Here is a 288,358-nt window from a genome sequence, read left to right on the forward strand (position 1 = left end):
CTTGGGAGATAGGGGGGAATGGTGTGTTATGCTTCCCACCGCCCGGTGAGTGCAGGGCAGGCTGGACCCCTTCTGCAGTCCTCAGGGGAGGGGGTGGAGTGCGGGTGTGGCTGGGGTGGGAGCAGGGGTGGGAATAGGCAGGGCTGGGGCAGAGCAGGGGTGGGGGTTATGGGGAAGAAGTGGAGCAGGGGCTAGAACAGCACGCAACTGCATAGAGCACCAGGAAATTTGGTGCCCCATATTTCCTTGTGCCCTAGGCAGCTGCGTTCTTTGTGTATGGGTAAGGATGGCCCTGCCTGCAGGTGCTGCCCCCACAGTTCCCATTGGCTGTGGTTCCAGGCCAATGGGAGCTGCAGAGCTGGCACTCTGGTTGGGGGCAGCGTGTGGAGCCCCCCTGGCCACGCCTCCGCCTAGGAGCCGAGGGACATATCGCTGCTTCCAGGGAGCTGCGCAGAGCAGGTAGGGAGTCTGCCAAACCCCTCCCCCCAGGCAGCAGTGGGGGTCCTGGGCTGTGCGCTGCCCTCCCTAGCACCAGCGGGGCTCTTCTCCCCCCGCACCACCGAGCACCCAAGTTTTAGTTAGGGGTATATAGTACAAGTCAGGGACAGGTCAAGGGCTGTGAATTTTTGTTTACTGCCCGTGACCTGTCCATGACTTTTACAAAAAATACCCGTGATTAAAACATAGCCTTAGCAATGGAGCCTATCTTAGATACTTTGATCATACCTTTCCCTTTATTTTATCTTGTAATGTCTCATCTCTGAGAGCTGTGACAGTGATTTCCCATAATTTGCTTGATGTGTCAGAAGACTCTGCTGCATAAACCTCCCAGGACAGAAAAATGATATTGGTGAAAGCAACATTAGTGTTTTGGGATTCTCAAATTTCATGATTATTGGTAGGAAACTTATACTCCTCATTGACCACAGCTTCTTTGTCAGAATCTGCAGGCTCAGGACAGGGCTACCTCCACTGGCTGCCGTGCTCCTCTAGATTTGGGCATCATTAGCGTCAGCCTGCTTGTATGAAATGCAGTACATTTGAAGTTCTGCACTTGCAAATACAGCTATACTCTCCAAATTGCCTCCTCCAGAGGTGAAAGAGGTTCCTCCCTCAAAGTATCAGAGAATGTGAAGTATGGATCCAGATCCTAATTTTCCCCCAGAGTTTGGGCTCTTTCAGAACTAGGTTTTGCTCCATTTCTAGTTTTGAATTATCATTATGCTGAAGTGGTCTCACTTTTGAACATTACTTGCTGACAAACAAGAAGAAACAGGCTACCCACAGCTCTACTGTTGCTGTACATCGACAGGCTTGCTGCAACAAAACATTTGAAAAAACAGCCATCTGCTCCAAAATTCTCTTGTTTTTGCTCATATCCAATTAAGAGCAAGAAAGCATTATACTTATAATTTAACTATTTTAATTAATCTTAAACAGTGCATGGTTATATCATTTTATCCTTAGTTCAATTACATTCATGTACATTATAGTTTTATCTGCAGACAGTACAAATATATCAGATGCATAGCTCATTCATATGGATACTAAACCTATGATGTGATTTAGCATTTTAATAGATGCTGTCAGCTTTGGCAACAATTCTTTACAGAACTGTTGAATAGACTGCTAATATAAATCCAAATAGTTGTAATTGTGGGTGATTTTGTTTCCTTTATACATAAAGACAAAAATGGTGTGTTATGCTTCTTAGCTCACCTTTTGGTTTATTTTTGTTTTTTTAGAATTCATTTAACCCGCCATCCTTATACCGCTGTTACCATTTTCCAGTATTAATGCTTGCTTTCCCTCTACCCCAGTCAAAAACTGATGGTTTTCCAGAAGAATGATCTCCTTCATTCCTCCCCGAGCCAAACCAGTGCCCTTTTCAAATTCCAGCTACCTTGGTACGTAACTGCTGATATGGGAAAGAATATTATCCTCTCAATCTAGTGCCTTCTCTGCACTGATGATTTTCTCTAACTGTTGCTCTGTCATCATTTTAGCCCCACTGGTGCTAATGATGGCCTTGTCTAAGGCTTTATTTAAAAAAAAAAATCATCCATTTAGAAACATTTTACAAAAAACAAATAATGCATCGGTATTCTTTAATATAGAAACCAACTCCCGCACCTACTCTTCCATTTACAGGTACATACAGTTCAGTATAAAGAATCATTCTGTATTTGATTAAATATACAAGCATGGGCCCCCTTCCTGCAAAGGCTTATGCGCGTGTATTCCCACTGAAGTCAATGTGTGTAAACTCAGTGTAAAGTAAACACTAGTGTAAGTCTTTGCAAGATCAGGGCGAGAATTTCCATTAACATTAACCAAAGTTAACGTGGATAAAGGAGAGAACAGATTGACGTTACTCCAGTTTTATTACTACCATCTCAGACAATGAGCAGTACCTGTAAATTTATTTGTCCTTCCCACTCTGTAAGGCTGGTGAAAAAGTCAAGAAAAGGTGTATGTGTTCTGTTGACTGGAAATGTGCCAATTTCACTGTGCATGCTAAAATCCAGGAAATATATTTTATACTTGTTCTGATTTTTAAAATGTGTTACGAAATTATCACTTCACAATTACTTGATTATGTTACTTTGGGCAGGGACCTTGTCTTCGTCATTTATATATATATATATATATAATCTCAAAGCCTGTCAGTGCAATCTAGATATTTAACAGCATTAGGAAAAACAGGAAGTAAAGTACTAATAAATGTATTTGCTAAATTAAGTAATTTTTCAGACTTTTTTTTCCAAAGATTTTTTTAATTGTGTATGAAATTGCCATCCCAACTTCCATTTAATTTCCTAGATGTTCACTACTTGTGTCAGATTGTTATATTATTAAAGAAGGGCGCAGGGCTGCATGCATAGGGAATGGTTGTGTGTGTGTTTGTGTGTTTCAGATTGGGAGTAAGTTTTATGGGTTTATCTTCTGATTGTTGAAGTCTTGGGTTTGACAATACTGTGGTTTGCCAGTTGGGATCAATGCCAAGTCAAACTGCTGCATAGTCGCATTAGGCCCCATCCACTGGTAGCCATTGTGTGGGTGAATGTAGTTGGACACTGCTTTCCAACTGGCAAATTCAAATAATTTCAGGGTATTACTCACTGCTCTTTAGTGTTTAATTAAAACACTCCCTGCCCCTCAAAGAAAGCAGTAGCATTGTATATATGTTTAAACAGGGTGATCCAACCCTAAAATCTGTTACACACTATTGTAATTTCATTTTCAGGTACAGACAGGCCCAGCCCTTGTTTTAAAATCTTTAAGGCTTGAGAGGAGTGCAGGGGTAGAAGAGAGGGAGGAAACTTAACTGCTGCTGGGCCTTCATGAACAGGGAAACGCAGGATACTGTTGCTTAGTGTTTCTGCCACAGACAAGAAGGAAACAAGGGGGAAAAAAGCTCTAGTCTTTATGGTACAGAAACTCTAAGCATTCAAGCAGTCCTTTGTTGGGAGAATTATTTCTAGCCTTCTTTTTAGAGCTTTATCAAATCAATGGAGAGCCATATAGCAGTATATTATGAGGTTCTAGGTGTGTGTGTGTGTTTTTTGTTTTTGTTTTTTTTAACTTGAATCCAGCCTTGCCTCCTACATTTAGAATCCCATGAATTCAGATCCTGCTCATGCTCTGGACTGCATACACATAAAATTTCTGTATAAAATATATAGATATAAAAATAATATTTCATGCAATACTAAAACTTCTCTCCCAGCATGATAGCATATTGGTGAATGAGTATCCTCCTTATCAACAGTGTTCCAGGAATTGTCAGTTTCCTGGCAATTATACTGGTAGGTGATGGTCTCTGTAGTCTCTTTCATTTTGATCGGGGATCGGTGCTTGTTATTCCCTTTTTCTGTACTACTATGACTAATAGTTGAAAAAAGCAGAAAGAACTTTAAAGAGCAGAATCACTCCTCTCTTGACGACGTCTCATAATTTCTTGAAGCTCTGAATCCCCTCCGCATTTCTGGAATGGCAACAAAACATAAAGAGTTTGAACCTCAAAAAACGGCTTACAGCTTAACCTAAATAAGCGATATAGAATGCTGTCAAAGTGGAGCTGCTTTCAAGGAAATAGGATATAAGTTAATAGGCCAGATCTTTCCATTAAACTAGGTTGATTTGCACCAGCTGAGGATCTGGGCCAGTGTTTCTAAGTTGTAGTTTTCACAAGATTTCTATTGTTTTTATGCTAAAGCGAGTGTTCAGCAGGCCTCTTACCTGGGTTAATATAACTGTATTTCTTAAAATGCCTGTTTAATACAGCTTGCTAGTATTTTGTGCTACTGGGTTCCATACTAACAGGATTTTGTGGGAAAACTTCTTACCTCCAGGAGAGATTTTTGCACTGTAATTTTACTGTATACCCTGGCTCCTTCGTGACACACTTTCTTCAATTCCTCCTTATTCAGAGAGAAAAGCTGGGCCCCCGTAAGTATGCCAAGATGCTCCACGGTCCTAGAAAAACACAAGTAATGAAAGGCATGTGATACAAATGGGTCAGAAGAAGGAGAAAAATGGAGTGAGAAGTCTATGAAGGTTTACCCTATTACGGCAGTGTCCACTCAATGAGTAGTCAACACGAGATTAGGCTCTGTCTCCATATATATTTAATATTATTATGAAAAGTTAGCAGCCCATATTTAGTTATTATATACTTAATTATAATCTCTAGGTAAGAGGTGTTTAGGAATTACAGCCCAGACATGTGATCCAGTTCTAACCCTAGTTCTTATATTGACTCTCTGCAGTCTTGAGCAAGTCACTTGGGGCCAGATTTTTAAAGGTACTTAAGTGCCTAAAGATATAGATATGATCTAGTGAGATTTTCAAGAACTGCCTAAGCTATTAACTCCTATTGATATTAAATAGAGTTAGGCTCCTGAACTTTTTCAATATCCCACCAGGTGCCTCTCTGTCTCTATGCATCTAAATAACCTTTAAAAATCTGGCCCATAGCTTTTCGGTGCCCCAGTGTTCCCATCTGTAAAATAACTACTTTTGCAAAGTCCTTTGGGATTCTCAGCAGTAAGGTGTTTTCCTGTGAACTAACCCTGTCATCCAGGGTTGATCCTACTGGGAGATGCTAACTGGGTTCTGCTGACCACAGGTGGCTTGCTTGCTCCACCTTGGATATAATGGAGGTGGGAGTGCTCCCCTGAAGAGGTGGTGTAGAGACTGAACAGTCCTCAGGGAGGAACTTTAGGAGTAGCCACATCTAGAGAGAAGACACCGGCTGGTATTTGTGTTACATTGTCAGTAAAACAAACCCCCTGGGAGTAGTTCGGACTCTGTACTGGCTGTGCGTACTGTGTTAAGAGCAGGGTAGAAGTGTCACTTGCTCACAGGCTTTATAAATTAAACAAACATAAGCATCCTGTAATCCAATAAAAATGTCAAAAGCCTCCTTCTCCCCCCTTTCAATGAAAGTTCAGCATCTCACATAGCAGCTATGCAGATTTACCCTTTGCTGAAGGAATTTGCTTCCAGCCACGCTTTGACCTCTTCAGCGCTTGACTCAAACGTCAGGGGCACGGCAACTTGCTGAGGCTTCTCCACCTTAAAGTTTCTGTGGGGGGGCTGAACTTTACTAGTTGTGATCTTCTTCAGCAGCTCATCATTCACCTCATCCATATGATGGATAAGTTCTGGAAAACGGAGCACACTTTCAGGTTACAAATTAGAGACCGGGGTGAAATTCTGTCTTAAGTCACAACCAGTGAAAATCAGTGGGGTTGCATAAGGTGTAAGTAAAGGCAGAATTTGACTCTGCAGCTCTATTAACTCTCTGAAAAAACATGCTCGAGATAGGAAATCAGGAAAGCTTAATAATGTGGTTAACTTTAAAGAAGTGCTTTGCGGGACGGGTGAGACATGACATGACATTTTGACCAGGAAACCTGCTTCAGGAACAAAGTGTAAAGGAAACATTTTTAATGTGCCATCACTTTAGTAGTAACACGCTGAACCAACTGTAAGGTTTTCTCATGTCCCACAGGCCCCAAAGCTAGTGCCTGTCTTTTCAAATTCCTTTTTCAGCTTTTGAGGTCTGAAAACCTCCTTTCATGCCTTTAAATGCTATATTTCCACAATACCTCTTCGGAGGGAGGGAATGCAAAATAACAGCCAGACACAAGTCCTTGTAGCAGAGTTTTAGGCTGATTTTAGTTTTCAAAAAGCTAGTTGAGAACCAGTCATAGGGTGACTTGCTCTTAAGATAAGTGAGTGGTTGGGTGCAGGTATTGTGTCCATGAATCCTGCAATGCAAAATCTTAGCCTAAGTTCTAAAGCAACTCCTGGAGGGCTAATTGGAGAATCTTGGAATAGTTGTTGGTGATCCTGAGAGCAAGGAGACAGACAGCAGAGATGGCATTGTGTTATGTAGTTACTAGCTACCATATCAGGACTGGACAGTAATGACATATGGACATAGGGTAAATCCCTCCTCCTGTGTCTTCCCTGTCTCAAACTAATACCTGAGGGATCTGTCTCTTTTTTTACATGGTGGTAGTAACTGAATGGTTGTGTATTCAGTTCTCATTGAAATGAATTGTTGTGATGGGATTTCTAGTTCACAAGATGATTGTCATTATTAAAGCTGTATAATTTCCAGCTGATGAAGAAACTCTTCTCTTTCATGGGGCACAATGGCAAACTTTATGGGGAACAATTAAGTTTTATTTCATAAGTGTGTATTCTAAGGGGCAGTATAAACCAAACCATCATTTGTAAGGTGTGAAAAAAATGAACACATACCCGTAGACCACCTTACTTTTAGCTGGCTGGAGCTTTACTTTACTAAAGTCAGAGCTGGTTGGGAAACTATTACTGAAAAGTGCTTGGTGGAAAATTCCAAAGAGCTGGGTGATTCCTTTTGGAGCCAGAAGTCCAGCACACTTTTAAAGTGATAAGAACAGGAGTACTTTTGGCACCTTAGAGACTAACAAATTTATTTGAGCATAAGCTTTCGTGGGCTACAGCCCACTTCATCGGATGCATAGAATGGAACACACAGAAAGAAGATATTTATACATACAGAGAACAGAATCTCAACAGTGTTGCGACCCTGCCTCATTGTGCCTCTTATGGCCAGGGCCGGTGCAAGGAAGTTTCATGCCCTAGGCGAAACTTCCACCCTGCGCCACCCCCGCATCCAGCTAATCCCCCTCCCCCCACCAGAGGAGCCTCCCCTCCTCCCCCCGTGGCAGCTAACCCCGCCCGCCGCAGCAGCTAACCCAGCCCGCCACCCCCCCCCCACCTGGGGAGCCCCCGCCCCCCTCCACCTGGGGAGCTCCCCCCAGCAGCTACCTCCCCTCTGCAGCTAACCCTGCCCGGGGAGCCCGCCCCAGCTCACCTCCACTCCACCTCCTCGCCCGAGTGGGCTTTTCAGTGCCCTCAACCACTAGGCGCCCTAGGTGGCCGCCTAGTTCGCCTAGTGGTTGCACCGGCCCTGCTTATGGCCACAGCCCTGGCAGGCCCTCTAGACCAGGATTTGTACAGGGAGTCTCGGAAAGCAGCTTCCTGGCTGTCTTCCATAGTGACTGCACTGGGGGAATCCTCCCCTGGCCAGAACCAGAGTTCTTACAGCCCCTGTGTGCTGCACTGGCCCTTTTATATGGCATAAAGAGGCCTGAGTAGGGGTGAAGATCTTTCCCCTTTTCTGCTGCCTATGTCATTTTAGGTACTTAAATATGGATTTAGGTGCATAGATTTAGGCCCATATACACAGTGACTAGGGAAACTAAGACAGATGAACAGTTTTAGAAAAGGAAATAAAGAAGGAGGGTGGTGAAGCACTGGAATGGGTTACCTAGGGAGGTAATCTCCTTATGGTGGAATCTCCTTCCTTAGAGGTTTTTAAGGTCTGGCTTGACAAAGCCCTGGTTGGGATGATTTAGTTGGGGATTTGGGGGTTGGACTAGATGACCTCCTGAGGTCCCTTCCAACCCTGGATATTCTATGATTCTAAGAAGAAATCCACTAGCACTCAGCACAAACAAAGGAAAGAACACACTGGTGGAAGCTTCTCAGTTTAAATCTAAGTTCCAGAACCGCAGTGCCAAGTTCTGTGGACTGTGTATTGTGAAACAATATCACATGTCTGAGTTGTGGTGAACGGTAAGATCCCTGATATTATGCACCTACGTTCTTTGGCATTGTGAGGAGAGTTGCCGGCTAACATTTCACTTCCCCATTTATCACCAGCATAGCTACCAGGAATCCTGTGAGTAGGGCTGGCAGGACCAATTCCTCTCGGACTCAAGTCTCCTCTGTACTTCTGGTTAGAATAAAAAATGGTTTTTATTAAGTAAAATATTTTTTCAGCATTATTAAATATTTGTCCCCCCACAACCATAGTAGATTAGAGCACAGTGGCCCAGGTCCTCAGCTGTTCTGTAAACTGGTCTAGCTCTATTGAAGTTAACATGTAATTATGAGAAACTGTACTTGACCAGCTTCCATTTAATTCTGTTTTACACCATCCAGTGAAATTGAATCAAGGATCTCCATGAGCCGAGGCATGAATATTCACATGCTATTGTCACCTGCTATCTCAGGTTGCTTGAAGGCCTCACCATTGTGTTGCGAAATCATGCCAAGCTAAATGTGATCATGCACTGTTGGCCCTGCAAAGCCCAAAGTTCATTGCTTATTAACTTGCCACAGAGCTTTTTAAAAGATACTAATTTACAGTGCTGCTAACTCTCAGTATTTTATCATGCACCTTGCAATAATGAATGATTTTCTGAAAGTCTCCACTCTAGCTGTCAAGTGATTTTGTGAGAATCTCACTTTTTTTTAAATGAAAGGTTAGTCTCCTGCACTTATGACTGTGTTGAAAAGCCAAAAAATGTGACATGAGTGGCCCCTAAGGCTCAGAATCCATACGGCAAAGAAATTGTATGATATCTTTAATAGCTCATGATTTTTAAATCAATCTCACTCCACTCCAGTCTATCTCATCTTGCACTCCAGGGTTTTTGAATACCTGGGACTGACAATACTGAATTTATTGTCTCCCTGCCTGCCTGTAGGTGACCTTCCACTCCCATTTTAGATAAATAAGTCATCATTTACACTAGCTTGGCAAGAGCCTTTCATCAGTACATGAAGTTCTCAATGGCTTAGCCATGTAATCACAGACAAAAAATCGTTATGCTTAAAACTCAAAAGCATGTGAAATTCTTCTGCCACCCACTTGTAAGAGATGGGATTAGATGAGGTAGGCAGGTGGCAATTTGTGACTACTGACTGGCTAAGAATTGCATGCCTCCTATTATCTTTATTATCCTATTTCCACCAACCCTGACTCGCTTGTGTCACCCACCTGTTCAATCTCGTAAACTCTTTGGGACAGGGACTGTCATTTTACTATATATTTATACCGTGCCTAGCACAACGGAGCCCTGACATGGTTGCTCTTGTCAGGGGTGGCTCCAGGCACCAGCACAGCAAGCGCGTGCCTGGAGCGACAAGCCGCAAGGGGCGGTCTGCCGGTCGCTGTGAGGGCGGCAGTCAGGCGGCCTTTGTTGGCGTGCCTGCGGGAGGTCCACCGGTCCCGCGGTTTTGGCGGCAATTCGGCGGCGGGTACGCGGAAGCCACAGGACCAGCAGATCACCCGCAGAAACGCCGCCGAATCCGCGTGACCGCGGACCGCCCTCAGGCATGCCGCCAAAGGCCGCCTGACTGCTGTGGTTGGGGCGGCAAAAAACATAGAGCTGCCCCTGGCTCTCATGTTTACCATAATATAAAAGTTAATTAATAATTAGTAATAACAGAAAAGAGAACAGATGACCATGAGGGTATCTTGACAGGGGGTGACGTAATCTAGTGGTTAAGCCACAGGACTAGGAAGTTGGAGAGTTAGATGCTATTAGCAGCTTTGTCACTGACTTGGTGAGTGACCTCTTCCTTTCAGTGGGACTACTCACAGTAGTAAAGTTAAGCACCTGCATAAGTGTTTGCAGGATCGGGGCCTTAAGACCTGATTCTTAGAAGTTCTGAGTACCCACCACTCCAGGTCAAATCAATGGGAGCTGCAGGGGCTTAGTCCCCATTAAATCAGATCCTTAAACACCTTGGCCCAGATCCTTAATGGTATTTAGGCACCTAATTCCCACTGATTTCAATGAGAGTTGTGTGCCTAAATTCCTTTGAGAATCTGGGGCTTTGTGCCTGTTTCCTCATGTCATTATGCCTGTGATGGTCATGATAATGACCCACCCTCCCAGCAACATTACAAGGGCTAGTTCATTAACATCTCTAAATTATTTTGAGATCCTGGAATGGAGCCTAGAGATGTGCAAAATGTCTGCAAGCTGGTGGAGGGGGCTAGCTGACTCAGGAACAAAACCAAAGGCCTGATTCACTATTGCCCTGCAGCTTGCACAGGGATTTCAACCAGTGCACGGTGGTTGTGAAATGCCATTGAGTCACAGCTGGTAGCGTTTTACTCCCACATTGCAATGGAGTCAGTGACAACATAGTGCAGAGCAATGATGACTCAGGCCTTTTGCTAAGCGAGTATGGCTTCTCTGAGGTTTTTCTTGGTGGTGTGGGGCAGTGGTTCTCAACTAGGGGTCCGGGGCCCCTGAGCAGGTTTCAGGAGGGCCTCCAAGCAGGGCTAACATTAGACTCGCTGGGGCCCAGGGCAGAAAGTTGAAGCCCCACCGCGTGGGTCTGAAGCCCAGGTCCCTGAGCCCCGCCATCCAGGGCTGAAGCTGAAGCCTGAGCAATGTAGCTTCGCGGGGGCACCTGTGGCATGGGGCCCCAGGACATTGCCCTGATTGGTACCCCTGAACATTGGCCCTGGCTTTTATATGCAGAAAACCAGTTATTGTGGCACAGGTGGGCCGTGGAGTTTTTATAGTATATGGGGGGAGGGGAACTTAGAAAGAAAAAGGTTGAGAACCTCTGGTGTAGGGCACATCTATGAAAACGAAGAAACTACAGGATTGTACATAAAGAGAAAAATCCTGTCTCAAGCTATAACCTAATCCTCTAGCAACTGAGTGTGGGGCTGTATCTCCTCCCAGGGCCCAGAAGCTGTTTTCACAGAGGTTTCTGGCTTTCTGCTGAAAGCTTAATTGGGTCTTCATTGTGGAGCTTTACTTTATCACTCCACCCTCTACACCAGCTGTGAGGTGTCTAAATAGAGAATTAACTTCCTAATAATATTTAGTTGTGAGGACAGCACAACTCATAAAAACCTATACAGTCAGGGAGAGGGTGTATTAAGAGGTCTACAGGTATCTTCCCCCCACCCCCTTTTTTTTTAATGCCTACTGAAGCTAGCCATAAGCAGAGGCTGATTATGCACTGCAGCTGATCACCAATGAAACATCACCTGTTCATAATCTTCCAGTTTCACCACATCCAGGATGTTATAGGGGACATAACCAGCCTGCCCGCTCCGGTTTAGCAGTTTCCACCACTGCTTATTATCTTCCAACACCTGTGAGGGGAAAAAGTAATTCAGCCATTGAGACCATCAGGTATTCATGACACGTGCAAGGTAACAAAAATGTCACATCTTCACATGGGCTTGCAGTGGAAAAAGCACACATAATTATATGGGAGTTTTGTAATACAGGCAAGGAAATAGCAACAGATTCATGTAACATTAAATTCCAATGTCGTATTAATAAACACTCCCTGGAAAGGATTGATAAAACAATTGTAATAGTGGTCTATTGGGCAACAACGCTGAGGAAAAATGTATCTAGTGTCCTTAGGAACCCCTGGCTCCTGCTTAATTTGCATGTTGTTTTTTAAAGCTTTAGTTGATGAGAGAGATCATGGTGTCCAGAAATGCTTGCCTTGCTTTTGCATTAAAAAAAAAATGCTCTTCAACATGAATCCTGCCAGAGGTGGAAAAATGCCGGCAGGATTTTCATGTAACCTGATTACAGCCCATCCATTATATAAACAGGACAGGGAAAAGATCGTGTATTTTTATTAGAATATCTTCCTCTTCACGTCATCACCTGTCTCTTCTTACAGGCTTGTTCTATTTTGAACTCTGATTAAAAAATCGTGTGTGAAAACTGTCCTTAACCCAAAGATTTCTGAACCATATGCCTGTGTTTCAGTGTTTATTTGCATTAAAATTTTAATATAATTATATTTGAGAAACCAGGTTTTAAAATGTCAGTTTTTCTACACTACAAATTTGCTAACCCAACGTGATGCAACCGTACAATGATTCCAAATACATATTTAACGGACGTCTGTCTCTTAATCCAATGTAGCCTTAACATGTAGACTAAAGTCATATCATGTATTTTGTGACAGCGAAGTGTGTCACAATGAGGAAGACTGGTGGTGGTTAAAAATTCTGTGTTACGTTTTAGTGGAAAATAGTCATAGTTCACCATCATACTGAAATTTAAGGCAGAAAGACCCTTCTTGCAGCAAACAATGAATTTTAGTGGGGCTACTCACATGCTTAAAGGTGAGCATATTAAGCAAAGGTTTAAGTGCTTTGCTGCATTCAGGCCAGAGTGCTCAGTGCTGCAAGGCTGAGCCCTGTGCTTGGAAATTGGGCTCAGTATGTTGTCAGACATTGTATTATAATGATATGGGTTTCTTTTCTTTGCTGCTGTTTTTTAAACCAGAGTTTGATCTCAAATCTCAGCTAAACCCATGTGCTAAGGCACTAGAAAAGTACCAGCCATCCTTTTCTTACTCCGATTTAAAGCTTACTATCTGAATGAAATGTCATGTTGCCAATCAGAACTTCCAGAGGAAAACTATTTGGGATTTTTCAGTCTCTTGGTGCATCTTCTTTCCCTCTCTAGAAAGCAGGGACTATAAAGATTTGCTCCTGAGTTTATTAATTTACCTCCAGGACTTCATCCTTCAGCACTGAGAGTTCATTGGCATTTCGAGCAGTGAAATCATAGCGGATTTTGGCATATTTCTTCGGCTGGGCCATCCCTTGTGCCTCGAAATTCCTTCAAGAGACAAAATGAGGTTATAATCAGGGCTCCTCTGACAGCCATGTCAATAATGCCAGTGCTGGAGGAACTGGTATTTGTAGTAACTATGTTAGCATGCAGCTAAAGAGACTGTAGATTGTTAATGGGGCAATGGCCCTGGACAAGTCGCATTTACTTGTGACCAGGAAGTGAACAGATTTTCATCACATTACAGTAAAAAGTCCTGCACAAGTGCAAAGTGCAGGCTCTTCAACCAATGACCAGTTCATAGCTGTGAGGTTGACTCGGGCCCTGGGGTGCCGGCCCCGGGCCAGTCCCCGGCTGAGCACCCCCGGCCCATCCAGCACCCCCGGCCCGGCCCAGCACCGCCGACCCGGCCCCCGGCTCAGCACCCCTGGCCCGGCCCCGGCCCCTGGCTCAGCACCCCCGGCCCCCGGCCCAGCACCGCCGGCCCAGCCCCCGGCCCAGCACCGCCGGCCCAGCCCCCGGCCCAGCACCGCCGGCCCAGCCCCCGGCCCAGCACCGCCGGCCCCGCATGTCCTGATTTTCCTGGACATGTCTGGCTTTTTGAGATTTCCCCCCGGACGGGGATTTGAGGCCCAAAAAGCTGGACATGTCCGGGAAAATCCGGACGTATGGTAACCCTAGGCTATGCAATGCAGATGGCTGGGAGCTTTCAGTCTTTATAGTGAGTGTAAAATAAGCAGGCCAAATTCTCTTCCAGTGGAGCTATGCTGATATAAACGGAAGCAGGTGTAGCTCCGTTGATGAATGCCAGCTGAGAATCTGGCCCAAACACTCACACACTCTCTCTCTCTCTCTCTGTTTGTCTAGATATTGACACCCAGCCCATTGTGTGGTTTTGGAGCGTCTAGTAATAGTTCTTCCCCAAAAGGTTTGTTTCCCCCACAATCCTAACTTTTGATTGGGTTATAACTAGCATGTTGTTATGGAAACACATCCTCAGTGTCATGATTTTTTTATTATTATTATTATTATTTATTATTATAGTATGTCCCAAACCACCCCCTCCCCACTCAAAAACTGGTAACTGGAAGATCTATGCCAAGTACAAAAGATGATGGCTCTTAAAATGGAACATATATTCATATATGCTTATGTGAGCAGTGGCCTACAGAGAGACAGCTGAGAGGTCTGTCATAAGATGTTGCCTCTAGTCTTCCTTGCTTGGGAGAACTTGTGTTCCAGGCAATAAATTGTCATAATAATTATAGCCTTGTACAGTATGTCAATAGCAAGTCTGTGGTGTTGGCTGGGGTTTGGAATCAATTCATTGGCAGCCTGAATCTACTAGAGAGGAAAGGGAGTGGTAACCTTTCCCAGCAGTTGCCCTGAAGGCAGGGAGAGGGAGGAATGTTTGAGTTGTATTTTTGTATCATGCCAGCAGCAAAGTGAGTCACCAGGGGAAGGGCTGGCACTTGAGGAGTTTAACTGCAGAGGAACCCGCAGCAGGTTTTTTGCCCACCATTACTAAGACCAGGTTTACAGTAGAACTTTTGCTGGTATAGCAGTGCCAGCTAAGCGGGCGGAGGGGTGGGGTTTGTGTGTGTGGAGCATGCACACACACACACGCACACTAGTGCTTTTGCTTGTATAGCTTATTTTGCTCAGGGTATTTGTATAAAACTTTTTTTGCCAGAACAAGCTGTGTTTACACTAGGAAGGTTCTACCAGCAAACCTTTTTTAGCGTAGACCTGGCCCTGATTCAGGAAAGTACTTAAGCATGTGCTTAGCTGGAATCAAGGCCTATATGACTACAGCTGTGTCATAGATGCTGCTAAATATAATCCTATCTGAGAGGTGGATAAGCTGGTAAAATGAGAGAAACATAAAGCCTGCTTGTGGAAATTTACTGATAAAAGAACTAAATGTCTGTAAGAATAAATTCTTCATGCACCAAAACTTTTTAAGAGAGATTTCTTTTATAACTGTGGCTGCTGCAAATTGATGTTCTATCAATAAAACACTGCAAAATAAAAATAATTATTAATGTACTTAACTGATTTGTAATTCCTACCAAAGAACTCCCCATTCTGGCTATAAAAGGTGGAATGCGTGGGCCACATGCTTTTCTTGAATATGGGCCTGTCGTCACATACAGTGCTACAGCAGTGCAGCTCCTTGGGAGACGGTTAATCCACCTCCTTGAGAGATGGTAGCAATGTCAATGGGAGAAGCTCTTCCATCAACATAGGGCTGTGTACATGGGGGGTAGTTCGGTATAAATGCATCATTCAGGAATGTGGATTTTTCAAATCCCTAAGCGAGGTGGTTATATCGATATAGGTCTGCAGTGTAGTCCTGACCTCAGTCTACACCAGAGTTTATAATGTGTTAATTGATTTCCAGTTAACTGGAACTACCTAACATAGTTGATGGCATTTGAATTTTCCCAAACTCCTGCGTGTGAGTTGGGAGGCGGCACGGGAGGAGGGAGAGGAGGATATCACATCTGGCTTTCTGGTTTGGCTCATTAGAAAAAATTCTGAATCCTGAAGTTTAGATCTGATTCAGATCTGAGCTTTTCCAGAGTTTGGATCTGGGGATTTCAGCTCTGGAGTTCTGGGGTTGGTCATCCTCATCTCCATGACAAACAGTTTTTTAAATCACAACAGATACTAGAATAAGATGATGTGGTAATAATAATAAATGCCTAGCCGTTATATAGAGCCGGTTGAATTTTTTTTTTTTTTTTAAACAAAACTACTTCATTTAGAATATTTTGGGGAAAGTTTCAATTTATTGATGGGGGGAGAGGAATCTAAAACAATTTTGGTTTGTCAAAAAGCAAAATGAAAATTCCCATTTCAAACAAAACATTTTTTATTTGGAATTTTTCATTAAAAATCAAAAATATTGTTGAAATCACACTACTTTTTTTTTTTTTGCAAAATACTGCATTGTTCAACAACAAAAATCTCAGCAGAAAAATCTTGACCAGCTGTAGGTTTTTGCATGTATTCTATCCTTAAAGTGTTTTTCCCTAAACACATAATACCAGGGGGAATGAATGTAAAGGCGCAAACTAACTTCTGTAGCCATACAACTATTCCACTTGAACAAACATTGCAACTGAGTATCCCAAACACAGGATAATATGCAGGGAAACAGAACCTCCACCAACTTCTTAATGTCAGCATGATGGTCTGAAATAAAAGCATATTGACTGACTGACAAATCAGCTGGTAATTCTTCCTCTACAAAGATGAAATACACTTGGGTGTAACCCATTTCCTTGCATATGTGCTGATTAAAATGCTTTTCAGGCAGGCAGTATATGCATGAATAATTATTTGACAACTCTGGATGTAGACAACTAGCATGAATTAATGATAGCAAAGAGGTACCGGGGGGAGGGGGCGGGAATATTTTAGTACACCTCTACCTCGATATAATGCTGTCCTCAGGAGCCAAAAAATCTTACCGCGTTATAGGTGAAAACACGTTATATTGAACTTGCTTTGATCCACCAGAGTGCGCAGCCCCGCCCCCCCGGAGCACTGCTTTACCGCGTTATATCTGAATTCATGTTATATTGGGTCGCGTTATATCAAGGTAGCGGTGTATTTATTTTTGTATTGTGATAATGCTTGGGGCCACCAATCAAGGATCAAGGCTCCATTGTGCTATACACCGGGACTAGTACATTACCTATTTACATGTTGAGTAACTGCTTGTGTTTGATCAGGTGTCTGTCCACGTTTTATCGATGAGTTACGATAGGGATATCCATTGGCTGATGACAGCTGGAAAGGTAAAATGGAGTCATAGTGTTACTAAAAGAGAGTAAATCTGCATCAGATACAGGAAGGTGGTAGTTGTAAACTTATCATCGCCTGGAGTCTTTAAATCGAGATTGGCTGTCTTTCAAAAAGAGATGCTCTAGAGCAGGGGTTGGCAACCTTTGGCACGTGGCTCGCCAGGGTAAACACCCTGGCAGGCCGGGCTGGTTTGTTTACCTGCCGCATCTGCAGGTTCGCCCAATTGTGGCTCCCACTGGCCGCGGTTCGCCATCCCAGGCCAATGGGGGCGGCGGGAAGTGGTGGCCAGCACATCCCTCGGCCTGCGCCGCTTCCTGCCGCCCCCATTGGCCTGGAGCGGCAAACCGCGGCCAGTGGGAGCCGCAATCTGCTGACCCTGCGGACGTGGCAGGTAAACAAACCGGCCCGGCCCGCAAGGGTGCTTACCCTGGAGAGCCGCGTGCCAAAGGTTGTCGACCCCTGCTCTAGAGGAAGCACAAGTTATTTTGCTTCTTTGTGTCTTGCTTACATTGTAGGGAAGAATAATTCCCTCCGCTGGATGAAATGCTAAGATCTGTGTCATACAGGTCAGGCTGGCTGATCACAGTGTTCCCTTCTGGCCTTAAAATCCATGAATGTACTTCCGAGTTTTTATAGTTTATTCAGATGAGTAAGAACGAATTCAGCTCTGGATCGACCCATTTACTGTATTTCAGACTCCATCACAAACTCCATTGTAGCACAGTTAGGTCAACCAATATTTTGTATATTTGGGAAGCACCTGATGGCGGCACAACCACCCATGAAGTATGGTGTGATTCGTGGGCTACTGCTGAAGAGGCCAGGATACTGTAGATGGTAACTGGATTTCTGGATTAAAATATTGCTGCTGATCATGACAGCTCCAGGGTCCGGTAAAGAATAAGTCCAACATTCTCTAGCCAGAGCCTGTTATTTTCAGGAAGAATCAAGAATAACTTGCTAAGAGGGTTACAGCAATAGGGCAAGCCAGCAAGCTTCGCAGTGACAGGCCTCTGCTCTGTACAGTGTATAGCCTATGGGTAAGTCTACACTGAAAAAACACCCACTGCAATGAGTCTCAGAGCCCAGGTCTACAGACTCGGGCTTGCACTACAGCTATAAAAATAGCACTAGATGTTCCTGCTTGAGTTCTGAAACCCAGCAATGGGGATGGTTCTCAGAGCCTGAGTCGGAACATCTACACTGCTATTTTTAGCACCAGAGTGTGAGCCTGAATCTATAGAGCTGGGTTCTGAGATTCACTGTGCAGGTTTTTGGGGGTTGAGTTGTTTTTGCAGTGCAGACCTGCCCTATGCGATTTAGTACTGGCAACAGAGAGCTAGGAACCTGGGTTCTAATCCAACCAACCCACTGACTCTTTGCACCTGATTCCCTGCTCACACCAGCATAAAACTGAATTCAATGGCATTTCACTGCAGTAATGGAGTGGAGAATAAAGCCCATTGCCTCATCTCAAGAAAGTCAGTAGATCTCACGTCTGCATCAACCCAGCTGAAAAACAGCAAGGCTCTTGCTGTGAACCTGGCATTTGTCCCTGAGGTCAGCTTCGAAATACAGGACCAGATCTGTAGCTGGTGTAAACTGGGATAGCAGAGGATCTGGCCTGCTGGCCGAGTAAGTTGGTAGAAAAGGAAGATGACTTGAGGCATGAGACCTACCTCTTCTTGTAAATGTCCAATGTCTATTTCCCATGGGGCTCCGCGGAAGATTTCCAGGGGCGGCTCCCATCCATTGCGGAACTTTGGGATGTAGGTTGGGACAGCAGACTCTCTAGGCCATTCCGCTCTTAGAAGATGGGAGGGAAAAATTATATGCAGAGTGAGATCCTCAACTGATCCATTTCTAGGACCCAAGTCCCCATTGCCTGGTACCCGCTGACATTACTTACATCAGTGCAGAGGGTGTAAATAGCCACACAGGTGCAGGACAACAGTGAATCAGGACCCTAGTTTTTCAGCCTATTGGACAAAATCCTGCCCTCACGCTCAGCCCTCCTGAACGGGCTACAGAACTGAAATGCTGCTCTGAATTGTTCTTAGAACTTGGAAATCTGCTGATTGTCCCTTTGCCCCGCCCAACTCTCACCTGGATCTGGTCCATGTCTCTCCAATGGACTCCCAGAGCGTCATCTCTTTCGGTGTCAGGTGTCCTCTCAGGAAATCTGTGGTGTCTTTAGAGAGAAGCGGGCTGACGACAGACCTTGCGAGTTCAGGGCCTCCACAGCTATGGATGATCTAGGTCACACACACACATACACACAATGCCAGTTACAAACTTTCACTTCATGAACAAATCCCACAATCTCAAACTGAAAATCAATTGTTCTGGGGTTCTTGTTGAAACTGGGAATCTCTCATAGTATTTCAGGGCAAGTATTGAGTGATATTTGCTTGAAATTGGGGCCCAGGACCACTCCATATTGGAACCATATTTTGTTCTCACGACCGTAGGCCCTAAGTCTGAAAAGGCTCGCAACCCTAGTGAATAGTTTGAGCCACATTCAAGTTTGTAATTAAACCTGAACCCAGATGAATGTTGCGCTGTTTCAAGGTTTGGCTGTGAATTTGTTGTGCAGTTTTGCACGATAGTCTGAATCCCCATATGCTCCCTGCAAGTGCCCTGGGTAAAAATAGGTGATTGGTGTCTTTGAGGAAATGGGGTTTCAGTGCTGTCCTAATCTAGCAAGTGAGGTGCTTGGCTATGTACTGCTCCTCTGACTTTCTGCAATGGCTGCCATCTTGGTCATGATCAGGGACTGCCAATGCTAAGAACACAAGACTAGAGTTTGAACTAAAGGACTAAATCTTGTGAGCAGGAGCTGTACTAGACTCTGGGGAACACACAACATGCCCCAAACAGTGGTTACATTTGCACCTGCTAGTATTCTGGGATAATTTGGGGAGCTAAATGCCCATGATTGGCATTGCTACAATGGTAATCACTAATGCAGGATCAGGTTCTATGCTCCCTGTGCTGCTCGTAACTTCTTACCTTGCACGTGTACACCTAATACTGGCGCACCTTCCCTTAGCCAGATCATGTCCAGTATCTCTCTGTCTGCCTCTTATTCTCTACTGGTGCTACTTTTTACACAGGCACATTAGTAAGAATAAGAATTGTATTTAAAGGGTTACCAGTTCCAGTGGCCCAAACAGGAAATGCACTAGTTCTGAAGCACTTGGGTTCTGGATATGCTTTCTCAATTTGGCCTGAAAAGAGAGAAGAATCCCAGATTAATCCAAACCTGGCTTTTGGTTCCTAACTTCTGTGATACAGAGAGATTACTGTTTTCTGGTACTTTCCCTTACTGTAAGAGACTGAGAACTAAAAAAATAAATGGTTAGCTTCCAATCATGAGACCTAGCCCAAGTGACATAATGATTTTGGGTGACTCAATCTTTTTTCTTCTTTGGTGTCCATTTTGAGACCCCATAAAGAGGCCTGATTTTTCAGAAAGTGCCAAACATCTGCCCTCTGAAAATCACAACCTTTCAAGGTGTTTTGAGTTGGGAACCCAAAAGCATTGATCATTTTTGAAAACCTGAACCATAAATTCCTGGGTAGAGAGAAGGGTCTAGAACTTCAGAGGTATTTAGGCATCTGACCCCATTGTGAGCTAGGTGCCCTGCAAATGTATTCAGCAAATTACCAACAGGGAAAATTCTTCACTGAGGCCTGGGTTACACCTAAAACGTAGGTTGACTTAGCTGCATTGTTCAAGGCTGTGTGTGACATCATTAAGTCAACCTAAATCCCACTGTAGATATGCAACTAGGCTGATGGAAAAAAATTCTTCTATTAACCTAGCTACCACTTCTTGGAGAGGTGGATTTACTACAGCAATGGAAAAACCCCTTCCGTCGATGTGGGAAGCATCTATGGCACAGCTGCACTGCTGTAGTGTAAAGAATCAGAGGGGTAGCCGTGTTAGTCTGGGTCTGTAAAAAGCAACAGAGTCCTGTGGCACCTTTAAGACTAACAGATGTATTGGAGCATAAGCTTTCGTGGGTGACATGCATCCGGCGAAGTGGGCATTCACCCACGAAAGCTTATGCTCCAATACATCTGTTAGTCTTAAAGGTGCCACAGGATTCTCTGTTTTTTGCTGTAGTGTAGACATGGCCGAAGGCCTTGTGTATATTTGGGGGTTTGCACCAATGTATCTAGAAAAGTTTTTGGCCACTGATTGCAGAATCCCAAGCATAGACAAGGCCTAAATGCTCTGCCTTTTGAAATGGGCTGTGTTGCAAAGGAAGAAGAAATGCCTGGGATTAAAGTATGATAATCAAGTGTATTTTTGCAGCAATCAATGGGAGATGTAGTGACATCACTTCAGTTTATGCCTCCTTTATTTTCTCTCTCTGTCACAAATTGTTGGCATTGCTACAATGGAAAATTAGATCTCTCACTGGAACTGCAAGGTACTGCGGCGCTGTGTGTGCTAAAATCCTTATTTTTGAGCCTTAATTATTTCTGCTGCATGCATCCTGTTGTGAGAGAGAGGTGAGGTCATCTGAGCACAGCCCTAGGAGCCAGGAACAGCTGCATTTAGTCCCAGCTCTAGCATCGAATCCCACTCTGCGGTCTTGGGTAAATCACTTAACCTCTCTGCTTCAGTGTTTCCATATGCAAAATGGAGCTGCCCAATTCACAAGCGTGATGTGAGGACGGATTCATGTTGGGGAAGTGCTACGTAGGTTCTAAGTAACATTAGGCTGGCGGTGTGTGTTTTTAAATATTAATGTGGAGAAGAAAATGTAAAAAAGAATTGATATATATATATAAGCCTACTAAGTGAAGTGACATCTCCTAAGGCGTGTGCAGTTACACAACCTGGGATTCTGCAATTGCTGTGTTTCTACTGGGGCTAGTTTAATTTATTAATATTTTCATTGCTACTTCCCCTTTACGTTCCCTCAGGGCAGCAGTTTGTATCTATGACTAAGGGCTCATCTAAACCCCCAAGTTGTATGGAGCTAACCATGCCAGTATAGTTAAAGTGGTACAAACCCCCTAACATGGATGAAGTTATACTGGTATAAAGGTGCTTTTTTATCAGTATAACTATTCCCATATGGGAAGAGGAATAAACTCTACCGGTTTAAGGCACCTGTGACAGATATGGCAATTTCCTTCAATATCTTTGGGAGATCTTACTGAATTAAGTTTCAGTAGATTTGGACTCCATTGTATTGTAAATGCAAAATTTATATGTGGATGTGGAATTGTATACAACTTCTCTAGGAGGCAGACATGACCAGTGTAAACTCTGGGAAGTGTTATGAGCTTCAAAGGACTATTTTAAACAATGAAGACAAGAAGGAATTTTTGGGACAAACAAAGTTAAGTGGGTTTCCTAGAAAACACCTGGACGGAGGTGAATGAAAATTCCCACTTCCAGACTCAACCTTTTGAAGCTACTCGCTCAGGAGAGCACCATTGTCTGACTGATTAGCTATTAATCGCCTCTGAAGATCAAAGACCCACAGTGTATACAGGAAAGGCAAACCTATGCGTATGTGTGCTTGTTCTGCACGAAAAGCTGTTATGAACTTGTAGCCATAGAAAAACTCCTGTGCGCGGTTTGAAGGACTGATCACTTACCAGAGCCCTTGCTGGAATTGGGGGTGATCTCTGGTAAGCTTATTAACATGTGTGTAGGGTATTTTTATTGTCTATAATATGTTTTCTCTGCAATGCTTTCACCTTAAGAATAAATGGGCTTGCTTAGAAAGAGCTGTGTCATAACGTATAATTGTGGGCAATTTCTGTGTATTGCCTCTGAGGAAAACGCAATGCATGGATGCAAGCTGTCTTAAGCAGTCTGACTTGCTGGGGAATTCACAGTCTAGGCAGGGAACTGTGTAGACTGGAAAAACCCCTGTCAGGAGAAGAGAGATGCAGGTGTCCTCCCAAGTGAGGTGACGACTGAAGAGCTAGGATCCTGGAGTGGGTGCCCTGGCTGGAACACAAGTGGGCAATACAGGCAGAGCTGCCGTCATCTGTGACAGCACCTTTATGCTGGTATAACTGCATCCATCCTATGAGTTGTACCAGCATTACTATTCTGTTTTTTTTTTTTTTAAATCACACTCCTAACATATTTATCCCATACAAAATCTGTGTATAGACCAAGCCTTTATCGATTTATGCTGAGGCAAGCGCTATTTAAAGGGAAATTTAGATCAACATTGTGCCGCCTTTACATACACGTTTCAAACTTTCATGTGGCCTGGTGTGAATGTATTAATAATGTGCCCCACTCCTAATTGTAACATGCAACAGCTGAGTTTTATCTAGGACAAAGTTCTAAACAAGTCACCATATTAACTTTCCAAAGAGGCTGCTTGTAAATCTTCCACTGAAATAGTTTTTTTCCAACAAAAAAAGGCTTTTCCATTAAATAGAAATTTTTGCCCCAAAATCCCATATTTATCAAACACTTTTTTTAAATTAAAATCTGAAATGTTGCTAACATGAACCTTTTGTTTAGATGAAAACAAACGTTTTTAGGGAAAAATCCTCTCGCAGCCAGCTCTAGTCTTAAAGCTGTTGGTTTTATATTATTAATTATTTGTACTGCAGTAACATCTATACACTCTAGCCCTATTGTGCTAGGCCAGAGGTGGGCAAACTACGGCCCGCAGGCCACATCCGGCCTGCGGGACCTTCCTGCCCGGCCCCTGAGCTACTGCCCTGAGAGGCTAGCCCCCGGCCCCTCCCCTGCAGTTCCCCCTCCCTCGCACCCTCAACTCGCTCCACTGCCAGCGCAATGCTCTGGGCTGCGGGCTGTGAGCTCCTGGGGCAGCGCAGCTGCAAAGTCCAGCATGAACCGGTGCTCTGTACTGCGCAGTGGCGTGGCTGGCTCCAGTTGGGCGGCACAGCTGCCTGTCCTGGTGCTCTGGGCAGCGCGGCTGTAGCGCCGCCAGCCTCTGATGTTCCAGGCAGTGCGGTAAGGGGACAGGGAGTTTGGATAGAGGGCAGGGGAGTTTGGGGTGGTGGTCAGGGGGCGGGGCGGTCAGAGGGTGGGGAACAGAGGGTTGAATGGGGGCAGGGGTCTCGGGGGGCAGTCAGGAATGAGAGGGAGGGGGCAGTCAAGGGTGGGGGTTCCGGGGGCTGTCAGGGGACGGGGGGGGTTGGATGGGGCAGGAATCCCAGGGGGGTCAGATAGGGGGCGGGGCCAGGCCATGCCTGGCTGTTTGGGGAGGCACAGCCTCTGCTAACCGGCCCTCCATACAATTTTGGAAACCCGATGCGGCCCTCAGGCCAAAAAGTTTGCCCGCCCCTATGCTAGGCACTGTAGAAATGCCTAATAGAGCTGACCCTGGTCCCAAACTGTTTACATTCTAACTGGAACATCTCGATGCTTCTGGTGTCACTTTTCCTCCAATGAGGCAAAGTTGAAGAGCCAGAGTGATTCTATCAGAGTCAGAAAAAATTAGCAATGGAAAAGACTTGCTAGGTCACTCCTAGAGAACTGGTGCAGGACTGTTCCCTACAATATCCTCCAGTCCAGACTTTTTAAAATGACTCAAGAGATGGTAGTTCCACCACTTCCCTTAGGTCATCATTCCCCAGTCTCACAGAACTTGTAGCTCAGTGTTTTCCCCTGGTATTCAGCCTACATTTTGCTTCACTTAATTACATCCCATTTTTCCTAACCTGAGCCCTCATTCTCTGGAGCAAACTAAATAATTCCTCCTCCTCTTTATAGCTTAATCCTAGAGGCGGGGTGGAGCAAAGGTGGATCTAAACCTCCCTTGATTGTGGGCAGGCCTCCAGCACAAGTTAACAGCAGCTTCAGGACTGATTTAACAGCTAGAACAGAATTCTGCCCCGACCCTGCCTCTTCTGTCATACTTCCTCCCCAGCCTCTGCTGGCTGAGGGAATCAGGAAAGATTGGGGTAAATTCAGCCATGCCAGCTAAGGATTCCTGTATTCCAGGTGAATCCTCGGCCACCTCTTTAGCGCAGTTTTTATGGACACTTCTTGCTGCCCTGGATGCACAAAGTGAGCTTTGTGGTGGGGTTCATAATCTGGCCTTTGGTGTTAGTTATCCTATCAGAGTTTGCCCCAGGTATCTTCCCCGCAAGTGATGGTCACTAGGGGGAGGAGTGGTGGGGTTTGCTGGCACTGCCAGCTCATTCCCTGGTGGGGGAATGTGTATTAATATTCAGTTGCAGTAGAAAAGTCTGAAGTTGGTCTGCCAGTTGCCCGAGACTTGTTTACAGTCTGTGGTTTCTCTGCAAATAACTTCCTTAAAACTAATCTTGCTAGATCTGGTTCATTGGGCAAGCTTGGTTAGAGTGCTATGAAATGACAGAATTCATTCAAACAGAGTCATTACCATGCTTTTCTAATATGTATAGTTAAGCAGAATCAGCAGCTTTTGGTACATCTTCACGCTTGGTAGTACCTGGCTCTACTGTTTGTAACAGGGCAACTCATCCAGAGGAGAAATGGAAAATAAGAGCTCTATAAAGCATTTGGGGAAAAAATTAGAAGCATGGGTATGCTCAGTTACCTATGGACTTCACAAGGCCAGTATTTTAGGAGCTCATACAAAGTAACGCTATATATAAAGTGTCCAATGTGAATCATATTAAAGCACAATGGTTCTTTCTTTCCTATTTACAACCTCTTTTCTTTCCTGCACCCCCATCGAAACAGAGAAGTAGAAAGATTGCATAACTAATCAGATGTTTTTAAAGGCAGCAAGTGGAAGTGTATGTGCAAAAACACTAACTTGTGCACAAATGAGTATCTAGATATCTAACGGCCTATTTGTGTGCACAGCTGTGATTATTGTGCTCACACAAATGTTGGCCTGCAATTATGTACGTATAGTTGAGGGCTGGGATAAACCTCATTTAAACTGTTGTAATCTCCACCCCTCATTTACTCTTTGAGAGACAGCTGAGCTGTCCTGCCTAAGACTAAAGGGGGTACATGAGCCTACCCAGTAACTCTGACCATCTGGGCGGTGTGCTCCACAGGTCATTTCCCTTGGGTAAGGGTGTGTGGATGGAATAGCAAGACAGACTGCGGCCTAGCAAGCAGCGGGTAACACAATCCTGGGAAAAGCCGAGAGAGAGAGAGTATGCCATTGGGGAGGTGCCAGCTGAAAAGTTTGGTGCTGTGAGCAAGGACACTGTCTCCTGTTGTTTGGTTCCTCCTGTTTTCAGGGAACCAGACTTTGTGCGTTCTGTGTAAATAAACACAATTGCCTCAAAGGTACCGGACTCCATCCTTCAATTCTCCTCCCTACCAGAACAAACTTCAGGGTTGAACTTTGACTAGAAGCTCAGGTCAAAAGTGGTAACAATATTTTTGTGCCTGGACCTTCCTCCTTTTTACCATTAGAAACCTGCCTCAAGAAACATTATATAAAAGCTTTAACCAGCATTTTGTCAGCAAGTGACTATGACATAGGAGTCTAGAATATGTTCCACCCATCCCTGTAGTAAAATAACCTGGAGGAAATAAAGCAGGTGCTTCAGTATTATTTTCTGTTGGTTTTGAGAGATCACAGTTGTTTTGCAATGTACATGCATAGTAGTTGTGTTCTATAGGCATACAGCACTCTTAGTGCAGCATAGAAAGGGAATGAAATACATTTGCACCTTACCAGGAGGTTGAGAGCCAGCTTAGTTTTCTGGAAGCAGTCGATGAACTCAGCCTCCGTTGGAGGCCTTGCTCTAAGAGTCAGTACCCCCTCTGAAAAGAAGTTGGGAAGAAAGATTATTTGAGCAAAGCATGCTTTCAAATTTCCGATGAATTAAAGTAATTGGTTTTAATGACAAGGGGTTATTTGGCTCATTGGATTTCAGGAGCCCTAGCAGTGCAGCACATACATAATAAAGACAGGGCGAACATCTTTTCTCCGTGCTGCAATCTTTGCGTACTAAGCTGGAGTTATAGAATGGTGCTGAATGTATTATGTCACTGAACCTGAACTTGAAGGCTTCAGGAAGATGCCAATTTGTGCCTGCTTAGATTTCCTCCCAAGTCATTAACTGAGCCCTCTTGTTCACCCACTTGCTTATTATGCTGGTTGATTGACTATACCTGCTGGCGCTTTCTTCTTGCTCTTCTTCCCTTTCTTCCGTTGGTTCAGCTGTTTGAATGCCTCTGCCGCTTTCTGAAGCCGGGCGACAAACACCTCAATGTCATCCAGGGTGCAGTTCAGGGTTTGCTGTGAATGGAGCAAAGAGACAAAAATGCTGAATCCCGGGCAAAACAGCGGCTACTGCATCAGACTTAGGAGCCTAAGCACTGAAGTATAACTTCCACCAGGACCTCAGTCCCAGGGTCTATTGATCACTTCCTTAGAGCCCCTGGAGGGGCTATTTATCAAGGCATGAAATAAAGTGGAATTGATCTTTTTCTAACAGTGTGATTTCCAGGCACAAAATTCTGTGTTTAGGCACTTCTGTTCTAGTGCATCTAACAATGTGGTATCTGACCACCTGCAAATGGGACTGCATGGCAACTGGAAAAAATAAACTGCATGAATAGCATCTCTGGGCCTAATCAGGACACTCTTTTCCATATCAAGTTAGTACCTCACTCTTTGAAAAATCCCAACCACTCAAGGAGTAAGGTGAGTACACGTGGCACAATCTGACCTATGCATCATCTTCTCTCTTGTCCATCTCCTCGTGGTGGGTATCTAGGTGCCAGTTTTAAATGATTAAATTACATACAATTTGTTCATGACGGACAAACTTCTTCCCTTTCTCCCCACATCTCTTTGCCTGTTATGGATGCCCAACTCCTGCTACCAACCGTTTCTTTTTCAATCTTCTGTGCTAAGATCGCTCGGGACTCTTCATGCTCCTGGGAGCTGGAGCTGCGTCGTTCAAATTCTGCCAAGCAAGCAAACGGCAGGGTGTTAAAAATCAGAAGGATGAAAACGGGGGTGCACTCCCAACAAATAATAAAGGCATTGTACCCAACTGAGTGATAAAACTTGATTGGGTTTTGCATGTTAATTTATGCTGAGTTACAAAAATGTGTCTATGGGAATGCAGAGAACATTCAGCTAGGAGGAGATCAATGGTGCTAATTAAGCCCTTCAGAGGTGTAGCACCTGTCTGCGATATCTGTGTATTGATTTATTGTCAGATTGCAAATGCAAACAGTGCATGAATCATAAGAAACCACAGCCAGTTAGTTAGTTGTAGCCACTGAAAACAATATGCAGGGCCAGATCCTCAGCTGTAGCTCCATTGACTTCAGTATTGCTGGGCTGGTCTGCTGGAGATCTGACCTGCAGTCTCTTGATACCTGTGAGCAACACAATGTGAGCTGCCACATTGCACTCTTAGGTCAAGGTTGACTGAAATACACATTCACATCATCCATCAGCAGAAGCTTCTATTGTCACATGGGCAAAAGATCAAAAATACAAGGGATGGTCAGACTGAAGAAAAGAGAATAATAGACACAAATAAATGCAAAGGCTAGTCTGCTAGTCCCAGTGTGCCAGGATTTCTGCTTGACTGATATTTTATACATGCTTGTACAAAAATCAGAGGAGCTCTGTGCAGACTTGTATGTGCTGCCTCAAGATGTAATTCTTTTTAATTTGCATAAGCTCACCCTGGAGTAAATAAAAACAAAGACACAGGTAGTCCATAGGCTTTCAGATGAGACTGGTCAATGACATATCGGTATTTCAGAATAAGCAGTTTCTGGGTCATCTTTTTTTGTTAAAAGAATAACAACTAAGTTCAGGAAACAAGAGTTCAAAGTCCCAGAAGGCTCCTTTAGCAAGTGCCATAGGAGTTCAGACAGCTGCACAGAATATATAATACGGGAGCACTGGGAGATTGTTTTGGCAGAGAACCACAAAAACTGCCTGCATATCATCCCTAATTGAGGGGATTAAGTGACTAGTTTGGACAGGTGTTCTAGAGAAAGCACTGAATAATGTCTTAATGGTGAACTGACTCAGTGAGGCATCTACATTCAAGATATTGTACTGTCCCACTGATACATGTTGGATTCCATTTTATCTGGACACGGTCCCTGAACTTAAGCAGTGCCAGCCCTGTTGATTTAGTGGACAGATTTAGAGAATTCCATAAAGCATTTGGAATGTACTGTGAAGAGCAGAGGTAAGGCTGTGTTGGTCTTGGCCATTTTATGATAAAGATGTGCAGCAGAAGTGTTGCCTATGAAAAATATAGGAGGATTAACTCTAAAATGTCCAATGCGTCTCCGATACTAAGTGGGCCCCAGGGTGTTACTGTAAAGCAAATAATAAACAAGAGTGTTCAGTGGGAGACCTAGTAGTGCATTGTCTAGTGTCTGTACACCACGGTCCTTGAGTGGATAGAATGGCAGACCTGCTCAAGTGTGACTATCTTGCCCTCTAGTGGCTGCAGCCTGTGTTGTGTAAAACCCTAATAACAGCTGGTAAAGCTTCTGCTTCAGCTGAAGGGGCCAGAGCTTGTATTTTTGGAGAAGGTGCACAGTTCTATCCTCATCTATGAAGGTAGGATAAGATATACACTTGACTACGCTGTGTGATGTAGCTGAACTGTAATCCAGAGAGGCCATGGAACAGTCCCATCTAACCATGAACATGAAGGGGTAGGTTAGCAGGGAGAGTTCAGACACAGCTGTGCTTGTGGCTGGGGACGGGATACCAAGCTTCTTAGTGAAGTTGGTATTAGAAAAATAGTAAAGGAAGCAATTTGTGGAACCAGAAACAAAATGCCACTAAGTGCCCTTCAGATCCTGCTAATGGGACTACATCATAGACATTATTAGTTGGAGGGGTGGGGAAACCAGAGAGACCAGTTTCATGCCAAGTATGCAATGAATGATAGAAAAATCTTCCTTGGCATTTTTGAAGTCCCATTGAGATATCTCATTGAAAGAGACTGTCCCGGAAGAGGTCAGTTGCCAACATATTCCAAAGTCTTGTCTTTGCAATCTGTGGCCAATGCCAACTATTTAGGATTTTGAGCCGTGCCCTCTTTGCACGTGGCAGTCTGCCAGGATGCATGTTTGCCAGTTTGTAATGAGCTAGTGATCTCTACTGTTTAAGGACCCATTGATGTCACTGATCTCTGCATGGGCAGACTACTGCACCCGCTGACTTAATCCACCTGCATACAGCTCTTTGCAGGATTGAGGCCTATGTCTTCACAATGGTCTATCCAGCTAGTCACGTAGCTGAGGATTACATCTGGGAAGCGAAGGGGACATAGCTGGCTGGAGTCACATTACCGCAATGAAGTCAGCTAGATGAGAAATGTAGCATAATAAAAGACTATGTCTTGGGCCTATCATTGTGCTCCTTGGAGTGGAAGATGGATCAGGCGGGTGGTTTGGAGGGTGAATGACAACCTCTGTTTAAGCTATAGCTTGGATGGTATTTTCTGGTCTTGTGCTGCTTGGTTTCTTTTAATGGCAGTGCCCGTGCTATGGAACAGCAGCAATAGGTCATTTGAATTTTCAGCTCCAGTTTGCTCATGTGTATACGGCCTTGGTTTTGAATCCTGAACAGAGTGCTCTCTGTGATGACAGTACTGCTATGAAATGTAACAGCAGCATGATGTACAGTTACTGCTCCTGGGGCTACATTTGTAAGTTCTATATTTCTGTGCCTATCTTGGGGCACTAACACCAGCTACATCATCCAAGTGTGTAATTTACATATTTGATCTGAGAGAGCTGGAAAAAATACACCATGATAGCTTAGGGTCATAGAAATGACAGCTGGAAAAGACCTACTAGATTACCATGTAATGGAGATAGTAATGCTTTCTTTTTCTGTCTTGTCTATTTTGATTGTAAAGCTCTCTGGGGCAGGTACTGTCTCTTAGTGAGTGTTTATACAGCATCTGCCACAATGAGACTCTGATATTGATTAAAGCCATTAGGTACTGCAGTAATACAAGTAATAAATATTATTTTCCTTTTTATCCTGGAGACATTTCTGAATCCAGGAACAAGACATTCTAAATCCAGTATGTACAGTGTGTACATCAGTTGCTTAAAAAAATAATCGAATTTCTATCGTCTAATCCAAGCTGCTTATTATTTTCATTATGCAAAGCTGATTCTAAAATAGTGTTTCTTTACACAGAAGAACAGATCAGCTGTTTGTCCTCTACTATCCATCCTTGGGAAAGAGTATTTCCTCTACTCAGGACATTGATAAATTGGAGAATTGGTCAATGATGAAATTCAATAAAGACAAGTACAAAGTACTACACTTACGGTATGTCTACACTACCCGCCGGATTGGCAGGCAGCGATCGATCCAGCGGGGGTCGATTTATCACAATAAATTGACCCCTGAGCACTCTCCCGTCGACTCCTGTACTCCACCACCGCGAGAGTCGACAGGGGAGCGGCAGCAGTCGACTCACCGTGTAGGTCTAAATACGTCGACTTCAGCTACGTTATTCACGTAACCGAAGTTGCGTAAGTTAGATCGATTTCCCCTCCACCCCCCGTGTAGACTAGGCCTTAGGAAGAAAAAGTCAAATGCTGAGTTACAAAATGGGGAATAACTGTCTAAGTAGTATTGCAGAAAGGATTTGGGAGATATAGTGGATCACAGATTGACTATGAGTCAATAATGTGATGCAGTTGTGAAAATGGCAAATATCATGCTGGGGTGTCCAAAAAGGAGTGTCAGATATAAGACATGGGAGGTAATTGTCCTGCTCTACTTGCTATGTCCAGTTTTGGGCGCCAAACTTTAGAAAGATGTGGACAAATTGGAGAGAGTCCAGAGGAGAGCAACAAAAATGATAAAAGATTTAGAAAACCTGACCTATGAGGAAAGGCTAAAAATACAGGGTATATTTAGTCTTCAGAAAAGAAGTCTGGGAAAAGAACCCTCAGGCTGTTATAAAAAGGACAATGATAGATTGTTCTCTATGTCCTCTGAAGGTAGGATAAGAAGTAATCGTCTTAGTCTGCAGCAAGGGAGATTTAGGTTAGGTATTAGGAAAAACCTAACTATAAGGATAGTTAAGTACTGGAATAGGCTTTCAAGGGAGGTTGTGGAATCCCCGTCATTGGGGTTTTTAAGAACAGGTTAGAAAAACACCTGTGAAGGTTGGACTAGTTTTACTTGGTTCTGTCTCAGCACATAGGGGGATGGACTGTCTGACCTCTAAAGGTCCCTTCCAGCCCTACATTTCTACGATTCTATGTGCAGTAAAAGCTTTGTTATCCGGCATGTTGGGGGTGCCAGTAAATCAAAAATTCCGGTTAACTAAGAGGGAGGGAATTTGGATGCAGGAGGGTGCTCAGGGCCAGGGTTTGGGGCACGGGGCACACGTTCTGGGAGGGAGTTTGGGTACGGCAAGGGGGTTCAGGGCTGGGAGTTAGGGTGCGGGAGGTGGCACGGGCTCTGGGAGGGAGTTTGGATGTGGAAGAGAGCTCGGGGCAGAGGGTTGGGGCACAGGAAGGGTTTTGGGGTGCCAGATCCGGGCGACACTCACCTCAGGCGGCTCCCTGCAAGTGGCAACATGTCCCTGCTGCTGCTAGGCGGAGGTGCAGCCAGGCGGCTCTGTGCGCTGCCTCTGCCTGCAGGAGCCGCCTCCAGCCAATGGGAGCTGCAGAGCCAGTGCATGGGATGGGGCAGGGGCAGCGCACGGAGCCCCCATGGCCCTTCCTCTGTCTACGAGCAGCAAGGACATGTCACCACTTCCAGGGAGCCACGTGAAGCCAAGTAGGGAGCCTGCTGGCCCCACTCCAATCAGACTTTTAACGGCTCAGTCAGCGATGCTGACTGGAGCCACCAGGGTCCCTTTTCGATCAGGCGTTCAGGTCAAAAACCTGACACCTGGCAACCCCATTGAAGATCAGAAATACTGGTTTATAGAGCTTGCCGGATAGCACAGCTTTTACTGTATTTGGAGCTTCGTGTTGTACCCTGGTTACATTGGCTTTTCTTGAGTCTAGCAAAAGAGCAGCAAACCTCATAGTGTTTAGCAACTCATGTGGCTGCAATAAAGGCATGTAAAATCTGTTGGGCATTTTACCCCACCCGTGCTTTTTCAAAGAAAGAAATTGGGAACTTCTTTCTTGGAGGAAAAATAAACGTCTTTCTGATCAAAGTGAAACAAAATATCAGGACTAACGAAGGAAGGCTGGTCTTGTGTTTAAGGCACTAGCCTGGTACTTAGGAGACCTTAGTTCTATCCCCGGCTCTGCTGCAGACCCCCTGTAGGATCTTGGGCCAGTCACTTAGTCTCTCTGGGTGAAATCCTGGCTCCACTGAGTCTTTAATGGGGCCAGGAATTCAGTTCCTGATCTTCTACTTGTCTGTTGTATCCCTTTTGTCTTGTCTCTTTACATTGTAAAGTCATTAGGGCAAGGACTGTCCCTTACTATGTGTTTGCACACTGCCTAGTGGGGCCCTCATCTCTGTTGGGACCTCTAGGTGCTACCATAATACCAGGGCTGGCTTTAGGCTGATTCAGCCGATTCCGCTGAATCGGGCCCCGCGCCTAAGAGGGCCCCGCAGCTGTCCACCCCGCCCCCAGCTCACTTCCCCCACCTCCCCTCCCCTGAACGCTCCACCCCCTGCTCCTCCCCCTCCCCTGCTTCCCACGAATCAAATGTTCTTGTTTTCAGACTTCCCGCGCAGGGGCAGGTGGCAGCAGGTAAGCTGGGGGGAGGCGCGGCCCAGTCCGGCCCCGGCCGAGCGGCTCCCTCCGGCCCCGGCAGCTCTGGCTCCGGCTCAGCTCGGACCCTGGGGCGCCGGCCCCGGTTCCGGCCGAGCGCACCAGCCCGGCCCCACAGCTCCGGCCCCGGCCAAGCAGCCCCGGCCTGAGTGGCTCCGGGTCGGGTTGGCTTGGCTCAGGCCACGGGGCGCCGACCCCGGTTCTGGCCGAGTGTGTCGCCCCGGCCCTGCGGCTCTGGCCCAGCCCTGGCGCCGGCTGAGCACCCCCGGCCCAAGCAACTCCGGCCCGGGTCGGCTCGGGCCACGGGGAGCCGGCCCCGATTCCGGCCGAGCGCACCGGCCCGGGCCCGCAGCACTGGCCCGGGCCCCGGCAGAGTGCGCCGGCCCGCACCCGGCCCAGTGCCGGCCAAGCACCCCCGGCCCCGGCGGCTCTGGCCTGGACCCAAGCCCCGTGACCCCGGCGGGAGCGGGGCCCGATTCCTGGGGGCGGGGCTTGCCAGCATCAAGCCCCACCCCCAGGAATCGGGCCCCGCTCTTGCTAAAGCCAGCCCTGCATAATACAAATGATAATCAAATGATCTCAAAAACAGCTTCCAAGCCTTTGATTCATTGAGCCCACTTACACTGCTCAGGTTACCAGTTGCTATCCTGGCAGGTAGAAATATGCACAATTGGTTGCATTTTTGAAATGCATAAACAAAGGGTGTTTGTTTTCCAGTTCTACGGAGACCACTTTGCAACTCCGTGAAATGACATTTGCTTTCTCGTGTTATGACGACATCAGACCCAAAATGGGTTCAGGGCAGTTCCAGAGGTCCAGGATGGGAGTCAGCCTGCATGACTGTTTGCATTAGTCACACATTCATATTACAGAGCCATTGAAGGACTCCAGTACCTGGTTCATTATGCTCTGGTGGGGGAGCCACCCGGTTCCTGTGGTTCATTGGTGAGCCTCGCATCTCGTGCTGGATAGGGATAGGAGCTGGCCCTGTAGGCGGTGGGAGTATAGACTGTCGCTGCTTTATTTTCTCCTGGTTTACTCTGCAGGGTAAAGAACACAAAAGCAATTAATCTTTTCCTGTTCTCAAGAGAGTGCCCAGTTGGAGTAGGGAAGGGAAACTCAGTCTGTGCTATTTTGTTTTGGCTGAAATTCACCCTTGTGCAATGTCGCACCAGTAGATAGGCCATCGGCAGTGAGGATCAAACCTGATATGTCTGGATCTTAACACATGAGTCTCTCGCTACTGCTTGAGCTAAAAGACCCACTCTCTTAGGCCTGGTCTACACTGGGGGGAGGGGAGGAGAATCGATCTAAGTTACACAACTTCAGCCATGTGAATAACGTAGCTGAAGTCGATGTACTTAGATTGACTTACTGTGGTGTCTTCACCGCGGTGAGTCGACTGCTGCTGCTCCCCCATCGACTCTGCCTGCGCCTCTCGCGGCGGTGGAGTACAGGAGTCGATGGGAGAGCACTCGGGGGTTGATTTATCGTGTCTAGGCTAGACATGATAAATCAACCCCCACTGGATCGATTGCTGCCTGCCGATCTGGTGGGTAGTGTAGACATACCCTTAGTCAAGGCTGTAGCAGGTCCTTCAACCTCATCTGTGACCCAGCCATCACTAGAGGGAGACAGAGCACCACACTGAGTGGTGTGGGTTAATCTGGCCTGCCCTCTGCACCAGATATATGCAGCTCTTTCAGGATTTGAGAAACACTAACCATCTCAGTACAAAGCATTTTGCTGACACACATCGCTTCCCATTTTAATTAGCATTTGGAGTTTGCAATATAACAACATAAAAAAAGAACACATTGCCATGTGCATTTCTGGTAAGTTTCTATGAGTAAAAAAATATTAGATGTTAACTGATTACACTGAATTCCCTCCTGTTTGGTCTATAGCAGTGGTTCTCATCCGGGGTACATGTACCCCTGGGAGTACGCAGAGGTCTTCCAGGGATACATCAACTCATCTAGATATTTGCCTAGTTTTACAACAAGCTACATAAAAAGCACTAGGGAAGTCAGTACAAACTAGAATTTCATACAGACAACACCTTGTTTATACTGCTCTATATACTACACCAGGGGTCAGCAACCTTCCAGAAGTGGTGTGCCGAGTCTTCATTTATTCACTCTAATTTAAGATTTCGCGTGCCAGTAATACATTTTAATATTTTTAGAAGGTCTCTTTCTATAAGTCTATAATATATAATTAAACTATTGTTGTATGTAAAGTAAATAAGGTTTGTAAAATGTTTAAAAAGCTTCATTTTAATTTAAATTTAAATGCAGAGCCCCCCGGACCGGTGACCAGGACCCGGGCAGTGTGAGTGCCACTGAAAATCAGCTCGTGTGCTGCCTTCGGCACGCATGCCATAGGTTGCCTACCCCCGTACTACACACTGAAATGTAAGTGGAATATAAATATTGTCAATTATTTATTTTATAATTATGGTAAAAATGAGAAAGTAAGCAATTTGTCTGGAATAGTGTGCTGTGACACTTTTTTGTATTTCTATGTCTGATTTGGTAAGCAAGTAGTTTTTAAATGAGGTGAAACTTGGGGGTAGGCAAGACCAATCAAACTCCTGAAAGGGGTACAGTAGTCTAGAAAGGTTAAGAGCCACTGGTCTATAGGGTTCATACTTTCAGAAAAGGCTGACTGATATTGGTGTAGGGCATAGGCAGTTTCAGCTGGTGTCTTGAAGCAGCAGAATATTTTATGATGCTAGTGGGATTCCTTGTGTGGAGCGGAGAATGAACTAGAACCCCTATTGTATCACAGCAGCCAGAATATCACTTGTGATTCACCAAAGAGTATTGCTGTAAAAGTTACCAAATGGCATTTGGACAGAAGGTAACGGAACCCCGGAGAAACAAGAACATTTATCTATTAAAGTGCCTGCAGTTCCCATTTCCAGACAGCGAAAAGAGGAATAAACTTTGAGTGAAGAAATTCAGATCCTTTGTAAATTGCAGTGGAACTGAACCAGCTTACACCAGGTCTGACTTTAGCCTTTAACCTGTGTCCTCCCAAATATTTTAATTGTAGATGGACCTAAAGCAGAGCATCTAATTCAAAGCCCTTTGAGGTGTGTGTGTGTTTTTTTTTTTAATGCAGGTATGTGATAAACCTGAATTGCTGGATTTGAACCTCTCCTTTTAGTCTAATTTCTGGGTTAGATCCAAAACCAGGAGGGGGCCTATTTTCCTGCTCTTATTCAGATGTGACGAAATCTCCCAAGAATAGTGTGCAAGATTTCACTGCCAACAAACTCCAGCTCTCATTTGGCCTGGAACCCTAATCTCTAATCCCAGCCTGACCTTAACCTGTCTCTGGCAGGGCCGCCCAGAGGATTCAGGGGGCCTGGGGCAAAGCAATTTCAGGGGCCCCTTCCATAAAAAAAAGTTGCAATACTATAGTAAAATGTATTTGGAAATGTAAAAAATAACCAGTGAAATACATTCTAAAATTAATTGTTAATTTGAAAATACACAAAATACATTATTTAAAAACATTAAATGCTTTAATGGTATGTATACATTTGCAATTACATAATGGGCTGTCGCTGGGTGATGGTGATGGTTGGTGCCAATGGGCTATCATTGCCTGGGTGTGGCGCTGCTGTTGCCCAGGGCTGGGTGGGGAGCTGGGCTCTAGGTTGGGGGGTGCCCGGCCTAGAGGGACTGGGCTCAGAGCTGGGGGTCAGGGCTGTGGGGGGTGCCCGGCTCAGAGGGGCTTGGCTCAGAGCTGGGGGTCAGGGCTGTGAGGGGATGGGATCGGGGGGTGCCCGGCTCAGAGGGAGTGGGCTCGGAGCTGGGGGTCAGGGCTGGGGGGGGGGGGGGATGGGGTAGGAGGGTGCCTGGCTCAGAGGGGCTGGGCTCGGAGCTGGGGGTCAGGGCTGTGGGGGGGATGGGGTGGAGTCATGCCCGACTCAGAGGGGCTTACCCCCACCTCCCCCCTCTCCCAGAACCTCAGCGCACTGCGTCCAGGAGTGGCCCTGGACAGCGCTGCAGCGGCGTGGCTCTAGCGGGACCTCAGCTCCCCCAGCTCGGCCGGAGCTCACAGCCCCGCTCCCTTACCATGTGGCTCCGAGCGGGGAGGAGCTCAGGCTGCTCCTGGACGCGGCGCGCTGAGGCGCAGGGGGATGGGGGAAGGTGGAGGCGGGGGGGAGCCTCCGACATTGTCGTGGGGGCCCCTGCGGAGCCCCTCTGGGCGCCTCTGGGCGGCCCGGTCTCTGGATTCAAACTGATCCAGGACAGCCTTGTCTGCCTTTGTGTTCTGTTTTCTATGTAGCCGATGAGAGCAGGGGACATTTGTTCCCATCTGTCTGCAGCACTTACTTGAGCGTCTGCGGCCGTATCTTCTTTCCCTGCTTGTGATCGGCGAGTGCACTTTCTATGTCCTCGTGGACCATCTCCGCCTCAAACATAAAACAGTGATCTCATAAAGGCTTTGCTTTGAATAAACTGGAGGATGTAGGTGGCATGATGGGGAAATAGCTGGCTGAGAATGTCATTGGCTACGTGCTCATATTGCATTGCAAGTCAACTCAGCACTTGGCAGTTTCACTGTGTAGTGCTTTCCCTGCCTCTGAGCAGCCAGTGTGAATACTGGTGCAGGTGAAAGGATCCAGTTCTCAAGCAGGAGGACTAGTTTCAAGTGACTAGCTATGAAGCAGCAGGATTTGGGCAGTCTTGGACATCGTATGTCCTAGGATTTCAGAAGGGAAGTGCCGGGCCGGCGGCTCGGGGTCCGGAGGCAAGGGGGGCTGCCCGAAGCCGGTAGCGCTGGCTCAGGCAGCTTGGCTCTTAAACAGAGCCAAAGTCTGAGAGGGGAGGAGCAGAGCAGCCGCGGGAGGGGAAGTGCCCGGAAGGTATTTTTCCCGGACATGTTCGGCTTTTTGGCAATTCCCTCCGGACGGGGGTTTGATTGCCGAAAAGCCGGACATGTCCGGGAAAAACCGGACGTATGGTAACCCTATTTCAGCCACTGGTGTCTGTGCAAACTGCTAGGGTAGTTACGTGCTTACGCTGGTGATTTGCACCTTTGATTTGGAATTGGGATACAAATCGTATTGCCCTAGGGTAAACTGAGCTTACACTAGGGGTTTGTATTAGTAAGGCACTGCTGCTGCTCATTGGCAGCTGCAGTCTCAGTGGGGCTGAAATCTCAGCATAGATAAGGAGAGAGCTTCCTGGCTGTACTCCTGACTGTGTGCCTGATGACAAAGCTACACAACCGCATACTGGCTCTCTGGAAGAGGGAGAGATAGGATTGCAAGAGGCAACTGAGGGTCCAAAATGGACCGGGGTGCAGGGAAAACCTCTCCCAGTAATTCCAGATATATTGACATAATTCTCCTGCGTTCCAGTTGCACTGACTTCAGTGGATCTGCACCAATTTACACTGCTATGACTGAGAAGGGGATCTCCAGCAGCAGTAAATGACAGGCCAGGCATTGCAGTTAAGGCAGGCAGAATGCTCTCCAGTCCTACCAGCTAAAAGGAGTGATGGGAAGCATTGCTGCTGTAATTTGTACTCTGATGAAATGTCTCTGCTCTTAGTCTGTTAGACAGGGTGGAATGAAAGGCAATGATCAGTACAAACTACCCTTGCATGACAACATTCATTGCTCTGCACACTCTGCACCCTTACTTGAGCCAGCTTAGGATAAGCTCATGCAGACTGTGCGTCTGTGCATCCAGTCTGCATTCGCTCCCGTACATGGAGGCTTGCACCGTCATTTGCACACCGTTCTGGTTTGGTTTTTTCTCTTGACGTGCCCAAGCAGGGGGAAGGTTTGAAAATCTAGCCCCAAGCAGCAGTGACTTCTCCCACCCAGAGCTCCTCTCGCTTTCCCTCCCTGCTCACCTCCACCTCGTCGCAGTTGAAGAAGTGGATATCGGGCTTGTGCTGCTCGGAGTCCTGGCACACCAGCAGGAGGATGGAGGTGTAGCGCATCTGATTCAGCACGGTTTGGCAGAGCTGGACCGTCGGCAGGGGAAATTCCTCCAGCTCGTCCTGTAAGCCAACGGGCAGGGCATCATGCAAATGGGAGTGGTGTTAAAATAACGCCTCGCCATCCCCGGCATTGCCTCACGCAGTCACTGATGCAGGGAAGAGGAGACCTCACAGGGCAGGTGCCTCCCGGCAGTCCATGTCCCCGCAGTTCTGTGTCTGATACTGAAGACAGTTCTGTCAGTGTTTGGGGAAGACGAATGAGCCTGGGAACTAGGGACCAACTAGGAGGAGGTGGAGTTTCCCACCTTGCTTTCTGGGGATGGGGTACCAGAGCACAGGCTGCTTCTTGGACTTGCAACACAGAACATTGATATTGGTGCTACAGAGGTCACCCCGTTGCTGTGCTCCACCTTCAGCAGTGAACTAGCAGTGTTGGGCTTGCGTTAACACAGGCAAACGGGGTGGGTTGGGAGCTCCGAGAGGAAGGATGCTGTTGTGGTTAAGGCACCGGACAGGACTCAGGACAGATAGGCTCTATTCTTGGCTTTGCCACACGCTCCCTGGGTAACCTTGGGCAAGTGTGTCCATGCCTCAGTTCCCTGTTATTAAATTGGGGATAATGAGACTTTCCTCCCACGCTTTGGCTTGGCTATTTAGCTTGTACACCCTTTGGGGCAGGAAGTGTGTGTGTGTGTGTGTGTGCATTCACATGCACACTAGGGCATCATTCTCGGTGGGGGCTCCTAGAGCTACAGAAATACAAATCATTAACAATGATGAATTCCACCCAAACCGTTTTGTGGACTCCTAACTGGACACATCAGTCTCCATTAGCCTATCACTTCCACCGAGGTCTGACTTATCATTCACCCATGAGCGTAGCAGCAAGGAGCTGAGAGTTTGATTAATTAGTTCAGTCCCACCTTGCTGTGCACTCAAACTCTAGAGGAACCCTTCTGTCCTATAGGTTAAAATCAGCCAGCCCTTTTGCGGTTTTTTGTATCAATTCTTCCCAGTTTAGTAGCCCCAGAAAAGCATGTTACCCCTCCCCAGCCAGCTGGAAAGTGGCATACTTTTGAATGCAGTCTATTGCCCGTTTTGCATCTTGCCATGGAGGAGAAAGCTCCCGACCTACCTGTGACTCGCAGTCTAGGAGTCGGATGGACTTGTCATTCACTTGCAACAGCATCTCCTGGGCCCAGATCTTCTCTTTAGAGTTGAGCTGCATCAGTTTCCTGATGGCGTCGTCCACTGTCACAATGGCTTCACTCTTATCCATGATGAATGTGGCTAAGTGCTGCGGGGGCAGCGGGGAGAACACACACAGGCTAATAAGAGTGAGGGTGACCTCAAGTCAGCTTAGCTCTGCAGAGCTGTTAATGAGCCATGTCTGTCCTACACCCGCTCACTATAGCACTTTGTCCCCCTTCAGTAGGGGCTGGGCTGCATAGAGAAGTCGATGAGCCTGCTACGGTCTTGGCTAAGAAGCGGATGGTTTTTTAGCTCAGGCAGTAGAGACTTATGTGCTAAGATCCAGAGGTTTCAGGTTCAATCCTGGTTACTGACAACCCAGCGGGGCACTGTGTTACACACACTTCGGAGGGTGCACGCTCACATAGGCTGCAGGAGAGATTTACAGTATATCTTGTAAATTTAAGTTTGGGCTAGATTATGTAGACTCCTCACAGCCTGCAGCAATTCACATGAGAAACAGTCACATGGTGCTGTCAGGTGACTGCCTGTTCTGTATTATGAACCATCATTATGTCAGTGCCAGTACCTACTGGATTCCTGAGGAAAGCGTTGACACATGATAGGATTTCACAGCACAGAAAGGGCATGTCTACATGGGAACGCTCCGGAAAAGTTACGCCACATTAATTGAAGGCTGTAATGTAAAGTTAAAGCATACGTTCAGTTAATTTGACTTAACTTTTTTGAGTGTCCCCATGTAGGCATGCCCTAAATTCCATCACTTGCAGATTTAGCAGGACATGTTTTAACTCTAGCAACTAAGGTGCCAATCCAGCAAAGCACTTAAGCACGTGTTTCGCTTTAAGTACGTGACTAGTCACATTGTTTTCCTGGACTGCTCATGTGCTCAATGTTCAGCTCGTGCTTAAGTGCTCTGCTGGATTAGGTAGGGTTACCATTCGTCCGGATTTACCCGGACATGTCCTCCTTTTGTGTGCTAAAAATAGCGTCCGGGGGGAATTTGTAAAGCACTCACAATGTCCGGGATTTCCCCCTCCCCCGGCACAGCAGAGCGAGCGGCTGGGAGGGCTGCAGGAAAGTCCCGGGCTGGACTCCGGAGCAGCTTCCTCCTCCCACCCCCCCCTCCCTGCATTCTGAGCCGGCCGGCAGCTCCTCCTGCAGCCCGCTCCGGCAACCCTGTGCAGGGCCAGGGACCGGGTTTTGTGTTGTGCAGGGGAGCTCAGCCATGTGTCCGGCTGGCACAGAGCCCAACACCCTGTTCTGAGCAGCAGGGTAAGGGGGGGCAGGAGAAGGGACAGGGAGGTTCTGGAGGGGGCAGTCAAGAAACGGGGGGGGCTTTTGGAGGGCAGTGGAGAAAGTTTTGGGCAGTCAGGGTACAGGTAGGGGGTAGGGTCCTGGGGGGCAGTTGGGGGGGGTCTTAGGAGGGGGCAGTTAGGGGACAAGGAACAGGGAGTCTTAGGTAGGGGGTGGGGTTCTGGAGGGCAGTTAGGAGCAGGGGTCCCAGGAGGGGGCAGTCAGGGGACAAGGAGCAGGGGGGTGGGGGGCTGGGAGTTCTGGGGGGAGCTGTCAGGGGGCAGGAGTGGGGAGAGGGATCGGAGCAGTCAGGGGACAGGGAGCAGAGGGGTTTAGATGGGTTGCGAGTTCTGGGGGGGGCTGTCGGGGCAGGAGTGCGGAGAGGGATCGGAGCAATCAGGGGACAGGGAGCAGAGGGGTTTAGATGGGTTGGGAGTTCTGGGGGGGGCTGTCAGGGGGCAGGAGTGCGGAGAGGGATCGGAGCAGTCAGGGGACAGGGAGCGGAGGGGTTTAGATGGGTTGGGAGTTCTGGGGGGGGGCTGTCAGGGGGTGGGGAGTGGTTGGATGGGGCGTGGGAGTCCCAGGGGTCTGTCTGGGGGTGGGGGTGTGGATAAGGGTTGGGGCAGTCAGGGGACAAGAGGCAAGGAGGCTTAGATAGGGAGTGGAGTCCCGGGGGCAGTTAGGGGCAGGGGTCCCAGGAGGGGGCAGTCAGGGGACAAGGAACGGGGGGAGGGTTGGGGGTTCTGGGGGGGCGGGAAGTGGGAGGGGCAGGGGCGGGGCTAGGGCGGGGCTTCTCCCGTCCTCTTTTTTGCTTGTTGAAATATGGTAACCCTAGATTAGGTCTGAAATCATTTCCCCAGACTAAACACGTTCAGCGTTTCCTCTCTTTGTATAAAGAATGAGGACCACGAAAGCTTCTGCCCAAATAAATTTGTTAGTCTCTAAAGTGCCACAAGGACTCCTCGTTCTTTTTGCTGATACAGACTAACACGGCTACCACTCTGAAACCTCTCTTTGTATAGTAGATCTCACAGGAGGAAATTTGCCCCGGGCAGAGGGTCCACACAGGGGCTATGTAGACACCATTTAAATCCCACAGGGTTTAAATGGGATTAAAGTGATGTGTAAGCTCTGTCTGGGCAGTCTGTCCGGGGTCAGTCCCACTCACACTGCAGCTATACCACAAAGCTCTCTACACTGCAAAACTACCCAGCATATAGGGCAGCCTTTAACCTGACTCCTAACTCTACTCCAGCCTGCTAAATCACCTCCTATACCATGGAACCAAAATGACACCATATGCAGTGGCATGACTCTTCCTTGACTTCTGAGACCTTAATGGAAACTGGCATCTCGGGTTACAATAGGGGTTTTTGTAAAGGGTCGGGGGAGCTTCTGCAGGATTTAGAGTGTTCCTTACTGCTCCATTTTGGGAAGGAGGGAAGCCCCAAGTGCAAGGGTCTTGTTGGACTTATCCTGCAGCACACTCCTGCTTTCCTGTATGCCCCAACTCAGAATTCCATTGCATTCCTCTGCTCTCCCATGTTCCTTAGCAAAAATGCAACCGCATTCTATGGTAGTGGCCCAGACACTGCAGTAACGCTATAGTTATTCTGGTGCTTTAGATCATGAAAGTGGGCCGTGACTTCCAATGCACTCTGTAGTACCTATTTATATAAAAGGTCTCAGAACCTGCCAGATTCTGTGTCCCAGCTTAGCTAAAGAAAAGGAATTCTCCTTGTTTTCATATCCTCCTATCCTCACCGCCCCCCCCCCCCCGAGGGTTAGAGCCAGCATATCCTGGTCCTAAGAAGACAGCTTCTGTTGGAGCCTGTGGTGGAGGATTGATGCGTGTTTGAGGCATAGTCTCTCTCTGCTCCACTGAGCAGACTCAGGCACAACAGAAAGCTTGGCCTGTATTCCTGCACTGAATGTTACAATGTAACCATGGGTTAGCCCTGCCTGTTGTTGTGGCTTTTATTCCTTGATCACTATTTAGCATGGCAAAAGAGGGACAAAACAGGATTTTGATACAGTGAATACTACTGAAGTAATTCTAACACAAAGCACTAGAAACCAAACAAATTCATGTGAGGAAACTCATGTCTACACTGCAAGTGAAGGTGTGATGGTAGCATGCGTAAGCATACCCATGTTAGCTTTAATCTAGCCAGCATGGGTTACAGTAGTAGTGTAGATATGGTTGCATGGACTAGCAACCAGAGTGCAAGTCTTTCAGGTACCATGGGTATGTACTCTGGTTGTTAGCCCATGCAGAAGATTATGCCAGCATATCTATGCTTCTATTGTTATTTGTCCTAGCTAGATCAAAGCTAGCATGGGTATGCCACCCATACTACAATCACGTCTTTGTAGTGTAGACAGAGACTAGGGGCAGGTCTACACTACAGCCGGGATCGACACTCTGAGATCGATCCACTGGCGGTCATTTTAGAGGGTCTAGTGAAGACCTGCCAAATCGACTGCAGATAGCTCTCCAGTCAGCCCTGTACTCTACCCCGATGAGAAGAGTAAGGTAAGTCGACAGGAGATTTTCTCCTGTAGACCCCGCGGTAACTTGACCTAAGGTACGTTGACTCCAGCTACGTTATTCACGTAGCTGGAGTTGCGTAGCGTAGGTCGACTTACTGCGGTAGTGTAGACATAGCCTAAGAGGCGAGGTTAGCTAAGAAAATTGACAACTCCCACACCATGTTGCCAAAAAGGCACAAGGTGTTCTGGGGGCAAAAATAGGATTGGGACGGGGGAGATGACCATTGTGAGGGATGGACTGTTAGGTTTGCAACAATGGCATTGTGGGAGAGTCATTAGAATTCAAAGCGGAGAGAATTCTAAGGCAGAAGATGCTGGATGAGGACTTGACTCTCTCTCCTAACATTCCTTCTCCTTTTTCCTGGGTAAATAGTAGGACAAATAGGAAAACCAGAGTGTTTGGAACTATCCAGCATTTTTTGAAACTATTTGTTTGATGTCAGCCATAAACTCCTCCTTATGATATGAAGATGGATCTATTCTTGTCCAAACCCTACGAGGGACTAAATGCTTCATGAGAGTCAACATTTTGGGGGATTTGGAAACCATCAATGACATTTCAAAACTTTTTAAAAAAACGGAAATATTTTTTCACAAGTTTCGTAAATCAAAAAATGTGGTGTAACTGTTTGTTTTGTTTTTTACCCAACCAACTCTTCTGTGGGTGAACAGTGAGAACTGAGCGTGGTCAGCACCTGGCAGAATCTGTCCCTAACTCAGGGGAAAGCATGAGACACCAAAAATAAACAGAGGGCTGTATGTAACATTCATAAACCTGACTGAAGCAGGATTAGAAATACAGCTCAGCTCACTCTGTGGCTAAATGTCTTCTGCCCCTCCTGCCCACCATGAAGAGTTTGGAAAAATGGGACCTTCTGTATTGGCAGAAAAATCTGTAGCTTTCCCCAGTGCTGAGACATTTAAACCAAATGTCACTGCACCATGGTCATCGTTAGAACATTATTATCATGGGTTGGGGAGGGCTGGGTTGCCAGTCTAAGGTCAAGGTGACAGAATAAGTAGAAGACTGAGGAGAAAAACACATTGTAGAGCGGAACAGATTTATATCCATGCCTCTCATGAAAAAGCAGAAGTTCCCTCACTTGGACTGGAATTATTGGAAAACACTACACAATATTATCTGGTAACTATGGAATTAATTTGTGTGACTGCTCCATTTCCTCCAGCCAAACAACATTTAGCTCAGGAGTTTTCCAATATTCTCTGTGTTGCACTTACACCTTATCTGCTCATGAAACGTCTGTACATGACCCTGGATTCTGTTTTCTAGGCCTGTGCATAGCATCCTCTATTGTTCATCAATCACGTAGCACAGAATAAAGTTTACCAAGAGGGGGATTGTGTGTATCAGGGGCAAGACTGCCCCTCAGTAGCATTGGCATCGTAGGTATATAATTCTTGCTCCCTCCCTCCCATCCCTCTGGGCTCCCATTCCAGCTACCCCTATAGAGGCAGTATCCAGTGTAGCAATTCCAACCGGCTAGTCGTGAAGACTCCATGCTTTGTCACAATACCTCCTAGATATGGCGTTCTGAACCATAAATTTTTAACCCCAAGCTGTGTGTGAACTGGTCCAGGGTGGGGCACAATCCCCCTCCCTTTCTTTTTGGCTCAATGGGAGGGGAATCATGAATGTATTTATTTATTTTTAATAACATGGAGTCACAGTATGGAAAAAGGTGAGACTGACTGCCCTCTAGGCAGCCACTTATACTGCTTATAAAGCTGGCCTTACACAGGGGATTGATGAAGGAATACAGAGCTCTTCACCTCCAGGTCACCCCTTCGTACCAAGGTAACTCTTCTATGTATACAGGTAGTTGGAATGAGAGTGAGAGGAGGGGGTCACAAGTAATTATCTTGGATGCCAGTGCTGCTGAGGGGCCCCTGATCTGCACAGTTCTCCTTGGTAACCTTGTTCTGAGTAACATTAGCTGATGAACAATGGATTATCCAACTCAAAGGCCTAGAAAATAAAATCCAGTGTCACCTACAGATGCTTCACGAGGAGATAAGGTGTAAGTGTAGCATAGGAAGAGCATTGGGAAACTCCTGGGCTAATGTTGTTTGACTGCAGAGAATGTAGCGGTGACACAAATTAATTCCATAGTTATTGGATAATATTGTCTGGCATTCTGCAGTGATTCCAGTGGAAGCCATGGAACCTTCTGACCTTTCACAAGAGGCATGCAAATAAATCAGAGCTGTAGCTGCAACCTGGTATCACATAAAGAGCTGGAAAAACCAGTAACATTTTTAAAGCAATGGTCTATTTAAGCTGTAAGGGAGAAAAATAGGTTGTCACTGCTGCATAGGCTCCCTGCAGAGCGATGAATCTCACCCTAAGAGAAGACAGTGTGCATTGTTCCTTGCTCTCCTTTTCCCCTGTTCCTTGTCTGTCAGGGGTAGAACGTAAGCTCTTTGGAGCAGACATCATTTCATATTATTATTGCTTGTATTACAGTGGTGGTGAGGGGCCTTAATCAGGGATAAGGAGCCAGTTGGTCCAGGCACTGTACAAAAAGTCCTTACCCCAGAGAGTTCGTAGTCTAGAATTATGATGGAACACCACAGGTGAATAAAATAGACATATAGGGGTGCCTGGGGAGGAGGAGTATGAGCATAATACATAGCAGTCACCACCTGCCTGGCTAGCCATTGTCAGTAGTGTTCTGAAGGCAATGCATCGTGATAGAAGTGAGTCTTAAGGAGGGGTTTGACGGAGGAGAAGATAATAGCTTTGTGGATTTCCCCACCTGGAAGGGGTGGCATGGGAGATGTCACAAAGGTGTCTGAGTGAGAAGTGTACTAATCAGTAATAAAGGCTGGCCTCACTGATCGACTGAGGTGGCTCAGCATGAAACTAAGGTAAGAGATCTGTTGTGTACGGTGTTGCTAAAAGACAAAGGGCTTCAAAAGCGAAGATGAGATGCTTGCGTTGGATACAGAGGAGAAGGAGGAGGAGTCAGCGGGAGGGCTCAAAGGAGGAGGTTCATGTAGTTAGAAGCATGTGCTAGGAAAATCATCCAGGCATCAACATTTTAAATGGATGTGAGAAGGACAAGTTTGTTGCAGATTAGGTCAGAGAGGAAGAGATTAGAGGTGCCAAGGCATGAGAGCCTAGACAAGAGCACTGGTAGTCTGGACAGACAGAAAAGCCCAGATCTTAGAAATGTTATATAGGAAGATGCAGGAAGACTGAGACGCTGCCTGGACGTGTGGATCTAGAGAGGGTCAAGTCGAAGATGAAGCCTGCATGAGTGACTGAAAGGACGGTGGTAGTATACATGGTGAAAGAGCGGGGGGAGAGTTTGGGGAGGACAAGATGAAAAGCTCAGTTTTGGTCATGTTGCATTTAAGTTGAGAGCTAGACATCCATGAGGAGATGTGAGAAAGACAGGCCAAGATGTAGGATTGGATGGAGGGAAGAAAGTGTGTAAAATCCCTAGCACTTAATAGGCGCCCTTTTCAACACCCATCGAAGGAAAGGAAAAGACTCCCATTGACTTCATTGGGCACTGAATCAGGCCTTACATAAATGAAACCATGGCAGGTGCGCTCTGAGCAGCTGTTGCTGAAAGCCATGACTGGCCATGCAGTCAGGTGAGAATTAACACCCTCAGGTGTTTTGTGGAAATTATAAAATGTTGTACCAAATGTTATTTCATAAATTCCATAATATTATCTATATTTATGTTACTGAGGTGACAAAACTGAATTCCGAACAGTGAATTGCACTGTTTTGCAGTCACTGCCTGGAATTCTAATCAGCTCTATGGCGTTCATCGACCTGTTTTACAGTCTTCATAAATTCCTCTGCTATTTGCTGTTGATTATATAAATATTTATAGGGGTCATAGTTGCTCACATGACTGTCATAGCATGCATTGGTAGATTAACGCGCCCCCCCCCCCCAATCATTCAGTCTTTTCTAGATACTGGACCAATTATTTTTTTAAGCTTCTGGGGAAGGGGGAAGTTTGCTACTGTCTTGTATGTATCTAATTTTAAGAAATCTTGAAAGCCTAAAAGCAAAATGTAATATCTTTCACCCCTACAGTGAGTCAGATCCAATATATATACTGTAGGAATGGACCATGATTGCAATTTAGTAACAAGAGTTTTTTATCAGCATACAAATCGCTGTTATGCATATAAAAGGCCAACTCACTTTTTTATGAAAACACACGCACCTTGTGACAATAAAACATATTTGCTCTGATCAGCGTTCAAGGTGGGGCCTCACAGATGGGTGGCATGAAACATAACTAATGGGGGCTGACGTGTGTGTCACTGTTTAAAGTCCCTTCTCTGTCACCGTGACTTCATTTTGGTACATAACACTGTGGGGCTTCTAATAATAGCTTAAAATAAAAACCAGATTGAAAATATGGCATCTGAGACCTATGAAAAGGGATGTGAAGAAAAATGAACCTTTAGTCATTCAGCTTATGACGTGTAGCATGTGTCTATACAAGTGTGCATATAAAAATGTCAGGCCAGTGGGAAATGAAGCCATTTAAAGGTTTTATTATACTGTCATTCATGACAATATGGACAATACAAAGTTTATACACCTCTGGTGCAGTTATACACCACACTTTTTCTAGAGTAAGGTCTAATTGAAATTGTGGTTTAATATTCTTGTCACGTGTTAGGGACTTTTTCTTAAGTGTAAATCAAGATGCACATCAGTGACCAACAGTAAAAGTGAGGCTCTTAGCCATCAAGTTACTTATTCTGAACTTTAATTATACAAGACAAAAAGGCTCCAATCCAATAGAGCACTTAAGTCGGAGCTTAACTTTAAGCAGCTGAGTAGTCTCGTTGAAATCAATGGGACTGCTCAGGTACCTGCTTAAAGTTAAGCAGGTGCTTAAGTGCTTTGCTGGATCAGGTCTCTACAGCAGAGAGAAGGATATTCCTTTTAGTATATAGGAACCTCTGATAAGTTCTTTCCTATCTCAAAAATCCATCTCCCTATTTTTCCTGCCTCATGCATTTAAAATATATGACAAGTGGCCAACTGGTTTTAGATACCTTTTTATTTCTTGTGGACTGGAAACGGTCCATGGGGATCAACCTGTTTCCTTCTGCACCTGACAACCTCTGGGCAGAAGATGGTCATTACAAACCCAAGCAGGGCTAGATGCTCAATGCCACTTCTGCATCAAGCAGAAGGTGTTGCCCCAGCACAGCAAGAGATGCTTCCTCCACACTGTCTGCTGATTGTGTTGCTTCTGTAATACCATTCCACCTCAGGGAGCTAAGGAGCAAGCACAGACCTTTCACTTGGATCCACACATTCCATGAGAGGCCATTGGCAGCCTGCCCTTGCTTCAGCCTCCAATACCCAATGCAATGTTAATCTGTGGCAGTGATATCTTCTGAAGCAACAGTCTCCCTAGAGTCCCCCTAGAACAGTATTGCTGTGAGGCCTTAGCTACTGAGCACAGCAGAGGAGGGCTGGTCGCCATTCTGCAGACTTTGCAGTCCATGAATCATCAAATGCTGCTGCCTCCTCTAGCTCTTTAGTTCACGTCTATGGTTTTCCTAATTTTCAACAAATTAGAAAATAATTATTTAAAATGCAGCTTGATAGCAGTGAGATGGCTGAACCAAACACACCTGCGTTAGGCTCTCCATGTCCTCTGTCTCAGTGGTTCTCTACCTTTTCCACTCTGATAAGGCCATTTTGCAACAAACATTTTTCAGGATGCTCCCATCCCCTTTTTTGTATAGCCATATAAGGGAGGGTGGCCAGGATCTCCCACAACCTATTAATAGGCTGCAGATAGGGTCATGACCCCGGGCAGAATGCTTTTCCTCCCCAGTACACCCCTTCAAGCAGCCCTTCATAGTGATGGGCAAAGAACAGCAGCGAGGTTGTTATTCTCGTGTTGCCTGTAGATTCTGACCCTCTGCCTAGCAGATTGAGTCGTGGCTAGGTGAAGCTCAGTGGCTGGTGTTCTGCAGAAGGTCAGACTAAATGATCATAATGGTCCCTTTGGGCTTTAAAATCTGACATGAAGGGAGACCAAATCTTGGTGTTATGGAGAAATTGCCTGATGTTCCCAGACAGGATCACCACCAAAATGCTACATTTCAGGGCTCAGCAGAGCAGGGATCGTCTCTCTGATGAGGCTGGCTCCTCTTTTGGAAGTGGAATGTCTGTAACAATGGAAGGTGGGAGCGCTGCTACCTTGCTGTGAAACAGGTTTGGAAATAACTGAGCAGGACACACCAGGGTCAAGCAACAACAGATGGAGAGGGAGCCCCTGTATCTCTCCTGGTGGGAGGTCACACTCAGTGGGGCCCTCTTGTTCTGGCAGATGATTTCAGCAACCACTATAGGACTCTCCATTAATTTATAAGCTTGTGCCAATTAATCAGAGTTTAAAGTCAGGGATCATATGAGGGAGCACAGCTCCCCCTGCTCAGCTTAAAGCAGAGAGCGTGAGGAGCTTTTGCCTTTTCTCTTCTAGGCTTAGGAGAACTCGGCTCTCCCAGAGCTCCCCCTCCTCCTGCCTCTTCACTGGCTGGTGATGTGAGGGAGAATCTGAAGTGGGAGCAGCAGGAGGGGCTGGTGCCTGGCTGGGTAGTTGATGGGTCTCCAAGTCTTTCCCGCCACTAGGCAGAGCAGCAGCAGCCACACCTGGTGGCAGGAGGATTGTCCAGGCTGGGAGGCCCCAGTCTGCCTCCTCCTCATGCCTTGCTGGTTCCCCCTGTGCCCTTGGGGACAAAGAGAGGGGGAGGCAGATCCTGTTTCACTCCGTTCTCCCTCCCCTCGGGGAGCAAGGAAGGGAGACTCTGCTGCTGACTTCCCCTCCCTTAGGCAGAGTGGTCTTGTCAGTTGCCTCTTCCCTCCTGGCACTACAGAGTGGAAAGAGAGGCTGGGAGCACAAGTGTTTCCCCCCACACACACACATACACACACACACACACCCACTCTTTGGCTGGCTCCAGGCCTACTAGGGGACGTGGATTCCTTTCAGCTATGCTGATTCCTTTGTCGCATTCTCTTTCACATGCCATGTCCCATCACATGAGATGACACAACGTCCTCTCATAATATGATGTCAATACCTATGAGCCAAGGCAGGTGAGTTAATATATTTATTGGACCAGTTCCTATAATGCCTCAGCCACCTTGTGTCTCTGATCTCCTGGGACCAACATGGCTACAACAACACTGCAAACCTCAATACCTATGACAATCTACAACCACCACAATGGTTGCACTCCCTTCACCTGTGTGGACCTATTTGAACCACTGGTGCTGTGGCTGTGACTTTCACAGAGGCTTTACTTGGCTTCGGGCTGGCAAGCCAGAGCTGCTGAACCAGCAAGCTCCAAGAGGCCCAGCCTTGGCCTTGACATCAGCCTGCCAGCCAAATGCTGATAGAGTTGTCTTACAGAACTGAGGGTCTCTAGCTAAGCTCAGGGAGATCGAGGTGCTGTGACAGGCCTGGACCTTGGTAACAGGCTACCATGCTAAAACTGCTGAGTTAGTTGCTACAGAGGCCAGTGCTTTGGCATCATCTGGGCAAGCCAGAGAAACTGATCCAGAGAACTTAGTGGTGCATGCTTGGTATTGACCCAGAATGCTATGGCTGTGATGGGGCGTATCAACCCCACACTGGTGACACAGGGGTTAAAAACTGGCTTTGGGCCCAAGAGGCCATGTGGGCATGTGCCCAGGGGAGGGAGACTATAAAAGGAAGCTGCTCAGCTCCGTGTGGGTAAGCTGAGGGGGAGAATAGATGCGTGCTGCAGACTCCTGCTGAGAAGCCACCGGGACTCCAGACCGCTGAGGCTGCGCTCCCTAGCTATGCTGCAGGAAGCCTTTCGACCGCGGGGACTGAAGGAGATGATGCACCGGAGGAGATCCCAGAGACAGTGCAAAGGGTAGGAAGCGACCCAGGGAATGCATTTGGGGATATGGAGCCCTGAGCCCTGTACCAGGGTAACTGGTTTTGAAAGGCCCTAGGTCGGAAGCAGCTGGAGTAGGGTGAGCTGGAGTTCCTCTACCCTCCCCACACTCACCACTAGGCACCCTAGCCGGTAGGGAAAGCAGCCTACTTGGACTCTTGCCATTGGGCGATACAGCCACTGGCTGCAGTGGCTACTGGATCCTTGCCATGAGGCATTACCGCTGCCAGAGAGAGGGAGGCATCTTGAACCCTGGCCATGAGCCCTACTGCCACCAGAGAGAGGGCGGTGCCTTGGGACCCCCCGCTGACCCTTTGACGATGGCTCTTTAGCAGGTAGCCCACAAGGAGGACTCTGCTGTGATGTTAGCTCAGCAAGCTATAGCTGATGAGCTAGTCACCGTGCCGAGAACTTTGCCTTCATATTAGCCCTGTAAGTTAGAGATGCTGGGCCAGTGAGCTGCCAAAGGCTGTTGTCCTGACATCAGCCAAGCAAGTGAACCCTAATTTCACAAACGCGGGAACTTGACATTCTTCCAGCAAGCTAGAGACCGCACCGGGTGTGTCTACACGGCAGCTGGGAGGGTGCTTCCCGGATCAGTTTGAGCCAGCGCACTAAAACTGGTGACGTGGGCAGTGGCTCAGGCGAGCCACGTAAGTACAAGCTTGCCTGACCTACTGGGGACATATTCAGACAGATATAGCTATTTTTAACAAGGTAAAGTGAGGCCCGCGAGGCTTGCTGCCGCTGGCTGTGTAGATGTATCACTAGAGACCTGAGCCTTGACGTTAGCTCAGCAAGTTAGTTGCTACCTCCTGGAGAGCTGTGATGTGTCAGATCAGCAAGCTACAGTTGCTGAGCCAACAACGTCCCAAAGGCCTGGGTCTTGATCTCAGCCCAACGAGGCAGAGGTGATGAGCCCGTAACCCTCTGAGGGTATGTCTATGCAGCGGGAAGGTGTAATTCCCAGCGTGGGTAGACATACACGAGCTAGTTCCGCTTTAGTTAGCACCTAACTATAACTGTGTGTTCGTGATGGCATGGGTGGCAGCTCGGGTTAGCTGCCCACATACATACCCAGAGGGGTCAGGTGGGATTGTACTCAGACAGCTGGACTGAGCCACTGGCCATGCTGCTGTGGCCACTCTGCTATTCTTAGGCATTAGTTTGAGCAGAACATCTTCCTGGGCTGGGAACTGCACCTCCAAGCTGCTGTGTAGATGTGCCCTCGGAGGCCTATGCCTTCACTGCAGAACAGCTAGCTAGAGGTGCTGAACCTGGGAGCTTCTAAAGACTGTTGTCCTGACATCACAAGGCTTTGTGAATTCCGTCAACACCTTGGTGGCTTTGACAACCTCTCTCTCCACAACAGCAAAATGCAAGGGCTACAAATGAGGGATGTACTGATGAATTTACAATGTATGCGCAGCAGTGCAGGATAGGTCAGTATCAAATTATGGCCTCCATTTTGTACTGTGTTGAACAGAAGCCTAAACATGCCCAAAGACAATCTATTGTACTGTTTCCACACAGCTGCCCTGCCATGCCCGTGAAAGCGGATACCTCAATGAAGCACTGAGAGTCACCTGGTGCTATTGACTTTGAATGACTCTCAACTCCTGGCCAACCCCCATGGAATAATGTCCTTTTCTACACAGCTGTGTCAAGCATGACTGGGGGAGAGGCTGGAGCTTCGCACTGGAACACTTGGCAGAGAGACAGGGTATCTCAATATTGCACGCTCAGACTGGACTCTGATGCAGTGTGAGCCCAAGTCCCCACTCACAAATCAGTCTGACACAGATCAGCATGCATGCAGGACCTGGGTCCTAGGACTCTGTTGGGGGGGGTGGATCTGAGTCATAGAATATTAGGATTGGAAGGGACCTCAGGAGATCATCTAGTCCAGTGGTTCCTGTGACGTTGTGCAGTCTATATGGTTTTATAAAAACATAATAAGAAGTGAATATAATGTAACTGGAATATGCTTCATGCAAAAGGTCTCTTGTAAGGTATCATTACAAAGCTTATAATCTACTGAGTGTGATCATCCTATTTGTATAAATGTACCACTCTTGTATCTAAAACTAGAAATATGAAATATAACTCTAAGGGCCTATTGTAATTATACAAAGTGTGGGCCATTAATAGTGGTTTGGAATCTTGATGACTCCCATTAACCAGGACCATTGTCTGCAGATGGCTGTGTTTACCTGTTAGTCTTCCTGTATATGTGTTTTTTTTCTCTTACTTAATTGGCCTCTCAGAGTTGGTAAGACAACTCCCACCTGTTCATGCTCTCTGTATGTGTGTATATATATCTCCTCAATGTATGTTCCACTCTATATGCATCCGAAGAAGTGGGCTGTAGTCCACGAAAGCTTATGCTCTAATAAATTTGTTAGTCTCTAAGGTGCCACAAGTACTCCTGTTCTTTTTGTGGATACAGACTAACACGGCTGCTACTCTGAAACCTGTCATTATGCAAGGCGCTGCATTTAGCCGTATGGAGTGGAAATCCATCAACTTCATGAAAAAACTCATACAGATACAGATAGACATAATCTTCCTTTCCAAATGCAAGCAGATGGACATCATACCAAAAGGACTAAAGGTAAAAAATCCATTACAATCTACATATCACACAGACTATGCTGAGAGACTGTGTCACACACTCTCAAAGAAACTGCAAAACCACCTGATCAGCATCCTATACAGCAAACAGGGAAAGATTAAGAATGAGCTCTCAAAACTGGATACTCTCATAAAAAACCAACCTTCCACACAAACTTCCTCATGGATAGACTTTACAAAAACTAGACAAGCCATTTACAAGACAAACTTTGCCTCTCTACAAAGGAAAAAGGACACTAAGCTATCTAAACTGCTACATGCCACAAGCAGCCACACCAGTAGTTCCCTTAACCCACCCAGCAATATTGTTAATCTTTCCAGCTATACTCTTAGCCCAGCAGAAGAGTCTGTCCTATCTCGGGGCCTCTCCTTTTGTCCCTCCAGACCCATGAACATGATACAGTTCTGCGTTGACCTAGAATCCTACTTTCGACGTCTCCGACTCAAAGAATATTTCCAACATACCTCTGAACAGCATACTAACCCACAGAATCCCCCCTACCAGCACTACAAAAAAAAGGATTCTGCGTGGACTCCTCCAGACGGTCGAAACAACAGACTGGATTTCTACATAGATTGCTTCCGTCAACGTGCAAAGGCTGAAATTGTGGAAAAGCAACATCACTTGCCCCATAACCTCAGCCATGCTGAACACAATGCCATCTACAGCCTCAGAAACCACCCTGACATCATAATCAAAAAGGCTGACAAAGGAGGTGCTGTCGTCATCATGAATACATTGGAATATGACCAAGAAGCTGCTAGACAGCTCTCTAACACCACATTCTACAGGCCATTATCCTCTGATCCCACTGAGGATTACCTAAAGAAACTACACCATCTGCTAAAAAAACTCCCTGACAAAGCACAGGAACAAATCTGTACAGACACATGCCTAGAACCCCGACCAGGGGTATTCTATTTGCTACCCAAGATCCATAAACCTGGAAATCCTGGACGCCCCATCATCTCAGGCATTGGCACCCTAACATCAGGCTTGTCTGGTTATGTGGACTCTCTCCTCAGACCCTACGCTACCAGCACTCCCAGCTATCTTCAAGACACCACTGACTTCCTGAGGAAACTACAATCCATCGGTGATCTTCCAGAAAACACCATCCTGGCCACTATGGACGTAGAAGCCCTCTACACCAATATTCCACACAAAGATGGACTACAAGCTATGAGGAACAGAATCCCTGATAATGTCACAGCTAACCTGGTGGCTGAACTTTGTGACTTTGTCCTCACCTACAACTATTTCACATTTGGGGACAATATATACCTTCAAGTCAGCGGCACTGCTGTGGGTACCCGCATGGCCCAACAGTATGCCAACATTTTTATGGCTGACTTAGAACAACGCTTCCTTAGCTCTCGTCCCCTAACGCCCCTACTCTACTTGCGCTACATTGATGACATCTTCATCATCTGGACCCATGGAAAAGAAGCAGGTGGGACCCAGTTGCAGGACAGACAACCAGAGCCCCAGGGAGAGCAGGGCCGTGCAGTTGGGGCTGGCAGGCCGAGCCCTGCCCCCGTCAGTGGTGGAGCCGGCAGCCCCGAGCCCCAGGGAGAGTGGGGCCGGGCACTTGGGGCCGGCAGCCCAAGCCCCAGTGGTCAGCAGGACCTGCAGAACAAGCTCCAGTGGAGCTCAGTTGACCGGGGCGGTCAATGGGGTCCAGCAGCAGGAGTCCCAAGGAGTGTGGATCCGGCAGCCCAGGCCCTGGCGTGGGGCCAGTAGCCTGAGCCCTGTGGTGGGCAGGGTGGCAGCTGAAACCCCAGACCTGCAGGTGGCAGCTCAGACTCCTGTCCTTGTCAGACAGGGGAAGTTGGTATGGAGGGCAGAGTGAGCAGGAGCAGTGCTGTACGTGGGGGGTAGTCCAAGCTAATTTGTCCCTCGCAGGACACCCTCCTAGGGAGAAACCTCGTGGCGGAAGAAAAGCTGTTTGGGAGCCAAACCAGCCGGAAGCACATTGTAGCCAGTGTAGCGTGTTAAGGTGCCTCTGTAATTGTCATTCTCTCTGGAGTGCTGTTTTGCTTCAGTGAGACTTGAGTGAATCTTCTCATTTTCTAGTTTGTTGGTTGTTAGCAGTCTCTCTGTGTTGTTTTTATTAGAACTTTTGTACACAAGTTCAATGGATGAGTGGCTGAAAAAGGAAAGTGTAAAGACGCAAGAATCAGCTAGTGTTTCCTCAAATCCACACTGGAAAATCTACATCTAATGATCATGATGGTCCTGGAAAGTCACTTACAAAGAAAAGAAAATATGATGATGATTATATAAAATATGGCTTTACATGCATTGATGATCAAGAATGTACAAAACCACTGTGTGTGATTTGTGGTGATGTTCTAGCAAACAGCAGCCTCAAACCTTCTCTACTTTGGCGCCATTTAGAAACTAGGCATCCTGCACAACTCGACAAGCCTGTTGATTTTTTTCAAGCGAAAATTAGCTGAGAGGAAAAGTGACATTACCAGTTTTATATCCAAAGCAAGTATTGATAATGAAAATGCACTTGAAGCATCATACCACGTGAGCTACCAAGTAGCAAAAGCATCAGAAGCCCATACCATAGCAGAGAGCTTGACTGGTCCACGTATAAAAGACGTGATGCATTGCATGCTCGGAGAAAAGGCTGCAAAAAGGATTGACATGGTACCTTTGTCCAATAATACATTGTCACGAAGAATTAATGACATGTCAAATAATGTAGAGACCATAATTGTACAGAGAGTGAAAAATAGTCCATATTATGCTATACAGTTGGATGAATCAACTGATGTAGCTCATCTAGCTATTTTGCTACTGTTTGTACATTATGTGAATGAAGGTCTGGTTGAAGAAGACTTGTTGTTTTGCCGACCATTGGAAGAACGTACAACTGGAGAAGATATCTTCAATCTGACTAATGCATATTTTCAAGAAAAGGAAATAGTTGGTCTCCCTGCCTAGGCATTTGCACTGATGGGGCCACATCAATGATGGGGAAGTATCCTGGATTTGTAGCTCGAACAAAAAAGGTTCCATCAAAAGTCTCTTGGACTCACTGCAGCTATCCATAGACAAGCCCTCACAACAAAACGCATGCCTGAGGGACTGAAGGAAGTGCTGGACAATGCAGTGAAAATGGTGAATTTCATAAAATCGCGGCCAACAAATTCCAGAATATGTCACGTATTTTGTGAAGAAATGGGTAGTATACACGATTGTCTGTTGACCCATACTGAAGTTAGATGGGGGCAAAATCCTGGTGCGCTTGTTGGAGCTTAGAACGGAAATCCTAGTTTTTTTTCAACAGCCACCCTTTCCACCTTGCCAGCTGTATGGAAAATAATGTCTGGCTCCAGAGCCTAACTTATTTAGCAGATATTTTCTCAAGAATTAATGACCTAAATTTATCTCTTCAAGGTCTCAATATAACAGTTTTCAATGTGCAAGACCGAGTTGAATCCATGATAAAGAAATTGCAGTTCTGGGAAAGTTGTTTGGAAAACAATCAAACTGAGTGTTTCAGTAATCTTCATGACTTCCTGGCAGAACATAAACTTCAGTTGGATCAATGCGCTAAAACCAATATAACTGCACACCTAAAAGGACTTTGCACAACTTTCAGGGATTACTTTCCAGCTATATCAGGCGATAATTACTGGATTCGCAACCCTTTTGATGATACCACTTTCTCAACAGAGATATTGAAAACTGAGGAAAAGGAGAAATTGATTGAGATCTCCTGTGATTACGAACTGAAAAGGAGTTTCAGAAATCTGTCATTGATCAACCTTTGGCTGAGTTTAAGAAACGAGTACCCCTTCTGGCAGAAAAAGCTGCTGCAGTTTTGTTACCATTTTCAACAACATACTTATGCGAGAAAGCGTTTTCCTCGTATGCATATCTGAAAACGAAATACAGAAACAGACTTGATGCCGAACCAGACCTGTGACTTTATCTTTCTCCAAAGGTTCCGGACTTCAAAGAGCTATGCAGAGCAAAGCAAGTGCATCCATCACACTGAGGAAATTTAAATTTAAATCCCTGGAAATATTCATTTTTAGGATGGGGTTCACGAGATTTCACAATTTAGAGAAAGGGGTTTGCGGGCTGTTAAAGTTTGGGAACCACTGATCTAGTCCAGCCCCCTGCTCAAAGCAGAACCAATCCCCAGTTAGATCATCCAACAGATTTTTGCCCCATATCCCTAAATGGCTCCCTCAAGGATTCAACTCTCAACCCTGGGTTTAGCAGGCCAATGCTCAAACCACTGAGCTATCCCTCCCCTGGGATGCTGGTCCAGCCCTGTCATTTTGCAGCTCAAGCTGCAGATGCAAGTCAGAAGGTCTGTGTAATGCATTATGGACTTGTTAGCACAGCTGTGAGACCTGGGTCCAGCAATTGTAAACCCAGGCAGTGTGGATGCCCAAGCACTGGCTCGGAAACACCAAGTCCACAAGCCCGGGTCCCACAGACCTGGGTTTACAATGAAGTGTAGACGTACACCCGGAGGCCTACTTAAGAGGGGGTGCAGCTCTGTGGAGGAACCAACCATCGCCACATGTAAGAAGAACTTTGGAGGGCAGGAGGAACCCTGCCCAGCCTGAAACATAGACAACCCATGGAATCACAGAAGGGGTGAGATCCGTCTTAGTACTCTTGTTATTTTGAAAGATCTCTATCTGTTGGGTGCTTTAAGAGTAAAATCACTGTGGTTAAGAAATTCCTTTGCTGTGTTTCTTGCTTTCCTGCCAGATTGTCCCTGAAGGGTTTAAACTGGAAGCCCAAAGTCTGGGTGGAATGCTAGGGGAGCATGTATCTATGACTGGGGAGCTTGGGAAGTTTTAAATGCTGGATTCAGGGTAACTGGATGGCAGAACCTCTCTGTCCCAAGGAAGAGTATCAGGCAAGAGGTCTGAGCCCAGGAGTGTGTCCTAAGAAACAGTGACTAGACTCTCTACCCAGACCCAGTTGGCTTGGAAGCACAAGTCTACTGTCAACAGACTGGTGACTGCATGGAGTGGGCCAGGTTGTAACAATATGTTTCAATTAGCCCTCAAAAGGCATTGGGCATGGGAAAAGGAAAAAAGAACTAGCAGACTATGTCCCAAATACTGGGGAAAGGAGAATGCAGTTCAAGAGGTTTCATTGTCAGACACTATTAATGACTTCTTGTGGGTAAGGTGATCTTTGCTCATTCGTAGAAAGGCTTCTAATTGGCCTCTGAACTAATTAGGTTCCATGATGTGTCATGCATAGTGAATTAAGCAAGGGTCATGATATAAATGAACCAGGTGTCATTATCAGTTTATTGCTGACGCAGTTTATTGCTCATTCCCGTAAAGGCTCTGTGCAAACTCACCTGTACATGGTACTGCGATGTCTCGTGCATAATTACATTGGAGTTGGAGTATTTCTTCCTTTGTTCTGAAAAAAAGAAAAAAAAAACAAGCCTTGCATTTAATGTTCACTTATCAGTGAAATAGGATCCAAGGACCGTAGTTCACATGACTGGCTCTACTGCGTTTCTCACTCCCTCTGAATGTATTGGATTAATCAAATCCATTGGAAACAGGATATGTGTCGAAAAATATATTAACCTTTATTACAAAGACTCACAAACAACATGTCTGGATTTTCAGATTACCGGTAACTTGATTTCTGGAAGCCAGGGGCAGAGTGCTTGTTTGTCAAGGAAATGAAACTTAAAAAGCCAGATAAACTATGAGGTTATCAGAAGAGAGCTAGTGAGTTATGGCTCCCCTGCCTGAGAAACCTGGCTCAGGGCTACAAAGCAAAATTGATCTGAAAAGGAAATTATGAACACCCACCACCCTGCACAAAAGCTCTACATTACAGCTGGGCAAAATGTCTGACAATATTTTTTTTTAAATGCAGATTCAGGTCAAATTTACCAAATTGTTTCTGTCCAAATAAAAAAAAAATCAAAACTTTTTCTTTTGATATTTTCTAAAACATCAATAATACTTTCAATACAATTTTGGAAAACTGAAAATAGGGTTTTTTTTTAAACTCTGAAAAATGTACTGGGAGGGGATTTGGAAAAAAAAATTGAAATGTCAGTTTTTTGAGCAGCATTAATCATCACGTTTAGGGGTTAACCTTGAGAGCTACAATACTTGCATCAAAAAGTCTTGATGCCTGATGATGCTCACATCCTCTCAATGCAATCTCAGTGTATAAAGGAGTGGGTTTATTCCCCCCACCCATCAGACTGAATTGGTGTGCTTTGCATCCTTTAAGCTACTCTGACAGGCAGTGTGCGTGCATGGGCTTCATCTCCCACACTTCCATTCCTAGCAGCTGTTTTCCCTATTGTATAATCCCAAGCATTGTGGTCTACAGGAAAGAGTATAGCTCTAGGAGTTGAGAGATCTTGACTTCTAATCCTGGCTCTGCCACTGCTTGCTGTATGGCCACGGGTGAGTCACTTTACTGCTCAGTCTGTTTTCCCCATCTGTGAAATGGGGATATCACTATTTATAGGGCTGTCTTGAGGGTTAATTATTTCACATCTGTCCCTTGCATTAAATATGTCAAGAAGTATATGAATGCTAAAATTACTACTTTCTAGAGCTTACCTTCCAGCTGCTGCTATTTATTTAGTGTCACAAGGGTACACAGGGCTTTACAAATCTAAAAAAACCACAAGCTCCCCACCCTGAGGAACTCATTATCCAAGAATCCAATCCAGCTCCTACTAAAGTCAACAGTAAAACGCCTATTGTCTTCAGTGGAACGGAATCAGACTATAAACTAAGGCTATGGCTACACTACAGAGCTTACAGTGGGGCAGCTGCACCAGTGCAGCTGTGCTGCTAGTGCAGACGCTCTCAGCTGATGTGAGAGAGCTCTCCCGTCAATTACTCCAATCCCAGTGAGCGGCAGTAGCTATGTCGGCGGGAGAACGTCTCCCGCCGGCATTGTGCTGTCCACACCGGCGCTTAGTGTAACTTACGTCGCTCAGGGGGCTGGTTTATTCACACCCCTGTGTGACATAATTTATACTGACGTAAGCTGTGGTGTGTACATAGCCTAAAAGATAATAGAAGGGTGAGTATCAAACATGGAGGAGGAAGGAGGGGATGGGATAGGGAGAGGGATGCCCAGACAAGGGGAAGGGGAGAATCATGTGCAGAGCATCTGGCTTGCTTTCACACAACAAACTTTTGTAACAGGAATTGTGTTGCTTCATATGTTTATTTATAGACATGCATGCACCTATCTTATCATGATCAGATGCGGCAGTGACCATAAGGAACACCCAAGCAGAGATTAGCAGTGGAAAGCCGGCAGAGTGTTTGGAGGAAGCACTGAAAAAAGGCGAGGGAGAGCGCTTGGTGCCCGGGAGTAAGGAGGCGGCTCCAAGCATGGACTGGAAATGGCCTAGCGTCAGGAGTGGGAGGAGACAGCAAGGTATAGTGGTGCTAGCAATGCACTGAGTGACAAGACAGAGGAGGAAATGAGACTTGAGAGGCAGGCAGGAGCAGAACTCTGCAGAACCCTGAAGTGAGGAGAAGGAAGTTGAATATGATACAGAAGGAGGTGGGAAGATGGTACAGAGATTTGAGTTGGGGCATGGGTGGTGGGTTACATAGGCTGGGGGAGGCTGTGCCTCCCCAAACAGCCAGGCATAGCCCTGCCCCCTGCTTACCACCACTCCCTGCGTGCGGCTCCAGCCCCTAGTGCTCTGGTTGGGGAGGCTGGGGCCGTGCACCACCCACCCTCCCACACTCTGGGGCTGGGGGAGGCTGCAGCTGCATGCCGCCCATGCTCCTGGCACTCCTTTGGGGCTGAGGCCGCCTGCCGCCTGCCCTCCCAGTACTCCTTTGGGACTTGGGGGCTAGCCTGGGGCGGGACTGGGCCAATGGCCATGGTGGTGGTGGGGGCTCTGAGCTCCGGGGGGCAGAAGGGGTGGGGCCTCGAGGAGAAGGGGTGGGGCTGGGGGCTAGCCTCCCCCAGTTGGCAGTTCACGTGCTGCCCATGAGGAGGGGGTTATACAGAAAGTCCAGCAGGAGAAGATAAATTGGAATGGACACAGGTGAAAAGTAGGGAGGCCCAATAGAACAAAGGTCCAATGGTCAAAGCAATTAATGTCCAAATCTACCAATGAGGAACTGCTTCAATGTGGACATGAGCTAATCTTGCCCTTCCCTTTCTGATGACTGAGAGACATGCCAAGCAATGCTCTCAAACCCCACCAGCCTGGGAAACCCCAATCCCATGGCATCTCCCAATTCATGTGGTTGTATGCTACAGTATCTACCAAATTAGCTGGCCAGTCACTTCTTTAGATTTTTTCAAAATATGTCAATAGTTGAGTGCTAGCAAGAAAGTGAGTCAGCAGGTTCTTCAGGCCATCCTTGTTCTTCATCCATACATTACTCACAAAGAGCAACAAACAGAGTTCCAGCAAACAAGTTGTTTGAAACAACCCACAAGGGGAGAAGTAATGGTCGTTTTAATCTTAAGTGGGGTACAAGTGCTGGTCCAAGAGGTGAATATAGCTGGACCACTTGGTAATAGTGACCATAAAGTAATTAAAATTAACATCCTTGTGGTGGGGAAGATACCAAAGAAGCCCACCACAGTAGCATTTAACTTCAAAATGGGGAACAACACAAAAATGAGGACGCTAGTTAAACAGAAATTAAAAGGAACAGTCATAAGAGTTAAATGCCTGCAAGCTGCATGGAAACTTTTTAAAAACACCACAATGGAGGCTCAAATTAAATGTATATCCCAAATAAAGCAAATTGATAAATTAAACAGTAATAAGTTACCAGAACCAGATGGTTTACACCCAAGAGTTCTAAAGGAACTCAAATATGAAATTGCAGAACTACTGACTGTGATATGTAACTTAACACCTAAATCAGTTTCTGTACCAGATGACTGGAGGACAGCTAATGTGATGCCAATTTTTAAAAAGGGCTCCAGAGGAAATCTTGGAAATTACAGGCTGGTATGCCTAATTTCAGTACCAGGCAAACTGGCTGAAACTATAATAAAGAACTGAATTACCAGATACATAAATTAACGTGATTTGTTGGGGAAGAGTCAACATGGCTTTTGTAAACAGAAATTATGCCTCACCTATTAGAATTCTTTGAGGAGCTCAACAAACATGTGGAGAAGGGTGATCCAGTATACAGAGTGTACTTGGACTTTCAGAAAGCTTTTGACAAGGTCATTCACCTAAGGCTGTTAAGCAATCATAAGATAAGAGGGAAAGTACTCTCATGAATCAATAATTGGCTAAAAGACAGGAAACAAAGGGTAAGAGTAAATGGTCAGTTTTCACTGTGGAGAGAGATAAATAGCAGGGTCCCCCGGGAATCAGTACTTGGACCATGCTGTTCAACATATTCATAAATGATCTGGGAAAAGGGGTAAAGACCGAGGTGAAAAAGTTTGCAGATGATACAAAATTACTCAAGGTTGTTATTCTTTGCAGTCTGCTTCAGACTTAATTAAGGGATCTCACAAAACTGAGTGTCTGGACAATAAAATGGCAGGTGAAATTCAGTGTTGATAAATGCAAAGTTATGCATGTTGGAAAACATAATCCCAACTACCTATTCAAAATGATGGGGTCTAAATCAGCTGTTACCACTCAAAAAAGAGATCTTGGAGTCATTGTGGATAGTTCTCTGAAAATATCAGCTCAATGTGCAAAGGCAGTCAAAAAAATCTAGCAGAATATTAGGAACCATTAGGAAAGGAAAAGATAAGAAGACAGAAAATAGCATAATGCCACTATATAAAATCCATGGTACACCCATACTTTGAATACTGTGTGCAGATGTGGTCGCCCCATCTCAAAAAAGATCTATTAGAATTGGAAAAAGTACAGAAATGGGCAACAAAAATGATTAGGGGGATGGAACAGCCGCGTTCATATGAGGAAAGTTAAAAAGACTGGGACTGTTCAGCTTGGAAAAGAGATGACGAAGGGAGGATATGACCAAGGTCTGTAAAATCATGAATGGAGTGGAGAAAGTGAATAAGAAAGTGTTATTTACTCTTTCACATAATTCAAGAACCAAAGGTCCCCAACGAAAATTAATAGGCAGCAAGTTTAAAAGAAACATAAGGAAGTACTTCTTCACACAATACACTGTTAACCTGTCGGACTCATTGCCAGGGGATGTTGTGAAGGCCAAAAGTATAAATGGGTTAAAAAAAGATTGAGATATGTTCCTGGAGGACCGGTCAATCAGTGGCTATTAGCCAAGATGGTCAGGGATGTAATCCCAAGCTCTGGGTGTCCCTGAACCTCTGGCGGCCAGATGATGGGAGTGGACGACAGGGGATGGATCACTCAATTTCCCTGTTCTGTGTCAACTGCCAATGTAACAAACAGCAAAGGCACAGTCTGGGCCTTTGTCTCAGCCCTACGATACCTGGATGAGGTGTCCTCCTTTGCACCAAAGCCTCCTTCCTCTCTCACACAAGCAGCCACTCTGCAAAGGGAGGGGAAGCTGCTGGTCTGGAGTTTCAATGACCAGGTGGTGCCTTGGTATCTTGTCCAGTGAGTTTATATGTTAAAATCTATTGTTGGGATTTCTACTGTACCTGGGACCCAAGTGCTATGACTTTCAGAAATAGGACTTGTGTCCTTCCACATCTGTGCATGTGCTACCAGCCCGGTGGCCAGAGGCACCTGTGTGCTCAGGGGTATCTTACCTCTGACTGGTTGCTTGTGCCTAACACACAACTGGAGCTGGCCAATGCCACCACCTGCAGCCTCTCTTACTGCCAGTCCAAATCATTCCTATGCTGTGGTAGGCAGCTGCAGACTTAGCTGCCAGGGCTGGTTCAGCAAGCAGAGTATGGGTCTTTCTTACTGCATTGTGTATCTCCCCTTTTCTCCTGGACTACTAAACTGTGCCCTAGGTTATTACAATACACTGTATTCTGTCTCAGCGGTGTCTGAGCAATATTATAGGTCAAGCACCAACAGTGTTTGATAATCTGTGGAAGACACTAAAAGAATTGTCCCTGCCCCAAAGGGCCTGCAGGTAGAGCTAGTCCAAAATATTTTTGATGGAACAATTTTTTCACTGGAAAATGCAGTTTTGTCAAAATCTAAATGTTTTGTGGGAACATGGCAATTCTCAGGAAATTTTCGATGGGGACAAAATCTAAACGAATAATTTACTTTCTCATTTCAATAGTGTCCTAACATTTTGTTTTGATTAACATTTCAGTTCGTTTCAGTTTGACTATTAGAATTACAATTACATTATACTCCAATCAGGGCCGGCTCTAACTTTTTTGCCACCCCAGGCAAAAAAGAAGAGTGCTGCCCCGCCGTAACACACACACCCCCAGCGGCACGCCGCCGACGCCCCCCAGCGCTGTGCTGGGCCGCCCAAATCCTTGGAGCACCGGGTCGCCGAACGCCCCCTTTTCCCCCCCCGAGCGCCACGCCAGACCGCAGAACTCCCCCTGCCCCCCCACCTGAGTGCTGTGCCGTGCCGCCCAAACCCCTGCCCCCCCCCAAGTGCCTCGCTGGGCCGGCCAACCCCCCGAGCACCGTGCCTCGCCGGGCCGGCCAAACCCCCGGAGCGCCTCGCCGGGTCGGCCAAGCACTGCGTCTCCCCCCCAAGCGCTGCGCCTTGCCGGGCCGTCCAAACCCCTGGAGCGCTGGGCCGCTCAAACCTCCCTCCCCAGCACTGCACCAGGCTGGGACGCCCAAACCCCCGGAGTGCTGGGCCACGCTGCCGAATCTCCCCCCTCCCCCCCCCCCCAGGACTGCGCTGCCGAAACACCCCCCCGCGCTGCCCGGCCAAAACCTCGAGCGCCCCCGCCCCCAACATTGGCCGGGGCTTCTAAGGTGCCGCCCCAAGCACGTGCTTGGTTGGCTGGTGCCTGGAGCAGGCCCTGACTCCAATATGTAATATATCATATTGTTTTGACATTATCAAAATGATATTGCAGAAATAAAACAATTTGCTGGTTCCAAATCAAATTTGGGAGGTGGGGGGTGGGAAAATGCTTGTTCCAATGGAATTTTTGACTCTTTCTGCTGATTCAGAATGAAAAGGTATCTTAGAATTTCCTGCAGAATGGAAAATCTGTTTTTTGACCAGCTCTACTTACAGGTCAAATATGAGTTTCCAATCCACAAAAAGTACTGATGAAAAATGACCATGATTTATCAGTGAGAGCCTAATCTAATATACAGTGTTTCTAATGCACCCGTCACTACTCTGTCTAGGCACCATGTATGAAGAATCTTGTGGTTTTAACTATTTGAAAAAATTAATCAACATCTAACCTGTGCCAGTGTGGTATCTGTGCCAAGATACCTCCGGCCCTCATAGGTGGGAGACAAGCAAAAGACAACTCAGGAACTTGGTAATGGGTAGTGGAGAAATCTCTGTTCAAATGTTTGTTGTTTCTAAATTCAGATAAGGAGGCTATTGATGTCTTAGCACTATTCCCCTTTGCGAAGCTGGGATTTGCAAATGAAAAGACGGTGGGAAAGCTGGTAAAAGTACAGACTTCACAACAAACTTCTTGAATGAGAGCAAGGGTAGTCTTGAGGCACTGAAATAGCATGCGAGAGACCTGGGTTCAATCCCCTGCTTTTGCCAGAGGATTGACCCTGGGCAAGTCATAGTGTGTCTATTCCTCCATTCCCATCTAGCAGAGGGTTACCACTTCTATCTCCCACCCTGTCTTGTCTATTAAGACCAGTCTGTATGAGAAAGCTGCACCAGTTTTTAAACCACTTTAGTTAGGGCACGTCTTCACTACCCACCGGATCGGCGGGTAGCAATCGATCTATTGGGGATCGACTTATCGCGTCTAGTGAAGACGCGATAAAATCGATCCCCGATGGCTCTGCCATCGACTCCGGAAATCCACCACGGCAAGAGGCGGAAGCGGAGTCGACGGCGGCGCGGCAGCAGTCGACTCGCTGCCGTCCTCACAGCCAGGTAAGTTGACCTAAGATACGCAACTTCAGCTACGCTATTCATGTCGCTGAAGTTGCGTATCTTAGGTCGACCCCTCCTCCCCCTCTTTCCCCTGTAGTGTAGACCTAGCCTTACGGCCGTGTGAAAGGCTGTGTGGATCCTCTTATTTTAGTTTATTTTGGTTTAGCATAAGGCAGTTAGTGATCAGCTGGGTTAAGTAACCAAGATAAGCCACAGTTAAACCAAAATAAGTGTCCACGTGGGAACTTAAAAACTGTTTCAAGTTAAATCAGTGTTAACTTTCTCATGCAGACAGGCCTTGGATTGTAAGCTTTTCAGGACAGTAGCTTACTATGCGTTAGGGACTGCACTGTACAAACACAAGGAGACCTCAGATCTCAGTTGGAGTTTCTAGGTGCTACTCTCATGCTAATAATAATAATAATAATAACAACAAAATCCAGGGCATAGATGGTGCAGGTCAAACCTGAGCCCTCAACGCTGTTTTTGTTCTTTGTCTCCCCTCTCCTGTGTAAACCTTTTCCCGGAATTCACCTCAAGCATTTTTTTTCCCTCCAGCCTGCCAGGCAGAACTGATCTCACTTCAGAGCTTGGATCATGCTGTTTGAGAATGGCCAGCAGGTGGCTCTCTACAGCAATATTAGCCTCACCCATGCTGCCTTCTCTAGGCACTAACCACATCAATTCTGCTGAGGCGGGGGCTCTCAGCTCACTGTGGGATGAAGGACTGAAGACCCCTTCTTGCCATCATGCTGAAGGGTTTAGCTAGCTTTGCATCACTGCTTAGCCAGGGTGGGTTGGTAGTCTAATCTGGTTCCCTATAATCCATCTCACAAAACTGAGTTGGCAGTTAACCATCCTTCTTCACTAGATCTTGATTGGGCTGGTTGTCAGGGAACCACAGCCTGCGACTAGTGTTCCTGGCTGCTTGGCCAGAGGAAGAACATTTTTAGTTTTTATTAACAACAAAGCTAACCGGTGGTTCTGGGACATCGTAAACGTCCCGAGGAAGGAACATGGAGGTGGAAATAGAACAAGATGCACCAGCTTTCAATTATACCCTTGTGTGGGTTGGTGGTAGCTGATTTTTAATGACTTTTCTTATTTTTGAGTCTGAGAGGAGACCCTTAAGCCTACATTACACATGTTTCCATGTGCTTTGTCTCTGGAGCTACTTAACAGAGCAACAGCAGCTCCTAGTAGTCCTTAACTGGTAGGTGTAAACAAATATAAGAGTTTACTATGGACGCACTGGCAAAAGCATAAATGAGTAAGACTAAAAACTTCAGACTCGGTATGTTTTTATAATGTTAGAACTGTGCCAGAGGTGTATTGGAGGAAGGATGTTTTTGTGATTAAGGTGCTGATTAAGGAGAGCTGGGTTCAATTCCTAGCTCTGACATCCAGTATGACCTTGGATAAAACAGTTAATCTCTCTGTGTCCCTGTTCCCCATTTCAGTGTCCTACATCTATAGAAACTTTCCGTTTCTATTCTCTCTTCATTTTAGTCGCAAGTTGCCCCAGCTTCAATGGAAATGTACAATGAGGCACTCGAGTGTTTGTGCACAAAGTTACCGGGCTGTGGGATTAATGTCTAACCTGAATAAGACTTTTCCATAGCGGCAGTTGTATAATTCAGCATTTCGGACCTAAATAATAAAAATGACAACACCAAGTCTGTGTGGGATGAAGATCAATTTGGATCTTGGGACATTGTGTGCCTTCCTTTTTAAAATGAATTTACTACTGGTGAAACAGGCCAAATTGTCAGGTCTGAAAAATAAAACTTTTTAACATTAGAACAAGTTTATCTCAAATTTCCCCCTGTCTGTAAAGGTCTGGCTGAACTGGATAAGGGCCTAGCAATGGAATAGCAGGGGGTGCTACATAAGAGGACTGAGGTACATTGGCAGCGCTGTGGTAGGGCAGGTTTAGAACAGGATGGGCTGTTGTAGTTCAGGGAGGAGGTGAATGGACGAGCTGTGTGGGAAAGCTTGTGCAGTGCCTGCTTTCACCATGCATGGTTCTACATACAACCAGCTCTCCATGTGCAAATATGCTCATCCTCTCCTCCCTTTTATTTTCTCATAGTTGCTGTTCATTGTATAGCAGGGACCCCAACACCCATTTCCTAGGACAATGGTTGATCTCTGCTGTTTTATGTGCCATGTAATATGAGCTGTTCAATATGAGAGAACTCTATGTTTCAAAAACTAAACTAGCTCTTTATTAGGGGGATTATTTACAGAGTTGCCATAACTGCAGCTAGCTTTCCAGCAATGTGCACACAGACTGGTTTCTTGGTACCTCCTTCAAATTCTTCCCTCCTGCAACCTGTGCTCCTTCCTCCAAGTTCCATGCAGGTTGCAACAGCTGCCATAGAGAGAGGAGAACTTGGAACTTACCATTTAGAACTTAATGAGCTATGGAATCCCAAGTCTCTGAAGCATTTGCTTTATTTGGGAAGTGGGGCAAGGCAAATCAATTATTTCACCCTCCCAAAACAAGATTTTGAAATATTTTGAGAAATCTGTAGAACTTCCTGAAAAGTTCTAGGGCTTTGGTGAAACCTCAAACTTTTATATGTTCTCCCTTTCCTTCACCTATGCCATCTGATTACTATACATATAGGGACCCACCCAAAGCCCACTTCAATCAGTGGCAGAGCTTTCCATTGACTTCAGCTGGCTTTGCATCAGGTCCTATTCCCTGATCAGGTCAGATGTACTGCTCTAGTAGGGTTACCATTCGTCCGGATTTACCCGGACATGTCCTCCTTTTTGTGTTAAAAATAGCGTCCGGGAGGGAATTTGTAAATCACTCAAAATGTCCGGGATTCCCCCCCCAGGCAGAACGAGGTGCAGCTGAGAGGGCTGCAGGAAAGTCAGCCTCTCACCTGGGGCTCTGGCAGCCAGAGCCCTTCCCCCTGCAGCTTGCAGGGCTAGATTCCGGAGCAGCTGTAGAGCTCCTCCTCCCCGCCCCCCCGCATTCTGAGCCGGCCGGCCTGCCTGGCCGTTTGCATCGGCCTCGGCAGCCCCTCCTCCCTGGCAGCCCAGCGTCCCGCTCCGGCAGCACTGTGCAGGGGCAGGGACCGGGTTGTGTGTTGCGCTGGGGAGCGCAGCCACGTGTCCAGCTCCACACAGAGCCCAACATCATGTTCTGAGCAGCGGGGTAAGGGGGCCAGGGGGCAGGAGAAGGGGCAAGGAGGTTCTGGAGGGGGCAGTCAAGAGACGGGGGGGTCGGGAGTTCAGGGGGGGGGCTTTTTGGGGAGGTGGAGAAGGTTTTGGGCAGTCAGGGTACAGGTAGGGGGTAGGGTCCTGGGGGGCAGTTGGGGGGGGTCTTAGGAGGGGGCAGTTAGGGGACAAGGAACAGGGAGGCTTAGGTAGGGGGTGGGGTTCTGGAGGGCAGTTAGGAGCAGGGGTCCCAGGAGGGGACAGTCAGGGGACAAGGAGCGGGGGGGGCGGGGTTTGGGAGTTCTAGGGGGGAGCTGTCAGGGGGCAGGAGTGGGGAGAGGGATCGGAGCAGTCAGGGGACAGGGAGCAGAGGGGTTTAGATGGGTTGGGAGTTCTGGGGGGGGAGCTGTCAGGGGGTGGAGAGTGGTTGGATGGGGCGTGGGAGTCCCAGGGGTCTGAGTGGGGGTGGGGGTGTGGATAAGGGTTGGGGCAGTCAGGGGACAAGAGGCAGGGAGGCTTAGGTAGGGGGTGGAGTCCTGGGGGGTAGTTAGGGGCAGGGGTTCCAGGAGGGGGCAGTCAGGGGACAAGGAACGGGGGGAGGGTTGGAGGTTCTGAGGGGGGCGGGAAGTGGGAGGGGCAGGGGCGGGGCTAGGGCGGGGCTCCTCCCGTCCTCTTTTTTGCTTGCTGAAATATGGTAACCCTAGCTCTAGGACTAGCTCCACCTCTCTGCCTGCATCTCCAGCAGGGATGGATTGCTGACTGGGTTTACCTCTCACTGGAGAGGCCTTTCTTTGTAAGTACAAAGCTGTCACTTTGATAATTTATGCAGGTGCTGAACAACTCCAGGGGGCCTCTTCTGCTGTCTAATCAGTGCTGCATCTCCACTGCTCTGCTCACAATACCAAGTAGCTGCAAAAATAAAATAAAAGGAAAACCAAAACTTTCCAGCTCCTTTTGTTGATTCTCCAGGGCAGTATGTTTGTGTTACCTTTAAGGTCCGTAGAACAAGGACAACCTGGCTTTGTCACCGTGAGATGCTGTCCTTAGATGTCATTCAAGTGAGGATCTTCTAAAACCAACACTTTGGCAGCTGCTTAGGGGGTGGATTGGCGGGTGTGTTGTATGTACATTTGTCTGGCTCTTTACCTTAGGCTTCTGTTTACTTCTCTTCCAAGATCCCCTTCCACCTTCCTGTTGATCCTGCCCAACCCGTCCCAACCTCAAAGCATAAATGCCTGAAAACTGACACACTGAATGAGGAGGATGCCGATATGTTTAGTACTGGAGAATTGCAAAGCTCCCATTTGGGGCACGCTTGAGCGCTTTACTTCTGTTTAAGTACAGACAGAAGATTCTAAGCAGAAAGACAGCAGTAGACTGTAGTAGCCTCACCATCACAGGCCTTGTCTACATAGGAAAGGTGCATCAGTTTAATATGGGAATAGGGGGGTTAAACCAATATAGTTAATCTGATGCAAAGCCCTGTGTGGATACTCTGATTTTGGTTCAGCAGAAACTTGTTCTCAGTCAACTTATGCTCAGCTGACATAAGCATCTCAAACCAAAATAGTGTCCACACAGGGACTTATACTAGTTTAACAATGATAGTTTAAATTCACACTTTTAGGTTCAACCAGTATAACAGACAAGGCTTTGAAGCCAGCAACTTTCTCATTAGTGTTTCCCAAGCTGCTGTTCGGCACAGCTCCGTCCTCAACCTGCTTAATTTTATACAGGGGAAAGCTGGACTATCCGTAACGTTAGCTAATTTATCTGTGTCCTTCTGGGTTATCAGATGCCTCTAATAACAGAATCCTTTGTGTTCCTCCAGCACCTTCCATTGGAGAAGCTCAAAATACTTTACAAACATTATCCAGTCTTTACAACGTCGCTAAGAGGTGAAGTAGTTACATTTTCCCCATCCGATAGGCTGGGGGAAAGTGACTTTCCCAAGGTTACATGGTAACTCACTGTCACAGCCTGGATCAGACTCTAAGATTATGTCTTTGCTGCAGAGATAACTTGGGTTCTTACTCCTGTGTTGCCCCAACCCCCTCCCTTCCACACACAAAATCCTCTCACTGGATTTAATGGTGCTTTCAACCCTAGCTAGCTGGCCTGACTGGGGCTATGAGATAGAGGCCGAGTGCCACTATCACTTGGGCTGGTAACCCGCCTACTTTGCAATGAGAACCCTGGCTGAACCTCTCAGAGTCCTGATAGTCCTCTAATGCCCTTCCCACAATGCTCTCTGTGTGCCCAGAAGGTAGGGTTACCATTCGTCCGGATTTTCCCGGACATGTCCGGCTTTTTGGGCCTCAAATCCCCATCCGGGGGGAAATCCCAAAAAGCCGGACACGTCTGGGAAAATAGGGAAGGAGGGCCCGGCGGTGCTTGGCCGGGGCCGGAGGGGCCGGGGCCGGCGTGGTGCTCAGCCGGGGGTGGGGGGCCGGCATGGTGCTCGGCTGGGAGCCGGGGGCGCGGGCACTTGGCCGGGGGCCGGCGCCCCAGGGCCCGAGCCAAGCCAGGCGGGAGACGCCGGAGCCAGAGCCTCTTGGCCTGGGCCAGCCGCCTAGCCGCCGGAGGGAGCCGCTCGGCCAGGGGGGCCGGACTGGGCCGTGCCGCGCCACACCCCGCCCCAGCCTACCTGCTGCCTCCCTGTTTCAGGCTTCCCACGAACATTTGATTCATGGGAAGCAGGGGAGGGGGAGGAGCAGGGGGCGGAGCGTTGAGGGGAGGGGGCAGAGTTGGGCGGGGAAGGGGCGGAGTTGGGGCGGGGCCAGGGCCCCATGGAGTGTCCTTTTTAAAAATTAAAATATGGTAATCCTACAGAAGGGCAGACAAGTTCTTCCACAATTTAGAGCAGCTCATGTTACTGCAGCGCTAAGAACCATAGGATGTGCCCCCAAATGCCCTAGCAACACATACAGGTGACTGCAGCACTAGTGAGGACACAGTGACTGAGGTAAGGCTTTGCAATGTGGCTGCTCACCCCCCAGGTGCTAGTCACCTGGGTTCTGATCACCAGAGTTAACTGCAGTGAAGGCGTACCCTAAATCTGCTGGCTTCCAGCCTGTTGCTTTTACCCTCGCTCTCGATCTGCTAGGGCAATGGTGGACTCATGGCATTGCAACCAACCCATGTGCAATACCCAAAATTATTCCTTTCAGTGCTGAAGTAAAGTATTGTGCAATATCTAACCAATAGCTTGATGGCCAATAGCTTTGCTTTAAATTGCCATTTGGGATGCTTTGGTTGCACACAGTCTCTGTTTCCTGAAACAGTCCAGCCTACAGGTGCTGCAAAGATAGTACAACCCGGTGGAAGGAATTCTTTGCATTACTGGTACCCTCTTGCTGACTGGACAGAGGTGCATCGATTGGCGCCAAAGAAGTTCTCCTTTATTCTTTGACTTGAAAGATGATAGCTCTGATGTCCTATGGGGGTGTGTGAAGTTTTAGTGTGGGGAATTGGGAAGGAAAGTCTCAGGGCTCTGACATGACTATGGCAAACCCCCCAGGGCCGACGAGGGGTGGGGAAGCTAGTACACATTACCGGGGCCCGGCAGTCCAGAAGGGGGCCCGGGGCCCGGCTTCCCCCCCCCCCCCCATCGGCCCTGTTTAGCCGGTCCTCCCTTGCTGGGGGGCCCTACAAAAATTTTTCACCGGGGCCCGAACCCGCTCTCGGCGGCCCTGCAAACCCCACAGGGGAAAGGAGCATGTTGATAAAAGCTGGCAATTCATAATCTCTGATCCACTCAGCATAAACCTGTAGTAACCACTGCTCTATTTTTCCCCTTTTCTCTTGCTTATGGCAACACACTGGCAGCGTGCCGTGACATTCAGTCAGGCATGCAGTTCAACGCTTGCATGCAAAATGGCATCCTCTGTGCAGCGGGACCTGGCATATATGGGGCGTGCAAGGTCACACTGTGCAGAGGATGCCATTTTGTAGAACAAAATATGCTCCTTGCACGTTGGAGCTAGACTAAATCATCCTTCAGGCACAGCCAGTCCGGGGCATGCAATGTGTGTGTTGCACACTCAGCTGGATGCCAGTAACACACACAAAGCCAGAGAGCGACAGGAAAACAACTGAGCTGGTGTAAATCCAGAGTAAATTCATTGAAGTCAATGGAATTGCTTAGGCTTTACAGCAGTGTGAGAGCAGAATTTGATCCATCCTCTTTTATTGGATGACTCCTGCCATTCATACCCAGTGCAGCATCCAGACAAAATGCAGGAGAGGAAGGATGGTTGTGTGGTTAAGGCACTGGACTGGGTTGTGGTTCAATTCCCAGCTCAGCCATAGAGTTACTGCGTAGCCTGGGGCAAGTCACTGAAGCTTCTTGGGTGTCTGTGGGGATAATTAGACTTCCATTCCCCCACTTTTGTCTTCTTAATCTTTAAGCTCTTTGGGGTAGGGATCTCTCTTCCAATGTGTACGTACAGCACCTAGCACAACAGGGTCCTGATCACACTTGGAGCCTTTAGGTGCTATTGTAATAGGAATAAATTATTAATCAGGCATGGACTGGGTATGTCCCAACAACCCCATTGATTCCAAAAGGCTGTTAATGGATGATGACAGCACAGCAGAGGCTGTAAGAAATCATAATAGCAAAAAAAAATGCTATTTATTTTAACTTGCTTTGCTTTTTCTGAACGGTACCACTTTGGGCTTCTACAGCATTCATGCTGGTATGCCACTGACTATTTCCCCCCTGCCTCCCGATATGGGGCGTATATTTTGTAGCACTCCAAAGACTAAGGAATTTCAGAAGTCAGAGAGCAGCCTGCTAGCGACAGGATCCAAAGAGATGATTTGTTCCCAGATATCATCTCTTTCCATTTCATTTGCATTTGTGCCATTGCTATAAACAGAAACTTAACAGCAAAGTGGCTGTACACAAGGGGCCACACTCAGTCTTGGTGTCTGTTACATTTGTCCCCAGTCACATGTGAGATGAATGCACCCCAAACTCTCCATCCCCCACCTCCTAATCTGGTTAATTTGGCTTCCATCACAAAGGAGACTCCCTGTCTCTTCTCTCGCATTGGATTTTGCTGCTACTAGCAGAAGGCATTGAGGAGGAGAGGGAATAATAAGGGTCAGCCACAGATGCAGAAGTGTAGAAGACTGACTATCGTGCCAACTCAGTGACACTTGCAATGCAGCCTAACCAATAATCATATTTACCTTGCGCCTTTCATCCTGCAGCACTTTGCAAACTAGGTACACAAAGAACCTCTAATAGGCAGCCACCTCTAGGGCAGGGGATAGTCATGGAAATTTTAGCTACGGATACAGAGCAAATCCCTGTAAGGTTTTGAAGCCCGCTTGATGAGCAGCTTCTCATGCTGATTGCAGAGGCCTTCCCAATTACCCGAAAATGGCCCCTGCAGAGCTTCTGAGCTCAGCCGACATGGTAGGAACCACTGAGCTCCATGCCTATCCTTAAGGAGTTTAGAAATATCCTAGGGACTTGAGGCCATGGCAGAGTGGCTGAGCTCTGTGTCTGTCCCTGCACTACTTCTAAACTCTAGAGAGACATGCACAGAGCTGAGAAGTTCTGCAGGGGATAACCAGGAACTCGGTGCCATGGACTCCAGAGAGAGCCCCAGCGTTCTGATCTGGCAGTGTTTCACACTCCCTTTGCACAGATGTAAATGATGATATAAGGCAGTGGAAGGCCAGGTTCAGAGCGCCCATCTTGGGCAACAGACTGTGACTTTAGTATTAGGGGCAGGGAGCAGGGCAGCTTCTCCAGGCCACCTGAGCTACATTCACTCGCTGTGGGGACACAATAGGCAGCAGTCCTGCCAGGGGCGGCTCCAGGCACTAGTGCAGCAAGTGTGTGCCTGGGGCGGCAAGACGCAAGGGGCGGCCTGCTGGTTGCTGTGAGGGCGGCAGTCAGGCGGCCTTCGGCGGCATGGCTGCGGGAGGTCCGCCGGTCCCGTGGTTTTGGCGGCAATTCGGCGGCGGGTACGCCGAAGCCGCGGGACTGGCAGATCACCCGCAGAAACGCCGCCAAATCTGCGTGACCGTGGACCGCCCGCAGGCATACCGCCGAAGCCCACCTGACTGCCATGCTTGGGGTGGCAAAAACCAGAGCTGCCCCTGAGTCCTGCCAACCCCACAAAGTCCTAAGTCAGGAGTCAGGCCCCTGAGACAGGCTTAACAATCACGAGATTTTTAAAAAGTGTGAAGTTCGGGTTTCTTTTATTTGCCTTCTGCTTTTTGAGCATGTACTTTCCCAAGCTCTTCCACCATATTTTTGTTTTAAGTGAAAGCTGAGATTCTCCCATGACTCCAGGAGCTGGGCCTTTAAGGAAAAACACACCAAACCTTGTGAGACTTGTGATTAAAACAGTGGAAAATGGCAGCATGAGGATGGGAACGACCTCTGAGCTCCTCTGTATTCTGGGGCCTGCTAGAAGCCTGCCTAGCCCCCAGCATAAGTCAGGCAACTTTTGGAAGCAGTCTTTTGGAATGTGCAGTTTTGAGACTTTACCAGTGTATACACTTCGTGGTAACATGAGTGTTTAGCATGGCTCTTCGCATTTGTGCCAAAACAACAGGTCGGGGCACACTCCTTCAAAGGAGGCTCATAGAGACGAAGCAAGACAACAAATACCTCTGCATAATGTTAAAACAACTCTGGACGTTTTGCAGAGCTGGATTGTTAAAGATACTGATGAAATTGAATCTACTGCTAATAACTGATTACTGGGTCAGAAAAGCAATCCAGTTACATATCACTAAATAATGCTGCCTCACACACACAACAGGTTAGTGGTTACTCCTAAGCCAGGTTTATACAACAAATTTCTGTCAGCCTAGCTCCAGAAGTGTGAAAGGGTGTGATTTGCAAGTGACATAGCTATGCCGGCAGAAGTCCCTAGTGTAGACACAGTTATATGAGCAAAACTGCACTTTTGCTGGTATAGCTTATTTGCTCAGGAGGGATAGAATAAGCACTACTGGCAAAAGCTGCGTCCACACTAGGAGTACTTTGGTAGACTGGTATAGCTACACCAGCAAAGCCTTCCAAGTGTATATGTAACACACAGGAGCAGGACTGTGTGGCTGGACTGCACATGATGACATCATCACTGCTCCCCTGCAGGACAGATAAAATCTGGGATTGCTCAAACACGTAATGAAAAGTAAATCCATAATTGGTACCATTTTCAGGCAGGTCCACTTACATTTTATCAAGGTACCTTTTAAAGGGGAAAGACAGAAAGAAAAATATTCCCCACAATGCATTGCGCCTTCTTGGAAGCAGCTCTGCAGCACCTTTTAAAAGCGTCAACTCACATCTTTGCTTAGGGCACCAATACATCTTGAGCTGGCCCTAACAATTCTGTGAGAGAAATTGTATGTCTCTGCTGTGGTCATGCTGGGGATCTGTGCCTGGTGAAACTATCACTTTTAGTTGGTGATGAAGGGCCTGTTCCGAAACCCACTGGAAATCAATGGGAAGACTCCCGTTGACTGCAGTGGGTTTTGGATGACGCCCAAAGGTATGAAAGCTGTGTAACAATAATGGTCTGTATTATAGACAGCATGGCAGTAGCTGTTAGTTGGAGTTGCATAACTAAATTCCTGCTCCTCATGCTTCGTGTTTACCACCAGAGCAATTCCAAGGGCTCATATTCCTTTTTTATTAGCTGTAGATATAACCCACTCTATGAGAGCAAATAAAAACACGGCCAACCTCCTGATTGTGCAAAGGCTTTGTGCAATCAATAACACTGAATGTCTGCCTCTAACTTGGCACAGCATGCAAGGATGGAAGGCAATATTTACAGTAGCACCCCATGCAGTGGCCTGGGGACAAGAAGCCAAGTGGGGGAAGATATCTTACTAGAGATAAGCAACCCAGTGAAAAAGACATCCTTGGTCATGTAAGCTTAGATACAGAGACAGCCTCCTGTCTTATAAGTAGAGCTGAATGAAAAAATGCCAGTTACTTTTTTGCAAGAAAATTCAAAATATTATTTTTTCTAAATTTCCCACAAACATTTTTCAGGGATTATATGAGGGATGGGGGGTGGGGAATGAAACAGAAATATTTTTTTTGAAAACAGTTTTCAGTATAATTTTTTTTTTGGGGGGGGGGGGTGTTTGGTAAAAATTTTCAAAAACTGAATGGTTTTACCAAAAACCAAAAATTTGAATTGAAAAAAATGTTTTTTGTTTTTAACAGCAAGATAACAGAAGGAAAGTTTTGACCAAAATGAATATTTTCCCAATACTTTTCATTCCAGTAAAAAAGCCAGTGTTTGTTTTTCAAAAGTTACAATGAGAAAAAATTCTTGCTTGTACGATTGTAAAACCTTGGAAAGAAATCCTGTCCACTCCCCTTTGAACTGTGCAGAAGAGAAGCCTGGGCATGAAGGCTGGGTGTTGCAAGAGTCAGAACAACTTCACAGGTCCACCTCACCAATCATCATCACCTGATTATCTGTGATCTAGTCACAATGGTCCCTTGGAGACCACTGCCAGCTGATGTGGGTTAAAGCAGCCCATGGGCTGCTCTAGCCGGTGTCAGGGCAGTGATCAGGGCAACTCTGGGCAAAGAATTAGGGAGCTCCCCAACCTGTTGTGCTGAGCAGATCTCAGCCGCAGCAGCAAGTCTGACCTAATATCATCCAACTGTGGCTTCAAGATGAAACAATAGGATGGATGGACTGGCTTGAAATAAATCAGAGCTAGAGTAATACTTTCTGGGGTTCACATCAGGTTGGATAGCTGTCCCACCGCAACCACCAGCCTCTAGAGGTCTCAGCAGATCTCAGGAACTCTGGGGCATCTCCAGAGAGACAAGCAGCAATGGGCTGTGGAACACGGCTGAACGCACATAGGTTGAAGAAAGCAGCCAGCCAGAGGCCAGGGGAGAGGGGGTTAGAACACAGAGCCCTCTCTCTCCCTAGGGAATATTAACAGCAGGCCAGCTTCTGCCCTTGGCTACGCCTGCCACTCAGTGGGATTTGGGTGTGTGTAACTGAGGGCAGAATTTGGATCATAGGGAAGTGAACAGCATTGTATTTGGCTAGAGACATTAGGCTCTCTAGGGAGGGCATACAGAGCCAGAAAACTACCCATGTCCAGCCTAAAAAGGGAGCATTGGTGAGGGACATGAGGGAGCAGCAGGGACCTGTTTGCAATTGGGGAAGCTGGAGAAAGGTATTGGGGGGAGGGGGGGAGAAAAAGAAGGGAGAAGGCTGGGAAGCACAGAAAGCTCTTTTATGTCCTAGACTGTGTGGTGCTTTCCCTATTAATGTAAGGAGAACCTGGGTCAAACAAATACACACTTTGCTTCTACCTAGCAGCACAGAAACCAGAGTCTGCTTCTGTCTGCAGCAGGCAGCTCTCTGCTCTGTTCAGCATTCAGGCCTGGTCTACACTGGGGGCGGGGGGGGGGAGGGATGAGATAAGTTGGTCTAAGTTACGCAGCTTCAGCTACGAAAATAGCATAGCTGAAGTCGACGTACTTAGAGCTACTTACCGCGGTGTCTTCACTGCAATAGGTCGACTGCTGCCTCTCCCCCGTCGACTCCGCCTACGCGTCTCGCTCTGGTGGAGTACCGGAGTCGACGGGAGACGGGGCCCCCCGCTGGATTGATTGCTCCGGAGGTAAGTGTGGACGTACCTTTCAGGGCCCTGCATTGCTGTCTGAATTCTCCTGCCATTTCCCACAACCTTACTTCACAACAGCACCTACTCTGCTGCTTCACACAGTGAGCTCTCTGGGACAGAGGCTATTTTCTTGTTCCCTTTCTGTCCCTAGCCTTTGGTTGGGGCCCCTAGAGATGCTACTGTCATACAAATAATGGGGCAGCAGAGTGATGACCATGGATTTGGGTGCATTCAGATACCTATCCAAGCCTACGGGAGCTGAACGGAGTACACACATGGAGGTTCACCCACCACTGGCAAACAGCAAGATTACTGCCCAAAGGATGCTGCCCTCTTCTTTCAAAAAGCTCCGTTTTCAGATGGTGTAGGGAAAAATGAAAGGGTGAGTGAGACTTTAAGAGGAAAGGTCGTCAGTAAGAGGAGAGCTGCACTGCAGCAGGGGAAAGCAAGGGGTAACATGAAGCTGGGACCTGTGGTAGGAAAGGAAACATGAAGAGAGACACTGCAGTGGCACAGCCGGAGACGTTGATCTGAACAATGTAGTCATTCAAAGCCAGTGAGGAAAGACGGAATTAGTGTGCCTCAGGCATTCCAAATTAGTGTGCCTCAGGCATTCCAGTGGCGCAGCTCCATGAAACCAGATCAGCTCCAGCACCAACTTCCACGGGGGCATAAACACACGGCAACCAGGCCCTGGGAAAGTTTAAGTGGCACAGCTTCAAAAGGCTGTCCTCTTGATTACTATTTACACACAGTAGAGCAGTGATGGGCAACCTGCGGCCTCAGCCTAGCATCCCCAAATGAGATTAGAGCCCCATTGTGACAGGCACTGCATAAACATAGTGAGAGATGATCCCTGCCCTGAAGCTGTTTGCAGTCTAAATAGACAAGACAGATAAAGGGTGGGAGGAAAGCACAGAGAGCTGAAGTGACTTGGCCAAGCAATGCAGGGCTCTGAATGCTGATCAGAGTGGAGAGCTGCCTGCTGCAGATAGGAGCAGACTCTTTGCTGCCAAGTGGATGCAAACAGGTTGGTAAAATGCATCCCAGGTCTCCTGGTTCCCAGACCAGTGCACTAACCATTGGACCCCTGATCAGAGCTGGAGGTAGGAATTGCATGGCCAGCAGGTGGGAGAATGCTGCATCAATCCTGATGAGTACAGCATTCTTCCTCCTGAGTATTGTTCTTACTGGGCTAGGCAGAAATTAACATAGTGCAACTAGAATATTCAGACCCATAAAGGTGAACATGAACAGCATCTTATTGGCTAGAGACGTTAGGCACTGGGGTGGGGGCATATATGGAGCCAGAAAACTACCCATGTCAATCATAACAATAGGGTAGGGAACCATTGGAGACACTGTTGTTACTTTCATTGTGCCCAAGGATCTCAAAGCACTTCCCAGATATTAAGAGCCAGATTTAGCCACAGCCCTGCATTGGGGGCAGTGTGGAGTGACTCTGCCCCAGGGGGAGAGTCAGGACCCCAAGTGAGAAGTGTAAGCCCCATGGCCCTGCCCCCTCCCAGCCTCCCGTGGGTTGACTTGCACTCCAGGGGGCACATTCAGGAAGCAGTCCCTGTGCTCAGGCTGGCCACTCTCTGGGACAAATATTTACATCACCCTGTAATGTAATTTAGTGATGGTGTTACATATGAGAAAATCCTGGTTCACAATTTGCTGAAAAAAGTCATGCTAAGTCAGTCAATTCCTATTAAATAATAATACTTTACAATCACGTTACATATACAAAATGAGTGTCTGCTGATAAGCTGCAATGGAATTAGAGGACAGCAATTCTTCCCCACTAAGGAAGTGACTATTATTTTTTTCTGGACCTCTGACATCATTCCTTTAAAATGATCATTTCAACGGAGAACCTCTTCTGGCAGTTTGTGCAGTCACTATAGCCTGAATTGCAGCCCAGTTCTTTTAATGATGATGACAAAAGTACGCAGCAGTGTGTATACTGACTTTTTATTCATAGAAATACCACCCCTTTCCACCAGTCACGTTAATGAATTGTGACAGTCACTTCTATGGATGCGGAAACAAGCACACAGAAAGATTAAGTGACTTGCCCAAGTCCAACGACAGAAAGGGAAACTGAATCCTGGAATTTTGACCTAGGTGCTAGAACTAGGGGTGCTGCCACACCCCTGGCTTTAAGTGGTTTCCATTATATAACAGGTTTACAGTTTGATTCAATGGCTTTCAGCACCCCCACTATACACATTGTACCCTGAGTCTTGATTCCCTTTTCAGTGCTGTACGCACTAGACATGCTGCTGAACAGGAAGTGCACTAATCCTCTCATAAGTGTATGATCACAAAGAGGCCTGTTTTTCTTTCTTCCTCATACCTACTGGAAGCAAACTTAAGCATGTACTTCACTGACACCTCCCCACCCAACACCATTCAGGGCAAAGAACCAGGAAAGAAGGGGCCTGAGGAGATAAATGAGCTGGAGTGAGAAATTAGGTTAAGTCTCCAAGGCTCTTAATAGCCAGTGTACTTTTATGAGTGCTGCGTTCATTTTGTGGGATGGGGAGAGATTTCTTGCTAATGTGAATAGCTGTAACTTACCAAAGTCTGCTCTTTGATGGTCTCTGGGACAGAGTTCTGCTTTCGTCCCCAAAACTGGGAGCCAAAGTAAGGCCCTGATTCAGAAAAGCATCCCTATTCAAGACAGGGCTTAAGCATGTGGTTTACTTTTAAGCATGAGCTTAAGTTCAAGTAGTGCATGTGCCGGTTATGTCCTGAACTGGGATGGCCTTATGCGTAGGTGTTTTCCTGAATCATGGCCTAAATCCACTAAACGACAATGTTGGTTGAGCTCTGTTTATTGAATCAATGCTCTTTGTCTTACATTGCAGACATTAACTACACATATTAAACCCGTGTGAAAGATGTGGAATTTTCTGGGGGTGGGGGAGGAAATATTTCACGTGCGCAGTCGCAGTGTATCCATTTATATTCATGTGAATGTCACATGTAGCTCAGCTGAAATAATTAACAAGCCCATGGTTCTGTACAGGAGATAACCAGTAACTAATGCTGAATAAAGAACAGGAGTACTTGTGGCACCTTAGAGTCACCCTTGTTGTTGTCCAGCCTGCTAACTAATCAATAACTAATGGCTATTTTCTACCCAGCTTTATGAAAAAGATAGTCTCAAGGCAATTTTTAGAGCTTTGTGCTTTTGGAGGCAGATCTTTGGCTGGTGTGAATGCACGTAACACCACTGATGTCAATGGATCTGTGCTAATTTATACCCCAGCTGAGGATCAACTGGGCCCTTTATTTTCATTTATGCTGCTGTTTATCAGCCCGTGTTAGAAGTTAGAAAATGACATTTCTTTTATGGCCTGTTTGTTCAGTTCCACCAGTTGAACACTGATTCTCGTCTCCACCCCATTTTTATAACAGAGCTGGAATTGACATCATTATTTTCGGGTGTCTGATACCATGTTAGGTTCCTCAAGAGAACAAATAAAGAGACAATCCCTGCCCAGAGGAAAGTACAAGATAAATTCACAGAAGACACAAAGAGTATGTCTACACTGCAATCCAAAGTGAGGCTGCAGCAGGGTAGACAAACCAGCGCTCGCATGGCTAAAACCAGCAGCGTAAATGCAGCAGTGTGGGCTGTTCACGCACCCCAGGTACCATGGATATGTACTCATGTTGCTAGACTGTGCTGAAGTGGGCACATCTCCCTGTGCTGCAGTCACACCTCAGATTGCAGTGTAGACACACTCAAAGTGAGGGGCAAAACCAGTCAAAATTGGGCTAGGGGGAGGACAAGGATTATGACTATAGGACTGTGCAGTTATTCAGTAGAACCCTGATCCTGAAAGCTGGTCCAGGCAAATGGACACCTGGGCTCCACATGGGCACAGGGCTCTGCATGTGGGCAGCCAATTGCAGAATCATGACCTTGATGATTCCATTAAACTAGGGTTACCATACGTCCTCTTTTTCCCGGACATGTCCGGCTTTTCGGCAGTCAAACCCCCGTCCGGGGGGAATTGCCAAAAAGCCGAACATGTCCAGGAAAATGGCGGCTCTGCTCCTCCCCGACTCTTCAGCTCTGTTTAAGAGCCGGGCTGCCCGAGTGCTACCGGCTTCGGGCAGCCCCCATGCCTCCAGACCCTGCGCCCCCAGCCGGGCACTTCCCCGCCCGGGCTCCGGCGGCGCAGGGTCCGGAGGCACGGGGGCTGCCCGAAGCCGGTAGTGCTCGGGCAGCCCGGCTCTTAAACAGAGCCGAAGAGGAGCAGAGCCTCCAGCCGCGGCGGCTCTGCTCCTCTTCGGCTCTGTGTAACTGACACAGTGTAAGTTACGCAGAGCCTCGGCGGCTGGAGGCTCTGCTCCTCTTCGGCTCTGTTTAAGAGCCGGGCTGCCCAAGCGCTACCGGCTTCGGGCAGCCCCCGTGCCTCCGGACCCTGCGCCGCCGGAGCCCGGGAGGGGAAGTGCCCGGCTGGGGGCGCAGGGTCCGGAGGCATAGGGGCTGCCCAAAGCCCGAGCGCTACCGGCTTCACGGTTTGCCCGGCAGCCTCTAGACCCTGCGCCCCCGGCTGGGCGCTTCCCCTCCCGGGCTCCAGCTGCACTGGGGAAGCGCCAGCTGGGGGTGCAGGGTCTGGAGGCTGCCCGGCAAACCCTGAAGCCAGTAGCACTGGGGCAGCCTTTTCCCCCTGGCTGGGAGTGGAAGGGAGGAGGGGGCGGAGTTAGGGTGGGGAAGGGGCGGAGTTGGGGCGGGTTAGGGTGGGGAAATGGGCGGGGCCATGGAGGGTCCTCTTTTTTTATTTATGCGATATGGTAACCCTAATTAAACGTTTTGTTCGGCTCTTGAGAACCAGCAACTGCCACTTATCTAGCGCTTTGCTGCACTCTGCTCTGTCTAGGGAGAGGCAAGTCAGCTTGGGAAAAATACGAACTGAGCTGACCCTTAACTCATGCACACCCAACTCAACCAAACCTTTCCAATTCAGATCACTCACTTCCCTCTTCAGAGCTCCCAGCCCATGCAACTATCTGCTAGGCTCAGATATTGAACTCAAGTCTCCCAAAGGCTGTTGGATAACTGAAATCAGCTTCGCTCTGGATACTGTGGCTGTGTAACTGTGGAAACCAGTCTCTGATCCGTCAGGTTGTAATTTAATCTTTAACCTGTAGTACATTCCACTCAGCCAGTCAGGACATGACGTCTCTTATGTGCCAGGGATCCTACAGTGGCACTTCTCCATGGAGACTGTACTGCCAATGGATCACCATAGATTGGGTGCAGTCTGCCCCTGTTCAGAGTCTCCTGGCTACAACACATCAACCTGTGCCTTAAGCCAGTGGTTCTCAACCAAGGGTCCGGGGCCCTCTGGGGGCCACGAGCTGGTTTCAGGGGGGCCGCCAAGCAGGGCCAGCATTAGACTTGCTGGGGCCCAGGGCAGAAAGCCGGAGCCCCACTGCATGGGGCTGAAGCCTGGGTCCTTGAGCCCTGCCACTTGGGGCTGAAGCCAAAGCCTGAGCAACTTAGCTGCAAGGGAGCCCCTGAGGGGGGGGGGGGGGGCAGGCAGTTGCCCTGCTTGCTACTGTCTGTTACAGCTGTCCCCCTGTTGGATTCCTTTTTCCCCTTCCTTTCTGTTTGTGCCCAGTACCGCCCACCCCCCCGACCATGGAACTGACCAAAGTCACAGCCTGGCCCTGCTCATGGAAATGGCGTGTGCAGACTGACTGGGGCCATTGCTCTGCTCAGAGGGGGGGGGCTTTTCGCTTCTTTGTTCGGACCCGGCTCGGTGTAGGGGGCTCTGCCCAGGTATGCGAGACCTAAAGTGGCCACATAGCTGAGCATATGAGTCATACCTGTGACTCAGAACTTGCCCAGACATGTCCTGTGCCTACCCGCAGTTTTCCCCACCTTCTCTCCTCCCCTGGATTAAGGGGAACCAATCAAAGTTACTGGCGGGAAACTGCCTGAATTTGCCCTTAAACCCAGACATTTTCTGATCAGACCCCCAGAGACGGTCCTTGCTTTGCCACCTGGTCTGATCAGCTAGGGGTCTTTGGGGGGCCCTCTCCCCGCTCTCATTTGTTTTTGAGCGTACCCCGATTTTAAACTCCCCTCCCACGAACAACGAATTTGTGCCTGGAGATCTCCTGATTATTGTAAACGAATCGAGCCCTCTCTGCGTCCTCTGATGCTGAAACTGCTGTTCCTGCTGCTGCTTTGGGGATTGGTAAGGAAAAACCTCTTGCACACTCCCCTTGTTCTAGCTGCTGGCTTTCTCAGGCAGACCCAAGCTAACTCCTTGGTCTGTATCTGTAATCTACTTCTAGCTCCGCAACGCCTTTGCTGCTAGAAATAAGCCTGCTTGCAGACACCACTAGTTAACCTCCCCCCCCACCCCCCCGGAGCTGTATCCTGTGCACACACCACTCTGCCCTCTGGAACTACCCCTAGTTTAAGGTGCACCCATTAGCTTAGGTTTAGCCTTTAGTCTAGATAAATTGTAATTTCATTTTGCATAGTTGTGTTTAAGTTAGGTTTAGAAAATTGCTTGCATTGTACTCTGTAAGTCAGGCTTAAAGAATTGTTACATTGTGTTTTGTTACTTGCTAATTTGTGTAGTCTTGGTTAAGTTAAATTATAGATAAGCTTTTGCTGTGTTCTGTATAATTGTCTCTCTGCTGTTTAAACTTGCAGCCTGTCTGCTCTCTGTGTCTCTCTCTCTCTTAATCCCTTCCCCCACGTGCTCTCCCTGCTCCTACTGCTGCCAAACCTCAATTGTATTACTAAAGTCTAGCATAAAACCCCATTGGTTACCCCTTTTCTCTCTAACACACCTCACATTTTACATTTACACCACTGTGACACATTTTTTACCTAAAGTTGGTTAGTTAACACATTTTACCCATACTGTTAGTTGGTTATGTGACACACTCTTTACATAGAAATTGTTAGCTACCTGTTACATTTATACTTCAGTGTTAATTGGTTACCAACTGTATTGTACCCCACTGTATTATACCCCACTATTGAAACCCCCTATCCTATTTACTAAAAGAAACCCCTCCCCAATTGTCTACCTTAACAAACCCCATACCCCTCACTATTGAATTTTCCCTGTTTTCGCATTTTCTTAATAAAGTTTATTTTACACCCCACCAGTGCAGTAGTTGTCCCCCAAGATCCCCTACCTGCTGGCAGGGTCAGCTACCTCCTACTGCCAGCCCTGGGTTTTATTTGCAGAAAACCAGTTGTTGTGGCACAGGTGGGCCATGGAGCTTTATAGCATGTTGGGGGGGGGGGGGGGGGCTCAGAAAGAAAAAGGTTGAGAACCCCTGCCTGAAGCAAAGCACCTCCAGGCAGATGGTGTCATTTGCCTAAGCCAGGCAGGTGGGAATGACTGGGCCCGTTGTGCCCAGTGTTCTGTTACAGCCCAGAAACCTTTCTTCAGTTACAAACTGCTTTTGGTATCAAGTGATCGTGGCTGCCAGGCTGTCACTCCTCAAGTTAACTGTTTCATCAGCTGGTTAATCTGCAGCAGGCAAAGTGCTCAGCACTCTCAAAGCTTGGGCTCCATGATAAGACAGCACAGAAACGTCTTGCTATGGGCACAGTTACAGGCTGTGAAATGCCCCTTCCATTTTATAGGCATTAGTCTTAGTTCTTCTCTAGGCACAAGTAGATCAGTATGGCGTACAGACGATCGGGAAGGGGTGACTGATGTGAGTCATGCTGCTTAATGTACTACTGGAAGGTGCTCAGATGATCACAGTATAAGTACTTATATAGACTAGAATATTCTCTTACGGCCTGATTCAAAGCCCACTGAAGTCAATAGAGAGACACCCCCCCCTTAGTTTCAGTTATCTTAGGATCAGTCCCTTTTTCCCCTGGGTTCAGTGGATAACCCTTGAATGGATACAGTATTATTTATTAAGCCTTGAAAACAATTTATATCAGTAGGAGGCTGCCGGCTAATGCAACCACCAAGACAGCAATAAGCCTGTTGTGTAAACTACTCATTATTTTAAAGTACTTCCTTCCCAGCCTTTCTCTCGGGATTGCCAAGAATACAATGGATTTCCCTCAATGTCCTTTCATCTAGGTTCAGAACAGAAGCCAGTAAGCAGAGAAGCAGCTTTATTTATTCATGGTGCGCATTAACATTTATTCAGCTGGCTGCCCTGTGCGTTGAATAAGGCAGCAACATGATAGCTACTGTCCTTCTACCTGCTGTCTGGCTAGCCAAGGTGCTTTCTATAAATGCGGCCAGAGACCCTTCCAGAACTTGGGGCTGAGCAAAGGAGAGACTGTGTTTTACTCTTTATTTGATCATGGCACAGCTATGCTAGTTGACTCTGAAGGAGATGCTGACCATATACTGTTCACACACAAGGCACATACACAGGGCCAGGTTTGCTAGTATACTCTGGATGCCTGGTGATGCAAAGCAGCTGGATTGTACCAGTGATTCTGCCCATGGTATTCTCTTTTCCTATCCTTCCTAGGGTGACCAGACAGCAAGTGTGAAAAATTGGGATGGGGTGGGGGGGGAATAGGAGCCTATATAAGAAAAAGACCCCAAAATCAAGACTGTCCCTATAAAACCGACATCCTAATCCTAATCCTTCCTGTTAAATGTAAACTTACGTGTAGGAATTCATACTAGGCAGACAGGATGAGCAGATGGCCAACTTTACATTGCAGGAGAAAATGTAACTTTCAGAATTTCCTGACTTTTGAGTGTTTGATTTTGCAACAGAAGCTGGGAATGGGCGACAGGAATGGATCACTTGATGATTAGCTGTTCTGTTCATTCCCTCTGAAGCACTGGCCACTGTTGGAAGACAGGATACTGGGCTAGATGGGCCTTTGGTCTGACCCAGTATGGCCGTGTTTATGTTCTTATGTTCTAATATTTAATGTTGCATTAACCTCGGGATTTTGTTTGTTTGTTTGGTTTTTGCATTATTATTATTGTTGTTTCATCAGTGAATAGGGTATGAGGATGGATGTGTGGGAGAAATTCCTCTTAGTGCTGTTAGAATCAGCCTATTTAAATCCCCATCAGATTGAGGGTAACTAAATGCAAAAAGAAAGACGGTTAATGCAACGCCTCCTTTGTAAAGTATTTTGAGATCTACTATTAAACAGTGATTTACAAAGAAGGTCGGTGTCATCATCCCCATTTCATGGGCAGGGAAACCGAGGCACGGAGCAGTAATGTGATTTGCCCAAGATGATCTAGCAGGCTACTGGCCAAGCCACGAATAGCATCTAGGTCTCCCAAATCTGAGTTCAGTGCTCTATTTACTTGGGTACAGCGCCTCTGACATCCTAAATGACATTTATAAAGTGTTGCCTATACAGATCAATAAAGCAGGAGAGACAGATAGGTGTCTAACCACTGAGGGTTTTTTGGCAGAAACGTAAGCACACAGAAGGCATACCTCATTCATATACAAGCAGTGTAGTCTAGCATGGGGCTGGGAGGGCGGAGCCCTGGATCCTTTTCCCAGCTCTGCCACAGACCTGCTGTGGGATGCCAGTACTTGTCATTTAACCTCTCAGTGTCGGTGAATTTTTAACAAGAATTGCTTTTGGGGCAGCTTCACAAAAAAGCAAGGCACGTTTCACCTAAGTGTTGTGATTGACTTTTGTTTTTGAGAACAAATTTGTTTTACAGAGAGTATGGATGCTTTGGGAGTGTTTGCCAAACCATTGACTACTTATTTTCCATTTCCAGTTGCGGGCAGTAAAGCTATTTTAGAGCTGCCAGTGTCCCTATGGAGGGGCACAAAGCCAGTATTTTAACACCCGCATGTTGATTAGCTAATGACAAGTCTCAGTTGTGTGATGCAGTCACATGGTTGATGGATATCTGTCTTAAGGAAAGTGGCCTTAGTACATGAAATGTTTAAAATACGTTATTTTCAACTTTCATTTTAATTTTTATTTTGACCAATATTCAGAGGAGACTAAAATAAGATCAAGGTATTTACTGTAGGAGGCTTTTAGACTGAAATCTTTGCACCACCAAAAACTGCCCTCCCCTAGCCAAGCTCTAGGTACCTTCAACATACAGTTAAAAATAGAATAACATAGGAGTTACAAAACATAACGGGGGGCACTATGGCCCCCTTACACTGTGTAAAGGGGTCTTAGTGCAAATGAGAATAAGGTCCAACTAGTCCAATGCATTAGCACTTCTTTTTCCCAGTCAAGCACATGTTATTTAATTACCAGAAAAGTGACCAATAGAATAACCCACGCACTTTCTCCACAGACAGAAATTAGGCCACAAATAGTCAGTGAGTGGTGCAAATAGCACTAAATTTATCTCCTCCCTTTACTTCTGTGTATTGGTCCCTTGCAGCTAATCTAAATGATTAATGATTACTTTGTTCAACACTTTATTCGCTAAGCTAAGTACTCAGCCCTTCAGCCAAGGAGGTCACTCACAGTGACACTATCCCAGGCTGAGGTCACTTTACAGTGACAAATCTCCAGGCAACCAGTCTGCAACTCTAGAGCAGGGGTAGGCAACCGATGGCACGCGTGCCGAAGGCAGCACGCGAGCTGATTTTCAGTGGCACTCACACTGCCCGGGTCCTGGCCACCGGTCCGGGGGGCTCTGCATTTTAATTTAATTTTAAATGAAGCTTTTTAAACATTTTAAAAACCTTATTTACTTTACATACAACAATAGTTTAGTTATATGTTATAGACTTACAGACTTCTAAAAACGTTAAAATGTATTACTGGCATAAATTAGAGTGAATAAATGAAGACTCGGCACACCACTTCTGAAAGGTTGCCGACCCCTGCTCTAGAGCGACAAATATCCCAGGCACCCCACCTGTGACCACGATCACCTTACAGTGAAAATATCTCAGGCAACCAGTAGGCAAAGGCAAGTTTCTAATCAAGTCTGAGCAACTCATTGCATTGCTGCTGGAATGCTTTGATAGTCTACAAAAACCCAGAACAGAAGAATTGCCAGAATTCCACAAGGTTGTTTAGTAATTTTGCAGCTGGAAAGCAAAATCAGAAAAGCCCGGTTCTGTTCTATTCTGGCTTTTATATCTGCACCCATCACATTGCACTCACAAAACTAACGTTACATACCTGTGCCTGGATCCTGCTAATGAAGTCAATGAGAATTCTACACACAGAAGGCTTTCCAGACCACAGCTAGAGTACCCCAAACTAAGGAGCTTTTATCTTCCTAGCTGAACTGGGTGGAGGAGAAGATTTCTCTTCTCACCCCCTTCCCTTGCTTGTTCAGGCCATCACTACATAGTGTGGACCAGATCCTTGGCTAGTGTAAATTAGCTGAGATCCATCAGTAATGTTGATGATTATTAATACCTATCTCTGATACAATGCTTTTATATGTAGGTCCATTGACTTGAACGTGGCTATGTCAAATTACACCAGCTGAGGATCTGGCCTGGCATGTTCCTCTGAAGCTCTTCTTGTCCTCTAGAAAATGATCCCTTGTAAACTCTCTCTTCTTTGAAAGCTTCAGAGGGTATTGACTTTTCATGGTGTACTGAGTAATTAACGAGTATAATCATTAACCTGCTCACAACAGTCTTTTTTAGCTTCGCACTATTGAGAACCTGGTTGTCTGGCTAAATCAACCAGAGAACTTTAGGGATAATGTGGAAGTGTATCTGCTTTGCACAGGCTTGTAACACTAGCAAAATTAATACGGGAGTGGCAGCCCCTATCAGAGTGGCTGCACTAAGTGGTTGCAATGGCATGACCGCTAGTGCAGAGAGGACATGTGCCTTTCTGCCACCATGTCATGAAAACCTGCTGTAAACATGGTGTATAGGAAAACAGATGTCGTCTGCCTGTTTCCTGCCACATAGCACCTCAGCAGGGAGAAGTATAGGAAACAGTATTGGAACAGACCCATGGCTTGTCTAGTCTGGCATCCTGTCTGCAGTAGCTTCTTCTACTGGATGCTTCATTGGAAAATGAGAAGCCCCTTAAAGGTGAATTGTGACGTGTCCATGTCAGTTCATCTCACAACCACCCCACAGTGTCCCACCATGAGATACAAACAGGAAGCCATGCAATGAAGATGCCTTCAGCTTTCCCTGCTCCCAGTTTGAACCTGGCAATCTTTACTCAGGCAAATAGCAGCAGCAGCCTAGTGTATGACTTACCGTATAAATCTTTTGCACTCATTCTCGAAGCACCATCTGCTTTGCCCAAGCTGCTGCTGCAAAAGGAAAGAAAAGGAGCAAATAAACAATAAATCTCAAAAAAAAATTTGTTGTGTTTTTTTTTTTACTGGATTCATTATGTGATTCATTTGAGCAATACAGATGGTAACCAATTGATCTGGTCTAGTGCTTGAATGGCAAACGGCAATGGGCTTTTCAAACCAGCCTAATGGCAAACGGCAATGGGCTTTTCACATCAGCTTGCGTTAGTGTGTAAGTGAGGTAGTTATCAAGACCCTGCCTGGTGAGCTGGAGGAGTATCAGTCACTGACACCAATTCTCCAGTGACACCTCTGATTGCAACAAGCTGGGAAGCCTTGCAGGAAGCTCGAATGCCATCATGTTTGCACAGTCTGTTGTTGGAGAGATCTAATTTTTGTGAGGGGAGGGGATCTGACCTACTCCTGTTTGAGGTTTCGCTCACTACAAAGAGTAACCCACTGGCTTTCCCTTCAGACAGGTCAGACCTAGAAAGGGCAGAGGACCCCCTGCCTAAGACAACAGATGTATGGATCTTCCACCACTGACCATCACCCATTTTTCTTTCTTTGTTCTCCCAGCATCCGCTGGTCCCTTCTAGTCTGTAGGGCTTTGTCACAGGCTGGCTTGCCCTTTAAGGCAAGCTGGGCTCAGCCTTGTCTGTGACCAAACAGCTATTCCCCAGAGAACCAGGAGTGGAAGGAAATGTGTTTGTGGTGGCAGGTAGTAATCTATTGCAGTTCTTGGGGATGAGCCATTCAGTCAAACTTTGTCATTCAGGTTCTTACTTTGCAGAGCCAGGCTGGCTGCTGGTAGATCCTTTGAGACTCATGTTGCTGTCAAGACATTAAACTGTAACAGAAACAAAGGAGTTGCAGTTAGCACATTCCGCATTCCACTTGTTTGACCTGATGAAATATTTGCCTGAGTGTGCACCACACTTCACAATCAGACTTCGTTCAGCATCTGGGGCTCCAGCCTCTGATTCTGTGTCCACAGTCAATAGGTGCATCTAAATACTATTATCTGCACACAATAATGTGCTTCCATAACCTCTTTCTCTCCCCCCCCCATCTCTTTGGCTTGCTATATTTCCCTATATAGAACACCTAATGTGTGCACACACACAGACAAAAGTCCTGGATTCAAGTTCCACAGCAGGTTGTAGGCCCATTCCTAACCTAATGCTTTCAGTTTGTTCTATGTTATAATGTCATCAAACAACAGCGCGGTATCATTAAAGGCTGCTGCAGTGTTAGAGGTGCGTCATTTAGATGACAGATTAACCCATGGTTCCCTCTGTTCATCTCTGCCCAGGTAGAAGGTAAAGCCTTTTAAAGCCAGTTCCAGTGCCTGAGGCTGTGTATGTGTGAATTGCTGCTGAGCTCACAAGGGCGGCTGCTTTCTCTTTACAATCCCCACACTGCTGATATCTGATGGATCTCTTTGTGCAGGGCTTTAGGATTGCTGGAGAATGGGCTGTGCTCTATAAACCCCAGTTGTGCTCTGTTCACTTTAGGGCTGTTTTATGTGCGGTTCATACCTCCCCTGAAACCACTGCACCATGGTCACAACTTAATGCAACCTCTCTGAAGTCCAGAGTGTTGCGTGGGCGTAAATGAGAGCAGGATTTGGCCCAGGGAGTTGGCAGTTTACCCCCAGGATCCTAGAACAGAAAGCTCTAATGTGGGAGGTGACTGACAGAGGGGTCACCTTGAGAACTGTACCACTTGTGTTGTTTCATAAATTCTGTCAGAAAGCGTAAAGCTGTGAGATCTACCTCCCTTTCTCCTCCTGTTGGTTTCTGAGGTAGCAGCCCCTGCATGCCGCCCCATCAGAAAATCCATTATTGTGGAGGGATGGCAGAGCTTTATACAAGTTCCCATAGAGAAGCTGCGTGGAGTTCTACTGAATCTGGACAAGCCATAAAATGAAATGATTTTTAACTCATGATTGATAACCGTGGGACATCAGGGGAATACACCATTGCACCCAGGAGAACAGCCAAAGAATTTATCCTGCATAATGGTCTAGCAAGAGCCTCAAAGGAAGTCAGAGCCACCTGCCACCTATTAAAACTTGCTGTTCAGGTTGCCAATTCTCCAGGATTGGCCTGGAGTCTCCAGCAATTAAAGATTCATCTTTCATTAAAGATTATGTCGTGTGATGAAACCTCCAGGAATATGTCCAACCAAAATTGGCAACCCTAATTTGCTGTAAGTTCCATGTTCACATGAAGGCTTCATAAAGTCTCATCTGGCCAAGTGTGGGATTCACATGCATGGCCATTGCTGGCATTTCAATGGGAGTGTCACATGTAAATTCCCCGCATTTATCTAGAGTAGAAAGATGCCAATGACTTTCTTAAAGGTCAGGCTGTGACAGCCACTTCAGTAACAGAGTGCAGTTACAGTAGAATGAGTGGCACACGCTAAGGCCCTGATCCAGAACTCACTGAAGTGGGTGGAAGGCTGCCCATCAGAAATCAGGACCCCATTGTGCTAGGTACTGTACACACACACACACACTAATCTCTGCCTGAAAGAGGTTACAGTCTAACTGTGTGATGAGAGGCAACAGGTGGATTCAACAAGCAGACATGGGAGCATGATGTGATAGTGAGATTAATGACTAGGGTACTAAGCAGCAGTCACAGCGTACCAGGTGCCTGGCCACGCTCAGGTATCTGTGGGTGTAACCCACACTAATATGGAGTGGTGCTTTGTCTCCCTCTAGTGGCTAATGAGAGTGCTACCACCGCTCAAACTGCACAAGCTCCTGTAAATCAAGCAGTAGGGGCTCCTGCTTTTTAAATCTAAGGTCCAAGGGTCAGTCCCTGCAGATGGACGGGAGGGCTGGTGTTATATTAGGTTAATTAATACAGATCATAGCGTCACATTCCACCCCGGAAGTGGCTTCACTAGTGGTTGAATGATTCCCTGTATCTATATGGGGAGCATGATCAACTAAGCATGAGCTCCCAAAGTATACCTGGGGCCAAAAATGCTAATGCGATCCTAAAATGCATAAACGGGAATCTCGAGTAGGAGCAGAGAGGTTATTTTCCCTCTGTATTTGACACTGGTGTGAGAGCTGACTATCTCCAGCTCTGGTGCCCACAAATCAAGAAGGATGTTGATAAATCGGAGACAGTTCAGAAAAGAGCCACAAGAATGATTAGAGGATTAAAAAGCATGCCTTACAGTAATAGACTCAAGGAGTTCAATCTATTTAGATTAACAAAGAAGATGAAGGGGTGGCTTGATTACAGTCTATAAATACCTATATGGGGAACAAATATTTAATAATGGGAGCTTCAATCTAGCAGACAGAGGCGATCCAATGGCTAGAAGTTGAAGCTAAACAAATTCAGACTAGATATACAATGTAAATGTTTAACAGTGAGAGTAATTAACCATTGGAACAATTTATCAAGGGTCATGGTGGTTTCTCCATCACTGACAATTGTTAAATTAAGATACACTCTAGGAATCATTTTGGGGAAGGCTTGTGTTACACAGGAGGGCAAACTAGATGATCATAGTGGTCCATTCTGGCCTTGGAATCTATTATTATAATTATTTATATTGTGGTACCAATGCTAGGTAAATTGAGTGAGAGCCCTCCGCCCAATGAGCTTACAGTCTAAAAGAAAACACAAAACAGGAAACACGAAAAGAGCCCACGGGTTTCAGTACTTCCATCCCTTTCATTTAATGCAGCATTATTACTATTATTTGTTAGTAGTATTTAACCCTTGCCTGATTTCCCACCCCCGAACTATTTCATTATGATGAAGTCTCATGTGATTATGCCGCTAATACTTCTCACCAATAGGTCTTGTCTATATGTAACTGAGGGTGTGATGTCTAACTGAGTTAGTTAAATCTGTGCAAAATCTTCTTTTGTGAACACTCTGAATTTGATTTTAAACCTGGCTTATATCAATTAAACTCAATTCCTTATCGACAGATCTGTAGCTGAAAAGCACTATACAAGAGTTAGGGAGTGGTATTACTATTATTAAGCTAAATTGCGATAAAATGAGTTTAAGCGGGTTTTAAATAGATTTACAGTTAAACTGTTTCAACTTTGAATATAGACATGGACCAAAGAAAATGTGTGAGCACTGAGGCCTGTGATCAACCCCCCCCCCCCCCTTCCTTTTGGGTTCTTTCCTCTCTGGGGGGCATCTCCAAAGCCTCCAGTACTGGTGCAGCCTCCAGCGCTCACTCTGGGTTTTGCTTGCTTTCACTGTTTCTTACTCATGCTTTCCTGATGAAAGAATTCCTGAAATCTCTCTTTATCTTCCTGATGGGCGCGGTTGTTTGCTACATATTTCATGGGGCGCTAGGTGTGTGCATTTTAAAAAGAAACAAGAGGCAAATTTAGTAATATATTATTAGAACATTGTGTATCAGGATTGCTTTGTCTCTGCCACTATTTGCTTCTGTTGTTTCCTCCCCAGACCTTCCGTTTCTCATCCCCCACAGTAGGAAATTTGCCTTTGTTTAAATCAATATTTAAAGTAGCAGTAGATGTGATACATCTGGACTTCAGTAAGGCTTTTGACACATGATATTCTTTAAGCAAACTAGGGAAATGAGGTTTAGATGAAATTACTATTAAGTGGGTGCACAACTGGTTGCAAAACTGCACTCAAAAAGTAGTTATCAATGGTTTGCTGTCAAACTGGGGGATATATCTCGTGGTGTCCCACAGGGGTCTGTCTTGGGACCAGTACTATTCAATATTTTCGTTAATAATTTGAAGGATGGGGCTGGGGAGAGTATGATTATAAAATTTGCAGATGCCACCAAGCTGGAAGGGTTTGCAAGCACTTTGAAGGACAGGATTGTAATTCAAAATAATTGTGTTATACTGGAGAATTGGTCAGACATCAACAAGATGAAATTCAATAAAGACAAGTGCAAAGTACTACACTTAGAAAAAATCAAATGCACAAATAAAAAATAGAGAATAAGTGGCTAGGCACCAGTACTGCAGGATCTGGCAGTTAGAGTGGATCACTGAGTCGACAGTGTGATGCTGTTGCTTAAAAGGCAACTGTCATTCTGGGATGTATTAGTGGGAGTGTCATATGTAAGCAGGGGCGGCTCTATGTTTTTTGCCGCCTCAAGCACAGCAGTCAGGTGGCCTTCGGTGGTGTGCCTGCGGGTGGTCCGCGGTCACGTGGATTCGGTGGCGTTTCTGCAGGTGATCTACTGGTCTTGCGACTTCGGCGTACCCGCCGCTGAATTGTCACCGAAACTGCGGGACCGGTGGACCTCCCGCAGGCACGCCGCTGACTGCCGCCCTCACAGCGACCGGCAGACCGCCCCCACCCCCGCGGCTTGCCGCCCCAGGAGGTATAAGACACGGGAGGTATCCTGCTCTGCTCAGCACTGGTGAGGTCTCAGCTGGAGTACAGTGTCCAGTTTTGGGCACCATGCTTTTAGAAAGATGTGAACAAACTGGAGAGAGTCCAGAGGAGAACAAAAATGATAGAAGATTTAGAAAACATGACTGTCAGGAAAGGTTGAAAGAACTGAGCATGTTTAGTCTTGAGAAAAGAAGACTGAGGGAGACATAACTTCAAATATGTAAAAGGTTGTCATACAGAGGAGAGGTCAATTGTTCTCTGTGTCTCCTGTCTTAGTTTGCAGCAGTGGAGTTTAGATATTAGGAAAAAAGTTCTAACTATACAGATAGTTAAGCACTGGAATTGGTTCCTACAGAGGCTGCACAATTACTGTCTTGGGAGGTTTTTAAGGACAGGTTAAACAAACACCTGTCATAGATGGTCTAGGTATACTGAATCCTGACTCAGGACCGGGTGATGGATTAGTTTCATTGCACTGCGACCCACTTCTGACAACAAAAATTACTACACGATCCCAGGAGGGGGGACCAAATCCCAAGGGCTTCAGCCCCAGGTTGGGGGCCTGTAACCTGAGCCCTGCCACCCAAGGCTGAAGCCTTCAGGCTTTGGACCCAGGCTGTGGGGGTGGGGCTTGGGCTTGGGTCCTAGGACCCAGCAATTCTAATGCCAGCTCTGACGACCCCATTAAAACGGGGTCGTGATCCACTTTGGGGTCCCAACCCACCATTTGAGAACCGATGGATTAGATGACTTCAAGAGGTCCCTTCCAGCCCTACATTTCTGTGATTCTATTATTCTGTTTTGGTGAACTATTCCAGGTTAATTTTATCTGATGGTGTAGGGCAGTGTTTTTCAAAGCCCATGGATTGTGAATGCTAAGGGGGGTCACAAAAGGCAGTCACGGGGGTTGTGAGGCATTGAATATTGGTACTTTTTTACTCTTACTTTTATAATAAATGTGAGAGGGTCATGAAAATTTTTGACTTTGAATAAAGGCTTGCCAACCTGGAAAGGCTGAGCAATGCTGGTGTAGTGTATAGGAATAGTAATAAACACCTCGTTCTTATATAGTGCTTTTCATCTCAAAGTGCTTTGTAAAGGGGGTACATGTTAGAGCCGGACGGAGAAGCTTCTACAGAAGCATATTCCATCAAAATATTCAGTTCCAGCTCAATCGAAATGCTTCATGAAATAGGGTTGATTTTGCTGGAATTTCCTTTCTGAAGAAAACTGGAATAAAAAGTTCTGACAATGTTGAAATGCCCCGTTTCAACGTTTTTGGAATGAAATGATTTTTCATTTTGAAATTACTTTCTGTTTTGAAATTTTGTGTTCTAATACTCAATAAAAAATGTTAAAACTTAAACAACACATTTCAGTCTTTTCAAAATGAAAGACTTTGATCGACCCATAATACATTTTGTTTGGAATTTTCTTTCCTGGAAAATTTTGAAATTTTTGGTTTTTCATTGTGATTTGCAAGGAAGCCAAATTTCAAAATCTCAAAAGCCTTCATGAAATGGAGTTCTGTCCTCCGCATGGTGCTAGTCAGTATCATCCACCCCCATTTGACAGATGGGGAAACAGAGGCACAGAAAGTGATTTGTTCAGGGTCACACACAGGCCAGTGACAGAGCTGGGAACAGAATGCAGGTTTCCTGAATGCTCTAGCCACTGGAGGCCATACTGCCTGGCATAGTATTGCTATCTAGGGTAGTATCTCTCTAAATAGGAATATCCCTATATAGCTCCGATGGGATGGCCTCCCTAAAAAAAGGCTCATCATAAGCAGAGCAAACAGTTAAATGAAATTGAACTGAATATGTAGTCATGTTATTGGGGCATGAGATGAAGCCACTCCAACCAAACATGCTAATGCCACTTCCTGTATAGTCCTACAATAGAAAAGGGTTGGTAGGAAGTGAATCTGTTGATTAAAAATAGCTACAAAACCTACAGATCTGCTGTAGATCGGCCAAAGCTGCAACATTTGAATACATATCTTAATTCCTATTCGTTATTTGGATTACAGTTGTGTTCAGAGGCACCCACAGAGATTAGGGTCCCTTTGGGCTAATCTCTGTACACACACACACAGTCTCTGCCCCAAAGAGCTTACAACCTAAATAGACAAGGCAGATGGGTGAAGTGACTTGTCCCAGATCACCCAGCAGGTCAGCAGCAGAACTGAAGTCTCCTGGGTCCCAGTTCAGTGCCCTATCCACTAGTCCACCCTGCTGTAATGTAAGGGGTTGATTGCCGCTAGGACTGAAGCAAAACTCCTATCTCCAAAATGTGAGCTAGCTAACGAGTAATGCTGAGAGCTTCACATTGGAGTTTAACCCTTTCGCTGCCAACAGACCATGTCCTTGTCTTCATCAGCCTTGCAACTGAAACGTCTGTCTGTGTGACTGGCATGATGACGCCTATTTTATGGATCAGCCCCCAGGGGCGGATCATGTTTTCCTAGGTGGAGCTGGCATATCATATTCAGCATGGGCTGGGTTAACTGGAGCAAGCACAGAAAGGGGTTAATTAAGTCAGCTGTCTGATGCACTTCTTTGCTTATTTTCTGGCCCAGGAAATGTTGAATTGTCCCTAAGAGATGATGCATTTTCTAAAGTCTCACCAAACAGTGGGACTGAAATGTAACGGAAATCTGAACAGAATCCTAATCGGGGAGAAGCTTTAGCACGTTAGCCACTGCCATGTGATCACTCCAGCTGCAATGGAACCTGTGGGTGTCAGCAGGAGCAAAGGGAGCCGGGCATGACATGGGCCAGCTCTCATGTTACTGTCAATGCCAGGTTCCCTCCCTCTCTTCCTTCAAAGTGAGTGAAGGGGACAACGGACACAGGCAGGAGAGAGGTCTGGGCAGTGAGAGCAGGGCTGGCACCTCCCATGGATGCTGTCAGGCATAATTAATGAATGCATAGGAAATACTTCCTGATCCTCCGACAGAGGAGACCCCGCACAAGGACCAAATGTTATTAGTGGAAAGGTGTTGGCGATGATGAGATGTTTGTGATAGAAACGCTGCCTTTGGGGGCCCGCGCAGGGGGCAGGTCAGACCTTACTCTGCCTTTGGTGACCACACTTGTGGTCAGTGCCGATAGAAAGGGTCACACAAGAATGCTAGATTAGGGAAAGCCTGAGCAAATAACACCAGGCTCCAGTTAGAAACATTAGCTGTTGATCACATGATGTTATCTCTTAAAGTGCCCAGGATAACAAAGCTCCATCTGTTCATGCTGTTGGACAGTTTTGGAAGCATATGTAGCGCTGGGGAAAGGTGCCTAATTGGTGCCTACGTCTGCCAGCAGCTGTACAAGCTGCTCTACGCTGCTCTGCCAGCACACATCTACCAGCCTGAGCTGTTCACCTCCAGAGGCGAGAGTGTCGTCCCGTCTTCCATGGCCTGTTATGTCCCCCCCCCCCGCCCTGTTACTGGGCTCCTGGAAAACATTAATGGGTTCATCTTCACAGCACTCCGGGGGGGAAGTATTAGCCTTGTTTTACAGGTGTGGGGTGAGGCATTGAGTGACTTGCCAAGGCACATAGGGAGTTTGTTGCAGAGCCAGGAATTGAACTCAACTCTCCTGAGCCTCCATCTAATGCCTTCATGATAGAACCATCTTCCATTGTTTCCCCATCATGGCTCTGCTGGGTTTGCCAACGAGGGTGCCTGTTAGTGCCAACTGCAGTGTGGTTTCTGTGATGTTGATACTAATACACTAGGTCAGAGGTTGGCAACCTACAACACACGTGCCAAAGACAGCATGCGAGCCGATTCTGAGTGGCATGCTGCCTGCCCACTGAGAGGAGAAGGAGGAGGGGCGGAGGGGCTGGAAAGCGCCATGCTGGGGGAAGAAGCAGGGGAGGTGGGAAGCTTGGCTGCCGCAGGACCAAGCTTCTGCCTCCTGCCTCCGCAGGGGAGAGCGGTGGGGGAGGGTCCCTGGCCCCCAGCCCCACTCAGCCCCCCCGCCCACCGTTCTCCCCTGCGGGGGCAGGACGCAGAAGCTTGGTCCTGTGGCAGCCAAGCTCGCCCCCTCCCCCGTTTCTTCCCCCAGCGTGGTGCATTCAGGCCCCTCCCCCCCCCCGCCTTCGACGGCCCTTGTGAGGGCGAGCGGAGCCGAGCGGAGTGGTAGCGTGCTCCCTGCTCCGTAGAGCAGGCAGAGAGAGGTAGGGACGGGCCTTGGGGAAGGGGGTGGAACAGGGCATATCCCTCCCAGCCCCCTGCCATGAGCCGCTCAGGACAGGGGGCTGGGAGCACCCCCACGAGCCGAGCACCCCAGCCTTCTGCCCTGCACCCCCCAGCCCTCTGCCCTGAACCCCCCCAAATACACACCCAACCTTCTGTCCTGCACCCCCACAGCCCCATCCCTCTGCCCTGAACCCCCCCCACCCCAACACACACTCAGCCTTCTGCCCTGACCTTGAGTCGCCCCAACACCCAGCCTTCTGCCCTGCACCCCCACACCCCCCCCAGCCCTCTGCCCTGCACCTCCACACACACCCCAACCCTCTGCCCTGACCTCCCCCCAACACCCAGCCCTCTGCCCTGCACCTCCACCCCCCCCAGCTTTGTGCCCTGCACCCCCACACATACCCAGCCTTCTGCCCTGCACCCCCACACACACCCAGCCCTCTGCCCTGCACCTCCACACACACCCCAACCCTCTGCCCTGACCTCCCCCCAACACCCAGCCCTATGCCCTGCACCTCCACCCCCCCCAGCTTTGTGCCCTGCACCCCCCCACACACCCAGCTCTCTGCCCTGCACCCCCCCCACACCCAGCCTTCTGCCCTGCACCTCCACACACCCCCAGCCCTCTGCCCTGACCTCGAGTCTCCCCCAACACCCAGCCATCTGCCCTGCACCCCCACACACCCACCAGCCCTCTGCCCTGCACCCCCCCACACACCCAGCCTTCTGCCCTGCACCTCCACACACACCCCAGCCCTCTGCCCTGACCTCGAGTCGCCCCCAACACCCAGCCTTCTGCCCTGCACCTCCACACACACCCCAGCCCTCTGCCCTGACCTCGAGTCGCCCCCAACACCCAGCCTTCTGCCCTGTACCTCCACACACACCCCAGCCCTCTGCCCTGACCTCGAGTCGCCCCCAACACCCAGCCTTCTGCTCTACACCTCCACACACACCCCAGCCCTCTGCCCTGACCTCGAGTCGCCCCGCTCAGCCCGCTGCAGGCCTAGGTGAACAGAACCCCAGGCTGGAAGTGGGCTGAGCAGGCTGGCGGCGTAAGAGCAGCATTTTAATTTAATTTTAAAGGAAGCTTCTTAAACATTTTGGAAACCTTGTTTACTTTACATACAACAATAGTTTAGTTATATAATATAGACTTATAAAGAGAGACCTTCTAAAAAACTTTAACATGTATTACCGGCACGCGAAACCTTAAATTAAAGTGAATAAATAAAGACTCGGCACAGCACTTCTGAAAGGTTGCCTACCCCTGCACTAGGTATTGGTCTGAGATCACTGGTTTATTTCACATATGCTGCCTAACAGCCATTTGATGGCAATGAATTGTCACCACTACCAACCTAAGCTGGATTTGAACATGTGAACGAGAAGTGAAGGGCTCTGTCACCCACCACCAAAAAATCCATCTGTCTAAACAAAAACAAATGAAGAAGAAAATGGTTCACACTCAAGGAAGGTCTGTCTTGTTTTAGTTGGAAGGGAAGTCAACTGTTGCAAGGGAGACCAGCACCCGGCACTCAGGTGTTGGCTAGGGTTACCATACGTCCGGTTTTTCCCGGACATGTCCGGCTTTTCGGCAATCAAACCCCCGTCCGGGGGGAATTGCCAAAAAGCCAAACATGTCCGGGATAATGCCAGCTGGGCACTTCCCCTCCCGCGGCTGCTCTGCTCCTCCCCTGACTCTTCGGCTCTGTTTAAGAGCCGAGCTGCCTGAGCGCTATGGGCTTCAGGCAGCCCCCTTGCCTCCGGACCCCAGCCGCTGGCTGGGCACTTCCCCTCCCGGGCTCCGGCGGCGCAGGGTCCGGAGGCAAGGGGGCTGCCCGAAGCCGGTAGCACTCGGGCAGCTCGGCTCTTAACCAGAGCCGAAGAGTCAGGGGAGGAGCAGAGTCTCCGGCCGCAGCGGCTCTGCTGCTCCCCTGACTCTTCGGCTCTGTTTCAGAGCCGAGCGCTACGGGCTGTGGGCAGCCCCCGTGCCTCCGGACCCTGTGCCGCCAGAGCCCGGGAGGGGAAGTGCCCGGCCGGGGGCGCAGGGTCCGTAGGCATAGGGGCTGCCCGAAGCCCAAGCGCTACCGGCTTCACGGTTTGCCGGGCAGCCTCCAGACCCTGCGCCCCCGGCTGGGCGCTTCCCCTCCCGGGATCCAGCTGCGCTGGGGAAGCGCCGGCCGGGGGCGCTGGGTCTGGGGGCTGTCCGGCAAACCATGAAGCCGGTAGCGCTTGGGCAGCCCTTTTCGCGTGGCTGGGAGTGGGAGGGAGGAGGCTCATGGCTCCTGCCAGGGCCAGCTCTGGCTTTTTGGCCACCCCAAGCAAAAAAAAAAAAACCTGCGGCGCGGCTGGAGCACGGGTGCAGGGGGACCGGGTGGGGGGAGGCGGAGAGAGCGGGTGGGAGAGAGAGAGAGAAGGGGGTGGCCAGGGTTACAGCAGGGCTTCGCTCCGGTTGGCGGGGAGGGAAAGAAGAGGACTGCCCTGTAGGGCGCTCTGGTTCTCCGCGCCGCCGCCCCCTACAGGGCAGCCGGAGCGGAACAAAAAAAAAAAGGGGGGGCCGTGCTGCCCTAGGATTGGGCAGAATGCCGCCTCCAACAATCTGCCGCCCCAAGCACCAGCTTGCTCAGCTGATGCCTGGAGCCGGCCCTGGCTCCTGCTTTCAAATGAGGGGAAGACTGACCAACCTGTTTAAGGGGCTAGTAATTTGGTGTGCCTTAATTGTGAGGCACCCAACTTGAGCTGCCTTAAAGGGTCCAGATTTTCAGAAAGTGCCGCACCTCCAGCCTATGAAAATCAGGCCTTGGTGAGGCGTCTATAACTGGACACCTGAAGACTGAGGCACTCACAATTGTTAGTTGTTTTTGGAAGATCTTGGCCTATTGCTTGTGTGAGAACACACCTAGGTGAGTGTGAGATTGAATCCAGCCTGTGTGTGTGCAGGGCCGGCTCCAGGCATTAGCTTAACAAGCAGGTGCTTGGGGCGGCCCAGGGAGAGGGGCGGCACCTGCGGCAATTCGGGGGCGGCAGGTCCCTCACTCCCTCTAGGAGCGAAGGACCTGCTGCTGAACTGCCGCCGCTGATCGCGGCTTATTTATTTATTTATTGCTTGGGGCAGCAGAAATGCTGGAGCCGGCCCTGTGTGTGTGGCACTTCAATGCGACTAGAGGAGTGAGTGGGTCCTGCTAGGAACCTGAAACAAACACTCCCTGTTCTCCAAATTAAATATTTCACATTTCAGAGATTCTACAGAAGATAAACACATAGCTAAAAATAATCCACCGTGGTGGGGAGGTGACCGCAGTCGCTGTCAGCCACCACAGTGCTCTGGATTTAGCCAAAGCTAACTGGGCAGGTAGTCAGAATGGGACAGTGTGTCCGAAAGAACCCTAAGGCTGGGGAGGAGACGTCTCTGGGTGTCTAGTCTGAATGCAGGGAGCGTTCCTTTCATACTGACCGTTCCTTTCATACTGACAGTCCTCAGAACCCCACCCAGCTCCCTCCTGGAGCTGCTCCCTTGCAGCGCAGAACCAGGGGCAGGATAGTGGACTGTATTTGGGGGGTGGGGGAGGGGAACAGTAGAGGATCAAGACTCTGATGGTCCAGGTTTGTCCCATGTTAAACCTCTCCCCCCTCCTCCAAGGATCAGTCCATCTTCACAGGACTGGAGCAGCTCCTTGTCCCACCCCATCACACTCACTTTCCTGGGCCCTGCTGCCCAGCAGTGCTCAGCACTGACACCTCCAACAGGAGCCTCCTCAGCCCTCCCTGTGTCGCATCTCCCCTGCCCTACACACCTACCCATATCGTAGGTATATTGCAGAGCGTCAGATCTTCCCACTGACTGCAAAGTGTGAGTCGGATCAGAAACCAAGGCTGGTCTCCCCTTGACTGCACATGGTAGGGTAGATCAGCAGCAACAAAAATGTGTCTCTTCCACAGTTAACCTATGTTGTTATGCTACTATTATGCTTCCAGAGCTGAAGAATTCTCCAAAGAACCCAATACCCTCTGTTATCTAAGCTCCTCAGAAACAATAATAAACTCAGGATTTGTACTAAAATAAAAAAAAAGTTTCCTGAGAAAAGGCTTAGGTGGGGTGAACTTCCCAGCATTGAAAGTAAACCACCCATGTGTTTCTCCTGAGGCTGGGCTTGGCATGGATTGCTCCCTCGGGGGAGGGACTGCGAGGTCACTGCCAGATTGGATTAGAGCTCAGACAGGGACTGCCTCTGTGGCTGCCCTCCTTAACATGGATCAACAGAAGGGGTTAGAGACTAAAGCCTGATCTTGCAAGCTACTGTTAATGCATTCAAAACATAAACTGATACCACAAAGCACCACCGCTGAGAACATGCCTGTATTTGCAGAATCTTTATACAAAATTTACAAAGCGTTTGGAAGGAGCTCTATTTCCCCTCCCATGTCAACCTGCAAGCCACACTTCATCTAGATAGATATAGCTCGAGTCCATTCCTGCAGAGCGCTGGAAGCTCTCAAAGCCCAGTGAGGTCAATGGGAGTTGAAGGCCCTCAGCAACTCACAGGATCGGGCCCAAAGCTAGTGAAGAGTCCAAAATAATAGCGTGTATACTACTACTACTAACAAAATAATATTCCTGCCAGAAGATGAATCTGTCCTCAAGAACATGACAGAACTGGCTGCATGCAAGTTCCGTCAGCATTGCTGATCTATAAATATCTGGGGAAAGTGCGGAATCTAAAAGATCTTGGGAGAAGTTTGGAAGTTGACTTCAGTGTCAGTCTGAAGGGAGAATTAGCAGAGGGCAGATTCTCCAGTCTCTGAGCTGATTCATTTCATCTGAATTTACCCTGTGCCTCTGTATGGACAGCCCTGTCAAATCCAAGTTAAGGAAAAACACAGAGCAGGTTTTAGCTTGTCATGTGTCTGCTGATCACACGCCTTGCCAAGGATGCCATGTTGCACATTATCTCTGCTTCTATCAGGGTTAAACAGTTCTGGCTCAGAACTGGGCACTTTCTTTCCTGGCTTTTGAAATTCCCACCTATTCTTACTCTTTTTTTGCTTTTTCTCTCTGTGCACCGGTGGCAGAAATGCAAAGGGTGAGGAAAAGCTGGTAGCCATGCTGGGCCTGACTCTCCATTGCCTGGCACCTTGAGGAGGTACTTAACCCAGAGCAAAGTGGGCGTGGAGCACGGCCATTCTGATCTGGTGGCATTCTACGCTCATTGCGCACTGGTGTGACTACACACAGTGCAGGCCAAGGGTGAATTAGGCCCTCTAGTTGCAAAGGCCTGAAGGTGATTTTGAATAACTGGAAGAGCACAACTCCAATTTTATATGGCGTCTGATTTAAATATACCCCTTCCCCCAAGCCCCTGTGATAGGGTCTTGTTTTCTTCCATTCCTGGGGAGGCAGTCCACAGACAACAGCGGTCATCCCTGCACTGCGTCGCTGCCTTCTTCTCTGACTGACTCACTGCTTCTTCCGGGGTCCGTCGGAATGCAGGGTTTGGAGCCTCAGGATCCTGCCTTAATCAGTTCCTGAGGATCTAATAAGGGCTTGATGCAGGAATCTCTGGGTGGTATGGCCTGCCTGTGTTACAGAGAACATCCGCTAGAGGAACACAGTGATCCCTTCTAAAAGCCCGATTGGCTTAACATCTGTTACTCTATAATAATAATGAGAGCTAAGGCCTACATTTTCACTGCTTTAGTGTGCCCCCTTGAGAGCCCTGGGGCCTGATCTGAATCTGAGCCCCCATATTCCAGGTGAAATCAATGGGAGCTGTGAGTGCTCTGAAAATCAGGCCCTAGGTACCTCAAGACGGAGGTATCCCATAATGGAGACACCCAAAATTGGGAGCCTTTTGAGAATGCAGGCACAGGTAAATAAACGGGCATTGTATAGAAAAGCTCATTACAATCTTTTTAAAAGACCCAAATCAAAAGTGCCAGAAAGGCGGGTCTGTAATATGAGTCATTGATATGGAAAAACAGCTCCAGGCTCCCTGGGAATGGCTCAGTGCCTGTGTTTGCGGAGAGTTCCGTAGCTTTTTCTTGCCCAAAGCCTTGAAATGTTGGCTTGTTTTGCTTTTCTCCTCTCCCATTCTGCAATCAGTGAAACCTGCCACCTTGCCCTATAATTAGCACAGAGTCCACAACAGATGGGAACAGACCAAGAGACCTTTGGAAACATTCCTAATCTCAGCAGCAAGTCTGACTCAGGTGGCTGGGAGGAAGCAAGGACCTGATTCAAAGCCCATCCAAGTCAGCGGGAATCTTTCCATTGACTTCACTGGGCTTTGGATCCAGACCCCTTAGCGCCAGATAGGGCAGATGCTTGCTTAGGAGGTGCATTGGCAATTTCAGAGTGAAATGCTCTCAGATCTGAATAGCACAAATGGGAATATTTCTCCCTCCTCCACTCCTGACTCAGAACCATGAATCCAGGACAGTTAGTTCTCTCTTTCCAACCTGGCATTATACACTAAGGGCTAGCTCATCAGAGAAGTCAGTGGGAATAGTCTCATTACTTTCAATGGGAGCAGCATCGGATCTAAAGTCTCAAGATGAAAAGAATCCTATACCCCCCCCCCTCAGGTGCACCTTGTGTTTACATTATAAATCAGAGACTGGGCCAATCAAAATAGGGAATTATATTGCCTGGGAAGCTTGGCCAATCAAAATAGGGAATGGCTGTACGTGTGAGACTCATATTCTAATGAGTAGAGCACTGTCTAGCTCCTGAGTAGCAAGGAAAACTCCCGAGGAACATAATGTTCTACTCCAGCCAAACTCCTAACATGGCACTGAATGAGGGGCTCTGTGTTCACGCAAAGTGTGGAGGGTGTCTGTATGAATGGCAATGTGTCCATTTCTCCTGGCTGAGTGTTTGCATTTGAAGAGCTTTTCCTCACACACACCTCCCCCAGGAGCCAGAACTGCATCACATTTGCCATTTGGCTTCTCCAAGCTAGGAGGCACTTGACTTCTGAAGCAGCCGAGAGCTATGACAAGCAGTGGCATGTATGTGATGGTGTGGTCTAGTGGCTGGAGTGGAAGACAGAATGTCAGGACTCCCAGCTCTGTCACTGACTCACTGTATAACTTTGGGTAAGTTGCTTGAAGGTGCTATGCCTCCATTTTAAGAAAAGGGTATAATATACTGATCTACCTAATAGTGGGGGCTGAAAGCCTTAGTAAATGAATGCTCAAGAGTTCTGAGATCCTCACTTGAAATGGGGTGGAATATACTCGTGATGCATTGTTATTTAATGCCCCAAACTACACTATTTAAGCGCATCAATCAGAAAATGCAAAACCTTGCTTCCTCCAGCTGCTTTACTCTCAGACAGGCTGCATATCAGTGAGAGCACTTGTCATTTAAAAGCCCACAGTTGCTGCACAGTAACATGACAGATCACAGTTCTTTCCTTATACTGAGAGTAATACCTGTTACCGCAGCTACAGCCATATGGTAGCCAGGTCAGTGATTGGCTTCTTAGTGATGGTTATTTTAAGCTAATCATTTACCTGCATGAATATTTAATTAAAACCACTACTTAACACACGTGCTGAATGGCCAAATTAACATGTTAACACAATACAATAATCTCTAGTTTGCCCTTGGGAGAGATTCCCTTGTGTATAAAATACCTCTGGCCCTCAACACCAATTTGTTATCTGATTTCATAAGTGACCCATAAAGCTGTTCTTAACAGAGCTGACAGGCAAATGCATTGCAACATTCTGCTTCCCAGCAAAGGCCCTGTATACACTAGGACCCCACGCCCATCAGATGATTTATTGATGGGGTTGAGCTCAGTGAATTGTGTGTGACTGGTTGGCTGTTGCAATTCTTTTCCACCAGCTCCACCTGAGAGATTGGCTGCTAAGGATGTTTTTGACACTCCCCCAAAGGTGGGTGTTAAAGCTGGACTCACTTGCCTGGCTGATATTCAGGCTTGCAAAGGGATAAAGTCACTCCATGAAAGACTGAAACCAGGGGTGGAGACATTGCTTTATACCCATTGGTTAACAGAAGAATGCCTCCGCAAGGAGGGGCAGTAAATGTAAGGCATGGGGCTTAGCATTAAGAATTTACAAGTGCCTGCTGGCTGGCCTGCCTCCCCAAGGGGGATGGACTCTGGACCAGGTTCAGAGCTGACTCACACACCTTGATTGATGTCAATGGGAGTGCAGCTGGGTGCAAATCCAGATTGGTGAATCTGGCCCCTCCCATTTAAGGAGATGGTCTCCATTTCTCAGGGTCCCTTTCCTGTTAAACTGCTGGCTTCTTCATTCTGTTGAGTTGAGAGACCTCTGTCAGGCTCCCTCAATGCCCTTATTGGAATAAAGCTGCAAATATTCCCGTGTCTGACCCTACAGGTGAGTAGTTGCTTCACCTGCCCTGGAGTCACCCTCCTCCCCTTTCCAGGGGGTGCCTGGGGCAGTTCACAGATGCCTTCATTTGGGATAAGCTGTCGCATCAATAAATTCCATTTACAAGCGTGGGAATTTTGAGCGGTTTTTGCTGGGGGATGGAGGATTTAGATGTTTCATCTCTTGAAACCGTGTCTGACACTTTAGGGCTTTTTTCAGTATGTAAGCTAACTATTGCTGCTTTCATCTCCCGCTCCGTTTTTATTTCTTACTCACGTCCTGTCTGTATATTTTTGGACACTTGCTAACAATTCACTTTGGGCTGAAACCTGGCACTTAGGAACTCGGCCTAATAGGGAGTGTCCCTATAAAACAAACAGACATTGTTTGAGCTGGTCTGGTGGCAGCACAACCACATGGGGGGAGGGCGTGAGTCCCAGCCCTAGGCCTGGCAGAGACTGGGAGTGCTACTGAAGCAGCCCATTCAGCCCCTGGACAATGTGTGGAGTGGCACTGATGGGCTCTGGAAACCCTACTCCCCAGAACCCCTCCGGGGATCAATAGATTTCCTAGCCATCCATGGCTTGGGTTTCTATTTGACAGTAGTGAGTTGGAGGAAGTCTTGCACAGAGGGCTGGCTGGAGCTGATCAACAATATGCCATGCCCAGCCTGTACCTGTAGGGTAGCATAGCTCTGAATGATGTGGCATTTCTGTAAGGTGATATCCCTGCAGCTGCTCCTCCTGTGTGCCCGACACACTTCTGCTGTTAATATTTCATGCCTGCTAGTCTTCCTTGCACTGCTGCACAAGAGGTGCCTATGCCAGCCAGCTCCATTTACAGCTGCAGCCAGAGAGAATGAATGGATTTTTGTTTGGAGTGGTGTTAGGTTTCCTCACCCCTTGTGGTCAGAGTCCTCCTATGGGGGTAGATGGCTCTGCAAGGGGGTAGGGAAGCTGATCTGGCCAGACTGATTTGGCTGGCAGGATCAGAAGGCAGTGAGAGTCTGTTGGATGTAGATTACATCCTGTAAACAAATATCAATGTGTCTATGAGCCAAATTATCAGCTGGCATAACTCCACTGACCTAGTCCACTGACTTCTCTGCTGATGTAATTCCACTGAACTTGGCCCTCAGCATCCACTGGGGAACAAAGTCCCAGTGTTCATGCTTGACTGTGTGGTAGATATGTGGGGGGATCCCAGTCAACATAGGAGCATAAGAATTACCATATTGGATCAGACGTGTGGTCCATCTAGTCCACTATCCTGTTTCTGACAGTGGTCAGCAGTAGAAGGTGCAGGAAACTCTACTATAGGCAGACATAGTCTAACCCCCCCCAGGAAGGTCTCTCCTTAATCCCTAATAGTTAGAGATTGGTTTAAACCTGCAGCATGGGGCTCAATACCTCTTCCAAAATTTCTATTAGCATTGACTATTATAACTTTGGATAGTCGTGTTATCCATGTAAATGTCCAATCTCTCTTTGAATGGTGCTAAATTCTTGGCCTCAACAACAAGCTAAACTGCACTGCCCAATTTAGTGTACAAATACATGTTTTCACTGCATTTGTACATCAGTTTGCTGTATTCCAGCAATGTCTTCACTGTGTCCTTTTTTGCATGATGATGGGTCAGATTCTCTGTTGCTTTACATCAGTACAAAGGGGGTATACGATGCTATTAAGTCAAAATAAAACTGTACTGAATCCAGATCTTCTGAGTTCCAGTCTTAATCACAACACCATCATTCCTCTCGGGTTTTGTAAGGAATCTCTAAAAATATTGCTGGCGGCAGAACCCCAGTAATCTGGCTCTGTGGTCGTTACTCGAGCTGGTTGAAACTCAAGAATTTCCATTCTGCAGGAAACTTTTTGAAATTTGTTTTTATTCCAAAATTAAATGATGACCAAAAAAAAAAGTCTCACCAAATGCAGTTTTCGAAAAGCTGTCATTTTGGATCAATTAAAATGTTCCATTTCGATCAAATCAAAAAGTTGTGTTCCACTTTCAACAGGTTTTTTTTTTTAATTTGTAATATCAATTTTGAAATGAAAAGTTGTTTTGAAACAAAAATCAAAATGTTCCATTCTGTTAACGTCCAAAGGGAACATTTTGACAGCAAAATGCTTTTTTTGTTTTGTTTTTTGTTTTGTTTGTTCTTTGGTTTCTTTTCTTAACAAAATTTGGTCACAATCAACAGGAAAACTTTCAGTTTTGACAAAATGGAATTTGTCAATGGAAAACTTGTGGCCATCTCTACTCATGACGTCCTCTTCCAAGTCAGAGCTCCAGGAATAACTAACTTTGTTTGCAAACATCGGAATAAGGGCAACAACAGACTGTCAACTAAAAATGAGGATAAGTGAAGGTTTTGGTTTTCAAAGTGCCGTGGAAGCAGAGTGCTGGCTTTCAGTCAGGTGAGTCCTATTGTATTTCATTGAAGTCATTTTATTTCTTCAATTGCCACTTCCAGCTATTGATAAAGAAACATATCCGCCAAAGGTGCAAACACAGAGGCATTGTGGTACCAGCCAACTATGTTTGAATCATAGATAATCCCTATATGGTGCTTGTTTCAGTCTCTCTGATGACAGGAGTTGGGATTACAACCAGTGTGTGTGTGGAACAGGGATCCCATTTTCTGAAATCCTGAATTACCTTTAAATGTTTCAGTATAGCTCTACAAAACTTGCTCTCATCTATTGCAGCCTGCCATATCACTGCGCTGCATCTCTGTTAATATACAAGGAGCATATACTCAATAGACAAGGTGGGGGAGAACTAGTTCAGTTTGCCATTTAAACAGATGCTAAGGCAGAAAGGATGGATCGGGGGTTCAGTTCCCTGCTGCACCACAGACTTCTTATGTGACCTTAGGCAAGTCACTTAGCCACTCTGCCTCAATTGCCATCTGTAAAATGGAGATAATGCAACTTCCTCACAGGTCTATTGTGAGGATAATTACATTAAAGATCGTGAGGTGCTTGGATATTATGGTAATGGGGCCATACTTGGAGAGGGAGATGGTGTGTCCAAGGCTCACAGTTTGAATCTGGATCTCAACACTCCCAACACCAAAGTGTGTCACAGATTGGGCTGAACCCTAATCCCAGATTCCAGTACTGGCTGATGCATTGCCTGCCTTTGTTCAAAGCCTAGTGTATGGTTCTGCAGGTAGTTTCTGGCCACGTTTTAGTATTTGGCTCATTCTGTTAAGGAGAGTTTTTGGAGATGTGGTTTATGTTCACACCAAGTGTGAGCAGCTGGAATGATGTTCTAATGAGACGCCCATTTAGCTCACATTTGAATTTGAACTCTGCAATCTGGTCTGCTTAAAAGACAGGCTAAAGCTCTGAATTCTCTCTAGTAGCTTGAATCTAGTGTGCAGTTGTAATGATTGGCATTTTAGTCGGCACTGAGGACTAGACCCTGGACCTACACAGCAAAGAGTGTGAGCCTCTACAATTAGCGCTAAATCAGAACTAGTTCCTCTAGCTAGGAGCTGTTGGAAACATATCCTCTGTGGATCAGGCCCAAAGGGGGATGTATAACACATACCAAACGGTGAGTTACACAGTAACCAAAATGATCCCCTGAGAGACCTTCCAAATGAAGTCTGTTTGCTTTGCTTTGCCCTTTGTTTCATTTCGCATGGAAGGATGTGTGTCGCTGGATTTGTCCAGGCAGCTTAAAAGGGCCATTTCTAATCTTAATGATGCAGAAGCATTTTAATAACCGCAGCACAAATAATTAACCTGGAACAAGGGGGAAAAAAGCTGTCATTGTATCTGAGCTCTGGACCCATGTTTGGGATCTTGCTCTGTGTCACAGAACATCAGCCATGTGATTTCTCCTGGCTCCTTATCAGAGCTCTTGTTCTTGGGCCAAACAGTAGAAGTTTTGGCAGGTGCCTGCTGAAACACGCTAGCTGGCGGAGGAGGAACCCAGCGGAGTGGGCAATAGTGCTGAGAAGAGAAGGGGTGGAAAAGTCATCTGTGCAGCACAAATACTACCTCACAGACGTAGGATGCACCAAACCCCTTGCAATCAATGAACCCATCAGGACTTTACCAGCTTCCCCCAAGTTGTCCCCTCTGAGCTACCAGGTCTCTTGTATGTCTGTGCAGAGGCTTGACTCTGATTTCCAGCCCCGAAGGGTGTCGTAGGTAAAGCTCTGCCTGTGGGCACAAAGGAGGGGCACCCTTGTTCGATACCCTTGTGCTAGTTCCCAGGGGATGGGTGGGCAGGGAATGAGGGGATCAGGACTGGTGCTCATCTAATGGAAAGGCACTTTTAAAACCATTCAGGGCAGCGGGGTGAGCACAATTGGTCTTTGTGAGCTCCTGGCACTGCCAGGGGAGAGTCTGGCAACAAAGACCCCTTTTAGCCTCAGACTGATGGGCTCCTGGAGCTGAAGGGAGAGTTAGTGGTGGCTGTTTTAAGGGCACAGTAACCTAGGCCAGTTAATACAGCCTGTGCAGCCTGAGGCTAAATAGCAGTGGAGAATCTGGCTCAGCGAGAACTGTCAGGCAGTGGAATGGCTTCCCAAGGAAAGAGGCAGAAACCCCAGCTCGTGGGGCACTTCAGAGACGGACAACACCCTTTAGGGTAGGGACTGATTCGTGTAGATTTTCCAGACTGTAATTAAACTCGCCCTACGTTCTCTTTGAATAGTAATCAGGACTACTGTTCTTCTGCACCCCATCCACTGGTTAAGGGAGCTGTTAATAACGACACACAGCCATGGACAGCTGCCAATACATGGTTTTTAGTGCTTCATTTTCTAGATCATTGTTATGGCCAACTCCAGCTCGGATGACAAGTTATTCACTTTGATTTAATTACTTATTAAAATTTGAACACCCACAGTCACATGGAGACGCAGCAGGAAAAGGGTCCTCCCAATCCATCCCATGCGTGACAGGATCACCAAATCAGCTGGGCACTCCCAAGGTGTCATGTGCATGCACTGGCAAGTGGTAGCTGTGATCACAACACCGTGCATTTTGGTCTCTGTCCTGCTAAATCTGTTCCTGCCCAGTTTTAGTTCTCTTGAGTCTCAGTTGGCTGGGTTGCTGCTTATTGCAGCTAATTAAGCTTTTGTTTTGTTTTGTTTTTTGTTTTGTTTTGTTTTTTAAAGCAGCTGTGACCAGCAGGAGTAATTAACCTTTGGATGTTTTCTTCAATGTTCAGCCTTAACTGAGATTGGTCAGTGAACTGAAATCAGTGCCCTCAGGCTTTTGTGACATGTTTACTCTTCCCGCCTCATTTCCAGGGCCAAAAACCACTTTATCCACATTCCTTACATGCCAGCCTACTTCAGGTTTAATTTGAATCACACGGGGTACTGCCTGGAACTACAAGATATTGCCTGATTGCAGCAAATCTGGATCTGGATACCAGCCCTGACTCTCCTCTCACTAGCATTGGTTTTGCACGGATGTAAAACTATAAGACCAGATCTTCAGCTGACATGAGTTGGTGCAGTTCCATTGGAGCCATGCTGAGGCTCTGATGCATAGATTTCAATGAAGTGACTCCTGGTTTATATCACCATGAGAGAGAGATCAGGCCTGCTGATTCCACCCACCATGAAAATTTGGAGGTGTGCAGATACGGGATTTTCTATCAGCCCATTATAGAAACGGGGACTATCCAGTAGTGGGTCTGAATTTGGGGACAGATTTCAAACCCTCCTTGAAGTCAATGGGACTATTCACACACTAAAAGTTAAGAACGTGCTTCAGTGCTTTTCTGGATCAAAGCCTAAATCCCCAGGGAACCACACTGACATCTATGGGCCTGATTCGAATCTCACATTGGTGTAAATCTGGGTCAACTCCGCTGAAGTCCATGTAACTGAGATCAGAGTTTGGCCCTTTGGAGTTGCACTGGGGATAAATCAGCATAGACTGTGGCCCACAATATTGATCAGAGAGGCCTTGACTATGCTAAGCACCACCACCTGCCATCAGTACGTGAATTCCTTAGTTCCATCAGGTTAGTATCAGAAATATTAAAGTGAGGACGTGAAGGGATCTCAGAGAAGTCCCACTTGCAGCAATTATCAGGGAGGAAGAAAGTAGTCTGATGGGTTAAGAAAATACACTCATGAAGTCAATAGAGCTGGGCTATTGAGGCAGGATCCAGATTGTTTAGGCTGAAGGCTGACTTGGGGGAGAGTTAAGGTTTGGCGTCACTAACCCAGAAACCTTGTGAGATCAATTATTTGTGTGAGTTTTCTGCCACCTAGGGCAAAAGATTCACGATAGCAGGAGCTGTCGGGACACTTAAGCTGCATCTGAATGGAATCATTACAGTGGCTCTGGCTTTGGATCTAAACAGGAACCAAAACCACTGGGGCACATTTGGATGCTGGGATCTCACGCCAAACCTCCTATCACTCAACTTCCATAAAATTCAAAGATGGTCCAGCTTTGGCCCATGTCAATCGTTCATAAACACAGCACTTTTGTTCCTTCTACCAATGAAAACCATTGTAATGATCGTCTTGAGTTGTAATGTCGTCCTTGCTACAAAGTGTGACTCAGGGACTCTTACTCTGAGGGAACGTCTATACTTACCTGCTGGTTCGGTGGCAAGCAATTGATCTTCTGGGATCGATCCCGGAAGTGCTCGCCGTCGACGCCGGTACTCCTGCTCCGCGAGAGGAGTACGTGGAGTCGACGGAGGAGCCTGCCTGCCGCGTCTGGACCCGCGGTAAGTACCCTTAAGTTCGAACTAAGATACTTCAGCTACGTTATTCACGTAACTGAAGTTGCGTATCTTAGTTCGAACTGGGGGCTTAGTGTGGACCAGCCCTTAAGCTCCAAGACGATTCCCATTCAGCTGTCCTTGGCAAAAGGAAGATTGTCTAGAGTAGGATGTAAACTGTGCTGGTTATGGGGAGTGTTGGTATGGAGGACTGTGCCTTTCCATTAGCGCCTTTCTTCCTATGGAGAGTATTTCTCTTTCGGAGTTACACAGCACTGGTGAATTTCACTGCTGGATGGATGGTACTTTGGTTTACTGCCATGCAAATGGACTGCACTTTACCCCTTGTGGGATATAAATCTGGACAATTTGGGACTGATAAGGCAATAAACAACTGAGAAAAAGAAAACAGGAAGAAATAATTCAAAGAAAATAAGAGACTGTTTTGAGCTGATACCAAATTGGGGTCCAGAATGAAGGAGAAATTTGCTGTCCCCCTTGAGAATTTGCATTGAAAGAACAAATCCTAATGAAGCCTGTAATATTCTTATTAGTGCCATATCTAGCTGGGTGCATTTCTTATTAGCTCTAGTGGGAGTTGCACTCTTATGCAAAGGCTGTAATTGGTCCCTGTGGTTTAAAATCCAGATTTTCCGCTGTGTCAAAGCAGCTGTATGCTGCTCCACCAGGGCAAAGCTCCCCTAAAGCCTCTTTAACTGGCCACAGAAGGATTCCACCCCCAGCACTGTAGGAGAAATCTTGCCAACTCCTCCAGGCAGCCCATGTGGGGAGATGGTTGGGGAAAAAGGAGCATGGCTAGGATACCCCTTCACCCTTAATGATTCCTAGTTGCCATAGCAACAGCTGTTGTAATTCACACCTGTGGGCCAGCGCAGAGCAGCCCCCCCCCACACACACTTTTTCTAGCCCTACTTGGGTTAGATGCACTATTCTAATACATGTTTTAAGCAAACATAGGGTCAAGACAGTTTGCCTGGCTGCTGTGGAGAGCAGAGCTGCTCCTAGAGACATACAGAGCATGTGGCAGGCAGACCCAAGCGTTCGAAGCAGGGAGGCTGAGAGCTACAGCAATGAAGTCATTATTTTTCTTTTTCAGCCAGTGAGAAGGTGGGAGGACTGGGAGCAGCAGGAGTTGAGTGACCCGCATTTTCATGGTGGAAAGCCCCGTCAGCTGTAGCTGGTGTGGGAGCAGGGCACGGTTCTGGTGGGGTGTCCGGAAAGCACGGGCAGGAGGATTTTGGCAGCACTTTAGCTGGGGCAGGCAGGGGGTTCGCTAGAGAGCCTTGGAGAGGACAGCATGACAAGTCTGAGGTACAGATGACTTAGCCTGGCTGCGGTCAGTTTCACTGGCTTAACTAGCTAGAGGCTCCACCACACAAGTATGTAAGTGTTGGAAACAACTGGGACAAAACACCTATTGTTGTAGAATAACCTGGACAAGCCTGAAAGTAGGGCCATTCCCTTCTCTCAGGGATACATCATTTGCCTAAGTGGGAGACCAACAGGGCCTGATCTCAAGCCCATTGAAGTCAAATGGAGTCTTCCCATGTGGACGCAACAGGAGCCTGCTGGTGGGAGGAGCAGACTGAGGAAACTGGTGTCCCTAACCAAGAACTGTATTTCCTCTGAAAACATCAGACTCGCACTGGTGAGGAGAGCATCACAGAATGAGCAGCCTCCTTTGCCTCGGAAAATACACCCATTGCTCTTCCTATGTGACTTTTGCTAGCAGGGTGTTAGCATGGCTGGTGTGGACAGGAACAGTTTTTCTGAGAATCATGGTATGGAATAATGACCCCCCTACCCTGTAGTCCAGAGCATGGTTTATAACGAGGCTGTCAGAAAAAATATTCCCATCCCCACAAGCTAAGGAAATGTTTCTAGAGCTCTGCTAGGAACAAGCCTGTTTCAGTAGTGGGGTTGTGAACACTGATGAGCTGTAGCCTGGGTGGAGCCTAAGTGCATTCATTATGCAACCAAAACTAACTGTGTGAGGCTTCCAAATTGTTGTGCTACATGGACACTTTGAGGGCAGATTATTTCCCTTTTTTAGTTGTGATTCCTACTCATTTATTCAGATAACCTGGGGAAGAGAACAGGTCGTCTTATCCTCTGCATCATGCGTCTCACCAAAAGAGGATTACAAATCACTCTGCCACCGAAGAGGTGCATAATGTGAATGGAAACCTTTTGCCTCCCTTCAAAGGGAAAAGCTTTCCATTTGCATACAAATCTGCCTAGCAAAAGTGGCCTTTTCTGTGCAGTATCAGGACAATCAGAGTTGCATGCATTACCGGCTCCCTAAGGTGCTCCAATTAAAAGTTAAACTCCCTGTTTGTAGTGACTAGCCGTCTTAGGGATTGGTAATAGGATATATTTGCCCTAAGGTTGTCTGTTCAAATCCAGTGCAGGTAGGGTGAATTGTTGTCACCCCCTTAAATATATATGAAAGACACACGAAATGTCTCAGTCCAGCTTCCAGTGGACAAGTGTCCACCCCACCACCACTGACCCTAAAATGCATCTCGACAGAGAGGCCAATGATTGAATGGGTCTGGAGACTCAAACTCCCCTCTATCCTCTAGCAGTGGCAACGCCCAGAGATAAGATAAATAGGCCACATGGTCATGTGGGTAGGGCACTGGACTGGGAGTCAGGAGCCAAAGTTTGTTCCCAGCTTGGCCTCAGATTGCATAATGTCTAGCTCATTCTTGGCTGGGGTCCAGAGTCCCTGCTGTAATATAGGTGGGGTAGTGTTTGGGAGCTTCCACGACCTATTCTGTGGCTAGAGAATTTCAGATTAGCGGCAGCATAATCATATGCATGTTGTTTATGAAAGCTTTTCAATAAGGCTTCTTATTACAGATGAGTAGAATGGGAGAGGAAGAAAGAGGTATCTCAAAGATCAGGTGAGAGGTTTTGAAGGCTCTTAGCAAACTGCCCATATTACTAGCTATCTATCTAATGAACATGGGTCAAACAAGATCTGATGTGGATACCTTGGCAAAGGAGTGATGTTGCAGTGTTAGATATGCTATGCACTGCCATTGTGACATCATTCCAGGAAGAACAGTTGCAAAGGTTGGGCCATTTGGGTGTCTTTTATTGCAGGGTGGGAAATAATCCCTGGCTGTGATGTTATTCCAGAAAGTCCATGGTCTTTCAAAGGCACAGCCTCTGGGGACCGTTTGTCAGAGGAGATGTTTGGAAGACTGGCAGGTTTGTGTTGGGTAGAATCAGCAGGTAGTGGATAGCTTTATTACAGATCACGCTGAAATTATAAATTTGTGCAAGGTGTGAGTCAGGGCAGAATTTGGCCTTGTGCTAGGAGAAAATGGTTGTCAACAAAACCACTTAACCTTCCCGGAATCAGCATTCACAGGAGAGAGAGAGAGAGACCAGGATGTGGGGGAGAGAGGGAGCAGAGAGAGGGAGAAAGGAAAAGAGACAGACAGGAGGACATAGCTGAGGGATCCAGCCCTGAGAGAATCATCCAGGCAATAATTCTGTGAGATTAAATTTTCACTCCCCTGCCCCCCACCCCCGCATCCCAATGTGGGATTTTTTTTTTCATGCCCCAGAATAGTTAATTGATCACACATAGTGCTCTGAGTTGTTTCCTATGGACATTCCTCAACCCCACCTCCACACACACTGACAATACATAGATATATTTCACTTTTTCCTTAATCTGACAAAACCTCTGGAATATTTTTGGAAGCGTTTGGGGCCTTTAGAACTGTGGGGCCTCTTAAATTTCCCTCATCCCTAATAAGAAACCTGGACAGTCACAAGCCCATCTAAAGGGTACTCACCTTTGCAACGCACAAAGGAAAGTGATTTGTCCGATCCAGGGGTCAGATCCTCAGCTGGAGCAAATTGGCATAGCTCAATTCACTACCACAGCTGACTTATACCCATAGCAGATTCTGCGTAGTCTGTTCCTTTAGCGTAGGTTCAGCTTTCGAGTGTTATACTACAAAACCTAATGATCGAAGCTTTAATATGTCAGACAAATAATCATGCACCTGCATTAAGCAACACCTGGCACTAGTAAGTAAACCCTCATCCCAGTCAATCACGTTAAGGTTTGTACAGTGCCTAGTGTAATGGAGGAGCAGGTCCATGACTGGGGCTCCTAGGCCCTACCACTATACAAATAATATTAAAGTATCCCCATGTGGTTTCCAGTGCAGTTTGGTTCCACTTTATCATAAAGACCAACCTATACTAGACAACCAGTTTTGGACACCAGCTGAGGATCAGGTTCAGGTCTGACCGCAAATCTAAGATGGTAATTAAATAATTTATATTACTCTAAATGTCTCTTGTTTAAATGAGAACAATATGCCGCCCGGCATGGCAGTTTCTACTGCATTTATTTGCATTTCCATAGCAAAGTCCGTGGCTTTCAATCTCCTTTTTTATGACCAGAGCCTTTTAAAAAGGCCCATACCTCCAAAGAGCTTAGTTATCAGGGTCTCTTTTTCTACTGAACCATTCTTTTCTGTGCCCAAGCATATCACTTGATCACACAACTAAATGAAACTTTGAACACACAACTGCAAGCTTTACTGAGGAATTCTTGGAGCCCATATTAACTGTATTTTGTTTGGCACTAAGAAGGCTCACAGATAACTTCTCAGGTGGTGGACAGCAGTAGCTCCATTGACTTCAATACAGGTAGGACAGTTTACACCAGTCGAGGATCTGGCCCTCTCACTACAATTGCTTTCCCTGACATGGAAACTGGCCTCACTGCGGGGCAAACCCTGCAGTGGCAGCTCAGTGACTGCAATATGATTTTTGAATGAGCAAGAACTGAAGGATCTGTCCCTGTTTAATCTTCCAGACAGTTCTTGGAACATTTTCAAAGCAGCCCAGCAGAGGCAGAATCACATGGAATAGCCCTAATTATAGGAGATGTAGCATCGTATTTTACTGCCTGATTGTTTCACAATATGAGGAATAATTCCCAGAGTTTAGAAATACCATCAGTCAACACTTCAAAGAAATCTAGTCTCGCCAAATGTCCCCCTGAGGACATTTAACATCCAAATAAGCAAAACGGGGAGAGTATACAGACAATCTCTCTTGCTACAGGTATAGAATGAAAGATTTCAGGGAGCCTGCACAGTCATGAGTGAGCCCTGCCGCTCAGAAATTACCCCCACTAGATTTTTAAGTACGGTGTAAAATTGTGTGCTGTGGGACGACCCAGCAAACCAGCAAGTAGGAAAGGACCCAAATATGAAACAGGGAAAATTCCTTCCAACTTCTCCGGAGAGGAGGAAACCCCAACGTTTGTTTGCAAACAAACAGCGACACAAAAATACAATCTTCAGATTTCATTAAAAAGCCTCTTCTCTGCCAAACAGCCATCCCCTGCCAAGAAAGTGCCACCTACTGGAGGTAGGACACTGGGCAGGAAAGGGCGTGAAAAGGAAAACACTGGAAAATTTGATGCTTTTTCCTTCTTTAGAGAAATCCCTCTCTTTAATGTCTCCCAGCACTAAATTCTTACAACCTTTCCCTGCCCCAAACGCACACGCTTCCCCAGCTGCATGGCCCCATTCTTTGAAGTAGGCACATGTCACAGAGAATAATGGACTGTGGAGAACTAAGAGGTGAGACTTACCAGTGCTGAGAAGCCTCTGCTGTTTCCTGGTCTTTATTTCCTCTCCCAGTTAGCTGTGCCCTGTTAGGGAAGTCCTGCTGCCATTCTCAGCACACCAGGAGCCCCTCTGCTTTTCCCTCAGCAAAGTGCTTTGGCTGATGTGGATGCAGCCCCAGTGTCCCAGAGGCTTTTAGCTGAATAGTTTAACAGAGAAGGAGGGAAGGGGGAACCCACCTAATTTTCCAGGGTGGCTCCTTTTTATAGTCACTCTGCCCCTGTCTTCCACTTTAGTCTCCCGAGCTTCACTGAGAGCAGGTGGCGTCTGGGCAGTGGAGGAACAGCACAGGGAGGGGAGGGCTGGGAGGCAGGGAGAGGTGGAGCCACAACCAGACAACAGGTTACTGTGTAACTAGGAGCTTGAGGCTGTCAGGCTGCATCCCTGGAGCTGCCTCCAGTGCTGGGCGCCTCTGCTGACACCTGGCGCAGCAGGTGGGGGGGAGGGGGGCAGAGCTCCATGCTGCCTGGGCTAAGGGCAGGGAGGACTTTGGGGTGGGCATTATTTCTGTTTTCTGTCATCTGGGAAGATTTGGGCAGCGGGGGCGGTAGAGAAGGAGGAGGGGAAATTACTGACCTGGCAGTTCAGTGGGGGGAACAAGGCGCCTTTTGTGAAGCATGAGCCACCTCTCTCAGGCTTTCCATTGGCTCACAGGCTCACTCTGTCTACCTAGGTGTTTTTTCCTGCTTGGGTAATTAAGGGCCTCCCTGTCTTGGCATCTTCAATGTGGAAATTTGCAGTGAGGCAGAGGATGTGGACAAATAGCCTCCGTCTTGGGCAAATGCACACAGGGCCTGATGCAAAGCCTATTGAAGTCAAGGGGTAGATATGAAGTGCAGGGAGGAAAGGGATGATTCTACTGTTAGCTAGTTTTGTGCATTGAAATCAATGGGTTTACACGGGCGGCTTGGGCTCCCAATCGCTGTTCCAGCTTCACTGCTGTGTTAGTGTTCCATACAAGATGAACGAGCACTAGTAATAGCACCTCCTCCTAAGCATATGGGAGCCAGCAGGGGGCCTGACCCCAGTCCTTGCACACCCCTCTCATACCACCTAGAGACACATTCTGCTCTCACTTTGCATTTACACTGGCATAACTAACTTCAGTGGAGTTACTCCAGATTTACACCCATGTAAATGAGAGTGGGATCAGGTCCCTATTGAGTTAATTGAGAATTCTGGGTGAACAAGGAATGCCAGATCAGGTCAGGAGAGAGTTTTTGGAGACATGCGATTCCCTCAACTCCTACTCTATGGACACGGAGGATCAATCCACCATGACTGTTGAAGGGCTGATGGCACCAAGCAGAACACTTGGGAAAACCACTTTAGTAACTGTTCTGCTTATAGGTGACTATTTTCAGGGTTCATTAAATCTGTGGTTGGAAGGAAGGGAAATGAAATGCTTGGCTGGACAGATGAAGGATTTTTTTTTTAAGTGTTTACTGGGCAAGATTTTAAGGGCATCAGGGTATATATTACTGCACCATTGGGAAGTTTGTGTATTCTCATGTTTCGGAAGTGGCACCTGCTCAGGCTCTGATCCTGGAAACTCTTCCATACATCCTAATCTTTAGGCCTGGTTTACATCTAAAACTTAGGTCAAACTAGCTACATCTCTCAGGGGCGTGAACATTTTTTCACACCCCTGAGCAACACAGTTAAACTGACCTAAGCCCCCATATAGACTCCGCTAGATTGATTGAATAATTCATCTGTTGACCTAGCTACCACCTCTTGAGGGGGTAGATTTACTACAGCAACAGAAAACACCCCTTCTGTCACTGTAGCAAGTCTGTACGTACAGGGCTACAGCAGCACAGCTTGTAGACATGGCCTGAGTTTTATGAGAAGTCCCATTGGTTTCAATATAGTTAAGGCTTAAATAGCCCACTTTACAAAAAATGGGACATATTCCTGTCTCCATCTGTCTGGTGGGGAAACCAAGGCAGAGAGTAGTTGTCAAAGGTTATATAATGAGTCAGTTCTAGAGGTGGAACTAGAACCCAGGTCTCTGTACTGCAGGTAGAACTTTTCTTATGTTCCGGGAGAGGGATTCCTTTGGAAACCAAAACGTCCCTTCAAATTTTACAGTGTTCCTCCTCTTCTTTAAAGGCCGGGGAGATCCTTAAAGGATGGTACAAGGCACTCCCCTCCCATCATGGGCAGACAATGCTTACCCTGAAACTGTGCGTCTGTTACTGGGCTATTCTGATGTATCTTTTGGCAAGATAGGAAGAGAGGACATGTGAATTGTGCTTTGGGGTCCTCGAAGAGAGGGTGCCAATCTCGCATGCTGAGCTCCATTTGGAAAATCTGGGCACTTATTTTGGTGTCTGAATGGGACCGAACTCTGGGAAATCTGGTTCTATATTTGTAAACTATTATTACTTTAAAAGAAGTGTCTCTGTACCTTCCCTACCAAGTCTCTCATTTCAGTTATGCAATAACACACTATTTGAAGATATTGCCACCAGCTGAGGGGCTGGTCAGTTCATACTGGCAACTTACCCAAACCATGTATAATGGGGACCGAGTGTTGACACAAATTCCATGATACCACACACCTTTCTTGCAGTCGGGAAACAGATGAGCAAAGGATTTGTGCCAATTCACTGGTGTGGTAGTAACAGCTTGAGCTCCTGGGGTCCAATCTTGTCACACAGTGTTTTCCTGCCCTGCATGTTACGGGAGGGGACTTGATTTTCAGCTTTCTACCTTGCATATGTGCAGTACTACCTGGAGAGGAAACGCCCCTGCTGAGTTCTCACCAGTGGAATGTCGCACGACAAGGTGCACACAGCGAGGCTGGACTGATAGAGATCCAGTTTACTGAATGACAGTTATCGTTTTAGAAGCCCGGCTTTAGCAGAAGAATATCCTCTTTCACCACCAATACAAATAGTGATACATACCTTGTGTGTGTGTGTGTGTATATAAGACACACAATGATTCCTTTATTTTTCTAAAAAATGCTTCGTAAACCCTATATGTATTACAACACCATTAAAATGAAACCACCCCTAGGGTGGAGGGCAAGAGGCGGATAGATATTAACCACCACATATAACAGGGAGGGGACGGCTTAGACAGCTCACTGGAAAGAGCCTCTACTCTTTTATGAAAAGTATCTTGGGATCTTTAATCTCGCCCAGAAAGTGAGTAGGACCTCCTGGTTTAAGATTTCACACACAAGGTCCTTTCTCAGTAACTGTATTATGTACCTTTGACATACTTCAGAGTGATTAATGGCTGAGTTGACCTTCCCAGGATGCAAACCTGTAGTTTCAGGGATTCTAGGGACAACACACCTTAATCTTAATGTACTAAGATATCCCATTCTGGCTGCATATGTGTGATGTTCTGTACCTACATCCCCCATATTCATCCTTATGATTGTGTGGTATCCAATGCAAAGTTTGTCATGTCAGCTGTCTGCAGAAGGCTCATGATGCACTGAGCATTGTTGTTATAGTGATGTTATAGTAATTGTTGTTACAGTAATGTTATAGGTTGTAATTTCATATATATATATATATAGTTAAGAGGCTGAAAATGTGTCCTCATGGCTTAAAGCAAGCCCAGGCAAAAACTGTCCAGAGCAGAGGGGCAGTTCACACCTCATCAGGGCATGTATGGGACAAACCCAGCCCAGCCTCACAGAAACAAAGGACACTGGCTTAGGCAACAACAAAGGATCTGTTGGACTCTTGAGTGAATCACCCCCCTTCCCTTGGTCAGTAGGGACTACAATGAGGTAATGCTCACCTGACTCTGAAGTGGGGGGGAGGCCAAAGCCAAGAGGGAAGAAATAACATGATAAAAGGGAGAGATGTTTGCCATGCTCCTCCTCTCTCTTCCACCTCCATCTGCAGACATCACCACAAAGCAACTGAAGTGTTGATCAAAGGGGAGAGCCTGGCTGAAGGGCAACCAGTCACCCTGTGGTGAGAAGCATCTAAGTTTGTAAGGGCACTGGAAGTGTTAAGATCAAATTAGAATGCGTTTTGCTGTTTCATTTGACCAAATCTGACTTGTTGTGCTTTGACTTATAATCACTCAAAATCTTTTATAGTTAATAGATTTGTTTGTTTATTTTATCTGAAGCAGTGCATTTGGTTTAAAGTGTGTCAGAGATTCCCCTTGGGATAACAAGCCTGGTGCATATCAATTTATTTGTTAAATTGACAAACTTATATAAGCTTGCAGTGTCCAGCGGGCATAACTGGACACTGCAAGACGGAGGTTCCTGGGGTTGTGTCCAGGACCGGATATATTGGCTAGTGTCATTCGGTTGCACAATCCACGGAGCAACTTACATGCCAAAGGCAAAGCAGAATAAGGCTGGCTCCCAGAGTCAAGGATTGGAGTAACCTAGCGGATCACGGGTCTGGATAACACCAGGGAAACATCACGCTATGCTACACATAAATTATGGAAATAGCCACATGGTTCACTATGAAATGCTATATCCTATGAGAGTGGTTCTCAACCAGGGGTCCGGGGCCCCCTGGTGGGGCCACAACTGGGTTTCAGGGGGGCCGCCAAGCGGGGCCAGCATGAGATTTGCTAGGGTCCAGGGCAGAAAGCTGAAGCCCCACCTCATGGGGCTGAAGCCTGGGGCCCCAAGCCCTGCCACCATTGGGCTGAAGCTGAAGCCTGAGCACCTTAGCTTTATGGTGCCCCCCGTGGCATGGGGCTCCGGACAGTTGTCCCGCTTGCTACCCCCCAATGCTGGTCCTGGCTTTTATATGCAGAAAAACCGTTGCTGTGGCACAAGTGGGCTGTGGAGTTTTTATAGCGTGTTGGGGGGGCCTTGGAAAGGAAAAGGTTGAGAACCCCTGTCCTATGGGAAAAGGTACATGGCTTTAGGCTATCAGTATAGACTCCTGAGAGTGCCACTACCCTGGTAAATAATGAGTGTTTAGCCTAAAGGAAAAGGAAAGGGATTGAAAACTGGAAGGGCAAGGAGTGACTTAGAGGATTAGGAAGTAGTCTAAGGGCCTGATCCAACCTCAGTTGAAGTCAGTGGGACTCTTTCCACGATTTTGGTGGGCTTTGGATTGTGCCCTAATGCCAGAGCTGGAAATAATCAGCACATTGTGTATCAGCAAAGTCAAGAATGTGACAGCTTTGATTGTCCACCTCCAGTGGTATAAACCAGAAAATGATCACTAAGCACAGAGGAGAGTTTGGGGCTTGGGGGGGGGAGAGGCGGGCAGGCAGTTCATACCTGCATGAAATGAAATGAACTCCAGTTAAGCATGAAGGGGCAAGAGGGTAATGTAAACCTGTATCAGACAATTGTATAGAAAAGGTAGAGAGGGTGAATTGCAGTGGCCATTCTCTTATTACAAGGGGACATTTAATTAAACGAAAGGCACCAAATTTAAATTGAAGAAAAGAAAGGCTTTTCCACACAATCAACAGTTAACCTGTGGAACTGACCACCACAAACCATTGAGGCCAAGTTCTTGGTGGGACTCAAAAAGGGATTAGAGACTTGTATGGCTAATAAGAACATCCAGAGCTAGAATAGTAAATATTAAAAAAAAAAAAAAAAAACCAAGAGTTTGGGCAGGGATAAAAACCCTCCTGCTTTATGGCAGGAGCCATCCTCGAACTATTAGCGCTTAGGAGGGAACAGTCCCACTTGGGGCAGGTTATCCCATAGCTCCTGAGTGCAGGGTTTCTTGCACCTTCCTCTTAAGCAACTGGTGCTGCCTACGGTCAGAGCATGTCTGCACTGGAAAGTAAAGGTGTGTTTGTAATGTAGGTAGGCATACCGATGCTGGCTTTAATCTAGCAAGCTTGGCTACCTGATGGCAGCATGGGCTTTAGCATAGACTAGCAACCAGGGCCCTAGCAGGCTTCTCAGGTTGCTAGTCCATGCTGAAGCCCGAGATGCTGCATTTTTGCTACTATTGTTACTCCTGCTAGCTAGTTTAACTGGGTTCTGGACTAGGTTGGCCCTGGTCTGCTCTGGTATGGCAATTCCTATGTTCCTACAAATAAAGTGTACTAAATTCCCGCAGGCAGATAAACACAAATCTTGCTTTGTTGTGGATAAAGCAGCTGATGAGTTCTTGAGGAATGCAGAGCTTTGTTTGTATTTCATTTTTCAGTTTTATTATTGCTTGCAAACGAAGGCAGCCCATGAAACAATAAGGCCCGAAATATCTTTCCAAAATCTCTCTCAGTGCTAAATCCCTGGAGGCTAACTTGCTTCTAGGTATTGGTTGTTTCATGCTGGCAGCAAACACCCCAGGATGGCTTGAGAACAAAGGCCTTTTCCCTGCAGCATAAACAACACCCAACACTCAATCTAAGTGTCTTAAAATATGCGTTCCTCTTCATTTTTAAGGCAGTTTTCACCACACTTGCTCGGCCTGTTTCAGAAGGGTTGGCCCTTATAATTATACATGCTAGCAGGCTTGTACATTTGTAAATATTATCAGTGGCTTGATTATGCCATGCCCATGCTCCAGACAGTGAGAACAGATCAAAAAGGGTGTTACTGCTTAGAAAGATGTTCTGAGGTGAGGGGCCTGGTCCTCAATAGTAATTTATATGAGTGCAAAGATATACCTATGTCACAGAACTGGAAGGGACCCTGAAAGGTCATTGAGTCTACCCCCCTGCCTTCACTAGCAGGACCAAGTACTGATTTTACCCAAGATCCCTAAGTGGCCCCCTTAAGGATTGAACTCACAACCCTGGGTTTAGTAGGCCAATGCTCAAACCACTGGGCTATCCCTCCCCTGGTAGGTATAAAATGCCAGCATGTCAGAATGGTAGCATTTTACACCCAGTTTGCATTGGTGTAAATGAGACAGCTCAAGGGCAGTGGAGAATCAAGCCCTAGGAGTATTTAGGAAGGCAGTGGCTACAGTGGCCTACACTGTAGGCTACAGTTTTCTTCCTTATGCTGATTTCCTTGATGAGGCGGAATTCTGGCATGTGACAGGCTGGCTGAATCAGGAAAGGTGTTTAACTACCACTGTGGTCTGCTTTGTTGTAAAATAGCAAAGTAAATGGGAACGTCCTAACTCTTCAAGGGCCAAACAGAAGCATAGCCGGATTTATGAGTGCTACAGTGACACAGCTGCGGTGCTGTAGTTATGCCACTGTCGCTCCCATAGTGTAGACGCCTCCTATGCTGAAAGAAGGTGGTTTTCCATCACTGCAGGACAGTAATCCACCTCCCTGAGTGGCTGTAATTAGGTTGGCAGATGAATTCTCCCATCGACCTACCCATGTCTACACCGGGGGTTAGCTTGGCTTAGCTACAGCCCTCAGGGGTGTGAATTTTTCACACCCAAGAACCATAGCTATGTCGACCTAACTTTTAAGTATAGACCAGGCCTGTTACTGGGCTTTCTGCAACCAAAGTAAAGGTATAAAGCAAAACTTGTGAGCCCAGTCCAGAGAAGAGATCTAAAGTATGGCTCCCAGCAGCCGGGGCCAGAGAATCAGAGACCCCTATCTGTGCTCTCCTGGTTCTCCACTCATCTCTAGCCTTTTCCTTAGAGTTCATTCCTCCCTAATTCTCAGTCAGACTCTGGTCTCAACTCCTTATAGCATGTCTGCCAGGTATTGTGCTAGAGGGGCTGTGACCCAAGGACTCCATGCCAACTGGCAGAGGGCACAGGGTACAAAGGGGAACAGGGATCCCATGGGTTCATCAAAAGGGGTCATGTAAGATCTGTGCTGAAAAGCCTGTGTTACACCGATCATCATAATCATTGTGAATGTACAGAAAATGTGTGAGGAGTTATATAGGTATATACTAGAAATTAAGTTCTCTAGGTCTGTAGTTAAAAGCAGGTTACTTAAATGTAGTTTGTCTTGAGACAAACTTTTCTCAGCAGGGCATGGGAGACACTTATCTCCATGATGGACCACTGTGTATTGTATGTCATACAGTAGGAGTCTATTAGCATACTAAAAATGCTAATGAAGAGCTAGTAGAGACTTCAAAAGGAAACTAACAGGAAGAGGTAAACAGCAGGTGAAAGACCCTAGTTTAAGGTGAACATCAAAGGTTTGTTCTGGTATATTTGGCAGTGCAGAGGGACACCCTGGCACCATTTAGCTAGGAAATAACCTGGCAGTGGGTTTGCTTCATGAAAAAGAGATCTCAGCCAGGCTTGGCTGAAAACACTGGAAAGAAGTTTGGGAGAGAGAATCTGCTTTAGATAGGTTAGCTTGGTTAGGTTTAGTCTCTAGAATGCGTGGTATGATTTTGTTTTATATTTAACCATTTGTCCCCATCTCTCACTTTGGTTTTTATTTGAATCTTTATTCTTTCTTCAACAAACTTCCTTTTGTTTTATAATTGAATTCAAGTGCTGTGCATAATGGTATAAGGTAAAGCAGTGAACTGTGGTATGCTGTTCCTTTGGGAACAGAGGATGTGGGATTTCTGTGGGTATCCAGTGATCAGGGGCTGGAGACCACACAGGGACACTTCAAAGAGACCTGGGGGCTGAGGTGCATCTCTTGTCAACCTGCAAAAGTGAAGACAGGGTTGGTGTAGCCCAAAGGAGAGTGCCTGAGTGGCTGACAGGCTGGTTGTGTAAGGGAGCTAATACCCAGCTAGCACAGGTCAGACTCCATCATGCTGGAGGCAGGTGGTAACAAGGTGACTCACAGCCCTTTGTGTCCCGAGAAGCGACACTGGGGAATAGAAAATGAATTCCCTCAGCTGGACCAGCCCAGCTATTTGTAAATCCCTGCATTCAGGGAAGGCAACTGTTCTTCCTCTAAGTCAGAGGTGGGCAAACTATGGCCCGCGGGACCATCCTGCCCGGCCTTTGAGCTCCCGGCCGGGGAGGCTAGCCCCCGGTCCCTCCCCCGCTGCCATGCTGCTGTGTGGGCAGCGCTCTGGGTGGCGGGGCTGCGTGCTCCTGCAGGGCCGTGCAGCAGCGTGTCTGGCTCTGGCCGGGCGGCGCGGCAGCCAGACATGCTGCTCTGAGTGTCATGGTAAGGGGGTTGGGGGGACTGGATAAGGAGCAGGGTGTCCTGGGGGACAGGGAGCGGAGGATCTGGGGGGGGGCAGTCAGGGGACGGGGAATGGTGGGTTGGATAAGTGTGGGAGTCCCGGGAGGCCTGTCAGGGGGCGGGGATGTGGATAGGAATCGGGGCAGTCAGGGGACAGGGAGTGGGGGGGGAGGTTGGATAGGGGGTCGGGTCCCGGGGGGGGGCGGTTAGGGGTGGGGTGTCCCAGGAGGGGTGGTTAGGGGACAAGGAGCAGGGGGGGTTGGATGAGTTGGAGGTTGTGGGGGGGGGGGCAGTCAGGGGGTGGGAAGTGGGAGGGGTTGGATAGGGGGTGGGGGCCAGGCTGTTTGGGGAGGCACAGCCTTCCCTACCCACCCTCCATACAGTTTTGCAACCCCAGTGTGGCCCTCGGGCCAAAAAGTTTGCCCACCCTTGCTCTAAGTGGAGAGGGCTAATCCCCTCCCTGCCAACATCTGAATGGGGATTATATAACCTTTGGATCTTTTCCTCCTCTCCTTAACACTGCCCTTGGTCATTGCTGCATCCTCCTCCTCCTCACTGGCATTGCAACATCAGAGAGAAACCAGCTAACAGGTGACCTCAAGAGACTAACAGCTCTGACTAATGCCAGGCACAGTGCAAGTACAGAGTAAGCTTTCCCACCCAGTTCTGCTTGTGCACCTACTATATAACCCATGCCAGTCAGTTCCTAGACTTCTCCTGAGCAGACACAATTGTATGGTGATTTTGTGACATGGAGCGTCCATTAGGGATTAGGGGCCTGATCCAAAGCCCCTTGGTGCCAATGGGAAGACTCCCATTGACTTTGAGGGGGCTTTGGATCAGGCCCTATTTTGAAACCACCAGCTGCATTTGAAATGTTGACCTAAACAAGAAGATATGAACTTTGAACTCCAACACTGAATGCTAGTGAATTAAACCATTTGTCTCCCAGCCTCTAAGATCAGTCCCTTTTAAAGGTGCCCTGCAAAGGGGAAAACAGTTGGGCTTGTACACTCCTTTCTATCAAGTATCAGAGTAGCAGCCGTGTTAGTCTGTATCCGCAAAAAGAAGAACAGGAGTACTTGTGGCACCTTAGAGACTAACAAATTTATTAGAGCATAAGCTTTCGTGGACTACAGCCCACTTCTTCGGATGCATCTAATAAATTTGTTAGTCTCTAAGGTGCCACAAGTACTCCTGTTCTTCTTCTATCAAGTAGAAACTTTAACAAAAACAAACAAAAAAAACCCTTTCAGCTCCATAAAGAATATGAAAATAGCACAAGTGCCATTTCATCCTTTAGAGGGCACCTTTAAATCAGCAGAAATAAAGTCAAATATAGGAACCTGGCCAGCCTTTTTCCTATGTTTTTCTCCACTGACTCAGAGAGAGGACTTGCAGAGCCTGAGAGCTTGTCTGTCAGCATTATTTTTAACTGCAAATAAAATATATTAATCAAAACTTGGCTCCATCTAGTGAAAGACAGTATTGCCTTGTCCGCCACCCTTTCTGTTTAACAGGATATTCCTGTTTTGCTGTTGCTGGGATACTAGAGGAAATCCAAAATAGTCTCTCTCGCAATATAACTGTACATTGTGCTGTACAGCAGGTACAATGTACGAATAAAGATAACAAATTTCTGTCCCAAAGAGTTTAGTCTATGGCCCTGATCCTGAAAAGAGCTCCACACACAGGCAGTGATCTGCTTGGACAGAGCTCGTTGTAGGATTGAGTTTAAATATAGGAATGGGCACAGTCGCAATAGCAACGAGAGAGATGAGTGTGAGCATTATGGCTTGCTGGCTTCATGGAACCCATGAATTTTTTGAAGTGTGAGAGGGAGAGTGCTTGGCACATGCTACCCAGGAGATTGTTCAGTGCATGAGGGTGACATACAAGAGGGCATAAAAGCATAACTACTTAACATTCCATGGATGGTATAAATCCTCTAGTTCATATTGTCATCCAGAAACCCTGGTAATTTCACAGTTCCCTGGTACCAAAATTTTGCCCTACCCATGTGCAATTGAGGAGAAGCCTGGCTCTCAGGACTCCAGCACTTCTGTTTAAACATGCTTAAGCAATAACACATAACTTATGGAGAGAATGTCCCTCCCCTTGCTCTAGGCATCCACAATTTCAGGGTACAAATGAGTGAATGAGCTCAGGTAAAAGATGAGATGTGACGACTGCCGACTCACGAACATGGGCAGTGGATTGAGGCTGCACTAGCAAGACAGGAGAGAGGAGATGGTCGGACTTTTAACTCCGTCGTCACTAGCCTCCGACTTCTACAATCTCGTTCCTTCTCTCTCCGCCCGTAGCCAATATAATCAGTGAGATCAGCCTTTGACCCAGAGAGCTGGGTGTGCCAAGCTAATATTATTAATAGTGCAGTAGGGTTCAGAATCCCCCTCTGGAACATTAGACCCTGCTCTGAGTATTTGGTGCTGCTTGAGAGTTTAGGGCTTATCTATAAGGATAGTCACACTGGCTTAACTAAAGGTGTGAATTTAAATCAGTTTAGTTAAACTCCCATGTAGTCACTTATTTTGATTTAAGAATGGCTTCAATTCATCTTAAGTACATTGGGAACACGTTGAAGCTAAGCCAAAAATATACCCACTCTAACCAAATACGAGTGTCAACACAGGGGATTGCCCCGGTTTAACTACATCCGTGTGAGGGCGGGTCGACCAGGCCTTAATTGACTTCTTGGGTTATTAGTTTTCTTAAGTGTTACACTAGTTTCTTTCAGAGAGAATTTCAAAACAACTGACAGTCTGTACAGAGAATAATGCATAAAGGCAACAACGTATCATAGAACATTGTACTACAGATGTAGAGCCCATCTACATATATGGTGAAAAAGGTTGCAAAGAGCATGGAACACCAGGAAACACTGGATGGGTACTTTATCTGCACCAGAGGACACATGACTTCAGGCATTAATTGTGGGACTCAAGACAACACTTGGAAACAAGAGAACAAGTGTATTTAAATCATTAATGAAGTTAGACATTTGTTACCTCTACCTGGACTAGTATAATGTGCTCTATTTGCAGCTACCTGTTCAGACCACCAGAGGCAAGTAAAAGAGGGAAGCTAATACAGCAACTCCGAGTTAACTATAAGGTGTGCTATCCCTGTCTGCTCCAATATAGACAAGTAACTGTGGTTTTGTTTACATAGTTTTTCCTTTGGATTCTGTGAAGGGCCCCTATATTTCTACCTTTGCCTGAGATGGGCATAACTAAATACCAGGAAATGAACATACAATAAAACAAGGTATAAATATGCACAGTATGCTTTCATCATGCGTAGGGTGGGTGAAGCAGTGTTATAGGTTGTGCATTTTGCTTTATTAATAGAAAATGTATGACAGGGCAGATTCCATTATGCCAGGCAAATGTAGAAGAACAAAAGGATTACTATTTGACTTATGCAGATTAAGCATGAAAGCATTCAGTCACTCAGTTTATCTGCTGCCTCTTAGGACGTACTTCCATAGTTCTCACATTGACTTTGGGGTGAAATCCTGACCCTACTGAAATCAATGGGAAATGTTGCTATTGGCTTTAACAGGGCCAAGATTTCATCCCCAGGAAATTTGCCTGGAGAAATGCAGATTTTGATGTTAGTTACACTGTAGGTATAATCTGGCTCTGAAGCAGATGTTAACTAGCTTATGGACAATTTCCCTACTTTAAGATTTATCTTTTGGTGGCACAGTGCTGCCACCTGGGCTCTTCTATCACTGCCCCCCTGCTGCCAGCAGTGCAGGGGAAAGGGTGTGTGGCTGCGCCAGTCCCTGGCTGCATTTTCAGCCCCCTGCAGTCATTGAAGCCTGGTGTAAATTAAAGCAGACCTCCGGAGGCTCTCCCAATGTACAGGAGAACTGGCCTGCACATAAAAGCAGAAAAATCAAAGGCGTCCTTTCCACACCCTCTGCCTAACCCCCTAACTTGTGCGCTGTGCGGCTTAGCCACATCCCAGAAGCCGGTCCAAAATATTTTGCACTTGCAAACAGAATTAGGGTGTAATGAATTCTTTATTTTTTTTAATTGATACAAAAATAAAACATATGAATATGAAGGCTATAATTATGTACAAAAAACCCAATGATGACACTGTTACAGAAACCCATGGTCATCTGCAAAATCTTAGCTTGCATTTAGTCAAACAGATTTTAAAATAGTGATTTAACCAAACAGGAAAGGAAAGTATCTATTTTTATAACATCATAGAGAGACGATAAAAACCTTACATAACATTAAAGCTGATCTTTCAAAAGGAAAAATCAAGGCCTAATTCTTATTTATAAAAAGGCCATTCTACACTGCTCAGGTAGTACAAAGGGAACGTTAACATTCATGCCCATTTAAAAGCCCCATCCTTTACATTGCCAAAGCAGAGATGTGGCCTTAGAGGAAATGAGGAGTGGTTGGACCTGTAGTTCCCACAACAGCTATAACACAGCTCCCTTGTGCATATAGGAGACCTGATTCAGCTCTCTCACACACTGGTATCAATTAGAATAACTCCACTGAAGTCAGTGGAGTTACGAAGGTGTAAAAGGCACAAGTGAGATCAGAATAAGAACAACAGGACAAAATTCTGCCCTCAAATACAACCCTGTACCTGGTAGTGCAGAACTGAGCCCACCGTATTTTCTTTTAATGTAGACAGGGCCTGATTCTCCTCTGCATTACTCCAGTTTTATGCCAGTGTGATTTCATTAAAATCAATGGCATTGCACCAACATACAACTAGAGTAATATGCTGGTTTACATTTGTTCTGAATTGGATACAAATATCTGACGCAGAATTTTGATTAAATACACATGTACGTCTTTAGGCACAGCAGATCAGTACATGGACCCAATGCAGGAATACACTTGATTATGTGTGTAACTTTAAGCCCAGATGCACTCCCATTGACTGCAATGGAATTACTCAGACTTAAAGCGGAGCATGTACTTAAGTGTTTTCCTGAAGCAGGGCCATTGCCACTAAATGAACTATTTAGTCAAACAGTGGAACAGAGCTACTGTACAGAATATTTTAGCTGGTTATTCATGGGGGGCTGTGCTGTAATAGGGCTATAGTAAACCCTGTAATACAAGGATGAGTTTCCTCCCAGTATTTTACACTGGAGAAAGTGAAACCAAATACTTTTAGACTTTAAAGATGCATGTTGTCTCTTTACTGAAGAAATGTTGGAAGCAGATGTACCTTACAACTCTGAGCAGCAGAGATTTAGCTGACAAATGCAGCAATGGCTATGATCTGTAGTAGTCCCTCAAGCCCATACGTAAAAAGAAGAATAGCATTAATAATGACGTCTGCTTTTAGCACGTAAGTCTCCCACACCAGGAAGTAGACAGACAACATTATGCTGCCAACAGTAATCACGAGACTGACCCCTAGTGGAACCTCTTCTTCTGTCAGGTTACCCTTTGTACCTTGAGGAGACAAAATGGTTACATGATTCTTTGACTGTTTACAGGGACAATGTCTTGGGTCCCACCCAGGAGAGCAGCTCTGTTCAGTAAGGGCACTTAAACACATGTTTAACTGTAAGTACATGCTTAAGACTCTTTGAAGTCTATAGGACTTAAGTACATGCTTAAAGTCAAGCACATGCTTAAATGCCTTCCTGAATCGAGGCCACTGACTGTAAGGTTAAGAACAAATCCAAAGACAGATGAGCACGGTCATTTCAACACGACCAGGATGGTAGTTTGGAGAAAAGACAATCTACCGGTACTCTAAGACTTGGTCTACACTACAGACTTATGTCGGTATAACCACATCGCTCAGGGGTGTGGAAAATCCACGCAGCACATGTAGACAAGCCCTACGCACAACTCCTACATTATTTCCCCCAGATTAATAGATTTTAAAGTTAGATGTGATCATTACGATCATCTAGTCTGGCCTGTTGCTTGAAAGGCCATTAAATTTCACCACATGGTTCCTGCATCTAGCCTGACAACTTGTTGACTAGTGCAGAGGTTCTCAAACTGTGGTCCACAGACCACCACTGGTCTGCGAGCTCCATTCAGGTGGTCCGCAGATAGTTCCATCTAAGGTGCGCGCCTGGGCGGCCGCACACAACAGAATGAAGGGCCACCCACTTAATTAGCGGAGCTGTGCAGGCATGGCTCCACTAATTAGGTGCTTGGACCCTGGAGAAGACGCACATGTAAGGTGAGGTGGTGACCTTGGGGGGACTCGGGGGTAGGTGGGAAGGGGTATGGGGTGAGAAGAGGGGGTGGGGGGATGTGCAGGGCTGCAGCGGCCAGAGAAAGAGGCAACTTTCCCCAGCTCTAGGGCTGTGGCTGCTGAGGAGAGACAGCCCTCCTTCCTAGCCTCAGCTCTGGGTGCTGTGGCGGAGGAGAGACCCTCCCTTCTCAGGCCCAGCTCGGGGGCTGCCGCGGCAGAGGAGAGAGGGCACATCCATCACATTCGAAAGGTAAGACTACTGATATTAAAAAATTAGTTGTGTGCTTTTATTTGTAGAACAAAAAAAGTTAATTATTAATTTTTTTTATATATACAGTGCTTTTATGCAAAGCGCTTTACAATAGTTAGCTAACGGTATAAACAACATTTGGAAAGATCATTAAGTGGTCCATCAAGACCCTCAGCAACTTTCAAGTGGTAAGTGGGGAAAAAAAAGTTTGAGAACCACTGGACTAGGGTGTATCTTTATAAAGAGATCCAAATATGATTTTAATATTTCAAGTAATGGAGAATGTACCACATCTTAGTCATCTGTTCCAATTGTTAAGCATCTTTGTTAAAATTCTGTAACTTATGTCCAAGCCAGTTTTAGGGTCAATAGTTTTGTTATTCCTTTTTTAATTGCCTCAGACTTGGAACTTATTTTTCTATTTATAAAATATTTTCATCGAACAGGCTCTGAGCACATATACAGAGAATTTACTTTTAGGCACATTTTAACTATAAAATGAAGACAATAGGCTAAATCCATCCCTGATGTAACCTAGCTGAATTCAGCAGCAGCCCACGGTGTATGCTGGTATAAATGTCTCAAGAACACCTGGCATATAAAAAAAATTAATCCCCAACCCCAACAAACACACAAAACCCTTCGGACTGACTCAGTAATGCCTACAGTGGGGGTTGGAACCAAGGCTTATATGTCCCTTTATGCCACTCTAGCCCATTAACCCAATGGAAAGGGGCCATAGTCAAGGTGAGAGTCCCTCCTGCCCCATACCCTGCCCTCCAAGTGTAGTGCTGGAAAGAGGAGGGGTGTGGAACAATTGTGGCAGCTCTAGGTTGCTCAATTAAATCTTCTGTACTGGGTTATCGCTGGGGGCTATTTCCAGCCACTTGACCGCTTTTATGCTGCTGGAGCAGTATAAAGGAGCCCTTCAGTAGAATCAGGGCCTCTGTATTTTGAGCTTTATTCTCTCCCACAACATACATACTTATAAATAGCACAGCAGTACGCTAGTGTTACATTTCCAGCAGTTCTTGTTCTCTGTGAATCTGTCCCTTTTTAGTGGTACTTAAAAATTATATTTAACCAATATATAACTATTATCATTTGCCCTTCTGGCAATACAGATCAATCTATCAATTAATGTTTAACAACATACATGTTTAACAGTCTGTAAAATAATTGGTTATGCTGCTAAATCAGCAAGTTTTGACATCCACATTCATAACATGATTAATGTGTAAAGACTATGAGGCAAACATTCCATCTTAAAGTGTACAATGATAATTAAGATCAACATACCCAAGTATAATCGGATTGCTTCTAGAGTGGCCATAATGAACAGCAGCGCAAGATCGAGAGCCAAGTAATTATCCGGATAACTGAAAACTTGACCTGTTGAATAGCAAAGCGTAAACAAACCAAAACCACTAAGTACATCAAGTCATCACAATATAACACGCACACAACTGAGTTTTGTGTTTAGAATCTGTATAAAGTAACTTACTTTTATAAATAATCATTAGAAGCGTTGCCAAGAAATAAAACATGTAATAAAATCCATTTAAATAGAACAGGATCTGTAAGGGAACAGACGACAGCTGACAAATGTTATTAAGGATCTGTAACAGTAATGCAGTCAATCTATTTTATAAACTATTGGTCACAGCATATTAACATCAAAATGTTACTATCCCTTATTTTCCATAGCAATCTATGCATGTACATGTTTATATTGGCACTTAAGATACCAAGGTGGTTGATATATTGGAAATACCTAAAATCAGTTGAGATTCCAAATACTATGAATTTAGGACAATAGCTTTTTGGTTTCTTGTCTGTTTTAATACTTAGTTCTAGCTAGATTAGGTGTTAACATGGTCCTCATTAGCATAGTCTCTGAGCACCTCACAATCTTTAGGATATTATCCTCACAACACCCCGGCAAGGGGGGGGAGGGATAGTTCAGTGGTTTGAGCATTGGCCTGCTAAACCCAGGGTTGTGAGTTCAATCCTTGAGGGGGCCACTTGGGGATCTGGGGCAAAATCAGTACTTGGTCCTGCTAGTGAAGGCAGGGGGCTGGACTCAATGACCTTTCAAGGTCCCTTCCAGTTCTAGGAGATCAGATATCTCCATTAATTTAATTTTACAGCTGAGGAACTGATGCACTAGGCAAATAGTGACTTGCACAAGGTCGCACAGGAAGTCTGTGGCAGAACAAGATCTTGAATCCAGGTCTCTTAAATCCTTGGCTAGTGCCCTAACCTCTGCATCAGCCTCTCTCACCAATTTTCCAGTTAGATCAATATTACAAGAGTGTGTATGTTGGGGAAAGTCTCTTCTAGCCAGCAGGCATGTATTTCATTTGTATTTCCTTGGTAGTCTGTTTCATTTGTTTATTACGCATTGTTTAAAGGTGGGAAAACCACAGGAGCCCAATGTGATCTACATTTCAAATGCTTCAGTAAAATATAGGCGCCAAAATCTCTGCTGCTGTCATGAAGTTGCACCTATTTCAACCAAGAGAGAATTCGGCATGGATTTCTAGTGGCCATTTAGTTCTATTGTACCCCAAGTTTAAGATGATATCAAGTTTACATACAAATTATTTTAGCGTTAGTGCCCACCCAGTTTTGGATGAGAAAACCTGCAAGTCATGGGCGTAGTCCAGTTCCCAAGCATGTAAGCATGTTAATTTTAATGAGGCAGAACTTGGTTTTCCTGTTTTTCTGGTTGAAGGAAGGTGGAGCAGAAATGCTGGAGAAATTCCAAAAGCAGAAGTCTTTGAAGAATAAGGTGTCTGTCTCTTTTCTTAGGAGGTTACCCCCCCCCGGGGGGGGGGCAGAGAGTAGGGGGAAAGGGAGGGTGGAGCACCAGGAATTAACCAGAGAGGAAAGAGAGACGAAGAGCGTGCTACAATGCTCTTTTGGCGCCTCTTGTCAGCTATGTAATGTCAAGTCTCAGGGGTGTGTGCTGCATGGATTTCATGTGGCTCAGTCTACAAACCTGATTGTTAGTATGGACCAATCTGTCACTCCCTCCTTCTCCTCTAATCTCCCACATACACCTCTAAAGACGATGGATCTATGGTGACTGTTTTTTGTTTCAACTCTCTTTCCATTACTCCTCTACACATCACTGACTTAGGGTATGTCTTCATTCAGATGAACAGCCCCTGGCTTAACCTACCCTGGATGTGAGCAGCCACATTGCAAAACCATACCTGAGTTACTGCTCCACAATGATTCATGTGTTGCTAGGACTTCTAGGGGCATATCCCATGGTTCTTAGCATTGCTGTAAGCTGACTCACTCTATGATTCTTTCCCAGTAAACTGTAAGAGAACTTGTCTGTCCTTTTCAACACATAGGGGAGAGGAAATTTTGGGAAAGCATCAGAGGAGTCGGACTGTTGGCATTTGACTGGTTTAGCCTGCGCCCTGATTGCAAAATGGGTGGGTTACCCAGTACCAGTGAAAGCAGAACTTGACCATTAGCCTATAGCACCAGACCAGCCAGCTAGCCCAGGCTGAAAGCATAAGTATATTCATGCAAGAGGGCTTCATGTGTGTATGGGTGCTGGGGTAGCAGCAATAACCAAGTAGGAGCCTGGGATAACTCTGCTGTGAAGACATACCTTTAGAAGCTATCACCTACCAATAGTAGCTCAAACAGATGGTGTTGATGCCACACAAAAAAGGATACCAGTGAAAACTATGCTAATATAAACATTGTGCAAACTTATTAGACAGTGACCTTGCATGTCATCCCCAAGTGCAAGGGATGGGATGTCCAAAAGGATACAACTGATGAAGTTCTTCCTGCCCTCGGAGGGAAAATAAGGAATAATTAGGAGAAAATCAGCCTACATTTTTGCTACCCACAATGTTGCAAAATGCACAAATGACTGAAATTTTTCCACATCAACTACTTCAGATTTAGAAAATAACTTGTTTTAGGATACATTAACCCTAAAGTCATTCTGTGAAACCTTCATGGAGAGAACCCACCTTCTCTGGTGTGTACATCTCTTTGAAAACTTTAAGCACTATATAGATACTAAATATTATTGTGTATTTGTACCTTCACAGCACTCATCATGAATCACCTGATGACATTTCCGTTTCTGAACTGTACAAGAACCAGGGAAGCATGTGGGGGAATCAGAATATGTCATCTGTTGTTAAATTACAACCAAAGGTTGATTAAGTCAATCCCCTGGCCCCAACCACCACAATGTTGCCCTTATCCCCATCTCAAATGATAATTCCTTCTAACCACGCTCCCCTTACAACCAATCATTGAAAGCCCAGATAAATCCTTAACACAATGCAATTAAAAAAAAGAAATGAATGAGCCAAGCAATAATTCTTCTGAAAGTGTCTAATCTAACTTCTCTGTAAAACACAAATTTAAATTTTCTTGAAGTGTGGCAGTGTTGACCTAATGAAAGCTCACTTGTCCATTGTTATCCACCTTAGCACTCCATAGGTACATACAGAATTGAGAATCTCTTGTGAGTATTAGCCCCATTTTTCAGAAGGCAAAACTAAGGCACTTTGTGAGGCATTTTTCAGAAGGCAAAACTAAGGCACTCATCCTGCAAAGATTTATGCCTCTGCTGCTTAATTTTACACATTGACTTCAATGGGACTACTTACAATATGTAAAGTTAAGCTGATGTGGAAGTCTTTGCAGGATTGGGGCCTAAGGACTGGGCTACGTGCAAATTTTGTATTGATATAAATGTCAGTTAAGGGTGTGATTTCTTACCAAAATAGTTATACCAGAATAACCTCTAGTGTGGATCGCTTACTCCCCAAACAGGAAAAAGGACTTGTCTACACTTGAAACTTGTTTCATCTTAAGGTAGAGTGTTAATTTAAAGTGCAATAACTCCATGTATGGATACCCTTATTCTGGAATAGCGATAGCTCTTATTCTGGAATTCCATCTGTAAACAAACCTAAAATACACCGTATGACGCATGGCCAGAAAGGGTTAAGCAGCTTGCAGGATAATTGACCCAGATTCAACTTTTAGGGACATATTGGTAGATAATGTTTGTGTTTTTGTGTGTTTACATATATATTGTTAGAGGTTAACAATGTAATTGAGAGTCCCGGTCTATGCTGTATTCTGTTAATTCAGACATCAAAAGGAAATATCATTTAAATGAACTGTAAACATAGTGATATCACTGTATTCATCTCTCTTTGAAATGTACAGCAAATCACCTGTGAATGGTGGAAAACAGGCAACTGCCTTATGTTAAGCCATGTAGCTAATTACCAGTGATGCTTAGGAAATAGGTCTACTTCAAAGTCTCCATGATTGCCTATTGTTCACCTAAGGACTCCAAGCTATCAAAAGAAGGCCTGGTACTATATTAAAATGTCTTGGGTCCTGATCCTTTTAATCTCAGATCTGCTTGATGCTTCACGCAGGGGAAGCTTAAGTCCTAAGACTGAGATCTCCAGAGTCCCATCTGGATCACCCTGAATATGGACATAGGACTACAGCCTTGGACTAATACTGAAAGAAATCTTTGCAACTACAAAGCTCACCATCTCTACTATGAATCTGATCTCAGAACTGTACTCATGTCTGTATGCATACTGATCTTTTAACCAATACTCTCTCTTCTTTTTTAATAAATTTTAGGTTAGTTAAGAAGAATTGGCTGTAAACACGTATTTGGGTAAGAACTGAAATATTCATTAACCTGGGAGATGGTGTGGCCGATCCTTTGGGATTGGCAGAACTTTATTATACGATGAATAAGATTTTCAGTAACCCTCATCATATTTGACTTGGGTGTCTGGGTGGAGGCCTAAGACTGGGTTACTTTAAGGAAACTGTGTTGTTGGCTTCCGAGTAACGGTAAAGTATTATAGAAGCGGATTTGTGCTGACTTGGTAAATCTAAGTATTGGAATATCCACCAGCTTTGGGGATTGTCTGCCCCATTCTTTGTAGTTCACCCTAATTGAGTAACCTCCGTATGGCTCCCCTGGGACTCTGGCCACACACCTCTATAACTGACTCCTTATTACAGAGGTTGTAATACTTTAATTATACTGGGCTAGATAAAGCAGTACAATTTTTTGTATAGACAAGCCTTTAGGGAATTGCCCAAAGATCACACAGTGAGTCGGTGAAAGAGCTGGGTACAGAACCCAGAGCGCTGATTCCCAGTTCCCTGCTCTAACCACAAAACCGTATACCATTGTCATTAGCCCACAAGTAGGCATTAACCATATTCCTACATTTGTACCAAGGACAAATGATATAATACCTAATAACCCTACTTAGCATCTATAGAATCTCAATACATTTCACCAACATTAATTGCTTATGCCTGACAACACACATTTGTGAGATAGGTATTGTAATTATATAGTAATTAGTAATTAGTAATAACATATCCATTTTCAATTATGAAACTTGACATCTAATTTTCAATTATTCTAAATTAGTTTAGACTGCCAAGTGCAAGATCACTTTGCTTTCAACGGCCTAAATAACGATGCTTAAATATGGGCCGACTCTATCTTTGATGTAACTCCAGTGAAGACAATGGGTTTATACCAGGTATGAATCTGGCTCACTAACTCCTGTTTTCAAGAAAGGATACAAACATGGTGCAAATCCCATATTCATATATACGAGTGGGCTCTTAGGGGCATGGTTATCTATCTGCCATATTGTCCTGAGGGCCTATTTGCATGTACATATGCTTGAGGTGCATGTGCGTCTTAAGAAAACAGTTTTGAAAATTGTGCCCCTAGTGCCGGATCGTGCAGATACTCCATGAGCAGAATCCCACTGACTTTACTGGGAGTTTGATATACTGAACAAATACAGAACCAAGTGCATAAAGTCTGTTCCCAACAAGTGAGTTTTTTAAATGTAGCCCCTGCCAAATTTTCTTAAAGAACACTGTGCGAATGCATATTTGAAGACAGAATTTGGCCCATTTTCTACAAAACTGTTTCAGGATTCAGCATTTCTGATACCAAAAATGTATTATAGGTGGTGCAGATAGCAATGCCTATAACTAAGTTTGCCCAACGCTTCCCATTATAAGACCTGTTTTCACTTACTTATATCTTTGCCAAACTTAAACCATTCAGGTTGAAACTTTCCATGCCAGGCATCTATCTCAAACAGATTTTTTTTTTTTTTTAAACTTTCAGCTAAAATGGTTCAGTTGTTTTGGAGAATGAGAGCATGAAAAAATTCATGTTGTCCATGTTAATGAACTGGTTGTAAGATTATTATCATTTTTAAAGAAGCTTTCACACCTCCTTGCTTTGGATTGGGACTGGACATTTGACGGGGTCACCTGCTGTCAGGAATATGCCTTTTGTTGTTGCTGTGAAAAAACACCCAAGTAGGACCAAGTTATGAGTCACTGAAAAATCTCAGTTCACACGTAGTCAACTGAGTCTTCTTAAACGTTGGGTACTAAGTTCTCCACAGATTTTGTTTGTATTGCACATGCTCCAACCCCTGGCAGCTCCTGTGTATGATTGGACAGCACATGCACCATCCCCACAGAATGACTGAGCACACTCTGGGAAGCTGTAGCAATAGTGTAAGAAAAAATAGTGTGTTATCATGTAATTAAATACTGTATCATAATGCATACACAAGGGAGCTGAACTAAGGTTGCATGACCATCCTTAAATCTGGCATTTCCCAACTTCTAAGTGCTTGACTTTGCAATCTTATTAAAAGAACATTGTTAGGCTTTTTTAATGAAGTACTTATAACAGTGAGAGAATAGCAGGTGTAACCGGATCTACTAGCAGCTTAGCACTCATCCAGCTGCACCGTTTTTAGCAGCTGCTATAATACAGATCTTACTTTGCTAGTATAGAAGTACGCCATGAGAAGAGGAGCCAGGAGTCCTGGGTTCTATTTCTAGCTAACTTATCAACTTGTTAATGTGACTTCGGACAAGCCAGTTACTGTCAGTGGGTCAAATTCTGCTCTGTTACACCACTCTAAATCAAGGGAAACTCTACTTATTTGATAAGAGTCCTTCTGGATTTAAACTGATACACAGCAATATCTGGTCCTTTGTACTTGTTTCCACATATGTTAAATGAAGATAATTTACCTTTGTCACAAAGGTAGTGAGAGGCTTCACTCATTAGTGTTTGTCAAGTGCTTTGAAATACTCAGCAGGAAGGTGCTAATATAAGTATAAAATATTGTTATTAATCATAAAATGAAGGATACCCCACTCAGCAAAGGTCAGTTGGGAGGCTGGGTGTAACTGTTTACATTTCTTTTATTCATATTAAATTAAAATAATGAAAAACAATGTAATACTGATTAACTCGCTCTAAAAGTAGCCAGGAATGCTGTAATAAGCAAATTCTGCTACTACTGATGTCAAGGAGAGTTTTGCCAGTTACAAAATGTATGGCATGGGACAAAATTTTACTGACTGATAGTTAATAATGCATTCATCCGTTACAGCTAGTTCACTGCTGCAGCATCTCTTTCCCTTGCTTTACCTCATTGTATGTTATAGCGCTGGGGTGGGCAAACTTTTTGGCCCAAGGGCCACATTGGGGTTGCAAAACTGTATGGAGGGCCGGGTAGGGAAGGCTGTGCCTCCCCAAACAGCCTGGCCCCTGCCCCCTCCCACTTCCTGCACCCTGACTGCCCCCCTCAGAACTCCTGACCCATTTAACCCCCCCTGCTTCTTGTCCCCTCCCAGGACCCCCCACCCCCAACCCCCTGCTCCCAGTCTCCTGACTGCCCCGACCGCTATCCACACTTCTGCTCCCTGACAGGCCCCCCGGGACTCCCACACTTATCCAACCCCCCCCCCCCGCCCCCTGACCTCCACCTCATCCAACCGCCCCCTGCTCCCTGGTCCCCTTACCATGCTGCTCAGAGCAGCATGTCTGGCAGCTGCTCCGCCCGGCCGGAGCCAGACACTCTGCTGCGCTGCTCGGCAGGAGCGCGCAACCCTGTCACCAAGAGCGCTGCCCATGCAGCAGTGTGGCTGTGGGGGAGGAGAGACAGCGAGGGAAGGGGTGGGGGCTAGCCTCCCTGGCCGGGAGCTCAAGGGCTAGGTAGGACGGTCCCGCAAACCGGATGTGGCCTGCGGGCCATAGTTTTGCCCACCTCTGTTATAAAGTATCCCACATGGAGAACAAATTAAAAAAATATCCATGCTGTGTTATGCATGTTGCCAGAAGAACTCCTATAAAGAAAGCATGATAAGCTAGTCAGGATTCTGACAATTCAGTTATGCTTAGTGAGGTAGATTCACCACTAGTGCAGCAGCTTAGCCTCCCAAGCACATCTCTAGGCGGAATTCAGTGATAACGTTAGTAGAGCTGATTGGGAATTTTTCAACTAAATTTTTTAATTGGAAAATGCTGATTAATCAAAACTGAAACGGTCTGTGGGAAAATGGTTGGTTTTGATGAATTTCTTGACTCCAAAAAGTTGAAAAAAATCCAAATTGCCTAAACAAATAATTTTTGAAACAAAAAATTCCAGTTTTCTGGTTCTAAATGACTTTTTAGTTAGAAAAGCAAAATGGTCAAAATCAAAATGTTTTGATTGACCCAAACTGAAACGGGGTGGGGGGGTATGGTTTGGTTCAAGACAGTTTAAGATATTGGTCCAATTTGGGGGTGTGCCCCTACCCCAAGGTGGGCAGCTGCACACAACTGAAGGGCAGACGTTGGAGGTGCTTGTGACCTCCAGTTGCTCCTCACATGTAGCTCTAAGCAGCCAACCTGCCCCCTTTGCTAAGAATTGGGATGCAGCAGTGCAGAGCATAGAGCCTCTGGCTCCAAACAGTCTAGCTGAGTTCAGCAAGTAAAAGTCGGAAGCAGGCAGGCAAAAGTTCCCACTAGTCTAGGTCTCCCTGGCGTGGGGAAGGGAGTCCACGCCACTCCAGGTCTCTCCTGGAGAAAGGTGGAAGAGGTCCTGGTTTCTGGGGGGGCAAAAGGGGGAAGAGTCAGGGCAATGTGAAGGAGGGGAACCCCATATGCGGTGAGTCCCTCCTGGGCCCACTCAATAAAATTCTGGTTGTCCCTTTGCAGCCATCTGGTGCTTGCTCACAACAGGGGTATGCACTGGGGACTGGTGAGAATGAACCAGGGACAACCCTTTCTCTCCATCTCTTCCAGACACCAGCTAACCCCTGCCTCTTCCAGATACTCACCACCCATTGTACCCTTAGACACCCTCCATCTCTCTCCATAGGCAGCGAATTACATGGGCCTGTGGTGCCCATGCTCCACCAATATGTAGGAACGTGGGCCCGGCTCCATCAATGTTTGGGCTTACCGCGCTTTGGGGGGCCCTGTGCTTCAGGAGGACGCAGGGTCCAGAGTGACCTGGGGAGTTAGCAGGGGGGCCTGGCAGCAGTGAGTGTGGGAGCGAGCTGGGCTAAGACGAGCCAGGGCTCACTCAGCCGGTCTCTCCTGAAAGGGAGGTCGCAGTGCACTGCCGCGGCCCCCCAGCTCTGGGCTGACTCCGGAATCGCTTCACATTCCCTTCCCGTCTGAACGCTCGTCGCGGCTTGTTACGGGGCCATCCCATTTCTCTACCCGTTTAAGTTTCACACTGACCAGCGCTGCCCACCCGAGCCTGCCGGCCGCGGTAATAACCCCGATCGCCTCCGGTGCCGCGCGCCGGCTGGAGTTGATTGTCGCGGCGACGTAACCATGGCAACGCTGCAACAGAGGGACGAGGCCCATCATCCCGGCAGGGGCAACCCTTCCCCCCCGAACCCCGTCTAGCTGGGAACCGTCACCCCGCCCCACCGGCCACGGAGCTCGCGGTAACGATGGCAACGCGTCCGCTCACCTCTCCTAACAGCAGCCATGTCCGCCCCCCCTCTCTCTCCTCCCTTCGCCACCCCTCAGTCCTCCAGCATCCCGGCATCCCGTGCGCCGCTCGGGCTTCGGGCGCTTTCGGCCATTGCCGCTTATTCTCGCGCGCTGTGAGGGCGGAGAGGAGCCCGCCACTTCCCCTTCAGCCCCGCGGCCTTCGGGCCGCCTCGGAGACCTTCGGGCGTCCCGCGCGCTCGGCCGGGTTCGTTCTGCTTCGGGCTGACTCGGGCGCTGTCCGTTCGGCTCCCCGGCCAGCCCGGCCATTCGGGTGAGATCGGAGGGGGCTCGGCTCGGCTCCTCGCTGGCAGGACTCGGGCAGAATCGGCTCTAGCCTCCGATCGCCTCGGGCAGGTTCGGGTCCCTCCCCCGGCCCGGCTCGGATTGCTGTTCGGGCGAGACTGGCGAGGACACGGAGGGGTTCGGCTCCCCTCGGGTGCCCGGATCGGTCCGCATTCGGGTCACCCGGGAGGGGCAGGGGATTCAGTCGAACTCAGCTCCTTCGCCTGCAGCGGCATTCGGGCGAGCTCGGAGGGATTCGGTCAGGCTCAGAGCCGACACGGTACAGTTCGACTGCTCGCTCTCGGCAGTGCTCGGCTATTTTCGGAAGGACTCGGGATCGCTCGGGGAAACTCGGAGCATTCTGGGGTAGCGCCGCGCCCCGCCCGGGGATCTGAGAATCGGGCTCGTGTGAGATCGGAGAGGCTCGGGCCGGGCTCGGCTCCCGGCTACCGCCGCCTCGGGCGGGCTCGGATGGAGGACTCGGACTCGGCGGTGAAGCAGCTGGGCTTGGCCGAGGCGGCGGCGGTAGCTGCGGCGGCGGTGGCCGCAGCAGTGGCCGCGGAAGGATCCGAGCACCAGCGGGCGGAGGCGGCGGGCTTGGAGGCGGAGCCCGAGGAGGAGGAGGCAGCGGCGCAGGTGACGGCGGTGACCGTGATGGCGGCGGATGCCGAACACATCGAGATGGGAGCCGAGTCCCTGCCGAGCGCGGACGAGGCTGCCGCCGCCTTCGCAGGTCAGAGCGCGGCGCATGCGCACGCGCACAGAGCGCCGCGCGGGCGCGCCTGCCGCTCTGGCACGCGCTGCGACCGGTACCGCCCCGCGCGCGCCGGGCCGGCCCTTCCCGCCGGTGAGCCGGGCCCCGGGGTCAGTTACTCGAGGTCAGCCCCGCACCTCCCTCCCCCGCCTGGGGCGTCCCTGGACCAGCTCCCGGAAGGTCCCAGCGCTGGGGCTCGGGGCGAACCCGGGTCCTTTTGAGGGAAAGGGCCGCCTCGGTTCAGCTACGCTGCTGGGTTTGACTTGCTGCTGTCCGCCGCTTTCCCCCATCCAGTCTGTTCCAGCCAGGGTGCTCGTTACCCACACGGTCAGCCTGCCACCACCCCCGTGCATCTTGTCAGTGCCACAAGACCTGACAGCCAGTCCTCCCAGGCCCCAGCCGAGATACACGGTTATCTTTGTTTTACAGTTGGGGAGCCAGACCGGTGAAGTAACTTATCGCAGGCCACACAGCAAATAAGTAGCAAATTCAGAATTAGAAGTAAATACTGTCAGACTCCCAACCTTTTGTTAAGGTTGCCAATTTTGGTTGGACTTATTCCTGGAGGTGTCATCACATGACATAGACTCCAGGATAACCCTACCTTTTGCTCAGTACTTCAGTCCACACTGCCTTCACAAAAACACCGAGGAGTACGGTGGCACCTTAAAGACTAACAGATTTATTGGGGCATAAGCTTTCGTGGGTAAAAAACCCACTTCTTCAGATGCAGTGGCAACATCCTGCCTTCACAAGTAAACTATACACCTTTTTCTCCCTTGAGTAAGAGACTTCTTTCTGCACATCAGATCTTGACTTTGACCTTCTGCTCACTGTGGGAGTTTTGCCTCCTCAAACAAATGCAAAATATTGGAGACAAGATCTGCCATGCAGCCAGGAGCAGAGATTTTAGCCCATGATCAGGCTTGATAGAATTCAATTTTAATTTTTTACATAATTTCAGTGGTTAATATCAATGGTTTTTTTTTAATCTATTCAGATTTTCATAGTTGTGAGAAATTAAGGGAGGGATCAGACAGTAATTGTTTAGTGACAATAGACATTGAGATTCAAAAAGTAAAGCTTTACAACCATTAACACAAAAATTGTGAACACCACACATCGAAGTATACAAAGTAAATATCCTTAAATTGTAATAAGCTGTCAAGCAGCATATTTCTTACTTTGCCTATTTGTAAATTACAATTATGCTTAAAATATTTTTCATCAGTTTGTGTGTGAAAAGTAAAATCGATGTTTACCGATAAAAATCGAATACGTCCACGATTACCCATAATTAGCTGTCAATCTTGATGCACGGCTGTCTGGGTGTTGTTTTTCATGCCTTTCCATTCCCGGAATACAGAAATCTTTTTTTGGGTGTATGCCATAAAATATGGCAGCAGGATTCAACTTAAGTATTCTGTATGTGCTCTGAACAGCTGTTCCTTTACAAATTTTGTATGTATAATTCTAGCAGTGTCGGTCCCAGGATATTAAAGAGACAGGACCTGAAGAAGAGCTCTGTGTGGCTTGGAAGCTTGTCTCTCTTTTTGACCAACTTTTGTTGTAGGACTTACTTTGTGAAGCCCCACATATATACCATACAACACCCATCTTGATTCCCTTAGTTAAGAAGCTAAGTTTTCATAAGGGTTTGTATATATCTTGTACTTTATGCATAAACAGAAGTTGATATAAACCATGAGCATCTATTAGCTTATACCAATTTTTCTTTAAAAGCAAATTTTTATAGGCAGCAGCAGGAGAGAGACAATCTGGAAGACTTTCCATAACTAAATATGCTATCAAATTTTATGCAAAATATAATTTTAAAAATTGGATACATTCTAGCTGATGTGCTAGTTGGTCTATCATGATATTATTGAAGTGGTAGCAATTAATATATAGACTGAGAGGCAGAGAGTCTGAGGTTTTCTCTTCCTTTTATCTTTAGGTTTGTAAGTCAATCCCCTTTTACAGTTCTCATGCACACTGAAGCAGCTTCATTTTTCCTCCTAGTTCATCACATGCTGTTAAATACTGTCTCAGCCTCAAGAGTGTTCAAATGATAAGCCCAAGCCAGTTTTGAAGATAGATAGCAATAATCAGAATGACATTTATTTCTAGTTTAGATTCTTTGAAAAGTTTTCCAGAGGTGACATCAGAAGTGAAGTTGGGAATGTCCTCTGTGGATGATCTTATTCTCAAGGGGGTGGGAAGGAGGACCTGGAAAAAAATTGGAAATCATATAGGGGAAAAAAGAACACAATTGTATTTTCTCCCCTTTTAGCTTTAATCAGGTTCTGTGGATACAGCAGTATATTAAGTTCACTTCTGTTTTATGTTGTAGAAGTGACAACAGTAACGGTAGCCAATGTGGGTGCCTCTGCAGACAATGTCTTTACCACATCGGTGGCAAATGCTGCATCTATATCTGGACATGTGCTGGTAAGTTAAGGGTTGTTGTTTTTTAATTCCTTTAGAATGTTGTGGACCCTATGCTGATAATGCCCTATGTAATGTCTCAGGGTAAGTACAACTCATGTTCAGGCTGTGTTAAGGTCAAAGGGGGACTCTTCATTACAACATGCAGGAATTTAGCAACATAACCAGCAATAAAGTTAAGTTATACAGCTAGCTCACTCTGAATATGTCCTCCCATGTAGCGCTGGTGAACTGAAGCATATAGCCTTGGATTCACTGTTCTGAGGCCAGAATTTGGTTGACTTGAAAGCACACACACCCATCTTAGCTACTCCCATGATGATTAGAGTTGTAGGGGTCCAGAGAGAAGAATCTGAGAGGCATAAAAATATCTGAGGTTTTAATTATATTAATTAAAACTCTTTATTTTTTTTTTTTGTAGTCTGGCAGAACAGCTCTTCAAATTGGGGACAGCTTGAATACAGAAAAAGCCACTCTGATAGTGGTTCACACAGATGGCAGCATTGTAGAAACCACCGGGCTGAAGGGACCCTCTGCACCTCTCACACCAGGTATAACACAATCCTGCTCTGTTTTTTAAGCATCACTCAGACGGGTTAGCTCTATATTTCCTATTCCTGTATTTAGAACTAGAAACTGTCTCGTGTAACTCTTTGAAATCATGTTATAAGCATTAACCGTCACCTCTTGAAATTCTGTTGGTAGATCCAAAAGCCAAGTACTTCTTGGGAGTAAAGGAAGATTATTTTCTCCCCATTTCTTCTATAAGAAATCTATTTCTTTCACTCATTCTTTGAGTTTGCTTTCGCAAGCACACTCAGGAAAATCTTGCCTTTTCTTTATTTTTCTCATGTTCACTTGTCTCTGCATTCCACCCAGGAAGATGAATTTTTCATTGTAACTATTGATATTGGAAAAGGATGGCAACACTGATAAATTCCGTCTCCTAGTTCTGGACTCCTTTATATTTTAAACTTTGCAAATGGTCATGATTCCATCAAGACCTTCTGTTGACATTTGAATGTCAAGATAGCACTGTTTCTTTGTTTCTAAAGATTATTTCTTAATTCGAGTGTGTGCACTGGCAGCTGCAGTCTTCTTTCTGCGCACAAGGTGGCGCAACAGCTCTTTAACTTTGAAAGTCACATTTCCTAGAAACATGATATGGAAAATACATAATATATCCATCCTCCCATAGCTATTGCAATTTTAAATGATTCAGATAAGAACTTAAGAACGGCCATACTGGGTCAGACCAATGGTCCATCTAGCCCAGTATCCTGTCTTCCAACAGTGGCTAATGCCAGTGTTTCAGAGGGAATGGAACAGAATAGGTAATCATCAAGTGATCCATTCCCAGCTTCTGGCAAACAGAGGCTAGGGACACCATCCCTGCCCATCCTGGCTAATAGACATTGATGGATCTATCCTCCATGAACTTATCTAGTTCTTTTTTGAACCCTGTTAGTGTCTTGGCTTTCACAACATCCTCTGGAAAGGAGTGCCACAGGTTGACTGTGTGTTGTGTGAAGTAATGGGAGTTTCATCATTTTCTCAGGAGACTATTTCACTGTCCATTTGAACTCACTGTTAAGATACATTTCCTAATGCACACATACAAAGTGGGAAATGACTGCCTAGGAAGTAGTACTGCAGAAAGGGATCTGGGGCTCACAGTGGATCACAAGCTAAATATGAGTCAACAGTGTAACACTGTTCAAAAACAGCAAATCTCATTCTAGGATGTATCAGAAGGAATGTTGTAAGCAAGACACGTGAAGAAATTCTTCTGCTCTACACTGTGTTGATTAGGCCTCAGCTGGAATATTGTGTCCAGTTCTGGGTGCCACATTTCAGAAAAGAACAAACTGGAGAAAGTCCAGAGGAGAGCAACAGAATGATGAAAGGTCTAGAAAACATGACCTATGAGGGAAGAGTGAAAAAATTGGGTTTGTTTAATTTGGAAAAGAGAAGAGTGATGGGGGACACAACAGTTTTCAAACACATAAAAGGTTGTTACAAGGAGGAGGGTCAAAAATTGTTCTTGTTAACCTCTGAGGATAGGACAAGAAGCAATGTGCTTAAATTGCAGCAAGGGGAGTTTAGGTTGGACATTAGGAAAAACTTTCTAGCTGACAGGGTGGTTAAGCACTGGAACAAATTGCCTAGGGAGGCTGTGGACTCTCCAGCATTGGAGGTTTTTAAGAACAAATTAGACAAACACCTGCTAGGAATGGTCTAGTTATTAAGTAGTCTTGTCTTGAGTGCAGGGGACTGGACTAGGTAATCTGTTGCGGCCCCTTCCAGACCTACACTTCTGTGATTCTACAATTTAGCCTACTTTATTTTCTTTCTGTTTTATAATGTTATACCTAACCAGGGCTCCTAGAAGCACCCTAAAAAATCTCATTGGTCTGAAAGATGCTGTTAGCATACTCTAAATTAAATTATATGTCATTTAGTATGTTTCTCTGCTCATTATGGACAGTCACGAGCTGTCTGAGTTAATTGCATTACAGTCTGGGTGTCACAGATATTAAAAATCCAAAGCTGTGTTTGGTGGGCATTTAGTAAGTTTCATCTTTCTTTTCTTAACCCAAAGGTTCTCAGTCTCCTCCCACTCCCTTAACACCTGGTCAAGAAAAAAATGGCACAAAGTATAACTGGGACCCATCAGTGTATGACAGTGAACTCCCTGTGCGATGCCGGAATATCAGCGGAATCCTGTATAAAAACAGGCTTGGTTCAGGTAAAAAGGCCCTTCCTGCCTTCCACAAGAGAGGGACGGTGACTCGTACATCTTTGTTTGGTGTGTGCTTGTTTTAATTGTGCTGCTCTAAAAAACCTGTTATGAAGGGAAGGGAGAATTTCCAAGCAAGTCTTCTTCTTTTGGATATTGCTCTTCTTGGGTGCTTTGGCCTCTTGCTACCCCACTCTGTTCCTTTGGAGAGTAGGAAGTCTGACTCCCACACGGATTCTTTGGTTGTGTCAGAAGCTGAATCTTGACACAGCCGCAACTGGAGCTGTCTGCCTGCAGATTCAGGCATCTATGGCTGCCCTTTTGTTCACATATAGAAGCTTTTCTTCACAACCATAAAGGCTAGAAACTTAAAAATAAAAGTAAAGGAGAGCACTACTTCTGGAGAAGTTGATGGCATTTGTCTGGGAAAGCTTTGTACGTGCCACAGAGGAGTGCATTCTTCCAGCATGGATCTAGGTGCTAATGAGACTAGGATGTGGAGCAGCCTAAGCACACACAAATGAACAGGACGTGGTAAGCACTGGTTAATACAGCCAAGGTCTTAAATGAGTACAATTATTCTAATAGGGTGGGAACTACTAGACTAGTGTGCCAGATATTTACATGCTGTGGATTAACTGCTTCATCACCTGATGGTTTCAGTGCTTACATCTTCAGAAAAGTGAAAAAGTTATTCTTAACCACCAGATGCCTTCTCTTACCTGGTTTCAGGAGGCCGGGGCCGATGTATTAAGCAAGGGGAGAACTGGTACAGCCCCACTGAGTTTGAAGCCATGGCAGGAAGAGCCAGCAGCAAAGATTGGAAAAGAAGCATCCGCTATGCAGGGAGGCCACTGCAGTGCCTTATTCATGTAAGACCAAGCCTGTGCTTGTCTCTGCTCCAGGGGAAGGGATGGCAGTGTCTGACTCTCCAATGTCCTGGCCAAATGCTTGTGTTCTGTCAAAGGGATGAGTCGTGGGGTGGTGGGGAGAACACTGACCTAATCACAGGAGTATTAAAGAGAAATGATGTTACAACAGGGCACTTCATTAACAGTGATTTGGTTTTGCTGAGGACCAAGGGGTAGAACCCCTAGCCAAGTTCCCAAATTAAGTCAGTCCAAATGTTTCTTAAGCTCAAAAAGGGTTATAGCTTTATTCCAGTTAGAAGCTACCATGGGATAAGTTCCAGCACTGAACTTCATGTGGCAGAAATGGGGAAATGATAGCCTTAAAGGCTCCCCACCTGCATTACCTCCTTCTAATTCTATAATCGGACCTCTTTTACTGTTGTTTGGCTGGGAACAAGTGGTTCCCTTGCTTCTTACTAGGTTACTCCAGATATTTTACATCCCATAGTGTTAGAAGGGAGGCACATTCTTTATGGGCATTCTTTATGGGGCATTACTATTAAACAGATAATTGGGCAGAGGTCCTTTATACTGTTCTAAACACATTCACCTGCCCTTTGTCTTTGCTTTTGGAGTTCTTCTTCCCTTGGTATATTCCCCATCATTCCCTTTGTTTCTGAAGAGTTGTCCTTTCGTGGCTGAATACCCACTTCTTCATCTGCATGCATCCGAAGAAGTGGGTATTCACCCACGAAAGCTCATGCTCCTATATGTCTGTTAGTCTATAAGGTGCCACAGGACTCTTTGCTGCTTTTGCTAGAGTATGTTCATGCTTTGGGTGGTTTGTGACTCTTTTAATGCTGTCCTGGTAACTTCCCAATTTCAGGATGGGATTTTAAATCCTCATGCTGCCTCATGCACTTGTGCTGCCTGCTGTGATGACATGACCTTGGTGAGTTGCAAGTTTACAGCCACTAATTTGAAAACTTTCAGTGTTGGCTTCATGTTTGAGTGATAATCAGTTAAGGTGTCACATGGCCATCAGAGTTTAAGTCATCAGCAACCTGAGACAGGAAGGGGTTGGGAGTGTTGTGGATGCAGTGTGCTTTGTTCATGACTAGAGTAAGGAAAGGGGTAATGAAATCCCTCTGTTTGAAGTTCAGAGTTGCTCCTTAGATAATGATGGTAAGATGCTGAGTCTGGGCCCTTTTAGCTGGAGCGGGCATTTTGTGTGAAATGAGTGAGTAACATAATGGGGGTGGGAAGGCAGATTTTGTTGGTACAAGTGGGTATCTGGTTTGGGGATATGCTCTTTGCTGACATTGGTGATATCTTAGCCTTCAGTTTTGACCATCTTTAGTGCTGACCATGGAGTGACACCGCCAGCTGTATTGAAAGGCTTGAGATCAATAATACCTTAAATATTGTGCATCTTAACTGTTCTCTTTGGCCTGGAGAGAAGAAGCAAATATCTCTGCTGTAGTCTTAATTGGCACTTGACAAAACGCAGCAGCAGGGAGAGCCCAATGGTTTGTTAGCTCTGTGTTCCTCAGGAAGAGCTGCTTCATATAAAACAGTATGTTCCCAGCTGCGTCTGGAGAGTTAGAGCAAACATGATCAAGTTGAAAAAGGACAAAGAGTCTTAATAAGAAAGCTCCTATAATAACTGCTCATTTCTCTTTCTCTCAGAGTGGCCCGGTACGATTGTTTGTCCCTTATAAAAGGCGAAAAAAGGAAAACGAGTTGCCGACAACTCCAGTGAAAAAGGACTCTCCCAAAAACATCACCCTGCTTCCTGCTACTGCTGCTACCACTTGTAAGTTCCCTTCTGGAATAGACCTGCTGGTTCTTTATTAGAGGAGCATTGTCATGATAGATAAATCGTATTTTGTCTTCTTTGCTTGATTTCCATATTAATGACATCTTAGAGAATCCAAATGGAAAGGCTTTAATAAATTTGATGGTTAGTTTAGCTTTGGTATGTCATTTTGATTGGACAGTGAAACTAGACTGGTCTGATTAGTCAGTTTCATTTTTTAGTTCTTGAGCATGAGCACAGTGTTGCAATAGTTGAGTTGCGAACTCAGTAGAAAAATGTTCAGTCTGTTTCTAAAGAAAACATTTTTTTAAGAATCTTGAAAACCTTTTGTGTTTGCTAAAACTTGGGTTGTATTTTTTTCTTGCTGCATGGGAAACCTGGATTTCCATTCCCATCCTTGTTTTTTGGTCCAGTAGGCCATCAAAAGCTTTGGAGCCCTGGCCTCGTTCCGTAGAGATTAGAGGTAGATTTTCCAGAACTAGGTGCCTAACACCTGTTGATTTGACTTTCAGTGGGAGTTAAGCAATAGTACTTTGAAAATTTACCCCTTTGTGCTCTTCAGGAGACTCGGGTTCCATTCCTTATGCTGGTCTTTTGCTTTCCGAGAGCAGGCAGGGTCTGTATATTCAGGCTCACACTGTTTCTTGAGACATACTAAAAGAATCTAAGCTGCTGGAATGGTCTCTAGTCTGGAAGTTTTTAGTGAGAACTGCTGTATGGGCCATCTTCACCTTCAAACAGGTTTCTCAGAATATATTAAACTTAAGTCCTATCTAGATACCATGTAATCTTTCTGTATTTTGTTTCTCACTGTTTTCGATTACCAAGATACTTGTGTGAAAACAAAAGTTCATTTTTATAAACAGTCTGCTTCCATTTCCTGATACCTTCAATGATGTCATAGTTCAGTGTATGTGACTTTCCAGTCTCTTCCTGGTAGTGAAGTTTCAGCATTTGGATTGCAATATTACTGAATGAGTTGGCCAGGAAGGGACATTCCTGTATTGTCTGAAAGAAAATTTTTATTAGCCAAGAAAAATAGTTAACTGTTGAAAATATAGACAATAGCAGTATATGGCAATTAAATGGAAGTTTGGTTGAAATGTAAAGCAGTTCAATTTTAAGGGAAGAGGTCCAGAATTTGGGTTGACTCGATCTCTTGCAGAATCCTGCAGACTTCAGCCTCATGATCAAAGCCTTGTGCTCAGGGGGTTCAGAAATTGGTTTTTGTTGATCAGTTTTGTTTTAAAAACACAACTGAACACAGGTTCTCTGGCTCTCTAACATGCTCAAATGAGCTTCTGAAATAAAGATGAACCTATTTGAATGTTACTAGTAGTAGCCACCATCTTGTAACCGGTCCTTGCAAGAATGAGTATCTGCAGCCATTTCTCAAACTTGTGTGTGTGTTTTTGTGAAAAGATCTATCTGAACATATAATAGGCACAGGAGTGAGTCCAAGATGGCAGGTGTGGTTCCTTTTCTTGGGCTTGATTAGGGGAGTTTAAAAAGATAGGTTTGTTTTAAGATCTTTCTAAACACCTTAGTCCACTGTCTTTGGAATTTTGGTATGGAAGGATTTTGTGGCTTTAGCGTTGCATATTGTTCGTTGTTTCAGAGTGGTGTTGGTCACCTTTTAAGGGAAATACGGTAATATTAGTCCAAAGACCCAAAGTATAGTGGAAGTATATTGAGGCGAGTCTAGTTTCTCAGACCAGTAATAGCTGCTCTCACTAAAGTTTCCATGAATTCGAGATCTGCCTTGTTGGATTTCCTAGCCCTGTTGCTTTATTTTCAGTTAGCTTCTGTGCTGCGGCATCAGTTGTGTAGTGATTTGAAATGATTGTAATGCAATAGGAATAAAACTGTGCAGGACTGATCTGGGCACCACACTTCAGAGATTAAAATGAGGCATAACTCTGGGAAGCTGATGTGTGCACAATGAATTCAGAAGCCAAAATGAGATTTTTGTTTCCATTTACCATTCTGTGCGATGGAGGTGTTATCCAAATATTGATAACACAGGTCAATTACTGATCTGTGAATTCTGTGACTTAGGATGATTCAGAACAGGGAGATCAACAGCTAAACAACCAAGGCTTCAGAGTTGAGCACTAATTATGAAAGTGCTTCTGCTATTTCCAGTCACCGTGACTCCTTCAGGACAGATCACTACTTCTGGTGCTCTGACCTTCGACCGTTCATCAACTGTGGAGGCCACAGCTATCATCTCAGAAAGTCCATCCCAGGGTGATGTATTCGCTGGCGCCACTGGTAAGTCTTCAAAACACACATGCAGTTTGCAGTAGTGACGTGTGGGGGGTTCTGAACTCCCATTGCCAAAAGAGGAAGGGCTTTGAAAGCAGCTGTGAGACTTTTCTTCAAGGGCTTGACCAAAGGGTATAGATCATTCATTCTCTTTTCCTCAAAATGACATCCTCAGTTTGAAATCTTGTCAATTTCATAAAATAAGTTAAAAATACTGCATCCTCCTTGGTAATTTTTGTGTTTTTTACAGACACCTCTTCCACTTTTGTTTTCCTCTTCCCCTTTTACTCTGAAAAAACAACCCCCCAAAAGGGAAAACTGTCTGTGCAATGAAACTGACTGAATGAAAAATGCTGTCAGATCTCCAAAGTAAACCGAAAAAATAGAAATATTTCCCCCCTACTCTTTCAATGATAATTTAAGTATTACTTGAAGGCCCGCATAGTGGAAGGTAAAACAGTGTAATGAATTAATAGCTCATCTGGCAATTCAAATAGTTCTGAAGAAGGAACAAATACCAATGTTAAAAACATACCCAACAATAGCATAGTGTCACTTGCTTTAGAGTTTGAATTAAATAAAGTCCAAGTTGTGTATCCTGTAATTTTTTTTAAAGTCTTCTTTCTATGTGTTTATTGTAAAACCTAAGGCGTTTTTTGCCTTCTCCTGCAGCATGGGGTCTGGGTCACTTGCAGTATTCTCTGGTATATCTCAATCATTTCCCTGCAATTTCAGGGGCCTTGGGCACTGGTACAACTTGGTCCCTCCTATACTCCGCATGTAATAGTCTAGTATCCTGTAATACATTAGTTTTAGTCTCATTTCAGTTGTTGGGTTTAGTGTGCGGGTGCTATACGATGTAGGTGGCCTGTGATATACAGGTCAGGCTAGATGATCTGGTGGTCCCTTCTGGCCTTAAACTCTGTGCCTCTAACCCAGTGGTTCTCAACCGTTCCAAACTACTGTACCACTGTCAGGAGTCTGATTTGTCTTGCATACTCCCAAGTTTCACCTCACTTAAAAAGTTCTTGCTTACAAAATCAGACATAAAAATACAAAAGTGTCAGCATTTTACTGAAAAACTGCTGACTTCCTCATTTTACCATAGAATTCTAAAATAAATCAATTGGAATATAAATATTGTACTTACATTTCAGTGTATAGTATGTAGAGCAGTATAAACAAGTAATTGGCTTTATGAAATTTTAGTTTGTATTGACTTCGCTAGTGCTTTTTCTGTAGCCTGTTGTAAAACTAGGCAAATATCTAGATGAGTTGACCCCCTGGAAGACCTCTGCGTGCCCCAAGAGGTACCTGTACCCCTGGTTGAGAACCACTGCTCTAACCTATGCACACTACCAGCCTGCAAATTACATACAAAAGGAATACAGTCTGAAGGCAAGTTCAGTGGAACTAAAGTTTTGTTTGTATTAACCTTGCAATGTGTAGAATAGTGACACTAAAATGTAGTTACCATACTATGAGCAAAACTTCTGAAAGGGCCTCAACCCACCCTCTGAATATCTGTTGAAGTCTTGTGTGTCCACTGTTTGTGCAAACAATTTTGCATGGCCAAGTTTTGGTGGGTGCAAAACTGGTATGGGACGTTTACTTTAAGATATAGAGGTATGGTGATAGAACATGGTGAGATAATGTTTGAGGGGCAGTGTGGTATAGTGGAGAGGGCACTGGAATGGGACACACAAGACCTGTGTCACTCCTGCTGGCCTGCTATGTGACCTTGGGCAAGTCATTTAACTGCTCCGTGCCTTAGTTTCCCCATCTGTACAATGGTGCTACTGATACTAGCCTCCTTTTGTAGAGTGCTGTGAGGTCTAATGATGACAAGTGCTATATGAGAGTGTATTATTTAAAGCATATTGAAAATGAAAAATATGGCTGCATATTGTTGCTGTTATAAGAGTTATTTATTCATAAGTGATTATTAGCTACTATACTTGATTTATGTACAGTGTACTGTACAACAGTTCTTTTCATATAACAGCCTTCATATGAAGCCCCACCAAATATTTTTTCCAGGGAGAGGTAGGCTAATGAACTGTAATGCACTGCAGTGGCTTTCAGATAGTTGGAGAGGAAACACTGTGCATAGAGGGAGTAGAACATAAAATAATGCAATCTGCCAGGAGAGATGTGAGTTTTGAGCTAGATTATGTATTTGGGCTTTATTAACTCTCTCTCCTATAGTTTAATACAGGCTTTTTGCCTTCTATGCAACATTGAGGTACACAACATGAAAAGAGAAGGGAATGAGGAGACTAGGGTATTCCGAATCACTCTAGTACAGTGGTTCTCAGCCCGCCGGCTGTTTGCGGCCCAATCAGCACACAGCTGCGGCCCATGTGACATCAGGGCTATACAGGTGGTATATATTTTGTTTGGATGCGGCCCACATAACATGTAGAAAGCTGCATATGCGGCTCACAGTGGTAAATAGGATGAGAACCACTGCTCTAGTATATTGCAAACCTATTTAAGGTGTGGTGTGAGATTTCAGCACGTTGCTGTTCAGCTCCATGCTCGCTTACCAGTAGTTGTTTATGGCATAGTGTCTAGAACACAGAACGGGCAGCCAGGAGACCTGGGTTCTAGTGTCAGCCCTGCCTTAGAATTACTGTGTGACCTTGGGCAAGTCCTGAACATCTGTACTGTGCCATCTTTGAGAATCATAAAACCTTTATCAAGCATTTTGGAATCTTTGGATGATCTTGACAATATAGAAGTAAGTTTGGAGGGGAGGAGTGATAGTCTTTGTAGAAACCTTAAAAAGTGAAAGAGGAGACTCACATGGAGTAACAGTGGATAGACTCTTTGTCTGGCAGCAATGTCAAATTACCATAGGTAGCGAGTTATATGGGCCCGTGGGGCCCATGCTCCACCAATATTCATGAATGTGGGCCTGGCTCCACCAGTGTTTGGGCTTAAGTTTTCAGAACCACCCCGTCCATAGGACGGACCAGGGCAACCGCCCTGGGCCCTGCGCTTTGGGGAGCCCTGCACTTCAGGGGGACACGGGGTCCAGGGCAGCCTGAGGGTTTAGCGGGGGTCCTGGCGCCAGCAGCAGCAAGCGACTTAGCCCGCCCTGCTCCTGCTCCGCCCCCTCCCTGCCACCATTCCACCCCTCCCCCAAGTGACGCCAGGAGCCGGCAGGGCGGGTTGGGGCTGGGTCGCTTGCTGCTGCCAGTGGCAGGCCCCCCGCTAACCCTCCAGGCTACCCTGGACCCCGCATCTCCCCAAAGCGCGGGGCCCCGCAAAGCGCGGGGCCCAGGGTGGTTGCCCTGGTCCCTCTTATGGACAGGATGGCTCTGCTTGGACCTGTTCTGGGCACCACCAAAAATTATACAAACCTGGTGCCCATGAAAATCACACCACTGTTTCCAGAAGCATTCATAATGCTTATAGTTACCACAGATTGTGGAAACCCAAGTCAATCTAAATACAAAAAATGTCAAAGCAATGTATAACAAGTGCTTTATGGGTTTATAATACCGTTCCTTCTTCCAATAGTTCAAGATACTACTGTCCAGCAACCTTGCCGTGTCAGCCATCCAGAACCTCACTATCCAAGTTATCAGGACAATTGTCAGATTTCACCTTTTCCAGAAGCTGCACTGCCAACTTCCCATCCCAAAATAGGTAAGTTTTGTCTCTCTAAAATAAGCCACAGTTTGCAGTACCTGCGCTTACCCTATAACCTCAACTTCTTCCTTAGCTAATGATCTTACAAAGAAGTAAATTTACTCCTATGTTCCTTAGCTGGACTAAGGTTAAGAATGGGAGAGGGCAGGAATCTGTTCTTTGTAGAAGGTTTTCCACTTCTTCCTTGAAACCTTAAGAACCTTTTTTGTTTGTTTGTTTGTATCACACAGGGTTACATTAAAATCCCACTTCCTAAATCTGATAGAGGTTTCCTTTAGCACCTTTTCACAGAGCTGTGTTTCGATGTTGTCAGCCAGGAGCTTTGCTAATTTTGACTAATAAAGTCCTGTATTTGAGGTACCCTTTCCCACTCTCCAAATACAAATCCACATGCAGCTATTCCCATTCCTTTCTGTGGATCAGCAGGTTTTCGGTCACCTTCCTGGGAGATTTTTCTTTTTTCCCCCAGGTATAATCTTATGATTCCATGCTCCCAAATCAATTCTCCATCCCTTGAGACTATGAGATGTATCATCCCAGAATGATATTTGTGGTTTAGCAGGTTTCACTGCAGATCAGGGATCTGTTCTGCTGAGGACAAAGCTGCAGAAGGCAAATCATGTTATGTTGAGAAGATGAGAATAAAGGTGCCAGATGTAAATCAGGCATTTAGTGACTTAACAAAGTTGAGGATAAGGTGGTTTGCTTTTTTGTTGTCTATTTTGCTGTATATTTTTTTCTGTAGATTAATACGTTTTATCTCAGAAAGTTTACATAACTGCATTACTTGGAATGTGCAGTCTTGCCAAAGTACGTGTGTACGTACTTCCTGGTTTGGAAAGAGATGTAACCTTTGTTGGTATCTTACTGTGTATTGTGGGAGTTTTGGGGAGAACTGGTGGAGTTCTGCAGCAAATGCTACGAAGCTCTTTCCACATGACAACTGCGTTGTGTTAGACTGTCTCCCCGGTCAAAGTTCAAAAATAGTTTTGTAAAAACTTATTGTGCAGCTCTCTTTTAAACTGCTGGTTTCCTTAACTGGGCTTGAAAGTTGTAGTGTGGACAGAACGTTAGAATCAAACTTTAAAAAGAGAGCACAGTAGATTTTCCCTCAAAAAAAAGCACACCCCTAAACTTGAGTTTTGCAGGCATAACAGGTGCATGCCCCTGCTCTGCCTCTTCTGAAAATCTAACCTTTAATGTCAGAGACAGACAACATGGGGGAGGTAATATCTTTTATTGGACCAACTTCTGTTGGTGAGAAAGAGAAGCTTTCGAGCTTACATAAATACCCGAAGAAGAGCTCTGTGTAAACTTGAAAGCTTGTACCTCACTCACCGTATCTCTCTAATATCCTGGTACTGACAGAGCTATAACAATATGGCACACTTTAATGTCCTCTTTGTTGAAAGAGGCACCCCCAAAAATCCTACATAACTGATAAATAGGTGTTTTTGAAAGTGATAGATTGGGACACTGCTTTCAATTTCATTGATGTTCACTGGACTGGGATTGCTTTCCATTGGGAGAAAGGAAAATAACAGTATTATTGCTTAAGAATAGGCCTTGTGCCGCCTAAATGTAGAGTAGTTCATGCTTATTGCTCAGTGAAACTATGCTGTGCCTTCTGACTTCTAAGAAGAAAAACACTGGCCCAGATCATTCCCTCTGCACTGAGTATGACCCCTTTTAGGATCCCCCTCCCAGCTCCCTGGAATTGTGGGAGTCATGCTGCTAAGGTTTCCTTTAGCTGCAGTGACCACATCAAAAAGTTCATACAGACTCAGGGATGTATTATTTTCACTTGATTTCTCCAAGTCTGGGCAGTGGACAAAGTGCATCTCCTATTCCTCTGGTCAGCGTGTCTCCATCCCCTTTCCCAGCATCAATCACAGAATGCACAGCGAAGCCTTTACAGACTCTGGAGTTGTAGGTGAGACATGTTAGAGACAGTATAGCAGAGGTAGCTGACCCTCTCCTTCCACATGGAAGGAGAGCGGTGCTTGTATGAAGGATTCCTTCTAAAGGAATGGGGAGTATCTCCTTGTTTGCCTCACAAGCTATCTTCTGCACCAAAACAGCAGTTGTAAAACACGGATTTGATTCAGTAAAACTTGACACATAGTCAACCTGTCAAGAGAAGCTCAACCTGTCAAAAGCAAACTGGGAGTTACACAGATTGATAACTGTGATGCACTTAGTGCCTTTTAACCAGTCCCTCAGGAATGGCAACTGACAGGTTTTGTGATATATCTGAAGACTGGGAAAGGTGTTTACTGGATTTGAAAGAGGAAGAGCTATTTCCAAAACATTGCAACTATGCAGCTTGGGAGCAGCATACGTTTTCTAGGTATAAAGTCTAAATTCTTGGCTGATAACCTTTTATTTTCCCAAAATGTGTATTCTCTAGTGCACTCAGTGCAATATAATGCATAGGTACTAGGGTCCTTCCATACAGCACTAATGACCCGATGCCAGCGTAGCAATAATTTTTTTTAGTGGATGTAGGATAAGATCTGAATACGACTGACTTATGCCATTTATATACACCTCTACCCCGATATAACGTGACCCGATATAACACAAATTCGGATATAACACGGTAAAGCAGTGCTCCGGGGGGCTGCGCACTCCGGTGGATCAAAAAAGTTGGATATAACGTGGTTTCACCTATAACGCAGTAAGATTTTTTGGCTCCCGAGGATAGCGTTATATCGAGGTAGAGGCGTATTTGTCTTCTGAAGTCAATGTGATTATAGTATTTTGTACAGAAAAAAAAATTATTTTCTACTGATTAGTTCCAAAAATTAGCACAAATCTTATGAATTGCAATGTTTTGTCTTACTAGTTCCGATAATCAGTACAGAAGAGTTCTGGTAAAGTAGATAACCAAAGTATGGATTCTTGTGCTATCTATCAAGAAACTTAACCAGTCTTTGTTTAAACAGAATTACACTGTATTAGCAAAACAACTTTTCATCTGTACTGCTTTAAAGTATCTGTCTGAAAGAATGGCAAAATTTTTTATGTGATCTAAACATATCCCTCCTTCACAATGTTTATGACTCTTGAATTCCTGTTCTCATTGCTGGGACAGATCTTGGTTTGAAAATAATTGAATATGTAGATCCTGATTGTACTGACAAGTAAGGTGGCATCCTACAGATGCTGTGTGTCCTACACTTCAGTGGAAGTTTTTCTAATATATTAATTTTAGTGTGGCTTATCATTGATAGGTATTGTGGAAAAGCTGTGTACATGGTGGGATTTCAAGAAAGAGCTTAGTCACTAAATGTTGGCAAAACGCTTTATGCTCATAGAGCTTGTGCCTATTGAAATTAAGGGGAGATATGCTGCTGCTATTTATATATATTGCAGTAGCATCTAGAGGCCCCAACTGAGACCAGGCTTCAGTGGGAGCAGGAGCGGGCCCGTAGGGTTCCATAGAGCCATTCTGCATAAGAATTGGTAAGGAATATATTGATCACTGGAATGCAAATTTCCATTGGAGTAAGTGGTTGATATCTTTCACTGAAAGGTGAATTTAAATTTATTGTTTAAGAGTCTGGCCCCTGTCTCAAACTTCAGCCATTTTTCCTGTAACTGGGAAACGTGTAATAGCACTTTGCACTTTTCTATTGTCTGAGATATCCTCTGAGTATCTTAAAGCATTTTACAAACAAATAACCCTTACAATACGCTATGAGCTCGGAAAGTGTTATCATTCTATAGATGTGGAAAACTGTGTTTAAATGACTTGTCCAGTCACATGACAAATTAGTGGCAGAACCAGGACTAAGAACCCAGAATGCCTGACTCCCACAACTATGCCCTTCATCCTCCTTCTAACTAGTCTATAGCCTATGGTAGGCTTGGATGGGTGCAGTTTAAAACCAAAATTAATAAGCAATTGAGAAATCACATCTAAGCATGCTCAGTGGGTTTCTGAATGCTTTATATAATTATTTGCTGCAACATTAATACAACATTAAGTTAACTTTTACATTCAGGTATAAAGAGTGGTCTCTAATACTGATCTCTTCCACTTAATCTTACATGTCACTTGTAACAGACAGAAGTGTTGGGTTGTTCTTAGTTCATGGTGTCCCTTTAAAACGCGGTCCCCAAATTGTGGGACGTCTCTCCCCCCCCGGGGGTCACAGAGGACCATTCGGGGGGACACAGCAGGGCCTGAGCCAGCCCCCATGGGGGACGGGGAGGGAGAGCCACCAACCCTGTTCAGCCCCCGGCCTTGGCCGCAGCTGCTAGCCTCCACCACAGCCTGGCCGCCTCAGCCCCTGTCCAAGTCTCCGTTCCCAGCCCCAGCTCCAGCTGCCTTACCCCTGTCCATGTCCAGTTCCTCCCCACCCCCCTGGCAGTCATGGAGTGCAGACAGGAGTAAGGGGGGCACTACCCTGAAAAGTTTGGGGGCCACTGCTTTAAAATAAAGCTGAACAACAAGCATACAGTAGGCAAGTACTCTGCTCTGGCTGATTGCTACATTAGATGTCCTAATGGGCCTTTTGCTTCTCTAATTTCTGATTCTATGAAGCCATTCAGGAAGGAGTCAAATGAATGTGTATTCATGTGGCATCTAATGAAATGCTGAGGTTATTGACAGTCGGGAGCTGAAGGCGAACAGTTTTTAAGCCCTTTTATTAATTCTCTTATGTTCCAAGAAATGGATATGTAAATACAGAAATGAGCCGGGCAGCTTGTAAGCCAGAAGGAAAAATTAATTTCCTCTTCCCTTTTTAACCCTCATCAGGCCTTTCTGTTTTTTAGTGCTTTTATCAGATAAATTGAAGTCCACGTTACAAAGCAAAGATTTGATAACATAATTACTAGGCCACTCATATTCTTCAATATTTGCTTTCTATTTTGACAGAAGTTTGGCTTTGGCAGAGTGTGATGGCACAGATATTTCAGGACAGGAAGCATGTCTGCAATGCCTGTATTCACTTGTTTTGGAGTTGTGGCCTGTAATACAAGATATTACAATAACAATATTTTTAAAGTGAGGCTAGGCCTCTGCTGATCGGTTTGTAAGCATGTGAGAATTTTTGTTAACTGTGAAATGATTCAGTTAGATGGCTAACTTGTGTGCATTGGGATAACTTTTTAATACATCTTTCCAGACAGATTTTGATTCTCTTTAATCCCGAAGTAGCATATGACATTTTATAGCTTCACTTTGCACTACCGGGTGGAGCAATGCGATAAATTTCTGCTCTGTCAAAAATAAAATTTAAATCTTTGCTTCTCTTTCAGGGCTTGAGTCTATTGATTAAATATTGGTCTTTTCACAAAGGAAGTGAATGAAGTTTGTAAACATTGACTGGCATTTACCGAGTCTTATGCTAACACTGAGAGAGCACAAATACTTCCTATTAGATAGTGTTATCAAATGTCAAACTGTAGTCCTTATTGTGTAGAAAATCCAGCATTGGAAGAAGTTGTTGGCAAACAATCTCTTATGAAAGAGGGCAGGTCTCCTTTCTATCTCTAAATACAAATAGTACTGTGATTATAGTGTGCAAACATCTGTTTAATTGACTGTCTTAATAAGGGCTTTCGGGCAAAATGTCAGTTATCTGCTTCATGTTCCTACATTTGCAGTGCTACCTGTCAGTAAAGGTCACCTGTCCAACATACCGTATCATACAGTTGGCTACTTCTGGTTTTCAGGAAGTACTAACCTCCTCTAAATTCATGACAAGATTTGTCTTGCTCTTGCTGTTTGTATATCAAGTGATAAATTATGACCTGAAAATTGCTAACATGTTATTACATTTATTTCAATCCCTGACTTACTGAATATTCAGTATTCAATGCAGTGAAATCACTTTTCTTGGCAAGAACTTCACTAAGCCGAGGTTCACTACAATCAAAACTGCATTTCACACATTGCTGCAGTTTACTGAAGCAATTGAGGACTTTCAGTTTACTTCAGTACAGCCCCAGTTCAGGAAAGCACATAAACCCATCCCTATTCAGGACAGCATTTAAGCTTGTGCTTACTTTGAAGTATGTGTTTGGGGCAGTGGTTCTCAAACTTTTGTACTGGTGACCCCTTTCACATAGCAAGCCTCTGAGTGAAACCCCCCTAATAAATTAAAATAACTTTTTTATATATTTAACACCATTATAAATGCTGGAGGCAAAGCGGGGTTTAGGGTGGAGGCTGACAGCTCGCGACCCCCCCATGTAATAACCTCGCGACCCCCTGTTTGAGAACCCCTGGCGTAGGGCATAAGCCCATGCGTAAAATGGACAGTAATGCTTTCCTGAATTGGGACCTATAAATGGTGTTTCAATGTATTTGAGTTTCTTTTAGCTAGGTTCCACTGTGCTAAGTTCTGTTTTCCCAGTCTGAAGCAAAAGAGGACAAAGACTGTTTTCCCTGACTTTGCTTTCACTTCTGCTGAGGAGATTAGCCTGACAACCTGAAGAGTACTGTTAGTATCTAATGACAATATCCCTATGATTCCAAATACCTATGCTGAGTTTTTCAAAGTCCAGTTCCCATTAAAGTTACAGGGAATTGTACATCCAGATCCTTTAGATGCTTTGAAGATTTCAGTCCTGGTGTGTTGCTTTATTTTCAAGAACTTCCCCCATAGTAAGCTTTCTATCATAACTCTAGAGCTGGTAGCCACCATTTTAATGAAAACAATATTTTGTAACCTGCAGCAGCATTTACTCTGACAAACACTCTCTTCAGAGATGAGCTAACCTTCACAATGCTGCAGCACTAGATGAAGACTTAGCCTGAAGTTGTTACTGAAAGCACTGTTACATTCAGGTGTATTCATCATGCAGGAGGTAGAGGAGGATCTGCCTATGCCAAATGGAGAGACAAACTCAATAGGGAGAGAAATTTTATTCTGACTCTTCTCAAAAGCTATCATCAGACAGTGGTGGGAATTGAAAACACCATTATTATGTCCTTAACACTATTATTTCCAGCTGTGTTGGACATTGCTCTGCGAATGGTATTTGTAGAAATGCTTCTGTCACTAGTGTATAAATGTGCCATTGTATGTTTTTTAACAATGATGGTATTTACTAGGGTTGTCAAGCAATTTAAAAAAAATGATCGCGATTAATCACACTGTTAAGCAATAGAATACCAATTGAAACATATTAAATATTTTTGGATGTTTTCTACATTTTCAAATATATTGATTTCAGTTACAACACAGAATACAAAGTGTACTCACTTTATTTTTGATTACAAGTATTTGCACTGTAAAAAAACCAAAGAAATAGTATTTTTCAATTCACCTAATACAAGTACTGTAGTGCAGTCTCTTTATCGTGAAAGTAGAACTTACAAATGTAGAATTATGTACAAAAAAAAGCATTCAAAAATAAAACAATGTAAAATTTTAGAGCCTGCAAGTCCACTCAGTCCTACTTTAGCCAATCGCTCAGACAAACAAGTTTGGTTACAATTTGCAGGAGATAATGCTGCCCGCTTCTTGTTTACAATGTCACCTGAAAGCGAGAACAGGCGTTTGAATGGCACTGTTGTAGCCGGCGCCTCAAGATATTTACGTGCCAGATGCGCTAAAGATTCTTATGTCCCTTCATGCTTCAACCATCATTCCAGAGAATATGCTTCCATGCTGATGATGGGTTCTGCTTGATAACGATCCAAAGCAGTGCAGACTGACACAGGTTCATTTTCATTATCTGAGTGAAATGCCACTAGCAGAAGGTTGATTTTCTTTTTTGGTAGTTCGGGTTCTGTAGTTTCCATATCTGAATGTTGCTCTTTTAAGTTTTCTGAAAGCATGCTCCACACCTTGTCCCTCTCAGATTTTGGAAGGCACTTCAGATTCTTCAACCTTGGGTCAAATGCTGTAGCTATTTTTAGAAATCTCACATTGGTACCTTCTTTGCATTTTGTCAAATCTGCTGTGAAAGTGCTCTTAAAACGAACATGTGCTGGGTCATCATCCAAGACTGCTATAAAATAAAATATATGGCAGAATGCAGGTAAAACAGAACAGGAGACATACAATTAGGGTGACCAGATGTCCCGATTTTATAGGGACAGTCCCGATTTTTGGGTCTTTTTCTTATATAGGCTCCTATTAACCCCCCCACCCCCACCCCCGTCCCGATTTTTCACATTTGCTGTCTGGTCACCCTACATACAATTCTCCTCAAGGAGTTCAGTCACAAATGTAATTAACGCATTATTTTTTTAACAAGCAACATCAGCATGGAAGCATGTCCTCTGGAATGGTGGCCAAAGCATGAAGGGGCATACGAATGTATAACGTATCTGGCACGTAAATACCTTGCAATGCCAGTTACAAAAGTGCCATGCAAATGCCTGTTCTCGCTTTCAGGTGACATTGTAAACAAGAAGCGGGCAGCATTATCTCCTGCAAATTGTAACCAAACTTGTTTGTCTGAGCGATTGGCTGAAGTAGGATTGAGTGGACTTGTAGGCTCTAAAATTTTACATTGTTTTATTTTTGAATGCTTTTTTTTTGTACATAATTCTACATTTGTAAGTTCAACTTTCATGATAAAGAGATTGCACTACAGTACTTGTATTAGGTGAATTGAAATACTCTCTTTTGTTTTTTTACTGTGCAAATATTTGTAATAACAAATATAAAGTGAGCACTGTACACTTTGTATTCTGTGTTGTAATTGAAATAAATATATTTGAAAATGTAGAAAACATCCAAAAATATTTAATAAATTTCAATTGGTATTCTATTGTTTAATAGTGCGATTAATCGCAATTAAGTTTTTGAGTTAATCACGTGAGTTAACTGCGATTAATTGACAGCCCTAGTATTTACATTTGCTTTTTGTGCCTAGTATACTCATAGGTGTCGGCTTTGACAATGGCAAGCTATGCTGGGGATTACTAGCCTGCTAAAACTGAAGCCTCTGCTTGTTTGTTTGTTCTGTGAATCCTAGCCATCATGGGTTGTTTCATCTTAATAGCCAAACATAACAGCAAGAGACTTTGTGAATATATTGACAGGGAAAAATTCTTGAAATAGAGTACCAGATTGTGTTGCCACACTTTGATAGCTAACAGATCTGATTGAGTAAGGACATTTTTTTTGGTGGATTTTTAGATACTCATTCTAAAATGATTAAAAGGAGGATTACTCAAGTTGAGTAAGATTTCATTGGGAGCTGAATGTGTTGGAATAACACAATTTGTGAAACTGTGCAGTATAACAAAGGGGGCACTTAATCGGTCTCTTCTAGGCCAGTTAGTGGCTCCAGCATGATTCCCCGGTGAAGGTGACTTCACCAGCACAGTGCATTCAGGAGTGTATCCAATTGAAGAGGAAGCCAGAAATCTGTGACAGTGCTGAAAGTTATTGGATCTAAAGAGATGCAAATGAGAGGCACCTGGGTGCACTCAGCCACGGCACAGATGCTGTGGATTGCAAGGTATCTTATGTCACTGAATGGTTCATTCCGAGCTAACTTCAGTGGAATAGTGTTTGTTTTAACAGTTAAAGTAAACTTATTTCAGTACTGGATGCCCCCCATCCACAGCCTGATTAATAGCAGGAGTGGCTGTTTACCTTGTAAATCTGGGATTAATTCAGTATTCATCTTATCATCACTGCAGTTCATTTGGCCATTTTTGACACTCCTAGATACTCTTCCTGTGACTGACACAATAGAAATACATATATGGATAGCTAATGTATTTTGAAAGTTGGTGGGGTTTTGCTAAATTCCTTCGTAGGCCTTTTTAGCAATATGGTAAATATGAAAAAGTCATGGCAAGGAGCGAAGAAGAGTGATGTTTTGTTCTTTCTAATACACCTTTGTTGTAGCACGTGTGTCTGACTTAGCCATAATTAGACTCCCAGAGAGATTTAGAATATAAATTTTGGGACAGTGCAGCTATAGTCTGTTAAATGTTCATTGTTCTGTATTAATCTCATACACCTCTACCTCGATATAACGCTGTCCTCGGGAGCCAAAAAATCTTACCGCATTATAGGTGAAACCACGTTATATCAAACTTGCTTTGATCCGCCGGAGGGCGCAGCCGTGCCCCCCCGGAGCACTGCTTTACCATGTTATATCCGAATTCGTGTTATATCGAGGTAGCGGTGTATTTTGATTAAACATTCCATGCTACAGTGAATGCTAGTGCAACCAGCCTCCCACATGTTACATGAATCAGTTTGACATTATGAACGCTTGCAAAAACAATGCGTAATAATTTGTGGTCCCTGCTTTGCTTTGGGTTAGTTCAGATGACAGTGAGTGAAGAAGGAATATGTGGCAGTGGGGAATTGCCTAACTGCCTGAACTTAGTTTCCAGATGTTCTTACATTTAGGGATATTTTTAAAAAGTGTAGAAGGGGTGTGTGGGGGGTGTGTGTGTGTAAATGTTTTTAATGAGAGAAGGGGTTGGCTGCACTCCTCTGCAACACAGTCACCCTTAACTCTCTCCTAACTAATTGCTTCATGTGAGAATAAGGCAAATAAGGATAGTCCTGGATGTTGCATTTGCTCCTGCTTATTCATGGCTCTGTGACATATGATTGCACTTCTCAGGTCACAGCCCCATCTGCTTATAACAAATAAAACTATAACCTACAATTCGGTCCTGCCTGTCCTTCCAGTTATCCAGTGCTGATGAGAGTATGAGGATAATCGTTTCTCTGTGTCTTCCGTAAGCTAGAAGGGCTCTTGTTGTCGTCCTGTTCCTGCTGTGGTGGCTCACTTGGCTGACTCTACCTGTGAAGCTAGGAACAAGAGTGTATGCGATCTGAACAGATACACACTATCCTATGTGACCCTGCTCAACTCATTTTATGAAGGGCATAGTTACAGACTAGCATTCTCAAGTTTGGATCTCTGATATTCGTCACCTACTTCCATTTTAGGCAATTAAATAAGAGACCTGATTTTCAGAGGAGCTGAATACTCCCAACTCCTACCAACGTTAACTGGGCATCTCTGAAAATCAGACCTTGCTTAGGTACTTAAATATGAATGTAGGTGATTAACTTTCAGCATGCTCCAATTTCGAATATTTTGGCCACAATACAAGTCTGCCTGTCTCGTTGCACCTTTATCCTCCTCTATAAGGTTTCTAGAAGAATTGTGACACTTTCCAGAATGGGAATTTCATTCCTCAAAGAGCTTTTCAATATATTCAGGGTCCTGTGGATTTTGTGGCCAGGGATTTTTCTCAGAATTATGCTGCAGAGTTATGTTCTGGAATATAAGCTATCATTTAAAACAACAACAAAAACCAAAAATGTTTCTAGCCCTCATGGTTGTGAAGCAATCCTCCAAAATGTGAATCAGATGTAAACAAATGCAGTTTGTTGTCTTGAGTTTCGCAGACAGCCTGAAACAATAGCTGTGAGTGTGAACTACTTCCACCACACACACATATCTTAATATGTAGCTAGCTGTGAAACTCAAAGATGACAAATGTCAACCTTAACTATTTTGTTGCTGATCATTGTAGCGGAAACAGCCAATTAATGTGCTTCTCCTAGAGCCCCAATCTGTCTTCCATGCCTACCTAGGTTCCAAAAAGCTCAGCTGTCAAGTTGACTGCATTAGGCTTCACTAGAGTAGCACTGTAGCTAATTCCTCCCCGTAATAAGTCATAGGCTTTATAGACCTCTCTGTCACCCTGAGTTAAGTTTTTCAAGAGCATATGTTCTTCAGCCATCAAGTTTGAAAGCTCCACAAGGGATCACTACACACCTCTGTCACTGCTCTGTTGGGAGGCTTGATTCTATTTGTTTAACTGGGTCTTAGTTAGATTGAACTTCTGACTGAGATATGAAAAGAAGCATCTGGTGGAGTTGAAACACTTCAATCCTGTGTGCTTTGTTTTGTTTTCTTAATATTCAGTGTTGACGTCCCTTCCTGCCCTGGCTGTGCCACCCACTACCCCCACCAAAGCCATATCCCCCTCAGTAGTGAATGGACTAGAGATGACCGAGCAACGGAGCTGGCTATACCTGGAGGAGATGGTCAACTCCTTACTGAACACAGCCCAGCAACTGAAGACCCTGATTGAACAGGCTAAACAGGCCAGCTCCTCCTTCCGGGAGGCTGCTGTTACTCAAGCGAAAATCCAAGCCGACGTGGAGAGGAAAGAGGTAACAATGCTGGAGGAGATGACATTGCTTAAGTCTGTATTATCTTTGTTTCCAACTACTAAGTGAACAAAGTGCTACCTAACTAGGCTTCCCCTGTGGTTGGAGTGAAACACTGACAAATGAACATAGTCTCAGAAACCTCGAGTCCTATTCATCACCCCTGCAACATCCTCGTAACTTCTGTTGAAGTCACTCAGTTACTTGTGTCTTGTGGTGAGGGAAGAGGGCATTCTGGGATTCTAAGAAGCTGAGGGTGCTACGGAAATAGTTTAAACTCTTGCTTCAGTGGTCACAGATTCTGAGCCCTGGCATCAAGGATCAGTTGGTGTCTGGGAAGGGGCTGCTGATTTCATGCAAGACCTACATACCACACAACTAAGAAATAGCAAAAGCTCCGACTGCTTCACTAGACAGTTACTCTGCTTTCTTTATGGCAAGCTAGGAAACATTTAAAAGCTGCCACTCAAGCTGCTGACTTCCTGCTAGAGGAGCAAGGGATGGGGCAGTGGCATGTTACTGAGTGAAGTGGGTTTGGTTTTTTTTGGGGGGAGGGGAGAGTTTACATTGGGCATAACGTTTATTCAGCAAATTGTCTTATTTACTGTTGAGATAACAAAGTGTAGCTAGTATCTATTGCCATGGATACGAACTTCTGATACTGTCAGAGCCATTGCGGACTCCAGCCCTGTGGGTCTCCTAGATACGGGTGTAGAGAGAATCTGTGAAAGACCGCTCTAGCATCGAAGTCCTGCCAGATACGAAGAGCTAGCAGGACAGTCTGAGCAGAATTTTAGTTACTTTAACAAAACTGACTTGTGTTTATACTGGGAAACAGATTGTTCTTTCTTGATTAACACATACACCGGGGGACGGGGGGAGGGCTAAGTCTCCTCTGCATTCCACCTGGTGTAGTCTTTTACACCTGTTCACAGTGGGTGTCAAATGCTATTTTTCTGATCTAGCACCCATGTTATACAGGTGTAAGGACTACACAGGGTATGAGGCATTGGAGAATCCGACCCACAGGTCTTTGAGGAGATATGTTGTTTGCAGGCACAGATGTTTTTGTTGTTTTATAATTTGTTGTCTGTCTGTTTTCCCCCTCTCCAGTTTATGCCCTGTCTTCCCTCAGGGCTCCCAGATGAAGAAGGCTGGTTGGGGCTCTCATTAGAAGGTCATTGATGCTACACACACTTTATATAAAGGCATCTCTGATGGCAATACAGACTGCTACGCTCCCACCAGGGCCGCGTTTACTCACTTCACTATGCTGCTCCTATTCTCTGCTGGCACAGGAAGTGAGGGATCAAATCCAGCTGTTGCACAGCAGTTCAGAGCGCTAATTTACAGGGCAACTGCTGTCAGCCTGTGAGAGAGAGTGACTTTTTCTCAGTAACATACACCCCTAGCTGTACCATCTCTGGCACTTACATTCTTATTTTGTAATATGTTGTTGATACTTGTGCTGCTGAGCGGGACTGTATTCTTTTGAGAAATTGTGTAGGTAATGTGGTCATTTGTATTGACCCTTAATAACAATTGTAAAACGCTTACTTTTCTGGCTGCACAGATCCCTTTACCTAACCAGAAAAAATACTAATTTACTTTTGGGCCTGCATTACCAGAAATGCTGACTGTATCTCACCTCTGTTCAGAATCACCACCAGTTTTGTGCAATCTCTTTGCAGCGCTACGTTTTAAGTATTTTGAAATGAAAGATCTTTTCATTAGATAAGAAATGCAGAGCAAGCCCAAATAAGGGATTAAACCAGAACAGAGCTATGGAGTCAGATCTTCCTGGAATATGGATTTGGCACATAGGATTAAAGAAAAAATCTACTAAATTGGAAATCAGCCTGCTTCCACTAATAGGTTGTTCAGTAACAAGCTTTGCTGCTACAGCTGTTAATACAAGCTTCACTCTTTGCACATCTGCAGAACTGTTGCTCAGTTCAGCGACCTGACTCTTATATTGGCATTTGACACCTTATATGTAATGCTTAGTTTAGCTGAAGTGTACATTCACTGCAAAACTTATCCAGCCAATAATAATTGGAATCGGTGCTTCCAGGTTTATCTAAATTAACTTTTTCAGCAAATGCCTTGTGGAAGAAATCAGAGACAAGGTGAGGGAGGTAATGTCTTTTACTGGACCAACTTCTCTTAGTGAAATAGGCAAGCTTTTGAGCTTACACAGAGCTCTTCTTGAGGTCTGTGGAAGGCACACAGAGCATCACAGCTAAATACAATGTGGAACGGATTGTTAAGTGTAAGGAGTTAATGCATGTTGCAAGAAATCATTCAAGGTGAAGTGTGCGGTTAACACCTCTGCAGGATGGTTACTGGGTTACGGATTGTTGTAGTGAACCATAAATCCAGTGTCTTTATTGAGTTCATAATTTTTAGTGTCTAATGGAACCAACTGCAATAACTTCTGGAAAAAATGAAAACCCAGCTAAAACATATAATAAAAGCATGTGGCATTATTGGTAAATATATTTAAGCAAAACAAATCTGGATTATTTTTCATGTAGTTATTTCTTGATTTTTATTTACTCTAGTAAATTTCACTATAGGGAAGAGCTCAGGGTGCATGGACAGGGATCATAACATTGGCATTTATTTTAATTACTCTCAAACAGTTGAGCTTTCCACTTTTAATTGTGTTGGTCAAATACTATCTGGATCTGACAATGTTGAAAGCCAGTTGCCTAATCTGTAATACAAGAACCTTTTCTAGCTGACGTAATCTTTCTGATAATTCGGATGAGTGTGGGTTGGGGATCTTGCTGATACTGCTCCATCACAAGTAACTGCTACTCTAATTGAGTTTTCAGATCTCCACAGTTCAGTGTTGGACAAGAACCGTTTTTTGTAAATACCTACTTTTTGCATGAACCAGCTAAATATAAAGAGAATCCATTCTGCAGCAGTACCTGGAATTGAGCAGAGCGAATGTGCATTTGCTACATTCAGAGAATCCCCAGGGGTTAATGTAGACAAATCAGGAGGGGCTTTCATTGGTTTTCATTACCAGAAATGCTGACTGTAGTAGCTATCTCACCTCTGTTCAGGATCACCACCAGTTTTGTGCAATCTCTTTGCAGTGCTACGTTTTAAGTATTTTGAAATGAAAGATCTTTTCATTAGATAAGAAATGCAGAGCAAGCCCAAATAAGGGATTAAACCAGAACAGAGCTACGGAGTCAGATCTTCCTGGAATATGGATTTGGCACATAGGATTAAAGAAAAAATCTACTAAATTGGAAATCAGCCTGCTTCCACTAATAGGTTGTTCAGTAACAAGCTTTGCTGCTACAGCTGTTAATACAAGCTTCACTCTTTGCACATCTGCAGAACTGTTGCTCAGTTCAGCAACCTGACTCTTATATTGGCATTTGACACCTTATATGTAATGCTTAGTTTAGTTGAGGTGTACATTCACTGGCAGGAGAAGAAAGCAAACTGGAAAGCTTTCCCATGTATTACTTTTGATTTAGTCTTTTTGGATAGGGAGAAATAATGAAGCGGTGTTGAGAGCCGCTAGTTCTGTATAACTCATAGATATCACTATTAAAGACTGGCTAATCCTTAAATATTGCAAATGAACCATGCAGTTTCCAAATGACAGCAATTTAATTGGTGTTGCTGAAGTGAATCAAGCTGTGCCATCTACAGTAAAGGGATATTTGCTTTTCTTGTGTTGAGATCTGTAGAATTCATAACCACGTGAAAGACAGACTTCCACTTCCAGTCGTCGTGGACTGAAAGAGAGATTTGTGCTGGGGATAGGTCTTCGTTTGTTACTTGACCATTGATTGAAAAAACGTGTGCAGTCAGATTATTGACCTAGACCTTCCTTCTGATATTCTATACTAATGTTACTGTCTGATGGTTCATTTGAGTCACTGGAATGCATTTTTTACAATCTTTTTTTAAGGGGTGGAGGTTGCAGAGAGAGAATTTTTGGGAAAGGGGACTTGCTAAATGTAGCAAATAAAAATATATTCAGCATTGTGTCATATAAATTGATGAAAGCCAGCAAAACAGGCTTTAGGCTGCAGTTCGTTCCTTAAATTGGTCTGTTGTGTCTGAGTTGGGCAGGAGTGTTAGATCACTGGGTATACTTAGGAACCTGTGGCAATTGCTAGACACTAGATAGTTCAAGTCAGTGTGTGGGTTTAAGGCTGGACTGTAGAGCTTTTAGAAAGAAAATTCATCCAGATACAGTAATGGAATATATATGTAGACAACACATGTTCACATTTTTAAAAGGAATATTCGAAAATCCATTCCTCTATCACATCTCCCAAATCCTGGGTTCAGGTGTTTATTTGCCTCTGGCCAATGATAGCATCACAGATCTCTTGCTCATAGCAGGAAAATGCTCCAGTTTAGATGTTTGTGAAGCCCTCAGCTGTTACATGGAAATGTAGAATCACAAACTCCAAACTTGTAAGCTGAACATCTCAAATATTTTCTTTCAAGATATAATTGTAATTTTTAAGCCTACATACATATTCAGGGACTAATTCTGACTGTCCTTTTTCTTTTTTTTTAGTTGATTTAAATTGGCTTAAGGAGCATGGTTTGGTGGGTAAAGTGCAGGACTGGGAGTCTATTCCAGGTTCTATTTTCAGCTCTGCCACAAATTTCTTATGTGACCTTGGGTAAGTCACTTAACTGCTCTGTGCCTCAGTTTCCTCAACAATAAAATAACAATAGTACTTACTTCACAGAGGTTTGGTGAAGTATTAACAAGTGTTTGAAAAGTTTTGAGAGAGCCCTGGATGGAAGGCACTATAGAAGTATAAAGTATTAATCCAGGCTATTCCCAACCATTTTTTGAATCACAGCCCACCTTAGCAATATATATATATATTTAACTTGAAAAATCCGCCCTTTACAATAGCAAGAAGGATACTGCCACCTATTGTTGCTAATGTGTTTGTTCCGGTCAGATTACTACTTCATAAAAATGCATGTCAAATGGTACTATAAGAACACCCCTTACCTTTTAAAATGGAGTGATGCTGCAACCTGTACACCAGACAATAAATCCACTCACTCAGATTTGGCTCAGCCATTCCTCCATCATGCCAGCAAGGAAGGGTCTCTGCCGTCCCATGCCTCCCAGCTCTGGTCGGGGGTGTGGGGTGGAGTCCTGGACTCCCCCTTGTTGCATCCCTGCTGAGTTCAGGTTCTCAAAAGTGTGTGTGTGGGGGGGGGTAATGGCTGTTTGGCCCCCTTATCTCTGGCACCCATGGCTGTGCCCCCTAAAAAGTCTGACACCTCCCTCCCTCCGTTGAGAACCTATGTATTAATCAAACACATTTTTTAAATTATCCTCATAGCAGTTTTTTAAAGCTGAAAAATAAGATTCCACCATTTACTGTAGCAACCCCCTTAGAGCAGTTACTGTTACAGTAGAATTGTCTCAGTTTGCACACGGGAGTGTTTCATGCAGGTAGTACTGCATCAGTGCTACAAATGGTTAGAGTATGTTGTCAGTCCATTAGAACAATTGCAAATTCACTGTAATGTGGTGTTACTGCTCCAGAGCATTTGTCAAGGCTCCTTCCCCACTCTGAACTTTAGGGTACAGATGTGGGGGCCTGCATGAAAACTTCTAAGCTTAACTACCAGCTTAGCTCTGGTCCGCTGCCACCACTCCCAAAGTGCTAACTCCCTTCCCTGGGTAGCCTTGAGAGACTCTTGCCTATATGCTCGGGGTCTTGCTGATCGCCATATTTGGGGTCGGGAAGGAATTTTCCTCCAGGGTAGATTGTCTGAGGCTCTGGAGGTTTTTCGCCTTCCTCCGCAGCATGGGGCAGGGATCACTAGCAGGAGGGTCTCTGCCGATTGAAGTCACTAAAACACAGGATTGGGGACTTCAACAGCAGAGTCCAGGGAAGGGGTAGGGACGGTTTTATGGCCTGCAGCATGCAGGGGGTCAGACCAGATGATCATAATGGTCCCTTCTGACCTTAAAGTCTATGAGTTTATGAGAATTCCCTGGTGAATACAGATCCAAACCCCTTGGATCTTAAAACAAGGAGAAATTAACCATCCCCCCTCCTTTCTTCCACCAACTCCTAGTGGATCAAGATCCAACCCCCTTGGATCTAAAAACAAGGAAAAATCAATCAGGTTCTTAAAAAGAAGGCTTTTAATTAAAGAAAAAGGTAAAAATCATCTCTGTAAAATCAGGATGGAAAATAACTTTACAGGGTAATCAAACTTAAAGAGCCCAGAGGACCCCCCCCCTCTTGCCTTAGGTTCAAAGTTACAGCAAACCGAGGTAAACACCTTAGTAAAAGGTACATTTACAAGTTGAGAAAACAAAGATAAAACTAACACACCCTGCCTGGCTGTTTACTTACAAGTTTGAAATATGAGATTTACTTACAAGTTTGAAATACAAGTTTGAAATATCAGAAAGATTTGGAGAGCCTGGATTGATGTCTGGTCCCTCTCAGTCCCAAGAGTGAACAACCACCAAAACAAAGAGCACAAACAAAAGTGCCCCCCCACCAAGATTTGAAAGTATCTTGTCCCCTTATTGGTCCTTTGGGTCAGGTGTCAGCCAGGTTACCTGAGCTTCTTAACCCTTTATAGGTAAAAGGATTTTGGAGTCTCTGGCCAGGAGGGCTTTTATAGTATTGTACACAGGAGGGCTGTTACCCTTCCCTTTATAGTTATGACAGCATTGATACACATATGCAGTGTTGATCATGTCTGAGTTTCAAAGTTTAAATAACTCCAGCATTTTAAAACTATAATGAAACCAGTGTTAAAAGCCACTTTTTTTTAATGCATCATCCCAAAGGTTTTCTGAACTGAGACCACTTCTACTATTTCTCTGCAATCAGAGACCTCCTAGAACTAGTCCCAGATATGAGACTGACATCTGTTTCAATGCTTTGGACCTCAGTGCCCATAAGACACACCTAGTATATGTGAACATTTGGTGTGCATGCAGCTGATACTTTAGTTCTGTGTATGGCTGTATGTTTTCACATGGAAACACCAGACATCATTTACATATGGTCAGCTTATTGTGAGTGACAGACAGATCTATGTTTTGGCTAAAAGTGATCTCACACGTTAAAGAAAATCCTTTTTATCAACTATTGGTATTTCATGTGTTTGTATAAAAATGAAAGTATCTCAGTATTTGTGTTTTATACAATAAAATATTTATTGGTATCCAGGAAGTATGATTTGATATTTCATATTTTGATATTCCTGTTTTTTAGTCAAGTAAAATTCTCAGCCACCCTTATTGAAAGACCCTTAAAAGACTACATTTGATTGGTCACTGAATTCTGGTTTCACTGCGTCTTTTTGTTTAAAAAGAGGGGGTGATGGTGGGGGATACTCTGCATTTAAAGGTTGAGGATGCGCAGCATTTCACAGGAGGTGTTTAGTATCTTTCAGGATAAGCCCAAAAGGAATGGATGAAAGGCACAACTTTACACAAAGCCCGAAACGCCTGCAAAATCTAATATTTGTAGTGTTTGTTAAGCTGCCATTTAGTTGGAGAAGGTTTTAGAGAACATGTAAACCCACCAAAAATCCTTTCCCATATTCTGTGCAAAATGAACACTGTTCAAGCCATTAAAAAAGCCCAAGACCCTAAGACAATGATATGCATATAAAATATCATTCCTCTGTGAATTAATGTAGAAAAAGTCCCATCCTTTCAATATAACAGTGCTAGAGGGGATGCTACTTTTAAGGACCAGGCTGAAGATTAGAGAATTTAACAGCTGGATTGTCTGAATTGTTTTCCCAGAAAGATTGAAACAGTTCAGGGCAGGAGGGCATGAAATTAAATGAAAAAGGGTCAGGCATTTAAGGAGTCTAGCTGTACACAGAAAGTAGTTAGTATATGGATTATGCTACATAGGACAACAATAAGTGCAGTTCAGATCAGTGGTTCTCCAAATTTTTCTGGAGACCATATTGTAAGAAAGAGATTCTTTCTCTTGGTTCAGTTCCACGCCCAATTTCCCTCTGCTTGGGTCTGAAGTGTCTCAGTTTCTCCAGACTGCTGATGATCTGTGGCCCGTAATTGGAGGACTCCTAATTCAAATAAATAAAATGGAGGTGAAAATAACTTCATCTGCATATTCCAGGAAGGAGTGCGGCCTGGAGGAGTACCTGATAGGTGTGCTTCCTGGTGGCTATCCTATAACTCTTCACTGAAAATTAGGCAGGGAAGAAGTCCTCAGCTATGGAGCTCACAGCCTGTGGCAGCCCCCTAGAGCTAGAATTCATTGGCTATCAGCATTGTGCATCTGTTTGTGTGACTGTGTAGACCAGGGGTAGGCAACCTATGGCACATGTGCCGAAGGCGGCACGCAAGCTGATTTTCAGTGGCACTCATACTGCCCGGGTCCTGGCCACCAGTCTCGGGGGGCTCTGCATTTTAATTTAATTTTAAATGAAGCTGCTTAAACATTTTAAAAACCTTATTTACTTTACATACAACAATAGTTTAGTTATATATTATAGACTTATAGAAAGAGACCTTCTAAAAACGTTAAAATGTATTACTGGCACGCGAGACCTTAAATTAGAGTGAATAAATGAAGACCCGACACACCACTTCAGAAAGGTTGCTGATCCCTGGTGTAGACCATTGCTGAGGGGTTTGTTGTGGCTGGTTGGGACAGCACTTGTGTGTGCATGTATTGGAGGGGAATATTTAACAATTTAACATGCTTCACTTAATCTCAAAAAAGATTTACTGGAATTGGAAAAGGTTCAGAAAAGGGAAACAAAAATGATTAGGGGTATGGAACGGCTGCTGTATGAAGAGAGATGAATAAGACTGGGACTTTTCAGCTTGGAAAAGAGACGACTAAGGGGGAATATGATAGAGGTCTATAAAATCCTGACTGGTGTGGAGAAAGTAAATAATTAAGTGTTATTTACCCCTTCTTATAACACAAGAACTAGGGGTCACCAAATGAAATTAATAGGCAGCAGGTTCAAAACAAGAAAAAGGAATGCACCGTCAACCTGTGGAACTCCTTGCCAGAGGATGTTGTGCAGGCTAAGACTATAACAGGGTTCAAAAAGGAACTTGATAAGATCATGGAGGATAGGTCTATCAATGGCTATTGGCCAGGATGGACAGGAATGATGTCCCTAGCCTCTCTTTGCCAGAAGCTGGGAATAAGCGACAGGGGATGGATCACTTGATGATTACCTGTTCTGTTCATTCCCTCTGGGGCACCTGGCATTGGCCACTGTCAGAAGACAGGATACTGGGCTAGATGGACCTTTGGTCTGACCCAGTATGGCCATTCTTATGTTCTTAATTGCTGTCATACAGACCAGAGCATTGAATGCAAAAAAAAATAATAATAATACAGTTCTAGAAGCAGTGTGGCATTTTCCCACACGTCACGTTAGTTAATTGATATTATCATAGGTAGTTTGCCTTCCACTTGATACTAGAAGGCCTGTTTTAACCTTCCTAGAAGAACATGCATTTTCTTTCCAGTATGATTCTTTGCCTCTTTTGCACAAATAAATGTCTGGTAAGGTGGCAAAAGAGCAAACACTAGCTAGAATGTGGAGGTCAGACCCAGATTCTCAGCTGGTGTAAATTGTCAGTTCCAGTCTGTATCAAGACTTGAGGTCACCCTTTGCCCAGGAAAAGTCATTCTGCTTAAAACTGACTCCAAAGTAGAAACAAAATCTCTAAGTAGCAATTATTGTTGCTGTTCCACTGAGGTTGCCTTTAGCTTGGGCAAAATTTTGGCATCAAATTCTAGGCAGGAAATTGTACGTATTAAATTCTGCTGCAAGTATGACTCTGTTCACTTGTGTCTAAGCATGACTAGAAGTATTAAAGATTCTGTGCCTGGTACTTTGCATGCTACATAGACAGATTGAGTCTCTTCATTTAATAAAGCCAGAGCTAAACCAAGCCTCTTGCTATAAGGGGTGAGATATTTCCATCTATTATTCTCCAACTCCCAAGAGTTTCTTAATTTGATTCCATGTCATGGTGACTTAAGGATTTCTAAGGTTGTGGTTTCACAGGAACATAAATGCCTTGATGCCAGGTCATAAAGATGATCTGAAATTAAGCCTTTAATCTGTTTAAGCGTTGGGGATCTACTCTCAGATAAACCTACTTTTCTTTACAGTGGTATATCAGAGTTTTTTTTAAACTTCCCCTGAGGTTTAACTCTGGGTCAGTACTGAATCTAATCTGGTTTCTCGCCTTCCTTGTATGGGCCCACGGGAGGTTGGGGATAGGGTGGGGCGGGGAAGAGAACATCTGTTGTACTCAGAAACTGATGGGGGGGAAAAAACTGAAAGTCCCCCAAGACACACCCAGTGCGAACTTCATTGGGACAGGTTACTTCTTCTATGCCAGCAAATACGAGACAGCCGAGCAGATGGCTGTAACACTGCCTCTCGGAGAAACCAAGTTACAGACCTGGCCTAATATTTAAAAAAAATCCAGCTTTGCCAGTCTGTCCTTGCCAAATGTGTCTACCCGGTTAGTGTGAAGATTATAATAAATCCATAGGGTTTTGCATGCATGTTCTTCGACTTGACTAGATTGGCCTTTAGTTCTACTAGGGTAGCTGGACCGCAGTGGAGCCTTTACCCCCACTTTTGGTTTTGTATTTTGGGGGACAGGATTGCACGGGATTGTCGGTTCTAAAAGGTTTGAAACATTTATTTTGTCTGTTTTTTTCCCCCCTGTTCTCATTTATGGGCTATTCCATTCCTCCAGAGTCCATCTGGTCTCCCTGGGTACATCTACACTGCAATAAAAAACCTGTGACACAGCCTCGGCTGGCCCGGGTCAGTTGACTCAGGTTTGTGGGGCTCAGCTGTGGGGCTAAAAAGTGCAGTGCATACGTTCAGGCTGGAGCCCAGTCTCTGAGACAGACCCTCTGCATGGGGTATCAGAGCCCAGGCTCCAGCCCGAGGCCAAATGTCTACACTGTAGTCCCAGCCCAAGTCAGTTCTGAGACTCAGTTCTGCAGTTTTTTATTGCAGTGTAGATGTGAGTTTTTAGTGGTCTGAGGGAAATTTGACTCAAGTTAGTGGTCATAAAATGCCTTTAGCCATATACCATTGTTACCCGCACTGCTTCTTCTGGTAAGTGTCATGTCATGCAAGACTAACTCCTGGTCTACACTTACAATTTAGACTGATCTAGCTACATGTGCATAGGAGTGTTCACACCCCTGAGTGCTATAGTTAAGCCAACCTAACCTCCAGTGTAGACATGGCTAGGTTCTTTCATTAACCTACCGCCGCTCGGGAAGGTCAGTTATCTAAATCGATGGAAAAACCCCTTCCATCAGTATGGGAAGTATCTACACAATGTTGTGCACCCCTAGTGTAGACACCCCGTTAACGGATGAGCTCCTGTTTGGGTGGAGGGGAGAAGTGGGATTGCTTTAACATTACCGTTACTTGACAGTTACATGAGCAATTAACCAGGATGTCTGATCAAAGCAAAGCATCTTGGTACAGGCTCTTTTGTTTACCTCGAGTGGACCCCCCCAGTGTCACCTTCTTTTAAGGAATGGTAATGGCTCATTCAGATGCCCCCCGTCCCGTAGTGGAGCAGATTGAGCTCAAGTAATGGTATCTTTATTATTTATATTACCACCACGCCGAGGCACACTTATCATTTGATATAAACAGCTCATTGTGCTGCCACACCTCACAACCATAATGCATATACCAAGTAATGGTTCCAATGTCTCTTTCATTGCAGCAATATCAAAACCAATTATTTCAACAAACAGAAGATGTCGATGGTAAAACAGAAATCATCATCAAGGTAAGAACAAGGCTGCTGTTGCAGCCTTTAAATCCCAGCTGTAAATGTCACATACTTTAAGAGTGTTCTGTAGGCGTGTACTTGCTTCTTTGTCCTTTCTCAGTTAAAGATACAGGGCTTGTCCTCACAAACACTTACTGCGTGCTTTGTGGTGCAACAAAGCACACTAGGGAACTTGTAGTGTGCGTCAGCTGGGTCCACACGGACGCATGGTGTGTGACACAATGGAGCGCAGTGAGTGTTTGCGTAGCTATGCCTATCAGGTTTATTTAATCTCTCTCTGAAGTATCTGGTTTTGTCCTCTAGCAGACATAAGGATATCGGGCTAGATGGGCCAGCAATAGGAACTGGCAAATCTGGTGTTCCTTTCACATGGCTTTTCATGTTCACAAGCCTCATTTCACCACTGTCCTCTGGCCAGACAGGCTGAACTGAGTCCCTTTCGAGCTGTGTTAGCATAGCAGGTACTGCTGGTGAAGAATAGGAAGCTGACCTCTCACTCTGTGAGTTGACCATCACTTTTACATCTCTCTACATTCCTGGCAGCTTTGGGAGTAGGGCTTTGAGTTGGGATTCAAACCTAGATCTCCTCATTAAGAGGACACACTATCGTCTCTGGACGACTCGACAGGCCTCTCATAATATTTATGCTCTCCATGTATTAGTGTATTTTTCAGTATCTCCTAGTACTGTGTGAGGTAGTGACTAACTTTGCTAAGGATCAGTGGGGATGAGTTCACATGAGGTGTGGGAGCTTTAACTCTCTCCTTGGTTTTTATGCATTTATGTCTGAACATTAGCACTCTCAGAATATAGTTTTATTGCACTGGCTTTATTTCTAGGTATGCAGATAAGATGCAAGCAGACAGTGTGAATGAGCTGAGTGTTAATAGGGGCCTGGATGTTAAATCAGTTGTGCCTGAAAGAGAGAGGAAGTAGCTAAACTAAATATGGCTTGTGTTAATGTTGCCACAGTGTGACAATATATTCACAGCCAAGAACTACTTCCTGTGATGGCATTACACCACTGCTCCGACTTGCTAATGACACATCAGTAATTTGATGAGTTAGAAACTGAATGAGCTGTAAAAAATGTACCCTGACTGCCTGGGTTAAATGATCCTCCCACGTAAATATACAACTCTTTTCATTTTTAATTGGAGTTTTATTGAGATAAGGATAAAGTAATGGACATCAAAATATTTATGAAGCTCGGTGTTGCAGTTACGTAATCCATTCGTCCTTTCTGTATGAAAAGAGATGGTGCAGTTACCCCCAGGTTCTGGGTCTATGCTTCTAAAATAGCCTTTTTCCCTCTGTCTCTCTTTCCTGTTAGGAAATTGCTGTTTTGATCATATTAGCAATTATGTTCTTTTCAGTCAGTAAAGCAAGGAAGGCAGAAAGTCAGTCCTCATTTTGTCTTCATGTGCCTAGACGTTGCTTCACATAACGTTCCGTGTATGTGGGACCCCTCCTCCTCTTGTGAAAATCAGGGAAAATTAAATGTGGCATGTGAGCCAGTTATTTGTACTTCCATGCACACCTTTCTATCACAGTCAGAGCCAGCAATAAACTGGTGTAAAGGAGCTAAGCACACTGGTAAAATAAAAGTTTTTGTTACGTATCTGTAATGAAAATTGGGGAGCCCAGCGGGGGGTCAGAGTATATCTGTGTGTGAAGGCTCCACGAGAGCAATGCATACTTAAAACTTACCTGGAGCTAATTTAGATGAAGTTCCCTTTTCCAAGCCCTGGTCCATTCTTGTTAAACCCTGAGTTTATCTGAAGGCGGCTGAAGGGTTAAACTTCTGCCTAGAGAGAGACATGTAAAGAGCTTGTTAGTGGATTCTGAGAGGAATCCACTTTAATGAAGAGTTGTAAATACTATTTACCTCCATTGGCTGACTGTGTGTTCAGATACATCAGGTCAGCTTAAGTAAAACACGGTGGGGGGAACCTGTGTGATGTATTGCGAGGTTTCCCCAATGTCCCAGGGTCTGATTCATAGCTTTGGGTCGCTGTTTGCTCTTCAGAAAGGCAGAAGGATGGAGTACTAGGAAATCGCTATGCTGGCTCAAAATTGTTTTGCTTTCTGAAGTGACTTAGGCTAAGATGGAAGGGAGAGTGGATTTCCAAAACTATTCCCTGAGCCATTGTGCTGCCTTTTCCTTTGCACTGCTATGAGCTTCAGCCTGTGTAACCAGACTATTGTTTGAGTTGAAAGCATCTAGCTTTTTGTCATCCCTGACCTGGCCACTTTGTCCATTTTTGCAGCAGTCCTGTGTAAACTGTGGTCGGGAGGCAATGAATGAGTGCACCGGATGCCATAAAGTCAATTACTGCTCAACTTTCTGCCAGCGGAAGGTAATGGATTCTTTATAAGTCACACATACCACCATTGTCTAAAGGCAGTCAGCATAGCTGGCGAAACAGGTGCAAGCATATACTGAATACCCCCAAATAAGCAGGGTAAAGAGAACTGGCCAGCATATTAGTATGTGTGAGCTTATCTTGTAATGCGAGTGTACAGATTGCAGACCTGACAGATCACTGGCTGCTGTTCACACTGTAACCTCAGCAAGCATTCAGCATTACACCCATGACTGAGAACATACAGGCTGCCTGTAAGAGTGTGGTCATTCTTGTTGGGGAGTTTTTCCCGCATTTTTTAGCTGGTTCGTGTTTTTTCTGTTTACCATCCCCCAGGTCTGTCGCCTCTTGTAAGTTTGTCAATCATATTTTTTTAAAAGGCAAATTTACAACTGGGACATATGTGTCCCTATAGGCAGCCTGCCTGCATGTTCCAGTGCTGAGCTGTGGTGGTTGTGACGTCACCAGCAGAGAGCATGCTGGGGCAGTGTACCAAGCAGACCCTGCCAATCAGAGAGAAGCTGCAGTGGAGGTGAGGAAAATGAGACCATTTTCAGCTGTTTATGTGCATCACTTATCTGTATTGCAGAAACTAAACCGTCATTTAAAAAGAGATTAAGGGTAGTTAAGTGTGACATCCCTCATCATGCAATCCCTAAAAAATAAGGCAATAAATTAACTGTCCCCTAATGCGCACACGACACATTTCCACTGACTGCGACAGATTCCGCATTGTCATTAGGAACCTCCTCCAAGCACCAAATGATAAAGGAAACACACCTACACAACACGTTAATTTCCCTCGCACCCTCATGCGTGCCCCATGCACACTTAACCTGTGCCCATGTGTCAATTACATGTTTATTGATGCTGCTACCACCCCTCTGTTTGTAATATTTGGAGAGGGTTTTCTAAGATTGGCAACTCACCTTCTTCAAGGTGAACTCCCAAGCTAAAATGAAAATCCAGGTAAGGCCTGAAACGGATCCTGACCCCCTCACCAAGTGCACTATCAGGAGCATGAGGCTGTGACAGCTTGCATTTCTCTATTAAATAAACCTTTTGTTTATTTTTACCCCAAACAGGTCTCTGTTGTTCAAACTGTGGGGAGTGTCCCCACAATGACTGGCTAACGGGGGCAGGTTTCACTCCATCAGGGGTGACGAACCGAAGGGGAGAAGTTTGAGTGTCTAGGAGTTAACAACATAGGGTAGTTGGATTTGGGGAGATTCTGGATCAGAAGGGCTGCAAGGCATAGCTAGGGATGTCAGGATCAGACCTGTATGCTTGAGGCCGGCTGCTGGTGTCAGGGCTCTGAGTCATAGCAGCAACACACTGAGGCACTCAAGGTGGCAGGGCAGGTGGTGATAGAACCCCTCACTGGTCTGAGTGATCCCCAAAATGTCACAGAGGCACAGAAATAAAATGTAATGTATACCCTCCCCTGGCTCTTCCTGCTTTGTTAACAACTTGCCAGAATACATTGGTCTGTGGTGTTACTGATACCATAGGTAGCATGAGATCTCTGCCATTGGTGATAATACAAATACATGGATTGTGGCATGGTTTAAGCAAACCAAGAAATAACTCAGGATTTCCCAGGAGGGAAAAACAAATATGAAAAGGTGAGGTGGTATGGTATGACTTTTAAACCAACTTTGTATAATTTAAGCACTATACCCAGATGTACAGACACTCTTGTCTTAACCTGTGTATTATACAATTTTAACATTAGTTTTAATAAACATTTTAAATCTTCTGTGCTGTGTGTTCCTCACATTCTGTTTACTGGCACATTCTGTACCTATTTCTTGCCAGAACTTAAAGGTGAACCAAAAATTTAGTTTAGCCAAAGTTACATTCTTGGAGCATGTCCTAATTCAGTCCAGTTGGTTGAAGTCAAATGCAGTGAGAATAAACAATCATTTTTTTTAATTCTAAACAACTTAATGCTCTTCTTGTATCCTGTTTGCCTGGTTTTGATTTGAATAGTAATTACTGCTGCATTTTCCACTTAGAATGCAATTGTTAAAATAGTCAAAACATGAATGAATGTTTGCTGCAATATCCTGCTAAAATCTAGATGTCATTTTCCTGAGAGTCTCAGGGCAGCAGTCCCACCAGATTACCTCAATGTAACACAAACAACGTAACGCAAGCTGTTCAGTGTAAAATGTAGGCAATATTGAACAGTCACAATTTCACTTTCTTACTAGACAGTGCAGGTGCCTGCTCCAAACAAACAAAACACCTCGCATGCTGCTGATGCTGAAAAAATAATACAGTAGAGTAGTTTAATCCAGCTATTTGTAGCTGCAAGCCCAAACTCTGTCTTCTCTTGCTGGTAAATATTAGACTAGTTCATTTATGATCTGCCTCTTTCCCCTCCTGGTCTGTGATCCCATCACATCTCATGAGCTAAGCAGGGTTGGATTTGATCAATATTTGAATAGGAGACCAATAGGTAAGAAAGGATATTACCAGAAAGGGGTATTGGCCAAGGCCAACTTTCCCCTGTTCGTAGTGAAACAGTGCCCCAGCACAATACTAGAAGTGTGTTGTGTAGTTTTTCAGATGAGGGTTACAACCAAGGTCCTCACCATTTTGTGATAATTAAAACTCCTGACATGTTTTTCACAATGGTGGGGTAGCTGACTTATTTCCTGACTAAATTCCAGTTGGGGGAATTGACCTTCTGCCTATTTAAATTCCCTTTGTGATTTTGGTCGGATACTATATTCCTTGTGTCTTCTCCTAAATTGGTATTGTTTTCTGTGCACTGTTAAGCAGCTGCTGCATTTCACCCATGGCAGGGGAAGCAGTTCCTTAATACGGTTTATAAAGCCTGATAAATATTTAGAGATTCTTTGAGGAAACAGACATTCTATTAAAATAAGTTATCCCAAGTCCATATCTGGTGCTATTGCTGTTGGCTTTCACAAGATCATACAGGGTACATCTACATAGCAGAAAAGACCCACAGCGGCGAATCTCAGACCCTGCGTCAGCTGACTTACGCTTGCGTAGCAGGGCCAAACAGAGCAATGTAGAGGTTCTGGCTGGAGCCCAGGTTCTGAAGCCCAAGTTAGTTGACCTGGACTCTAGGAGTAACTGCCACAGGTTTGGGGTTTTTTTTGCTGTTTAGCTATACCCACAGTCTCCTGACGCTCTCTTTTTTCACATTCTCTCTGCGTGCTTCTTTGCAGGATTGGAAGGATCACCAGCACATGTGCGGTCAGTCAGCCACAGTCACAGTGCAAGCGGATGAGGTGCACGTCACAGACAGTGTCATGGAGAAAGTCGCAGTCTGAAAAATCTACTTCTCTAAGGTCCCAGAAAAGAACAGGGGAAGGTGCTTGGCTGGATCAGCAAACTGGATGGGAGCTCATATTGTTGGGTGTCTGGAAACTGAACTCTTCGGTGAGCTCATCTCATGAAGATGCTTGAGCACTGTGACATCATTTGCATTTTGGAGGCCTACACAAAATCTTAGCAAAGGAGACACTAAAGATACGTGATCTGGGAAAAATAACTAGAGTTGCTGTTCAGATGACCACCCTCACTTTAAGGAATTTTGGACTGTAAAGTTCAGCTTGCAAGACTTTGAAACCCCTCCGTTGCAGATTACAATGTTAGAGCCATTTCTCTTGAGGGTCATCTACAGTGGTTGGAGTGAAAGTTACGATGTGCCAGTGTTCCATTTCACCCCATGCTACCCTACCTCTCATTTGAAAAAACAGATCTTCCTTCATTTGTTTAATTTAATTGTCTTTAAAAACGTACATCATAAACTATATTCTGTCATTAGAAGCCCTTTTTCTGACTCATTTTTTCCTTCAGGGCAAAGTTTTACATATTGGAAATTCTGCATGTGTAAACAGAAGATGTCATATTGTTAAACAAAATACAGTGAAATCATGAAAGTGCATATCTGTAACATTCCTTTTACAACCAAGTGTATTTTCCAGAGCACCGTTAGACAGCGTGGACCTATTTTGCTCAGCCCAGTAAGGTGAAGCTTCATGACACTGGTGTTTCTCAGCTGCCTTTTTGTGGCAGCTGTCTTGCCAAAATCAGATCTACCTAAGCCAAAGTAAGAAAATGGTTTCTTTCCTGGCATTAGTTTACTGACATCGGGACTTCACTGCAGCTATTAAAACAAAATGCTGAATGGCTAAGTGAGTGAGATAAGTCTCTACAAAAGTGGCTAATTCAACTAAATCCCTTTTAGTGACTTAGACTAGCCTGGCTAAGTGTCCTAGACTCCCTTTTAAGAGTAATACACTAGGCTAAGGCTTGCCACCACCCGTGAAAAATCTTCCTCAGTGCTTTCTTTGATCCAGATCTGGAACCTTCTACTGATGTGCCTTAGCCATTGTTTCCGTTCATTGAACATGAATTAGTGTCACTCACCATAGGGCTGATGTCCTGGCTTAAAATTTAAGCACAGTCCCAGTCAGTCGAGTGACACATGGGCAGAAGTGAGGGGACTGTTCGGTGAAATTCCATGACCTGTTATGCAGGAGGTCAGACTAGATTATCATAATGGTCCTTTCTGGCCTTAGAATCTCTGAACCCTAAAGTTATTATAATAGTAAACCAGTATTTATTTTAACAAGGTGGAAACTGGTTTGTAATATCTCATGTTGGGCTCCAGTACTGCTGGTATCACATATGGTTCCTCTTCAGTAAGATTGCTTCTGCCAATAACAGAAGAAGAAGAACTGGATGGTTTGGAAGATAGTTGTGATGGAACATGAAGCCCTTTCCCGTAGGAGGATAATTGAAATCCAACACAGGTTAGTGGTAATGATGATCAGTCGCTATCTGATAGCTGTCTAGCGGTCTGTGTGAAGAGAGTCATTGACCTCCATCCAGAACGTAATGGGGAAAAGGAAATATTCTGTGACTTCTCATAGGTAATTGGAGCATATTCAGGGTGGCTTGGCTTGTTCCTTTTCATGACCTAAACTATGCTTGGTTCCCATTCTTCTTGGATTGGTTCCCCATCTGCTTAATAAATACAAAACTTTCTTAAGCTACTTCTGAGTTCACCAGAAGCAAAGTTGTGACTTCAAGTTAGTAAAGCTCTTGATCAAGACATTGTTTATTCTGCCAAAATAAGATAAAGTGCAACTGTGCCTTTCCACAGCATCTCACACCAGAACACAGAAGAGAGGCCTTAGGTAACAGGAAGATTAGTTTGACAATAACACCTTTGAGTGTTAGTATTGAAGACTATACATGCACTTTGCTTTTAGACTTGAAATAACTGTTTTCATGGCTCCCCCCTCTCCCACCCCGGTCAGGTTCATTATATTGTAAGGGACTTTATCCACCACTACAGAGAGAGAGAAATAGTTTCATACTGCTACTGTTGGAGGAATAGACCCATCTGTTGTGATTTACAGAGGAATATAACTGTAAGGAACTGCAAAATAACCTTTCAACAAGGCATACCAAGGCACTTATAAAAGCTACATTGTGCCGTCAATTAATAAGAATGTAGGATTTTCCATATTAGAATAGCCCACAAGTCCCATATCTTATCAGTGGCCAATATCTGATTCATCAGAGGAAGACAAAATCCCATCATTTACGTGCTCGAATATGTATGTTTCTGCCAAAATGTAAACTGGAGGTGCAGATAATTTGTAAGTGAAGATCTGGTGGCACTGCCTTGTAAGAGTCCTGCTGTTCCCCAGACATTCCACCCAGAAAATTACCAGCTGGTTTGGTTTTTTGGTTTGTTGTTTTTTGGCAGGAATTAAAACTTAACTGCAAATGTCTGATCAAAACATTTTGATCAGTTCTAAAGGTAATCAAAATACCCAACAAGTTTCAACAAAAGATTTTTTTGTCAATTTCTTCCCACAAAAACTCAAATTTTCTCCAAAAATATTTGTCAAAAACTGACCATCTGGATCAGCTCTAATAATTTATATTCTTTCCCTAAATTCCTTCTGCAGCTTAATTTGGAAGTGGTGTTTTTCTGCACTTCCTATCCTAAGCTATTGCTACATGAAGTTAAACGAAAGGGAGGCTGCAGGTTTTCAGGAGGGGCAGAAATGTCTGGTTTATACAGTCTAGTCTTCTAAAGTACTTTGGCGTACTTTGTGTGTGTCTGTATAAAAGCTGTTATTGGGCCGCATCTTCAGTTCCTACTCAATCCTTAGTGTAATAGGAGTGTTTTATGAATAAGGACTGTAGCAATAGTGAAGCACTAACAGTTCCCATTTCAAGGCAGGTAAAATTATAATAAATATTGAGCAAAGAACAGTCTGTATTACTAAATCATAAGGGTAGCTTACATGAGTTTCTAGCTGTTGAGTTTCAGTGAATTGGTCAGTGGTGCCTGTATATTATGAAAGGCTAGTGATTTCTTCAGCCTTTTGAGTTGTCTCTCTGGTATCCACTTCCTTCTGACTGGAAAGGCCACCAGGGCCATTAACTGTGTTTGAGAGACTTTGACCTTTATCTGATGGAGATTAAAGATGGCTCATTTTTAATAAGGTTTAAAAGGAGCATTTAGCATATGCGGGAACTACATGTTTTCTGTTCCCATCAGATTTCCCATGATTGGTGTGAGACTCTGGCCTTTATCAGATGGGGACTAAAATTCCAGTTTATTCATGTGAGGTATAAGACTGTCTGTTCAGTTGTAATATGATGGAGGATAAACACAGTATGTCAGTGTAGAACAACTGGAAAAGTGGGCAGAGCATGATGATTTTGTGTGTATGCAATATCTATATTAAGGGGTATAGCTTGAGCTAAGCTGAAGTCCGGAGCATCCCTGTTTGTGAGAGCCTACAAAATGATTTCCAGGCATAAATCTGAGTAGTTGGCACTTCTAGGCTATCTGATTTGTCCCTGCAGTTGAAATGCAGGCACAAATGGTACCCACGGATGTGTCTCAGGGAGGCCCCCCCTTCTGAAAATCCATTTCTAACTGTGAAGAATTCTTTCCAAGGTGGTGAAATAATTGCTTCATAAAGCACGTGAGGTTTTTTGGCTCTTGTGCCCTTACCAACATATTACACAAATATTTTGAGTTTGACTCTTTTTCATTTTAAAATACCCAATGCAGTGTTAGAGTATATTGTGCTTTTATACACCAGGGTTTTCAAAAGTAACTAGATATTTGGAGTGACTCCGTTTTTGGGTCTCCAAATTTAGACACATTAAAGGATTCTGATTTTTCAGCCAATGTGTTGTGTCCACTATCTGAGGATCAGACTCTTTTAAGGCATCTGAAATTGGGCACCCAAAACCATGAGTCACTTTTGAAAGTCTTGGCCATAAAATATAGGAAATGTCCTACACGGGGTTCAAGTTGGATAGTTTAAAAATAGCTTTCTCCACATTTGCTTAGCTATTGTATTGTCTAATTTTTGAGATCTTTAAAAGAGTCAGTTTCTGAAAATTCCTCTCTTCTAGTTTTCTTAATGTTAGATCTGTAGGCATGCAGAGCTCACTCCTTGATAGTGATCAGTTTTTCTTTAAAATGGTTTCTTTTTACACTCGCCTCAAATGAAAACCCTTTAAAATGGTTTCTTTTTACACTCGCGTCAAATGAAAACCCTTATAATTTAAGCATAACAAATGTGCAACAAGATGAAAATAAAAAAGTTCTACTGTTTTGCCCAAACACAGACTATCAGTAAGGCTACATCTTCACTGGGGGGGGATCGATTTAAGATACGCGAATAGCGTAGCTGCATTCGACGTATCCGAGCCGACTTACCCCGCTGTGAGGACGGCGGCAAATCGACCGCCGCGGCTCCCCTGTTGACGGCGCTTACTCCTACCTGCACTGGTGGAGTACAAGCGTCGATTCGGAGATCGATTGTCGTGTCCCGACGAGACGCGATAATTCGATCCCCGAGAGATCGATTTCTACCCGCCGCTTCAGGCGGGCAGTGAAGACGTAGCCTGAGATATTCTAATTTCTTACCATGATGTAAATCTGGAGTAATGCCATTGAATTCCATGAAGATTATATTTTTGCTATACCGTGCTGTAACTGAGCAGACTTTGGTCCCTGTTCATAGTTATGCCATTTTAACTCCGTGACTGATTTATAGCTCATTGCTTGGTTGCTTATCTGTTGAGTATTGCAGTATATTCCAAATGATTTAATAATATCTTGCATTTGTCGAGCCTTCCCTGCAAGAGATTCTAAGCTCTCTGCACATGTGAATTCAACTTAACTTGACCAAGATATTATCCCTATTTTATAGATGGGGAAACTGAGGCACGGACTTTGAGACTTGTCCAAGCTAACCTCGTGTATTAGTGGTAAAGCCATAAATAGAATCCAGTGGTGAAATGGAGGCCCTGCTGAAGTTAATGGCAAAACTCCCATTGACTTCAATGGGGCCAGGATTTCACCCCTGCTGTTTTGACTCACCCCCATTCCCCTGCTCTAACCACTTGACCCCACTCTCTCCTCTGTCTTTATTGTTAAAATATTTTCATATCCCTTCATTCTGGCCCCAGTTTCCTGTTTTCCCCTGCCAGGCTTCCCACAGCCCCGAGTTTCTTATTTGCAAAATCATTTGGATAAAAAGGCCGGAAACACCAGTCAAACGTCTCATCTAAACTCAGCGGGAAATAACACCCGGGAGATACTAAGCGTTTTCTGGAACACTTGTGGCACGGCATGAAGTCCCTCCTGCCGGGATGTTGTGGGGCTGCACACTCGGATTATCTCAACCGCTACAATTAGCTGCACATAAAGGCACCTGCCATGTTGGGGGAAGCTGACGGGCACAATTGTGTCACTCAAATTGCAGAAGGAAAATCTTATCACCACCCCTGGCATGCCGCTAATGACTGCAGCGCCTCTGCCCGGCTTCAGGCAGTGAGGGAATTAATTCTGAGGCTGCTATCAGAGTGCCGGTGCACGACAAAGTGGGCCAAACTCGCCCCTGGAAGAAGTTAATAGAGTTGCACTAGGGATGGATTTGGCCCACTGTGGCTCAGGAAGCAAGTGTTCTTGTGGTACAGTGGCAGTCTGCAGCCAAAGCAGCATAAGAGCCGACATGGCCCTTCAGGCCACAGTCAAAGTACTTTGAGGCCCTGCAGTGCCTGGGGAAGCCTGTGTTGGGATGTGGATACATCTTTCTGTTCCCAGCACAAGGGCTAAGGGGGGAGGGAGCAGTGGGGAAGAATGTCCTGGGATTCTGGCAGCTGCAAGTGGCCGTGAGAGGTGTGGGGGACAAGGGAGGGAGTCCAGACGGACTCTTGGGCACAGTGTTGGAGTTAACAGAAAAATGTGTCGCAGCCCACTCAGAATGGTAGAGCTGGCTCTGCTCAGTGGAGCGTTCAGCTCTCCCAGTGTAAATGCAGCAGCTGCTACAACGGTCTCCAGCTGCTCAATGTGCACTGGGGGGTGCACCATGCTCACTCTCTCTCTTCCCCCCAGCTCCCCAGTGGCCACGCTGGCTGCTCCAGCTGTGTGAAAGGAGGAGAACTGAGGCCAAACTGGTACAGGGAGAGGGCCTGGAGCGCCCTCCTCCCACACCCAATGGCCAAAGGAGAGCTTCTTCCCTCTCCCAATTGGTAGGTGAGAGCACTTCCATTCTTTGTTCACTTCCCAGACTTGCCCCACAGGGGACCCACTCAAAGGACAACCACCGCCAGTGCTATGGCGAGGAAGAGGGAGCCGTCTCAGTGAGGTACAGGGATGGGGGAAGCATGGTGGTGCAGGGATATTAGGCCAGGGATGGGATGGAAGAGTTGCTGGATATGCAGGGAGGGAGGATTTGATGGATAGGGATGGATTTTTGGGGAGGAGAGGGTCTTACCCAGGGAAGGTCATGTGTATCCCTGGCTGAGGGGGCAAACTTTTAGTGTTTAGCCGTAACCTCGCTACGGAAGGTGATGGCCATAGTGTTCAAACTCAGCAAAGACAAAGACCATATTCCCAGACCTACTTTTCCATTAGCACCAGCCATGGGAGGGAAGGGAAGGAGCTGATTTCCACCTACTGCTTTACATTGCAAATCAGAGGTTTTGCAGTCTGCCTCTCTGGATTGTTCAGCGCTTGCGTCATTTTAAGCACTGTTCTGCTCACTTTTAAAAGTGATCTGCAAAAATCAGTAAACGGGCTTGTGCCCTTTTTTTGTGCTGCTTTAGGATGGATAAGCAAGCCTGAAAGAGTTTAATGAAGGAGGAAAAAGTGCTTGCTTTTTACAGTAGAAAATGATCCCCTATGACATAGGGGAAGTCTTCTCCAACTTTCCCCCTCATGGGAATTTCATGCTACCTCCGCGTCAGCTGAAGCAGTGCCAGCATTGGTGAAAGTGCGAGTCTAGACAAGGCTTTCTGCATCATGAATTAAACTCAGGGAGCTCATAAATTCATGACAGCTTGATGGGGTAGCCTTTGAGAGGGGCTGCTGCTTGAGACATAAAACCTTAATGTCCATTTAACTCTAATGCCTAATTAACACTAGTCTGCATTAAGTGTTCAGTGCTCCTAGCCCCTTCCATTAGGGTGTGAATTTGCCCAATGAATCTCCAAGACACTCCAGCAAAGGCAGAGGAGACCAGATGTGACAGTCCTGATATGTATATGGCCTAAAAAGAAACTTTTCGGGGACTAACCGTGTTGGGAGTAAGCCCTAGGGTAATCCGTTATAAAAATGAGAGCATTGGTTTATCGCTGAGCCTGGCCCTCTTTGCAAAGACGACAGCTAATTAGAAAGGAGCTTTAGCTAGCCTGCAAATTGGCTTTCTTCCACTACTTACCACCCCTGTGTGTTTGTCAGGAAGCAGCAGGGTCCCTCTCATCAGAGAGTTTGCTTAGTATTTCAGGAGCTCATTAGAAAGAATGGAAAATCCAGCTGTGAGAGTTCAGGGGGAAATGAACATCTGGATTCTAATGAAACGCGAAGCATTTAACAGCTTCATATGCAACAATCTGATGGCAGTGGTACTGTCTGACTAAAATCCTCAATCTGGGGCAAGGCAATTCCCTCATCTCACAGAAGCAGAGCACTTGTATTTTGTTTGTTCTCCCTTTTATGTCATTTTCAGTGCCCAGATCCTAATGCTCAGCATTTATAATCATCACTCACACATGCACACACACTCTCCACTCCCCGTGCCTCCAGTGAGGTAACAAGGATTCTCCCCCTTTCACAGCTGGGGAAGTCAAGGTATAGAGAGGTAATTGTGGTCCAGTTTTCAGTGGTGTTGAACACCTGAGTCTCCCATCGAGTTCAAAGGAGAACTTGGGCTGCTCGACACCTTTGCCAAATCAGGCCCCCATAAGCGATGTCTCAGTGTAAATCAGTGACAGAACTGACCTGTTCCTGGCTCCTCACCTTGAGCTCTGTTTGCTAGGGCACAGCTCCCTGACACTGCAGTATGTGGGCTGTGTTGAATCTGATGTTGCTCTTTTTCATGTTTTATCTCCTGTCAGAAACCTTGAGTGAGGCTGGAAGACCAGGTGCCAGCTCTTGCCAAGGCTAAATAATAATAATAATAATTAATGGAGATATCCCATCACCTAGAACTGGAAGGGACCTTGAAAGGTCATTGAGTGCAGCCCCCTGCCTTCACTAGCAGAACTAAGTACTGATTTTGCCCTGATCCCTAAATGGCCCCCTCAAGGATTGAACTCACAACCCTGGGTTTAGCAGACCAATGCTCAAACCACTGAGCTATCCCTCCCCCATTAGATGAGGTTTTAGGCCTCATCTAAGCACTGAAGAATGCATTGCTGCAAACTAGTCTGTTTCACTCATGTGTTAGTATGTTAGGCTAGGTCTACACTACGGGGGGGGGGGGTGTCGTCGACCTAAGATACACAACTTCAGCTACGTAAATAGCGTAGTTGAAGTTGCATATTTTAGGTCGACTTACCTGGCTGTGACGACGGCGGCGCGTCGAGTGCTGCCGCTCAGCCGTCGACTCCGCTTCTGCCTCTTGCTGCGGTGGATTTCCGGAGTCGACGGCAGAGCGATCAGGGATCGATTTTATCGCGTCTTCACTAGACGCGATAAGTCGATCCCCAATAGATCGATTGCTACCTGCCAATCTGGCGGGTAGTGAAGACGTGCCCTTAGTGTGTTTAGACCTTGATATGCTTGTAAGTTGCTGCATGCATTAATCTCACTTATAATGTCTTTATCACATGCTATAACATATTTAAATTTTTGCTTTGTAACTATGAACCCAGTCCCAGGCGATTGTCTCCTGCCCATCAAAACTAAATGGGTCATTTTGGGACATCACACCCATGAAGAGAGAGGTGCAAAAGGGCTCGTCCCATCAGCTTGAATTCTTGCAGAAGGCAATACAAATAGAGAGAGGAAAATTTTCTTGTCAGCTTTTTGCTGTTTGGACTCTCACAGAGCTGGAGCTACAAAACCGAAGCAGAGATCCCCACGGTCAGCCCTAAAAGACATGCAGAGCTGATGGATTACTGCAACTCTGTCACCTTTTGGAACCATAGACTGTAACTCATTGTGTATATATTAGGGTTGTTGATTAATCACAGTTAACTCACACAATTAACTAAAAAAATTAATCGTGATTAATCGTACTGTTAAACAATAGAATACCAATTAAAATTTATTAAATATTTTTGATGTATTTTTACATTTTCAAATATATTGATTTCAATTACAACACAGAATACAAAGTGTACACTCCTCACTTTATATTACAAATATTTGAACTGTAAAAATGACAAAAGAAATAGCATTTTTCAATTCACCTCATACAAGTACTGTAGTGCAAGCTCTTTATTGTGAAAGTGAACCTTACAAATATAGATTTTTTTTATTACATAACTGCACTCAAAAAAACAAAATATTAAACTTTAGTGCCTACAAATCCACTCAGTCCTACTTCTTGTTCTTGTCCAAAATATATGGCAGAATGCGGGTAAAACCAGGGTGCACGAGACATACAATTCTTCTCCAAGGAGTTCAGTCACAAATTTAATTGATGCATTATTTTTTTAAAAAGCATCATCAGCATGGAAACATGTCCTCTGGAACAGTGGTTGAAGCATGAAGGGGCATACAAATGTTTAGCATGTCTGGCACGTAAATACCTTGTAATGCTGGCTGCAAAAGTGCCATGGGAATGCCTGTTCTCACTTTCATGTGATGTAAATAAGAAGCGGGCAGCGTTATCTCCTGCAAATGTAAACAAACTTGTTTCTCTTATTGATTGGCTGAACAAGAAATAGGACTGAGTGGACTTGTAGGCTCTAAAGTTTTACACTGTTTTATTTTTGAATGCAGTTATTTTTTGTACATAATTTTACATTTGTAAGTTCAGCTTTCATGATCAAGAGCCTGCACTACAGTATTTGTATGAGGGGAATTGAAAAATATTATTTCTTTTGTTTTTTACAGTGCAAATATTTGTAATAAAATATGTGAGCACTGTACACTTTGTATTCTGTGTTGTAATTGAAATAAATATATTTGAAAATATAGAAATCATCCAAAAATATTTAAATAAATGGTATTCTATTATTGTTTAATCGTGATTAATCGCTTGATAGCCCTAGTATATATGTTTGCCTGCTTTAACCTTGCAATAACTATAATTTCTTTTCTTTTAATCTTTTGTTAGTTTATTTGCCGCGCTGGCTACAGGCATTGTCTTTGGTTTGAGTTCAGTTGACCTGGGGTAAGTGACTGGTCCTTTGGGACTGGGAGTAACCTGACTATTTTGTGATCTTTGGTGTCTAGCAACCATCTATTTCTAAGGCCAGCTTGCCTGGGTAGCAAAATAGAGTGGAAAGTGCAAGGGGTGTCTGTGACACCATAGTAGGACTGTTAAAGTGCTTTAGGAGTTCACACATTTCACCAACCCCATAACAAGTAATTACAGAACACACAACCAGTTTGGGGTCCCTGCTCTGCTTCTTGACAGTCTGCCCTGAAATTGGCAGGAGAATCTGTGATTGGATGGATGGATGCTGGCTGCAACAAAGCAGATAGCCACACTGTGAAACTAAGAATCTGCCTTGGAGGCCTGTCCCAGTGCAGTGGGGCTGGAGGGCCCCAATGTAGCAGAGAGCCAGAGTGGGCCAGGATTTCTCCAGGGAAGCAGTAGCTCTGTCGCTTTTAAGGGAGAGTAGCGTTCACCTTGCTCTGCCCTTGGCCAGCTTCATGCCTGGCACAACAGGGGCACTAACTACACTCCCGAGGTGCAAGGAGTACTTAGCAGAATGGTTTAATCGACATGGCAATCATCAGGGTTTAAAATATTTTCTCTTGTGCTCTAACACATGAATCTGCACTTTCCACTATTTCCCTGATCAGTACATAATCCCCACTGAGGAGTCACATGGCAGCAGTGCCAATAGGGGACGCTAATCTGTTAGTATTTAAACTTGCACCTCCTTCCCTCTACAGTAGGTTACCTGGTCAACTTGCTAAATGCTACAGTGAGCGCCATGGGGCCAGTGCACTTTAATGTCTATCCACCAGGATGCTGGGATAGCCCTCAAAGCAAAGGGGGTGTAGGAAGAAATTGGACCCCTCTCAGTTGTCTTCCCCCAAGGGTATGGAGAGGCACCATGTGCCAGTCTCACGCCTTCCTCTGAAGTATCGGGCATTGGCTAGTGGAAAAGCCAGAACAACAGACCATAGGCCACTTTGGCTGTTACACAGTCTTTCTCTTTTGGCACCTTCCAGATCTTTACACTGCAAACTGACCAGAGGTCCAATTTTTATTCCCGCATATTAACAAGTGCATCAGGCCGTGGGTACTAGACTCCACGGACAATTCCTCCCAGGATTGGGGCAGGCTGTTGTGCTTTCAATGTGCATGGAAAAAGTGTAAAACACAGGAACGTAGCAAGAAATCAAACTTTAATGAACTATACAAAAAAAACCAACACTGGGTCATCTTTACTCCCTGCTGTGCCCTGTGCTTCAGTTCCTCCCTGACTCCAGCAGGTGCCAACCTTAGCAGAAGACATGCAAAGCTTTGCGGAAGAATTTCCTGAACTCTGTGTTGAAGATGGTGTAGATGATGGGGTTAAGGGCACTGTTGACGTAGCCCAGCCAGGTGACAATGCTGATGACCTGACTGGGGATGGTGCAGGATTTGCACAGGGCTCTTGTTATGTGTACTACAAAGAAGGGTGTCCAGCAGAAGAGGAAAGCGCCTGTGAAAGAGAACAGACAGCAACGTCAGACACTGCACACAAGTACCATGGAATGGGGTGGGATGGTATAGGTAGATCGTGGGTTGATAGATGAGGCTGTGTAACCCAGTGGAGGGGTCACAGGCTAACTGAGGAGACCTGGGCCAAGTCACTTCATTTCTCTGTGAAATAATTCCTCTCAAGACACAAATAGCGGGAGGGTGTCTCTTACAGCGTGTCTGTACCATGAGGTCTAGGCATTACTGTCAAATACATATTACAGACTGTACCCTCTGGGTATAGTATTGATACAGACAACAGAGCAGGTGAGCCAACATCTAAAGAGCATGAGATCCTGAGATTGTATTGTGCTATTAGAGAATTGCCATGCACCTGTCTAGCTTAGTAGAGTTTGGGGGCTAAAGAAGGTGTTACAGAGATGGAAATATACACAGACATAAATGGAGGAAGTGGGAACCAGGACAAGCATTAAGCAACCTCTCTAGCCATCTCTTCCTGCATTATTACAGGCACAGATCAAGTGTGGTGCCAGCATCAACTTGCACATCAAAAGGAGGGGATACCAATCAATCACCTAGTGCAGGGGTTTTCAACCTTTTCCATTGCAGGATGGTTAAGACCCACTGACTTTGTCATGACCCCCAAGTTGAGAACCCACAGCCTAGAGAAAATAAGTATCAGGGTATTGGGTTCAACCTTGTGGTTACAGGTTGAGTGTAACTGCTGCCTTTCATTCAGAATGTGTGTGATTGAAATAGCAGTCTCCAGCTGCCAACCACAGGCAGATACAAGGCTGTCCAGATCTGCTCTCCTGGGCAGAGTGGTTTGCTGGGTACTGTTGGGAGCTAGGGGGAGTATAAGCGAAAGAACAGACTGGAGAAGCAGGGTGTGTGTCACACACTGTGTGACCCTGACAGAAGTCTGGAAAAGGGGCTTCTGCTCTGGTGCTGACTAAAGAGGCTTTGGACTGCAAGCAAAGAAGCTCTCTCGTGTTCAGGCAAACGGGACTTTGTCTGTTTGTAATAAACCCAAGAGCATCAAAGGACTCCCTGCCTCCATTGTCAGTTTCTCCTTACAGAAACAACTCAACGCTTTGACTAGATGTTGTGGGTTGAATGAGGGCAGGTGAGAAGGTGGAACAAGCGTGGAAACTGGAGGGCAGATACTGCCCTTGGCGGCACAGCCTGTGATTGCACGGGGGAGCTGTGCGGCAGTATCTAAGCACAGCTTTTTATCTGTGGTAGGGGGTGGGATGTTTTGGTGGTAGCTGCTGAATATATTACACACACCTGTGTCAAGAGGCAGTATATTTCTCTAGCTGTAACAGGAGGAAAGCGACCACATTCTGTGGCTCACCCTCTGACCTGCAGCAGCAGCAATGGTGGCTGCTGCACAAGGAATTACCGGCCCTGAGGTTACAACACTGTGTTTGGTGAAATCATTCCAGGAAGTGCTAGCAAATGCAACAAGCGTGCTCCTTACTTCATCTCATGCTCTACTCCTCCGCTGTGCTTTCCCAGCTTCTGCTGCCAGAGAAATGCATGAGCAGGCTGGCACTCCGCTCGCCAGGACAGTGAAAATCAAATTCAGCCCTATTCAGCTCCCACCTAGGGTGTCTGATTCTGCAATCCTGCACCAGCAGGAATTTAGGGCTTCACTAGCCTCTAGGGCAGTCCCTCCCTCCAGGGAGAAGGGCCCATGTATCCACCTACTCAGAGATGGACTGGACTTGCCCCCATCACAGCATACTGGATTTTAAGTGATGAGCTGTTGTTACTCCATCCCCCCAGAGGAGCTATGCTCCAGGGCCCATAAGGCAGGGAAGCAGCTGTTCCTGAAGACTGCCCTCCTGCAGAGCGCCGCGTTCAGAGCCTCTTGGGGGATAGGATTTCACCCCCTTCGATCAAAGGGCCAACTCTGGCTGCCTTGCTGTTTCCAGGCCCTTTTACTGCAAAGAGGGAGGCGCTCATGGTGGGCTGAACTTTACCCCATTTATAGTTACTGAAGAGCAGGACAGAACAGGCCCCAAGTAGATGGGCTGAGGGAGGAAGCCTGGGCTTACTGCTCAGGCACTGGCCTGGTCCACAGCAGGGTGGCTTTCAAGTCCCAGCTCTGCTATAACGGACCTGTGTGACTCTGGGCTTGTCACTGAATCGCTCTCTGTGCCTTAGCTGGCAAAGGCGCGACCATCCCTTGGAGGTAGGGTAGTTTAAATTCATAACTGTGTGGCAGATGCTCAGATCCTAGAGGCCACAGAAGCACTTAGGTCGGTTTCCCCTAGCAAAGGTCATGTGAAGTGCCAGCTTCCAAGTTTCCTCCACTAAAAATCCTCATCTGACCTGCTGACCCACTGGCTTGGTTTGGATTGCAGCCATCCGTGTTCTACCCCTTCATCAAATTGTAGATTAAGGCCCATTAACCCATCCAGATGGCCCTCCTTCAGCTCAGGTTTTGCATAGTTGAGACACAAAAACTACCCTGAGTCATGCTTTGCTAATCAAAGGGCCTGTAATGCCAGTCTGATTACAGTTAACTGGAGTCTTAAACTGGTTTCCTGATCACTGTAAAGCATTTCAGGATCCGGGACACGCAATCTGGTAGTTGGAAGAGCATAAACATTACAATAGGCTGGAGCTTGGGTTGGGTCTGGCAGTTCTCAGTGGCCTGGCTTTGTTCCCTAGCTTTGCTGCCTGGAAGGCCTAAAAAGTCAACATTCTCTCCTAGTGCTCTTGAACCAGCAAGAGATTGTTGTTATTAACAACAGTGACTTCTTGAGCATACAGGACAGAACAGTGGGGGGGTCGGGGGAGAGAGGGTGCAACCCCACTGTCTTTGTGGCCCTTTGACACACCTGTGATGAGGGTCTCAGTGCTGCTGCACATAGTTGTACGTGATACTCTCATGGAGTTACTCAAAAATCTCTCTGTTGGTTGTACATGGATCAATTACAAGAACAGCTGGACTCCTGGCCTTCCTGGAAAGCTACTTCAAGAACAAACTGACCCCCACCCTCTAGACCAGGGGAGGGCAAACTACGGCCTGTGGGCCACATACGGCCCTTCAGACCATTTAATCTGGCCCTCAGCTCCAGCCAGGGAGCAGGGTCAGAGGCTTGTCCTGCACCGCACGGCTCCCAGGAAACAGCCAGCATGGAGCCCCCCTGTGGCTCCACGATTCCCAGCCAATAGGAGCTGCAGGGGTGGTGCTTGTGGATGGGGCAGTGCGCAGAGCCGCCTGGCTGTGCCTTGGAGCTGGACGGGGGCCATGCTTCCGGCAGCTGCTTGTGGTAAGCGCCACCCAAAGCCTGCACCCTGAGCCCACCCCTGCGCCCCAATCCCCTGCCACAGCCCTGATCCCCCCTCCTGCCCTCCAAACCCCTCGATCCCAGCCTAGAGCCCCCTCTTGTACCTCAAACCCCTCATCCCCAGCCCCCCCAGAGCCACACCCCCCCATACCCCAACAGCCTGTCCCATCCCTGATCCCCCTCCCACCCTCTGAACCCATTTGTCCCAGCCTGGAGCCCCTTTCCTGCACCCCAAACCTCTCATACCCACCCCAGAGCCCACACCTCCCCCCCGGTACCCCAACCCGGAGCCCCCTCTTTCTCCCTGAACTCTTCATTTCTGGCCCCACCCCAGAGCCCGCACCACCTCCTGTGTCCCTACCCCCAATTTCATGAGTATTGATGGCCTGCCATACAATTTCCAGACCCCGATGTGCCCTCAGGCCAAAAAGTTTGCCCACCTCTGCTCTAGACCCATAAGGACGTACGGACACCCCGCCCCCCCAAGCCTGCATCCTGCCCTTGTGACCAGACAGGACGCCGAGCAATAACACCATGTCTAAACTAGCTAGCTTACAGCGGCACAGCTGTACTGATTCAGACGCACTGCTGAACAATCACTTGTGTAGCCGCTCTATGGCAACAGGAGAGAGCTCTCCCGTTGACATAATTACTACCACCTCCACGAGCGACTGTAGCTGTGCACACTACCACTTATGCCAGTGAAACTTGACGCTTGGGGCGGGGGTTCACACCACTGAGTGACAAGTTTTGCTGACTTAAGTGGTAGTGTAGACATGGTCTAAGTGGTGGAATAAGTTGTCCTGCTACATCATCCAATCCCTGTCTTTGTGTACGGTGCACGTCAATAGGAGACGGCTCTTGAACCAAACGTATCTCCTGCAGCATGTGGTGAACAGTCATGATGCTGATGCCTGAGTGTTTAGTCCTCACGTGACAGAAAAGCCTCCAAGGAGACAAATAAGGGCAGAAAAGGCCCTTGAGTCATTAGCTTGTTGGGATTCACAGATTTTAAAGCCCAACAGGACCATCTCTTGCCTAGCATGAGCTCTCTACATCACCTCATGGCTCCTGCAGCAAACCCAGCAGCAGCTTGTGGTTGAGCTACCACAAAAGCTTTTAGCCAGCAAGCCAACTCTGATTTAAAGACTCCACCACATCCCCACTCCTTAGTAGTAAAAAGCTGTGTCAATTTCCAGTTTGAATTATTCTGGCTTCCAGCCAGGGGCTCTCACTATGCCAGACAATCACTGCGCTGTCGAATGAACTCACACAAGAAAAGGGTAAAAGACAAACACTATCACCTGTAGGTGAACACTTTTCACAAAGCGATCCTGTCAGCCCTCATCCTCAAAGGAAACCTGCACAACAATTTCACAAGACAAGCCTGGGAGCTTAAATTCATTACTCTGCTAGAGCAGGTCTACATGTAAGCGCTACAGCAGTGCGTAGGCGCTGATGCAGCATTTTAAGTGAAGACGCTCCTGGTGGCACAGTTAAACTACCTCCCCAAGAGGCGGTAGCTATGTTGATGGGAGAAGTTCTATATCGGGGATTTGATTGGTATAAGTACGTCACTCAGGGATGTGGATTTTTCACACCCCTGAGCGACATGGTTCTATCAATAAATATCTATATCTATAGTGTAGCCCTGGCCTTCATGGACTGAACAGAGACACTGGATTTATGGCTTATTACAACAATCTGTAACCCACTAACCCTCTCTTTTTGTCCTCTGACTGCGGAGGTGTTAATGGACCACTCTACCCTGAATGGTCCCTTACAATATGTGCCAACTACTTATGCTAAACAATTTGTCCCACCTTGTGTTTTGCTGTGATGCTGGGAGTTCCCCTTTCTCAGACCTGAAGAAGAGCTCTGGGTAAGCTCAAAAACTTGTCTCTCTCACCAACAGAAGCTGGTCCAATAAAAGATAGTGTCTATCTATGCCTTCAGCTATCAGATTAAAGAGCTGTAAAGGTTTTAGGATAAGCATCATCATTAGCCATAACAAGAGAGGCCAGCATGGATTTCCATGTGGGAGTATGAGTATTTTCAGACAGGGGAGATGAGATGGGATTACCCCTGGTCAGAGCAGCTTTGCTTCCCTCACTTATTGCATTGCAGGTCACAGCAGTTGAGCCAGGACAGCTAGAGAATCATTTCTAGTTCTAGGCGCTCAATTAGTCATGATGATCGATCAAACCTCCGAAACTGCAGGGCTAAATCATAGCTCTGCCCTGCACCCCACACAGGGGGCAGCACAAGAAGCTGACTTTGCCTCTTCCACCCTCACTTTGGTGGGGGTGGGAGGAGGAGGAGGAATGCACCTGGCAGGGCACACCTTCCCCTGGCATGTGCATGAAACACCAGGTGAGATCTTAGTCCTGGTGTTCCTGAGGCAATCAAGTGCCAATCCTGGCTAAAGGGTGGGTGGGAAGAAGGCCACTGGTGCCCTGTTAAAATACAAGAGCCTACCTGGGGCCAGATTTTCAACTGCACTCAGGACCAGATTTACAGGTGCTTAAAAAAGCCAACAATTGGGGGCAGATTTTCAAGACAGCACCTGAATTAGAGACCAATTTTTAAACACAGATAGCTCCCAATGTACCAAGCCTTTCTGAAAATCCCAGCCCCAGTGTAACCCTCTCCCCCCCTCCACTGTTCTAGCATCCACATAATGAGGACCATCCACTCACCGACCACAACCGGCAGCACCTTCATAGCCTTCCTCTCACGGCCATTGATCTTGGCCTGTTTCTGTTTGTGTCCCGGGTGGGAGTACTTGAGGTGAGGGTAGGAGACAGTCTGGATGCCACTGTTCATCACGTACCCCCTGGGGAAAGAGCACTCGGAGCGGTCATACAGACTGCGCTCCTGCAGCTTGATCTCAGCCTGCTTCCTCTCCATGAGGGGAGGTGGGCAGCACAGCTTCCTGCCGCCCACATACAAGCTGCTCTTCAGCTTGGCCTTCCTGGCCTCCTCCCACCGCTTGAGTCCCTGGAACATGGCACAGTAGAGGACCAGCATGACTGGACAGGGGATGAAGAAGGAGCAGATGGAGGAGTAGACAATGTAGTTGTTGTCCTCCAGCTGACATAAGGTGGGGTCCCTGTCTGGGACGTTGTTGAGGCCGAAGATGACTGGGGATGCCACGGCGAAAGCAAAGATCCAAGTGGTGGAGATGAGGATCAGCTGCCGCAGGTCGATCTGCTGCCGGTTGTAGTTCAGTGGGATGGAAACGGCGATGAACCTGTGACATAGAGAGAAAACAGGGTCAAGGCTGGTAGCATGGAGCTGCCCTGAGCTGGGAGAGTGGTGCCAGGAGAGTGGTGCCAGCAGAGCGTGTCCTCTTCTCCCACTGATCACTGTGCGAGTTGCCTGGGCAATGACTCTGACAGTAAATGGAGCAGTCAATGTTCTCCCAAACCCAACCCTGCATCAGGCTGAGATCCTGCTGTTGGCTGGGACCCCTTCTTCCCCAGCACGTTTAGGAGAGCGCCATCAGACTATTAGGCTCCATCTACCATGAGGCCATTCCCAGCAGTATTGCTATGTTGATGTACCCAAATCCTCATCACTCACATGGCACTGGCACAAAGTGGAACAGGCACAAAGTGGAACGTGGGGAGGGATAGCTCAGTGGTTTGAGTATTGGCCTGCTAAACACAGTGTTGGGAGTTCAATCTTTGAGGGGGGCCACTTAGGGATCTGGGGCAAAATCAGTACTTGGTCCTGCTAGTGAAGGCAGGGGACTGGACTCGATGACTTTTCAAGGTCCCTTCCAGTTCCAGGAGATAGGATATCTCCATTAATTTATTTAGCAGCCCAGAGCCAGTTGCACCAGTGTTAGCCCCCCATGGCACCTGTGCAGTGTGGCACAATAGGGGTTTGTCCTGCTGTCTCTACATCCATGGTGTATCATTGGTGTGAATTCCCTTAACATAAGCAGGGCTTTAGCTTCTCTTCAAGACAGGACAAATCTCATCTCATCCCTGGGTGACATTCTATGACTTGTGCAGGAGCTCAGGCTGGTTGGTCACCCAATGGTCCCTTCTGGCCTTAACATCTATTACTCCTGCCATTTTGGGCGGCCATGTTTGGTGATCAAAGGATGGGAGGGAAGGTGAAATCCAGCCATTTGTTTGGGTGACATTCACTGCTTTGTTCTAGGGTAGCTGCTTCCTCGGTTCGTCCCTGACCCCACTTTGACACCCGCCTCCTTCACCGCCCCATTCTCCATCTAGGGATGCTCAGTTCCTTCCCAGGCTGTCACTCCCTCTAGCACACTGGCTGCGGAAGCCCTATGTGGTGGCACTGCCTCTCCCCACATCATTCCCAAGAATATGGTGCATCATACCCACAAGTGCTACTCGGTGCATGAGCTCCTGATCTCACTGCCACCTCCCATCCCCGCGCACAGTATTTATTTCCCACCCTGCACGGCAGAAGGAAACAGCATGGTTCCCCGACAACAGGAAAGGGGCACTTTCTCAGGTGCCTTCCCCTCACCCTAATCATTACTAAGAGTTCCCACAGTTGCTGCTTTCTCCCCTAGAGAGAGGGTGGCCATATCATTCCCAGGTTGGGTTTCCCATATAGCAGTGTAATTAATACACGCCCACCCACACGATCTGCTTTGTACAGAATGCCGTGCCTGTGTGCCCCACCACCAACTGGGATTTTAGCGTTCACCTCACCAAGACTCCCTCAATATAAAGCCTCTGCAGTGTGGAGGGGATAGTGCATTTTACTGTAGGTCACCGAGCATGTGCCAGATGGCAGCAGCCAGGTTATTAATGTGGATCAGTCAGTTCTGAGCCAGCAAAGCTTCTCCTTTCCTCACCGCGGGTTCCAGACAGCTGTTGTCACTTGAATTCATGAGGCAGATGATGTATGTGCAATAACCCATGGTGTTTAAGACACTGACCATGGATGAATAGCCACAGCCGGCAATGGCAATGTAGCGAATGTACTCTCAGACAGAGTTATTAATCCTCCGTAAATACGTTCTCAACTCTTATTTTGCTGACACGCCATAGCCGGCCTATTGAAATGTAAATGAAATGAGCGCCCTGGGGCTGTAATTAAATCTTCTAGGGAGCTATTCTTGTTACACGCGTGCTCCCAGGAGGAGGTCAGGCTGGTGTTTGGAGCACTGGGACCACAGAGCAAAGAGCGAGCTGAGCTCTGCAAAGGGCGCTCTATGACCAAGTGATCACTTCCCAGCTGTTTCTTACTCATCCCTTCTCTGGCCCGGCTAACGGATTTCTTTTCAGCAATCGACCATCACCTCCAAATCCCCAGGAAGGACAACCTTCCTGAACAATAAACAGCCTTTTGTGATGCAGCAATAGCCTGCCGCTGCCACCCAAACCATCCAGCCCTGCTACGCTGGGTTCTGCTCTGCTTATTTCAAAGTGATAGGCAGAAAACCAACACGGAGCCTTGCCACCAAGGAACAGGCGACACCTGACCAGCTTTCCCAGCCTCAAAAACAAGAAGGCATCCAACAGCTGTTTGGTGGCCTGTGTGAAGCGTGTTTGGTCTGAATCCAGCTTCTAATGGACTGGTATCTATTGGCCGTCCAAGCAGAGAGGCCAGGACTGAATGGGCCCTGAGACTTAACGCTCCGCTTACCCCAGCTTGGTCCTCTGAACTGGGAATTAGGGCAGGACTCTGGAATCCAAGTGGCTGAAGGCTTATTCTAGACATAGTTCACTCTCTCAAGTCAAACCCAACAAGGGACAGCTCTCATCAGCCTGATTTCTGCCTTTGGCATCACTATTAACTGCTCCCAGACTGCTTGGGCTCCAAGCCTTGGAGAGATGAGGGAGCGAATCTCCACCAAAACTGGGGCTGGAGATAGGGGAAATAGATTCAATCCAAGAGAGACTTCCCTAGGGGGAACAGGGCCTGGGATTCCCTGCATGGCAACGAAGAAAGTCCCAGCCAGTCTGACTTCAGCACTGCTTCAATGCAGAAGGAAGATGGGGAAACATCCCTTCAAATGATTTCCCAGGGGAAGGGCTGTAAAAAGCCCAGACAAGAGACAAGCTCGGATGGGCTAAGTAGCTGGGGGAGGTGCTTACCGATCCACACTGATAGCACAGAGGTTGAAGATAGAGGCCGTGCACAACATCACATCCATGGTCATCAGAGCGTCACACAGACCTGTGCTCAAGGCCCACACTCCTCCCTGGAACTGAAGGCAAAGAGAGAGGGGCAGTCAGTGCATGTCAGACCCTGACGCCGCACAGGGCTTTGCAGGTCATTATGGGTAGCCAGATTCGCACTCCGCGCTAAAAACAGCTGTGCGGATATTGCAACTCGGGCAGCAGCTTGAGCTAGCTACCCCAGCTCAGATTCAGGGGGCCAGATTGGCTCAGGCCTGTGCGATTAGTAGGGATCTGTGCACTCTGGAACTAGAAGTATCACTTCAACATGTTTTAATAGGGGATCCTAGACACATTCACAAGGTCTGGGATTGTCCTAGGGGAAAGAAGAAAGGTTTAAAATCAGGTAATCCCTGCTCCGTCCTAGCTATAATCCCCCACTGAGATGACGTCCACGCAGGTGGCTTATTCACACATTGTAGATCACAGCTTTGTTATCCCTTAATTTTTAGCCAGGCTGGAGGTTCATGCTAGGGTAAGGTTAATGTTTCCACCCAAAACGCCACCCAGCGGAAGAACTGGGATACAATACAACCACTGCTGACTGGAGTGGGGGGGAACCCACCTGAAAGTCATTTTTCATCAGGGTTCATAACCACCACCCCTGAGCCCTCAGAACAAACAGGTCACTGATTTAATCTGAGATGGGTTCCCTAGTTAATTCACAGATCCTGAACCCCAAAAAGTAATTCCTCTTTCGCTTGGTCTAAGTATGAATGCCCCATTTGTAAAAACTATGCAGATAAATTACTACTCATTACTACACAATTATTTTACCCTGACACACTAGGTAATGAGCAAACCCTCTGGATAGGGTTACCATACGTCCGGTTTTTCCCGGACATGTCCGGCTTTTTGGCAATCAAACCCCCGTCCGGGGGGAACTGCCAAAAAGCCGAACACGTCCGGGAAAATGCCGGCCGGGCACTTCCCCTCCCGCGGCTGCTCTGCTCCTCCCCTGACTCTTCGGCTCTGTTTAAGAGCCGAGCGCTACGGACTTCGGGCAGCCCCCATGCCTCCACACCCTGTGCCGCCGGAGCCCGGGAGGAGAAGTGCCCGGCCGGGGGCGCAGGGTCCGGAGGCATAGGGGCTGCCCGAAGCCCAAGCGCTACCGGCTTCACGGTTTGCCGGGCAGCCTCCAGACCCTGCGCCCGCGGCTGGGCACTTCCCCTCCCAGGCTCCAGCTGCGCTGGGGAAGCACCGGCCGGGGGCGCAGGGTCTGGGGGCTGCCCGGCAAACCGTGAAGCCGGTAGCACTCGGGCAGCCCTTTTCGCGTGGCTGGGAGTGGGAGGGAGGAGGGGGCGGAGTTAGGGCGGGGTTGGGGCAGGGAAGGGGCCGGGGTGGGGAAATGGGCGGGGTCAGGGCCCCGTGGAGGGTCCTCTTTTTTTATTTGTTAAATATGGTAACCCTACTCTGGGAGCATGCTAAAGCAGTTCTAATTTTGGGGAAATGAACAACAAAATATCTCTTGGTGTGATCACAGCCACCAGCCCTAGAGCAGAGCAGAGGAAAAGTGCCAGCAACAATTTTCATTCCAGAACTTCGCCACATTTGTCTAGCACAGATTGGCTGGAGTATAAACTTTGCAGAGTATATACCCCACAATGGACCTTCCCCCAGCAGTTGAATTGATCAGGTTGTGGAAAGCATTTATGGAAAATGGGTCCATCCTGAACCCTGCAGAAAGGGGGAAAAACCATTTTGAATTTCTTTATGAACTCATTTTCTGAGTTTTCCACCAGCTTTAAGCAGCCAGTTGGCAATCACCTACATGGATGGGTGGGCTTGATGGAAAGGAGACATTCAAGGAACTTCGGCCCAACCTTGAGCCGATAAAGATGCTTGCATGGACATGAGCAGTGCAGAAGGGACTCGTCTCTGTAATTGGCTGATGAAGGTGGAGTTTCAGGGTTACAATGGATAACACATTACTAGGAATAATATCCTTCCTAGGAATTAATTTGCAATGCAAATTCTCTTGTCTCAGAGTTGGTCTATGCTAGCAACTTACATGGGTATAACTATGTCATACCCATAACTGTGTTATAGCGACCTAACTCCCCACGTAGACAGCACTAGGTCAATGGGAGGGCTTCTCCCATCACATAGCTACACTACCACCTCTCGGGGAGGTGGAGTACCTGCACAGGTAGGAGAATCCTTCCCATCAACATAGGCAGCATCTTCACTGAAGTACCACGCAGCTGTTTAAGTGTAGACAAGCCCTTGTTTTTTGGAAAAGTTAACAGTCAGCTAACAGAACCAATGTCCCATCACATACAAAACACTAAGAAGGTTAGCAAACAACATTTGTTATTTCAAATAGTATGGATTATAATATGGTTTTAAATTGAGAGGTTCTGTCATTTACAAGGCTCTTTTGAACTTTCTGCAATATAAGTATTGAGTGAAAAGAACAGGAGTACTTGTGGCACCTTAGAGACTAACAAATTTATTTGAGCATAAACTTTTGTGGGCTAAAACCCACTTCATCGGATGCATGCAGTGGAAAATACAGTAGGAAGATATATATACACACAAAGAACATGAAAAAATGGGTGTTGCCATACCAACTGTAAGGAGAGTAATCAATTAAGGTGGGCTATTATCAGCAGGAGAAAAAAAACTTTTGTAGTGATAATCAGGATGGCCCATTTCCAACAGTTGACAAGAAGGTGCGAGTAACAGTCGGGGGGGGGGGGGGAAAACTAGCACGGGGAAATAGTTTTTACTTTGTGTAATGACCCATCCACTCCCAGTCTTTATTCAAGCCTAATTTAATGGTGTCCAGTTTGCAAATTAAATCCAATTCTGCAGTTTCTTGTTGGAATCTGTTTTTGAAGGTTTTTGTTGGAGTATTGTGACTTTGAGGTCTGTAATTGAGTGACCAGGGAGGTTGAAGTGTTCTCTGACTGGTTTTTGAATGTTATAATTCTTGACATCTGATTTGTGTCCATTTATTCCTTTGTGTAGAGAGTGAGTTTTCTTTCTGTTTAAACAATAGCTTTAAATCTAATCAGAGCATCAGGGTCACTTAGCAATTCAGTAATATATTTCTTCTCTTATCGCATGCTGTATGTTTTTTTCTTGGGTGGGGGAGGAGAGAGGTTAAATCTTCTGAAGCCATATAAAACAGATGGCATTCTGGATGGAGTTGGAAACCCCCCCACAAAGGTGACATGGCGTGCTAGCATCACTCCCTGGAATAAACCAGATGTTTGAAGCGCTGAGGTTGTGCTCTCTGAGGGTACGTCTACACTACCCGCCGGATCGGCGGGTAGCAATCGATCTATCGGGGATCGATTTATCGCGTGTAGTGTAGTCACGATAAATCGATCCCTGATCGCTCTCCCGTCGACTGCTGAACTCCAGCTCAGCGAGAGGCGGAAGCAAAGTCGACAGTGGAGCCGCAGCCTTCAATCCCACGCCGTGAAGTAAGTAATTTTAATTCGATCTAAAATACATTGACTTCAGCTATGCTATTCTCGTAGCTGAAGTTGCATATCTTAGATCGATTCCACCCCCCCCCCCCCCAGTGTAGACCAGGCCTGACTGTGCTAGGGTAGAGCTGCCAATGCCCCAGCTCCAATAATCTTAGTCCTTATCTTCACACCCATTGCACCTGCTCCTCTCTCTCAGGGGGCCAGGTTATTTTGACCAGTAATCTCTCACTTAGGCCCCATATCTCCAGGCAGAACTGATTCTGATCTCACTGACCAGTATAAGGGCCTGATCCAATGCCATTGGAATATATCGAAAAGACTCCCATTGAAGCCCTAAATCAGGAGTAACTCCACTGATGGTTGATGGAATTACACCAGTCTGAGACCAGAATCAGGGCTGCAATCTCCAGAAGTTCCCTGCTCTCCATGACTGTTATTTGCTTCCAGTAGTGCACACGTGTGTGCTAGGTGCTGTACAAACCTAAAGCAAAGCACAGTCCCTGCCCAATTTTCATCCTCACCTGGGGACGTTTATGCTTTCAGATGCAGTCAGAATCTGCGAGCTAGTCCCCACAGGCACTGAGCCTGAGTGCAGACTGAAGTCTGGAAGTCCACATTGACTGCGTGGCTAACATCAGCACAGAGGCTGAATATTTGGTGCCCAACTATTTCCATACGACACCTAATTACCCACTCAGTAACATTCGAGTGTCCTAGTTGCACTTCCCATTGCAGGTGAGCCAATGGCATTTTGAGACCCGAGTGTGGCTGGAGAAGCGGATGATGTGAGCTGAAAACAGCACAGAGTTACACAGATCTCATGGAGCGCTGTTAATGATGACATTTGCTAGGGCACAGCCGCTTGTCCACTTATTATACTGCGGAAACATCCCATAGCCGAGCTGAGGAGTAACAGTCACTCTCTTATACAGCCCTGGTGCAGTGGCTGCCTGAATATCTGATTCAGTTACTGCATTAGCAGGAAGATATTGATGGAACTGGAGGGAGGTGAGAAAACAGCAACAAAAATGATCGTGGGAGCTGAAGAGCTAGAGATAGTGTCTGGGGGAAGATAAAGAGCTAAATATTTAAGGAAAGAGCTAAACACCGTTGAGACATGCTAAGAATCTATATGTGCCTGGGAGATGAAGAGGAGTTGTTTAGCAGGATACGCAAGGGTAGAACGAGGAGCAATGGAATGCTGCTCAGAAAGGAAGGAATTTAGACTGGATATCAGGAACAGCTTCCTGGCACGGAGATATTTTAGCATGTGGAACGGTTTTCCCGGGCAAGTGGCAGAGACTCCATTGCTTGGGACAGGTGAACAAAATAGACAGCATCAGGAACTACGGGACAGCACCATCCTGGGGACAGTGCAGGTATCTCATGGGAGGGAGGCTGGCTAGAGAGTGACTTGGATCAGGTTAGGAGCTCTCTCTGTAAGACCAGGCCTCATCCCGTATGTCGTTGGTGGGGTTGTTAAAGAAAACCATTTCACTGAAACCTGAGACTCCCAGCTTCCTCGGGAATATCACAGGAACAATCTGGTAGAGAGAGAGGTTGGGTGAGCCAATAGGCCTCTTTCAGCTCTAGCTTCAATGATTGTGACTGAGCCCTGCACGGCTGTGCAAGGAAGTCAGGGGGCATAAGGTTCCTCCTGCTGTGTGATTGTGCAGGGCTGGCCCAGGAGTGGGCAGACAGAGCAGCTGCTTCATGTCTGACACTCCTTTCAGGTTAGGGTGACCAGATCAGAGAGATAAAATATCGGGACGCGGGGGGCGGGCAGGGGAACACAGCCGAGAGCGGGAGGGAGAGGTGCAGGGCTCCCCGGCAGCAGTGGGGATTTGGCCCGCTCTGTGCTGCCCCCGCCCGGACCCCACCGCGCTGCCCCGCAGGCTGCAGGGCTGGAGCAGCCTCCCCGCTGCGCTCCCGGCCCCGGGTCCTCCGTGTGCAGCGGCCTGGGGGCCGGGCAGGAGCCCTCTGGCACGGCGGGGGGCTCAGAGCTGAGCCCCCCCCCCAATCTCCCTCCCTCCTTTGCCAGCCCTTCTTGCCCGCCCGCCCGGTGCCCGGGTGCTGGAGCTGACTCACTAGCTCCAGGATCCAGGCGCCGCCACCACCACCCCCTCCCTCCCTCCAGGCTTGCGCTGCCATGCAGCTGCAAGCCTGGGAGGGAGGAGGAATGCCACGTGGTTGGGGAAGAGGCGGGGCCAAGGAGGGGATTTGGGGAGGGAGCCAATGGGGGAAGGAGTGGGCAGAGCCGAGGCGGGGGGTGTGTGTGCGAGAGTCCCTCCAGAAGGGCAAAATTTCTTGTTTGTTCAGTGTCCCAACCAAATATGGGACAGGACGCAGGACAAAGAAGCAAATATCGGGACAGTCCCGATAAAATCGGGACGACTGGTCACCCTATTTCAGGTGAGGATGTGGGCAGGGCCGGAGGTGGAGAAGACTGGATGCAAGGCGGCAAGCAGGCTCAAAGGGAACTGAGACTTGGAATCACTTTGGCTTTCTGGGGTGGCAGAGCTTCATGCTTTCCCTTGCTCAGGGCTGAAAGTACACACTCAGTCTTGCCCGTTATTTGCTATAGAGGGGGTCTTTCACACCAGGGAATCCTTCCCGGCACAGTAATAGGCTATCTCGGAGCCAGACTGGCACGTATGCCAATTGCTGTACATACTCTGTATATCTGAACAAAATTCTGCTCCTTCCCAACCCTTCTCCCACTCTCTTTGTCCATCCTTCAGCGAAATCTCAAGGTTGATTCTGCAACATTGCAGGTCATTTACAAGATGTGTGTCCCAGACCATGGACAGGGAGGAGAAACTGGGCTGTTTTTTGGTAAAGCACAAACATCTTCAGTCATGGACGGGATAGGCAAGGGGCCATCCAAGTAAATACTTTTTGTAAAAATGTCCTTAAAAATATATATATATATTATATAAAAATATATACACTAGTGTCTAATGGATCAATGCACCTTGCACCCTGGCCTCCACTGCACGTGACAGAAGCTCGAGGGGAATTACAATTTATATAATGAAAATCTTGCTCCAGAGTGAGCACCCACCTTCCCCGAGTCAGATTTTGCCACTTTTACTGATGCTTAGTCGTCCCTTTCTCTGGGGTCAAAGTGTGGTTTAACCACAAGCCCTGTATAACTGGCAGCATAGTTGTGCAGCCCCAGGAGCAAACCAGCAACCAAATTATGATTTGTGACAGTAATGCTCTGGTTCCCCCATTCTCCAGACAGATGCCCCTGATCTTGGTGAGGGCCACTATAAATACAAACAATGGGAACTAAACTTTGAATCCCTTCATCTCTGAGCTGAGCTTTGATGTGTGAAAGTCTAAACCCTATGCTCATGCACCATCCTTTTCAACAGAAGCAACGACATTAATACCTTATCCCTTCGAGTCCCCCAGAATAGGAAGGGACAAAGTTTAAAAGAGAGGCAGGGAAATCCCCAGTTTGAAGCTGCTTGCTGTCACTGGGCAAGTCTCATTCAGGCAACCCAGTAAGCCTCAGACCAAAGAAATACTACATTGCCATTTCTCAGATCTTCCTGCAAAGTTAAAGAGATGCTGATGCCCCATGGAAAACCATCAACAAACATCTGCTGTAAAACTTCGATTTTATTAACTCAGTTTAAGGAATTGTTTAATCCAAAATGCCTCCATCCCAAGTTCTGACAACTTTCCTTCCCTTGCTCTAGTTAGAAGGATGATCCATGAAGTTAGGTTTAAGATTTTGCACACGTAAGAACCCTGCTCTCTTTAGAAGTGATAGGTTTCAAAGTCCAGTTCCCATCAGAGCTTTGATTTTATTAACATTGTAGGTGTCCCCTGAGTTCTTTGCAAACTCAAGGTTCTACTGTATTCAGAATCCTTCCCAAACACATACTTTACAAGGGAAGGGAGCTGCACAAGGATTAATAGCAACCAGTTGTGATGTCAGTGCAAGGTTGTGATTTCTGCTGAGTAGGACCAGATGGACTCCAGGGAAATGGTTATTTTTGTGCAAACACCCTGACCAGAACCTTGGAGCCAGATCAAGGTTCAGATCAGACTTAACGTTTTGAACCTCTCTCTAGAACTGGCCAAATACAAACACCTTGTGGTGTTGGAAAGTGTTTTGATTCAGTTCACAACGTCAAACCCTCAAGTCTTGCCACATTCAGGTCCGGGGGGGGGGGGGAGGAGGAGTGGGTCTGACTATTAGAAAAATAGGAAGTTTGGATCTGAGGACCAAGATTTTCAAAAGTCCCTGTGAATTTTGGGCACCTCATTTTTGGGATGCCCAGCTTTAGAGGGACCTGAATCTCAAAGGACAGGTGCTCAGACCCCTTTAAGGCACCTCAAGTTGGGGACCCAAAATCGCTAGTCACTTCTGAAAGGTCTCAGCCTGGGGTTTTAGTTCCTCTCTAGTCTCCAACAGAGAAGGAGAGAGAAAATATAAAGGAGAATCACTTCGAAATAGAAAAAGTCTGTTTTCCATGTGGTATTAGCAGCATTTAAGGATGACTTGTTGCCATGCAGCATGACCCTCCGGCTGCATTAGCTAAGGCACCCAACTGCCTCTTGGATACTTGACTGACTTGGAATTAATAGACAGAACTGGCTTCACTAGGTCATGTGATTAATTGCTACCTAATTACAGTAGATTGCAGGAGATTAGCCTGTCAAGGTACACAGTGTAAAGCTTTAAAGATCTTATATGGCTTAGGCTTCCCTTAAATAGTGCTCAAAGGCAACTTAGTTTCCACCCACTTTTATTTTCTGCTTTTTAAAGGGGGGAAAGTGTTCTGTTTTTTCCATGGGAAACATTGGCAGAATTTCTGCCAAAGCTGGATATCTTTCTAGTGAACATTCTCTTCACACAGAGCAGATAATGGAACTCAATGTAGAAGTGGGTTCCCCCAGCCGCCACCTCCCCCCCCCCAAATACCATACAGTAGGTCTTATAAAATTCTCTAGGTATGGTTTGCACAGCTCTTGCAAGAGTTGCATCAATAACCAGCCTGCTGAAGGCTCATGAGAGGCCAGGCTAATTAACTAGTCTATTAAACTAGTCCCTATTCAAAGAGCTTTAGTTGTCTTAACATCACTTCTTAGAAGATGGACAGCCATAAGTCTGTGTTTGGCAGAGGTGATGCACACTGCAGGATTCATTTTGACAGACAGTCTGGTGTAAAGGCACATAAAACTAGATGCTTCAAGGCATAAGTCAATCTCTAGTTGACTGGGGTTAGGAAGAAGCTTTATTTATGGGCAGGGTCTTCCATAATGATCCAGTATGGGGTTTCTCGCACCTTTTTTTCAGGGAGGTTTTAGAGCCTGTGCTATAAAGGAGACCAGACTAGATGATCACAGTGGTCCCCTCTGGCCTTAAGACTCAATTTATGAATATATCAAAACTTCCTCTGAAGCATCTAGTGCTGACCACAGTCAGAAACAAGACACTGGACTAGATGGACCACAGGTCTGATCCAATCTGGCAACTCCTATCAGAACACCAGCTGCTGTTGTATCATGTGCAGCCACCCCAAGATCCTACAACAAATCATGAGACAGGAAAACAACTCAGATTACCTTGATCTCTTGGATCCGAGACTCCTCTCTGAAGAGAGCCAGATTGATCTCTGTGAATGTGCCTTCTCATGAACAAACATGAACCCTAATGTCAGGAGCAATCCCACACTGGCTAGCCAATGAGAAGCAGCAACGCTAATGAAATGGGGGTGGGAGGGAGAGAATGAAGGTACTTGTGTCAGCCCCAGGGCTGAGACGCTCTGCCTTGCCAGGTGGGAGGCCCAGGCTGGACTCCTGGTGGCTTGCTTGCTGGGCTAACAGAAGAAGTAAAGGAGGAGGAGGAGGAGGAAATAAAGGGCTAGAGTCAGAGGGATTAAGTGCCCAACTGCCACTTTAGGTGTCTAAGTCAAAATTTAGATCCTCAGAACCCCCACTCAGCTGCTGCCTAGCCCTAGAGGTGCCTACATTTCTGCCAGAGGGTGTTCACAAAGCTGCCCAAATCCTGACGCCACCCAACACAGCTCAGCATCGAAGTCCCGGTAGGATCCTCCCTGTAGGCATTTCCTCACCCAACTCGTCCGCACAGCCTGATCTGGCAGGAGCCTGAGGTGGTGATGCTGCCCCCCTTATCCCTTTATCCCAATGATTCTATCCCTCACCCAGGGCAAAGGAGAGACAGATGTAAGTTCCCACTCTGCGTGACTGGGAGCAGGGACTTGAACTCCCATTTCTCGGGTGAGTGCTGTAACCACCAGGCTATAGGATATTCTGGGGTGGGTCTTTCTCAATCTCTCCTGTTGAAGCTGTTCCACTTTATATAGACACAATTAAATACTCATTGAAGCAGGAACTGGAATCTGGGTGTCCTAGGTGAGTGCCCCAACCACTGGGCTATAGAGTCACTCACTCTCTCTGGCCCATCATTGTTTGCAAGAAAGGGATGACCTGGCTTAGTCACCTAACTCATGGGGAGGGTTCATGACTGTGAATCTAACATGGAGGGATATGACCCCCTTCAGCCTGCATTTAGGCACCTAACTCCCTTGGAGAGGAGGGGCATAGGCCACACACCTCACCGTGGCATTTCCTCCTGGCTAGCTTAGGTGGCTCCCCACTCAGCATGCTAGTTTTTCTGACTCCCATTCTTAGGCGCGTAACGCATAGGCAGCCTGGGTGCTTAGCTCAGGGCTATAGATTTGCCACTTGGCAGGGCACCTAAACGTCAGGCATGGCAAGCTGAGTCTAAGTCCCCTTCATGGCCTTAACCCAAGATGTCCTGCACTACATAACAGTGGCCCCTCTGGATGAATAAGGAGCAGCACTGACGGATTCTGAAAGGAGCTGCCTCTAGTCCTCTTTGACTAGCAATATGGTGACTGCAGTAAGTCGCGTTGAGAGAGAGAGAGACTGACATCCTCACAGCCTAAAGGACCATTGCAAAAGTTACACCAGTAAAATGATTTATACACGATCCTTGTGAAGGTGTAATTTACAGGATCTGAGATTCTAAGAATTTCCGGTTTACATGCCAGATGCACTGGGGCACCCACGGCTGGAGCGCTCTCATTGACTAACCCGAACAAACTGTTCACTTTAGAAGACAGATATTTTGCACTGCACAGCAGAAGACATTCTCTTTCCTCAGAAAAGTATCAACCAGAACCAGCCTCTTACAGGACTGAAGGAAGAGTGAGTTGGCTGGAAGAAACAAGGACCACCAGCAATATGCCCAAGGTGCTCTCTCATGTCTAATCTTTGCAGCCAAGTTTTTTTTTTTTTTTTAAGTGACTAGTTAATCTTCAGCTGTCCAACTTGAGACACCTTGAAGGGGCTTGACTGTCAGAAGGCGAGGGCTCAGCACTTTCTGAATAATCAGGCCCCTTTAAGTTGTCTCAGGCTGGGGACTCAAACTGAGGCACCCCAAATATAGTCACTTTTAAAATCTAGGCTTTGGACTACAATCACTAGTCTTCACCACCACCTCAGAACCATTCTGGCTCCAGATTATAAATATCCTTATAATTCTAGGGATGAATGAATTTGTTTGCCCTATTAAGACTGCATTATTCCGATAGAATCTTTAAGTGTTATCAGTGAAAGAATACAGGTCTCCAAACAGCCATGGAAATACTGGAGGGAAGTGCTCTCATTTTTCATCTAGGACTTCAGGAGAAAAGTTCTCTAATATGTGAACAAACACACATGACACACATACCAAGCAAGATGCTCTTTTATACCATACAGAAACCCACAGTATGTAACCCCAGTCTAAAGGAATAGGTAATAAATGGTTGAGAAGTACTTTGTCCCAAGTATCACCCCAAAGACCCAGAAATGCATTGGCTCCAAAACTGATGACCTGTAGTTGGAGCATGTTAAGTTTAGCAGATCCGCTGAAAATCTTCTCCTTTCCTCCTTAATCAATTACAAAGAGCTAAGAGACAAAGTAGTTTACGTAACCAAGCCACACAAATCTGCTTGCTGGTACCACTTCCTGGTTCAGATCTGTCTCAAAGCGTGGTCGCTCAGCATGGATTAAGAAAAACGATCACAGGGTGCGTGATACGTTACACTGGTACAGCATGCGTCCAGTCCTGCTCCTGCCCCAGGCACTGGGTAAAGCTCCCATTCATTTCAGCTGAAGGTTGGGCAGACCCGAGATGTCACATCCCCATCCCTCAGAGGAAATGCAGAAGCCCCTCCATTTGCGCTTTGGGGAGTCAGGTGTTTAGAGATCAAAGCTGGATAGGGTGCAGATGAAGCAGGGGTACAAGAGATTCTTTGCAGCCTCAGCCAGACTTTATTGGGTAAGAAACTCTGAGCCTATCAATATTATGGGAAGCCCCCCCCCATCCTGCCCCCAAAGCTTTGCAGCTCTGGGCTCTTAACTGCTACCCTGCCTCCAGCGGAACAGTGTCCCACACTGACTGTGTCGCCAGCCCTCCAGAGGTGCAGACACCTACGCCTTGCCCCCCCCACCCCCACCGATGGGCAGTGTGGCTCCCTCTGAAGTATCTTTGGGATCTCTGGAGACACTCCACACTCTCCCCATGGCCTTACTTCCAGCCAGCTGTTTGGGGGTTGTCACCCCAGCAGGAGGAGGACACTGTGTGGTTCTTTCCCCAGGACCTCACCCGCAGCCTTTACTGAGGTGCAGTTCCTGGTGAAGCCATGGGAGATAGATCTGGGTGAGGACTGCAGATTTGGGCCCTAGGCACATATGCAAGGAAAGTCATTTGAAAGGCAAAGCAACCCCTTCCATGTATAAAACGGTCGCTCATAGGTTGACCACGACTGGCTAACTTGCTTTTAAACATCTCTTCCATTGCCTACACCAGGAGCTAAGTGGGGTTTAAAAATGTGTTCACTGAAGCGTGTTCGTGACCATATTTTGCCATAAAACTCCCAGAGCAGATAGCCCCAGGTGTGTGTACCCATGTTCAAGATGTATGCATGTACAGTACACATATGTAACATACAGTTTCCATGTATGAGATTTTTATATACATATGATCAACTGCATTTGTCCTGCACACCTCTGACACTTCTCCAGCACTCTGCCCGCTAATCCACCTCTGCCTGCCAGAATTAACCTACATAGAAATGAGTCCCTTCCACCCCTAAGACTACTGGTCTGAGGTGTCTGACGGACAGGCAATAATCTAAGATCCACTATCTCATGAGCCATTAGGGTGAGAAATGGATGCTTTATCCCACTGGGGAGCTGGTATTTCCCGCTCCTGTCCATCAGGATAAGGCTTCTAGCCCTGGTCAGTTGCAAGATATCAAACCTTGTGTCACAACATTAGGATTTATAGAAAACTTACTCTAGAAGCGTCTCCACTCAGTTAGTTACAGAGTGTTGTTCTCTCTTGCAAAGCTCTCAAGAGTTGACTCATGGTGCTAAGGCAGGTAAATCCGACAGGAAAAGTAGAGTATGTGGGGTGGGGATTCAAAAAGCTTAAAAACAACAACAACAACAACCACCCCCCTCCAATGTCTAAAATAGTTCTTTTCTGAAACAACGTGAGACAGATACAAGATACAAGTGGTGGAATGAAGGTTTTATTGGCAGAGCTTTACAACAACCTGTAGAACTCTTACAAGGAGAAGGATAGTTGTGTGATTAAGGGACTGGACTGAGCCTATGGGATCTAGGTACAATTGACCATTCTGCCAATGGGAGCTGCGGGGTCCGGTGCCTACAGGCGAGGGCAGCATGCGGAGACCCTTCCCTCCCAGGAGCTGCTGCCGGACATGCCGTCCACTTCCAGGAGTGGCGCAGGGCCAGGGCCTGCCTTAGCCCTACCGCGCCGCTGGACTGTTAGCAGCCGATCTCCCGGTTTGGCTGCAGGAGGGTTGGCAACCCTATGATTGACTGGTTGATGGTGGAGCCTCTGACAGTGGATCTTAGTCTCAGTGATCTACCGGTTGATGACCACTGCCTTACATGCTATTGTTACTGTGGCTCACAGCCCTGACACTAACAGCCAGCTTTACAAGCATGCAGGTCACACCCTGGCTTCCACCGCCCAGTTACTTTTTACAGGATGACCCCAATACCCTCCCAGTTCTGACCTTCCCCAAAACCATCTGCCCTGTAGTGTACAGCCCTCTCCTGGATCAGTCACAGAAAGAACCTTCTTCATTGCTCCTTTAAAGAGACAATACTCTGCAGCTCATTAATTTAACTGCAGTTGGACCAAACACAACACTGTATTGTTTTATAATAGAAAGAAAATAAGTTTATTAAGCAAAGAGCCATAGGTTTAAGTGATACCAAGTATAAGATAGAACTACTCAAGACAGTTAATTCCAAAGCAGACTGCAAAGAGCTACAAAGGGATCTCACAAAACTGGGTGACTGGGCAACAAAATGGCAGATGAAATTCTATGTTGATAAATGCAAAGTAATGCACATTGGAAAACATAATCCTAACTATACATATAAAACGATGGGGTCTAAACTAGCTGTTACCACTCAAGAAAGAGATCTTGGCGCCATTGTGGATAGTTCACTGAAAACATCTATTCAGTGTGCAGTGGCAGTCAAAAAAGCAAACAATGTTGGGAATCATTAAGAAAGGGATAGATAATAAGACAGAAAATATCGTATTGCCTCTATATAAATCCATGGAATGCCCACATCTTGAATACTGCGTGCAGATGTGGTCGCCCCATCTCAAAAAAGATATATTGGAATGGGAAAAGGTTCAGAAAAGGGTGACAAAAATGATTAGGGGTATGGAACAGCTTCCATATGAGGAGAGATTAATAAGAATGAGACTTTTCAGCTTAGAAAAGAGATGACTAAGGGAGGGGGATATGACAGAGGTCTATAAAATCATGACTGGTGTTGAGAAAGTAACTAAGGAAATGTTATTTATGCCTTTTCATAATACAAGAACTAGGGGTCACCAAATTAATGAGTGCTCATCCCGCTGCTGGTCTGGGGTTCCATAATTCAAGCCAGCAGCGGGCTGAGCGGGGCCGGCAGCTGGGAGCCCGACTGGCAGCAGCGTGCCACTAAAAATCAGCCCGCGTGCTACAGGTTGTCAACCCCTAATCTATAAAGTCCTTTATGGGTTTACCATACATACATCATGCAAGAATATTAATGATCAGTGAGTTTGTAGTTTTCCAACTACATGCCACCTTTGGGGTAAATATCATGACAACAGTGTGTTAGGTGTAGTGAGTATGTCAGGCCTTACAAGAGTTGCTGACACAGAATAGTGAACCACCAATGGGCCTCTGTGTCACATGGCCTCTCGACATTACTGAAAAAACACCATATTTCGCCAACTATGAATAATGCAGTCATCCCAAACTCCTGGCCATAAAACCTTTACCGCTCACCACCGTTACATCAATCTTTTCTTTTCTCAGTTATTATAAAGAGCACAGGTAGGAAAGCTAGGCAACCTTAACATTATAAGACCCCATCTTCAGTGTTTCTAACTCTGCCAGACAAACTATTTGAGCTGATTTTTTTTATATATTTCTGCTAAAATGGTTAAGCTATTTCTCAGAACAAGGTTATTTCCCCTAAACTTGTTCTAAGAAACAGCTTTACTGTAACTAGCAACAGAGGATCCTATGGCACCTTTAAGACTAACAAAAGTATTGGGAGCATAAGCTTTCGTGGGTAAGAACCTCACTTCTTCAGATGCAAGTCCAAAGTCTTGCATCTGAAGAAGTCTTGCATCTGAAGAAGTGAGGTTCTTACCCACGAAAGCTTATGTTCCCAATACTTCTGTTAGTCTTAAAGGTGCCACAGGACCCTCTGTTGCTTTTTACAGATTCAGACTAACACGGCTACCCCTCTGATACTTTACTGTAACTGTAGGCCTAGGTATTGTTAATTTTTTTTAAATTCAGCCTGAGGCAGAGGGCTGCACACTTCATTGCTTCTGTAGGCTGAGCTCTATGGGTTAGCCAACTTTAAGTACAAATGGGTTTTCAGGTTTCCTGAAAACAAAAACAAACAAAAAAAACAGTTTATGCATAGAATCTATGTATAACCTCTAGCAATTTTACAGAATGCTCAACTAAACCTTAATTTGATTGTGAAGTTGTCTAAGATCATCCATTATTTTATTTTATTTTTGCATGATGCTTTTGGTCACCTCGCAGAATTGGATTTCAATATCGTGTAGTTTCCATGGCACTCATTGGCAGCTCACTAAGGAGGAGTTTCACATCAACAGCATTTGGATTGTCACTTAGGGCTGGTCCCCACTTAGTCCGGACTTCGGACTAAGGTACGCAAATTCAGCTACGTTAATAACGTAGCTGAATTCGAAGTACCTTAGTCCGGACTTACCGGGGTCCAGACGCGGCCGGAAGTCTCCCCCCCGTCGACGCTGCGTACTCCTCTCGGAGAGCTGGAGTACCGGCGCCGATTGTGGGCACTTCCGGGATCGATCCGGGATCGATTTATCGCGTCTTAACCAGACGCGATAAATCGATCACAGAACATCGATTGCGTGCCTCCGAACCAGCCGGTAAGTGAAGACTAGCCCTCAGTCTTTATAGATATCAGTTTTGTTTGTGGTATGATATAGGTAGCAAAGTGTAAAATTCAAGAAATGATGAATACACCTTCATTTAAACGCACAATTTAAAAGTAGTACTTTCCATTCTTTATACACCTCCCCTTCCCCCCCCCCCCCCGCAGGGGTCATGGATCAGCATTCCCGTCGCACTCCCCCAGGGCCGGCGCAAAGAAGTTTTGCACCCTAGGCAAAACTTCCACCTTGCGGCCCCCCCCACCCCGCAGCAGCTCCCCCCCCGACCCTGAGGCACACACCCCCCCCCCCGCGGCAGCTCCCCCCCCACCCTGAGGCGCCCGCCTCCCCCCCCCAGGAGCCGTGTGGCAGCTCCCCACCGCAGCTCGCCTCTGCTCCTCCTCCTCCCCGAGCATGCTGCCCCTGCTCTAATTCTCCTCCCCTCACAGGCTTGCGGCACCAAACAGCTGATTGGCGCCGCAAGCCTGGGAGGCGGGAGAAGTGGAGCGGATGCTGCGCTGGGACAGGGAGTCTGAGCCGCACATGTCAGTGCGCCGCCAGCAGCCCAGCCCAGGAACGCTGTAAAAAAAAAATTGGGGGGCACCACTCTTTGGTGCCCCCAAATCTTGGCGCCCTAGGCAACCGCCTAGTTTGCCTTAATGGTAGCACCGGCCCTGCACTCCCCGTCAGTACTCAGCCTGAGCCGAGGAAGTTAATGATCCACCCAGCGGACCAAATACAGTGATGAATCCTGGTCACACGCTGCCTGAGGCACGTTGTGCATACACTAAGTAGTACACACACCCTGCCTTATGTCAGGGGCTCCATGTGTCCCCCTGTAGTGAGTCGGTGTGGCTCCCCTCCTGCCCGGAAGAGGGAGCCCACGTGCAGGCACCAGAGTGGGTGGGACCACCACCGCCTGTCCCCGCCCCCCGGAAGTCAAGGGGCGGGACAGGAAGTATAAAGGCCGGCCGCCAGAGCTCAGTCTGCGGCCAGCCACCACAGGGAGCAGACGTGCGGCCGGGAGCTCCCGGCCAGGAGACCGTAGAAGACCGAGGCCTGGACCCTAGCTGGCCCGAGCTACCCCGGGCCCGCTACGAGGAGGAGCCGCCGGAGCCCGTTCACGCCTGCGACTGGGAGAATCCCTGGGAACCGCACCCCACTAACCCTGAGGGTGAGACTGGACCCGAACCCCTTCGCCCCTGCTGCTATCCAGAGGAGCCGCCTGAGGACCACTGGCCGGACTTCCCAGCAGAGCTACCAGACTTGCCGCCGAGCCCGGGCAGAGAGGAGCCCATGCAGGTGGACTGGCCCGATCCCGGCGCTACGAACGAGGTAGGCTTTGAGGGGGATCATGGAAGTAGCCCGGGGGTAGCTGACCCCGGTCCGGCTGCAACTGAGTGTGAGCCTATGTCAGTGTGTTGCGGTCTGGATACCCCACTGACCAGCAGCGGCAGCAACCGCTGTTAGGGCCCCGGGCTGGAACGCAGTGGAGTGGGTGGGCCTGCGTTCCCCCCCTGCCACCCTCCGCACGGGTGGCAGGCTTCCCCCTCACCCAACGCTCGGCTACAGAAAGCCTAGGCGTACCTTATTTGAACTATTTGCTCGCTCAGCCCCTGCAACAAGGGCCTGAGCCCACTGTGTTTGCCCCGCCCTGATCCAGGGCCTGGGCTCTGAACTATTTGCTCGCTCAGCCCCTGCAACAAGGGCCTGAGCCTACTGTGTTTGCCCCGCCCTGATCCAGGGCCTGGGCTCTGAACTATTTGCTCGCTCAGCCCCTGCAACAAGGGCCTGAGCCTACTGTGTTTGCCCCGCCCTGATCCAGGGCCTGGGCTTTGAACTATTTGCCCGCTCAGCCCCTGCAACAAAGGCCTGAGCCTACTGTGTTTGCCCCGCCCTGATCCAGGGCCTGGGCTTTGAACTATCTGCCTGCTCAGCCCCTGCAAACAAGGGCCTGAGCCTAACTGTGTTTGCCCCCGCCCTGATCCAGGGCCTGGGCTTTGAACTATCTGCCTGCTCAGCCCCTGCAAACAAGGGCCTGAGCCTAACTGTGTTTGCCCCACCCTGATCCAGGGCCTGGGCTTTGAACTATTTGCTCGCTCAGCCCCTGCAAACAAGGGCCTGAGCCTAACTGTGTTTGCCCCGCCCTGATCCAGGGCCTGGGCTTTGAACTATTTGCTCGCTCAGCCCCTGCAACAAGGGCCTGAGCTAACTGTGTTTGCCCCGCCCTGATCCAGGGCCTGGGCTCCTGAACTGCTTGCTCGCTCAGCCCCCTGCAGACAAGGGCCTGAGCTTTAACTGTGGTTGCTCCTACTCTGCACCAAAGAGCCGGAGTTTCAGGACTAACTGACTGCTTGTTCCCACTGTAGTGAGTCGGTGTGGCTCCCCTCCGGCCCGGAAGGGTCGAGCCCCGGCTAGGACCTACTACACCCCCCATTTTCTGCTCCCCCATACTAGAGTTCCCCATTCAACCCCTACCCCATGCCAGGTATGTGTGTCTCCTTTTTCTCCCCCTTCCAAAGTACCTTTCTACCCACCCCCAGATTAAAAGGGAAGGACTAACAGCTGGTGCCCTCTCTCTTCCTGGGTTCGCTCAGTCACATAGCTGCAACCGGCCCAACCACTCCCACAATCTCCTGATCAGGCTCTTACCCAGGGAATGGTCTCCCCAAGCTGCACACACTGACCCTGCTCTCTCTGGAGCAGCTGGGTCTCAACAAACCCAAAATCCATCTGCATCCTCCATCTCACCAAGCCAACAGGCTAAGACTTGGGGATGCCCTGCCTTGTTTCTCCTGGGGCTCTGCCCAAGACCACACCCACCTGACCTCATCCCTGTGATTTCACCTAGAAATGCTTCATGAGGTGGTTCCCATGGCAATGGCCGGTGGGGTCATCACAGCAACTGGTGCAATTATGCTGCCAAGCCTGGCCACACCCCAGTGCAGTCCTGCTAAAAAAGAGTGAAAATGGCTTTTCCAGTTCTCATCAAAATCAATAGGCTTCAGTGCAAGAATGCCTAGAGCATTCCCTGAAACTCTGGGATTGATCAGGTGTGGTTTGCAAAAGTTATCGTGTTAAAGACAAACGGAGACATGCCATCAAATTGAGCATAGGGACTAACTTCACTCAGTCAATATGTGCAACATCCTTAATCCTCTCTTGAGGACTAGAGTTTTAGTTGTAATAAAGAAAGTTGTGTTTGAGATACAGAAACACAGCCCATGTCAACAACCTCAACTAGTTCTTTTGATTTATTGTTGTTGTTGTTGTAACAGCCAGAAGCCTCAACTGAGTTTAGGGCCCCGTTGTGCTAGGCACTAAACAGGCACATCGTGAGAGAATTCCTGCTTTAAATATATCACAGAGGTGGGAGAAAGGAAAAATTACGGGAGTCACAGATGAAACCCACTGAAGACAACGGCAAAACTCCCACTGACTTAGTCGGACCAGGATTTCACCCCCAGTTGTGTCTAAATCTTTTAGTCAGCGCTGTAAACCTCAACCACATTATCCACAGAACCACTAATGCCTCTAAAAATCTGAAATAAGAGGTTCCTGCATTTCAACAAGAAACTGCAAGTTACTCAGGCCTGTCCTGTTGAGGGTGGGGAATCCACACTGATTTATTTAGATAAAAGGGAGATTTGTGTTTCTGCTCCCACCGAACAAAAGGCATAAAACCTCTCAGGAGGGCTGCCTCAGCTAACCACTGATGATTCACTCATCGCTGCATGGGATTGAGGCAGGATCTAAATTCAAACTATTGCATGCTGGTGTCACCACACATCAAATACCAATAGAATTTACACTGGAGGCAAGAGAAAGCTACTGAATTTTAAAAACAGATAGATAGTGATAATTGCTTCACACTCCACCGCCTCATCTCTCTGACCTGCAGCAGTGTCTGCTCACCTTTCCTTCCCTAAGTGACATGTGAAACAAAGAAAGACCATCAGAGCATTAGTTTCTATGGCAAGTGAGGTATCTGAGCTGAAAGATTCAGATCCAATTTTTAATCTCCACTCCAAAGTGTGGGATTCTTAGATTTGATGTTTTCCTCACTACACAAAACCTACTCAGCCAAAACTTGAACTGTTACTCCTGGATTTACACCAGTGTAACACCACTGATTTCAATGGGTTACTGCCATGATTTACTCCAGCATATAACTAAGCATAACTTGGCCCACTTTGGTGGGGCAGTTTGAATTGACCTGGACTGAAACAGAGGGGGGCGGGGAAATCAAGCACTGAAAAATCAAGCACCCCATATTCATTCTCTACACCATCCCCCATGTAACTGTAACCCAGCAAGATAATGTAAGAAACAAACCTCTAGATGCACGGATGTCTGGCTGTGATAATATAACATAGACGAGCCCTATTAAATTGACCCAGTTTAATGAAAGTTGTCTTTTTAAATTGGTGCAAATTTGCATGTAGACAAGGCCATATTCTGAATGTGAGACAACATGATCACTAATTTAGAGTAGGGGTCTGGGAGGCAGAAGACTTGGGGTCACCTCTTGAACAAGTAGTAGTGGGGACTTTTCAAAAGCCCCTTTGAGCACTCAGACAACAAAGTAAACTTTGAAAACAGAATGTGGGTGAAGGTTTTTCTTGGAAAACCTGCTCCCACTAGTGTGTGCCCTAGCTGTCCAAGTACTTCCAGCCCAGCCAAAGAGATTCTGATGTAAGCAGAGTCAGGATGAGCTCTACCCTGACATCTGGTGGTGAATTATGGCGAGTGTGGAAAAGAACTCCAGGGGCTGATCTTGGTTGCATAGGCACACCCACTCGCCTGGCATGAAACAACAGCAACTCAAAGTGGTTACTTTGGCTGGTGTGGGATCCCCAGTTTCTCTGTTATTGGGGCAGGAAGAATAAAGTTTTGTTACCCTGATTCTGTGAATCAAGGCCAGTGGAACTGTTGTATGACAGAAGGACTGAGGGAGTCCTTCACCATTACCTAAGTAGCACTTGCTTGACAAGGGGCATGGGTTACAAAAGCCAGTGAATGGAGAGAGGATGGGGGCAGGTATTTGTACCTGATGGGATGGGCCCCTCTCTGAGGGGTTGAAACACCAATTGCACTACCTCCTCTCTCTCCACTGTTGAATATCAGAGCTAAATTTGATTCCATTAGAAGTCTAGTTACTGACTGCTGAGCTGAATTCACTTTGGGCCAATGGTGCACTAGCACTGGGGCTCCCCTACTACTATGAGCTGAAATTGCTAAGAGCTGAGATCACTGAGGCTGTGTTAGCTAGTGGGGGAGCCTGAAGCTATATTGCTAAGCGGCTGGCGGAGCAGCGAGCAGAGTGGAGCGGCTGGAGGAGCAGCCAGCAGAGCGGAGCCTTGTGGGAGCGGCCCAAGGGACGGCTGAAGTGGAGCAGACCTGAGCGGCTCACAGGTCGGTGAGCAGAGTGGAGCAGCTGCCAGAGCAGTTCGTGGGACGGTGGGAGCAGCTCACGGGGCAACTGGTGGAGTGGAGCGGCTCGTGGTGAAGGCTGCAGCGGAACCCCGTCGGCCTCGGATCACGTAAGGTGCCCCTTAACACCCTGCGTGCCCCCCCCCCCCCCTGAACTCTGGGGCTGCACTGACCAGGGACAGAGACTTTGGGGGGTTGTTGGACTTTTGGGACTTTGGTGAACCTTGAGTTGCTGGTTTCAAGAACCCAAGGGAAAGGACACAGCCCAACTTGCTGGGGTGGTTTTTTTTGCTCATGGTATGTGTTATGAATCCTGTTTGTGGTGTTTTTTTTCCAATTTAATGCTGATGTCATTTACCTCATGTTATTAAACATTTTCTGTTACACTCAGACTCCGTGCTTGCGAGAGGGGAAGTATTGCCTCTTAGGGACGCCCAGGGGGTGGTATGTAATTGTCCCAGGTCACTGGGTGGGGGCTCGAGCCGGTTTTGCATTGTGTTATTGAAACAGAACCCCTAGATACAGAACCCGGCCCTTGTTGCTGCCAACTTAGATGGGCAGAAGGGTTACACTAAAAACCTTGCTGCTCTATGATGCTCTGCTGTTTCAGTTCTGCTGCTGTTCTCCCTATATCGGGATGTTACACACTCATCCCAAAAAGTCACTTAACATACTTCAGCAATGAGACACCTGTAGCCTGCTGGAACAGTCTGGTGTTCGCACCAGCACCTGAATTGCTAGAAAAGCCTCTGAAATTAGACTGGATGTGTGGGTAGGAAAAGGGTGGTCACTGATTTTTTTAATGTAATATTAAAACAAACAGTTTTCCCATGCTGCTTTCAAATGCTGTAGGAATGCAGCAAGAGACAGATAAGGGACACTTCTAACAAACTCCAGCCTGATTTTAAATGGGGATATTGATTTGTGGATGGTCAGCACCCATGAAGCATCAACATTTTCAAAAGCTTGTGGAAGCACAACTAGTTACTGGGGTCCCCATTGAGGGGCTCACATGGGAGCTGGGGAATTTTCAAAACTGGTATTTGGCTGCACCCAAGTTGTCAGTGTCCAGCACTTTTGGGATTTTCAAGTGCATCCAACGCAAGGAAATTCCCCAGGTACTCTGGGCTGAATGGAAATGCCTTCTAGATTCACAGACATATGTAAACTAGCACATTGTACATGCTAATGAGGCCTAGATCTATAGTGTAAGAGCCAAGCTATTTTCAGGCAACTTTGGTGGGGGTTCAGTGCACAGCATCTGGGGCTGGCACAGGTAATGGGGAAGACTACAGAGATGATGAGGGAGCCAGAGAAATCCCAGCTCCAGAAACTGAGACCATAATTACAGAAGTGACACACATACCCCCTGAGAATGAGCTGGTAGGTGCTCACAGACCCACTCATCAACATGAAGCTCAGGGTTCAGGCTGTAAATTGAGTGAACAAAGGAGGTGACAATGGCAGAACATACAAGTAAAGGCATGATTCTGTAGGGATAACAAGTGGGGTGCCGCAGGGGTCTGTGTTGGGACTGGCTCTGTTCAATATCTTCATCAACAACTTAGATATTGGCATAGAAAGTACGCTTATTAAGTTTGCAGATGATACCAAACTGGGAGGGATTGCAACTGCTTAAATAAGTAAATAAATAAATAAATTAATGGAGATATCCTATCTCCTAGAACTGGAAGGGACCTTGAAAGGTCATCGAGTCCAGCCCCCTGCCTTCACTAGCAGGACCAAGTACTGATTTTGGCCCAGATCCCTAAGTGGCCCCCTCAAGGATTGAACTCACAAGCCTGGGTTTAGCAGGCCAATGCTCAAACCACAAAAGGTTCTGGACAAATTGGAGAAATGGTCTGAGGTAAACAGGATGAAGTTTAACAAAGACAAATGCAAAGTGATCCACTTAGGAAGGAAAAAAGTGATCACACATACAGAATGGGAAGAGACTGTCTAGGAAGGAGTATGGCAGAAAGGGATCTAGGGGTTATAGTGGACCACAAGCTAAATATGAGTCAACAGTGTGATGCTGTTGCAAAAAAAGCAAACATGATTCTGGGATGCATTAACAGGTGTGTTGTGAGCAAGACACGAGAAGTCATTCTTCCGCTCTACTCTGCACTGGTTAGGCCTCAATTGGAGTATTGTGTCCAGTTCTGGGCACCGCATTTCAAGAAAGATGTGGAGAAATTGGAGAGGGTCCAGAGAAGAGCAACAAGAATGATTAAAGGTCTTGAGAACATGACCTATGAAGGAAGGCTGAAAGAATTGGGTTTGTTTAGTTTGGAAAAGAGAAGACGGAGAGGGGACATGATAGCAGTTTTCAGGTATCTAAAAGGGGGTCATAAGGAGGAGGGAGAAAACTTGTTCACCTTAGCCTCTAAGGATAGAACAAGAAGCAATGGGCTTAAACTGCAGCAAGGGAGGTTTAGGTTGGACATTAGGAAAAAGTTCCTAACTGTCAGGGTGGTTAAACACTGGGATAAATTGCCTAGGGAGGTTGTGGAATCTCCATCTCTGGAGATATTTAAGAGTAGGTTAGATAAATGTCTATCAGGGATGGTCTAGACAGTATTTGGTCCTGCCATGAGGGCAGGGGAGTGGACTCTATGACCTCTCGAGGTCCCTTCCAGTCCTAGAATCTATGGGTATCCAACCATCACAGCTGTCAACACAAGGTTTGCATTACATACAGCCATGCTATTCAAGGAATAGGTGTATTTCCTAGAGGCTGCATTGTGTCAGTCGTCCATCCGCGCTGCCTCCTGCCCCCCAAACACACACATTGCACTTCATTATGCCATCTACAATGCCCAGTACAGAAAGGAAGCTCTCTGCAGCATACAGTTCCTGCTGCAGTTGGTGTTGGGCTCCGCCAGTCCACAAGGAAACTCGTGCTCATGTAACCCTGTGGGTCATAGTAGTTAGGAAGTCATCTATGCACTTGCACACACAAGCGGCAAACTGGCAGGTGCAAGCAGTATCTCTAATGGTCCTTTGCAAAGACACTGTGGCAAGATGGTGGAGTGCTACAGGCCCAAATTTTTAGTTGTATTTAGGAGCTGCTCCATTCAGCATTGCAAGACCTAACCTAGACAACGAAGTCCCATTTTCAAAAGTGACTTAAGCACTTAGGAACCTAAATCTCATTGAAAGTCAATGGGACTTAGGGTCCTAAATCAGTTTTGAAATGGCACTTAAAAGGCTAAATCACTTAGGCCAAGATTTTTAAAGGTATTTAGTCATTGCTGTGCTCAGCATTACAACACATAGGATCTAGACTCCTAAATCAGTTATCAGCTGTCATTAGAATTTAGGCTCCTAAATGCCTTAATCCCTTTTGAAGATTAGATTTAGGTTCCTAAATCAGTTAGGCATTGCAACAATGAGTGCAGCAATGCCTAGATACCTTTAACAATCTGATCTGCAGTGACGCTGTCTGGGAAGCAGAGCACGGGGCTCTTCTAGGTGAGTGTCACGAGCTCACACTGGTGCTGGATGGCTTTGCAGCCGAGCTTGCACTTCTGAATGACCCTTGCCTCAGGAAGATCAGAGAAAGTGCTCAGCGTTCCATGGACGTTGCAAGGAAGATAAGGGCACCCCGAACTCTGAGCTTCCTGCCTCCTTTCCCTGATTTTCCTCGTGATATACGACAGATCCAGCATGGTCACGTGCTGGATGGCAGTGTCTCCTTGCCTGCAACCTCCAGTTTTCCCAACACCCTCAATGTCTATCCCAACCTGTCCAGCTCTCCTAACCCCCACTTTAACCCTTCTCCTCCAGCCCCATGCTAATCCTATAATCCCTCAGTAAAGCCTCTGTGTCTCTCACTCGTGTGTGCGCATGTGGGAGCACAAAAGTGTTCTCACGCCGCCGTGTGCTGTGTCCTCAGGGATTTCAGACAACTGGGGGGGGGGGGGGGGGAGGACGCGGCTGCTTGGTCACTTTAACCTGGGCTTCCTGGCCTTACTCATGTCTCCAAGCCCTGCTGGGCCTTCCAGCAATTCTCTCTGGGCTGCCCTCCCCCACAACATGCACCCTCGGAGCAAAAAACTGCTGCCTCTCAAACGATTTGGGCACATCTTAACACTAGCTTGAGTGCCCGAGCATTGACTTTTATGGGCTGTGGGAGTCTTTCCATTGCCTTTAGGGTGACCAGACAGCAAATGTGAAAAATCAGGACGGGAGGTGGGGGTAATAGGAGCCTATATAAGAAAAAGACCCAAAAACTGGGACTGTCCCTATAAAATCAGGACATCTGGTCACCCTAATTGACTTTGATGAGCTTTACTGCAGGATAACTATTTCTATTCACACCTGCAAGGCAAAAACATCCCAGCTCTATAGCTTATCTTTCTTGCGTATGCTACAAGGAAGTTTAGGAAAATAAGGGCTCTTTTTAATCATAACAGTTCTGTTGAGATAACGTAATAGTATCAGGCATGTGCTGTATCAGAGTTTCTAATTAACACAGGCCTGACATTCAGTCTGTTCCACATTTGCTACCCTTCATTCTCCAGCCCTACACAGAGCAGAAAAGTTACTCTCTGAAAGTATTTTTGGCTGGGCTACCACTAGGCGATTTCTCCTACAGACACGGATGTCAAACATTCCGCAAAACCGGCCACCACTGATGCAACCAAAATAATAATCGTCCATCCAAATATCTACAGCCAGATCCTCACTCCAGTTGCTGAGAAATTTCATATCCATGCGCCTGACCTTGCATTTCAGCGGGGCAGAGTGGACACATCTTGAAAGAGGCTCAGGAAATTGTGTTTTCCTTTTGATTTGGAACCCTAAACAAACAAACACGACCCTAGGGGCAAAATAATTCCTCACCCCAGCCTGGTGGAACTAGCCAGGGAGGCTATGTCTGCACTGCACATCAGGCCTGGGCTCTGACTCAGGTTTGATCCCAAACCCCTCCCCCCCCCCCCCACACACACAAATCAAGCTGACTTGAGACAGCAAGCACTCAGGCCCCAGCTTCTAGGGGAATCATTCCAAATTCCAGCTGTGACTGGGGTCCAAGCCCTGTCATTTTGCAGTGTGGATGTAGCTCAAGCCGCAGAGCCGAGTCAGAAGAGCTGCGAGGAGCAGTCTGGCCGCACTAGCAGGGCTGGGAGAGGGGTGCAGCAGTTACAAACCCAGGGACCCAGTGGAGGCGCAAGGTGGCTGGGAAGCACCCAGGGAGCACGCCAGGGTGCCCGGGCTCTGTGCCGCGCAGAGGTCCCCGGCGGGCAGCCTGCTGGAGGAGGCTCTGACTCACCTCGGAGTAGACGTAGAGGGGCAGGACGAGCAGGGCCAGCAGCAGGTCGGCCACGGCCAGGCTGACGATGAAGTAGTTGGTGGTGGTCTTGAGGGCGCGCTCGGAGCAGACGCTCAGGCAGACCAGCAGGTTCCCGCCCAGGACGCAGAGGATGAGCGAGACCCCGAAGATCAAGGCGGCGAAGTTGTAGCCGGGCGCCGCTCCCGGCGCGGTGGCGTTGCCCAGCTCCCCGCTGCCGTTGCCCGGCATGACAGCCCGCCCGTCCCGGGGCACCCCCCCGCCGCAGCCGCCGGGCCAAGGAGCAGCTCCGGCCGGGAGAGGCTCATGGGGTCCCCCCAGCCCGCGGAGCTGCGTGCGGGGTCTGTGCACCGGCGGGGCTCACGGCGCCCGGCTGTAGGCAAATCAGCCCGGCTCCTTCCTCCGGTCCCCGGGCTAAGGCGGCGGCAGCAGCCCGGCGCGACGCCTCCTCCCCGCAGTTTCCGCGCCCGGAGAAGTCCCTGCCCCGCAGACGCAACTTTTCCCTCCCCGCGCTGCCGGCAGCGGCCCCGGCCGCACGCGAGTGAGCCTCGAAGGCGGAGCTGCCCGCGTGTCCCCCCAGCTGATTGCAGGGGTGGGGCGCGGCCGCCGGCTCCCAGGCGCGCTCCAAGCCGGGCAGGGGGCTGCACCCCGTGACCCCAGCCAGCGCCCCCGGGAGCGGCGGAGGGGGCCACGGCAGGTGCCAGGGCTACACAGGAGCCGCTGAGCGCTGCTGGCTGATGGAAAGGGCTGGGGCGGCAGCTCCGGCTGGAGCAGCGAGGGTGGCCGCCAGCCACGTGGGCCGATGGGCGGACGAGCCCTCGGGAGGAGAGGGGGCGTTGTACAGCTTCATCCCACAGTAAATCCCCTTCTCCTGCAGCTAGCTCGCTGCTACCTGCCCTGTGTCAGTCCCAGGAGTCCCCTGTGCCGCGACCTGGGGCTCTTCCCTTTCCCCATGGGGGAGCCAGAGGTGCCTCGGGGGGCAGCAGCTCCGCGGCGAGAGTCGCCCCCCCCCCCCCGGGACAAGTGTTCCCACGGGGACACACACGGTGACTGTAACAAAGCTGCGGCAAAACCCTCTAGCTCTTTCCGAGATCTTCATCCGTGCTCCACGGCATCGTATCCCCACATCTCCCGAGGCAGTAACGGGGCTAGCGCAAGCACACTTGGGGTCCGCTTTACCCACCACATTCACACAAACGGAACGAAACACTGATCACTCATTCGATTGAGTGAAAATCCATTTATATTGTCTCAGTCCTACTCCGGGGCAAAACTCCTCCTGCAGCCAAGGGGAGCCCTATGTAGTAAAGTGGCCTGAGAATTATTCTATTGTTAATTTCTACCTAAATTACCTTTTTCCCTAACCTTCCATCTATCCTAAGGTATTTATATAGCTCCAGTTCCCATAAAATCCAGACTCATTACACTTTTTAACCACGCAGACAAAATATCATGCCAGCGTTTTACTTCCACACTGCTGTTATTTTTATTGTTATGATGTTGTTACTTGGATTAGCTGTACTTTTCTGTGTATCGCTATTAGCACCTCTGTATTCATTACTCATTAATTCCTAGGCCAAGAAAGTCTAGTGTCAAAATATATCATTGTCTCCTTTGTGGATGGCTGAATAATGAAACAAGACAATATTTGTATTTACACTGAAAAATGCCAATGAAAAACAAATGCAAAGAAATTATAGAGGAGATTTGCGCTACTGGTGAACAGTTAGTGTGATACCTCTTTAAGCGGCATGAAACTTGCTCATTACACTCTGAAGGAGGCTATAACAGAGGAAACTGAATAGCCTCATTACATGAGATGTTGTGATTATTGTTCATTACCACACTATGTCAGTACTTACGCCCCCAATTCAACAAGCTGTTCTCTGTAGGGAAACTCCTATTCCCGATAGAGCAGGCTGCAGGATCAGGGCTACAGACATCACCGCAATAGGCTTCTACACTTCCCTCTGCCTCCGTCTCCCCAGTTTGAAAGAGGGGATCATAAGAACAGCCATATTGGTCCACCTAGCCCAGTCTCCTGTCTTCTGACAGTGGCCAATACCAGATACTTCAGAGGAGATAAACAGATTAAAGTTACCTTCCTGGGAGGAAGTGCTTTGAGCTCTCCAGACAAAGAGTGCTGTCCAAGAGCTATGGTGAGTCAGTAAAAAGCCCAAAGAGCTCACTCTGAGCCAGATCCAGAGCTGGGGGCTGTGGGTTTAGCTCCATTGAAATGAACGGAGCTGAACCCATTTACACCAGCTGAGGATCAGGCCCTTTATAATCAGGGAATTCTCTACACTGTGGCATGGTCTACAGGTTCTCCTGGCAGGAGTCTGAGAAAACCACGTTATGCAGGAATGGATAAATTACAAGAGAAGCCATCGTGAACAAGACAACCTCGGCCTCCCATCATGCGTATTGCATATGCAGGGCCACCTTAAGGCAATCTGTGGCCCTAGACACTCCATGACATGAGGAACCCCCTGGCTCCATCCCTGTGTGCCCCCCCCCCACTCTTTGCAGTGGTGGTGGGGGATCCTCTCCTCCCAGAGAGGCAGGGGCAATGGAATGAGGCCTGGCTTCCCCCGCAGCAGCAGTAGGGATCTCCTTTCTCTTAGAGCGGCACAGAGGCTACCCAGTACTCAACCCACCAGTTCTGCTTTAGTGGGTGGGCTGGGCCTGCTGCTTTCTCCTCCAGCATCCTCCTCTATGAGGGTGGTGTTAGACAGGGCCTCAGAGTAGTAAGTCTTCAATTTAATGCCCCACTGAGATGCATTGGGCAGTTTGCGCTTTTCAGAGCTATTAGTTTGGGCTGCCAGCAGACTCAGGCAGATGTCACTGCACCAGTTACACCTGAGTCACTTTTCAAGCTTTTCTTCACAGTCATGTTAAAAAACAAAAACAGGCTGAGATTGTGACATAATCCCATGACTCTGGGAGCCGAGAGGGCCATAGTGCCTCTGGCTGGGTGGCTGTATATCCCTCAGATTTTACCCCCCAAAATCTGACACCTCCTGTAGAATGCAGCATTTTCTATTGGTACAAGTTTTTCATATTTTTCTGCTTCTGCAGCCAGGCAACATAGGACCATGAGGCCAACTAGGCAGGCCTTGGAGGGAGAGTGCAGTGATAACCAAAAATATGGTTCAAGCTTGATAGAGATTCTCTGTAAATCTGGATTTTTAAAGCCTGGTATCTCACACTCTCCCAGGGATAGATGCACAAGCCTCGTGCCACTAGAAAGTGGAGATTCCCAGCTCCTATTTCTAGCCATGATAGTTCAGGAGATATAGGACATGAAGGGCTCAATCCAAAGTCCTTTGAAGTCAATGGGAGCCTTTTCCATTCACTTCCATGGGCCTTGTCAGAATCTGAATCTGTGACTGGTCCAGGTCTGAATGATGGACATCCCATAGTTCAGACTAGTGAAATCTAGGGGAATGGTGGCGTGTGAGAATTCTACATGGGGAGGGGGACACATTAGTGGCAGTTTTTTGGGGCGGCGGTGGCGTGTGTGTTAAATAGTGGCTGCTCAATGCTGCTCACAGATTTTATATTAAATATTTATGTTGCTGGATGTGAGACTGGTGGAACAGAAACTCTTGTTAAAAGAAACACTGCTAAGTGCATAGCATGAAAAAGCCAAATTATGCAGTTATCCTCCACATTAAGTCCATCGGCAGTCAGTGTTTTAAGATGAGATATTCTGAAATTCTCTTTCATCAAGTTGTCCAGGCCTTGACACTTTCTGAACACAGGAGGTTTCAAAGATGGGGTTATTTCTGTTGAAGGCTGGGCTCCTGGCTGCTCAGATGTCCCAGTAATGACACTTGATTTGTTTCATAACCTTTCCAGCCAGAAGGGACTGTTAGATCTACTCTGACCTCTGGTGTGCCGTAAGCTATTACTGTACCTTTAACCCAGCTACCCGTATTGTGAGCCCAATGACTTTAGTTAGACTAAAGCATTTCAATCCTGAGGAGATTAAATGTATGATTTCTACATCTTGTCTGAAGGTTTCTTTGATGATTGGTTGGTATTTTACTCTTTTGAGTATAGGATGGATGGGGAAGCTATGAATGTGTTCTTCATCCACCCATCCATCCTATTCTTTACCTATCCTTAGAAAGTGCTTCAATCTCCATGGATGAAAGACACTGTGTAAATGCAAAGTAATTACCCTATTGCACTGGGTACGCACTTCTTCCATCAACTGACTTGGAATAAGAACAGTCCTGTTTTCCCTAACATTTGAGCTACACATGGCTAATGTAAGCCTTAAAATTTACCTTTTGCGATGCCTACAAAACCATTTACAGCGAATAGGTAGCTGATGTGCTGTGACCACTGTTTATCACATCGATCAGTCAATGCATTGTTAATGTGTCCTCCCCCTTCCCTCCTGTCTGTTCACTTTATGCACCTGTTGTCTCTTGACAAACACTTAGGACTAGCTTGTGCGCCCCTTCCTTCCCATTGGTGAGCCGCTACATAAGTAGTTCCATTGACTTTAATGGGACGGTGGTGTGAGTGACTGCTCACCAAGATGACTAATGGGTTCATAAGCTGGCCCTTCAATTGTAGGTACTGTGGGGCAGGAACCAGCTGTTCATTCTGTGTGCATGCAGCGCCTAGCCCCATGGGGCCTCTAGGCACTTCCACAATACAAGGACATAATAGCAACAACAGTGAAATGCATAACCTTGTCATGCTTCTGTGAGTTATATATAAAAAGATGACAACCATCTGACCCTCTGCAATGTCTGGTGCTCAGCATGCGTTAAGAGGCTCTCCGGAGAAAGAAGCATTTGTCTTCTTGTCTTAAAATATGAAAGACCTTTCTTCGGATCAGTAACAGGCTGAATTCCTTTGACATTTAGAGTGGCTGCCCTAAAATAATGACAAGCTATTAGTATTCCAATGCTCAAACTACTAAACGGTGACCTTTGTCCTAAGGACATCCCCCCCAGGGACTCAGAATGGTCCCCATTTGAGTGATGGAATCTGGGGCCCTGTCATCTGTTGTGTTTTTTTTCTCAAGGAAACCAAGGAGTGTTCTGTACTGGGACAGTTTGAGGGGATCAGGAAGTTTAAGTGATGATAGTGCATGTTTTCAAGCTCACAGGGGAAGTGTCCTGAAGCGGTCAGAGGTTTTGAACACACCTTTCTGCTTTGATATACCTCTTGCAAAAGGATTTAAATTTCCATTAGGCTGTGACCTGGCAGGATGGGTCAGGGAAAAGAGATTCTGTTGAGGGCACATATCGCTGCCTTTCTTAACAGGAGCAATGTTCACACTGCTGATGGCGACATGTACTGTACAGCAGAGTCTCCCTAAGCCTGGAATCAGACCCTACCTCTACCTCAGTTTCCCCATTCTTGTGTAAGGCAGCAGGCAACTCCCCGGCCAGCTGCATCAATGAAGCTTCCACCAGTAATGGTATTTCCTCCCCATTTACCAGAGATATGTGTGCGGTTCAAAAAGCAGACACATCATTATCAGCCAAAACAGGGAAACCAGGCCTGGTCCCTCCTAAGGCCTCTGCAGCTCCCTACACAGCAGATATTCCGAGCCAAGCCTTTCCTTTAGCACGTGTGGCAAGGCCCTTTCCCTGATCCAGGGTCTCCTGCAGCTCTCCCTTCAACTGAGTTGCTTTTTGGCCATTTTTCTCACCCACAGGAGGCTGGTTAGTCAAGGCCATGCCCAACTACCTGAAAGGGATTACCACACCCTGTGAAAGGCTGGTTCGGGGCCTACCCATACTCCCCTTTCTCCATATCACACTTCAGTAGGTCACAGTGTGCCCTAGGGACACAGAGGCCAGGATGTCTGTATGTGCCAGGGTAGGATGCCAGCTCCCCCCCGCAATGTGAGACCATCCACTTCCCTTCCTTGTTCACGTGCCTGAGGTCAGAACTTCAAGCCAGTGCAAATCAGCACAGTTCTACTGAAGGCAACAGAACTTTGTTGATTTCCACCAGCTGAGGATTTGACCCCAAGCCCATACAGAGAGAGGCAAACCCACCCAGAAAATCAATTTACCATGTAATGAAACCCCGAAGGCCCAAAAGACACAGGCGTCTTCCTCAGCTAGGAGAAAACTAGTTTAGGTTCAAGTGGGGAAGGAGACTAAATGTATATGATTGTGATTTGTGTGATGTGAATGTCTGTCCACAAGAGCAGGATTGAAATTACCACAATTCATTCCCCTTAGGCCACCAAACAGCCCACAGATGATAACTTTCAGTCTCTTCCCACCTGTGCTCAATTCGAATCAGTAACCTCATTGTGAAAAGGCTCTACACTCCCATCAATATCACTTCCTATCTTCCCTTGCATCTGAAGAAGTGAGGTTCTTACCCACGAAAGCTTATGCTCCCAATACTTCTGTTAGTCTCAAAGGTGCCACAGGACCCTCTGTTACTTCCTATCTTTGACATCATTAATGATTAGAGTTCAAAGGAGCACTGAGACCTTGCCTGGCAGATTCATCATTACAGACTCCTAAGGGCAGGGGTAGTCAATAGGCAGACTGTGGGCCAAATCCAGACAACCAGACACTTTTGAACAGACCTTGAAATCTTTTTATTGAATTATTATTCTTGTTATTTTTATTATTTTCTCTGGAGTCTGGATCTTCACTATACCTTGATCAAGAAATTTGGACCTTGACAAAAAGTAATTGACTACCCCTGCCTAAGAGAAATGGCTGGGAGTGTACAAAGTATTCTGCAACAGACTCTTAAAAGTCAACATTGTCAAATAGGGTGAAATTTACTTCTGTGCATTGGGCCAGCACAAGACCTGTGCCTTCAACATAAATCTTAAGAAGGGCATAAGTGGTGCATATGTCTTCTGCTAACCCTCTGCACAGGGATGAATTTCATCCAAGGTACTGGGGGACAAAAAATAAAGGGGGGTGGGTTCCAGGATGGATACATTTAAATCAAAGTGAAATCAAACTGACCGTCAGAGGGGTGAAATATTGGAACGGCCTTCCGAGGGAAACGGTGGGGGCGAGGGACCTGTCTGGTTTTAAGATTAAGTTAGATAAGTTTATGGAGGGAATGGTTTAATGGTAAAACATATTAGCTGAGGAATACAGAGTTATGGAAGGTAAATAGTATAATGGCTAACAAGGGTCAGGCTGGTGACTCTTGCCTACATGCTCGGGGTCTTGCTGATCGCCATATTTGGGGTCGGGAAGGAATTTTCCTCCAGGGTAGATTGGCTGAGGCCCTGGAGGTTTTTCGCCTTCCTCCGCAGCATGGGGCAGGGATCGCTAGCAGGAGGGTTCTCTGCCAATTGAAGTCACTAAAACACAGGATTTGGGGACTTCATCAGCAGAATCAAGGGAAGGGTAGGGACGGTTTTGTGGCCTGCAGCATGCAGGGGGTCAGACCAGATGATCATAATGGTCCCTTCTGACCTTAAAGTCTATGAGTCTATGAGAAATCATTGATTTTAATCAGCTTCAGTGTAGACACTGCCTGCACCAATGAAAGAGGTTCTTGGGCTGTCAGTGCCCAGGGGGGAGGGGAGAAGAGGGCAGCTGTGAGCCCCATGTGGGGCTGAGATTGTCAGCCCCAGGGCTGCCAGGCTTCAACTGTCAGTGCCCCACAATGCCCCACTTCAGTCAGTGGAAGCACTCCTGGTGGGATGTGCACTGCTGACAGAAGGAGCAAGTGTGGACATGAATCACCGCTTTCATGTGCGGTGGCTGTACATTGACTTAAATTGATAATTTTTTAGTTTAGACAAGCCCTCAGGTGCAAACCCTCACTTGGAGTTAGGGACCTACACTGTTTTAGCAGGAAACTCAGGGTGGGGGAACCTCCCTTATAATGCCCGGAGGTTAGTGTACTCATCTGGGATGTGGGAGACTGCTGGTTCAAGTCCCGCGTCCAGCTGCGGGGGAGGGAGGATTTGAACAGGGGATCTCTCCCAGCTCTCAGGTAAGTGCTTTAACCACTGGGCTCTGGGATATTCTGACTTTGAGCACCTTCAGTCTCTCCTGTTGAAGCTGTTCCACTGTGAATAAATAATGAAAAATCATTGGGGCAGAGAGAGAAAGAGAGCAATGCAAAAAAGCAAACAACTTTGTAGCCAGGTGGGTAGAGCACTTAGCTTGGAGTGGATAGAACCAGAATCCAGCCCCCCTGCTGCTCCAATGACTTTTTAAAATTATTTGCCCACAAAAGTGGCAGTTAGGCCCCTAAATCCCTTTGTGACTCTATCCCCTATGCTGGATTTTAATCATAGACTGGACGAGGAAAACAAGTTTTCCTACTTTTTCAACTCCCAATTGGGTTCTTAACTTTGAATGAATGAGTCATTATACTGAACTGTCAAATAAACTGAAATGAAGAAAATATTCTCTCTCTACCTGCAGAAGGGGTTCCTGCTGTGAAAAGCTGGTTTAGCACTTCAGCAATCTCTGGCTCCAGGTACTTAGCTAGTGACTTCCACCGGTTCAGTGGGGTGACTTTCTTTAAAACTTGGCAGCAAATATATACTGCTTAATATTATTTTTTCTTTAAATTATTTTAATAGATTGTAATCAATGTAGGTCTTAACTTAGGTTGTCAATTTCAAATTTAATTTTAAATGGGGTTTTCTAAAAAATCAACCTGTATATAATTTAAATAAAAAAATCCGCTTTTTTTAAAAAAACACCAACTTTTATCCCCCTGATGGATTCAGATTCTCTAATTTCAGACTCTCTAAATTAGACAATGTGGAAGTAGAATATGTTGGGGTAGTATAACTATATAGAAGTCTAGCCTGCTATGTTTAACAAGCAATGCAGCGTTCCGTGATCTTGTGGCATGATTAGTAATTATTATTAATTATTATTAAATAATTGTATTGGATGAATGGATTCTCCCATTGCTTCGACAGATGAATGTTCAACTAGTATTGGCTTGGGTTCTGGGTTTATTGGTTTTTATGGCTTCGCACATGAGATGCAAATCCAGGATTGGATTTGTAAGTGCGGTTGCATGTCTTGCAAGTGTAGTCGCTGTTGGCGGGAGGGTTTGAGGTATTGACCTTACGACGTATTCTTTTCTCCTGCAGAGACCTTACATGCCACTCCTCGAAAGTGGACATGGCCTCATGGCACCGACCTCTCCATCTGGGTCTATGCAGTGTACCATATTCCCAGGTTTTAGTGCCTATCTTGCCTGCACTGAGGTTGGCCTTCAAGGTGTCTTTATATCTGAGGATGGGTCGACCCTTAGCGCGGGTTCCCATGCTCAGCTGGCTACAGAGCAGCACGTTCAGTATGCGGGACACCACCATGTGGATCACATGTATCCCAGCAAAGTTGAGCCTGATGAGTATGCTGTCTATGCTGCGGATTTGGCACCTCTCCAAGACTTCAGTGTTGGGGATCCTGTCCTGCCCCTTGATGTTGCAGATGGATCTTAGGCAGAGCAGGTAGGTGGAAGCTCTCCAGCTGTTTGATGTGGCATCTGTAGAATGTCCATGTCTTGCAGCTGTAGAGGAGTGAAGTGAGTACAACAGGTAGATTTTTATCTTGGTTCTGAAGCAGACTCCATGCTTCCTCCAGAGCTGCTGTGGGTGAGGCAGCCAAGCTGGCCTTTGCCAGGCACTGAATGATCTCAGCCTCCAACATGGTGGTGCTGGAAAGTAGGCTACCCAGGTAGCAGAATTTCCTGATGGCGTTGAGGGGTGTGTTGCCAGCTGTGATGATGGGATTATGGTGCTCATGACGCTGGTGGTCTGGTGTTGGCTGGTACGTGACCTATGTCTTTTTCAGGCTGATTGTGAAACCAAAGCATTTTGATCCCATATAGGGTGACCAGATGTCCCGATTTTATAGGGACAGTCCTGATTTTTGGGTCTTTTTCTTATATAGGCTCCTATTACCCCCCCACCCCCGTCCCGATTTTTCACACTTGCTATCTGGTCACCCTAATCCCATAGGCAAAGTGGTGCAGGATAAGCCGAACTGTATTACAATAACACATAAAGGCCTCAAGTGAGGATTGGGGGCCCTATTATGCTAGGCACTGTATAAACACAGAAGAGAAGACCAGTCTTGCGCCAAAGAGTTTACAAGACAGACAAATAAGTATATATAATGAGCTATTGCTTTACTAGGCACATTCCATCATGAGGGGAGGACTGAGCTAACTTCACTACATTAGTACCTCCCATCAGTGGATCTCAAAGCCAGTCAGTTACCAGTGTCTGTTCAGTTAAGCTTCACAACACTCCAGTAAGGGACAAATTATTTCCTCTGTTTTACAGATGGACACACTGAGGCACAATGCAGTTAACATGGATTGCTCAACCTCACACAGCAAGTCAGGACTGGATCTCACATCTCCTTACAGTAAGCATTGTGCAGTGACCACCATCTATGCTTCCTCTCATGGACCTGTGCGCTGGAGATTATGCAAGCCCCTTCTCTCCCAGGGGGAAAGTATGCGTTGATGGATATGGCACTGGTCCCATTCGTGGGGCTTTTACTTATTTTTATTGCTTGTGAACCAAAAAAACGTAGAACAATAAATTAAAGCCATTGCTGTTGTTCATCTGCTGTTTGAATATCACTGGCAAATAGGAACTGTTGGCTTATCTCCAGCCATATCCAGACAAGCAAGGAAAGAAAACGTTATTCTTACCAGACAGCTGGAGCAGTGAAGACAGCTGGTACTAATCACTGGCAGTTTGATGTCACACAGCAAACAACAGGACTGTGCCACACCAAATAAACATTCATGGACTGTTGTTCTATATACCCTAGTATTCACGCAATGGGTGGAGCAGAGGGCAAGCAATGAAGCAGCCATGGAGCCATTAGAGCAAGATATAACATGGTCTGAAGGGAAGGGAATTATCTATCACAGACTTTAGTCTGCAAGGCACGTCTCACCAACAGAGGCATGCTATCTATGTACACAATAAATGCATTGAATGCACAACTGGTGCCTACTTGGTCCAACTGGCAACCTGCAGGATGATTCCATCTGGCCCATGACCACACATGGAGGATGCCATTTTGTAGAACAAAATGGCATCCTCCATGCAACGTGACTTCACATGCACCATATGTGTGAGGTCACACCACGTGGAGGATGTCATTTTGTGGACCGTCACTAAGAAGGCATGCAAATGTAGAACTGACTACCCAAGATTTTAGTGGGGACTTGCTATTATGTAAGTAAAGAAGGGAACAGCACTCTTTGCATGATTCAATGATTGAATACTCATTAATGAGACATCATGCCTTTGTACATTTCTGGCAGATGATTAGATTAAGTGCACTATAGATATTTAACATCGCTCTTTGAAGTCTGCATTCTGATACCATGCAGCTGCTAAAACATCCACATGCAGATAAGATCAGTTGAGAATAGCTATATGAAAACATTACAGAGTTCTTGAGGTGAGTTTATCTAATGAACTTTAGTCTGGAGGCCCATAAAGGCATGCAAGTGTAGAATTGAATTATCCATGATAAAACAAAGATAGGTATCTGCACACCTTACCAGATTTCCATGACTTGGTCACCAAGGAGTTTCTTAAAAAAGAATGGATTTTTGATTTCAGTAGAAAGAATAAGTAACCACATATTTGCATATTCTTAGCTTTCATTATATTTGACTACTAGTATTTGCCAAAATGAATGCATTTGGTTTATTAATACTTTAGAAAAAAATCTTTTTATCTGTCGCCTAAAATTTTGTTGCAGGCCTTATTAAAAAATGCCATCGCACATCACTGCTCGCCAGCATTAAATATTAAGAAACAACTCCACGTTCCTCCGCAACAACTCACACATCTGAAAAAAGGGGCTCTTTCCATTTCTATGGTGAAGATAATAGGAAAAAATTAGGGCTAAAGATTCACAAACCCACATGGGAGAACTGAACTAGGAAAGGGCACTGGCTAAATCAAGTCAGTGGAGGAGCCGGCAACTCAGAGGTTTCTTGTGGTTATCACCTGTTAAGAGCTAGATTTTTTCCCATCAAGTGCATGGAGAAGCCATTGATAATGTGCTCTCCACTCCCCACTACAGAGAAGCACTATGCAGGTGCTCTGGGGTGGAGAAGGGGGCTGGTGCTTGCAGGGTGGGGATTCCCTCCCCTGCCCTCAGCTATCAGCATTGCAAATCGAGCTGGTCCAATTCCTCCCCCCCCCCTTGAAATTTTCAATGAAAAAAAATGTTTTCATCAACATTCTCCTTGGGAAAAATTGAGTTTTCAGCAAAAACTTGAAACGAAAAGATTTTGGTCAAAAACAAAGTTTTCCATTGAAAATGGGAGTTATGGTTTGCTCCTTATGTCCCCATTCTCCTCTATGGGCTAGGGGCCCCAGCTAGACTACATCTCATATAATGCACCCCAGTCTCCCCTTTCGGTGAGGGAAGCTGTGAGTCATGGAATCCCTGGGCATGGCTTATAGCAGGAGACATAGCCCAGCTGTGGATCCCACCTGTAGAAGAGAATGGGTACATGAGGCACAAACTATAACTCCAATGAGTCTAGGCAGAAGAGCTGTTTTGTGATTGGGCAGGGCAACGTCAGCAGCACCAGCAGAAGAGCCAGCTGATTCTTCTTCACCCACTACGCTTCTGCTGGGTCTAATGACAACAGGGCTGGGTGGTTCTTGACTAGTGGTGTGACATTGGTGGAGAAATGGTGCTGACGTTTAACTTGACCATTGAAACAGATAGTCCTTTTCCAATGTGGCTGGGCTGCTTTTTAGAGCCATTATGTCTTTGCATGACTGAATGGTTTTCCTAACTAGAGGTTCAGTTGTGCTCATCAATACCATTCCCAGGCAAAACTCCAGGTTGCCTCGAATGCACTGGGAAAGGGGAAAGCCTAGGTTCTAGGAGAGATGGAAAGCAGAATCCTTACAATTAGCAGTATGGGCCTAAAACTCTTATGTGAGGCCAGAGGAGGTGTCAAGAACAGCAGGGCCAGTCAGCAAACAGCCATGGCAAGCGGACGGCATCCCAGGGAGAGGGATCGCAATGGAGATTGATGGCCCTGTGCTAGCACAATAGTGTGGGGAAGCTGTTGGAGGACAGCCAGCATGGAGAAGATGCTCATAAATCATGGGCACCTGGAGGAGAACGTTTGACCGGTTGACTCTGCCCCGACAAAGCCGTGGGTGATGTACTTTCTGACAGAAGCAGCTCAGGATCAAAGCATGGGGTTGGGAAGGAAGGGGTGGTCTCAACAACACAGCTTCTGCTGGCACCCAAAGCTTTTCCGAAGACAATGATGCCAACAGAGCAGCAGTGGCAGCCGGCATATTGAAATGCAGGCTCCCCGGGGCAGGAATAAAGGAGGAGGAAGTTAAACAGGGCTGTTGCCAGCCACATCCCCTCCGAATGGAAGAGTTCTCCTCAGAAAAGCTGCATTCTAAATGAACTCCCCATCTGCGGTGTGTTTTTAAATAGAACACGGCTGGGGGCCTCAGAGGCAGCCGTGGAGTGTGAAGCCAGCGATGCCGAGGGACGGGAGATGACTGATTATGGGTTGAAGAATGAGCAGTGTGCATGGTTGTAATTTTCAGTAAATTGCAGGAATCAGGCACCCGCTAAATGCTACATCCACCCAGGTTCTGTAACAGTGGGGGCTTGTTTTACTCTTTCCACATTCAGGCTGGCGTCCTGGAAAAACGCCATTCACTTCCTTCCGTTTCTGTGTGTCCAAATTCTCTATTTTTTAAAATGGCTGGTGAAGGATGCCAGGCTCTTTGACCTCAGCTGAAGATGTCAAGGCACTTGACAGAAGTCCTCTCCCTCTGCCCTCCCCCGAAAAGACAGCAATAGCCCATTCATCAGTCAGCTTGGAGAAGCCAAAAAAAGAAACCAAGGTTAACTGAGGGAGCCTACCCAGAGAAAATGGAATGGACAATGCAGGGTGTGAAGGGAACTGGCTTCACTGCCTTCCACCACAACTCATTCCAGGTGTGTCCTGAGCATACTGGTGTATATACAGCTCTGCAGCTCCAACACACCCTGAGGGATCTCTCCTGTCCTGCCTGAGAAATCAGATCTGCTGTTGGCTGCTCAGAGGAAGTCTGGTGTCATGACACCACAATGACCAAGTCGCTGCCAAGAAGTTGGCATCTGACAACATGCCAAAGTACTGAAAGAAGGCCTGTGCAGTGTAGTTGTAGCCCTGTCAGTCCCAGACCTGAAGAAGAGCTCTGTATAAGCTTGATAGCTTGTCTCTCTCACCAACAGAAGTTGGTCCAATAAAAGAAAGTAGGCCTGGCAGGCTCACTTGAGACAAGTAATGGAGGATTTGATCACAAGCCAGTTTGAAAGAGCAGCAAGAATGCAAAGAGAGAGATCTGTCAAGGTTTACAGGAAAACAGAGAACTCCTTATTTATCTGGTTATTTATTCATTGCATTTAAGGTATTGAATGTTAAGAGATGGGGGTGGGGAGGGAGACCCTCCTTCCCTCTCCCAATTTTCAGTAAAACCTTGCAAATACCTTAAGTGGGATGGTGAATGGTATTCTTATATCTGGGCAAAAGGATCGTGCTAGCTTAATCATATAGAACAATGAAAAGAGGATAGAGTGCTCTTAAGGTCAAGCCTATGCCTTTTATCTGATACATTTAGCTAGAGAAATCCAACATCATCTCTTTGGGAAAGCATCATCTGCAAAATTGCTCCTGTTATGCAATCTGCCTACCGTTTCTTTTCCATGCAAATCTACAATAAGCAGGACAGTGCATTTCAGGCTGGTCTTTGTTGAGGTTGCCAGCTCCTTGCTACCTCTTTGAAAATAAAATGCATGGACTCTTTGCTGTTTCAAGAATATCTGACTCCTCTCTCAACGGAACTGAAGGGTTTTCAATGTACTCTGAACAGGTCTTTCAACTTTCACAACTCTGCTAAATCATGACAAATTTAAATTAGACATAAGGCACAAAATTAATAGTGAGAGTGATTCACCACTGGAACAAACTACCCAGGGAAGTGGTGCATTCTCCATCTCTTGATGTCTTCAAACCAAGGCCAGATGCCTTTCTGCAACACCTGCCTTAGTCAAACACAAGTAACTTGGCTCTGTACAGGAGTAACTGCATGAAATTCTATGGCATGTGCAATACAGGAGGTCAGACTAGATCTACTGGTTCCATCTGGCATTAAATCTTCAAAAGCTATGACTGTAGTGGGTTCACAACTTACAAAATCTCCTATGGCGAGGAGACAGTCAAAATTTGTCAAATGTCAGTGAACATTTCTGAATTTAGATTAAAAATAATGGGGAATGATTTTTGATGAAATGTTAATAATCTTCCCCCTTGTTTTGTTGATCTCTGTTGAGCTTGTCAAAATTTTCTTACTTTTGTAACTTAGGCAAAACTTTGAATTTGAACATAAAAATGGGACAACACTTTTTTCAAAAATGATGTTTCATTCCTTGTTTTTTGACCAGCCTTAAGCACCAGATCCTAATGTTTTACCAATAATCTTCAATCCAGTAAGCAGGACCCACTGACGATAGTATATGCGATACACTGGCTTAGCAAGTGAGACTGTCTCCCTCTAAAGGCTGGTGTCAGTCACTACACAGTCTACTACCATCTCACAGCCAGAGGAGTTCTCCTTTAGCTTAACAGATAGAAAGGCCTGGGTTTTTTTAATGCCAAGCACTTGCCCTCCGAAAATCAGGCCCCTTTATAATAATAATAAAAATATATGGAGATATCCTGTCTCTGGAAGAGATCCTGAAAGGTCATCAAGTCCAGCCCCCTGCCTTCACTAGCAGGACCAAGTACTGATTTTGCCCCAGATCCCTAAGTGGCCCCCGCAAGGATTGAACTCACAACCCTGGGTTTAGCAGACCAATGCTACCACTGAGCTATCCCTCCCCCCGACACCCTTTATGGTGTCACAAGTTAGGAAGCCAAAATCACTAGTCGTTTAGGTAAATCCTGGCTATCAGGAACAGTTGCTTAGACTTTAAGGCCTTTGGGACAGGGACTGTCTTTTTGTCTTGTGTTTCTACAGAGCCTAGCACAATGGAGTCCTGATCCACAACTGGGTCTGCTAGGCACTGCCACAATACAAATAAACAACATCAATTAGGCGTGGTCACTAAGGTGACTTTAAACTGAAAACTGCAAGCTTAACTATAGAGCCACTGGCAGACCTCAGCAACAATACAGACCTGTACACAAAGCACATAAAGGGAAGCAGCTGGAGACTGGAAATGCAGCTGAATTTAAGGGGCTGCAGACTTTGCAAACACACAGATTGAGCATCTAACTATGCCTCTTCCTGCACGAAGCAATCATTTTTGCAAAGCCAATCCCTTCACAGCCAGATATTTCTCTCTCTTGAGGTCATGAACACACTTTAGATAGGGATGCAGTCATAATAAACCAATAGCAGTTAGCAAATATTTGTAGCCATTTTCGTTTTTGCTGGCGCGGCACACCTGGAACAGCTGGGGCAGGATTTCCTGCCAGTCAGAAAGCGGAGCATATCCTGTTTATAATGAGAATTAATTCTCCAAAGTGATTTATCCTCTTCCCCATGCAGCAAACAGCTGGATGATCACATTACAGATGCTTATACCCTCCTGCAGGGCTAGACCAGTGGGAAGCATTAATGCACAGCTCTGCCATGGAGAAACCAGAAGAGACATTACATATATGAGCGCCTATGTTATTTGTATCAGAGGGGTAGCCGTGTTGGTCTGTATCCACAAAAACATCGAGGAGTCTGGTGGCACCTTACAGACTAATAGATTTATTCAGGCATTAGCTTTCGTGGGTAAAAGATCCACTTCTTCAGATGCATGGAGACCTCATTGCTCATGCCATGCATCTGAAGAAGTGTTTTTTCATCCATGAAAGCTTATGCCTGAATAAATCAGTTAGTCTTTAAGGTGCCACCGGACTCCTCATTGTTTTTATGTTATTTGTATTGCACCAGCAAGGTACTAGGCACTGTACAGATGTGTAAAGAGAGACAGTCCCTGCTGTCAAGTTCTTACAGCCTAGGAGAACATCCAAATGCAAGGACAGGAGGCAGCAAATAGCACCAGCAGTGAAGTATACACCGAGTCTGGTTAGTGCTAAGATTTGTCCCCATGGGCGTGGAAGACGTTACCCACGGGTTATGGAGAAGCACACATCAGTATGATCTCACAGCCTTGGCAAAAGGCTTGACGAAAAGGCCCAAGAGGATGTGAGTGACATGGCTGAGCTTCCACATTACAGTGAGAGGATGTGGTTGGTACTCAGTGAGCCACTGGATGGCAACAGGCCAAATACTCAGCCCTGCCCCTTGCTCTTTGCACTGCTCTGGTGGCCCAAAGAGGATGGAAAGCTGGTTAAACAGCCAACTGAGGATTGGGTTCCCCTTGTTGTGGAGTATTCCCAATTGGTGTGAAGCTTGCATAGTCTGTTCTACACCCCAGCAATAGGGAGGGGATACCGTGCTCCAGTAAGCCTGAACCAACCACATTGCCCCAAGGAATCTATTATGGCCATTACAAGGTAGAGCAGCCATGAGGCATCATATTGACTCCCACATGGTTCATCAGCAAGGTTGGAACCTTTAGATCCACAGCACAGACCTCTGCCACTTGAGTAACGATAGCAGTAGCAGGTTATCATCCTCTGCATGGACCAGCACTAAAGCGGGATCAGACACACACACTTTGTCAGTGGGTTTCACAGGAAACTGCTCACAGCAGAGAGATGGTGAGACTCAGGAATCTTGGGTTCTGTGGTCACGGACCCTTCTGCCTCTCTTTACCCCAAGCCTAATTCCTTCTGCCCCATTCCCTCCAGCTTGTCCCTGTCCTAGTTCTGCCTCTTCCTCCCCCTTCTGGTTCCTTGTCCCATTCTCCCCCTCCATCCCAGATCCCAGCTTCCAATCCCATGCCCAATCTCCTCACCTAGCTAGACCCAGTCTCTACCACTCAGCCTCCTTGCCAGCCAGTCCTAGTCTTCCTAGGTTCCTCAGCCAAGTCTCAGTCTTCCCCTCACCCTGGCTCCCAGTCCCAGGCTCCCTCTTCAGGCTCCTCATCCCAATCTTACCCCAGGCTCCTTGCCCAGCCAGTCCCGTTTCTACCTGCTTAGCTCTTTGTGCAATATCTGTCTCACCCTCACCCACTAGCTTCCAGTCCCCCTGTCCCTCACCTCCTCCTAGGCCCCTTATTCCAACCTCCACAGACTCCTCCCTGGGGTCTGACTATTGTCCCCTCTGCATTTGAGTCAGGCAGCTCCCTCCTCCACACTGCCTGTGGTGTCAGCATGAGGAGCACTTAGAGCACAGGTCAGATAGTCTCCCTCTCTCAATACCTGTGCCCCTGGTAGACAGGAGAAGGCATTTCAGGGAAAGTCTTGCTCAGCCCTGGCAGTCCCAGGCTAGAACATCCTCAGTGCAGACAGAATCTTCTGCACATTTAGCAGCCAAACTCTAACAAGTAGCTACTGAGCATGCGCAAACAGAGAGGCTTATAGCTTGGCCATATTTGAATATGTGAATAGTTGTTCTTTCAAGAATCCAAACCTTTGCCTTTTCATTGCAGCTAAGAAGCATTTTTCTCTATTAATCCCCAGTTAACATTTTTCGTTGTTGATTTAAAAATAAACCAACATGAATCCATGGACATAAAGGAGGCAAATGTAGCAGTGGAGAATCACAATTGTGCTACATACACATCAAAGATGTGCTTCCCTTTTATATTTCCCATGTCTAAAGACCTTGACCAAAACCAAGGGGAAATACCACAGAGCTAAAGAAAGAGGCAGAAAGAGAAAGAGGAAGCTGAGCACATCTAAGAGCAACTCGGAAGCTGAGCACAACCAAAAAACCCTAAACAAACCAGGAGTACAAAAGCCCACATTCAAACAGCCATGTTGCAACAAAGTATCACCTCCAAAGGAAAAATAAAAGCATTATCCCATTACTGCAGCAGAAGTCAAAAGCACAAAACTTCAATGGCAGAGGGAATCCAGCCTCATTGCTTCAAAATCAGGATCCATGGAGCTACCGAATCACTAATTCCCCTCTACATCTTCAGAAAAACACCCTTCATGTTCCCCACCTGGTGTCATCTTCTAATCTGAAATAAGACCAAAGCTGGGCAAGCCCATTTTTAAACAATTCAGGTCACATCTGCAGTGAAAAGGGGCTGGACGGGACAGCTGGGGGTTCCTCTCTTTGTGCCTTCCATATTCAGGACCCTGCTGGGGGGTCTGCCCCTCCCCCCCCAACAACTTAATGCTGCCTCCATGCTTGCAGCAACCCCTTAGAAACTGTTGCACCAGCTGGGATTAGCTGGTGTGCAGTGTGGTCTGGCCATGCCCACTCCAAACCTTTCTGTCCACTGACACTCTGCCCTATACTGGGGGCTGCAAAAGGAAGTGGTATAGAGCAGACATAACAATTCCATGCCATCCCAGACGTGCTCCCCCGACCTTGCACTGGGGTAATCCTGGGGGGCAGGTTCCATTACCTTCACAGCCCCTTTAATGCCACTGGAGCAGCGCAAAGAGTCCGGAGAGGAACACAAAATGGCCAGCAAGCAAAGACATTAAAGTGCTGACACAAACAGTAGCACTAATTTCATTAATGAGGAGGTAGGAGAGGTATGAATTCTCTCCGCCTAAGTGTTTCCTATGTGTCTGGTGAGACTGAGAGGCCATTCCTCCGGCTTTAATACACTCCATTCACGACAGAACAAACCAATTTGGGCAAATCTGCCTTTTGCACAATGGTGCTTTTGACAGCAGCTTTGGAGCAGTCACCATAGTTCCACTCACCTCCTCGGAGTCAAAGCACCACACTTCCCTCCAGCCCTACTTCCGCATGGCTGTTATTCTTCATTACGTAGCCCTTCTAACTCTGCCTGCTGCCTGCACATCCTGATTGCTTTCACCATCTGTCTTTTTAAATACATGGCACTGAGTTATACATATGCCATCACACAGTTAGCTCCGTTTGTTACAGGAGATTGCATTCACATCCTCGCCTTTCCTTAGCCATTCAGAATGACAATGGGAAACAACACGGCACCATCTGTTTTAATTGCACTCTGGGCAGCGGGATGGATTACCAAACCCCACTGAAGCAGTTTCAGCAGAGTAGCTCTCAGGTGATGATGACACTACCCCTAAATATCAAGGGCCAACTCCCGAGCAGGTGCAAAGCAGGCAGGTTTTATGTGAAGGACCCTGAAACCTTCTGCAATTTGCAATCTAGGCCTGGTCTGTGCTAGCAAATTATGTTGGCTTAACTATGTCGCTCAAGGGTGTGAAAAATCTGCACCACTGAGCAATGTAGTTAAGCCAATTGTAGTCAGTGCTAGGCCAACAGAAGAATTCTTCCACCGACTGCCTCTCGGGGAGGTGGAGTACCTATGCCAGAGGGAGAACTCTGAAGCGCTCCAGTTGTGCAGCTGTGCCACAATAGCATTTGAAGTGTAGACAAGCCCATAGTTGTAGCACTGCGAGCTACCAAGGGGATTCCGTGATCCACGCTTAAACTTGGCCATTTTCTCCTGGGCTGGCAGTGACCCTGTTGGTCATGTTGGGAACAGCACCCATCCGTCTTCAGCCGGAGGGAGGGTCACTGAAGTAGGGGAGGGGCTTTCAAGGCTGAGGAGAAGAACAAGTGAAGATGGGAAGGCCTGAGGCGCACTGGGACAGTCACATGGGTGAAGTTCCTGTTGTGTGACTTGCGAGTGCGGGGTGCAACCCACCACACTTCTGCACTGACAGCCCTGTCCTCCAGCAGGGGTTGGTTCACGTCACAGGCCCATACACTGACAGGACTCAGGAGAGCAGCGCCGGGGGGGGGGGCTGCAGGCCTGGCAGGAACTGCATTCCCAGAGCTGTGTAGGGACCCAGGATGGGAGCAGTAGGGGGGTGCTGCCAAATAGTAATGGGGCACAATGGCAGAGCTGTGGGGGGGCCACCAAAGGAAGGGCAAGAGGGATTAAGACCGAGTGCATTGGCAGAGCTGTGTTGGGGCTCAGGACCGGGAGGCTGCAAGTCAAGACTGAGATCCAGAGTCGTGTGTGGGAACTTTGCACACGGCTCCAACCCACAGCATGCCTGGCTCTAGCTAGCGGGATCAGGCGTCTCTGCACCAAAAGAAGCCCCAAAGTCTGCAAAAACATTACAGGGCGGAACTTGGTGCAAGAAGCCAGGCTTCAGTCTTCCTCCCCTCCCCTGCTCACAGTGCTAAACAGACACATTAGGGAGGTACCAGCAGGAGGGCCCTAGCCTCCAGCACCATGCCTGCAATTTTAAACTGCACTGTAGGGTAGGAGGCAGTGCAGCCTCTTCAGCGCTACGACAACTGAAAGACCTGAACCTGCATTTGATGCTACTGGTGATGGGGAGAAAGGGAGGGAAATGCCCCCTAACCTGCTGGGATCCAAATCTTTAGGAGGAGGAAGTTTCCAGCGGAGCTCACAGCTGGGACATGGCACATTGCAATAATCCCCATGGAGACCCAGCAGCACAGAGGGACGGAAATCCTCCAAGACACTATTTCCCAGTGCATCCATCCCTAACTCGGTCTTTAAGAACAAAAGAGTGGCCATACTGGCTCAGACCAGTGGTCCATCTAGCCCAGCATCCTGTCTTCTGACAGTGGTCAGTGCCAGATGCTTCAGAGGGAATGAACAGAACAGGGCAATTATCCAGTGATCAATCCCCTGTCGTCCAGTTCCAGCTTCTGGCGGTTACAGGTTTAGGGACACCCAGAGCACGGGGTTGCATCCCGGACCATCTTGGCTAGTAGCCATTAATGGACCTATCCTCCAGGAACTTAACTAGTTCTTTTTTGAACCCAGTTTTACTTTTGGCCTTCACAACATCCCCTGGCAATGAGTTCCACAGGTTGACTGTGTGTTGTGTGAATAAATTCTTCCTTATGTTAGTTTTAAACCTGCTGCCTATTAATTTCATTGGGGGACACCTGGTTTTTGTGTTATGTGAAGGGGAAAATAACACTTCCCTATTCACTTTCTTCACAGCATTCATGATTTTATAGACCTCTGTCATATTCCCCCCTTGCTCGTCTCTTTTTTAAGCTGAACAGTTCCAGTCTTTTTAATCTCTTCTTGTTTGGAAGCTGTTCCATACCCGTAATCATTTTTATTGCCCTTCTCTTTTTCAAATCTTTTTCAAATCTAATATATCTTGTTTGGAGATGGGATGACCTGACCAGAACTACACACAGTATTCAAGGTGTGGGCGTACCATGGATTTATATGGAGGCATTATGCTATTTTCTGTCTTCTTATATATCCCTTTCCTAATGGTTTCTAACATTTTGTTCACTTTTTTGACTGCCGCTGCACATTGAGCAGATATTTTCAGAGAACTGTCCATGATGATTCCAATCTCTCTTTCTCGAGTGGTAACAGCTATTTCAGACCCCATCATTTTGTATGTATGGTTGGGATTGTTTTCAAATTAGCAGTACTTTGAACTTAAAATTGAATTTCAGCTGCCATGTTGTTGCTCAGTCACCCAGTTTAGTGAGGGTATGTCTACACTACGAAATTAGGTCGAATTTATAGAAGCCGGTTTTATAGAAATCGGTTTTATACAGTCGATTGTGTGTGTCCCCACATAAAATGCTCTAAGTGCATTAAGTCGGCGGACCGCGTCCACAGTACCGAGGCTAGCGTAGACTTCTGGAGTGTTGCACTGTGGGTAGTTATCCCACAGTTCCCACAGTCTCCGCCGCCCATTGGAATTCTGGGTTGAGATCCCAATGCCCGAATGATGCAAAAACAGTGTCGCGGGGGGTTCTGGGTACATGTCATCAGGCCCCTCCCCCTCCATCAGAGCAATGGCAGACAATCGATTCGCGCCTTTTTACCTGGGTTACCTGTGCAGACAACATACCAAGGCAAGCATGGAGCCCGCTCAGCTCAGCTCAGCTCACCGTCACCATATGTCCTCTGGGTGCCGGCAGACGTGGTACTGCATTGCTACACAGCAGCAGCTCCTTGCCTTTTGGCAGTAGATGGTGTATTACGATTGGTATCCAGCGTCGTCGTACTCCTCAGTGAGTTCGATCAGAGGCACCTGGGCAGACATGTTTTGTCTCCTGGAGACTCAGTCCTGCCGGCAGTCCTGTTGAACCATCTTGACGATGATGGCTAGCAATCGTAGTACAGCATCTTCTGCCAAGCACCCAGAAGATGCCGATGGCTATCAGTCATGCTGCACCGTCTGCTGCCAGCTTAAGATGTGAAAAATAGATGGACCAGATTTGTTCTGTATTCATTTGCTTCCCCCTCCCTCCGTGAAATCAACAGCCTGCTAAACCCAGGGTTTTGAGTTCAATCTTTGGGGGGGCCATTCTGTGTGACAGTTGTTTGTGTTTCTCCCTGATGCACAGCCACCTTTGTTGATTTTAATTCCCTGTACCTGTACGCCATGTCGTCACTCGCCCCTCCCTCCCTCCCTCCCTCCATCAGACACTAGTTTTGCACCTTTTTTCAGACCAGACGCCATAGCACTGGGATCATGGAGCCCGCTCAGATCACCACGGCAATTATGAGCACTATGAACACCACGCGCATTGTCCTGGAGTATATGCAGAGCCAGAACATGCCAAAGCAAAACCAGGCGAGGAGGCGATTGCAGCGAGAGTGATGAGGAAATTGACATGGATATAGACCTCTCACAAGGTACAGGCCCCAGCATTGTGCAATCATGGTGTTACTGGGGCAGGTTCATGCCGTGGAACGCCGATTCTGGGCCCAGGAAACAAGCACAGACTGGTGGGACCGCATCGTGTTGCAGGTGAGGGACAATTCCCAGTGGCTGCGAAACTTTCGCATGAGTAAGGGCACTTTCATGGAACTTTGTGACTTGCTTTCCCCTGCCCTGAAGCGCCAGAATACCAGGATGAGAGCAGCCCTCACAGTTGAGAAGCGAGTGGCAATAGCCCTGTGGAAGCTTGCAACGCTGGTCAGTCGGGAATCAATTTGGAGTGGGCAAATCTACTGTGGGAGCTGCTGTGATCCAAGTTGCCAGGGCAATCAAAGACCTGCTGATATCAAGGGTAGTGACTCTGGGAAACGTGCAGGTCATAGTGGATGGCTTTGCTGTAATGGGATTTCCAAACTGTGGTGGGGCGATAGACGGAATCCATATTCCTATCTTGTCACTGGAGCACCAGGCCACCGAATACATAAACCACAAGGGGTACTTTTCAATGCTGCTGCAAGCCCTGGTGGATCACAAGGGACGTTTCACCAACATCAACGTGGGATGGCCGGGAAAGGTACATGATGCGCGCGTCTTCAGGCACTCTGGTCTGTTTCAAAAGCTGGAGGAAGGGACTTTCTTCCCGGACCAGAAAATAACCGTTGGGGATGTTGAAATGCCTATCGTTACCCTTGGGGACCCAGCCTACCCCTTAATGCCATGGCTCATGAAGCCGTACACAGGCAGCCTGGACAGTAGTCAGGACCTGTTCAACTATAGGCTGAGCAAGTGCTGAATGGTGGTGGAATGTGCATTCGGACGTTTAAAAGCGCGCTGGTGCAGCTTACTGACTCGGATAGACCTCAGCGAAACCAATATCCCCATTGTTATTGCTGCTTGCTGTGCACTCCACAATATCTGTGAGAGTAAGGGGGAGACATTTATGGCAGGGTGGGAGGTTGAGGCAAATTGCCTGGCCGCTGATTACGCGCAACCAGACACCAGGGCGGTTAGAAGAGTACAGCACGGTGCGGTGCGCATCAGAGAAGCTTTGAAAACGAGTTTTGTGACTGGCCAGGCTACGGTGTGAAACTTCTGTTTGTTTCTCCTTGATGAACCCTCCACCTCCCCCCGCTCCTGGTTCACTCTACTTCCCTGTAAACTAACCACCCCACCCTTCCCTCCCCCCTTCGAGCACCGCTTACAGAGGCAATAAAGTCATTGTTACTTCTCATTCATGCATTCTTTATTAATTCATCACACAACTAGGGGGATAATTGCCAAGGTAGCCCGGGATGGGTGGGGGAGGAGGGAAGAACAAGGACACACTGCAGTTTAAAACTTTAAAACTTTAACACTTATTGAAGGCCAGCCTTCCGATGCTTGGGCAATCATCTGGGGTGGAGTGACTGGGTGGCCAGAGGCCCCCCCCCCCACCGTGTTCTTGGGCGTCTGGGTAAGGAGGCAATGGGACTTGGGGAGGAGGGCTGTTGGTTACACAGGGGCTGTAGCGGCGGTCTCTGCTCCTGCTGCCTTTCCTGCAGCTCAACCATACGCTGGAGCATATCAGTTTGATGCTCCAGCAGCCGGAGCATTGACTCTTGCCTTCTGTCAGCAAGCTGATGCCACCTATCCTCTTCAGCCCGCCACTTGCTCTCTTCAGCCCGCGATTCAGGCCGCCACCTCTCCTCTCGTTCATATTGTGCTTTTTTGCACTCTGACATTGACTGCCTCCACGCATTCTGCGGTGCTCTGTCAGTGTGGGAGGACATCTGGAGCTCCGAGAACATATCATCCCGAGTCTGCCATTTTCTCCTTCTAATCTTCATTAGCCTCTGTGAAGGAGAAACATTTGCAGCTGTTGGAGAAGGGAGAGGTGGTTAAAAAAGACACATTTTAGAGAACAATGGGTACACTCTTTCACGTTAAATTTTGCTGTTCACATTACACAGCACATGTGCTTTCGTTACAAGGTCGCATTTTGCCTCTTATATTGAGGGCCTGCCGGTTTGGTGTGAGAGATCACTCACGCAGTGCCAGGCAACAGATTTTGGCTTGCAGGCAGCCATGGTAAGCCACAGTCTTTTGGCTTTTTTAACCTTCTTAACATGTGGGAATGGTTTCAAACAGTAGCGCCCTCATTTCCCATAGCAAGCACCCGTTGGGTTGGCCATTTAAAATGGGTTTGCATTGTAAAAGGAGGGACTGCGGTTTCCGGGTTAACATGCAGCACAAACCCAACTACCCCCCATCTCCCCCCCCCACACACACCCAATTCTCTGGGATGATCACTTCACCGCTCCCCCCCACCGCGTGGCTAACAGTGGGGAATGGGCACCTTTGAATGTCCCCTTAATAAAATCACCCCATTTCAATCAGGTGACCGTGAATGATATCACTCTCCTGAGGATAACAAAGAGAGATAAGGAATGGATGTTGTCAGCATGCCAGCAAACACCGGGACCATACACTGCCATGCTTTGTTATGCAATGATTTCAGACTACGTGCTACTGGCCTGGCGTGGTAAAGTGTCCTACCATGGCAGACGGGATAAGGCAGCCCTCCCCAGAAACCTTTTGCAAAGGCTTTGGGAGTACATGAAGGAGAGCTTTCTGGAGATGTCCCTGGAGGATTTCTGCTCCATCCCCATACACGTTAACAGACTTTTCCAGTAGCTGTACTGGCCACGATTGCCAGGGCAAATTAATCATTAAACACGCTTGCTTTTAAACCGTGTGTAATATTTACAAAGGTACACTCACCAGAGGTCCCTTGTGTGCCCTCAGGGTCTGGGAGCACGCCTTGGGTGAGTTCGGGGGTTACTGGTTCCAGGTCCAGGATGATAAACATATCCTGGCTGTTGGGGAAACCGGTTTCTCCGCTTCCTTGCTGTGAGCTATCTTCATTGTCTTCATCATCATCTTCCTCGTACCCCGAACCCGCTTCCCTGTTGCGTGTTTCTCCATTGATGGAGTCAAAGCACACGGTTGGGATAGTGGTGGCTGCACCCCCTAGCATCGCATGCAGCTCCGCGTAGAAGTGGCATGTTTGCGGCTCTGCCCCGGACCTTCCGTTTACCTCTCTGGCTTTGCGGTAGGCTTGCCTTAGCTCCTTAATTTTCACGCGGCACTGCTGTGCATCCCTGTTATGGTCTCTGTCCCTCATGGCCTTTGAGACCTTTTCTAATATTTTGCCATTTCGTTTACTGCTACAGAGTTCAGCTAGCACTGATTCATCTCCCCATATGGCGAGCAGATCCCGTACCTCCCGTTCGGTCCATGCTGGAGCTCTTTTGCGATCCTGGGACTCCATCATGGTTACCTGTGCTCAGGGCCGGCTTTAGCAAGAGCGGGGCCCGATTCCTGGGGGCGGGGCTTGCAGCAAGCCCCGCCCCCAGGACCCGAGCCGCGCCGCGGGGGCGGAGACGGGGGGACCCGAGCCGCGCCGCGGGGGACCCGAGCCGTGGGGGGGGGACCCGAGCCGCCCCCAGGACCCTAGCCGCGCCGCGCCGCGGGGGGGGATGGGACAGGGGGACCCAAGCCGCGGGGGGGGGGGGACCCGAGCCGCCCCCAGGACCCGAGCCGCGCTGCGGGGGGGGGAGACAGGGGGACCTGAGCCGCGCCGCGGGGACGACCCGAGCCGCGCCGCGCCGCGGGGACGGACGGGGGGACCCGAGCCGCGGGGGGGGGGACGGGGGACGGGGGGACCCGAGCCCTGCCGCGCCGCGGGGGGGACGGGGACGGGGAGCCGAGCCACGCCGCAGGGACGGGGGGAGACGGGGGACCCGAGCCCCGCCGCGCCGCGGGGGGGACGGGGACGGGGGGACCCGAGCCGCGCCGCGGGGGCTGCGCGGTGGGGGACGACCCGAGCCGTGCCGTGAGGCTGTGCCGGGGGGGATCCGAGCCGCACCGCGGAAGCCACGCCGGGGGGGGGGGGGGGACCCGAGCCGCGGGGACTGGGCCGGGCCGCGCCGCGGGGGGGGACGGGATGGGGGGACACCAGTCGCGCTGCGGGGGGGGAGACGGGGGGACCCGAGCCGCGCCGCGGGGACGACCCGAGCCGCGCTGCGCCGCGGGGGGGGGACGGGGAGACCCGAGCCCCGCCGCGCCGCGGGGGGGACGGGGACGGGGGGGGGAACCGAGCCGCGCCGCGGGGACGGGGGGGGGAGCCGCGCCGCGGGGACGGGGGGAGACGGGGGACCCGAGCCCCGCCGCGCTGCGGGGGGGACGGGACGGGGGGACCCGAGCCCCGCCGCGCCGCGGGGGGGGACCCGAGCCGCGCCGCGGGGGGGGACCCGAGCCGCGCCGTGCCGCGGGGGGGGCGGACCCGAGCCGCGCCGTGGGGCTGCGCCGGGGGGGATCCGAGCCGCGCCGCGGAAGCCGCGCCGGGGGGGGGGGGGACCCGAGCCGCGGGGACCGGGCCGGAGCCGGGCCCCGGGGGCCGGGCTGGAGCCAAGCCGGGCCAGAGCAGCTGGGGCCTGCGGGAACGGCCGCGCCTCCCCGGAGCCCTTCTCCCGCCCCCACCCCCACCCCCACCCCAGCTTACCTCGTGCTGCTGGCCTGCCCCTGCTTCGTCTCAGACTTCCCGCGAATCTCTGATTCGCGGGAAGCAGGGGAGGGGGCGGAGCGTTCAGGGGAGGGGAGGAGGGGGAAGTGAGCTGGGGGCGGGGCGGACAGCTGCAGCGCGGGGCCCTCTTGGCGCGGGGCCCAATTCAGCCGAATCGGCTGAATCGGCCTAAAGCCGGCCCTGCCTGTGCTGATGAGCTCTGCGTGGTCACCTGTGCTCTCCACGCTGGGCAAACAGGAAATGAAATTCAAAAGTTCGCGGGCTTTTCCTGTCTACCTCGTCAGTGCATCTGAGTTGAGAGTGCTGTCCAGAGCGATCACAATGAAGCACTGTGGGATAGCTCCCGGAGGCCAATAACGTCGAATTACATCCACACTACCCCAATTCCGACCCACACAGGCCGATTTTAGCGCTAATCCCCTCGTCGGAGGTGGAGTAAAGAAACCAGTTTAAAGGGCCCTTTAAGTCGAAAAAAAGGGCTTCGTTGTGTGGACGTGTCCAGGCTTAATTCGATTTAACGCTGCTAAATTCGACCTAAACTCGTAGTGTAGACCAGGCCTGAGATCCCTTCTCCCCTGGAGTCTGGTCTGCCCTGTATGTATCCTCCCTGCAGACCCTTGGTGTCACAGAGCAGTGGCAAGGGCTATTGGAAATTATCCTTCTACATCCCTGCAGTTTTCTCTGTTCACTCTCCCATCCCTCTTCCTCCCCCCTCCACTACTGCAGCCGAACCCAGAAATCAAGTGTTAAAGATTAATGCCACTCCTGAAACCATCCCGTGCAATAAAGGCGCATTGAAAAGCTAAATCCTCCAATCCCCTTATTCCAATTAGGGTCCTTTCTTATGTGGCCGCTGGAGCTTTTCTGAAAGTGAGTGCAATCTGCTCCCAGCCAAGAGCACAGTCACAGGCAGGTTCCTGCAGGGCTTTTTGTAAAATAAAGTTCTTCTCTCCCCACTTCTCTTAAGCTGATTAAAGGGTATTTTACTTTTACGTAGAAAGGATTTAGCCAGGCAGTCCCTAGTACCATCTGACCTCAATATGCTGGCCTGGCATTTGGCGGGCACAATGCTAGGCTGGGGGTCATGACCTTGTTATGGAGTATTTGCATTGCGGTAGTGCCGAGGCCCCAGTCAGGGATTGGGGCCCCATTGTGCTAGGTGATGTACAGACAGAGAATGAAAACAGAGTCATCTAAGTAGCAAGATACACACTGGTTGGATTTGGCAAACAGTTGGCAGGAGCACAAGGACCAGCCCATATCTGTCTGGGATAAGGTACTTCTATGGCCCACGTGAGTGCCACATCAGAGCACTCAGGCAGGGGAGAACTGTTCTTTCCATTGAACAGGTGGGGAACTGAGTCACGCCCAGGGAGACTAAGTGACTTGCCCAAGGTCACACAAGAAGACTGGGGCAGAGCAAGGAACTGAATGCAGCTCTCTCATGTCAGAGACTAGCATGCGAACCACCACACCACCCATCCTCCCTTTTGGTTTCTGTTGAAAGACCAGTGAAACCTTCCCTATAAATCATGACAAAGTACAACCTGAATGCTCCGATTAGGCAGACGCACACCCCTCAAGCCAAGCAGAAAGCTGATGATTCCCATTCGAGCAGTGCGGGGTGATGCCAAATGCTGGGATAGAATCCACAGCAAGGTATTATTGTGGCTCCTGGTTAGCAAGATGCTTCCCCACACAGCTGCACTGCTATAACAAAGCCCAGCGTGGTACCAATGGCCCCAACTACCGCAGTAACATGACTGGTATGTGGAGGGCTGTTGAGTTTGTAGACATTTCGGCAGAATACTGTATTATAAGGAAATGGAGGGAGAGCGTGAGGAACGAGGATGGCCAGCGGTGACTGAGCACAAATGAAAACACAGAGCGCTACATCCAGATCTCAGTTACAAAAGTGTAAAGCCAGAGTAATTTTACTCCAGTGGAGTTACCCCTGATTTACAATGGCCCAGTGCCTGGGGTGTTACCTCTCATAAACAGTATCCATGTAGGAAGCTTAAAATACTGTGGGGGATCCCCTTCCTTTAGTGCAGATAACTCTGCATACCCCCAGTTGTATGAAGATTTCTGCGGCAAATATTTTTTCAGCAATAAAAGTGAGGGTTGCATGACATTTGTCTGGTAACTTTGGGACTAAAATGAATGAGATTCCTTGAAATAATGGATATTTGAGAGGCACAGTCTGGGGTCTGCAGTATTGCCAACCCCAAATGAGTCAGGCTCACCAAAAATCATGAGATTGGCATTAAAATCAATTAAATTAAAATTAAAAGCTAACAGATGTGGTGATCTTTTTATTTGCCTTCTGCTTGTTGAGCCTTTAGGGTGCACTGGGGTCACATTTGGAAGCTTTCTCCACAGCCACAATATCTAGAAACTTACTTTTTCCTTAACAACGAAGGCTGAAATAATCACCTAGCCACTTGACTCCAGAATCTGGAGCTTTAAGGAAAACAATAATTATCAAGGGACTCATTAAAAAATCATGAGAGTTGGCGACACTGTAATCAGAAAGGTCACAGCAAAGATTTATAGCCCAGGACTTGAAAAGGGGCTGAGCCGTCAATCTGAACTCAAACTGCAGCTTGTCCAATTGGTATGATCTCACAAACAGTCATAACTCACAACTGAGAAGTCTAAGGATTGCCAGCTGGGTGAGTATTGCCAATACTTAGATGTTCTATTGAAGGGGATCGGTGTGAGACAACCTGATAGATGACAAAAAATGACTATAAAAATACGTCAGCCAGTCAAGAAAGCTGCTCACTCATAGAGGAACAGGCCAACATTTTCAAAAGCAACTAGTGTTTTTAGATGCCTAGTATGAGACACTATGAAGAGTCTGGATTTGCTCAGTGCTTTCTGGAAAAATGAAAGACAGCGGCACTGAGTGCATCACGTGGCTCCATTTTCTACTTGCAGCTCATCACATTGATTAGGTCTCTGAAAGTTCATTTAACCTTGATAAAATCAAAGCCACAAACTCGCAGCATCAGGGCAGCCGCTACACAGGAACACCATAGGCTGAGGGCAGGGCTGCACGATTCTCTGTCCTGTGTTCCAGCTGGCTGGAAGCGCCGGAGAACTTTAAGGTGTTACATTTAAGGCAGGGGTGGCCAACCTGTGACTCCGGATCCACATGCGGCTCTTCAGAAGTTAATATGCAGCTCCTTGTATAGGCACCAACTCCGGGGCTGGAGCTACAGGCGCCAACTTTCCAGTGTGCCGGGGGGTGCTCACTGCTCAACCCCCTGCTCTGCCACAGGCCCTGCCCCCGCTCCACCCTTCCTACCCCATCCCCTCAGCCTGTCGTGTCCTTGCTCCTCCCCTTCCCCCTCCCCCCCCAGAGCCTCCTGCATGCCACAAAACAGTTAATCGGGAGGTGCGGGGAGGGAGGGGGAAGGCGCTGATTGGTGGGGCTGCTGGTGGGTGGGAGGCACTGAGAACGGGGCTGGGGGGAGCTGATGGGGGGCTGCTGATGTATTACTGTGGCTTTCTGGCAATGTACATTGGTAAATTCTGGCTCCTTCTCAGGCTCAGGTTGGCCACCCCTGATTTAAGGTGTCCCTAGCCTATGTTTGTCAGAGGCTGGGAATGAGCGACAGGGGATGGATCACTTGATGATTACCTGTTCTGTTCATTCCCTCTGGGGCACCTGGCACTGGCCACTGTTGAAGACAGGATACTGGGCTAGATTAACCCTTGGTCTGACCCAGTAGGGCCATTCTTACGTACATTGTTACAACTAATGTTCTGGCCCGCAGTTGTGTTTAATTAACATGGCTGGAGACAAAGTCACGCAGAAGATCAGTTTGAGAGATGTCAGGGAGAAACGCTCAGGCTTCACCGCTGCTTTATCTGCTGTACTGAGCGCTCTTTGGACACTCGGTGCCAAGGGAGTCCAAGTGAGAGCAAGTGCTGTGATTCCTCAGTACCCAATAGGGCACCTCTTCAGAACTGTGCGAGGGGTTTAGCCATGTGGCCACCCTCTCCCAATTAACTTTCACTTTTTTAGAACATAGCACCGAGGTAGCACAGTAAGATTCTTTCCAGTTACTGGGCGAACCGATCTTAACGGTAACTTGAACCTCAGACTCTTTGGAGAAACACTTTAAAGGTTTTGAGTTCTGAGCAGAGTCCATTCTGAACCCTGGATTTGTGCCTTTGGTGTCAGTATGGATTCATGCACTGTGACTGTCGGCCCAATTCTGATCTTGCATGAGTCAGTCTTATGCGGCCACTGGGGCTGATTGCTGTTTGCACTAAGGCCTCTTTACACCAGTTAACTCCCCCTTAACACTGCTAAAGTAGTGCTGTGTCTATAGTCCATTGACCCTCTATTGCTTGTAATATGTAGGTTGCTTGGTTTTGGGGGGTGGTGTTTAAAGCCATGTTTCTTAAGCATAGGTGCTGGAACTAGGGGTGCTGGGGGTGCTGCTGCACCCCCTGGCTTGAAGTGGTTTCCATCAGATAGAGGATTTGCAGTTTGGTTCAATGGCTCTCAGCACCCCCACTATAAAAACTGTTCCAGCGCCCCTGTTCTCAAGTGCTTTGCACAGCATTGCTGGAGTCTGTAACACCTCCAGCAGGTGCTGTCACTCAGGCAGTATTATTGGCAACGAACCTTTGTGCTTTGCATCCTGAGCCACAGCTTCACACTAACACGAATTGTCTAACAGATGCTGTCACGTCCTCTATAAATAAACCAGCCTGGTGGCTGGGTTGTTTTTTTTTTAAACAGATAATTGAAAAGCAGTTTTTTGAAACAAGAAAACCTTGAACTCTAACTTTCCTTAGAGTGTAAGCTCTTTGGGGCAGGGGCCGCCTTTTGTCCTGTGGTTGTACAGCACCTGGCACAGCGCGGTCGTGATCCATGACTAGGGCTCCTGGGTGCTACTAAATACAAATCATAAATAAATAATAGTTGGTAATTGAGGGAGGAGGAAGACATTGACATGTGGAGCGGGAAAGAGGGTCAGCCTAGAGGCTGTGTGACGGAGGAGGCGCAGGTTGTACCTGCTCATCGTTGTGGGTCGTAGGAGAGTTTGGCAGCTGGGATTGGTCCTGGCTGCTCAAGAGACGTCGCTCCCTGGCCTTGGCTACGCTTGCAGCTGTACAGCGCTGTGAGGTAAACCTGTCTTCGTACAGCTGAACAGGGAAAAGCGCTGGAGTCTGTCCACACTGACAGCTGCTAGTGCAGTGGCGTGGCCACACTTGCAACATTTGCAGCTGTGTTGGGAGCGGTGCATTATGGGCAGCTATCCCAGCATTCATGTGGCTGCAACGTGCTTTTCAAAACGGGGGGTGGGGTGCATTGTGACAGGGAGTGTGGCGGGAGAGAGAGAGTGCTTTTTGGAGCGTGTCAGCACTCTATTTTGCAAGTTCCAAACTCCCGGCCCCCTGCTCATTCATTCACTCACTCAAAGCAAACAGTTTGCTTTTTCTCTGTGGTACGAGCTTTGAAACTGGCACTTCCGCATTCCTCCAGCCGGTCACAACAATGGAGAGGATTGGCCACTTGACAAGGTGATTAGTACAGCGCTGCAAGCATTTACACTCACACCTGTGAGTCGTAGCCACTCTGCTGCAGCTGTTATTCCTCTCGGAGATGTGGAGTACCTGCAGCGGTGTACCCAGAGAGATACAGCGCTGCAAGTGCCCTGCCAGTGTGGACGGGGAGTGAGTTACAGCGCTCGGGGAGGCTTTACAGCGCTGTAACTCGCAAGTGTAGCCAAGGCCCCTCTGTGGCCAGGACGTCCTGCAACTGCTACATGCAAATGGAATGATGTCACTGTCAAGCAGTTGGGGGAGGCGCGCGACGGTTGGAGACAGAGTCATCACGGACCAAAGATATGGAACTCTCTGCCAGAAGAAGTGAGGATGGCCACTACCCTCACTGCATTCAGGGCAAATGCAAGACCTGATGCAATCCCAGTTAAACTGGCTGTCATGCCACTTGTCCTATTATATACAGCTATGCTTTCATGACAGAGAGATCATCATAGTTAGAGACGGAAAAGACCTATTAGATTATTGAGTCCATCTTCCTGCAAGATTAGGATGCAGTCCCCAAATAGAGGGTGTATTTGATAATTACTCTGATACCATCCTCTGATTTCAAATAAAAGGTCAGAAAGCAGTGATAGATGCAGTATTGCCAGATCCAAGTGTAACCCTTCTGCCCCTCTCAGTTGGCAGCAACAAGGGCCGGGTTCAGTATCTAGGGGTTCCGTTTCAATAACGCAATGCAAAACCAGCTCGAGCCCCCACCCAGTGACTTGGGACAATTACATACCACCCCCCAGGCGCATCAAGGAGGCAATACTTCCCCTCTCGCAAGCACGGAGTCTGAGTGTAGCAAACATCTTTTAATAAAGGAGGGAAACAATGCGGCATTATGTTGGGGAAACACCACAAACAGGATTCATAACACAAACCATGAGCAAAAGACCCACCTCCAAGTAAGTTTGGCAGTGTCCTTTTCCCCTCAGGTTCTTAAGTCCAATCACCCCAAAATCCAACAACCCCAAAGTCTCTGTCCCTGGTCAGTGCCGCCCCAGAGTTCAAAAGTTTATCTGTAGAGTGTTACCCCCCCCAGCCTGGGTGGAAATGGGGGGGGGTGCACATGGGATGCTAAGGGGCACCTTACGTGGTCCGAGGCCAATTGCCCCACCTCTCCGTGGAGTTCTGCTGCAGCCTTTACCACGAATGGCTCCGCTCTACCAGCCGCGCCGCGCCGCACCTCCAGCCATCCCCGCAAACTGCTCCGCTCTGATCCCCGTTCCACGGGCCACTCCAACCGTCCCACGGGCCGCTCCAACCGTCCCACAAACTGCTCGGCTCTGCCAGCTGCTTAGCAATATATCTTCAGGCTCCCCCACTGCTTAACACAGCACTCGGTGATCTCAGCTCAGCAATTTCAGCTCTTTTAGTGATTTCAGCTTGTAGTAGGGGAGCCTCAGTGCTGGTGCACCATCGGCCCAAAGTGAATTCAGTTCAGTAACTTCTAGCTAGACTCCTAATAGAAGCAAACTTAGCTCTGCTATTCAACAACCGAGAGAGGAGATAGTGCAATTGGTGTTCCAGGCCCTCAAAGGGGCCCATACCATCAAGTACACATACCTATCCCCAACCTCACTCAATTCACTGGGTTTTGTAACCCATACCCCTTGTCTAGCAAGTGCTACTTAGTTACTGGTGAGTCCCTCTGTCATACAACAGTTCCACTGGCCTTGATTCCCAGAATCAGGGTAACAACACTTTATTCTTCCTGCCCCAATAACAGAGAAACTGGGGATCCCACACCAGCCAAAGTAACCACTTTCAGTTGTTGTTGTCCTAGGCTAGGTGGGTGGGTGTGCCTATGCAAACAAGATCAGCCCTTGAAGTTCTTTTCCACCCTCGCCATAATTCACCACCAGATGTCAGGGTAGAGCTTATCCTGACTCTGCTTACACAAGCATTCAACATTAAAGAGTCTGACCTAGAAAATTCATGAGATCAGCTTAACAATCATGCAATTTTTACAAAATAACAAGTGTTGGGTTCTTTTTCTTTTCCTTCTGGTTCTGAGTCGTTAGGGTGCACTTGGGTCATGTTTTCGGGCTAGAAACTTTGTTTTTAAATGAAAGCTGAGATTCTCACACAACCATTGGAGCTGGGGTTTTGAGAAAAATACCAAATATCATGAGACTTGTAACAAAAATCACAGGAACTGGCAGCACTGTGGATGCCCTGCTTATTTCATGAGCAGCAAACCAGCTGGCAAATTAATGCCGCAGCTTATTTTTTTCTGGTGGCAGCATGATGTGAGCTCAGCCTCTGCCCCTGCACAACAGGCTCTTCTTCAGGCCCCTCTGGGCTGCTTGGTGAAATGGACCACCGGGCCACCTAGTCAATATCACACCACTGCCACCAGAGTGGGGAAAGCACAGTCCTCATCAGTATTTCCTTCCAGGCTGCTGTTGGCTTGGAGAGACTGAGAGTATGTCTACATTGCAATTAGACACCTGCAGCTGGCAGGCCCGGGCCAGCTGACCCAGGCTTGCCGGGTTTGGGCTAAGGGGCTGTTTAACTCCTAAACCACAACCGACCCAAAACCAATATGCCTGAAACAAATCAGCCTTCAAAGTGCATTAATGGAAAAATTTTAAAACAAAATGCCTCCTCCAAGCAGGGTTTTACTGTGAAAGGGGAGAAGAGCTGGAGACTCCAGGGGGATTCCACTAGAGACTTGGCTATTGCTATTGCTTTAACATGGAAGACACCCAGATGCCATGGTGATGGGTGATAGTATAAATCCCCAAGTCCCAATCCAGTGCAGTCAGCACAGAGCCATCCTTCCTTTTGGAATAGAGAAATGCACATTCTCCGCTCTGGGCTCGGCACTCCCAGCAGGCACAGTTCCAGTCTGAGACCAACTGGCTCAATTTCAAGGTTTGCAAGGGGATTACCCAGCACGGAATTTCCTCTCAGCCAGCGGCGCGGCGCGCCTTGCCCAACACGCTATATAATTTGGTCATTGCATCGTACAAAAAAGCTTCTAGTGCTAGAGTCAGGACTGGCAGCATGCCAGCTTTTGAGGCTGCAAAGCCAGCTGCTGCCGCACTTGTTCTTTCAGAGCCCACTCCTGTTCCCGCCTGCCTCAAGAGAAGCTCAGTGGCAGCAGCAACAAGGCCTTTGTGATGCTCCTGCAGGTTGAGAGGCACCTTGCTACCACCTGCCCTTAGCGTGAGGAGGCCTTGTCTGAGCCTGCTGTGGGTCAGGTCCCTGAAACCCCCAGCCTCTGGCAACACAAACAATGGCTTCCAGGTCTCCGCAGGCCTCGCCCTCTCTGCACAGGGTAGCAATGGGCACCCACCAACCCCCGAGTCCTCTAAATGTCCCCCTGGAGTGCCCCAGTCCTGGCTCCACTGAGCACTCACAGAGATCTCAGATTCGCTCCTCCCAAAGGAACAGCACACACCAGCGTACAGGTTTTAACTCGTGATGACCACTCCGCTTAACGCACAGCACTCAGCAATATTTATAGTGAAAATGAGAATAAGTTTATTATCAAAGAACAGAGAGATTCAAATGATAGTAAATATGAACACTGGAAACAAACAGTTACATATACAATAAAATCATAACACGCTTTCTGCAGCCTAAACTTAACTCACAGGACAATCCCTGTCTCCTACGAGAGAGCCTACTCCAAGTCCTTTTCCCAGCATTTTCAGCCAGGTTGGCTAAGATCCCACTTTTGATAAGATCAAGCCCACTGGCAGCTTGAGTTCACAGATTGAAGGATGCCAGAGTGTCTCTGTGCACCCACAGATATACCAGACCGGACCGCTGATCTTCACTTCAAAACGGCCTTCCTCCCCACAACTTTTTACTTCTTCCTGATCATTTCCTTCTGAAGTCGCCCCAAGCTCTTCAGCAGCATTTGGCTCAGTATGCGGATAGATTTCTATTGTGAGACACGCAATACACTGTGGTCCAGCAGGGAGATAAGTGTTTCCCACCTCCTGTCTGGAGAAATTTGTCACAGGGTACATACCTTTGAGGGACCTCCCTTTAACTAATTACAAGGCCTAGAGAACATAATTTTCCAGCATATATCCATAACTCCTCACATAGTCCCCATACAGTCATCTTGCAATGAATATGATGATCGGTGTGACACAGGCTTTCATTACAGACCTTACACAATATCCTTTTGGTGAACCCAGGGATCTCTATAGCCCTATGACTCCTGGGGTCTCTGCTAATTAGCATCAAGATTTCCCGGGGTCACACAGCCTTAAACATCTTGACTGATGGCTGTGCTGCCCTTCACACCAAGGCCAGGAATGGTACTCACACAAGCGAGGGCTGGCAGGACTGGCGCCGAGTCCTGACGTGAGCAGCAGATGCAGCCTAACGCATAAAGCCGCTCTCCCAGATATACAGTCCTGCACGTGAATCAGGATGGGATATTCCCCTCCGTTCTGTGTCAGGGTGAGGGCTTTTCAGGGGGCAAGCTATCTTCAGGACTGAACATCCCATTTAAGCCACTACTCCTCATTTGACAGCCTACCATGAGCATGATCCAACATCCACTGAAGTCAGTGGGGGTCTTTCCATAGACATCCATGGGAGCTGAATCAGGCCCCTTACCAGGGCTACAGTACTTTTTTTTATTAATCAGTCTTGACCCTCTTCTCTTTTCAGCTGCTTTGCTCCATGAATGACATTTCTCTCCCCCTTTCCTAAACCCCTTGGAGTAGCTGCCTAAATGTTTAGCTCCTTCCTGCACTCAGTCTCTTCAATCTTGTCTACACTAGGGCATTTTACCAAAGAATTCCTCCTGGCACCAGGTTCTTGCAGTTGGATCCATTTTAACACCATCAGCAGGTTTAATTGACATAATGATAAAAATCCTGGGAGCTACTGGAGCCATGTCTATACTAGGGCCCCCACTGGTATTTGCTCAGTAAAATTCCCTAATGTAGTCATGGCCTGAATGCTTGATCCCCTTATAGCTGGGTTAATGACCTTAGCCTGCCTCCCGCAGGCTGACACTGCAGGGCAGTGCTGGCATGGGGGAGGTAGTGGGTAGTGAACTATGAGCATGCCATTCTTCTGAGAGGACATTAAATAGTCTCTGGTGGAAGATGCTCCCTGTGGAACTTAAAATCCCGAGAAGACTAATCATTATCATCATCAACTCCATTTTTATAGATGGTAAACCTGAGGCACAGAGGCACAGTGAGCCAGTCAGTCACACAGTGAGCCAGTGTCAGAACTGCGAATAGAACCCAGCTCTCCTGACCCCCAGTCCCATGTCTTTGATCACTAGACAGGCTCCTTCTCTGCCGAGAGCACCCTCTGTTTGCTGTTCATTACAGAAATACAGAGCAATGTTTTTCACTCTGGTCAGCCTGTCCCACCCTCCCATTCCACTCCACTGCCTCTTCCCCACGCAAACAAGGCTGTTCCTTGGCTCAGCTGTAGGGTCCCATTTCTCCGGCTGAGTGGGAAGCCAGCTTCAGCACTCCAAACATTTGCAGCCATATTAGCTCACATTAATTGGATTTAAGTAATGAAGATTACGTCAGGTCTCTCCATACTTTCCGTGCATGTGCTCAAACTGTCAGCGATCCCAGCAAGGGCAGGATTCCGGAGGAGACTGTGCAAAGCTATCAGCTGCTCTACAGATGGTAACCTCCCGTGTCGCCAACACAGGACAACACACCATGCAAAGCCCACTGAAATCAAGAGGGTTTTTCCATTGACTTCAAGGAGCTCTTTATTATTGGCCTGCTGCTGCATACATTTTTAACAAGGAAAATAACCATTGGAACAACTTATTGGATCATGGTGAAGTCTCCTTATCTGCCCATTTTTAAATCTAGATTTAATGTTTGTCTAAAAGACATGCCCTAGGAATCATTTTGGGGAAGTTCTCTGGCCTGTGCTATGCAGGAGGTTCACACTAGATGATCTCTATAGTCCCCTCTGGCCTTGGAATCTATAAATCTATTAATCACAATGGGTTCCAATGGGCTCTTGCCAGAACCTCTTAAAGGTACAGTTCCCCATATCTCCCTTCCCTAGACAAACGTAACAATCAACTTTAACATAATACAGAATGTCAAACAGTTATTGCCTGCCTACTAACTAAACTAAGTAGCAATGTTCAGTAGTCTCTGAGATGCACTGTGCCATTGCATAGACCTGTTGGCTCCCCTGAGACGTCAGCCCCATTGCTGTCCGTCAGCAGTAAGTCCATGAATTCTGGTTGTGCCGTTTCCTGGGGTTAGCCATCTCAACCTGCTGTGGTTGTAATCTGTCTGAGACTTTCTCAGTGCCGCTTATCTCCCTCCCTTCTGGGATTTGGAGAAGGTGTCGTCTGGGGTGCCAACCTCATATGATCCTGGGGCTGCCTCTTGTGATACCACTAGTGTTTGTAGCCATTTCCTGCCATAGATTACGCACAAGTGTCATTTTCACTAAGTGGTGGCAGCTCCCAGGACATAAAATCATATTGTTTTTGTTTAGCCATATCCATGTATATGTCTTCAAGCCCCCAGTGCTCTGACATCAGTTTCTAACAGTGCAGACATTTTTGTTTTCAGTTTTCTGTTGAACACGTCAGTAGGTGACAACCCATCCTTCACTGGGTCCATTCAATCATTTAACAGGGCTAAATATGGGTCAGAAGCTGACTCCACAACCTTTTCCAGTAGGTGCTTTGTTATTATGACACCATTTTCCACCAACCTGTTGGGAATAATGGGGACTAGAGATTACATATTGAAACCCATACTTCACTTTAAAATCATGCCCACTAAACTGCGGACCATTGTCAGACATTACTATGTCAGGTATACCATGTCTCACAGAAACAGATTTGACATGTATAATCACCTGTTTAGCTGTAGTATTGTCCAGTGAGGCTATCTCAGGGAAGTGAGAATAACAGTCAAGGACAAGTACATATTTTTCTTTCCAGACAATGTAAACAAATCTATGCCTACTTTGCTCCAGGGGAACAATTTTTCCTGTGCCACTAATATGGGCTCTCTTGCTTGATTTGGTCTGTATTTTTGGCATATACGACAAACCTTGACAGCTTCTTCAACGTTGCTGTTCATTTGAGGCCAGTATAAAATGTCTTTGGACCTTCTCTTAGGCTACATCTACACTACAGGGGGGGTCGATTTAAGATATGCAAATTCAGCTACGTGAATAGCGTAGCTGAATTCGACGTATCGCAGCCGACTTACCCCGCTGTGAGGACGGCGGCAAAATCGACCTCTGCGGCTTCCCGTCGACGGCGCTTACTCCCACCTCTGCTGGTGGAGTAAGAGCGTCGATTCAGGGATCGATTGTCACGTCCCGTTGGGACGCGATAAATCGATCCCCGAGAGGTCGATTTCTATCCGCCGATTCAGGCGGGTAGTGTAGACCCAGCCTTAGACTCTTCAATCCCTAAATTACCTTAATTGATCCTTTTAAACATTTTTCTGTAACACCATCCTAGTGACTTTAAATAACAACCCATTTAGTACTGAGAGCTCCACCATAAATTGATAATAGGGGCTGGGAATATACTTCCCTGGACACGCTGTAATAGCTTCAATTATTTTCTCCAGCGTCTCAGCATGAGATGTAGGCCTAGCAATCACAGTCCACATTTCATGCGATACTGGACAGGTTTTGTTGAATCAGATTAACATGTACTATACCTAGCTCCAGATTTCGTTTCACTGCCCTTCTGTCAAATTCTTTAGCATGTGTCTGTGACCACCAAATCGCCCCCATGTTTGTGTTCAAATTTGCTACGTTTGTAGCTGAAAAAATAATCTCTGTATTCTTGGGGGGTGTTTGACAACGGCAATCAGTGGTTTATGGTCAGTTTCTGCTAGCACCAGCCTCCCATAAAAAAAGACATGAAGCTTTTGATCCTATTCTTTGCAAAAGATAAGAAAAGCCATCCCATGTGAAATCTCCAAGCAAATCATTTTCATCCTTTTCCCAGACAGAGGCTGACTTGGGGCAGACATGAGGCTGGTTCGACCCTGATAAGTGGATTGTAGATATGCATGACAGTCATCAAGAAAGTACAAATTCAGCCCTGCCCACAGATTGCAGATTTCATGCTTCTTAGTGTGCACGTTGGGTATTTGAAGAGCAGGAATCAGGCAGGGGCTATAATTTTCATTTCCTTTGTCATTCTTTAAAGTAAATGAGTGGAAGCTTTTCACTGTAATGATGCCTGTACAGTGATTTGGGGTTAGATTATGGTGATTACAGCCAAGAATTAATCAAATTCCCTGTGCCTCACTGGGAATCTCCATCCCAAGTTCGAATGCTTACTCAAATGGGGAGAGGAAGATATGGGGCAAGATCTGCAGTTGGGGTAAATCAGCGATGTCCCATTGATTACATCATTTTACATCAGCTAAGGATCTGGCCATGGCTTAGATTGGTACATTCTCCCATCTTTTAAATCTCTGCTCTGAGGAAGTATAGTCCTGTTAGTGTTCCCTCTGAAGTCAGTGGGAGTTATGTCATTGATTTCAGTGTGAGCAGGATTGGGCGTTAATGTTGGAGTAGGAAGTCATTTCTTTTCTTGTCAGTAAGCTTTTGATTTTGGGATCTGTTTTATTCATGTATCCATTGCACTTTGCACAAGCCCTTGTGTCTAATGGCATCCTACAGCCATTCAAATAGACACATGTACTTTTTTTGCTACATAAATCTTTGTACCACATACTCATGAGAGGAAGGAGGGTCTTTCAGTTACAGCACCGGACTGGTGTTCAGGAGATGTGGGTTTCAATTCCTGCCTCTGCCACATTCCATGTGTCTCCTGGGGCAAGTCACTTAATCTCTCTGTGCCTCAGTTCCCCTCTGTAAAATGGGAATAACAATCCTCCCTTTGTCTTGTCTATTCTGATTGTAAACTCTTTGGACAGGGAGAACGTCTTAGTATATGTTTGTATAGCACCTTTCATAATGGGGCCCTGATCTAGTTTGGGGCCTCGAGGTGCTACACTAATTATTACAGTCTAATGGAGCCAGAGCTCTCACCTCAACTCAGAACGCTGCAAGTTGGGAGTGGCACTTCCATATTAAAAATGAGGGTGGTGGCCACAGATGGCATTTCAGTACTCCATGCGTTTGGCACATCTGCTAGGATGCCCTTTGGGGACTCCTCTTACCCAGAGAGGAGGCCATTTCAGAAAAGCTAGGGGATTTCATGTTATAAAGAGAGCTTCCTACAATAGGGGAACTTTAAAAGGAGAGAAAACCCCTCTATTTAAAGACTTCCTTCGAATCCGCAGATGCTGAAAGAACGCTCTGCATTCTCCAGCTCTCCACAGCCCCTTCATTCGGTGCTGGTGAGAAGGGAAAATGTATTTTTAGTAGGAGGGTAGGTGAGTCCAGTTACCCCAGTTCTCAGAGGCAGTCACTCTTCAAGCATCCAAAAGCTTTCTCCTATTACTCACCCTCTGCTGCCATCATGGGGCCATTTAATTAATCATCACGATGAATCTTTTCCTTGTGCCTTTCATCTGAGTGCTTCAAAGGGCTTTGCAAAACACTAATCGAGCTCCATCAAAGGTGGTGTGAAATTCAGGACTATTAAAGGAGCCCTAGAACAGGAGAAAATTGCTTGGGTCCTTTTTAGCTACCTCTGATGTTAAAAGAAGCCAGAAAGCTTTTTTCTTCTTGGTTTGTACATCCATGATTCAGCTCCCGTGCCTAAGAAGGGCATCTGAGTCAAAATGCCTCCGGGGGCTCCTCCCAGGGTGGTGAAATTTACACACCATTCCTTGTTCAAGGCTGTGCCTTAGAATCACATTCTGGCCCCCCGTCAGATTATTTATAACTCTGTTATCTGTTTGTTTTTGTTAACCCTCATTTAACTCTAATGTGTGCCAAACAGTCAGGATAAAAGATCTCTTTGTGAAAATTCAGGTCCCTTCCATCTCTTCAACTGAGAGCTGAGAAAGCTCCAATCCTCTACTCCTCCAAAGAATCCTCCAGAAAAAAACAGGGAAGACAAGACTTAATATTCCTCAAACTTCTGTGGTAGAGGACAAGGAGATTCATTTTTTTAATGAAAAATACTTTCACGCTACCTAATATGTCATGAAGATGCAAGGAAAGGGCATAATTCTATTTTCTCTCTCTTTCCAGAACATTGACTGAACCTAGCCTGATCCAAAAGGCACAGAAGTCAATAGGAGTCTTTCCACTGACGTCAGTGTATTTTGATTAGGCCCGTGCCCATTCCCCACACAATTCTAACTAGGCAGCCCACTGCTGAGTTGCAGCAAACTCTGCTATTCCAGGAAATGACTCTTCCCAGGTCTGTCCAGGCAACTCCAGTCTCAGCAGCAACAGCCTTGTTATTCCAAAGCCAGGGTTATTCCTAGTTAAGACCAGTCAAGGTTTGCCCTAAAATGAGTCAGAGTTTAAGACCGGAAGAGACCACTAGATCATCTAGTCCAACCTCCCTGTGTATCACAGATCACCAACACTATGCAGCTCCTGCACACTAAACCCAGCAACTGAAATTAGACCTAAAGTATTACAGCCCACAGGAGACTAGACAATAATGTGATAAAGGCAGAGAATAGGAGGGATCAAGGTTCACCAGTGCCCAAGGCCCCTGCAACAGCAGGGCAATGAGTGAGATATACTCAGATAATGCTGACAAGTGAACCACCCACATGCTGCAGAGAAGGATGGGAAAAAAAACCCACGCTCACTGCCAACTGATCTGGGGGCTCCTTCCCAGCCTCACCTATGGTCATCAGTTAGACCCTGCACATGTGAGCAGGGACCAGCCAGCCCATCACCTCAGTGCCACCCCAGAGCCCCGGCCAACCCCATCCTATATCCCACTTCCAGCTGTGGCCATCCCTGATGCTTCAGAGGAAGGACATAAAAATCCCTCACAGAAAACATTTGGGGGGTAAGGGGAAGCGAATTTCTTCCTGACCCCTGCTGGTGGCCAGCTGAAACTTTGAAGCATGAGCTTTAGGAACATAAGTGAGTCCCAGCCCGGCCCCCCCCCCATCACAAGCAACTCCATCAGGCAACTGCACGCATACATTTTTCCAGCTCTCAATTAGGTTGTTTGCCTCCACAACTCCTACGGGGAGGGTGTTCCAGAACCTCACCCACTGTGCAGATACTGAATCTTGACAATTACTTAACGCAAATTATTCTAATATATGTCCAATATCAAGAGCGTTCCTTGATACACACACACACTCTCGGCTATTTGCAAACAAAACTCTAACAAAAAGAGGAAAAACTGTATTAAAGCCCCATCAAGCAGGTAGTTAAAGCTAGGAGAGGTCATGCTGGTGACATTCAAAACCAATTAGTCATTACTGATATCATCAGTATCAGTCCAGGGATGTTTGTCTGACAAATTAGTTTTATTATATGCCCGAAACAGGAACCAACATACATTGGCAAAATGGTCAATCAAACCGCTGTACCTACCTGTTTGAGTTTACAATGCAATTAAAAATACATTTCAGCCAGGATATCAATGCCATTAATAAATGTTACTCTCATTTCCATCTTTACCTAATTTAGTGCACCTGATAAGGGCTGAATATTTATAGGGGATGCAGGCAACGATGGATCAGTGGCACATCGCGGGTGTGAGAGAGTGAAGAAGCCCTCCGTGAACATAGCACCGTAAGTATTGAAAATCTATGCTGACATTTGTTAATGGTGCTGAGTGGGAGGTGAACTAGACAGAGGGGCACATTTCTCATGAATCTCAATGTTTTCTCTTTCTTTGCAATGTAGAATATGGTTATCCAGTGGCCCTAGCTCATGATTTTTATTCCTCCTGGTTATATTAAGAGAATAATGGGTCAGCTGTTAAAAATGAATGTTAGGTAAATGAAAATTCTTCATGTGGTAGGGCAAGAGAAAGGCAGTGAGTCAATTCCAAAAATCAGGGGTTTAGAGAGGGCTGAAAAATGTTCTGACCAATAGCAAGATTTGTATGCATGCAAAGAGGCGAAGAGGCTAATGACAGCTGATCCTTGTTTGTCAACTTCTCACCAGTCATCTCTGTGCCTTCTTCCATGGGGCTCCCTGTGCAGAGTACAACCTCCCAGACCTCATCTGCAAGGCCCCTCCCCTCTGCACATGCTGTGTTGCTTATGGTGAATCTAGTTAGTTTGCATATATGTTGCATGCAAATTGTCCATTGTCCCTGTTCCGTTTGGTTCTCTCTCCTTCTCTCTCTTTGGATAGTAAACTCCT

General features: G+C 46.5%; 5 protein-coding genes across 24 annotated transcripts in view; 2 read left to right on the top strand and 3 right to left on the bottom strand.

Moving 5' to 3' along the window:
• Positions 1-1,400: 1,400 nt before the first annotated feature.
• On the bottom strand, positions 1,401-140,459 carry EPS8L2 (EPS8 signaling adaptor L2). Of its 5 annotated transcripts, XM_005290613.5 has the most exons (22): positions 140,413-140,459; positions 140,208-140,300; positions 93,848-93,911; positions 93,021-93,076; positions 60,410-60,474; positions 40,540-40,701; positions 39,315-39,464; positions 37,784-37,863; positions 34,326-34,471; positions 27,556-27,635; positions 26,836-26,962; positions 26,396-26,484; positions 19,901-19,975; positions 18,852-19,000; positions 18,425-18,551; positions 16,636-16,730; positions 12,866-12,977; positions 11,369-11,476; positions 8,167-8,299; positions 5,486-5,669; positions 4,350-4,479; positions 1,401-3,988 (listed from the first exon to the last, which is right to left on the bottom strand). In XM_005290613.5, the coding sequence occupies exons 3-22, from the start codon at positions 93,889-93,891 to the stop codon at positions 3,917-3,919; spliced, it is 2,184 nt and encodes a 727-aa protein (XP_005290670.2). In that variant the 5' UTR covers positions 93,892-93,911; positions 140,208-140,300; positions 140,413-140,459; the 3' UTR covers positions 1,401-3,916. The 5 variants fall into 5 exon arrangements, with proteins under 5 accessions (XP_005290670.2, XP_008173132.2, XP_065448003.1 ...); XM_008174910.4 differs by lacking the exons at positions 140,208-140,300; positions 140,413-140,459 and adding an exon at positions 123,394-123,782; XM_065591931.1 differs by lacking the exons at positions 140,208-140,300; positions 140,413-140,459 and adding an exon at positions 123,607-123,727 and having other exon boundaries at positions 8,236-8,299.
• TMEM80 (transmembrane protein 80) lies at positions 136,463-149,883 on the bottom strand. Of its 7 annotated transcripts, none has more exons than XM_042862134.2 (5): positions 149,756-149,883; positions 142,662-142,726; positions 140,413-140,485; positions 140,208-140,300; positions 136,463-137,895 (listed from the first exon to the last, which is right to left on the bottom strand). In XM_042862134.2, exons 1-5 carry the CDS (start codon positions 149,772-149,774, stop codon positions 137,690-137,692), a joined length of 456 nt encoding a protein of 151 aa, XP_042718068.2. In that variant the 5' UTR covers positions 149,775-149,883; the 3' UTR covers positions 136,463-137,689. The 7 variants fall into 7 exon arrangements, with proteins under 7 accessions (XP_042718068.2, XP_008173131.4, XP_065448013.1 ...); XM_008174909.4 differs by having other exon boundaries at positions 140,413-140,506; positions 142,710-142,726; positions 149,756-149,879; XM_065591941.1 differs by lacking the exon at positions 149,756-149,883 and adding an exon at positions 149,518-149,632.
• A 19-nt stretch (positions 149,884-149,902) lies between these two features.
• DEAF1 (DEAF1 transcription factor) lies at positions 149,903-194,749 on the top strand. 10 transcript variants are annotated; one of them, XM_065591932.1, is made up of 14 exons: positions 149,903-150,907; positions 153,168-153,265; positions 153,684-153,813; positions 155,865-156,011; positions 156,735-156,874; positions 157,740-157,805; positions 158,543-158,669; positions 160,818-160,946; positions 164,469-164,597; positions 176,487-176,737; positions 188,505-188,570; positions 190,844-190,933; positions 191,355-191,471; positions 194,146-194,749. In XM_065591932.1, exons 1-14 carry the CDS (start codon positions 150,532-150,534, stop codon positions 194,248-194,250), a joined length of 1,971 nt encoding a protein of 656 aa, XP_065448004.1. In that variant the 5' UTR covers positions 149,903-150,531; the 3' UTR covers positions 194,251-194,749. The 10 variants fall into 10 exon arrangements, with proteins under 10 accessions (XP_065448004.1, XP_008173127.2, XP_065448005.1 ...); XM_008174905.4 differs by having other exon boundaries at positions 149,903-150,793; XM_065591937.1 differs by having other exon boundaries at positions 150,808-150,938.
• An 11,024-nt stretch (positions 194,750-205,773) lies between these two features.
• On the bottom strand, positions 205,774-243,230 carry DRD4 (dopamine receptor D4). The gene is made up of 4 exons (XM_005290632.4): positions 242,260-243,230; positions 215,486-215,598; positions 212,093-212,646; positions 205,774-206,089 (listed from the first exon to the last, which is right to left on the bottom strand). Exons 1-4 carry the CDS (start codon positions 242,506-242,508, stop codon positions 205,887-205,889), a joined length of 1,119 nt encoding a protein of 372 aa, XP_005290689.2. The 5' UTR covers positions 242,509-243,230; the 3' UTR covers positions 205,774-205,886.
• A 44,505-nt stretch (positions 243,231-287,735) lies between these two features.
• The window catches only part of SCT (secretin), a 14,298-nt gene continuing 13,675 nt past the window's right edge, over positions 287,736-288,358 (top strand). The window contains exon 1 of the mRNA XM_024111414.3: positions 287,736-287,779. The gene's annotated coding sequence lies outside the window, so the exon portion shown is untranslated. The remainder of the gene's footprint in view (positions 287,780-288,358) is intronic.

This window comes from Chrysemys picta, chromosome 4 (genome assembly GCF_011386835.1).
Source record: "Chrysemys picta bellii isolate R12L10 chromosome 4, ASM1138683v2, whole genome shotgun sequence".
Lineage (NCBI taxonomy): Eukaryota > Metazoa > Chordata > Testudines > Emydidae > Chrysemys > Chrysemys picta.

Excerpts from the sequence above, each read along its gene's own strand:
- TMEM80 (XM_024111419.3), bottom strand. The coding sequence starts at position 149,649 with ATGATGGGCCTCGTCCCTCTGTTGCAGCGTTGCCATGGTTACGTCGCC. Across the intron at positions 140,486-149,517 it reads GGCTCGGGTGGGCAGCGCTG|ATCCTGTTCTATTTAAATGG; the intron begins GTCAGTGTGAAA and ends GTTCCCTTACAG. Across the intron at positions 140,301-140,412 it reads TCTAATGATTATTTATAAAA|GTCAAGTTTTCAGTTATCCG; the intron begins GTAAGTTACTTT and ends GCTATTCAACAG.
- DRD4 (XM_005290632.4), bottom strand. The coding sequence starts at position 242,508 with ATGCCGGGCAACGGCAGCGGGGAGCTGGGCAACGCCACCGCGCCGGGA. Across the intron at positions 215,599-242,259 it reads CCCTCTACGTCTACTCCGAG|TTCCAGGGAGGAGTGTGGGC; the intron begins GTGAGTCAGAGC and ends CTTTGCCTTCAG. Across the intron at positions 212,647-215,485 it reads TGTGCTATCAGTGTGGATCG|GTTCATCGCCGTTTCCATCC; the intron begins GTAAGCACCTCC and ends TCTATGTCACAG.
- DEAF1 (XM_065591932.1), top strand. The coding sequence starts at position 150,532 with ATGGAGGACTCGGACTCGGCGGTGAAGCAGCTGGGCTTGGCCGAGGCG. Across the intron at positions 153,266-153,683 it reads CTATATCTGGACATGTGCTG|TCTGGCAGAACAGCTCTTCA; the intron begins GTAAGTTAAGGG and ends TTTTTTTTGTAG. Across the intron at positions 153,814-155,864 it reads CTCTGCACCTCTCACACCAG|GTTCTCAGTCTCCTCCCACT; the intron begins GTATAACACAAT and ends CTTAACCCAAAG.
- EPS8L2 (XM_005290613.5), bottom strand. The coding sequence starts at position 93,891 with ATGAGTCTCAAAGGATCTACCAGCAGCCAGCCTGGCTCTGCAAA. Across the intron at positions 40,702-60,409 it reads CATCGCAGTACCATGTACAG|CACTTAGCCACATTCATCAT; the intron begins GTGAGTTTGCAC and ends CTGCCCCCGCAG. Across the intron at positions 39,465-40,539 it reads TCCTAGACTGCGAGTCACAG|GACGAGCTGGAGGAATTTCC; the intron begins GTAGGTCGGGAG and ends GTTGGCTTACAG.